The sequence below is a fragment of the Pleurodeles waltl genome, chromosome 11, assembly GCF_031143425.1.
Source record: "Pleurodeles waltl isolate 20211129_DDA chromosome 11, aPleWal1.hap1.20221129, whole genome shotgun sequence".
Taxonomy (NCBI): domain Eukaryota; kingdom Metazoa; phylum Chordata; class Amphibia; order Caudata; family Salamandridae; genus Pleurodeles; species Pleurodeles waltl.
This window is the reverse complement of record NC_090450.1, coordinates 78,274,583-78,478,206: the sequence shown is the minus strand read 5'-3', so window position 1 is coordinate 78,478,206 and position 203,624 is coordinate 78,274,583. Positions and strand designations below refer to the sequence as shown.

The 203,624-nt window shown below is 44.6% G+C and overlaps 1 protein-coding gene across 2 annotated transcripts; it reads left to right on the top strand.

The window, feature by feature from the left end:
- Window positions 1–41,662: 41,662 nt before the first annotated feature.
- LAMP3 (lysosomal associated membrane protein 3) lies at window positions 41,663–185,929 on the top strand. Of its 2 annotated transcripts, none has more exons than XM_069213106.1 (6): window positions 41,663–41,943; window positions 103,473–104,218; window positions 110,082–110,198; window positions 140,702–140,753; window positions 165,548–165,709; window positions 185,331–185,929. In XM_069213106.1, the coding sequence occupies exons 1-6, from the start codon at window positions 41,901–41,903 to the stop codon at window positions 185,465–185,467; spliced, it is 1,257 nt and encodes a 418-aa protein (XP_069069207.1). In that variant the 5' UTR covers window positions 41,663–41,900; the 3' UTR covers window positions 185,468–185,929. The 2 variants fall into 2 exon arrangements, with proteins under 2 accessions (XP_069069207.1, XP_069069206.1); XM_069213105.1 differs by lacking the exon at window positions 185,331–185,929 and adding an exon at window positions 175,572–176,147 and having other exon boundaries at window positions 41,769–41,943.
- Window positions 185,930–203,624: the final 17,695 nt, after the last annotated feature.

Genomic DNA, 203,624 nt, shown 5'->3' with positions numbered 1-203,624 from the left:
AATATCCATCTTCCTCCAAGTGTCATCCAATCATCCCTTGATCCATAAAATATAGTTACAGATATTTGTGTTCTGAGTAGACCAGGACCAGGGCTGTTAGCCTAACTATTTGTCTCAAAATCGACGGCCATCACTTTGTATCAGAGGTCTCGCATTGAATGTAGACCTATTACGATCTGCCAGTGGGTTACACATGGTTTCCAATGGAGGTGAAAATGAATTGGGAAAACAGTGCTAGTGGTGGCTATACTGAGTGGGCTACCTTATCTCGCATCTTTTTAGTTCATGTAGAGTCCTTATTATTCTCAGGAAAATTAATGCAACCCTGCACTTGAAGGTTCTTTCATCATAAAAAATACTGTTTTTGGACCATATGCCAGGACCATTGAGCCTGTTATCACCCTCCCCCCATCACTTTATTGATTAAACTGAGAGATGAGGTGTGGATGGGGAGCTCAGTGAACATCTGTTTATTTCCATACCTTTACATTTACATATCACCTTTCCCTATCAGAAATGAAGTCTGGACAGCCTGGTGTTTATGGCAAGATGATCTCTCGGAAATCAGCCGAAGAAGGCAAAAACCAAGACTCTCTTCATTTTAATGATCATAATTCTTGGCCTTCCCTGCCTTTCTCATCTAACCCTTAAACTGTTTATTAAATGGCAGTGATGCTTTCAAAATGGACTCAGGATATACAGTTGAACCAGTGAGGATTTGGCCCTTACTATTTTATATATGTTTCTTTTAGTGAGGGCAGAAATGTATTGTTAAAATATCACACCAACCACCAAGGCCCGAGGATGTTCTTTCTAGGGGTTCTGTTACGGAATGATGTTTCTTCATTTGCGCTGCAGTTAATAGCATGCAGTATTCAGTAATACTGAATTGTGTTAAATCTTTGGAAAAGTGGATACACAAAACAGCTGAGAATTCAAGATGTCTAGTTTACGCCAGCCAAACAGTACCCCAAAAAGCTTTAACAAGCATTGGTAAAACTACTATTGTTGAGCTTGGATCTAGATTTTCTTTTTCTTTCAACAACAACATGTCATGTGGAACCCAGTGCCTAACCAGCTTGTTACTCTCACTGTAGGAAAAACAAGCTAAGGGTGACTGTGTAAATTTTTAGTGGACTAGTGTATAATACTACAATAAGACATAGCACTTGTAGTTCTAGTTGCCGGAATTGGAATCGCAAATAGATTACCTTTCACCACTAACATTCTTGCTGCAACAGTGAAAATCAAAGTGCTGTGCTGAGGTTTTACACCATTACATTCCTAATTTTTCTTCTATTGCATTCCCTTTGTTCTCCTCTTTGTGTATGTGCACTTCTCAGACTAGAGAGTGATATGTCTGGGTAAGAGAAATGGAACAGGGAATGATACAGGGGATGGATATTGGCATAAAGAAACATTCTAGTGAGAGACGTGAAGTAGAGTGAGAAGGTGGCAGAGATACCGATGATCTAGACAGGTGTGTGAGGTAAAAGTAAAGTAAATGGAGAAAGGTGAAGGAACCAAAAGGGAACTTAAAGAGAGTAAGATGTAAGTAGAGAAATCGGTACAGTTTTAGAGTGAGGCAGAAAGAGAAATAGATAGGGAGAATGAAACGAAGAGATGCAGAGTTGTACAGTGCTCCAGAGGGTGAGATTTAGACAGTGGTAATGTAAACAAAATTGTGAATCAGGGAGGTTACAGAAGTGCGATTTAGAAGTTGAAAATTAGTAAAATGTGATGAAAAACAAAGAGAAGCAAGGTATAGAAGAGCAAATTGAGATGAGGTACAGAAAATGAGTGAGATAAAGAGAGTAGTTGGGAAGAGAGAACGGTAAAGAGTGTGAAAGGTAGAAAGAGAAATGTTGTGTAGACCGAGAACAGGAAGTAAAGAGATGTGCATGAAATAGAGAAAGAGAGGTAAGGTTGATTCAGAAGTAGAGAAAGTTGTTGGATAGAAAAAGCAGAAAAGACAGTAAAGACCTATGAAGAAAGAGATATAGTTTAGGTGGAGAAGTTGAGTTGAGAGAAAGAAAGAGGAGCTGTGCTAAAGAGGTACAGAAATAGAAGCCAGAAAAGAGTAAGATACAGATAAAAAAACTGAACCGCTGTAGAAAGAGAGGAAGTAGAGGTGGAGAGGTGAAGTAGTGAAATAATTACGAGGTATATTGAGTAAATTGGGTGATTAGGTAGGGAGAGGTGAAGTGGTGAGGGAGATGTGAGGTAGAGAAATGAGAGGGGTGAAGTGGAGTGGTGAGGTTAAAATTGGACTGAGAAAGAGCTAGAGAGGTGAGGTATTAGAGACATGGAAAGAGAAGTGCAAGAAAAAGAGAGAGATGGGGTTGTAGTAGAATTTAAGTAGAAGTAGAAGATATACAGGACATCAGATGGAAAAAGAGCTGTAAGATACAGAGAGGGGGGTGATGTATAGAGACGTGATCAAGAGTAATTTATATAGAGGTAGGCACAGAGTGTTAGAGAGGCAAGGCCATTAGAGAGAGATGAGGTTGCATGTGGAATATTGGGTATATTAAGAGAGAGGTTCGGATCCAAAGGTGAGATAGAGAGGGCCATTGAGTCCCTCGCGGGTGATTAGCCGCGCTATACAATCCCCTGATTGATTGATTGACTGAAGAAAAGACAGAGTGTAAGCACATATAGAGGTAGAGAAAGTGACAGAGGTTCAGAGAGATGGGTAATGTAGAATACATGAGGTGAAGTAAGGAGTGAGAAATAAAACAGAAATATTATTTTTCTATTTACTTGACACCACCTGCTTTAAAGAGTGAGGGTGAAGGCTGGGCTGGCCAAAAGTGCACACTAAGGGGGAAATTTGCTAACACTTTGCACTGGGTTTACATCCCGAAAGTGTTGCAGGCACGAGCAAATTGTCGATTTTGGGATTTCGTTTCCAGCAGAAAGCATGTTTTGCACTTGAAAGTAGCACAAAATAATGCAGAGTTGGCACTTTAAACTACTTTGGGTTAAGGGGAGTTACCATAGATAGTACTTGGTTGGTCCCACGCTATCACCTATGGGTTTTGATGCAAATTTATATCTACTAACACGGGTAAACAGGCATTTTGCCAAATGTTTGCACCTCCCCGAGACAGGGGTAAAGCTAGAGAAAACCTTTATTTTCTCAAAACATTTCTAAGTTTGCATGTGTGCTGTACGTGTATAGCACACATGGAAAGTTATAAAAGTGTTAAACTATGTCAAAGCTTAGTAATTTGAACCCTTCCAGCACAAAACCTGTGCTTGATATCATGCACACTCCGATGCAATAGTGGTGCATGGGTTTGTGCATTGGCACAAGGCAGTCTAGGAAGCACCAGACAAGGGAGAGAAGAAAAGAGGGCCAGGTCCAGGTCTCTCCATTTCGCACAATGCAGCACAGCAGTTGTGGTTGCTGCGCTAGGTGAATTCTTTCGAATTTGCTTCTTTGTTTCTGTTAAGCATGCTTATCTGTCAAATTATGAAAGAAGCTGTTTTTTAGCGAGTATCCTATTAATGGTAGTAGTTTCAGCAATCCTACTCACTTTACCATTGGAAACTGGGTGCCCTGGGCAATGGCCCACTTTGCCCATGCCTTAAAACGTCTCTGAGCAAATGCTCTGTCACTTTCAAGACATTTTATTAGCTTAAAGGGTTACTTGGAGCCTGCCCATTGCTTACCACTGTCGGCTTCATAGTCCCTCTCATTTCATTGTTTCTCTTTGGTTAGCCTTTGTCAGCTTCACTTCCTTGTTTCAATTTCGTTTGTGTGTTTATACCTCCCCTGGAGCATTGTTCAAGTACTCCTTCTGTGCCCAGTTAGTGTCCCACGCTGTTCGCACGTTTGGTGCCTGGCTACTTTTTTCTTTCACTTCAAGCACTCCATAAGAGTGAATATGATTGCAGGTCGCAATAGCACTTTTATTCTTATCTATTAGCCAAGCTGCACAGCAGCCTTACTGCTTTTACAATATGGCTAAAACACATTGACAAAGCCAATAACTTTCACATAGGCTAGACCTGTTGGCTTTGCCATTGCTTGTTCCATAGGCAATGAGGTGAACAAGGACTGTCTGTCTGAAAAATGGTCTGGGCAATACTATGACCAGTGAAGATCATGTTAGGTTTCTTTTGAGAGCATCATTTTGGCTTCTGCCTTCACAAATCATATAAATAATTACGGGGCTAGAAGGATTTCATATGCAGAGCCACTTTTGAGTACAGCCTGTGAGGAAAAGTTGAGGTCTTGTGCACCTTACCTCAACAAGTGCAATACTCACGTCAGAGAATCTTGGATTGCAGTTGACCAGATAAGTCTGCAGTATTGATGAATAGTACTTATGTATCATGTGTTGGAAAGTAGGATCTTTCTGACATAGTTACCCCACTTTCTGCCTGGTGTCAGTGTTTTTAGACTGTAGCACACTAGGATCCTGCTAACCAGGACCCCTGTGTTGGTGCTCTCTCCCCTAAAATTGACTTGGTAAGTGATTCTTCCCCCCCCTGTAAGTTCCTGGTAAATTGGTACTTAGGTACCCATGGCATTGGTACCCCAGGGGCCTCCCATGAGCTGCAGCATGTATTAAGCCACCCATGGGACCCCATGCAAACTGTGTCTGCAGGCCTGCCATTGCAAACTGTGTGAAATGGTGCATGCACTAAGACCCTATAAGTCACCCCTATGGTAGGCCCTTCAGTCCAAGGGCAGGGTGCATGGCTCTGAGTGTGAGGGTACCCCTGCACAAGCAGTGGTAGCCTTACAAACTCCAGACTCTATTCGCTGGGCTTTGTAAGTGCTGGAAGCCATCTTAAGGTATGTAGTGGACACTAGTCAACACAAGATGTCCAACTACATAACGGCTTCTCCAAATCTAGGCATGTTTGGTATCAAACATGTTGGAGTCATGCAACTACATCGATTCCAGTGTTAGTTGCATTATACCATATACTATGGGGGTTCCTTAGAGGATCCCCCATATCTGCCTATATAGCCGTGCAGCGTCTGAACACCAATCCCACGTTGCTGCAGACATTAGACACTGTTCTGCCCTCCTGCTGATGAGCCTAACTTCAGCAGGGAAAGGCAGAACAGAGGATTTGCTGTTCGGGGAGGTGTGACCACCTTTCTCTTTGAAATGGGTGTCCCTGGGTTGGGTGGGGTGGCCTCTGAGCGTCACCAGACTACTTTGAAGGGCACCTTTGGTGCACTCCTTGAATAAACCAGTTTCCACCAGTGCAGGAACCCTTGGTTCCCCTCTGGTGCAAAACTACACAAAGGACAGGGGAGTGACCACCCCCATGTCCAGCTGTTCCCTTAGAGAGGTGCACAGAGCTCTGACAGGTGACCGCTTGATTCTGCCATCTTGGAAACAAGATGGGCAGAGACCCCTGGGAGCATCTGACTGCTTAGGCCAGCTAGGTGACGTCCTTGACCCCCACTGATAGGTGGGTCACCGCAGACAATGCCCAACCCACTTTCTGTGTTACCTAAGGGCTCCCTAGAGGATTGGACCCCAGATTCATCAAGCAAGACCCTACAAGGAACTCTCTGCAAGACACTTCAGAAGCCTGGCCTCCGGAACTGCTGCTGGTCTGCCTTAGGAACTGAAACACGACTGTATCCAGTTGGGAGGGCTGCCACTGCAACATTGTTTCTCCAGTTCCTGCAAAATTCTGCAACATATGTAGCCGTGCATCCTCCAGGGTCACAAGAACTCTGTATTAGGATACAAGAAGGAATCTCCCTTGGATTGAAGGGCTCACTCCCCTGCACCTGAAGGCACCTCGACGGCAACAACCGGGGGTGGATTCTGCTGTCCCACAGACATCAAAAGGCTCTGCCACATAGGTGGTGGTTTTGTGGCCCTCTCTAGGTCCAACTTGTCTTCTTTCCAACTTGGGAGATGGTGGGCTCTTGCTGTAGCCACTGGGGCAGGACCCCTGTGCACTGCAACCATTGCTATTACCAAGGCTTGTTAACTTTTCATCCCAAAGATCTTTGAACCCACTCTGTAACTCTAAGAACAGCATCCACCCTGCAACTTCTTTGTCGTGCTGCTGAGGCCTCCCTGCGACTGACTATGCTTGCTGCCAGTGGGTCCTTGTGGGGGGTTCCAACAATCCCTGCTGGCTCTCCTGCTTGCTGAGGACCAGCCTGGACTCCCCTCCAAGGGTCAAGTTGTTTGGACCTTGCTAGTCCCCAAAATCCTGCAAACCTTCCTGTAGCCTCTTTCTGCTTTTGCCAAGGCTTGATGGTGGTTCTGCTGACCATGGACCCCTCTGTAAACCGGCAACCGACATGGGACAGCTTGTGGGTGACTCTAAGTATCTTCCTGCATCACCTGGACTCTGCAGCTGTACTACTTCCATCACCGATCTGGAGGAACTTCCCCCCAAGCTTAAAAAAAAAAAGGTTTCTATATTCTGAAATGGGAGTTTTTTCAACAAACAATCATGAAAATAACACCAGTTTGCAGTCTTCCATTCAATAGATATACTTCAAAGACTCATGGATGACATTCTTTGATGTAATTTCCATGAGAATGATCTTTTTATTTTTAATGGTGTTCCCGTATCCATGCAAATGGCATAAATTATTCAAGCGTTTATGACTTCAAAAAAGATTCCAACAATGCAGAATGAGGACTTCAGACATTTAACCTTTTCTTGTCTCTTGCGCTAAAGTTTCCATACCCTTGGGTGATGGTGAAGATCGCAGCTCCTCTACTCTATTAACAGATGTAAAGTTCTTTAGAACATGTTCTCGCTAGTGGTGTGGATCTGTCTAGCCTTGATAACTGCACCAACTTCAATGCCACTTTTGTGTGGATTTCCTGCTCTTTCAACAATCTTGGGTGGGTGGTGGGGCAATGTTCGTTGCAGAGGATTGAGAGAGACCTTGAAACAGCAGGTCATTTCAAATGTTTATCTGGGTTATTCTCTGTCCAGCCTCTTCAATGAAACTCCTTTATAGTTATGGTTTGAAGTTATGGCTTTTGGTGACCGTTACATTAGCCTGCAGGTTTTGCCATGGCTTTGCATAGATCCCCAAGTGAGGTCTCCAGGCCTTATAGATTTGAAGGGCAAATGGGCAATCCTTTTTTGAAAAGCATTGTCTGTTATCTTTGCCACCAATGGAGAAGGAACCACTACAAGTTCACTTAATTGCAGAGTACCAGTTTATAGGCTTAGACTTTGAAGGTCTGCATGACCGAACAGTGAAGGCTTACTTTTTCATGGTGGTTTGGGTTGCAGCGCAAAATAACATTAGAGTGATGCCATTCAGTATTCATACTGTTCATCCATTAATATTTTTTGGAATTAACAATACTACAGGGTATGGTAATTCCCAAATTCAGGATTACTGCAATATTTAGATTTTTATAATGAAGAATGGTGACTCGGCATAGGAGTTAGTGTTTGTGCACTGGTTGCTTCAGTTATCCTCCATTCTGACCTCTCCATTCGAAGCTCTTTTCCCTGTGTAGATTCAATCATCTTTTTTATGGTGATATAGACATGGGAAATTAGTAGAAATTGTGTTTTTCTTCTAAAACTAGTAATTGCTATTAAGGCAGTAACATCAGTTATTGTCCAAATCAAGATTACTATTGGACTAGTATTGAGTACCAAAGCAGTAACATTGTACTAAACAATCTGATAGAGGCTTCTAGCCACAGGTTCCTTACCTTAGGGTTATCCCCAGGCGTTAGACTGGATCTGGACTTTTTTTAATGAGCAGTACCCCTGCAAGCCAGTAGGTTAAGTTGTTCAGTTCCATCAAACGAGGGGGTCCCTTCTGGTTCTGCAACAGAGGGTCTGGCCCTGGCACCAATCGGCCCCTAGGACCTGCTCTGGGATCTGCACTGATGCCGATCATGCCTTGACGACTTTCCCTAATGCCAGTCCCGATGTCAATGATCCCGGTGCCGCCCATGCCCACAGGTGGCGCCACCCCTATTCTGATCCCACACTCCAATACAAAGCCTGAATGGCGGCTACGGATGCCGATTCTGGAGCCCACTGGAGCCATCCCTTCCAGGTCAGAGCCTGACCCTATTCCTATGTGCTAGGACTTGGGGAGGAATGGGAGGGGTCACTGGACCCTGAAGAATACCAGCCTTATGAGACCATGGACTGGTGTGAGGATCTGCGCGAGGCCAGTGGACAAGAACATTCTCCAGATAGTGGCATGCTTTCTCCCCTTCCCATGGCTACAGAGAAGGAAGCGTCATTTGCCATGGTGGTAAGGACAGCTGAGGTTCTCAACTTTCAGTTTCCCTCAGTGCCAGTCAATGACTTGATGGAGGTGCTGCTTTTGGGAGTGTCTATTTCAGAACCACTACTCCCGTTCAACAAAGCCCTCAAAGATGTCATTTTCTGGTCCTGGTCCAAGCCTAGCACACGGGATCCTATGAACACGGCAATTGCCCACAACCATTGCCTCACTCTAGGGGTCTCATACTTCCTCACACAACACCCTACCTCAGAGAGCTTGGTGGTCCGAGCCTGTTCTTCCCATGTAAATCCTGGTGCATTGCCTACCGCTCCCTGCCAGTGAATACCCCATGCCTTTTGGCCCACTATGCCCACGTTCTGTGGAATATGGTCGATGAGCTGAGGGATCCCTCAAGTTCCTGGCGGCTTGACGTATGATGTTGCAACAATCAAGATCCAGGTCGAGAGGAAGGTCCCAGGAGTGGTTGCGGAGCTGTAGATCTTTGTCTGGTCACTCAGCTAAGTCTCGCCACAAGAAAAAGAAGTTGAAGAAGTCTTTGACTTCACCTAGTTCGTCAGCTGACAAGATTTGCAAGCGTCACTCATCGAGGTCTGGCTCTGTGGTAGAGCCGTTGCCTGGGCTGTCTCTGCACCAAATGCCGGGTCTGGTGGCTTAGTGTACTAATGCGTCCACTGTAGGGCCTCTGTTCAAGATCACATCATGGCGGGTCCACTCAGCCTTTCATTCTTCTGAGGTCCATAAAATGAATACCTTTGAGTTGGAGTAACAATAAATATCTTCAGCGCTAAGCTATCCTTCTGGGGGAATGTGCTCTTTACAAATACATATGTTATATATTATGTTATGGTTATGCAGGTGCTGAGAGGGGGCCCAGCTGTTGCTGATGGGAGAGGTTCAGCTAATTTCACAATACGAAGTGGATTGGATGCCACGGACTCACTAGGCAGAGCGGTTTTATCAACGGTGGCCTTACAGCACTGGTTGAGGAATGACTCTTCGGGGATGTCCAAGGGTTCATTCATAGACATGCCCTTGGATAGCTCCTGTCTCTTAGGAGACAAGACGGATTCAGACTGTATCACTTTAAGGACAGCAGGGCTACGGCCAGGTCCTTGGGCCTTCCCATGGCCCCTCATCATGCAAAATCCACCTTTCACTCCTTTTGTGGCCACAGAAAGGGCTTCTGACTGTGCAGCTACTTTCCCAGCTACTGTGCCATGCAGGCTCCACAGCTTTTGCGTGGCTGAGGGTTAGGCACACACAGACTCCATGGTTCGGAGAGCCAACAGTCGGGCTAATCCACCACCCCCTCAGCAGCCCCAGCCTCCAAACCTCCCTAATTGGCCCTCTCAGCATCCTGGGCACCCAGCTGGTGTCAGGATTTGCCATCAACTGCCCCACTAGCAGTCCATAGCATCAGACAGGTGGGTTTTGCAGATCATTCGAAGGAGCTACTCCCTTCCCTTTGTGACTAACCCTTGCCCTTGCCACCAACTTATACAACAATCACCTATCCCTTCTCTGCCAGGAAATGACGGCTTTCTTGGCCAAGGGAGCCATAGAGGGGGTGCAGATGCCAAAAGTAGGATGTGGTTGCTATTTGTGCTACTTTTTGCTGCCAGAAAGGATGGAGGCCTTCGTCCTATCCTACACCTGTGCCCTATCAACTTCTCCCTCAAGAAGGAGAAGTTCAATATACTCACGCTAGCTCAGGTCTTGTCTGCCCTCGATCTGGGAGACTGGATGGTAGGGATGGACTTGCAAGACACATTCTTTCATATTCCTGTCCTGCCTGCCCAAACGCATTACCTGCAGTTCATGGTGGACCACAAGCACTTTCAGTTCGCTGTGCTCCCTTTTGGCCTTACCAGCACACCTCAAGTGTTCACCAGGGTGATGGTAGTGGTTGCAGCTCATTTGCAAAGATCCGGGGTGCCAGTCTTCCTCTTCCTCGATGACTGGCAGATGAGGGCGGGCTCACTAGAGGCTGTTGTCTTCCACCTCCTGACTAAGGTGAACCTCTTGCACTCACTGGGGTTAACTATCAACTTGTTGAAGTCACTCCTGGCTCCGTCTCAGATGCTCCCCTTTATCGGAGCTATTCTGGATATGATGCAGTTTCGGGCTTACCTCCCGTTCGGTGCGTCCAGGATATTCAGGCTATGATACAGATGTTCCAGCCTCTATCCTAGATTTCGGTGAGACTAACTCTGAGGCTGCTGGCCCTCACGGCCTCCTGCATCTTGCTTGTAACACATGCACACTGGTATATGCAGGCTCTGCAGTGGGACCTAAAGTTCAAGTGGACGCACCATCAGGGGAATCTCTCTGACATGGTCTAGATCACAGAGGGAACTACGAAAGCTCTGCAGTGATGGTTAATGAACCGTGATTGAGCTATGGCAGACCCTTTTCCCATCTCCAACAAGATCTCACAGTAGTGACAGATGCGTCATCTGTGAGAGGTGGAGATCAGAGGACTCTGGACTTTGGTGGAATCCAGACTCCACATCAATCTGTTGCAGCTAGGAGTGATCCCATTGCCATTGAAAGACTTTCTACCCTCCATCAAGGGAAGGCTAGTGCAGGTTTTCATGGACAACACCACTTCCATGTGGTACATCAGGGTGGGGTCGTGGACCCTTTGTCAGGAGGCCCAGAGTCTCTGGACATGGCTGAAATGTCAGGTATTATCCCTAGTGGTTCAACATCTGGTGGACTCCCTGAACGCCACAGCGGACCAACTCAGCCTCAGATGCCTGGCGGATCACAAATGGCATCTCCATGCAGGGGTGGTGTAAGGTATCTTTCAGCAATGAAGAGAGCCTTGGAAGAACGTGCGATGTCAGCAGTTTTGCCCACTGGAGTTTCCAAGGCAGCTCTCTCTCGGAGTCTTGAGTGGAGTTCAGGCCTATTGTACACCTTTCCGCCAATACCACTTCTGCCCATAGTTCTCAAGAAGATCAAGAACAACCAGGCCAAAGTCATCCTTGAGGCTCCGGACTGGCCATGGAGAGTCTGGTATCCTGAGCTACTGAGAAAGGCCATCGATCCTCCAATCAGGCTGCCCATTTGGGAGGATCTTCTTTCACAGCAGTGGGGAGGGTCTCCCACCCAAATCTGTCCAGTTTCTGCTTTCTAGAATGGAGATTGAGCATTGGCAGTTGACAGCCTTCGACTCGCTCCTCGATGTAATGTGATGTCATCTTGCAGCCAGGAGTCCCTCCACTAAGATGGTATATGCCTGCCGTTAGTGGCATGGTGTGCAGATCCTCTTTCTGCCCCTCTATTTCAAATTCTGTATTTCATTCTCTCTCTTGTTCAGCAGGGCTCTGCCCTGGGCACTCTTATAGGCTATCTCTGCTTGTCCCCTATTGTACATAGGTTTTTTAAAATGTCTGGTTCATCTTTTTTCTCCTTCTTAATTATATGCCTCACTAGGATCTTAATCTTGTTTTACCTTTTCTAATGGGTGCTCTCATCGAGCCACTCCATATTTGTCCCCTCCAGCTCCTTTTGATTAAAACAGCCTTTCTTGTGGCCATTAAATCTACCCGAAGAGTGAGTGAGCTTCAGGCTTTATCATCCAAGCCTCCATTCCTTTCCAGGCATCCTAAAAAACTGGTGCTTTGCACCAGGGCATCCCTTCTCCTGAAAGTGATCGCTCCATTTCATGTAGGCCAGTCATTCACTTTGAATACATTTTTCGCTCCTCCTCATCCCTCTAAAGAAGAGGATTGACTCCAACTCCACAGTCTGGATCCAAAAAGAGCACTGTTGTTCTATCTTTATCGACCAAAAGGGTTCTGGGGGGATGACCAACTCTCCATGGGGTATGTTTGAGCAAAGAAAGGTCAGGCCGGGCAGAAGCGGACAATCTCCAGATGGGTCAAACTCTGCATTAAAATAGGCTACGCACTGGCCAAGAAGCAACCTCCTGAGGACTTGAATGCTCATTCCACCAGAGCCAAAGCTGCTACTGCTGCGCTAGCATGCGGAGTTCGGCTCCTGGATATCTGCCAGGCAGTGACACAGGCCTCTCTGCATACATTTACAAAGCACTACTGCCCAGACAATCAGGTTTGTAGGGATGGGCACTTTGCTTGTTTGGCCCTGCAGGTCTTTCTTGTCTGAAATTGGTCCGCGGACCCACCTCCGGGGATGGTATTGCTTAGCTATCTATTCTAAGGTAAAGAATCCTTGGCTAGAAGTCTCTATCAGATGAATATGTTACTTATCTTCAGTAACACCTTGTCTTGTAGAGACTATGGGGGTCATTCCGACCCCGGCGGGCGGCGCGGAAACCGCCCAAACACCGCCCCGCGGTCAGATGACCGCGGGGGGCATTCCGACTTTCCCGCTGGGCCAGCGGGCGATCTGCAAAAGATTGCCTGCCGGCCCAGCGGGAAAGCCCCAGCAAAGATGAAGCCGGCTCCGAATGGAGCCGGCGGATTTGCTGAGGTGCGACGGGCCAGTGGCATGGGCAGTGCAGGGGCCCCCAGGGGCCACCGCCAGGAACAGGCTGGCGGGAAGGGGGTCGGAATCCCCATGGCGGCGCTGCTTGCAGCGCCGCCATGGAGGATTCATTTGGCATGGGGAAAACCGGCGGGAAACCGCCGGTTTCCCTTTTCTGACCGCGGCTTTACCGCCGCGGTCAGAATTGGCCAGGAAGCACCGCCAGCCTGTTGGCGGTGCTTCCGTGGTCGTTGGCCCTGGCGGTCAATGACCGCCAGGGTCAGAATGACCCCCTATATCTAGCCGCAGATTTCTTACCAACCCACCCATCCTCCCCGCTCTGTGAATGGATTTCTAAAAACAAGGCTGTTCCCTTTCAAGTCCATAGTTTTCAGCACCAGTGGCCAGTACTCTTTATGACTCTGTGCTTCTGACATGGAAACTTTTGAAAATAAGCTGACATCAGCGCACCTGCGTGGCGCCTATATAGGTGCTGCACATGTAATTTCTGGTGCAGATGATGCACGTGGAGCCAACCAATACCACCTACTGTTGCGCAGGGGGTACTGCTCACAATAAATCTTCTGGATTCAGTCTGACAGCTGGGGAAATTCTAAGGTAAGGAATCTGCGACTAGATATAGTCCCTACCAGATAAGGCATTACGAAAGGAAAGTAACTTGTGCTTTAATTCCTGCCAAACGCCCTTCCTTGTGAGTCTAATCCAGATCTATAGTTCTTGTTGATTCCAATCCTCCCTGAGACTAACTCATGTTGGTTATGATTCAAACAAAATATTTTAGTTAATGTTTTCTAAAAAAGACAATCAATCAGCTACCCAAGCCATCTCGAACCTAGATTCCTGCCCTCCATCTAACTACAGCTTTAACTTTCCTGATGCCAATAATAGTTGTTGGTTGGCCACAAGATCCATGAATAATCTATTCCCATGTCAGATTAGATCAAGGCCCTTCCTCTCTTAGTCCAAGAGTAGTGGGCTACATAAAGCTAGGACCTCACAACTCCTGTTCCCAGGCTAGGGCTTGAAAATACCCCTATCATTCATCCCATTCACACATTCACGTGCCACAGACCCTTTCAACTTCCTTTTTTTAACAGAATATTATCCCACAACCTCGTAAAGATCAATATTAAACCGCTTGCTACTATTTGTCGAAAATGATTGATTCCCCATTTCATGGTGTGCAGCACAACTGCCAGTCAACTGTTAAGCATAGTTTGATGGTAGTTGATAACAGTATCACTTTTTACCTTGTTTTACTTGTTGTAACCAAACTCCGGCTCAATTATACTTTAGGAAAACTCATGGTCCTCCTTCTACCACCTAACTATTCCATCATTAGGTGCAATAGTGAAAGCATACATCAGGGTGGATCTGCAACCATTCGATTAATTTCAAAGGGATTGACCCTTCACAGTAACCTTGATTTCAGTGCGTGCTCCGTGAAATATCTTATTCAAACTCTCCTAAACTTAGTTTAAACACCATCTACCACCCTCAGGTGACAAATGTACATTCTTGGAGGACTGTCTGCACTACTTTATATCTCAGCTTCTAGTTGCTAACTTGAATGAGTTTCTTAGAGCCCTGAATCTTCCCTGTGGGGTTGTCATGGAAGTATCTATGAACTTGCTCTCATTCTGCAACACTGTTGCAAATCCACTCACAATAAAGTTGTCATTCTTGAAGAGTTCTTTAATGAATCAACTACCCCACTTCAGTTGATTGAGACATTTCCTGAGTCCTTCTGGTGCTACATATCATGAATTCTACAACCTTTGCCCATCCAAAAGAGGACATTGTATGTTTTTGGGGCTCAAATGGATCTCGAGTTCTATGGCAATGAACACCTTGGTCACCCCATGCCCTAACCAAGATGTCAATGTCTCTGCAGTTACCTACAATTCTTGTATGAATGACTTGCTTAATAATTTAGCATGTGTCAGATAGGAAAAGAAAGAAGCAAAATCCCTCTTCCACATTGTTCTCAAACAACTTAGATTTTAAAAAAATCAAACCGTTAGGGAACTTATGACACAATCTTCCTCGGTTGCTTGCTAATCACTGCTCAAGACTGCCATATTTTTTTCATCTAAGTCTACACACGTTGCATCTTTGTTAAATAACTCCAACAACCATCCAAGACTTCTCCTTGATGTTGTTAAATCATCTAATTTTCGATCATCAGCCTTCACCTTTGAGGAACCCAATAACAAACACGAAGAGTTAATGCACTTCTTTGATGAGAAATTAAAGTCTATTGAGTGCTCTCTTCCTCCTAAACCAGATTCTACTGATGCCTCCAACTTGACCTGCCAAGCTGAGCATAGATGGCCCTGCTTTACAGAAGTCCACAAGAATGCTCTCAGTGTGAAAACCAAATACCACTTCTTTGATGCAATGTCTGACAGTACAGCTAAGGAGTTCTCCTGCTTGATCTTACCCTTCTGGGACTTGTTATTCATCTCTCTGGCATAACGGTGCTGTCAGGAATCCCCAAGGTGCCTCCTGCATTATCTGTCAGCATCCCCAGGGATTCGGGTTAAATCATATCTCTGTTCTTTGTTAAACCTTCATGTTTCTAAGTAAACATAATGTGCTGGGTTACACAATTGGTTTTATCAATGCTTGTTTTACCAATGCTTCTTTGCTAATGTGAGCAGGTGTAGACATGGGCTTCTAATTGGGTGTGGTGACTCATCCACATGTGGAAACTCAACTACTTTCCTGATTGGCTATAAATAGCAGAGTGAAATATGCCTCCCTGCTTGGCTTTGTTTGGCTTCCTGATCTCAGCATCTGATTTGGCAGTCCAGCCCCTGCTGTCATCCTCGTATTCAGGACTTTTGAGGCAATTATTTTCTTTGTTCCTGTTTTCTTTGGGTGCTGCACTTTCCTAGAACAGCTGGTGTATTTCAGACCTCGTATAGAGTGCTTATCTTGAAGAGACAAATTCATTTCTGAACATTCTACATTATTATTGTAGTCACTTGCCTAAATGTGCTTTGGGGAATCTGCTTGAGCTCAAGCACTACAAAAAGTGACAGTGCAATTTTAAAAGAGCATTTACGTGTCTTTTCTTTCTCTATTAGCATAACTCTTGGATTTAAATTGTGTCATTCATGCCTGTGTTTCAGGTGTGAGGAATTTGCTTTTGAAGGGTTTTTCACACACACAGTGAAACCAAACCAAACTGTGCCACCCTAACTGTTTAAACCCAGAGAGGACATTTGTATTTCTTGGATTGTTTTTGTTCCTTTTAGTTTAACCCTATGCATGCAGGAAAGTTATACATGATATAATTAATGCCCTTTTTGGTCTTTCTTGTGCATGATAAGTGCAACCATAGTTCTAATTGTATTGTGCAACAGTGAATCTCTGTGAAGCCAGCCCTAGTGTCACAGTACTTATTGTTATGGTACTCAGTTTGGGTTTTTGGTAATGCAGTGTTAGTAATTGTGCCAACAGTTATTATTATCCAAAGAAAGTGCTGGAGCATCCCAGTGTTCTTCTACCGCTCCCACGCCCATGTCAGAAAGAGAGATTTAGGCCCTCATTATGAACACAGTGGTAAACACCATTGACCGCCGTGGCAACGGCGAACAGATGACCGCCGTTGGCGGTGAACAGAAACCCACCATATAATGATGAAAAAATAAGAAACCGACAAAAATCTCCCTGCCACCAGTCACCGCCAGGACCTTGTCGGCGGAAATGCTGGACCTCCCACCCCGCCAACGCCGAGCACACAAACACCCCGCCCTCCAAATAATGGAGCACAAAGCACTGCGGCAGTCATTGCAAGCCAAACGACCATTGGCGGTGCAGATCGCCACGGGCGGCAAGTGGACCCAACAGCAAGAAATGCATACATTGGCACGTTTGAAACCCACACACCTGACACACATCCACAACACTATAAAACACTCACAGACACACCCCACAATCCTTTGCAACGGAGTTAGGCCAACTAATACAGAGAACCCCAGAAGCAGACATCGAACACCACAATGATACATACACCCAACCACACAAGAGCACCCTCACCTGGATCCACACAAGACACCATTCACAACACTCACCATGGCACCCCCCAAACACCCACGCTTCACAGAAAGAGAGCTAAGGACCATGGTGGACGAGCTCCTGAAGGTGGAGCCATAAATATTTGGGGCACAGGTCCAGCACACACCCATGGCCAGGAAGATGGAGCTATGGCAGACAACAGTGAACAAGGTCAATACAGTGGGTCACCATCCACTCACCAGGGAGGACATCCGCAAAAGATGGAACGACCTGCGTGGGAATGTCAGATCCATGGCATCCAGGCACCACATTGCAGTCCAGGAGACTGGGGGAGGACCTCCACCAACACCACCCAACTACACTGACTGGGAGGAAAAGGTACTGGTCATCCTGCACCCTGAGGGACTCACTGGACTCACTGGAGGAATGGATTCAGGTAAGTCATCTACAATTACCCCATATCCATCACACCTGGAATGCATGCACCACCTCACCACTCCAACTACCACCAGGACCACAACCACACCCAGGCCACAATCAATACATCCAGTCCCCCTGCATGCCCACAAACCCACTAACAGGCCCACATCCCTCCCCCTGTGCACAGCCACCCACCCCTGCTAGGAATCACAATGGCCTACAGCACCCACAATGCACCTCCACATCTTAAGCAAAAAGCAATGCTAACCTCACAAAAGCAACCTGCATGGCCCCAAAGTGTGAACGCCTGCACAAAACCACCCAGTCCTGTGCACCCCATTCGATCATGCTAATGTAGCAGACATGTCCATTCCCCCCAACAGGCACCAACACCCATGCCACCCTGACGGACAGGACAAGGAGTGGCAGTGCCCCACAGGGAGACAGAGGCACCTCCCAGGACATTGGGGATGGATCCCTGGACAATGACGATCACCCTGGTCCTTCACACAGTCCTGGACTATCACCATCCAGCAGCCCCACCCAGGATACCACTGACACCCCTACCACCCAGCCAACAACATCAGCCCAGGGCAACCGTCCCCATACCTGTGTATCCAAGCCACAGACTGGTGGAACACAAGTACAGAGGCCATAGTCACCCCTACCAACAGGCAAGAAGACGATGGCCCCAGTAGAAGTGGTACCACCAGACCTGTGCAGGGGACACAGGCACAGGGGGCTAGACCCAGTGGGAGGGCGTCAGTGGCACAGGGAGGCAGCCACAGGTTGGATGCTGCAGCCCAGAACGTGATCTCTGGGGTCCTGAGAGCATATCACTATACCCAGGACAGATTGGCCCAGTTAGTATCCACCCTGGAGCAGAGTCAAAGGATGGAGTTAGCACACCACCAAGTGTGGAAACTGCATAATGCCACAATGGCCAGCATAGCAGGTGCGCTGCTGCACCTTGTCCTAACACAGGCTGAGGCCCACACAGACCAGGAAGCCCCTACTACAGGCCAGGATACAGACAGCATCAGCAGCAACTGCACATGTACCACACTCTCAGGACACACAGTGGACATCCATCTCAAGCTGTACCAGCCAACACTAGGCTCCCAAATGGACCCTCAGGCCCAGATATGGCACAGGAACACCTGCCAAGACCAAGGCCCCCTCTAAGAAGTGACTCTGGCAAGAACTGTCCTCCAAGTTTCACACTGTAATCTGCACGATTTAATCCCTGCACCAAATAAAACACCTTGTCCCCTGTCATTAATTTTAAACAAAGTTAAGTATGGATGCAACTGTATGATAACTCTTTTTTCATTATCTGATTAGCAGGAAATGCGCCACGCATTACATGTTTTTATGCCTACAGATGTTTTGAACAATTATACTATATTGTAACATGTCCTATGCAGAACTGGTCACAGTGGCAAAGAGTATTGTCCCAACACCCCCCTAAATGACAAGGCACACTGACAGTATGATGCACAGACAGCAATCTCATCCAATTGACCCACAAAGGTACTGGAAGTAGAGTTGTATCAGTTGGGCCATGGTATTTACATCTTCCCCCTCCTCATCATCACCATCACTCTCATCCCCTCTCTGAGGAAGATGGTCTGGATATACAGCACCCTCCTCCTCCAAGAGGGGGATAGAATTTCACATAGCCACATTGTGCAGCATGCAGCAGGCCACCACTATTCTACACACATTTTCAGGCCCATAGGCCAGGGAACCACCAGAGATATGTAGGCAACGAAATCTAGCCTTCAGGAGACCTATTGTGCTCTATCACCTTCCTAGTACGTCCATGGGCCTAATTGCAATTCCTCTCTGCATCTGTTTCAGGATTCCTCACTGGTGTCAGGAGCCAACGCAAGTTGGGATAGCCAGAATGCCCTAGAAAAAGGTACAAAACAGGACTGTCATTGACAACCCTCAGAGGCAGACTACCTGGCTTTCTGCTATGTGGCAATAAGTGTCAGAAACACCTACCTATGATCCACCCTCTTGTAGTTGTTCCATCTTGTGTGGCACACTACTGTTCCTCAGCACAAAGGAATCATGGACTGAACCAGGGAACATGGTATTCACATGTGAGACATACTGGTCCGCAGTGCACAAGTTCATGGAATGAAAGTTTTTCCTGTTTCTGTACATCTGTTAACTGACTCTTGGGGGGATGATAGCTATGTGGGTGCCATCAATGGCACCTATCACATGGGGTATGTTGGCAAAGGCATAGAAGTCTGACTTGATGGCAGGGAGGTCAGAACGTTGGGGAAACCTGACATAGGACTGCAGGTGTCGTACAAATGCATTCAGGAATCTGGACAGTATAATGCTAAACGTTGGCTGTGAAAAACCTGCACCCATGCCCACTGTCACTTGAAATGAGTCCGTGGCCAGGAAATAGAGTGCAGAGAGCACCTGCACTTCAGTAGGGATGGCATGCTGATTACGATTTGCCGGTATCAGTGCTGGATCCAGTAATGCACAAAGTTCATGTATAGTTGGACAAGTGAGTCTGTAATTGATAATGATGTGACTCTCCACCATGGTCCGCAAATCAACAAGTGGTCTATACATCGATGGGGCCCTTCCTCGCCACAAAGGTCTGTACCTGGGAGGAGTTGAAAACACGTGTGAGGAACACACATACATCTGCACACATTGTTTTTCATTCAGCACTGCTGACATAATTGTCAAAGACTCAAATGCTTAGTGTGTGTGACACTACAGCAACATGATCACAATGATACATCAAGACTGGTCAGGTGAGGTAATGTATTTTGTTACATGCCTATGGGTGTTTATGGGACAATAGGGCCTGCATTGTGCTGATGAGGGTTTTACAACTGGGTAGTTAAGGCCAAAATGTCTGCCCCCTGTAATCCAGAAGTGTTGTGGTGGAAGTGAACTCATAGCGCTAGCGGTTGACGTAATAGCGTAAGGCGGTGTTTACAGCCGTGCACAAATTCATTGGTTAACATGGTTGTCAATGGGCATTCTTAGCTTACCATGATCACCACCGGCGGTGACGGTGCACACCGCCCGAGTGCACACGTGAACTCGTCACCCCAACTTTACTTGACTCCCTGATCTCTTGCATGCAGGTACTCCACTGAGTGTACTGCTGTGTCCTGCCTCTGGTCATAGAAATGGCACGTGTTGCAGGGGAAAGGGTCCCGGCCTTCACAAACGAGGAATTGGAAAAGCTTGTGGACGGGGTCCTTCCCCTTTACGCCAAGCTCTACAGTCAGCCAGAGGTACAGGTGAGTAGGAGGATTGGGGGGCATGGATGTGTGTAGTGGTGGGTGTCGGCTTCATACATGTGTGCACTTGTGACACTGTATGGTCCCGGGTGCCTGACATGCTGCATGTGTGTGTGCTGTTAGGCTGTTTGAAATGTCCGTCCCATAGTGGACGTATAGCCAGCTGTATATGATTGGCCAGTGTCTGACCGCAGTGTTACTTTTCTGTGTGTCCCTTATTGGTAAGCATCCACCAGAAGAGGGGACTTTGGCATGCCATCGCCAAGGAAGTGCAGACCCTGGGGGTCTACAACCAGCGGATCACTCACAGCAGGAAGAGGTGGGAGGACCTGCGGCGCTGGGCGAGGAAGATCTGTGAGGCCCAGCTGGGGAAGTCCTTCCAACGAGGAAGGGGTGCCCGTCGGGCCCTGACCCCCCTTATGCAACGCATCCTGGCGGTGGCGTACCAGGACCTGGATGGGCGCTTGAAGGCTGCACAGCAGTCACAAGGGGGTGAGTACATATACCATATTTTGGCCCCTTGATGGATGTGTGTGTGTGCATTTGTATTTATGCCGTCTAGTGGCAGGGACTATGACTGATGTCCATCTACATAATGGCCCCCGTGGGGAGTAGCGGAGTTTGGGTCAAGTCTGCAGTACGTCAGGTCCTTAAGTTAGTTGGGGAATGGCTGTAGAGAAGGGTTCTGGCGACTAGTCAGGTGCCTAGCCATGTGTATAGCAGTAGGTGCTGCCTGGTGGAAGTTTTTCTGGGTGGGTGTCTGTGTGAACCACTAATGTACCTACATTTAGCTATTTACAAGTGTCTCACCTGTTTTGTCTCCCCATCCCTGTTCGCTTGTGTTGTCTGTGTATATCAGCATCATCTGGCGAGGGAGCTGAGGCACTAGGCGAGTGGGGAGGCAGCGGCCCATGGATCCTCAGAGGTAGAGTCGTCCGACGCCAAGGGTACCAGTGGGTTAGAAGGCGAGGGGAGTACCATAGGGAGACAACTACCACTGTAGGTAGTGACTCCCATACCTCCTCCGGTGGGCCCACCCCTACTGTGTCATCTTCCGCCACCTCTCATACCATCACCGCCCTCCCATTTGCTCCCCATTGAGTTGCCCGTGCCTGCTCACCCAGAAGGGTGGGCTTCTCCTTCGCCCCAGGCACCTCCTCCCCTGCCCCACTCAGCCCTGCTGCCCTCACGGAAGGGGCTATTGACCTCCTGAGAACCATCTCTGTAGGGCAGACAACCATTGTCAATGCCATCCAGGGGCTAGCATCAGAGGTGCAGCAGACCAATGCCTATCTGGATTGCATTCACGGTGACGTGTCTGGCCTACAGATATCTTTTCAGGCTCTGGCCTCCTCTTGGACGGCAGCCAGTGTCCCCGGTCATTCCATCCCCTCTCTAACCACCTCTACCCCTTCCAGCACCCCACTCCCTTCACCCGTCCAAAGCACACATTCTGACACGCAGGCACACACCTCAACACACAAGAAGCACACTTCAAAACACAAACACCACACCTCCCACCACAAGCATACACACAGCCAACATACACATGCACACACACCAAAATCCACTTCCCCCAGTGTGTCCACCTCTTCCGCCTCCCTATCTGTCCCCTGTACATGCACACCCACAGGCACTGCACCCTCATTCAATGTTGCTGACCCTATTCCTGAAGTCACCACAATAGCACACATCCATTCATGCACCCCAGACACCACACCTGCACTCACCACAAAGACTTTAGTTAACACATGCAGCACACTCACCAGACGTGCAGACACCCAGACAGCATCCATTTACACTGGCAGCCTGTTTTGTCCCACTGTGTCCACCCCCCCTCCTCCCAAGACACTCAAACGCACGAAAACACACACCCATCACACACCCACCACACCTCAGCATACTGTCGAGTCACCTCCAGCCACGTCATGCACACGTACACCTGTCACGACCACTCCCTCTGCCTCCACTCCCATGCCTTCCTCCAGGTCCACCCCAATTGCACCTAAAAAACTTTTCCTATCCCGTGTTGATCTATTTGAACCCACTGGCCCACCCAGTCTTGTCCCTAAACGTGCTCACCTCCTGCCCTGTCCACTCCTCCCATGTCACAGCCCGCCCCTCTCCGCCCTTCCCATTCCAGTGCTTCTTCCCCAGAGAGGAAGAAGCCCCATGCTGCACCAGGTCCATCTGCCACCCCTGGACCAAGCCCACTCCCCCACTTTCCAAGGGCAAAGCTAAAATCCCTCCACCTTCCAAACGGAAATCTAAGCCCCCTCCCAGTCGTAAATCCCCACCACCCCCTGCCCCTGTTCCCTGAGGTGCCTGGATTCCCCATTGTACCATTGCACTTGCAGGACTCAAGTTGGGGCCATTGTGGCCCATCAGACTTATTCAACTATGGCCTGGCCATTGGCCTTATATGCACATCTGTTGCTCAGTGAGCAGAATAAAGGTTGATGTGTGGCCTGTGTTGTTTAATGCACACTCTGGATCCGTGGTCTCTCATTTCATTGTTTGGGGGTGTTGGGCACATGTATGTACTTTGGGCAGGTTGGATTTGCCTTGTGTCGGGTAAGTACCTCTTGCTGTGGGGTGTATGGCTTGTGCTACTGTGAAGGGGTGTGGGAGGGTGGTTGGAGTGGGTGGGTATGTAACTGTGCCCTTTCTTCCCTTGTTTAGTAGGTTGCGGTACTTACCGTCGTCGTCTTCGTCGGCGGTCTCGGTTGTGGAGGTATATAGCAAGGAGCAGAGCTGGTATGATCTGCAACCCTCTCTCCATGTCTGATTCAGCGTGTTGTGTGAGCCTCCGGTGAGTCCGGTGAGTGTTTCCTTATAATTGGTTCGTTTCTGCCGGGCTTTGCGTAGTGGTGGTTCCCGCCCCAGAACTGACGGCGGTCTAGTGCTTCATTATTTGATGGGCGGGTAGGGCCTTTCCGTCAGCCTGTGGGCGGACTCTGCCGTCGTTGTCGGCACTCCTCTGCTGGCGGTGAGTGGTTTTCAGGATGCCTGTGTTTCAGTTGGTTCATTATTTGGCGGCTCTGACTGCACATCTGTTGGCGGTTGTTACCGCCCGCGGTGCGGTGTTTACTGCTGTGTTCATAATGAGGGCCTTAGTGTCAAGGAAGTTGAGTGCACTAACTCTACTATTACTCAGTCAACAAAGACCTGCCCCCCCCCAAAATACAGGGTGCCTGGCTGGACCAGCAAGACCTGGCAGTGTTTTGTCTCTTTCTCTTCCACTTCCCTTTTCCTTTTGGGACACCTGCCGGGGTTTCTGTGTCCTCCAGGAAGTGCCAGGAGGTCGGGGCATACCATCGCCCCTGCAGACATCCTGCTTTTCAGGTGAGTGGCCCCATCTCAACAGGTGCCTCTCGTTAGCATATTATTAGCACACCACATATGTGTGGACATCTATGGCATTATTGTAACTGGGCCCATTTATGACATACTGGAGGTATTCTTGACATAATTGTGGCTCTCTCCTGCATAATGGTTTCTCTGGCATATTTAGAAAATTGTGTACTCAGTTACTGAGGGCATTTTCAACATATTGTTGACATCTTTTTCTTGAATATTTTTTAATTATCTTTTTTGTTCAACAAACTGAAAAGATTCTACATCAAGCACAATAGAATTCATCATATGTCATAATAAGTGAAAACCAGCTTTTCGCCTGTGCAGAAGGCATCACCCCGCAATCCTCACTGCGTCTCCATCTCATTCCATCTGCAACTCGATTTGCCATATTCATTGTACATCTGAGGCAGCCACTTGGTTGCTCTGCAGTACACTCCACAGTCCACCTGGGGTCTCTTCTCTTTTCATCTCCTCCTACTCTTACTAAGGGGCATATTTAAGAGCCCCTAGCACCTCGTTGCGCAACATTAGCGTCATTTATTTTTTTACGGTGATGTGGCCCAACGAGGCTAAAATCCCTGTGCTATATTTATAAAGTGGAGCAATGCATGTGTTGCGCCACTTTGTAACCCTTTATGCTACATTATGCCTGCTTCAGGCATAATGTACGCAAAGGGGACGTTACCCCATTAGGTGGGGGACAACAAAATGGCGAAAAGAAACCTAACAGATTTCTTTGCATCATTTTTTTCTGCACTTTGAACGCCTGCTCAGAGCAGGCGTTAAAAGGACGCTCACCATTGGTCACAATGGGCCTCAATGAGCTTTGCAGGATTAGTGTCAACATTTTTTATGCTAATACTGCAACGCTCCGGACTAGCATCAAATATTCTGACGCTAGTCCCTTAATTACCACCATGGTCGGCTGGATCTTAAATACGGCGCACACATGGTGGCGTTAGGGGGGCTCTAAGGGACAAAAGAAAAGTGGTGCTGCACTGTGTGCAGCGCCTCTTGTCTTAAATATGCCCATTCATTTCTTGGGGCAGTGTTTGCCTTCATAAATGACAATTCGGGTCTAATACACAAGTTCATATTGTAACACCAACTCTGGTGTTTTCTTCACTCCCCACACTCTCCCAATATCTCTTTTTGCCACCACCTTCTTTCCGTACTTCAGTATGATATTGTCTCATCGGATCCTTATCAATTTTAATTTCACTGTCAAGTCAACTGGGGTCACAATCACGCCCATCAAGCATTCTCTGACCCTCCCCTGAACGTCTTGTTCTGGTGGAACTCTCAAAACATGTGTCGGAGGATTCCTGCTCCTTCACAACCAGGTAAACATTCTCCCTCTGCAGCGGTTCCAAAGATGTACAATGCGGTGCATGTATAGTAGGTCCAGTGAAAGATTGTCCGCTATTCCAGGCTGAATCCAACCCGTATTTCAACCTGTCAAACATCCCTCTCCCATGGGATGATTAACCTCCCTACACATCTGGGGCACTGTAATGTTTTATACTGCTCAAATATCTTCTTATTTCTTACCAGTTCCAGAAACTTCTCAAGCTCCTGTGAAGGGTGCTTACTCGAACTTACTTGAGAACTGAGTTCAGCTGAGCAGCTATTTTGTCACTTTTTAGCTATAAAAACAATGTAGCAAAATACTTTTTGCAAACGCTGCACAGCATCAGCAAAAAAACAAAAAAACTATGCAATTATGCAAATGCTGTTGGCTTTGCCACGCTGTGGGTGCATGCATGTGCCAATACGCATGCATGTGCATACAGAATGACGAGGGCCCAATTTTCCTTTTTTAATTGACTGATCTAAGATGGCGCCTGTTACTTAGATTGGTAAAATAAAATAAACTGCCCACGAAGAGTGGAGAACAACATAGCGTGTAGGGGAAGCAAGGAGCGGATAAAATACAAATAAAGCCAGTGAGGTGGAGAGGCAAAGCAGCACATGAGGGAGCGAGTAACACAGTGTGCAAGGGCAAAGAGGACGAAAGATAGCAGCACACAAGGTACAAAGGGACCGTGGAAGAAGCATACAAGAGAAAGAGCAACACCAGCAACAGAAAGCCACATGGAGCGCAGGAGCAGCGGGTGTTTGGGAAAGGAAGCAGCTCATAAGGGAGAGAGAGCTCCAAAATGAATGCACTCTTGTGGATTGCTGAAATAAACAGTAGTTCTCTAAATGTGAACAGTGGAAAGGTATAAGCCATCCAATCAAAATGATGGTACAGAGGCTATGCTCCAGGTGAGGAACAAACAGATGAAGGAGAGACCAAGTCATCCAACAAGAAGCAAGCACCTGGGAGTGACAGTAAAGCTAACCAGTGGTAAGCATTGGGCAGGATCTAAGCCTGTTGTACGTTTTTTGCCTCTAATCCCACAATAGATCTTTCGCAACCAGACAGCTTGTGCAGCCTGGTAGGTGAGAAATGAAAAGTGTACTCTCAACTCCCTCACTTTCTAAATCGATGTTCCCCGTTGCAAAAAAAAAAGAATAGATATACTTACTCAAAAGAGAACACTGTTTTATATTTTCTTTGCATTAATATATTTTTTATTCTTGGGATATGAAATAATTGATCAATACAAATGAAACAATGCAGCATAGTTTGTTATGGGACAGATTTTGCAGATACTGATAATACTGTAGTCGATATGGAAGGTTTTGTACAGACAGTGTTGTTTTATACAATTCTGTACAATTGCTGAACAATACTCCTTTATTTCCATGTCGTTGTATTGTCTCATATTAAATGCAAGTTTATTTGTGTTTATTGCGAGTTTCATAACCATGATTACAATATCTAAAAAAAATACTCCTTTTAGGCTGTTGAAGAAAAGAGGTTCATAGTTAACGGAAGACATCCAGGCCCTTATTTATACTTTTTCAGCCCCGCATTTGCATCTTTTTTTATGCAAAAGCGGCGCAAACGCACAAAATATAATTGTATTTTGTAAGTTTGCTCTACTTTTGCGTCAAAAAATGATGCAAATGCAGCACTAAAATAGTAGGAATATGGGCCCTAGTTCTAATCTGAGTACCGCACTCCAGTGCTGCAGGCTCAGCAGTGACATCTAGTGAATGGTCGAGGGACTGCAACCCTGTTCCGCTGACTCAACAGGGACATCTAGTTAGGGACTGTATGCTGCTGCCTCAACAGGACTTCTATTAGCAGTCTGTGCTTGTGCACTCTAGTTCTACTGACTCAACAGTGACATCTAGTAATAACGAGTAGTAGGACACCATTCCGGATGACACTCATCTAATAGCAGCCTGTGCTATTACACCGATCTTCTAATTCCATGTGGAGACCTAGTAAGGGTTAGCAAACTATTTTGCTGAAATGGATTGATTCAGTTCTTTTTTAGCAGCTTTGCTTCTGCACTCCACCACTCCCTCAACAGAGTAAAGAGCAAAGTGTAAGATCTCTCTCATCACCTGGTTTTCTAAGAGAATGGATTCTTTCAAAGTTTCAGACAGAATGTTCTCGCCTCAGTTAGCTCAGAAGACCAAGGTGACAAGGGCAGCTTCTCATTGTATTGTATTGTATTGTATTGAGTATTTATAAAGCGCATTCCGGCCCGAGGGCATCAAAGCGCTAACTGGGAGAGGCAGAGTCAGCTAACAAGGGGACTCCAAGACTTATTGCAGAAAAAGCCAAGTCTTGACCAGTCTCCTGAATGTTAGATAATTGTGTTCTTGCCTTAAATCCAATGGTAGTGAGTTCCAAATTTTAGCAGCCGCAATGGTAAACGCTCTATCTCCCCACTTCGCCTTCTTAGTGCGGGATGTTTGAATTCGATAGGCAGAGGCAGATCGCAACAGCCTATTGGGCCTGTACCATTGCAGCTTAGTGGTTAGAGCCTTAGGCCCAATCCCATGGACAGCCTTGTGAGTGATGCAGAGAGCCTTGAAAGAGAGCGGCTGGGCTACCGGAAGCCAATGTAAATCTCTAAGGCACCTCTTAGCCGAGGCCCCACGAGGCAGTTTCAATAATAGCCTAGCCGCAGCGTTTTGCATCAACTGTAGCTTATTCAGCGATTCTTTATCCAAGTTGAGCAGAAGCGCATTCCCGTAATCCAATTTGGAAATGACTAGAGCCAGAGTGGCAGTAGTTCTGCAGGATTGTGGAATAAAAGGAAATATTTTCTTTAATTTCTTCAAAGTCCACATACAGGTCTTGATTATCTGGTTGACCTGAGGTTTGAACGACAATTGATCGTCAAACAATAATCCTAAATTTCTCGAGGTAGACCATGGTACAGGGAGAGTGTCACACTCTTCAGGCCACCAGATGGAAGACCAGTGTTCTCTCCTAATCCCAAAGCACAGAATCTCAGTTTTTTCACAATTAAGTTTTAGCCAATTGGCCTTCATCCAATTATTCACTGCTGTCATACAAGCGTTGAAGCGGATGGCCACTTCCTCCATGTCTTCGTTAATAGGGATAATAATCTGAGTGTCGTCTGCATACGAAGTAGGGATAAAACCAAAAGAGCGAATTAGCTCTGCCAGCGGCGCCACGTACACATTAAATAACGTAGGGCTGAGGGAAGAGCCCTGAGGGACCCCACACGGCAAAAGGTAGGCTGGGGATCTAAAATCACCGCTGCTAACTGTGGCCCACCTATCTGATAGAAAGGATTCAATCAGCTTGAGAGCCTGATCTCTAATGCCTACCTGATGTAGACGGTCTAGCAGAATATGAGGGGCAATGGTGTCAAATGCTGCCGACAGGTCCAATAGAACCAGAAAGACCCCCTGCCCCTCATCAACCAATCTTTTTTAACGGAATAATAGTAGTTTCTTTCCATGCCTTAGGATACACACCCGTAGTAAGAACTTCCTGAATAATGGGGGCCAGCATAGATGCCACTAATTCTGGCACTAATTGAAGAATGGCAGGGGGGCAGGGGTCCGTAGGGGAACCCGATTTACATTCCAGGAGTAGCTTACACATGACCTCTTGAGATGGCATTTTAAACCTAGAAAGTAAGAATGGCTTATCAGGCAGCCCATTAAGTGTCAATACAGGGTGCAGTGGCACAGCTAACCAAAGAGGGGAGTTAGCTTGATCCTTGTCTAGCATGAAGCTGGAGTAGATGTTAAGAATTTTACATTCAAAGAATTTGGCTACTTTATTGCAAAAGTCTTGGGAGTTTTCTACTTTAGGAGTACCTAAGGGAGTGGTAAGGACATTAATAGTTCTAAATAGCTCTCTAGAAGAGTTGGCTGCCTCGCTAATTTTACGTGTAAAATAGTCCGATTTGGCTACCAGACAGGCTTCTTTGTAAATATTTAGTGCTAGTTTTAGCATCGTCCGACGTAGGTGCTGCAGAGGGGCACAGCACATTAAAACTCTGACACTGTCTTTGAGCATGTCCACCACTTTGTGCTTGGCAAACCTGAACTAATTTCTGTTCAATAAAACATTACCAAAACCCTGAACCTGACAGAGGTGTCTAATGTCAAAAAAAGGACTGTGCCAGAGTAAAAGCACTTACATTCCAACCTTGCAATGCACAACAGATTTGTAAGGTTAATGAACATACATGTTGAAATTGTGTGACTGTCAATTAAACATTACTGAGGTGTGTGGAAGGTCCAGTGGTCTTCAGAATGACTCAATCACTTCCATTATGTTCATGCTATGTTAGACATGTAACGCCCTTTTTCATATCACATCTTGGCCATCCACATATCTTATATCCATGGGTGTCAGGGGGGAGGAAGATACTAGGGAGCCCTTGCCCCCCCTGGATTTAGGTGCAGCCTGGTGTGCAGGCTTTTAGTGCATCATAACTCTACAAATGCTGTAATGTTACGCTGCCTGCACAGGTACGGCTGTTCCCCCCCCCCCCCCATTAACAGAGTGGGATGCCGCAGACCTCCCCCCCTCCCCCCCTCCAAAAACATTTTTGCAGGCGCCCATGTTTATACTTAATCTCGTTCCTCTTCAGCACCCTCTTTTCAATCTCTAATGAATCCATTTCCTCACATCTCCTTCACTTGAAACATTCCACACTCCCACTCACCTTTACACATGCTGCATTTTCTTTTACTTTTGCCTTGTCAATAACCTACCTGTGCACCTCCTTTCCATACACTTGCACAGAGTCAAAACTGCAACTGGAATACCTGACCATTGCTTTGTGCGTGCTGCATAGAGGTCAAGGATTGGATGACCATCTATTCTGAGTACCTTTCTGATCCACTGACAGGCACTGTGAGAAACTTGCACTTCCTTCAGCATCAGGTCCTTAGCTCCCAATCCTGGTTCGGTATAAACACGTGGGGGTGACTCAGTTCAAAGTATGCATGACACAAAAAGAACATGCTGTAAGAATAAAAACAGAAACACAACACCCTGGAAATAGCTAGCACTCTTATGAAATGCAAGATTCAATAATGCCTGTAAACATGTGGAATAAAAACAGGAACTAAATGGCTACCATAGATTACTTTAACGTTCTTTACATTATTTGTTCAGAAACCGACCAGTGTTTTTGGCGTTAAACTTAAGGACATGGATATAGCGCACAATAGAAACCTGTTTCAATGTCCACTTCTATTTACTTACTGGTCTTAGATCAGGAGGGACCCGACCAACTTAAAGCCCTTGATTCCCCTCTGCATCCTTAAGTACAGGAAATACCACATTAGAGCACCTTGAATTTATATTTGTCTCCTTCCAGACCGGTTGACTGGGTGCAAGAATTTCGATTAGGTGTTTTTCACATATTTTGTTCAATTGGGCTTATTTCCTTAAGTTGTTCTTGGACATTATGATTATAATGTGGATGCCATGCGTTGATTAGTGGGTGTCCAGTTTTATCTAACACAAAAAATTGTTACATTTTTTTTATCCTGGTCTTTTTTTGGGATGGAGGAGACGGTCCACTCTCTGGACAGTCCAAAGTTGCCAACACTTGTTGGGGCCTCATTCTGACTTTGGCGGGCGGCAGAGGCCGCCCGCCAAAGTAGCGCCGTCAGAACACCGCTGCGCGGTCAAAAGACCGCCGCGGTAATTCTGAGTTTCCCGCTGGGCTGGCGGGCGACTGCCAGAAGGCCGCCCGCCAGCCCAGCGGGAAACCCCCTTCCATGAGGATGCCGGCTCCGAATGGAGCCGGCGGAGTGGAAAGGGTGCGACGGGTGCAGTTGCTGTTAGGGGGCCCCTGCAGTGCCCATGCCATTGGCATGGGCACTGCAGGGGCCCCCAGGGGCACCACGACACCCGTTACCGCCAACCAGGTTCTGGCGGTCAAAACCGCGAGAACCAGGCTGGCGGTAAGGGGGTCGGAATCCCCATGGCGGTCTGCCTGCAGCGCCGCCATGGAGGATTCCTCAGGCCAGGGGAAAACCGGCGGGAAACCGCCGGTTTCCCTTTTCTGACCAAGGCTTTACCGCCGCGGTCAGAATAGGCCTGGATGCACCGCCAGTCTGTTGGCGGTGCATCCGCGGTCCCCGGCCCTGGCGGTCCATGACCGCCAGGGTCGTAATGACCCCCTTGGTAAAATTCATATGGTACAGTATTCTATGCAAAGAAGTCAGGGTGAGCCCTAATTTTCAGACACACCACTGCTATAGACTGGGATCTCAAATGGTTTGCGATTACATGGACATACAGACCAGCTAGGATTTAAGCTCTTTCTATGAGAACGAAGAGGCTACTTGTGTGGAGTGCAAGGGCCTCTCTTGTAACAAGGCTACTCTATATAAACTGTTCTTTTCCACTGCACTCTAGTTTATATTGCTGAAAGCCTAAAACAAGAGTTTGAGGGCCCAAGGAACTACCAAAACAGGCCTATGAGTGCTGTGTTACAAGCTGTGGGACAGGTACACTACTGTGGTACCACAGTGTGGTTCCTGTTGCTATGTTGTTCTTGAAGCATATGGCCAGGAGACCACCTTAGGGGTATAAGCTGATATACCCTCAAGTAAGAAATGACTTTAACGAGGACGCAAGAGAAGGATCTGATTATTAGAATATTACTGGATAACACAGGGGTACACGTCAAGTGTGGAAGGGCGTACTATGGTCAGCAAGACTGGGGAGGGTGAAATTCAGATTTCCCGACAATCACGCTGACATATAATGTTAAAATACATTATAGGACAAGCAGGGCGCACAAGAGGGGGCTTAAGAGGCAGTGGAAAGGGAAAAGAAATGTGGATTGGTAGGAGTGCTAAGTAAGAGAAACAAAATATTTTGTAAAATCAATATTTTTGTGGGCTTTCAAAACAGAGATGTGTGTGTGTTTTTGTCAGCGTATATATGCAAAAATCCCAGGTGAAATCCGATAGGCTTCTCAACATACCCACTCAAAGCACCTGTACCAAACTATTCATCAATAAATACTTTTTTAGGAGCGTGTAACATCGCACACAACCCCCTGAAGCTACGCCCCTGGTATTGGTTAGTAGAGGAGTAGTTGAGCAGGTGGAAGTTCTTGGGATTTTGCTGTATTGTATGTTTGAAATTTCAAGTTTGCCCAAACTCTCAATGGAAATGTATTATAAACTAATGGGAAACGTCCTTAACAACTCTGACATTTCCCCACGTAAGCGTAAACATGCTTGCCAGAACAACACATTGCTTTTTCTGTTCCTTAACCATGCATGTGCTAAACTAGGTATGTGCTTGGTTAAGGCTCAGTAAAAGCCATGTGTTGTTCAGGAGAGGACGCAGAGGACATGGTGAGGTAAGTGGGGATGGTGCAGGGGTGAAGGGTGGATTAAGGGATTGGGGTGTGTGGGGGGGTCGGGCGTGCTATTTGTTTTTAAGGGGCGGGGGTCAGGTGGGGATGGAGTATTTTTCTTTAGGGCTTAGGGTGGGGGGGTTGGGTTATTTTTTTTTATAGGGGTGGGAGTGGGGGGTTTGGGTATTTTTTGTATTTAGGGCTTAGGGTGGGGTAGTTTATTTTTAAAGGGGTGGGGGAACGTTTAAGGAAGGGCAGGAGGAGGGAGGAAAGAAGAGGACAAAGGATCTGGAGAGGACGCAGTGAGGTAAGTGGGATTGGGGCAGAGTTGGTGGGTGGTTTTTTGTGGTGGGGTGGATTTAAAGCTTAGGGTGGGTGTGGGTGCGGGTACTTTAGTTTTTAGGATCGGGGTGGTGGGTTGGGGTAGTTATTTTTTAGGGCTCAGGGCTGGTTGGAGGGTTCAGAGTAGTTTAGTATTTAGATGCGGGTCCTCTTATTTTGTGGCTCAGGGTGGGTGGGGGGTTGAAGTAGTTTAGTTTTTAGGGGTGGGGAGTCGGGATAGTTTTTTCGTTTTTTTAGGGCTCCGCATGGAGGGTGTCGGGTAGTTTAGTTTTAAAGGGCAGGGGTGGGGGTTGGTTTAGTTTTTTTTAGGGTTCAGGCGGGTAGGGGGTCGGGGTACTTTAGTTTTTAGGGGTGGGAGTTGGGGTCAGGATAGTTTTTTTTAGGGCTCAGGGCGGGTTGTGGTAGTTTAGGTATGGGTAGTTTTGGGCCTCAGGGCAGTTGGTGGGTTGCATGACAGAACCACGCGTGCCATTTCACATGCCGTTTTCACACATGACTTTACTAAGCATGCTTTTACAACAAAACTAGTTGTAAAGGCATGCGTGGTAAAGGCATGTGTGATAATGACGCGGTCGTGGTTCCGGCTGTGTTGTCAAAGGCATGCGTTGTTCCGGCATGTGTGGTTCCATCATACAACCTAAACTAATGATTAGGTTTCTTCCCAGTCACTTCTGGTACTTCAAATGCCCTCTTCCTCCAAACACTCACTACCATGCGGCGGTACTCAGCAAGCCTACATAGATAGCTTCATGATAATGCAAGCTGTCTTCTGGGTAGGATGTTGTAGGGCCCGACTGGTCAAATAGGGGCAAATCTCTCTGATGTGAATTCTCTGAGCAAAAAAAGATAAAATTGGCAACATGGTGCCAGCCCATGTACGTGTGCTCACCACCAACGAGCAATGACCATGCATGCCAACATTTTAGAAGGTTAAAGAGGGAGATTCTGAAAAAATAATCGGGTGAATACATTTTCTCCATTACCTTCAATTGAAGTATATGCAATTTCAGGTGGGAGAAAGTCAAAATAAAGCCATTTTGGGCTTCAAAAAAACCCCGAATTGGGTCTATTGGCATGTATTATGAATGACTGTTATTCTATTGAAAGTACCTATGCGGAGTTTGGTGGGAGCAGAGACACACAACAAAGGTCATTGCAGATAGTGTTGGGATTGACATTTTTCTGCCACTGCTGTCTTCTGCTTCATGGTACACTTGTCATAGCTGTCAAATCATCCACATGTGGTGTCACCTTTTTACTTCTAAAATAGATTTTGGGCCTGATTACCAGTTTGGCAGTTGGAAAATCCGACTGCCAGACCCATGGTGAGGAGACCGCCGCGGACCTGGCGGTCTCTCCACCAACCCTATTAGGAGTTTTTCCACAAGGCTCACCAGCAGAAACAAAGGTTTCCCCCAGTCAGCCCAGTGGAAAACATGTGGCAACATTGGACTCGGCTCCACATGGAATTGAGTCCAATGCTGTCACACCGGAGGCCTCTTTAGAACCCTCGGAATGCGCACTATCTGCTGAGCAGACTGTGCATTGCGACGGTGCTAGGGAGGGGGGATCCTGCAATGACCACGACAATGTCGTGGGCTGTGCAGGGCTCCCCACGTAGCCCCCAGCACTTGTTCTCCTCCAGCCTTTTCATGGCAGTTGAACCGTCATGAAAACAGTGGTGGAGAACATGGTTGTAATCAGCAGGGCGGCGCTGACTTCGGCCCGCCCTGGCTGATCACAACCAAGACCTCTGTCAGCCTGTCGGGATCAGAAATCCTGGCAGAGACGGCGGTCTCTTAGTGGTCCAACAACACAGACTTGTAATGTGGCGGGCTGACCGCCACCACGAGTCTGGCGGTCTTAAGACCTGCTAGACTCATAATCTAGCCCTTTATTAGACTCACCTGCTTTTCAAACCTACATCACCCTCCAAAAAAGTTTTGATTCCCCATTAACATTTAAGGGATGCCTGATGTCACCCACATTTTTGAGGCAATTAGTTATTGATAAATGCGGGATCCCGCGGAGAGCAGACACGTCCTAGTCTCTCTGTGGGATCATTCAGGAAGGGGAAGTGACAGGATTGGCTATAGGTAAGTGAGGGTGGGAGAAAGGGAGAGGGTTTATAGGGTGGAGAGGGACCGGCCTCTTCCACGCTAGCTCATCGCGTGGTGCAGAAGTTGGCCGGTCCCAGAGGAATATTAGTTTTTGGTGCATACAAGTAGGAAGCCTTGGCGCCATGGCAACAGGCCACGACGCAGAGGTTGTTAGGGCCACTCTTCGCGTTTTGGGCGAAGCTGGCTGAGCCGATCTCCTCAGGCCTGGTGTGTTAGACCAGGCCTGGGTCGGCATGACGTGCCCGACGCGGGTCGCGGCGGGAGGGATAGCGGCGGTAGTTGCCGCCAGTGGGTCGCCTGAAAGGCCCAAAAAGAGAAAATCAGCAGGGGGAGGGTGCGCAGCACATTCACCCACCCATTGTCCAAAACAGGCAAGCAGGATGAACAGGTAGGGACAGGTGAGGCGGGGGGAGGGCCTGCACAGGGGAGATTGAGCAGGGCCTAGAGAGGCATGTAACTATGGTGGATCACATGGGGGAAAGTAGTACAGGGGTGCAGGCGGAAACGGGCCCAGTACTGGCTTCTTGCCACTGGAGCTTTCAGTGCCCAAGGGTGGGGGCAGCATGGGTAAGGCAAGTGGGGCCCCTGGCAAGAGGAAAAGTTAAAGTGTTGGGAGGGCAGCAGGGTGGGCAGCACAGCCCAGGGTACAGGAGGTGGGAGAGACAGCTCAGCACAAAGACTTGAGTGGGCAGGGCGGGCATGCTGAGGGCACGCTAGGAGCAGCAAAGGAGGGCCCCCTGGGCAGCAAGGTGGGCCAGCACAAGGTTGGGGATGAGGATGCATGGGACTTGGAGGCCGGGATCCAAGAACAGGGGCACATGGTGGCGGAAACGGAAGAGAGGTGGGCCCAGTGATGCAGGGAAGGGTCATGGAGAAGAGGAAGGCAACTAAAGAGTCCTTTTAAAGTAAGGGACATGGAGGGACCATCGGGCCCTGCAGTAGGGTGAGGCAGCTGGGTCTGGGTGCCCCATGTAGAGGCAGGGAGGGGCCAAGAGGCTTGTGGGGCCGGGGGGGTCTGGCAGCGCGATGAGCACAAGTGGCGCACATGGCCAAGAAAGGCGTGGAGAGTCAATGTCAGTAGCGGAGACTGGCAGAAAGAAGGTGATGCCAAAGGGGCGCAATACGGCTTCGAGACATTGGCCTGAAGCACTAGAGGGGTCTCTACGATGCAGGAACGGGGTCTTCGCAGAGATGGCTCACGTCATGGGGGACAGGTGCCGGCAACGTTATCCAATGTGATGGAGGTCGGTGGAGATGACGGCAAGTGGGAGATGGATGAGGATGATGTGGTGGAACTCAATTATGAGGAAGAGATGGATGAGTGGAAGGACAGGGAGATACATGACACTGAGGTGAGTGGGGTAAAGGGACAGCGAAAGGGCACCAGAGAGTGGCGCAACCCCCTTTTTGTTTTCTGTATTTCAGGAGAACAAGGCTGGTGGGGAGACACAGGAGGCGGTCTGCGGACTGGTGCGTGGTCATGGGGTAATGAGAGGAACGCAGCCCCTGGTTTCCCCTTGGCAAAGGTAAGGGAGAATGGTGGTCAGTGTGGGGGGGGAAGGGGCAGGTGCTGTTGGGGCTAGCACCCACAAATCTATTGAAGCAGGAGATTATTCTGTGCATAAGACACCTGCGCAAAGGCGCCTCAGGAGGGGGGCAGCACACAGACGAAGGACACAAGCGCAACCACAGTGGGTGAGACAGGGGACAAGGCACTCGGTGATGGAACGGGGACGGAGGACAAGGAAGGGGGGGCATAAGAAGCGACTCCCCTACGTAGGCATAGCGATGCCTTTGAGCTCCCATGTGGCAGAGAAGACGAAGGCGAGGATATGGTGGCACGAGTATGTGGATGTTTTTGAGCTTCCGCATAGAGATATACAGGCTAAGGAGGGATCCTAAGAAGAGGAGTGGGAGTTAGCTCACCATCCACGGGTACCAATAACAATGGATAATTAGACCTCAGCGATTCTGATATTCGGGAGAATTTATTGCAAGAAATTCCTGGACAGGGCCATTGCATTGTTTAAATATATGGACATTATACGTAAGGCCTAGATGCATTTTGGGGGTTTTGCATGGTTGAGCTATCATGAAGAGTTCATGGCGAGGGTGAGTGTCAATCCAGACAAGACATGGTCTGATGTAGATCCAGAATTGTGGATGCAGTGGATGGCGTCTTCGCGGTCCACAGCATCTATGCACACTGCAAGTGGCTTGCCAGTAGTATAAAAGCTGTTTCAGGCCTGTCCTGACCAAGGAGGGGCGGGTGATGGACTACAGGCCCCGGTACCGACTGCAGGGACATGCTGGAAGTTCAATAAGTGTTTCTGTTCCGGACACCCATGTAAATTCAAATACGAATGCTCCAAATGCGGGAGCTGTCATCTGGTCACACAATGTTTCTCGCTCTCTAGTCCAGATGAGCAGTGGAGAGCGACCAAGGGTAGGGGCATGCAGGGTGCTACTGCGCAAAAGGGCTCCTGCGCCAATTAGGCTGTAGACTCTAAATCCCTGGCTGCACAGGTATCCGGATAAGGACATGGCGTGTAAATTGAAATGGGGTTCCAGGGAAGGTTTTGTATAAGTTACCAGGGCCTGAGAAGGAGGAGATGGGCAGACAATTTGTGGTCTGCTAGAGACATGCCACATGTTGTGAAGGACAAACTAGACAAAGAAGTGTCTTTGGGCAGAATTGTGGGCCCCTTTTATGACTGGCCGAACGAAAATCCCATGATTTCCCCGCTAAGTTTGGTCCCCAAAAAGACTAAGGGCTAGTTTCGCCTTATACATCATTTGTCATGACAGGAAGGGGCGTCGGGAAATGATTTCATCACGCCGGAGGATACAATGGTGGTATACGCATCGGTGGATGACACCATTAGGATAGTTCACGGGTGCGTCAGGGGATCAGAGTTGGCAAAATGTGACATACAATCGGCTTTTAGGTTGCTGCCCATACACCCAGAGGTCTTTGCACTACTAGGAATGCGGCTTGACAGGGCAATCTATGTTGACAGAGTACTCTCAATGGGCTGCGCCATCTCATGTGTGTTGTTTGAAGCCTTTAGTACCTTCTTCCAATGGGTTTTTGTGAAAGCAAGTGGGCATCTGGAGGTGAGTCATTATTTGGACAATTTTCTTTTTGTGGGAAAGGAAGGATCTGGGTCTTGTCAGCGGGCTCTGAATTTCTTTCAAAGGCTGGCACGGGAGATCGGGGTCCCCTTGGCTCCTGAAAAGATGGAAGGGCCAAATTGTGTGTTGACATTCTTGGCTATTGAACGGGACGTGAAATCATTAGTGGCAGATTACCATCTGGTAAGGTGGATGAGATCTTGGAGTTTCTGGGACGCATACGGTCCCTGCACAAGATAGATTTGCGGACAGCACAGAAGCTTTTGGGTTACCTCAACTTTGCTTGCAGGGTTGTTCGGGGTGGGGGCAGGACATTTTGCAGACGGCTCGGGTTAGCCATGTCTGGGGTTGCCCTTCCGCACCACAGAATTCGCATGTTGGTGAGGATGACATCAGGGTGTGGGGAACCTTTCTGACACAGTTCAATGGGGTTTCCATGTGCTTTCGGGAAGAAGACAATATGGCAGGTTCAGATATTTTCAGACGCAGGTGGGGCTGCAGGTTTCGGGCTCTTTTGGGACGGGAGGTGGTGTGCGGAGGCATGGACCAAAAAAATTGGCTCCAGCAAGGTAGGCGTATTGCTTTCTTGGAATTTTTTCTGCTGCTAGTCGCGCTGGCAGTATGGTGGGGATGAACTGGCAAACAGGACTCTGGTTTTTCATGTGGACAACATGACAGTTGTAGAACTTGTGAACAGACAGAGGGCAAAGGATCTGTGGGTGCTGTGTTTGTTGCGTCATTTTATGCTTAGATGTCTTTCATTGAATGTTATTTCCAAAGCTGCACACATACCTGGGGTGTACAACAAGATTGCAGATTCCCTGTCTCGTTCACAGTGGCGACAGTTTTGCAGCCTGGCACCAGGAGCAGAGCAGAACAAGACAGCGGTCCTGGCAGACATTTGGGAGTGGGGGGTGTGAGGATCACTGGGCTGGTGGAGAGGTCCACATTGCAGAATCCACTTGGAGGAGCTAATGAATGGCATGGTTGGAATTTCAGAGTTTTGAAAGGTTTGTGGGGGATTTCTGGTTACAGAGCAACAGAGACCATGAGTTCCGCGTGCTACGTTTTCTACTTTTCTTGATACAGAAGGGTTTGTCACTCGCCACGGTTGGGGGCAAGTTAGCAGGGGTGTCCTTTTATGGAAAACTGTTTTTTGATTGCGATCCTGCTAGGGACGACCTGTTGGGGAAGGTGCTGAAAGATTGGGGACAGGTCAGAGCAGGGTCAGTTAAGGTGGTGAGGGAACAGATTACGTTTGAGTTATTATTGGAGTTATTGCATGTTTTGCCAGTATGTGGTGCGGATGCATATGAGCTGGCTCTGTTTCGTTTATGCATGGTGTGGATGTTTTTTGGGGGCATTTCAAGTGTCTGAGCTTTTGGGCGTAGGTAAGTCAGTGGGCGTGAAAGTTGGAGAAGTTTGTATGCACGGGGAGCGTTTGGGCATATGGCTTAGACGCTCAAAAATTGATCAGCAAGGGAAAGGGAAATAGGTGTGGTTGGAAAAAGTGGGGAATGCAGCGGCTTGCCTGGTTCTGGAGTGGATGGGTTTTCAAGCACAGAGGAGGACTATTGGGGGAGGGCTAGCAATGCTAATGGAACAAAGCTTACAGCTTTCCAGTTGTTACAGGTACTACAAATGGCTTTGCGACAGACAGGCAGGCACGCACAAGGTTATGGCACGCATTCTTTCAGAATAGGGGCGGCTACAGCTGCGGTACATCTAGGTTGGGACTGGGCACAGATTAAGAGAATTGGGAGGTGGAAATCTAGGTGCTGCAATCGATATGTGAGGCCTTGAATTTGGGCAACTGGGAACAGGTGTGGATTTGCTGGCGGGGGGGTTTGAATACAGGAGTTGAGAAGTCTGGTAAAGGCGATATTACAGTTGTTTTCTTAGCAGGCTGCTTGTCCGGCCCCAGGAGAGAGAAAATGGTCACATGGCCGGTCGGACACTCGTTTATCCACTGGGCTGCAAAATTTGCAGAGAAGCAGATTTATGGAAGTGCTTTAGAACTGCCTAGTAATCAGCATGAAGTTTTTTGGTGGGGAAAGTGTGGCATGAGGTGGGGAAATTTGCTTCCTTTTCTAACATCTATCATGCCGAATTAGGCTCACCCTACTGCAACGTATGCAACAGGACTTGGAATTGCTCAGACAAAAATTGCACGGCACATGCTTGGTCTGGACGGAGTTTGTGCCTAGAAGGACATCAAGAGGGGCTATGAAGCATGGAGCCATGCAAAGGGTTCGGAGAAAGCTCAATCGGGCGATGCAGGTTTTCTGTTGGGCACATGATATTAAGGTATTGAGACATGAGGACATTACGGAACAAGATGAAGAGCTGTTCAGGGTGGATGGTGTGCACCTGTCCGGGTTGGCCAATGCTTATTATCTTACGGATCTCAGGTTACTCGTGGGTGACTTGTGGGATGAGAAGATGTGGCTCAGAGAGAAGGCTTAAAGATGCTATGTTGCAGTGGTTTTCGCTGGTGGGGCAGCAAAACACCAACAAGGTTTGTGCTGGGTGGCAGTAGATGGGGGAGGGTGGAGAGTCAGATGAGGGCCTGGCCACGCTTCCAGAGGGGAAAAAGAAGCAGATGAAAGATGAGAGTGTGGGGGATGCCCGAAGCATGTAGGGCATGAAAGGAAAAGGGGGATGTGTGGGAGAATGGAAGTGAAAAGTGAAGGAATGAGTGGAAAGGATGATTTAGGAGAAGTTAAAAGGGGGGGGTTTTCTAAAGTTGGAATTTGTTAGATAAATTAAAAGTTATGTATAAATTGCAATCCTATCCTAATTAAATGGCCTTTTACACTAAGCAGACTGTGTAATGGGTAAGTGGGGGTGGGATAAAGGGAGGGGGTTTAGAGGGCTGAGGGGGAGGGAAAGGCCTCTTCTCTCTTCTGTGCTAGCTCATCGCGCTGTGCAGAAGTTGGCCGCCCACCCACTGTGTAGGAGGAAGCAGGATGATAAGGGTGTGAGGTGGTATTAGGAGTGTGTGTGTGTAGCTGGGGTGGGAACACCAGTTAGGGTAGGTTGCGAACAGATGTTTTCAAGGCAGTAGATGGGGGAGAGCGGAGAGTCAGATACGGGCCTGGCCACTCTTCCAGGGGGAAAAAGAAGCAGGTGAAGGATGAGAATGTGGGGGATGCCTGAAGCAGGTAGGGCATTAAAGGAAAAGGGGGCTGTATGAGAGAATAGAATTGAAAAGTGAAGGAATGAGTCAAAAGGATGATCGAGGTGAAGTTAAAAGTGTGGGGGTTTCTAAAGTTGGAATTTGTTAGATAAGTTAAAAGTTATGAATGAGTTGCAATCCTGTCCTAAATAAATGGCCTTTTACACTAAGCAGACTATGTCCCCACTGTGTTATGGATCTGCACATCTGCAGCCAGGCGGGGCGGTTTGTAAATTAGAACGGAACTAACTTTTCCGAGATCAGACCCTGATTTCTCTAGACTACCCAAGGAGCTGACACTCGAACACACCCATCGCCAGACTGTAGACAAGACCCTGCTTCCGGTGACTCTATCCGAGCTCAACTGCTTTTGGCAATGCAAGCGCAGGACGACAACGGTTGCTCAATCCTCTGGCGTTCAGTTTCATTTCTCCCTCTCGGCACCAGAAGTAGAAAGTTAGGCTCCCTCCCCTCTGCCCATGTGACTGCCCGGTTTTAAACTTTGTACAGAGCGAGTCGTCCCCGCTCACCTACTTGACTTTCTTCCTGCAGACGCCGCGCTTCTCAAGGTTCAGGAGACACCCAGCCGCCACCATGGGCAGCTCAACGTTGTGGAGTTTAATTCTGATCTTAACCGGTGAGTGTAGCGCCTTGAATGTAACCCGTTTGTTCATAATCCTCTAAGTGGATTTTAAAATGTTTGTTTTATTAGCATTCATGATGCGGGGGATAGTTTATCCGAGCCGCACGTAGACATCGTTTGGTTTCAGTTTCTTGAGTAACTGACTCGTTTCTTAACGCGCACAAGGACACGCACGAAGGCAGCTGAACAACGCATTCCCAGAGTTAATGCTAAGTGCACTAACTGTTCTCATCGCCAGTTTCGGTGCTTTCACTTAGGAGTGGACTCGGGTCCTCTAAGCGGCAAGAACACTTCAAGGTTCTTCCATCTGCCTCTCTCTCTCCCTTCATTCTTTCCCTTTCTTTCTCTCCTCGTCTCCCTCTCCGATCGCCTTCTCTCTAACCCCCCCCCCCCCTCTTCTGGCCTCCCGGTGCCCGCTGCAGTTAAACTCGGATCCTGGGCAAGTGACATGGGCACCAGGAGCGGTCCTGGACTTTCCAAACTGGCCTCCGAGGTCTGCTGCCCACCCGTCAAATGCCCGATGGAATCAGAGGCCTGCCCGGCGCCGCTGGGAACCGTGCATCATTCTGCCTGCTTGTTTCAGTTTATATATGGTGACTGTTGGGCATGGGCGTAGGAAGTGTGGGGGACGCGGGGGATGTATCCCCCCCAGATTTTGGAGGGTGGGGGACACGGGGGGGCGAAGGTGGGGGGGACAAGGGGACACAATAATTTTCCCTCTCACATCTGTTATTCAAAGGGCCATTAGCGCACAAAAGCGCTACTTATAATAGCCCTCTACGGACCATCCTCCAATCTGATGGTAACAGAATGAAGGTGAGTCCGGAGGCCCCCTGCGCCCTCTGCCCTTTTGTCCTGTTCTAAGGGTGCTCATAAGAACAAAGGGCACAGGAGGAGAAAAGAGTTTTGGATGATTACTGTCACCTGTTGCCTTGAAGAGGAGCACTGCAGGAGGCCTTCAAGAGGAACTGCAAAACAATGAGGAAGATCTAAAGAGAGAACAGAGTCCCACTCACCATGATGCCTACAGGCTAGAAAGGAGACTCTGTGAAACACAATATTTTTATTTGCCTAAGATCACACCAGTTGGTGGAACAGTGAAGTCGAGATTGAGCCCAGATTTTACATTTTCACACAACAATTTAGCTATTAGAAGGGTATATTTTTCTAACATTTATGTTTAATGTTTTTGTTTTCTAGGTAATGAAGTGCGTGATTACAGCATGGCTAACAGGGAGAAGCCATATTTCATTTTGGGCTGTTATGCCTAGCGTTATTATTTATATTGTTGTTATCGTTACATACTTCAGCATATTGAAGTATATTATCTTTTCTCTATCTTTTCTTCACTCTACTCTGAAACAATCTACCCTATGCCACTGCACCCTGCACCACTTTTCTCCATTCTGTGCCACTCTACGCCACTGCAATCTATGCTGTACCACTCCACTCTACACCACTGCAATCTATGCTATTCTACTCTAACCATTGTACACTACACTCCTGCACTCTGCCAGTGCACTATTCACCACTTTACTCAAAACCAATGCACTCTATCCCACTGCACTCTATGCCAATCTACTCTGTACCACAGCACTCTATGCAACTGCACTCTATGTCACTCTCCCACACCGTTAGTGGCTTTATACTCTACAATACACCACTGTACTCTGCGACCCTCTAATCGGCAGCATTGCACTTTCTGCCACTGAACTCCACGCCACCCTACTCTGCCCCACTGCACTCAATGCCACTGTGCTCTGTCCCACTGCACTCTTTTCTGCACCACTGCACTGTAATCTACTCTACACTACTCCACTGTAGGGCACTTCACTCTACTTTGAAATCATCTCCTCTATGCCACTGCAATCTACGCAACTCTACTCTATGCTATGCCAGTCTAATCTATCTTGCACCACGCCAACGTACCCTGCACCACTCCAATCTGCTCTGCACCGCTCTATGCTACTGCACTCTACAACACTATGCTCCACTCTGTAACAATCTACTCTTCACCACTATACTGTACTCTGCAGCAATCTACTCTATGCCACGGCACTCTATGCAACTCTAATCTACTCTACACCTCTGTACTCTAAGCCACTCTTCTCTACTCTGCATCACTGCAGTCTACACCAGTGCATTATATGCCACTCTACTCTACACCGCTGCCCTTTATGACACTCTACTCTGCAACACTGCACTCTGCCTCTGAACTATACTCCTCTCTACTCTGTACCACAGCACTCTACTCTGCAGCGCTCAACTATATGCCACTCTACTGCACTCTACACCAGCGTACTATATGCTACTACACTCTATGCCATTCTACTCTGCCTCACTGCACTCCATCACTGCACTCTACACTAGTCTACTCTACCTTGCACCACTCCACTCTACCATGTACCGCATCACTCTATGACACATCACTCTGAACCACTGCAATCTATGCTGTGCCACTCGACTCTGCTCCCCTCTACTCTTCACCACACTACGCTACTGCACGCTAAACCAGTGCAGTATTCGCCAATGCACTCTACACCACTTCACTCAAAAACAATGCACTCTATACCACTACACTCTACACCAATCTAGTTTGCGCCACTGTACTCTATGCCACTTCACTCTAGACCACCCAACTCCACACTATGACACTTCACTATGACATTACACTCCATGATACTAGACTCTGACACTCTATTCCATTAAACTCTAACACTTTCTCCACTCTGTAACTCCCTACACAACTCCCTATACGCCACTCCATTCCACTTTACTCCACTGTATGCCACTCCACAAAACTCTATGCCACTTAAATCTAGGATACTCTGCTCAATGCCACTGCACAACCCTCTCTGCCACTCCAATATACAACAATGTACTGTGCTCCACAACACTCTACCCAACTTTCTTTATGCTAGTTCACGTTACTTTACTTCACTCTACTCCAGTTCACTCTTCTTTATGCCTTTCCACTATACGACACTCTGCCAATCCACTCTATGACACTCTATTACACTGTGACACTACTCCACTCTAATACTACTTTATGGCATTGGTGCTTGATTAGAGATTCAGATCTCCATTGATTGCCTTCTCACTCATATGAGACATGAGTTCGATTTATCTTTGCCGTTTTGGTTACAAGCACTCTGTAACCCTTTTAACTCAAGCTTAACAAAGGCTTAGGATGATCCTGATACTTGTCTAGGGGATCAAAATATTGTCGGCCAAAGTACCTTGACTTGAATTTGTGATATTGTACATAAGTTGGCATTAGCATAGGTACTATGAGCTAATGACTTCTTGATTCACTATTTGAGTCATTCATGTAAAAGTCCGTGTATAAAAGCTTGTAAATCATTATTGTGGATGCTAACCTTGTAGGAAAGTAGCCTCTTTCTAGCTTGGTTACCCCCACATTTGGCCTGTTTGCCAGTGTGTTTGCTTGTGTCTACTGGGATCCTGCTACTCAGGACCCCAGTAGTTATGCTCTCTCCCTTTAATTGTGGTTTCTGCATACTGGTAACCCAGTATTTCACCCCAAATTGGCATATTGGTGCCCCCTCATAAGTCCCTAGTAAATGGTACTTAGGTACCCAGGGCATTGGGGTTCCAGGAGATCCCTATGGGCTGCAGCATTTTTTTTGCCACCCATAGGGAGCCCATGCAAAGGCTTCTGCAGGACTGCCATTGCAGCCTGCGTGAAAAGGTGCATGCACCCTTTCACTGCCAGTTGCACTGCACCAGGTCACTTATAAGTCACCCCTATAGCAGGCCCTCCAGCCCTGACGGCAGGGTGCAGAGTAACTGTGTATGAGGGCACCCCTGCACTAGCAGAGGTGCCCCCACGACCTCCAGGACCATTTTCCCAGACTTCCTGAGTGCGGGATGCCATTTTACACATGTACTTGAAATAGGTCACTACCTATTCCCAGCTACATAATGGTAACTCGGAACATAGGTATGTTTAGTATCAAACATGTTGGAATCATAACCCAAGGCTTTTGCAAGCATTGGTTGTATGATTTTATGCACTCCGTGGGCTCCTTAGAGGACCCCCAGTATTGCCATTCCAGCCTTCTGAGGTTTTCCAGGCAGGCCCAGCTGCTGCCACCTCTCGGACAGGTTTATCCCCTCCTGTTGCTTGAGAAGCTCAAGCCCATGAAGGCAGAACAAAGGATTTCCTTTGGGAGAGGGGTGTTACACCCTCTCCCTTTGGAAATAGGAGTTACAGGCTTGGGAGGGGTAGCTTCCTTCCCCAGGCCACTGGAAATGCTTTGAAGGGCACATTTGGTGCCCTCCTTGCATAATCCAGTCTACACCGGTTCAGGTACCCTCAGTCCCTGCTCTGGCACGAAACTGGACAAAGGACAGGGGAGTGACCACTCCCCTGTCCATCAGCACCCCAGGTGTGGTGCTCAGAGCTCCTCCAGAGGGTCCCTGTGTTTTGCCATCTTGGATTCCAAGTTGGCAGCGAACTCTGGGAGCATCTGAGTGGGCGGTGCCAGCAGGTGGTGTCTGAGCCGTCCCCTGATAGGTGCTTACCTGTTTAGCTGACCAATCCCCCCTTTCATGGCTATTTAGGGTCTCTCCTTTGGGAGGTTCTTCAGATTCGGATTGCAAGACTCCAGCAGGAATCCTCTGCATCCTTTACTTCACCTTCTCACTGAAGAAACTGCATCTGGACCCTCCAGGAATACCACAAACTGCAACAACGAAGCAAAGACGACTTCTGCAACATTGTATCTTCAGCTCTTGCCAGCATATGCAACTGTTTCCCGGTGGTGCATCCTCAGAGGACAGCCTGTCTTCAGCCTGCACCAGAAGAATGAACGAATCTCCCTTGGAGTGAAGGAGTCACTCCCCTGCTTCCGCAGGCACCTCTCTGCAACCACGACCATCTGCTTGGGTCCCCTCTCATGTTGAGTTGCATGGATCCTACATCACGGGTGGTGGACTGAAGTGGTCCCGATGGTCCTGACGTCCTACTGTCCAACTTTGGTGGAGGTAAGAGCTTGCCTTCCCACGCAAGACAGTAACCCTGTTCACCACGTGTTTTTCAGTTGCCAAGGCTTGTTGGCATCCTTCTATGAAATTCTTTGTGCACAATGTAACTCTGGCCCCCAGCACTCCTTCCGGCAATGCACAGCTTCCTGAGCGGTTCTTTGGCGGTGTGGGATCCTTTGTTTTTGTGCTGCGTGGGCCTCCTTTTGCAACTCTTTTGTCCCGGTGCTGGAGGACTCCTGTGTGCACTGGCTGGTCTTCTGTGGGCTCTCTGAGTTGCTGAGAGCCCCATCTGACTCCTCCTCCTGGGTAGAGTCCACCAGGTCCCTCCTGGTCCCAGGCAGTGCCATTTTCCACTAACCGCGAGCTTTGTGTGTGCCAAGGTTTTTTGGCAGAATCCAGCGACGCAAACCAGACTGCAATCATCCATCCGGTGTGGGATATCATCTGCACCAACCAGGAACCCGCATCCATCTTCTTGGGTGCAGTACTGACTGTTGTTCTTCACCAGTGGTTCTTCTTTTGCACCTTGATTCGGGTTAGCAGGGGCTCCTGTCCTCCCTGGACTCTTCTGTGCTTCTTGGACCTAGCCCCATTCTTCCACAGGTCTTTAGGTCCAGGAATCCACCCTTTGTGTCTTGAAGTATCTTCTGGTTCTTGCATTATCTTCTTTCTCGTGTTCTTGTGTGTTCTAGGAAAGTTACTGTCATTTACTCCTGCTTTCCTGGGCTCTGAGGTGGGTTCTATTACTTACCTTTGGTGTTTTCTAATACTCCCAGCGCCCCTCTACATACCACACTTGTCTAGGTGGGAAACCGACATTCGCATTCTACTTTCTTAGTATATGGTTTGTGTTTTCCCTAGGCCCATTTCTAATCATTGTGATTTTCACTAATTGCACTTTTCTAACTTTTTATTGCTATTGCTGCATACTACTGTATATAATTGGTGTATTACTTACCTCCTAAGGGAGTATAGTCTCTATGGTATTTTTGGCATTTGTGTCACTAAAATAAAGTACCTTTATTTTTGTAACACTGAGTATTTTCTTTCATGTGTGTGAGTGCTGTGTGACTACAGTAGTATTGCATGAGCTTTGCACGTCTCCTAGATAAGCCTTGGCTACAGCTACCCCTAGAGAGCCTGGCTTCTAGACACTGCCTACATTTCACTAATAAGGGATAACTGGACCTGGTATAAGGTGTAAGTACCATAGGTACCCAATACAAACCAGGCCAGCCTCCTCTAAACCACTGTACTATATAGGTTACTTTTTAAATTTTTCTTGTAATTGGTGACATTGGGTCATCCAGATAACTTGTCTAATGCCCGAATACCTCTCTTTCTCGATTTCCCCTGTTGATGTTTTCCCACTACATTTGATCTTTTATATTTTGATTGAATAAATGTATGAAACAATCCATTTGCGTACTACTTTAATATCATTGTTTATGGGAGTGGTGTTGTATTTTATTCAAGGGACCCCTGTTCCTTTAAAGTTAGTTTACTGCTCCATTTTAGGACACTCTACGTACTCCATGACACTACACCACACCAGTCGATGACACATCATTCTCCTTTATGCCATTCACTTTGAGCCATACTGAATAGTAGTCTCACTAGTGTACAGCATGGCTAAAACACATTGGCAAAGGCAATAGAACTTGCATAGGCGAGACCTATTGGCTTTGCCAATGCTTGTTTATAAGGTCTGAACTTCAAGGTGACTTGCAATACCCTTATGTACGTAGGGGGTATTTTACCCCATATAATACATGGTCACACCACTAACTTTCCCACAAACCACTTAAAACCTTAGTGCATAGCTTCTGTCATTCAAAGCTATGAAAGTAGAGCAGAAGAAAGAAAAGCAACATTCCATTTATTGCTTTAAACAGCTGCATTAATTATGCTCTGTGACCTGATCTGCCTTTTACCTTGGCTGCTAGCTCTGGTAGAAGGCATTGTTATGTCAGAACTCGACTGTAATAACCCTATCATAGTCAATTTCCGATGTCTTTTCTTTATAATCAGTGAATGTCTTTTCTTTACACGCATTGACTTGGTGCATCACAAACAGCAGTTTCTAGAGAAATTAGTGACTGCAGTTTATACAGAGATTAGAGAATCCATGTTTATATAGCCTGTAACTGCAAGAGCTTCTTCAGTTGAAATGCTTCTAGTTATGACTGATGTGGAGCTGAGCTGCCCAAGATCACACACAGGAGTAGAAGTGTTATTAGAACTATGGTTTCCTAGCACAGTTTACAACTCTTTTACGTAATCGCTTTTGATATCTCCAGTGCGGTTCCAATTGGCATGAGGCGAAGAGCATGGTGGGTGTGGGGCGCAAAGGGTATGTTCTTCCTTTTTACCCTTCTACCTTTATTTGCTTGGTGCATGAAGATGCAAGGTTATTCAACATGTTATTTTCACATTTCAGCTAATTACTTTGTGAATGCAAATAACAATTAAAGATATTTTCATACTGTGAAAACATGCCTTTCTTTCTCCCTATTTCACTTCCAATATATATGATTGTGTATATTTATCGGAGCCTGCAGTTCGTAAACAACGAGCGATTTGATAGGGTTGATTGAAAGTCCCCAAGGCTGTCCCTGTCCCCCCCAGAAATGTATTGTCTCCTACGCCCCTGCTGTTGGGCTCATGACCTGCGAGTAAATACCGGGAGTAAAATATACAGGTGGAAAGTGTATCATATATTTTTGATTTTTTTTCCATAAACGTAGCTACTAGTTTGCAGCTGGACTTGCTCCCTGGCTCTGTTGCCCCTTTAATGCAGTCTTTGGTATGCAAGGTCCCACAGTGTGGCAATGATCACGCACAGGAGGTGGGTGGGTTGGCACTTTCAAGATGGATCTCATGATAAAAGGAAGACGTTTGCAGGAGTTTTTTTAGGTGTCACCTGCTGACAGCTTTAAAAAACTTTAAAACACACAATGTTCATGGAGGAACAATTTGCATACAAATATTTCAGCGATATTAAATACTATTCATGTAATTACCCATATATCAAATTCCGTATATGAATACATCTTCAGACAGCGTGTAGTTTGTTTCTGGGAAAATGAAGAATTTTTATATATTCACTAATAATATACCCATCATTACAGCAAAGCTACAAATAGATTTTTTTGTGTTTTTATACAAATGCACTGGTGACCCCTCTAGTCCACAATCCGTTTACATCCAAGGGACAGAAAGGGAGCACCAACCCTCCTGACTCTCCAACCACAAAAGGTTTGAGTCCTATATGCAGTCTTTCAATCAATCAATCATAGCATTTGTAAAGCGCACTATTCACTGTGAGGGTCTCAAGGCGCTGAAGGGGGGGGTGGGGGGGTGGTTGCTGCCACTGCTTGAACAGCCAGGTCTTGAGGTGTCTCCTGAAGGTTAGCAGTTCCTGTGTCTGTCGCAGGTGGATAGGAAGAGTGTTCCACGTCTTCGTGGCGAGGTGGGAGAATGACCTGCCACCGGTGGTTGTTCTGTGAATGCGAGGGCAAGGTCAGCGGAGCGAAGATGGCGAGTCGGGGTGTAGAAGGAGAGTCGTCTGTTGAGGTATTCGGTTCTGGTGTTGTGCAGTGCTTTGCTAGCGTGGGTGAGGAGCTTGAACGTGATTCTCTTGTTGACGGGGAGCCAGTGCAGGTCTCAGGTGGGCTGCGATGTAGCTGTGGCAGGGGATGTCAAGAATGAGGCGTGCAGAGGGTTCTGTATGCGTTGCAGTCTTTTCTGGAGCTTGGCCGTGGTTCTCCTGCGTAGAGGGCGTTGCCGTAGTCCAGTCTGCTGCTTACGAGGGCTTGGGTGAGCGTCCTTCTGGTTCCGGTGGGGATCCATTTGTAAGTCTTCCGAAGCATGCGGAGGGAGTTGAAGCAGGAGGAAGAGACAGCTTTGACTTGCTGGGTCATTGATAGCGATGAATCCAGGGTGAATCCCAGGTTGTGTGCAAGGTGGGTGGGTGTTGGTGCGGTCCCCAGTGTGGCAGGCCACCAGGAGTCGTCCCAGGTGGAGGCGGTGGAGCCGAGGATGAGGACCTCAGTCTTGTCAGAGTTCAGTTTCAGGCAGCTGTTCTTCATCCATTCGGTGATGGCCTTCATTCCTTCGTGCAGGTTGGTTTTGACGATGGTGGGGTCATAGGTGATGGATAGGATCAGCTGAGTGTCATCGGCGTATGAGACAATGTTGAGGTCATGTGATCGGACGATGTTTGCGAGCGGAGCCATGTAAACGTTAAAGAGGGTCAGGCTGAGGCACGACCCCTGGGGTAGGCCACAGATGATCTTGGTGGCTTCAGAGCGGAATGGAGGGAGGCACAAACAATCAGAAATCACTCCTAAGGGACTCCAGCAGCTCATGCGAAGAATTGCATCATGGAGAGTATAAGGTTGACGTTTCGGTGTCCCAAGACCTCCCAAGTGGTCAACACTAGTCAGTTACTCCAGTATAAAGAAAGGACGATGTAATTTCACCACAGATACATCAACTCCCACCGGTTTCGAATCAATCATCATGCATTGAATGTGCTAGATGAAAAGGATTAAGCAGTGCTGTTTTAGGAAGTTGATGTTGAAAGCAACACTTATTGTGATTTAATCCACTTTGACACATTGTCCTGACAAAACTTCAACCTTATACTCTCCATGGCGCAATTCTTCGCATGAGCTACTGGAGTCCCTTAGGAGTGATTTCTGATTGTTTGAAAGACTGCATATAGGACTCAAACTTTTTGTGGCTAGAGAGTTGGTGCTCCCTTTCTCTCCCTTGGATGTAAAGGGATTGTGGACTAGAGGAAACACCAGTGCATTTGTATAAAACACACAAAACATTTTTTGCCTCTTCACGCTGATGCTCATGGTAATCGTGGCGCTGCGAATTGGCTCCCGTCGGCTCGCTTATGTGAAACTGTTTTACTTTTAATTATCAATTTACGTAGCAAGAAAAGTCCGGTTAGGAGTTTACTACGCTAATAGGTCTAACTCGTTAGACTCTGCTATTGTGGAGGAAAGGAAGAAGTCCAAACTGCACGGCTTAGATTCCTTATTTGGCCTTCCCTGCTGGATTCGGAGGCACGCCACGTTCCCAAAAGCGCCTGGGCCAGTGTGGAGAAGTGTGGCACACTGGTTAGAGCAGCAGACCCTGATGCAGAGATCTGGCCTGTGACCAGGGTTCAATTCCCACCTCAGTGGGTCTTGGGCTCTATTCCCTTGGACCAGATAGTTCTCGCCTTGGTGCCTATCTAATTAATGAGTCCCACTCTGTAACTCTGGGCAATAGCTTGCTTAATCTCCACAATGGCCTTCACAGTGCTTGGATGCCTGGCTTCACCCTGGTGCTGTCCAGGAATGGGTGCCTCACAGGGAAAAGCCAGGAGGGGTTCCACAGCAATATGTGTACAGCGCCTTGAGACCCTAACGGGTGAGTAGTGTGCTATACAAGTGTGACGTTGAAAGTTTTTTTTACTGAGTTGCCTCACAGGACCCTGGAAGGTGGCTCCTCAGACCGTGCGCCTCCAAGGGCACTCAGTGCTGCTGCAGCCGCCGCCATAGAAGGAGGGTCTCCGAGGAGGGCTTCACACGCTGTACGTACTTCTACCTTTTATTTCCTTCAGGGTTAGAGAGAGCCCAAGCCCTGCCAAGGTGATGCCCATCTGAGGGTTCGATGCGGAGCGTAGGCAAGGCGCTTTACAGTCCTTGCTTTATAGCACTTCTTTATAACCCAGTCTCTTGAGCACTGATTGCACACCCCCCCCCCCCCCCACCATGCAATATGAATCTGATCACTTGCTGTCCTGGTCATGATTGACAGCTTGGGGAGCTAATAAAAAAGATATGCTTCCCAAAAATAAAACCAGACGAGGGAATGGGTCGTTTCCACACATTTATATATACATATCAGTACACCATAATATGGGAACCTTATTAGGCCCAGACTATCTTTTCAACTGGATATCAATTTGAACCCTACCGCTTTTACCACCTTGTTTCCCACTGACCTTTGTACGATATTGTATTTACTATGAACAGTGCTGGCCCCTGAAGCTCTATATAGACTAATACAATTGAAATTATATACATGCCTTCACCGACCCCTTCACAATAGTGGTTAATTTAAAAATAACGTTAAGAGGATTCCTCTTCTTGGTTCCCACTTGTGTGATAGTTTGCTTTTTTTTGCTCTCCCATGTTAGGAAGGAGACCGTGGAGAATTTGATGAAGATCAGTGTCAGGGCAACACAGGAGCCATCATTTAGGCCTCTATCTGAAGGGCTTCTAGGAGGGCCAACTAGAACACTGCCCTCTAGGGCAGAAGCCAAAGGGATATCACCATGAGACATTTGTAAAGCAGCATTGTGGGGACCTTTCTCGACTTTGTGCAATATAAAGGAAGACGGCAAACCAGCTTAGTGTAGGGTAAAATGCCCACTTGCTGTTCCAAATTATTGATGTCATCAATCCAGATCCAAAAGTAACTCTCGGCCGGTTTTGATAACCGAACGAATCTTCGTTTTTCGACTTTAAACTTTCCTTTGCTATTATATATTATGGAAGGTTAACCGACACGTGTTTCAACCCTATGGTACTCATTCCCTTGGCTCTGGTCAGAATTCCGGGAACTCTCATGTCTAAGTAAAAGATTCTTTTCTATTGCCCTATGCTCAGTTATGTTTATTGAGGTTCAGAATAGGTAGGCCCACACTAGGACTGGGATTTTTTGATGTATATATGTTGTTACAGATTGGATGTGGAGTCACAGTTATAGTAAACTTTTTGTGAAGGAGTTTTGTCAATACTTTCCCAAACCTGATGTTGACATCCTATAAATAAAATAATGTGCCAGGAGACAGTGCACTCATTGACCTGGTGTCCATGGTCCATGGAATATCACGTTTGGGTTTGCCCTCAAATTGAAGGAATAGGAAGAGAGATGAGGAAGCAATGCCTAGATTATATACTGCTAATCCCATCAGCCTAGTTCTTCCTACAACATCTAAGACCCTATTCCCTCCCTCCCTTCCTATCGTGTCAACAGCTTCAGCTGTAGGCTTGCATAAGTTACATCTTGATGAATTATGGGAGGTTCCCAATTATGTCGGAACTATAATGGCAAGGAGGGGTAAAGGAAAAGCCTATTATGGCACCAAGATTTTGTCCGAAGAGTGCTGCTATTTCATGGTTAAGGCATAGAGCGGGGAAGAGGGAATACCAGTGATGGGATTGGCACTAAGTAATCCAGTCACTAAAAGCCATCTCAGAGACACTGCAAAATGAGTCAGTGGTTCTGGGGCTCCGAAAATTACTCTGAAATCCCTGACATGAATTTCAAATTAAACCTGGCGGGTTTCGGTGCTTTATTGAACAAACAGATCAATTGTAAGTTTGCTGCTCCGGTGTGCCTGTTTATTTTGAAGCATGCATTGTCTTCCAACTAGGGACAGGTGAGCAGTGCTACTGTGCCCTTTCTTGTGCAAAAAAATGGTGATGGACGGAGTGATGACATTTTCAAACACTCACCCTGAGTCACAGATCAGGGTTTCATCCATCGTTCTTTTGCTCACCATGCCACCCCAATTTGGATCCAGCCATATGTAAATCAGTCTTGACCCTGCTCCACATGCGAACAGTCTAGCCGTAACTGCCAGGCCAGGTCCTCCCTAGACAGTAAACAATCATCCTGGGACCAGTTTTGATGTTCAAGAAAGATTTGCATATGGCTAGGCCCAAACTGGAATGGAATAGGGGGCAAGAAAACGGAGGGATTAAACCCAGATCTGTGACTAGGGGTGAATGTTTGATTTGTTCCATGTTCCGTCTATCATCTGTTCTTTATGCATTTGTCATCCTAAGTAGGAAGGGTATGGCCCAAACTGGGTCTCGTGCTCGCTATTCCTCCAGATTCAAGCTAGCCTGGCTGATGAGGGGTGATACCCTGAAACCAGACCGAGGATGTGTGTTTTTGGTCTAGATAGGACCTGGACAGGCCGATCGGGCTGGCATGGTGAGCAAAAAAACTGATGGATTAACCCAGATATGTGACTGGAGATGAATGTTTTATTTGTTCTCCATTCCATCCTTCATCTGTTCTCTTTGCATTTGTCATCCTAAGTGGGAAGAGTAGGCTCAGGCGAAGGTCCCCTGCTCACTATGTGACCAGATTCAACCTAGCCTGGTTGATGAGGGGTGATACCTTGAATCCAGCCTCATGATGCTTGTTTCTGGTCCAGGGAGGACCCGGCCTGCCATTTCGGGCTGGACTGTTCCCCTGGGGAGCAGGGTCAAAACTGATTTGCATATGGCTGGGTCCAAACTGGAAAGTCACAGTGAGCCAAAAAATGGATTGATCTGTGACTGGAGGGTGAATGTTTCATTTGTTCCGCATTTCATCCATTATCTGCTCTTTTTGCATGTGCTTTTACTGGAAGCACTTTTTGAGAGTAAAGATAACACTTTCATGTCATTGTCATGGATGATTAGATTTTTTAGTCCAACGCTGCACATTTCCAAATTGTCCCACAGCGCCAGGGTGAACCTTAATGGTTCTTAAATAAATAAATCCAGTGATTAAGTGCTCTAAATGTTCACTAAGAGGTCAGATTTTAACACAGGCACTCTGGTCCTGGAGGTAGAGCTGTTGCTGTTGGATTGCTGTGATGTGAATGGTACATGTTTAGAAAGACCAGTGCAGATAATGACTGCTATGGCATTTCAGATCGATCAAGCAGATGGACTGCTCTGCTTTCAAAACTAGCCGTGTTCCGGGCTGTGGGTGGGTGTGTTTACCAGCAGACAGAATGCTAAATCCTGTGCCAGCATTTTCATCCTTGCTGGAACATTTCGCTTACTGTAGAGACTAACCCTGCTGTTAAGTGAATGAGCAAATGCTCCTGAACTTAGAAGAACTGAAGCACAGGTCACATGATTAGGCCAGGACCACACAATGTTGGTTAAATGTGAAGGTCTGAATAAGAACCCGCATTTCCGATTACAAATTTAGTTGTCTACCACGTAGATCACATGCCTTTTCCACCGTCTTTTTCTTCCCTTCACCACTATCTCCCTTCACTGCTTCTTTCCTTTGTCCTCTTTTTCCCCAGCCCTGTCCATTCTGTTTCACCCCCTTTGTTTGGCTACTTCCTCCCTTGCTTTGTTCCTCATTTTGCTCATCTCACCCCTCCTCCATTTATTTTTTCAATGCATTCTTCCTTCACCCTTTCTTCATTATTATGTTTTTCGTGTTTCATTGTTCTTACCTTATTGCCTTTAACAGTGCTCCATCATCCCCTATTGCTTAAAATTTTCCTTTCATCACTCCTCTCCTTCCTTTATTACTCCCTCTACACTATTTCAACTACCCCTCTATTCCTTCCGTAACCCCCTCTTTCATGGTTCCATTACCGTTTGTCAATCCTTATCACAATTTTTACTTTACTTTCTTTGCCACTTCCTCATCTGTTCCTTTTTTGTACTCTCCTTCCTTTCCTCGCCCTGTCCTTCCTTCTGCCCCACGACTCTTCTTCCTTTTTCCCTCAATTTCTCCGTCCTCCTTCTCTTCTATTTCCCCTGTACCCCCCACCCCTCACACACACAACAGAACCTGTGCATGCGGTATTGGAGAGGTACTGAAACTGCTCCTGTTAAGGCACTTGATGTAGACCTTTGCTTGTGATCAGAGAGTCTCGTGATCTGGAATCCTGGGTCAATTTAGCTTTTCATTTTTTTGAGTTGATAAAATACCCATTCTTTGACTTGACTTATTGATAGTAACATCTGCTATTGAGTTCCTATAAATAATTATATCTTCAGGAAGCCCCAAACATCACAAGGCTGCCTTGTGACAACAGCATCACAACATGCACAAACTTACTTTCCTAAAATAAACTGATTGCAATAGTTGTTTTGAGCAACACAATACCTACCTGAATTTACAATTTTCATGGCCTATGATGGGTGGGTGGCAGCAGAGTTGCCAGGTTGGAAGTGGCAAAGCCCCTTCCAAGACTACCTGGCACGTTGCATCCTCAAGAGACAGTCCGATGTGTGCCAGTGGTTATGAACTTTGATTGGGTGGCCTGCCTTGCCTTCTGGCAGGTTGCTCTGTGGGTCCAGATGCGAGGAATTGGATGAGATCTATTTTCTGGCTCGCGATCATAGTTTGTATGATCTTCACTGTTCGTATAGAGTAGCTCTATCTACTTTAGGTTGCAATATGTGATGATTGCTGTCTGTGGAGGGGAAGGCAGTAAATCGTTGTGAAGCTGGGGACATACAACCACTCTAATTGGTGGCTCCTGAAACTGTGGTGAAGTGAATTTTGATGAGATATCTGTTTTTAGTGCTGAAGTTTCAAAGGGCAGTAACACAGAACATTAGCTTCCCTGTATTTATTTGAACTTCTCTTTATGGTTTGAGTAGAGGGATAGAATATATAGGGATGAATATATATTCTTCTGCCACACAGTTGAGGAGACGTATCAGTTCTGCTGGATCCACAGATGGGTTGGCAGAGCACCTGCAGGCCCAATTTCAAGGGTCCAGGTTAAGGTGGCACCACTTGGCAAGGTAGAACTCAGAATTCAGTTGCAGAGTCCAGGTGCTGGTTGGAAGAGGCTAGGCCTTGGTGACACTTTGGTGGTCCTGAGTACAGGTTGCAGTCCTTCTCATCCAGGCAAGAGGGCAGCAGGTCAACACAGCAGGAAGCTGTCCTTTAGTGCAGAAGTCCAGCAGAAGGACAGTCCTTTCAGCAGCATAGCAGTCCTTCTTCCTGGCAGAGTCTTCCACAGGTCCAGAAGTGTACTGAAGAGTTGGTGTCTGGGGTCCAATATTTATACCTGGTGCCTCCTTAGAAGGGGCGGGGTGGGGGTTTGGGAATTTTTAAAAGGAATTAGGGTGGGGGTTGGACTAGGGGCGGGAGTGACGCAGTGAGGTGAGTGGGGCTGGGGTGGGGGTGAATTAATGGATGGGGTAGGTTGGGGTCTGATTTTTTTTAAAGGGGTGGGGGGGTTTGGGTATTTTTTTAAGGAATTAGGGTGGGGGTTAGGGTAGGGGCGGTAGTGACGCCATGAGGTGAGTGGGGCTGGGTTGGGGGGTAGATTTAGGGATTGAGTTGGGTGGGGGGCTGGTTGTGGGTTATTTTTTTTTTTAAGGGGCAGGGTGGGGGTTTGGGTATTTATTTTATTTAGTGTGGGTGCGGGATAGTTTATTTTTAAAGGGGTGGGGGATGGTTTAAGAAAGGGAGGGAGGAGAGAAGAGGAGGAAGGATCGGGAGAGGTTGCAGTGAGGTAAGTGGGGTTGGGACAGGGTTAGTGGGTAGTTTTTAGTGGTGGGGCGGATTTAGGGCTTAGGGTGGGTGGGGGGAGTTGGGGTACTTAAGCTTTTAGGGATGGGGTCAGGGTATTTTTTTTTTTTACGGCTCAGGGTAGGTGGGGAGTTTGGGGTAATTTAGTTCTTAGGGGCTGGGGTGGAGGGGTCGAGATAGTTTATTTTGTTTTAGGACTTAGGGTGAGTAGGGTGCTCGGGTAGTGGCTTAGGGGGGAGTCTGGATAGTTATTTTTTTTCATTTTAGGTCTCTGGGCTGGTGGAGATGTTGGGGCTGTTTACTTTTATGGGGTGGCGGGGTGGGTATAGTTTTTTTTTGTTTTTTTAGGGCAGGTGGGGCGGTCAGGGTACTTTATTTTATAGGGGTGTGGGTGTTGGGATTGTTTTTTTTCTTTCAGGGTAGTTTAGGTAATGGAGGATGGGGTAGTTTTGGGCCGCAGGACAGGTGGGGGGTGGCATGATAGAACCACGCATGCTATTTTGCACACCATTTCCACATATGCCTTTACTAGGCATGCTTTTACAACAAAAAATTAGTTGTAAAGGCATGCGTGGAAACAACGAGATCATTGTTCCAACCGCATTGTTAAGGCATGCGTGGTTCCAGCATGTGTATTTCCATCATACAACCATTTTAAATACACTAAACCATACCCTGTGGGCTGTCTGGGCATACACTCGGGATGACATATGCATTACAAAGGCAGGTTTGAGCTGGCAAAAGGTTTATTTTGCCAGGTCGGAATGGCAGTTTAAAACAGCACACACAGGCTGCAATGGCAGTCCTGTGACAGGTTTGCAATGCTTCTTAAGTGGTTGGTGCAACAAGGGCTGTAGGCCCACTTGTAGCCTTTAATTGACAAGCGCAGCGTGTATGTAGCATCACTTTACCATGGATTTATTGTTAAATTACAATGGCCCCCAATTCAGACCTGAAGCCATACTGTACGTCACATAACACATTTTGCTGCTTGGCCCAAATACGTAATCAATTTAAAATCACCTGCCCCAAGATTTTCACTTCTGTGTCGATTAATGAGATGGGCCAGTAACAATGTATATAATCTCTATTTAGTTTTTAAAATATCACCACAATTATTGAATGTGACCAGGAGCCCAGTAAACTTTGACACATTGCTGCATAAAGACGGACAGTGGCTAAAGAGGGGGAGCACTCAATACTGGATTAAAATAAGTCTCCAGGTACCCCGTCTGGACCTGGGGTTTTATTATTCGAAAGGGCATTTATGGCATCCCTCACTTCCTCCCAATCAGACCCATGCTTGCTCGCTTGTTTGTAGGTCAAAAGACAACGAAGTGGATTCTTGATCATCATAAATGGACTAAAAATGTTTCCCCCACTCATTTGCTGAGATGCGTGAGTTCATAGGAGAACTTGAGGTAACACTAAAAAATGGCCGACTCAAAATATTAAAGAAGAGCCCACTATCTCAAACCTTACATGCACAAATGAGCTCCTGCCAGGCTTCCTAAGTAAACAATCCTTTCTTCCCTTCAGGATGTGTTTACATACAGACCGATACCTAAAAACTTTAATAGAGTCTCAAGGAATTTCTTTAAGGGCCCTCTTATGGTCATAATGTGCATCAGTGCAAGAATGTTTAACCAACTTCAGGAGAACAACTTCTAAATTTGCCCTGCCTTGATAGCGAAGATTTGTCAACCCTACGTATGTGGCTAAAGGAGGATAGGATAATATTGTTAGGAAGGCCTTCACCCAGACAAATCCCCAAATCCTCATTACTATACTGAAATAGTTTGTAATATAAATCATCTCTGTTAATCACAGCCCACTTAAATCTGCGATTTTGATCCCTTAAAGATAATGACACCTCATGTTTTGGAGCCTTAACATGTAACTCAAAATACCAGATAAAACCAGCTGTCATCAGATTATGATCACTTCTGCTGTCCCCTTGTCCCCTTGAACATTGTAGTCCACCAGTAGATGATGAGCATGATGTATATGAATGCATAAGTCTTTGTACTTTCTCATACATGACTTATGACACTGTGGCGGCCCGAATGTAATGATTCATGCACGTTCTTGCGTCACCATGCATGAATGCGCATACTTAATGGAACAGTGGCCATTTTGATTATTGTTTCAATTGAGCGTTTCAAGATGACGAATTATGCTGGGTGGGTCCTCCATAAAGTAAACAAAAGAAAGAAAGGAACATATAAGGAGAGCGGAGCAACAGGGGAGACAGCTGAGTGGGAATAGGTGGGGCATCAAGCATCAACAAGCAGACGGAGCAGCACTCAGCACCAGGAAGAGTGCAGGAGGCTGGTATCTGAGGAGAGAAGCGGTACACGAGGGAGAGAGCATGAACACTTGTGCAGAATTAAAAAGGAAAAACAATTGTGAACATAAGCAATGGAAGAATAGAAGTAATCCAGTCAAAAGGATGATATAGAAGCTAAGCCCCAGTACACGGACAAACACAAAAAGAGGAAGGAAAGCCATTAAACAATAAGTAAGTAAATGAGATTGACAAAGAAGACTAATGATCAACTTTGGGCTTCAACAACAGAAAGCGAAAAGCTCTCTGTAGACGAGACCTAAAAATATGACCTTTAAACATATTCCAAGAATGATTTGTCTGATCTGGGGTGTATGTTGCACAATTCAGGCAGGGAACTAATCCAGTCTTAGACAAGGATAATGTTTCAAATAAGTGTCAGTGAAGGTTATATCTCGGAACCACGGGTGCCTAAACCACCCGTGGCTTAACAACAAGGTCGGAACAACGACCTCGTTCTAACCACTAATGCCTTTACCACGAATGCGTCTACAACGATTTTACCGTTGTAAACGCATTCCTGGTAAAGACATTAGCAATCAGCATGCACGACCCAGCATGCTTCCACCCCAGCCCCCACCCCACCCCTTAAACCTAAACCCTGCCCCCCCTTCCCCCTAACTCATAATCACCCCCAGTCCCCACCCCACCCCAAAAACTAAAAATTCCCTGAGTCCCCACCCACGCCCCTAAAACCTAAACCCTGCCCCCACAAACCCTAATCACCTCCACCCCCCCAAAAAACAGCCCAAGTCCCAGCCCAACTTACCTCCTCCTTCACCGCGTCCACTCCGACTCCCTTCTGTACCTTAACCACGCATGTACGTTGTTCAGACATGCATGGTTAAGGTACCAAAACCAGGAAGTCGTGGAAAACTAAAGTGTTGTTTCGCTTTCATTTTTCACAACCTCGTGATTCCGGACTCGTTCTTCCGGGTGTTTCCCGTTAGTGAATTAGTTAATGAATTACTCTGTAGCATTATTATCTAGATTTAATTATATATAAATACACATTTGTATTGACACAGTGTGAATGCCAATTATTTTTTAAAATACTGTGGTTTCTTAAGAAAGAAAAATATACACCTGCAGAAGATAATATTCAAAATATTATTCACATTCGATGTGTCTGAGCTGAGTTTGATGCTCACTGTGCTATCACTAAAGCACATTGTGAAAAGGTCCAAGAGCCAAACTGAAGAATAAAGGAGAGACCAGACATTCACCGTTTATTACTCTTTTGATTGTTATTATTCCTGGTAAAATCCCATTTTTTATTGATCCCTCAAATAGGACTTTGTCATCGCTTCAGAAATTTGATTGAAATTCATTCTTTTCATTAGTTGTTGAAGGTACTTACAGTTGACATTGTACAATGCATTCTCAGCTTCCAGTCCTATCATAGCATAATCCTAACACTTGTTTCCAGTTATCTGAATGATGTTTTTGGGCTTCGTGATGTTGTCCACTCCTTTCCTTGCCTTTCTAAAAACAGTTTGATCTCTATTGCCCTGATTTCAAGCGGGCTGCAAAACTCCTGTTTGCACAGATAAAAAATATGTTATAAAATAAAAATTATAAGTTTTAGAGGGTCGTTTTTTTTTTATTGGTGGACTGATTACACTCCATCAGGGGCATAGAGTAAATTACAAGGGGGAGAGATGGTCTAGTCTTCAATGTTCTTCTCAGGTCACATACAGCACGTCCAGTCCTCTTCCACTTCTTCTACAGGTTCACAAATGATCTGAGGACGGTTCTGGGGAAGCCACATCCTGCCAGCAACAAATGGGGTAAAAGGTCTCAGGGTGACCATATCTGCTTTTGCAGCACTTCCTTTGTGTTTTGTCGTAAACTATCCCACAGTGTCCTTCTCTACCAATAGCATACATGGTTGAACCTTTTTTTTTCCTGGTCAGAGCTCCCTGTGCTTACCCGAGGTGTGGCTAAAATAATGGGCAAACCCTCCCTTTTGGTCACCTAAACCAGTTCTGGGGCAGCCTTTCCCCCAGTGATTTTGGAGCCAAGCTGCCTAGGAAGACAACAGGAGGCAGGGTTAGGTGTGAGTTACATCTGCCATTGACAGGGCAGGTACACTTTGAAGCTCAGAAAGGGGATGGCACAACACCCCAGGCCGTCCTGCTCAAAGAAGGAAAACTCTTCTGCACACCCAAGCCTTTTGTTCTGATAGAGCGTTCCGTACTAATAAATTACCTGTATTTGGACGCTCTTGGGTCGATGAATCTTTTGACCAAGTGGGGCTCTCTTCACCCGAGATTAGTCAATTTAATCTAATCAATAATCAATAACGAACATAAGCAATGCCCTGATCAACATAACACTTCACAATTAATCCAGAAAACATTTCGGCGAACCATGACCTTCCGGCCATGAATAACCACACCAGTTTATACAAAGTTAATGAATTTATTTCCCTATATTAACAAAGCTAGCACAATATAAATGTGTCTCAACACCAAATGATATATGTAAATGAACATTAATAGCTGTCCATAACGGCGAAAAAGATGCAATCTATGCAGCATTTGAATAACAATGCATTCGATAATAGCAACGCAAACCACTAAAACTATAATCTGTAATGGGCTAATTGCATACATTAGTCAGCATAACAAGGTCTCAAATTGCATCGTGCGACAAATGAATCCTCATCTAACCTCAAATTAGCATCTGCATGTGGGACTTCATGCAAAAACAATTTAGCAACATTGATTTGGAAAACTCCTAACTAGGGCTCTTATAAAAAATCAGCAGTTGGTTACCTAAAAAGAAACACAATGCAATTGTACATTTTCCTTTCATATTTACCAAATTCAATCAGCATTCAAGGAAGTCTTCGTCTCACAGGTACCGGTTTCGATCAGCATGGGACGGGCAAAGGGGCAGGGTGGACGGGGCAATTGCCTCACAGCGGCAAGATAAAAGGACAAAACTACTACTTCATGCAAAGGGACGAATCAAAGTTAAAGTCTCTAGGGCGAGAATTACTTAAAGTCTCTTTCTCTCGATTAGAGAAAGCATCAAAGTCTCATTCAAAAGGGCGTCGAACATCAATTGGCATCGTAGAAGATGGCAAAATGACGAAGTCGGCAAGATGGGCCATAATGTCTGCAATGTCTAATGTCCTCAATGGGTGCAATGGGTAATGGCGCGCTTTCTTCTTGTGCACCCGGTTTAAATAAACAACAGTTCAAATCCAGTAGGGTCTTCCATTGGAGGGTTCATAGGTTGGCTTCAAATTGTCCAATCAAAAACAACAATTCACAAGCTTCTACCTAGGCATACATTATCCTTGGAGTCGGGAACGTAAGTTGCAACATGTTTTACCAATTAACTCACTTTCAGAGCTTCCATTGTCTGCTCCTGCAGATTGGCCTTGGAGCAAAGAAGAAGATGCCAGGCTGGCACGAAACCTTAAAGATAAGCATGTGAACCGATCTCACTGGAAAAGTACAGCTTCAAGCAAGAATACACGTTTTATTAGCACATTAGAAAAACACGAGCATCTAAACCGTGAGACAAGGCAACTAGGCCGAAGCCTCCACTAAAGTTATGCTAAGTTAAAACATTTCAAACAAGCAAATCATGGCACACGTTTACGGTTATGTCAGATTAGTACAATTCTAATACATCACGTTATATAAAGCACGCTTATAAATGTTGGCGAACTACTCTGAGGGCACATTTGTCCCCGTACAATCTTTATTAGTTCGGTTAAAGTCACACTTGATTATTGCGGCACTACGTTTATGCGCTAATAAATGTAAAACCTTCGTTTCTGTGTCATCAATCCCTCCTCTGATGACTATTTGTCATCACACAAAACTATCCCCACAAATTTTATTCCATTAAAATTCTGTCAGTTCTCTTTGCCTTTTAGTTCCCCTTGTTCTTGCCTTGTATTCTTCTGCCATTCATTTCATCATTTTCTCTTCCTTCCTTCTCTTAATTCTTTCCATGATCATTAGTATTCCACTCTTTATTCCCCAAATCCCAAAGATGCAAATTAGTACTATTAGTATTCCCTGTATTATTTTTAGTAATATTCCATTCCAAATGCCACCAAGCCAATTTCCCACTGAAGCAACTCCCTTTCCAACCTTCTCCCAAACTCCTGGTTCTTTCAATTCCTTCAAATCTGCACTCTCTTTTGTTAGATTTGCAAGCATTGTTTTAATCTTCACACTGTTGTCTGGTATATACGTGCAACAGTGACGCGCACCAAGCATTTTGCAAACGCCGCCATCCTTTGCTAAAAGAATGTCTAGGGCAAGCCTGTTTTGAAGAGTCATAGCTCTTTCTGCTGCAAGTTCAGCATCCATCAGGATTATAGCACCTGAAAACTTTGTCAACATGTTATCCACTATAGTAGACAACTTTCTTATTTTGATGGAATTCAACACAACTCCCAATGAAGGAATCATGGCTCCAAATATATCTCCTACCACAGCAGCTGCGGTCTCTCTTTTCTGGATACGATGAGATCCAGACGTCTTTGGAATCACCGATAGGTCATCCAGTTGATAAACCTTTGGGAACACTATACCCAAATAACATCTCCCCCACCATCCCTTTGGAAGACGATAATAGGCATTATGCCCACAAATGTAATATACACCAGGTATGACAGGGTCAAGTCCGTTCAGCATGAATGTCCATTTGGCCTTAAAGATAAACGTATGTTTACATTCACTCGCTCCCACGAAAATGTTATCATAATTAGATTCACCACGATATATACAAAATTTCCCTACATGCCAAGCGTCTAAAGCTATTTTTCCTTGTGTTTTTATTGCGGCAAAAGCATAATTATCTACTGAAGTCCTCTTACTTAGCTCTTTTTCTAATTTCACATTCATTTGTGCCCTTCTATCATCTGTGCGATCTAAAAAGCTTATTTCTACTGCAGAGAGCGAGCAGGTAAGGTTTTCCCTATGAGCGTGAGCTGTTTCAAAAGGTTGCATTGGCTCGAAAAATTCCCTCATTATTTTAGCATCCCAATCTTTAGCAATCTGGCTTAGTTGCATTATTATAGGAACATATGCAAAGGTAACATCATAATGTGAATAAAAATACTGTATGTTAGTTTGACCATAAAATCTAGAAGTTACTAAACTACATGTAATCCCATATGTAAGAGGCATGTGGTGATAAGTCACCCCTTCCGTTACCGATGTCGGTATCTGTGTACACACATAACAATCCTTCGCATCCATAGTCTCAACATATTCTGTTAGTAGGCGATAGAAAACATTATACAAAAGTTCCTTCTTCTCATGCAAGTGTCTCTCATCTAATTCTAGTCTTTTCAATGCGGTTAGTTCAGTGACAGTAACAGGAGCAGAAGTAGAAGCATCAATTTTCTCATTCTCACCCTTACCACGCGTTGCAAGCACTATTGCCATTATTATTAGTACACATGCAGTTATCAAGCCTATACACGCATATTTACAATATTTCACTCTACTGTTTTGTGTAGCGTACTTAGTCATGATCTGTATAGAATCAGAGAGCTAGAAGCACTTATAAAAAAACGATTTAGCAATTAGTTACAAAGCTGAACGAGCGCAATGTTCACACAGTTTTCTTCAGGAGCCCAGTCACTTATCGGTTAGCAGCATTTGTCTCAATTCGGCAATAACTCAGTCTTTTATCAGTTAGCAACGTTGTCTCAAATCGGGTTTAAGAGTCAATCAGGTTATCAAAGTCTTATCAAGTTAGCAAATGTCTCATCCGGATTTAGCAATGTCTCAGCTGGTTGTATCACGTTAGATTATAGCAAGCAATGTCATTTATCAGTTTTTCAGTCAATAGTGTCCATAAAACTTTTCTTTTCTATTGGTATCTCTTCTTCTTCGTTCTCGAGGCTAAGAGATACAAATTCGTTGGTCCAATCGTCATTGACTACATATGCCCATTCTGGACCGGAATATCTCCTGTTTGGTATCCTTTTCCTTTTCAATTTTGCATCTCTCTTTGATTCTGCCTCACTGGTACTTTCCTCTTTGGCCAAGTCTTTTTCTTCACTTGATGTTGGTATCACGACAGACACTTCCTTTCTTTTCTCTTTCACTCTTGGCCCTTCACTATCGTTCAACGTTTCTCTAGTCTTTACTTTTACTGGTGATATACTTGGTCTTCTCTTTGCACTGTGTCCACTTGATGGACCTGCGATCTCTTCTGAAGAAGTTTGAACAGTTTCGTTCTGTTCTGCCTTGTCCCCTCCTTCTGGGGAGTCAATCAGGTTTTTCTTTTCTTTTTCTGTACCGTCTGCTTCTGGGAAAGCCCTCCTCTGATCAGGCTCTCCTGCTTCTTCACCTCTTTCGAGCCCTTTGTCACCGTTACTTTCTTCAGGCTCTTTGTCACTTTCAGCTGCTTCAGGCTCTTTGTTACCTTCAGCTGCTTCAGGCTCTTTGTTACCTTCAGCTGCTTCAGGCTCTTTGTTACCTTCAGCTGCTTCGTCGCTGTCTGAGGTTCTCCTTGGTCTTCCCCAAGTGAATCGGTTGTTTCGTCCTCAGAGAATATTTCTCTCTCCTCTATTTCTGCCTGTTCGCTTCTAGTTCTGTTTTGCTCTGTCTCCGCGCTCGGCACTTTGTTATCAGGTACTGGCAGTTTCAGCGCTTCAACTTCCTCATCTGTGGGACACAACACCTTCTTTGTATGACTGGCGTGAATCCAGTTGGGAACTCCCGCACACTTCACAGCGGTAGTGGTCGTCAGGATCACTTGGAAAGGGCCTTTCCAACGGGGTTCCAGACACGACTTCCTCACGTGCTTCTTTATCACGACCCAGTCACCTGCTTTCAGTGTGTGTCCTGGACCTTGGATCGGTGACAAGGTGGTTGCTTCCACCTGGTGAGAGAAAGAGCGAACCACGTCAGCCAGACCTTTGCAGTAGTCTAACACCATATCATCTGTAATATTCAAAAGAGCGTTTGCGGGAACTGCAGGAAGTCTCATGGCCCTGCCCATGAGAATTTCGTGCGGGGACAATCCAGTCTTTCTGTCAGGGGTGTTTCTCATTGACATTAACACCAAAGGCAATGCGTCAGGCCATTTCAAATTTGTCGATGCACATATTTTCGCCATTCTTGATTTCAGTGTACCATTCATCTGTTCCACCAGTCCTGAGGCTTCAGGGCGATAGCTACAATGCAGTTTTTGCTCAATGTTCAGCGCTGCGCAAAGTAACTTTATCACCTCGTTATTGAAGTGACTTCCTCTATCTGATTCTAAAGAGATCGGGAATCCGAAACGTGGTATCAACTCCCTCAACAATAGTTTTGCAACTGTAAGGCTGTCATTTCTACGTGTGGGGTATGCTTCAATCCAGTGACTAAAAATGCACACAATCACCAACACATACTTCAGACCTCCATGCACAGGCATCTCAATAAAGTCCATCTGCATTCTGCTGAACGGGCCACCCGCCCTGCCAATGTGGCTCACGTTCACAACCGTTCCCTTTCCTGGGTTCATCTGCTGACAAGTGACACAACGATGGCAAACTGCTTCTGCAACTTGACGGAATCTGGGGTTAAACCAATCAGTTTTGAACAATCTTATCATGGCATCTCTCCCTAGGTGAGCCTGCCCATGATAGAACCGCGCTAGCTGCGATAAGAGACTATTTGGTAAAACAAATTTTCCTTCATTTGAAACCCATAACTCATCTGGTCTCCTTGTACATTGTGACTTAATCCAGGAAGCCCTTTCATCCTCCCTGACGCTATTCTGTAATGCTTTTAGTTCATCCATTGTATCCACGACCTTCAAGGCAAATACTTCAGCTGGTTCGAGTTCTGGCTCATTTATCAAATTCCATTCATCCCTGAGCAATATACAGTTCAAGGCACAAAATCTTGCGACTTGATCCGCATATGCATTTCCCAGGGAAACATAGTCCTGTCCTTTTGTATGAGCACTACACTTTACCACTGCAATTTCGGCTGGCATCTGAATGGCGTGTAACAATTCCCTTATTCTCTCCCCGTTTTTCACTGGGGACCCTGAAGAGGTCAGGAAACCTCTCTGTGACCATAGCTGCCCAAAGTCGTGCACAATTCCAAACCTGTACTGACTATCAGTGTAAATGGTAACCTTCATCAATGTAGACAGTTGGCATGCTCTTGTAAGGGCTACAAGCTCTGCTACTTGTGCGGAATAGACTCCTTGAAGCCAGGACGCTTCCAAGACACCTGTTACAGTACATACAGCATATCCTGCTTTCAATATTCCCAATGCATCTCTTAAACATGATCCATCAACAAAAACAATTTGGTCATTTTCATCAAGCTTAGTATCCTTAATGTCAGGTCGGGGTTTTGTGCAAAATTCAGTCACCTGAAGGCAGTCGTGCTCGACGTCTTCAGCGTTCTCAATTTCAGCATTTTCACCGGGAAGCAAGGTTGCTGGATTCAACGTAGTGCACCTTTTCAGCTGCACATTCGGTGAGCCCAGAATTATTGTTTCATACCTTGTGAGTCTTGCTCCAGTCATGTGTTGCGTTCGGGAGCGGGTCAAAAGTATCTCAACTGAGTGAGGGACCATGACTGTTAATGGATGTCCCATCACTATTCCTTCACTCTGAGTGAGGCTGATACCAACTGCTGCTACGGCGCGCAAACACCCTGGCTGTGCTGCTGCGACCGGATCCAAAGTAGCTGAAAAATACGCTACTGGTCTGTTTATGCCACCATGGGCTTGGGTCAAGACAGACAAAGAACATGCATCACGTTCATGACAAAACAATGTGAAAGGCTTTGTGTAATCAGGCATACCTAAAGCTGGAGCCCTGCACATGCATTCTTTCAATTCAATAAAAGCATCCATCTCATCTCCTTTCAGCTCAATTTCATCCAAGGCATCCTTCTGGGTCAGTTTCAGTAAAGGCTTTGCTAGAGTTGAGAAGTTGGGAATCCACTGGCGACAGTAGCTCACCATCCCCAAAAACTTCCTCACCTCCCTCCTCGTCTTTGGTGGACTCATTTGAAGTACACTTGTTATTCTTTCCTTCATTATTTTCCGTGACCCTTTCTCTATTTGATGACCCAAGTATTTCACTTTCTTCTGACAGAACTGCAACTTTGAAGGAGACACCTTGTGTCCATTCCTTCCCAAATGGTTCAGTAGAGCAATGGTGTCGGCTGTGCAGCCACTTTCTGTCTTAGATGCAATCAGTAAGTCATCAATGTACTGTACTAGGGTTGACTCGAATGGCAATTCTAACGCTTCCAAGTCTTTCTTTAGAATCTGATTGAAAATTGACGGTGACTCAGAAAACGCTTGAGGAATTCGACACCAACTGTAAACTCTGTCTAAGAATTTGAAACAAAAGAGAAATTGGCTGTCCTCATGAAGAGGCACCGAAAAGAATGCTTGTGACAAGTCGATGACTGAGAACCACTCGGCATCGCAAGGGACTTGAAACATTATCACAGCTGGATTCGGTACTACAGGGCAACATTTAATTATGATGTCATTTATTTTCCTCAAGTCCTGCACGATTCGGACCTTTCCACTCGGCTTTATTAGTCCCATGATTGGTGAATTACATGGACTGCTCAACACTTCTTTCAGTACTCCCTGTTTTACAAACTCGTCAATGAGTTGGGCGACTTTCATGAGGGTGTCTTGTGCCATGTGGTATTGTGGGGTCTGGGGAAAGGTTACATTGGGTTTTACGGTCACTTTCACTGGTTCCACTCCTTTCACCAATCCCACCTCTTTTCCTGTCATATCCCACACTTCTTTTCCGACTGTTTCCCGTAATTCAGCTGGAATATCTGCTTCAGTTATCATCGGAAAAAGGTTAATCAGAGGATATTCTTCATCGACAGTTTCCATCTCATCCCCTTCTACACTGTCCTCTTCTTCCCCATCACTGCTCGTCTGAATTCTAATTCCATCGTGCGAACACATAATCGAACATCCCAATTTGCACAATAGGTCTCTCCCTAACAGTGCTATCGGGCTTGAGTCACATACCACAAAATTATGTAACCCTTGATAGTTACCAATTCTGACTTGTACTGGATCTGTGATTGGGTTCGTCAGGTGCCTGTTTGCTACTCCCACTACTTGAACTGTTCTCCCTGAGAGTGGCAAATTTGGTACTTCAATGCTCCTAACAGTTGAACGTGTGGCTCCTGTGTCAACCAAGAATGAAACACGATGACCCATAACTCTTCCCTCCACATATGGACCCTTTTGATCAACTTCCAAGGATGCTGCAAGCACACAATTTCCCTCCTCATCTGAACTTTCACTCTCCCATACATTGTTTATTCCATTCTCACTGTGTAATGGGAACTGTTGTACTGTGCCATTTGTATTCATCACCTGACCCGAGACCTGTGGAGGAACCATCACTTGTTGCTGACTCACTGGTGCCAAAGGTATTTGCATTTGCTGATTAGGTACCATGGGAAACTGCTGTTGCATTGGCTGCATTTGCGTCATCTGCATACGGGGCATCTGCATCTGCTGCGGTTGCATGGGCTGTAATCCCTGCAGCTGATTTATGGTCTGAAAATTTGGGTTTGGACCTCTCATTTTCGGTCCCCTCATTGTCTGGAATGCATTGACATCATTGTTTTGCTGACCAACACCTGCACCTTCCTGCACCACCATCGGGCACTCGCGTTTCCAATGCCCGACGATTCCGCACATGTGACACGGCATCACCCTTTTCATTGCCTGCACACCATTCGGAATCGCAACAGTGTTCAAATCCGGACCATTACTCCCAAAGCCTCCTCTGCCTCTGCCTCTCGCCTGTGGCTGAAACACCATAGTTCCCTGCGGCTACGGCTGCGGTATCTGCTGTTGGAACCCTTGCAACCCTTGCAGACCTGTCTGAGCTGCCTTAAGTTGCATCACCATCACTTTCTCTTTCAACCTTTTCTGTCTCACTTCAATTTCGTCGTTACAGTATTTCGCATAATTCAACACCTCATCAATCGGTTTCGACTGCCAACAAATCAAATGCGTCTTTATCATCTGACTTATCTCTGGTCTCAGCCCTTCCACAAATCTAAACACAAAATGAAGCATGTCCTTCGCCTCTATTGTTTCCGTGCCACTGTAGTTCTTGAACGCCTTCAACAACCTCTCATAGTAACCATGAATCGACTCTTTAGCCTCTTGGGCAGTTCGATCAATCTTCTGCCAATCCACATTTTTCGCGGCAACCTTTGTCTTCAAATGCTCAATCACCTTATAGTACAAGCTCATTACCATAGGTGATGGTGCACCCGTATCCCTGTCTCTCTCTGGTTCACTTGTCGGCCAACCTACAGCCCTTTTGCAGTCTTCCCACAAATCTGCCGGAACCACAATCTCAAAGAGGGTGTTCAGGTCTTCCCAAAGACATTTTGCAAGCTTCACAAACCTATCAGTCTGTTGATACAATTCAATCGGTTTCTCTCTCAGTTTGGGAAAATCATCCGTAAAAGACTGAATGTCGCTTCTGTGCCACAGTACATGTATTAATTTTCCCCCTGCTGTCTCCCTCATTGGTAACATGGTTACTGCATCACTACTCTGTGATCTTTTCTCGTTGTGCTCTGGGACACTGTCTTTCCTCTTTTCCTTTTTCTTTGCCCATCTGCTTTCCCATTTGTCTAAGCACCCCCACACTTGTGCACTCTGCAGCAATTCTCTAAGGTGCGTTTTCATGCCTGCTGACCTCATGTGTTCAAAGTCTGTGGTCCTGAAATCCAATCTATAGCTCCTGCTCAAGTGTTTTGTCTTGTCTATCTCAACCCCGTTTTTGTCAGCTATTTCTTGCAACCTTCTATGTACCTTGTTCACTTCTCTCGTAATCCTGGGACATAGATACCTCAGCTCTTCTTCCGAGTAGGACTCTAACCTATTCAAACCCATAGTCCCTTCCACCAATTCTTCTGCTTCCATGTTCAACCTTACCCTATTCAGATAGTCTTCTCCCTTCCCACTGGCTGAGCTTTGTGTGGAATTCAGACTGTTGAACCACTGTGTTAGCTGTTGCGCATTCAACCCCATCAGTGTAGCATTCACATCGACTGCCATTGATCGTTGCGGCAACTTTTCAGTGTTCGATGATAGCGGTATCATCAGTGGGGGACTCGACCTCACCACTGTTGACTGAGCACATATGGGACTAAACTCCATCAAGGACCCAGATCCAGTTGGCTGAGCCGCTATCGGAGTTGTCTCTGGAGTGTTTTCTATGCACCTCCTTTCCGTCCCATTCTGCACCACTGATCCTTGACCGCTCATACCTGAGTTAGGCTGAATGTACAAAGGTACCGGTGGACCTACAGTAATGGGTAGGGATATCGCATCTGGGTTCTGTCCATTCCCCAGGTTCTGAGGCATGTTCATTCCCACACTATGGGTCATCATTGCCGGCATGCCCGTCTGACTCCCCGTCATCTGAGCATGTGCGGTTCCCCCCTGCATCTGCTTTTGAGGCATCAAAAACTGGGTTGATTCAGCTTGTGCCAATGTTGGGTTGCGACCATTCTGTACTCCCATTACGGTTGGATCTAGAATCATTCCCGTACTGTTGTCACTGCTGTAGTACCTTGGGACCTGCGGCTGATAATTTTCTGCTGTTTTCAATATAGGCACATCTGGATACATTCTCCTAACCTGCGGTATCTGCGGGGTGAACAGTAAACTCGGGTCCTTAGATCCCGATGGCGTTTCTGAAATCGGAGTTTCATTATTCTGTACCGGTGCCGGAGGGGCAGAACTGGTACTTGGACCTTGTTCACTCTCTACATAAGGTGGTGGACGGTCGTTCAGCAATTGCATGATGAACTCCTCATCCTCTGACTCGTCTTCTCTCCTTAACTTTTCCTCGTCCTCTCTATCTTTGGAACACCTCCTGTTTGTCTTACAGGTAGCTTTCTTGCCTGTCGCCTCTTCTTCCTTAGCAATTGCGGGAAACAATTTTATCCCCTGCAATATATCTGACCTCCACACCTTCTGTGCATTATCCCACCTAGCGTCCGCTAGTGTCTTTTCTGCCTTTCTTATCCTGGTCTCGAACTTCTTTTGCTGTTGCTGTCTAGCCATTAGTTCCCAAACCGCTAGAGCCTCAAACTGTGCTGGCCTCGGAGGTACCTTCATATCGTACATCGCGAATCTCAAATTCTCTAGGATCCTTATATTGAATGTCCCATGGATCGGGAACGCTACGCTCCCATGTTTCTCTGTCAGCTTGTGCCATTGCTTTAGCCAAAGGCACGGAGCTACCCCCCTCTCCTCCATTACAATGTAAGCAGGTGTACCTTCGGGTGGCGTCTCCTCTCCTACGCTCGCTTTAATGTAAGACTCCCCCTTCATCGCACTCTTTAATGCTTTAAAAAATTTCATTTTCTCGTCTTTTATTTCACAAAATTTGTAATCAATAAGTGACTTTAATTCCCGGAATACTCTTCGCTTGCCTTTCCCCTTCCAATCGAGCCCCACGGACTGCGTCCAATCCGTGCGCGGCCCTTCTTTGCAACCAACCTATCCCAGCGCGGCTCCTAGTGACGTCACACTCACACACTCTGCGGCTGACAAAGCCTCGAGGCTAGTCCTCCTTCACTCAGCTCTTCTCGTAACAACTTCTGGCATGTATCGCGAGCAACCAAATAATAATAAAACAGATCTGTCGGTTTACTACAGGAAGGGTAACACAATCGCTTCAGGACCTTAGGGATTTTTCACTAGCCTCGGCAGTTATTCCATCTTTCTCGGTCCCCACTTTCGCAAGCAAATCTGACCCGCAGATTCTGCTCTCAACTTGTCAGTGATCTATTCTAGTGCACTTAGAATTTGTCAAAGCCCGAAGTCGAAGTTTTCTTTCACTCCCTTAACACACGTACCGACTCGTTGACCACGCCCGGTCAACCTATTAAACCGACCAGACCACAACATAAAACAAGTGTCTCATACACTTTTCAACATACTCCGGAGTCTCTTGACCTCGCAGGGCCCGTCTCAACAACAACAACCACGTGGACCTTTTTCTGCACAAAGCGCCACATGCACATGAAGTTCGACGACTTCCCTACTCTCACACTCGGAGTCGCACCTCCGCTATTCTCTAAAATCCTCGCAACCTTTTCAAACAATCTGCGGCAATAAGCTGTGCAAGCGCAAAATCCTGACTTCACTCATACCGTCACTAGTACCGCCAACGCCGATTTCACACCTCCATTCTCTCCATTCGCAAGCTCCGAGATCCCGGGAAAGTCGCGGGGGACTTAGGGCATCATCATTCTCTCAATCTGTTTTACCCAAGAAAAATCTAATTCAACACCATATACTTCTCGAGTGGGGTCTCAAAGAGCGTTACCGTCAATTCAACACCATATACCTCTCGAGTGGGGTCCCAAAGGGCGAAACCGTTACCTCTCGAGTGGGATCCCAAAGGGCGAAACCGTTACCTCTCGAGTGGGGTCCCCAAAAGGCGAAACCGTCACCTCTCGAGTGGGGTCCCAAAGGGCGAAACCGTCCTCTGCTACCATCTACTGATAGAGCGTTCCGTACTAATAAATTACCTGTATTTGGACGCTCTTGGGTCGATGAATCTTTTGACCAAGTGGGGCTCTCTTCACCCGAGATTAGTCAATTTAATCTAATCAATAATCAATAACGAACATAAGCAATGCCCTGATCAACATAACACTTCACAATTAATCCAGAAAACATTTCGGCGAACCATGACCTTCCGGCCATGAATAACCACACCAGTTTATACAAAGTTAATGAATTTATTTCCCTATATTAACAAAGCTAGCACAATATAAATGTGTCTCAACACCAAATGATATATGTAAATGAACATTAATAGCTGTCCATAACGGCGAAAAAGATGCAATCTATGCAGCATTTGAATAACAATGCATTCGATAATAGCAACGCAAACCACTAAAACTATAATCTGTAATGGGCTAATTGCATACATTAGTCAGCATAACAAGGTCTCAAATTGCATCGTGCGACAAATGAATCCTCATCTAACCTCAAATTAGCATCTGCATGTGGGACTTCATGCAAAAAAATTTAGCAACATTGATTTGGAAAACTCCTAACTAGGGCTCTTATCAAAAATCAGCAGTTGGTTACCTAAAAAGAAACACAATGCAATTGTACATTTTCCTTTCATATTTACCAAATTCAATCAGCATTCAAGGAAGTCTTCGTCTCACAGGTACCGGTTTCGATCAGCATGGGACGGGCAAAGGGGCAGGGTGGACGGGGCAATTGCCTCACAGCGGCAAGATAAAAGGACAAAACTACTACTTCATGCAAAGGGACGAATCAAAGTTAAAGTCTCTAGGGTGAGAATTACTTAAAGTCTCTTTCTCTCGATTAGAGAAAGCATCAAAGTCTCATTCAAAAGGGCGTCGAACATCAATTGGCATCGTAGAAGATGGCAAAATGACGAAGTCGGCAAGATGGGCCATAATGTCTGCAATGTCTAATGTCCTCAATGGGTGCAACGGGTAATGGCGCGCTTTCTTCTTGTGCACCCGGTTTAAATAAACAACAGTTCAAATCCAGTAGGATCTTCCATTGGAGGGTTCATAGGTTGGCTTCAAATTGTCCAATCAAAAACAACAATTCACAAGCTTCTACCTAGGCATACATTATCCTTGGAGTCGGGAACGTAAGTTGCAACATGTTTTACCAATTAACTCACTTTCAGAGCTTCCATTGTCTGCACCTGCAGATTGACCTTGGAGCAAAGAAGAAGATGCCAGGCTGGCACGAAACCTTAAAGATAAGCATGTGAACCGATCTCACTGGAAAAGTACAGCTTCAAGCAAGAATACACGTTTTATTAGCACATTAGAAAAACACGAGCATCTAAACCGTGAGACAAGGCAACTAGGCCGAAGCCTCCACTAAAGTTATGCTAAGTTAAAACATTTCAAACAAGCAAATCATGGCACACGTTTACGGTTATGTCAGATTAGTACAATTCTAATACATCACGTTATATAAAGCACACTTATAAATGTTGGCGAACTACTCTGAGGGCACATTTGTCCCCGTACAATCTTTATTAGTTCGGTTAAAGTCACACTTGATTATTGCGGCACTACGTTTATGCGCTAATAAATGTAAAACCTTCGTTTCTGCGTCATCAGTTCACACTCTGGAAGCAATACGCATAAACCCACAAGGCAGCCAGTAACAGTAAGGTGACCCTGTACAATGGCAGGAAGGCACATTTGGTTTAGGTAGGAAACATAGAACTTTCTTAAAGTGTAATTTTCAAAAAAGTATTTTAAAATCCAAATTTACTTTTGGATATTAAATTACTATTAAAATGGGTCCTTGAATCATTTTTTCTAGCTGCTTCCAAAATGAAATTAAACATGATAAATTGGTTAAGTGTTTCCTTATCGGAGGGCTAACCTTGCCAAAGTGCGACTTTGGAGGTTTTTCACTGTCAGGACACATAATACATTAAATATACATAGCCTAATTCTTAAGTACCATCCACCCTGCCCTATGGCCATTTAAGACCTTCTTCAGGGGTGACATATATGCATATAAAGAAGGTGTAGGCCTGGCTAAAGGTTGCCAATTCAAAATGGCAGTTCAAAAATGCTCACACAGGAAGTGGGGGTCAGACCTGGAGACATGTTTTAGAGTGCAACTCTAATGGGTGGCACAATGAGTCCTGAAACCCACTTGTAGTATTTAATTTGGCGACCTTAGATCCATGTAGTACCAAATACTCGGAACATATAAGTAAACACTTGCTGTTTCTGGTTCTATACTCCCATTGACATAAGAGAACGTCTGCTCTACAACCCTAACCTGCTGTGATCTCGACTTAGAAAATATAATAATCTGTTTCCAGTCTAAGCATTTTGGTGAAAGGACCTTGGTGAGGCCATGGCAGGTTGAGGGATATGTTGGGTCAAGGTATTTGTTATGTCAATGTGATAGCTGATGGTTGTTGATGTAATGGAGGCTCACAGCTGACTCAGGCTCGTAGTTTGGTTTTAGTACAGAGTATCCCTCAGATCTGCTTGCGACAGGGATACCTGAGTGCAGATCTTTCGACGAGGTTGCGTTTTCACTGGGGTGTCTGAAAGTCAGTTTTGTTCAGGGCTTCTTGAGATTCTTGCTGAGCCTATACAGAGTTGCCTTAGTGCATCTTTTGCTATTTATGTGGGCGACTCAGTGGCAGCCTTACACAAGGGGTGCGATCAGCGCTGTCTGTGTGTAGAGCTACCACATCTCATATCTACCTGGTTACCACATTTCCCTTGTACAGAAATAACTCTGTGTATGACTGCCTACAGAGTTTTGTGTTCAGCGTGACTTGCTGCCGCGCTTGTTGTGCTGCCTTATGTTGTATCCTGAGCTCAGTGATACATGCAGGACTGTCTGTGTGCCTGAGTGTTTGTCTCGCTTCAGGTTTGGCTGCCTATAAGCTGTCTCTGGTCACAGGTGCATGTGTATGAGGACAAATGCATGTGTCCTTGAACTGGCCGGATTGTGGCCTGGAATAGCTGCATTGCAGGGATGCTTGTGTTTCAGGATGCCTGCAGGGTTGGTTATACCAAGAGGTATACAGAAGGTCTAAACGTGGACTTGACTTACACGTCAAGGTTTTCTGTATACAGGACCGCCCATCCTCAGGCAGGGTTGCAGAAATCCCAAGACAAAAGTTTCTCTCCAGGATTGCCTCAGATAAGACTGTCTGTGTACCGGTGTGTCCTGGAGCTAGGCTTCCATTTCACAGGGTGGCCTTGTGTAGAGTTGGTTGCAATACATCCTGTACACAAAGCCGGCTCTAAGTTTCCCTAAGGGATTAGATGCCTTTGTGTTGGCTCCCTGCACATGGATTTGATCAAGGGTGGCTTTGACCACAATTGCCTAAAGGGCTTTTAGTGCAACACTGTTTGTGCACAGTGTCTTCTTGGGTGCAGTGCTAACTGCGCACAAAGACGGAGTGAGAGCAAACTGAGGCAGGGGAAAGACTATACCTGGAGTTTAAACAGTGAAAGTATAGCTAGGTTGGGACTGCGAGGGGAGGGCAGAGCCAGGCCGGGAATAGAGGGCGACAGAAATGGAGACAGCAGGGAAGCAGGCACTGGATGGGTGGACCTAGAATGTGAAAGCAGAGAAGAAATGCTTGATAATGCTGCATCTAAACTGCATGCAGATGTTGAAGCTAAAACTGGAGTGCAGCGGAAGTACGGAATAAGACGGCATCTCGAATAGACGAGGGAAAGAAAGATGGAACAGAATGGGAAGAGTAGCTGATCTAGGAAGCTAATGCAGAGGCATAAGAAAGCTAGAATGTTGTTGGGCTAGAATGGAAATGTAGATATAAAAAGTAGCTAGACTGGGAATGCAGAACAATGACTGTGCTGGAATATGAACATTGAGAGACATAAGTGAGAAACAGAAAGTGAGGGGATTGGAATGCAGGAAGACAGCACATATGTAGCTGGAAAGCTTGAGAGAAAGTGACCGAGTTAAAAAAGGAATGTGGAAAGGACAGAATGGAACTCACCAATGCAGAGCTAGAGTGATGGCATAATTGGGGTGAGATATATGAAGATTTATATATGTGTTTTTTATTGATGCTAACCTTTGGCCAACCTCCCTCCAATGTGCAAAAAACACACTGTGCATAGCCTTTATGTGCAGTGACCCTTGGTTGCAGGGCATGGCCTGTGGCTGGGTCCTGCGACGATCCCCTTTGCGCCCTTGACACACTGGGAGGCTTGATTATGTGCATTGGGCTGTTGGTGGCACCGCCAAGCTCTTGTCCACGGCCTTCAGTCGTATTTAGTGGCCTCTGGGCACAGGGCCTGACCTTCAGCTAAAACCTACACGAGCCTCAAACCTGCTGTACTTGATCTTCAGCTGTTCTGGCTCACGCTGGAAGCAGGACCTGCCCTGTGGGTTGGTCTGGGGCAGCACCCCTGCCAATTAACCAGCTGCACGTGGCTGAGCAAGTTCTGTACACAGGTCATAACAGAATGAAAGCTCTGCCCAAGAGGTCTAAGACTAAGAGCTGTGATTATCTTGACAGACATTGAGGCCCATAATTATGGGGAATTGGCATAGGGCAGCACCGCAGGCCTTCTTGCTGCACTGCCCTACGCCAGTGTGAAAGGTCAGGAATGCACCGTATTTATGAAGTAAGGTGCATTCCTGTCCTTTGCCCCTGCGCTGGCGCACAGTTGGCTGCCTAACACCAACACAGGTACCCTTGCTGCAAGGGAGCTTGCATTGCATGAAGGATTGTTTTTGTGCAGGAAGGGACACCTTCCTGCACAAAACATCCAATCATGTGTTCTCCTCTTTCTATGTGTGCTGCAGAATGCAGCACACATGTAAAGTGGAAAAACAAGGAGAAATGCAAATATTTCTCCTCGTTACGCCTGCTCTGGGGAGGCATAAAGGTTTGGTGCTGGCCCAGGTTTAGGAGATTAAGTAAATCTGGGGCAGCATCAAAATCCATGGGTGTTGCGTGGGAAAACCCACCTCAACGTCCATAGAACACCTCTCTGGCACAGAGTAAGACAACACAGCTACTTGCGCTGCTTTGTCTTACTCTCTATCTATGAGGCCATGCCACCCTACACAAAGTGGCTTTGCGTGGCCTCATAGGTTTGGTTGAGAGGCTTGGGCCTGGAGCGTCAAAAAAAGTGGTACTCCGGTGGCGCAAGCCTCTCATAAATATGCCCCTTACTATTTAAAAAGGGCAGCGCAAGGTGTTTCCATCACAGACTGATGGAAAGTCCAAGGGAGTGGAGAAGTGTAGGGTTCCCAAGTTTGCAAGGACACTAAACTTACTTTCTGAGCACAAACATTGACTTTTGGAGGGCAGAGACGATATTTTTGAAGAGTAGGCTTACAAAAAACTAGGCTCCTCTTGAAAAGCCAGGGGGCAGATCCCTGTTGTAGACCCTTTAGGTTCCTGCCTTCTGTCCAAGTTAAAGCTGTGATGAGCACCTCTTTCTTATGCTCCTGAGCGATGTCTAGTCCCAAAAAATAACTCCATCCTGTACCGCTACTTCCGTCCTGGGGACGTATCCCTATTATTAATTATTATTCTAAAATTGCATTCTTTTCTCTATCAAGAACATTTCAGCAAAGATATTAGCCATATACTTGAATACCTTACCTCTGACAAACGCAGTGCAAGCTAAGTATTTGAAGTTGGCCTCAGGTTTTATATGTATATTTTTTATTTTGTGGCTATTTTCATAGAACAGACATGCCCCGGAGGGTGGGAGGGTAATAGCCATAGAACTTAACAATGTGGGGAATATTTACAAGATTCTGGCACATCAGCACTGATGGGTGTGCTGTATTTACAATACCACGCACCATGGGGGTTGTTATGCCAATACCATAAAAATTTGGATGCTATTGTGGCGCTTTGCTACAATAACGTAAAAAATGTAGCAAAGTGGAGGGAGGCCCATTGATTCCAATGTGTGCATCATTTTAACGCTTGCACTGATCTGGTGTAAAAATGACGGAAAAAATGGCGGAGTGCACTGCGCCATTTTTTCAGGCCCCCCAATGCCAGAAAGCCCTCCTTGCATACATTATGGGGGTCATTCTAACTTCGGCGGGCGGCGGAGGCCGCCCGCCGAAGTTCCCCCGCCAGAACACCGCAGCGCGGTCAAATGACCGCAGCGGTGATTCTGACTTTCCCGCTGGGCGGGCGACCGCCAAAAGGCCGCCCGCCCGCCCAGTGGGAAAGCACCAGCAACGAGGAAGCCGGCTCCGAATGGAGCCGGCGGAGTTGCTGGTGTGCGACGGGTGCAGTTGCACCCGTCACGATTTTCAGTGTCTGCCACGCAGACACTGAAAATCTATGTGGGGCCCTGTTAGGGGGCCCCTGCAGTGCCCATGCCAGTGGCATGGACACTGCAGGGGCCCCCAGGGGCCCCACAACACCCGTTCCCGACAGCCAGGTTCTGGCGGTGAAAACCGCCAGAACCAGGCTGGCGGGAAGGGGGTCGGAATCCCCATGGCGGCACTGCTTGCAGCGCCGGCGTGGAGGATTCCCTGGGGCAGCGGGAAGCCGGCGGGAAACCGCCGGCTTCCCTTTTCTGACCACGGCTTTACCGCCGCGGTCAGAATGCCCCCGGAAGCACCGCCAGCCTGTTGGCGGTGCTTCCTCCGTCACCTACCCTGGCGGTCATAGACCTCCAGGGTAGGAATGACCCCCTATGTCTGACACAGACATATGGCCTCATTATGACCATGGCAGCCGGAGGTACACTGGCGGTAACACTGCCAACAGGCTGGCGGTGTTCCGCCAGTGGATTATGACCATGGCGCATTAGCCACCGCCATACCGCCGGCCCCTCCACTTGACTGCCAGGCTTCCACCAGGCGGTCATAATCCCCAGGGCAGCGGTGCAAGCAGCGCTGCCCTGGGGATTATGAGTCCCCAACTGCCAGCCTGTCCAAAGGCTGGCGGTAAGGGGGACACGGGGTGCCCCTGGGGGCCCCTGCACTGCCCATGCACTTGGCATGGGCAGTGCAGGGGCCCCCAGGTACAGCCCCATTGCACATTTCACTGCCCAAATTTTGAGCAGTGAAATGCACGACGGGTGATGCTTCACCCGCTGCACATCAACAGTGCCGCCAGCTCTATTATGAGCCAGCTGCAATGTTGATGTGACTTTTCCGCTGGGCTAGCGGTTGGAAACGCCCAGCAGAAATTTCGAAATAGGGAGCCTACAATACCGCCAGCACTGGTGGTATTGTGGCGCCTCGTCCTCAGCGGTCTTTTTGCAAGACCGCCAAAGTCATAATGAGGGCCATAATGTGGTTGCAAGAGGTGGCAAAGTGGCATAATGCATGCATTGCACCACTTTGTAAATATGGTGCAGCGAAAATGCCTCCTTAACTCCAAATTAGCGTAAAGAAATTACGCTATTGTGGCGCAAGGAGGCACTAGGGGCTTGTAAATATTCCCCTATATGAGCAAGGATGAGGTGACTTTGGTGAAGGGTGATTACCAAACATAGGTCGTCTGATATTAAAAGAACAAATACAATTTAGAATGTTATAAAGTTTGACGTTTGGAAAAGCGTGTCTGACGTGTGGCCTTATGCAAAAAAGGAAACTGAGCTGCTCCTCCCCTGGTGTGATTGAAATAAATGCTACTGATTGGATTACAGCGGGCTCTTCTTGTCCCTGGGCTCCGGTACCACTGCACCTTCCGCACTGTTGATTGCTACGCCCCTGGCTTACAGTCTGAAACAACCACAAGCTGTGTTTTCCCTTTGGAGAAAAAAACAGCAGACTCCAACTGGTTTCACCTTCACGGGCAAGCAAAGAGGAATTGAAACTAGAGATTTGGGCTGCAACGAAGCTGCAAACTGGGGCTTTGCTGCGGACAGAGCCAGGCGCACAGGACCGATTCAAACATAATCCATGTACTTTTCTCTTACTTTTGATCTGAGGCGGCTTGTGGTCCAGCCTCTCTGGACAGCCCATTTTCATTGGTTTTCCAACTTGCCTTAGTCAGATACTGTGCTCTCCGCCTTCCTTTCAGTGCCTGGACTCTCTTGGGTCAGTTTTTGTGGTTTACATCTCATTCATTCTTTCGTCTGCGCCCAGGTACAGTGTTACCAGATTCTTAGACCAGTTCGAAGGGCAAGAGGGTAAAAATATCCTCACCACTGAATCAATTGATTAAGGTCAGTAGAGCCTTCGCATAATATTTTTTAGGTATACCTGTAATTTGTATCTTAAGAAAAATACACAAACTATAAACAGTAGTCATGATACTAAGTATAAAACCTGCAAAGAAAGTATATACATCGTTTTTCTATCCAGCCCCAGAAATCTGTAGCCTTTTATAAGAATGTGTGGTCACAAATGCCTGCCAGCAGTGAGATGATGGCTGAGCATGGCTGCCTTGATGCTCTTCTTAGGGGTAAGGTTACCTGATGGCTTCATGTCACCTAGAATGAAATGCTCCAATCTAGGATTTTTAACAAACTAATGTCCCAGGTTTTTCTAGGGCCACTGCTATGCCACAAGTGGCTATGAGATTGGGACACCATGGGGGTCATTCTGACCCTGGCGGCCGGTGGCCGCCAGGGCCACCGACCACGGGAGCACCGCCAACAGGCTGGCGGTGCTCCCACGAGCATTCTGACCGCGGTGGTTCAGCCGCGGTCAGAAGCGGAAAGTCGGCGGTCTCCCGCCGACTTTCCGCTGCTCGAGGGAATCCCCCATGGCTGCGGAGCGCGCTCCGCAGCCATGGGGATTCTGACACCCCCTACCGCCATCCTGTTCCTGGCGGGTCTCCCGCCAGGAACAGGATGGCGGTAGGGGGTGCCGCGGGCCCCTGGGGGCCCCTGCAGTGCCCATGCCCATGGCATGGGCACTGCAGGGGCCCCCGTAAGAGGGCCCCGCTAAGTATTTCAGTGTCTGCCATGCAGACACTGAAATACGCGACGGGTGCAAACTGCACCCGTCGCACCCCTGCAACTACGCCGGCTCAATTCTGAGCCGGCGTCCTCGTTGCAGGGGCATTTCCTCTGGGCCGGCGGGCGCTCTTTGGAGAGCGCCCGCCGGCCCAGAGGAAATGTTAGAATGGCCGCCGCGGTCTTGTGACCGTGGTGCGGTCATTTAGCGGCGGAGCCTTGGCGGACGGCCTCCGCCGTCCGCCAAGGTTTAAATCAGGCCCTATATGTCCATAATGCAAAAATTATGCCAGGGCCACAATTGTCTTAGTGATGGCCCCCCTTGTACCTTCAAATGCCGGGGCTATATCCACTACGCTTTCCTTAGAGCTTGGCCACCCTTTGTAATTCACATGGCAAGATTCATCAACGAGGTAAACACATGGGGGGTTATTACAACTTTGGAGGAGGTGTTAATCCGTCCCAAAAGTGACGGTAAAGTGACGGATATACCACCAGCCGTATTACGAGTCCATTATATCCTATGGAACTCGTAATACGGCTGGTGGTATATCCGTCACTTTACTGTCACTTTTGGGACGGATTAACACCTCCTCCAAAGTTGTAATAACCCCCATGGTGATGAAGCATGAGTTGGTCACAACTTGCAGTTCCTACCATGGCTGATTCATACATTAATCCTTCACTATGGGTAAATAAATTGAGTATTATGGTTGCAATTGTGTAATAACAATACTTGATGTTTTCAACGCTTTGGAATTGCAAACATGCAGTAAAAAAATTATATTTAAAAAACAGAAATGCAATTTGTCAGTGTGGTTAGAGTCACATCTTAATTGTGTGTTAAGGTTCTGGGGAAGGCAGAAGCTGATTTCTCCCTGTGCACCATATATTTTTTAACACAAACTTTATTGCATTTTCATGTTTTTCAGCATGGGCAAATCACTTTTGAGACAAAGGCTCTGATTTTGATCTCAGCGGAGGGGTTACTCCATGGCAACGGTGACAGATATCCTGTCCGCTGCAATCTAAATATGATCTCAACGGTGACGGATATCCATCTGCTGAAATCTAAATACTGTGGTTTTCTATGGTATTTATATTTCAGTGGATGGGATGTCTGTCACTGTTGCGACGGAGTAACTCCTCCTCCGAGATCTAAATCAGGCCAATAGTTCTGATGCATGAAGTGTTGACAATTACTTCCAATAATAAGACGAATTTGTAGTAAACCAATGTCGTCCATATAAAATGCAATATATGCAAACTACAATTCTCCTATCCCACCCGGACTTAAATTAAAACTTGTCACCTATTGTATGGAACCATTCCGGGGAGCATTGTGTGCTGCGGTGGCAGTAGCAGCACCTCCACCCCACCTTCTCCCCCCTCCCCTACCCAGCGCCTTGAGACCCTCACGGGTGAGTAGTGTGCTTTACAAATCCCTGATTGATTGATCGATTGTGCTAGGATCAGTGAGCTCTATGTATGGGGTGTAGGGTGTTACATCTAAACCTGCAAAATAGCCTAGAGGGGAGAGAGTAGGCACCATCAGGACAAAGGCACTGGAAGTATCACCTTACATAAGGAATAATTAGAGAATGCTCTACCACCAATCGGGATGCTCTGAATCCGACCATGGTAGCTACGATTTATTGCACATCCTAAGAGGCCACATCCTGTGCCCTAAATCTTTCCAGTAGTGTGTCCTGTTCCATTGATAAGGGTATTTTATATAGTCCCCTGGATTCTTCTCACCTTAAAGTCTCACCCTCAGCCTGTTCTCAATGCTGTACCTCCTCTCACCATCTGTCAACCTTTGGGGCCAACAGGGATTTTCAGTGCCATGTTACTGGTCTTTTCGTTAATAACAGTGCTTGTCCCGTAAAGCGTGTCACCAATTTGGGACATTTGGGCCACAGGTACAGTACCAATATACATTGGTCTGGTGTGATCCAGCGGTGATGGCCAGTCACGTCTGTCAGCACCACTGAGATCTCACTTCAGTATTCGGCCAGAGAAGGACATTCCAACGTCATATACATTAAATCAGCGCCTAGAAATGACATCTTGAACACGACAAGGAAGCTGCCGGCAATATTTTGTTGATTTTATACAGAGTTAAATAAGCTCTGTAAAATAGTGAATTGAACAAATTTAAATCTCGAATTTTGTGAGACTTTTTTTGGGGTATCTTAATAAGCTGGTCCATTCTTTATCCGTTAGCTCCCATTCCAGGTCGGGCTTCCATTTCGTTTTTAGGGAAATGAGTGGGCAATCAAGTTGCTTGCAGAGTCCCCTGTAGAGCCATCTTGTTAAGTGCCTACTGTGTCCCATAGTATGCAGTGCTTGGAGCAATCCATTGCGTCTGGGGTTCCTTTCCATCTGGATCCCAATGTTTACAGACATAACTGATAATACTGGCATGAGTTAGAAATAGGATTTCAGGCAATTCATGAGTGTGCACAAAGTAAGTATGAGTCATGAATGCACTATTCATAAATAGGGATCCCACTGTTGTCACCGCTGCTTGTTCCCATGGGCTCAACCTCTGCGTTGTCAGTGTGCCTGAGGGTGTGGGCCAATCAGCACTTGGGATGAAGTGTACATCATTGCCATCTTTCAATAGTATAGGGCAGTGTGCAGTAAAAGGGAGCCCGTGTGAAACGTTGTAGTGCTTGGACAGACTAGTCTATGTAGCAGACCTCTGCAAAACTGGACTATGGCATAGCCTTGTTTTGGCAAGTAGTGGCCTGGCCCACCGGCAATACACAAGTCACTGTAATTGTCTGGTTATGCAGTAGGCTTTGAAATCCGGGGCCCCATACCACCCTTGGTGTTTGGCAAATAAAGTGTTGTTAGGCTAACCCTGCGGCGGCCGCTCCCCCATGCGAGTTCAATTAATATGTTATTTATTAATCTAAACACCCATGCCTGTATTGCGATCGGCAAATTCACAAAGTGGTACAGCAACCACAGCAAAATAACCATTTTTGCCTGGGCCATGGGACCAGCCACGGACAGGGGGAGTGGGATCCAAAAACCCACCTGGGATTTAAGTGTGTCGATTGTGTGTATGAGGTTACCTTGTGGTTCTCCGTACACTTGGATCCCTAAATAGCGAAATGTGTCATTGGAATCTGTGCTTTGCCTAGCCGTTGGCTCTGTATGCAGCAATTTCACCCATCGGATAAAGGCAGGGGTAGCGCTTATCAGGACAGTGCTGCCAGCATATATTCCCATCCAAGGGTATCAACTGCTTTACGAACATTCTGGGACAGGCAACCAGCATGCGGATACTGTGAGTGGGCTGCATTCATTATATAAAACAACTGCTGGCTATGCAGATAAGTATTAAGTTGTGGGAAGAATCCACATTGATCCGTAGGTACCAACTGCGGAAGTAGCAGAAACACCTGGTATGCTATAATTTTACTAAGAATTTTGTATTCTGTGTTCAGCAGTGAGAGTGGTCTGTACGAAGTCGACTCTATCAGTAATTTGTTGGGTTTCAACAGGCAGGTGACTACCACCTCCCTTGTGGTGAGGAGCAAGAAACCCATTTCAAGAGAGAACTTATAAAGTTTGTCTAGGTGTGGAACCAGCCGTGTGACGTAGTTGGAATAAAATTCCACTGGTAATCCACAGAGCCTGGTGTTTTATTGCGGGCGAGTTCCGTTATAGCCCACCCATATCATATTCTCTGTGATAGGTGCACCTAGTGCCCCCCTTGCATTCAACGACACTCTGGGTAGTTTTGCTTGGTTTAACAATACTACCAGTACTGTTGGGCCGGGAGGTGGCGGGGCTGTGTATAACGTAGTGTAAAAATCAAAGAATGCCGTATTGATTCCTAGTTGGGTTACTACCGGCCCTTGAAGAGGTGCGTTTATCAATAAAATAGGAGTAGGAATCAGGTAAGTCTGGATTAAGTGCATCAATAAATTGCCCTATCTGTCTACCTCTGTGTGTATTTTTTTGTGTGTAAGCCCTGTAGTCTATTACTCAAAGGCACTCCAGGAGTTCCACATATGGAAATCTGGCTTCTTGTGATTCAGGGACTGCAGGCTTGTTTTCAGCCACTGCTCTCTCTAGGGACTTAGGTCTTCTCTCATGTTGTACTAGGTCAAAAAGAATCTCACCCCTAGCCCCCACCACTGCATTAATGACGTGCCTCGCATTACAACCTTAAATGCCTCCCAGTCCATCAATGGTGAGGAGGACGTACCAGCGTTCTCAGAAAAATATGTGTTAATGGCTGTAGCAGAAGTTTCTCTGAACAGTGTGTCTTCCAAAAGCCATGGTTGTAGCGCCATGTTGGGATCGTGGCTGGCACTGGGCCCCAAGCAAAGGTTATCTCCAGTGGGTTATGATTGGATATCGGCTTCCCTAAACACATGGCATTTGTTACACTAAACAAGAGGTGTGGCAGATGTAGGAATCAGTCAAGGAGGGTATGTTGGTGAGAGAAAAAATAATATTTCTTCATACCCACGTCACGTCTGCACCAGATATCTAAGAGTCTCCATCCATCTATCAATTGTCTCAATATTTGGGGTTAGCACTCGTACCGGGCAGGGGTGGGTGCGAGCTATCCAGGGTTGTGTCTAATAATGCATTAAAGTCGCACCCCCAGTGCTCATGGATAGGACTGGGTGCATAGATGCATCCCAACACTAATGGCTCTCCGTCTAGTGTGCCCTTGTGCAATACGTAACGGACCTGTGTGTCAATCTTTGATTCATGCGTCACAAATGGAACCCAAGCCTGGAGCCAGATCGCAGCCCCTCCTCGAATGCAGATTAGGAAGTGTGGAAGAGTTGACCTCTCCACCCTTTCCGGAGTTTCTGGGCCTCAGATGCCACAAGGTGCATTTCATGTAAAAATGAAATCTGAGTGTGACTGCAGCTGTGCTAGTATTCTATGCCTCTTGTGCACTGATCCCACCACCTTCATGTTCCACGTGACGATGTTATACCCTTTAACTATAGTTGACACTTTGGCATAGTAAAACAAGAATAGAATGCAAGCGCCCACACTGCTTCATTGCTACCCCCAGTACAAAAGGGGACCTTTGCCATTCAACCAAAAAAAAAAAAAGCTAAGACCAGAATAAACATAGGAAACCATCTGCATACACACAGGTACGTGCATTATCAACCCTATAAAGGAGACTGCCTCTAAGCAAGCTGGGCTTGTCTCTGATCAGGGGCTATCTGCTCTCTGGACCTTGTTAATAGTATTGTTGTCCAGCCCGGTCGCAGTGACAGAAAGGAAGGATGTAGAATTGAACAAATCCTATCTAAGAGTTTTAATAAAGACATTTGTAAAACACAGAATGTATCCTGGATAGTCTTACATTCTGCCATATAGTCAATAAGTAACGTAAGTAACTGACACTGCCTGTGTATCTGGTCATAGGGTATTCAGTACTGATAACTAGCACCCCCAAGAGGTCGGTAGCAGTCTGTGGTGTGACCAAAGGAAATAGTGCCATACTGCCATTGGAATCTGAGTTCGAGGCACTGTCCTGTGCCAAGCTGGAACCGATAAGGGGCTTAGCAGCTTGCAGGGTGGATCACTGCCAATAACCCTCCAGTGCTTGTTGTGGGGAAGGCATACTTCCTGCACCATTCTGAGGAGTCGTGCCACAACGCTGCTGTCGCGGAGCCCTATGTACTTTAGGTGGAGGTCAGCCATCAGTCTTCCATCTCTGAGTGTCTGGAAAGTTTTGTTCGAGCCACTCCCAAGTCATCTTTGGGCTCTCAAAGAAATTGGTGCATTGATCATGAATTACTTTAGGTTTGGCCAGAAATAGCAGAGCATATGACAGGCCGGGTGCCCTTATGTTTTTTCTCTTCTTGGAAGGAGGCGTGTTTCCACCGCACTGCAGCAGGGAGATCCTTGTGTTGTCCATGAGTATGGGCGCCTTTCCATGAGCTCTGTGAAGCAATATATCTAGATCTCTGAAGATCAGGATTTTGATCTCTACCGGCCTTGGTGGAGCTTCTGGCACAGGTTTTCTTGTAGGGACTCGATGCACCTTCTCCACTGTGAATAACTCAGACAGTCTAGTCGTAGCCACTACCTTACAGATCCAATCCTCCACATATTGAGTGATGTTTCCCCTCTGGCATCCCGACTATTTGAATGTTGTTTCTGCGGGCTCTTCTTTCCACATCTTAAGCCAGTTCTTTAAGCTCATCCACCTTTTGGCGTAGTTGGGCAATTTGTGTAGTGTGGTCTTGATGGCCGGGGGAAAGGGCAGTGAGTGCCAGTTTATTACTTTTGGCCCTGTCTGCCAGTGTATGTTGATTATCTTTCAGCAAGCTGATGCCAATGGTGATGGCCCCCAGATGTTCTTCAATGACCAACTGTGAATTGCGGATTTCCTGGAGTATGATACCTAATTTATCCTTGGGGGTGTTGTGACAGTGGAAGGTATACAGTTGTGTGGTGTCAGGACAGGGAAGCACTCTGATGGTGTGGACCTTAATCATGAGTGGCAGTGGAACCATCAGTCTTGGCTTTAGTACGCCCCATTGTGTTTGTGTCTGATTTACAGTTTGTTCAGACCACAACCATGTCTAGGACTACTCTCAGACCCATGCAGTGGCTTTACTTCAGGACATCATGTTGCACTTGTTCCACTGGGTTCCCTCTGCCACTCTGGTGCTCCCCGCCCTGTTCGTAATGGGCTCGAGAAGAAAGTTCAGGCCACCAGCCTTCTCACTTGCTTGACGGATGGAACTCAACTCGGTCCAGGGTGCTGTGCAGCACCTCTCTCTATGTGTGGCAGCCCTTGCTGTAGCCCGGCTGTCATGTGGCGCCACTTTGCCCAGTCATTCTAGACACTGTGTCACAGATAATCCGGCCACCCTCTCAGCCGCACCTTCTGTATGGGGCCCGCTGTGTCTTTGTGGGTCTTGGGATCCCAGCCAACACAGATCATGGGTGTTCGGATCCTGGTCAGCTCGTGGGCCTCACTTCTCCAGCCCCCATTTTGGTCCCCCAGCACGGGGGAAGTGTGGACTGTTTCCCCCGTTTAAGTGACGGTGGTTAGGTGGGGTCAGCCAGCTGGTGTCCCTGATGCAGATGATTTGGCCAGACAGGTCTGCCAGCTATATTGCAGGTCTCAGGCCCGGGAGCTCGTGCACTAAGCATCCACCATCTTAGGCAGTTCATACCTTGTAAGATAACCGCTGTTTAACTCTCCCTCTGAGCTGGTGCACTTTATATTACCATGCCCCAATGCACACACACGTTCACCTTAGTGCAAATCTCTGTATGTTCTATCGAAGAGGAGCCTTGTCTATCAAGAGGGACCTTCTAGTACACAGTCCAGGTTTTAATACTTTTCAAATTTTTAATGTGTGCTGTACCGTGCTGCACACATTCTAATTTGAAAAAATGTGGAGAGTTGTAAAACTTTTTCCACAGTTTTCACTGACTCTATGAGGCGTTCATCAAATGTTTGTAGGTAGGAATTTGCATCAAAATCCATGGTTAGCTGCCTGGAGACAACCATGTACCACCCATGGAATGCCCCATTGACGCAACGTAGTGGAAAGTAGTGCACAGCAAGTTTGTGTTACAAAAGTAATCCACAACTGCAGCAAAGTGATAGTAAATCAGGACTTTAGTACAGTTTTTGGATACTTAGGCATTGCGGGTAAAAAGGATTGATCTACCTGAGTCCTGGGTGGAATGGTCCTGTCAAACGGGTCTTGGAAAAACAGATGAACATTAGCCGATTTGCTGCCAATGGGTGGATTTTAGGGAGGTAGAGTCGGTGCCAACACACTGGGCACTAAGTTCCGGGGGATCAAAAGCACAAAGAGCTGGGGGTCATGTACCCTGCAAGGTGCACCCGTGCACACATGCTGCTTTTTTCCCTTTAGCTTAAAATCTGTGGGAAAGCACTCAATCCACTCCACACACCAGATAAAAACATTGTCCCCTTCAGCTGCTCATCATCTAAATGAGTTGCTTGAAATGTTTACTTCTGTTGGTGCATGGCAGGGAAATCCAGTGGGGTATGAGGGGGTCATAGACCCGTGTCAGAGAATGAGGCCCTTGCTAAGGCTTCCTGCTGCACAAATACCATGGGGAGAGCCACTAACTTTGAATCCGGTCCGTATCGGGCCTTATGTTCATGTTATTGACTTCACACTCCAAACACCCTTCCATTTCTCATCAATACTGTGATAACCCTTATTGTAGTCTATATAAGCGGGGCAGCCCTTGCTTACATTTCACATCTTTTACTTCATCTTGCATCCACCAAGAATGTTTCAATTTTTAAATGTTGTTTTCTGTAGGTTTAATCACGCAACATATGACTTTTGACAAGAGAATTTGCCGAACTTAAATATAGGGATGTAGGTGTCTGATTGATTTCAGGATGTAGATGGTGCAGTGTCGTGTGAGTATGAATGATGGAACCCTTTTGTCTCCTGAGGGACCCCGTAGAGCTGTGACGTACATGTCAGAACGCGCTGAAGTGAAATGCAGATTTAGAATGTAGGAGTTCTAGGTGACAGGCAGACAATTAAAGACGTGTAATACATAGCTCCATGTGTGGCATATTCATTGGTGGGTACTTAAGCTGGGGAAGATGCTACAGATGTCTGTTTGTAATAGGCCATTGATTGCAAACTTTGGATTTCTCACCGCGCCTGTCAGATGGTCATAAAGGAGTGCACACTACAGGCTCATGCAATCACTGGGCTCTCTGCAGAGTGATGTTCACTTGTTTGTCTGTAGTGATTAAAACTTTACGTGAAAGTGGGTGAAGGAGGTATACCATTACAGAAATATGGACTGAGCCAAAGGAAAAAAAATCGATGCTGATAGATGAGAGGGAGTGTGTGAGTGTGCAAGGGCATGGTGAAAGGGAGGCGTCGCTAGGAAGTACTTGCGAATGGTCAGAGCAAAATGAAAGAAATGAGGAATGAGATCATGTATGAGAGGGGGACATGGATTATTTCAGAAAAATGAGCGAAGAAAAAGAGTCTAAGGGCCAGATGTATGAAAAGGTTTTGCACTCGCAAACGGTGCGAATCGCAAAAATTGGCCGTTTGTGAGTGCAAAAACGTGGTCTGCGATGCATGAAAGGCATTCGCAGACCAAAAATAAGAAATCGCAAAATTTGCGATTTTTTGCGTTGCGATCTGGGTTTGCGAGTCGCATTTTGCGATTCGGTATTTCCAGTAGGAAATTGCGAGGAGCAAAATGCGAATCGCAAAACCAGAATTGCAAAGAGATGCATCCAAAATTCGCAATTAGCGATTTTTTGCAGAATGGCATTTTGCACATGCAAAATACCACTAAGTGAAAGCAGGTGGTAACCAGGTGCAACCTATATGAAGTGGCCCAGAATGCCTCAGACCCCCCACCACAATGGCTGCACTCTACGTCATGGCGAGGAGGATGAGGATCCTGGCAGGTTTGAGGAGAGGGAGGAGGAGACAGGAGCGCATTTCTAGAGTGCACAATATACTATTTGACCTGACAGAGGAGGACATATTTGAGAGGTATAGGGTGAACTCAGCCATGATTCATGATCTCATAGCTGAGCTACAACTCATACTGCAGCGCAGAACACTTAGGACACATTGCATACCCACCCATGTGCAGGTATCATGCACCCTCCACCTACTTACCTCAGGGAGCTATCAAGGGGTCGTAGCAGCGGCTGGGGGTGTCACACAGAGCACACTCTCCTGATTTGTCAATGCACTTATCAACGCCATGCTAAGCACACTCCAACAGTACATCCGATTCCCCCACACCCCACAGGAAATACAGCAGACAAAAATTGACTTTTATCAAATTGCACACTTCCCCCACGTCCTAGGTGCCATAGATGGCACACATGTGGCAATATGTCCACCATCAGTCACAGAGTATGTGTACCGAAACCATAAACACCAACACTCCATGAATAAACAGGAGATATGCAATGCCACCTACATCATAACTGATCTCGTGGCCAGGTAGAATAGTGGCTACTTGTGCAATCTTGCACAATATAGCTACAACCAGGGGCATACCTATAGAAATCAGTGACACCGACTCAGTTGAGGATGATAATCCCATACCACCTCTACAGCCAGCAGACAGGACCAGTGCAGCAGAGGGACGGCAAAGGCCTGCTGACATCACACACAACCATTCCAGACGTGAATATGTACAATCAAACTCTACTGACTACTGTAGCTGTAGTGAGAAATAAAATGTATTCCTTTACGGCAGGTTCAGAATTGTGATGTTTAAAATAAAAGGGGGATTGTCAAAACGAAAATGAACAAATGAACAGAGTCCCACACTATTACTCCATAGTGGGGACACCAGAGTCAATGAGGCAGAAGTCACTTCCTCCTCCCTCGCACACCACTGGGGTGCCCAGTTGCATCACTGGCACCCTGAATGTCAGGATCTGTGGCAGTGCTGCGCCTGGCACTGCGCCGTCTGTGGTCTGGAGCTGGTAGGTGCACACTGCTGAGGCTTGAGGTATCCTCCGTGTCACCCAAGGCAACCTCACTCGGAGTAGCCGACCTCTGTCCCAATACCTGTTCGATCACAGTGGTGATCTGCACAAGGGCCTGGACCACATCCCTACTGGTGTGTGAAGCCTCAACCTGGGCCGCCACAGCACGACTGGCAATGAGGGCGGTGGAGTTGGCCATGCGATTGGATGACCGGCAGTATGTCTCAAACATGGTGCGGAATCAGTGCTCATGTCTGCGTCTACTCAGGCGTTCTTGTCGCAGCTCCTCGCACAGGTCACGCACAGCAGTTGTCAACTCACGAGTGTCGTGGGAGGCCTGTACCTGTCCCTCACGCAGCTGGTTGATGTTCTCATTGAGGGTGTCCAGTCTCCGATGCAGTCCGACCGTGTTCCGATTGTGGACTCTGAGGCTCCTGTCCAAACTTTGGATCCTTCTATTTTGCTGTCGTTGTTGCTGCAACATTGCAGCCTCCAGTCCACCGAACAGGGATGTACCCTCAGCTGCCTCCTGCAATTGCTGTAGTGACACTGGGGCACGTGGACGATGCGCTGCAGGACCCCTGTCCTCCGGTACCTGGCTGCGCATCCCGGATGCAGATGGTGTGCCGGAACTCTCCTGCTGCACATCTGAGTCACCACTGAGGTCCGGTAGTGGTAACAGCCTAGGCCTGTGGCGCACAGTATGAAGATTGCTGGACCCACTGGTGTTGTCTGAGGGCAGCTGCGTGTCCGTGTCCGCTACACCGGTCTCTGCTGTGGCTGCTGTGCCAGGCCCACCTGCAACAACAATATGCAGCATGTCAGTTCTGTATGTTACATTATCTTTTCAGAAATGGCAATAATACTATACATACTGCTGTACATGGTGTAGTGTGTGTTGTGTTACCTTGGGTGTCCCTATGCTTGCTAACATTATCATGCCACTGTCTGTTCTAGTTTGTGGACCGCGACTCCCATAATGCATGTTTTGGCTGCTAATGAGATGTGTAGTGGACTACTTCACACACTACTTCACATTACATGCTAATTCCTAAGTGGCTTTTATGCATGCACATACAGTGTTCACACAACAGATTTGGCACTTACCTTGGCTGGTACTTGGTTGGGCCGAGGTGTCTATGTCAGTGACCCCTGTCACTGCTTCTGGTTGGAGGGTTGATTCCACCAGGTCCTCCAGTGGTGTGGCAGGTGGCTCCGTTGGTGGTCCACCTCCTGTGCTCCAGGCCTCTGCAAGTCGCCTTGCCACCCTCTCCTTTGCCAGGGACCGCAGGTCGTACCAGCGCTTCTTGATTTCATCTATGGAGCGCTGGGCCACTCCAATGGCGCAAATCTTCGTTTGGATGTCCAGCCAGAGTCTCCTCTTCTCGCTCTCTGTCACCTGGAGGGAGGATTTGCAAAACAGGTGGTCATGGCTCCTCACCACCTCCTCTGTTAGGATCTCCAGCTCCTGCTCACTAAATTTGAGCTTGCGCTTCCTCTCCTGCTTCTCTGCTCCAGGACCTTGGGGCTCCATGGTGGCTCAGATGCTGCTGCTCCTTCACAGTGCTCCTCACAGTGGCTGGGCTGCTCTCACTCTGGATGCTGGCTTGGGTGTGGCTTTTGTACCTGCCTGGGATGACTCATTTCCTGCTGATGAGTCATCAATCACCTCCAGGTGTGCATTCTCGAACTTTCTCGCATTTTGCGTTTTTTTACCGAATCACAAAAAAATTGCAAATTGCGAGAATGCAAATTGCGATTCGGAAAATGGGCCTCGCAAACCACAAATAGCGATTTTTAAGAAATCGCTAATTCCGAATCGCAATTTTGTTACATGGCCAATTGCGACTCGGAAATTGCGATTTCTTAAAATTCGCATTTTGCGATTCGCAGACCCCTGTTTTCATACATCTGGCCCTAAGTGTACAACAGAGAGAGAGTGCAGAGAAAAAGGACGCAGAACGAAGAACTGTAGTAAAAGATTTGCTTCGAAGCTACCCCTCCACACAACATAGCAATGTTTAATTCACAGCTTCATGTTTTTAGATTTGAAACATTTTCAATTCCAATGATTCACAGAATTATCACTGGTGTTACTCATGTGTAAGGTACTGCTAATAAGCACCAGCAAACCTAATAGGCCTTGCTTGTTTTTAGGCACTCGTTCAATGTTGTGTGATATTTCTGGATGCAATCAAAGAAAAGAGCCACTGAAATACATCCTGATCAGGTCACACTGTGTCTAAAGATCAGGAGTCTAGCTCAAGTGTTTTAAGGCACACCATTAAATAAATAGGGCACACTTTCCAGAAAGAATTTCTAGTTAGGTTTCTTTGGCCGTGCTCTTTTGGAGACCTTTTTTATCCCACTTAAAACACTGAGAGTGGGAGGGGAAAGGTACAACCTAGATTCATAAAAATGCATATTTAAAACTTTACTTATTTATTTTAGACTATGCTTTATGTGGGTAAGGGTCTGCTGGTGGTTCACACAACCAGTAATCACAAACTGGCATTGAAACATTTCTTTGTGGGCCCTAAAGTAAAGTCCTTAACTTTATAAATGAATATCTCTAACCTGTTTTTGTCAGTAATGAGAGGAAAACCCCTTAATGTAATCCAAACCAGTGATGTAGTCTTTTTTTACATTTCACTCATTTTAGTTCATGTTGCATGGTTCCTGGTCACTAGAAGTCCATCATTTACCTGATTGCATTTCTGTAATTTTACTTTTCATGCAATACAAGTCTTCTATAGTGCCAACTGCTATGAGTCACCTCTACTTGTTATAGTTCAGAGTGTGGATGGGTATTGAGGAAGGGGCATGATTGAGAGCTCTGAAAGTTAGACTGAAAGCAGTCCATATTTTCACAGTGCCTGTCACTGGGTCAGAAAATATCCAGGCTACATTGTCATGTAATCCTTGACCTTTTTACAGGAAGAACGATGGCCTTGATCCCATATGACCTAATGTTTTCCCTTTTCCTGTGTGTCCCCCCTTTTCCCAAACACCCTCATCATCCATCCCGTCTCCACTGTCCTCCCTGTTAGGTAGACCATATGGAGCGCATGCCAACCAAATGACTGGGAGCACTGGAGACAGAATGATGGTCACATGTGGGCCAAATGAAATAATGATTATATGGGAAGTGAAGCAAGTGCACACCTATTGAAGAATAAACATCAAAGAAAGAAAAGGCATCATTTGGTGTGTAGGTGCCACAGACGCTATAGGCAACTCTGGCCGCCATCATGCTAAGAAAGTGTCTTTTAATGATAGGCATGGATTTCTATACATTAAGCTTTTACTCTGACTATATTAGACTTCAGCAAAATGTAGACATGTGTAATCAATGTCATAACCACTGTACTGACTTTTTTCACGTAAAGTGGAGCTATTCTGTGTGGCAGTTTTGAGCTAAGGTTGCTCATGTAATGTCATCAATGAACTGTAGTCTCCTGCGAGCCCTTCTGCAGTACTTGAGGGATTTCCTGGGGGCAGATAAGAAATAGCTATGGTCCTACTGCTTGGAGATTAAGGGCTCGATTTAGAGTCTGACAGTCAGGGTGTTCTGTCACAAGGGCAACGAAGGACCCTACCTGCCAAACTATCGGTCAGTCGACCAAATGTTGAGTCTGGCGTACCGCCATGTTTATGCTATAGAGTAAAATGCACCCTGTCGACGCAAACCTTCCTCTTATGACCAGAGACAGTACGGGGCATCGGAGCCTTCTAATCGTTTGCCCTAATGAGTGGGCATGTGGAGGGCATTTTATTACTATCTGTCATTGCCAGGATTTATCCTGGCGATTAATCTTTTACTCCAGTTCTTTGTTCTGCATCATTTTTCTCTGCTCCGCAGTCTTAATCATACCCAAAAGAATATTTTTCTCCCCATGGGACAGAAAGCCCAGTACACCACAGGGATATAATCTTTTATTTTTATTTTTATTTTTTGAAAAAATATAGGGTGGGTGAAGCTCATCCCAGGCATCAGGTCACAGCCCCACCCCTGAAATAGCCTTTCAGCCTCCCCCAAGGGGCAGAGTCAGGAGTTTTCACCAATCTGCCCCCTACCTGGGGGGGAGACATTTTTTCGGAGGGGTTAAGTACAACCCTGTTGCCCCCACCCACCACCCCCCTCCCCAAAGCAAGTGGCGGGACAGAAAGGCAACTTAAAAAAAAAAAACTAAAAAAAAAATAGGGTAAGGGCCTGCTGGCTTTAGGCCACAGCCAGCAGTCTTTCTTCCCCTGGAGGAAAGATTGGGGGATTTTCCGCCAATCTTCCCCAGGGTGAGAACGCTGAAAACCCAATGTTAGAGATGTTAGATAACATTGGTGTGGGAACCGGCCGGCCTGACATCAGGTCACACCACTAAAGCTTCCACAGTATTTCTGTCCTCTAGAGCAGAGGTTCTTAACCTTTTGACTTAATCACTACTGAAAGTCAGGAACGCTTGCCCAAGCAGTTCTAGATATGGACATCAAAACAAATCACAAAAATACAGAAACAATTATACATAAAACAAATACCCAAATTACGACATTTTTTGAATAATATTAAAATATTTTATTTACTCCACAAAAAATGAGAAAAGTGAGATTTTAATGGGAATGTTTGAAGCAATATCATAGTCTCCAACATATCACTTTGGCCCTCATTACATGTTAAACAGTAAATACTGATCCTTGTGCAAACATTTTGCAAGTTCTGTAATAAATGTCACACCCTCCCAGCTTTCCTTTGATAAACAGGGGATGGTGGGGGAAACGCGGAAGCGTCACAGGGACGTGAGAGGGATGAATGCAAAAGAAATGCAGGGGCACAGACCTGAAAGTAATGCACAGGGAGGAAGGGGTAGACGGAGAAGAATCACAGAAGGTGCAGGTGGGGGAGGCAATTGAGAGCAGCATAGGGGTGAGCGCAACAGGGAGGGATGCCAGCAACAGATGCAATGTAGAGGGAAAGATATCCACAAGGGAGACAGCTGGAAAACACATGTTCTCTGAATGAGTGCTCAACACAAAAGAAAAAAAATTACTGGTTGAAAAGCAAGCAGTTGAAGCAGTGGTGCCAGCTAATCAAAGGGATTGTAAAGAAACAATGTTCCAGGGAAGGGAAAACACATGATTGACCAGCCTGACTCCAATAAGAAGCAGGCAATTGAGAGTGGCTAGGAAAGCCAACCAATGCTATGCAATTAGTGGGCTTCAAACACTTCTATATTTGTGGTAAGCCACAATATGCAACATAATAGACTGTGCTGTCTAGTAGTCTACAAAATGCAAATTTAGTCTAGATACCATTTGTGGGAGAATAGATAGGAAAGCGTAAGTGCAAAGAGCCCCAGAATCCGAGGTGGAAAAGGCTCAGCAGCTAAGGAGTGAACGATTAGAAATATCTTCTACCACACCACCTTCTTCGTAAATGTACACCTCACTATGCTATGACTTATGATATACAAAAGTCTCCTTGAAATTAATTGACTATACCTAGGAACAAAGGGGGTCATTATGACCCTGGCGGTCTTTGACCGCCAGGGCCAAAACGATGGGAGCACCGCCAAATGGCTGGCAATGCCTCCCGGCGTATTTGGACCGCCGCGGTAGCGCCGTGGTTGCACCGCTGGGGCCGGCGGTATACCGCCATTTTAGCCCCGGTGGTGATAATCCGCCAGGGCAGCGCTGCAAGCAGCGCTGGCCTGGGGATTAGGACTCCCCTACCACCAGCCTATTTCTGGCGGTTTGCACCGCCAGGAAGAGGCTGGCGGTAAGGGGACTCATAGGGCCCCCTGCACTGCCCATGCACTTGGCATGGGCAGTGCAGGGCCCCACAGGCAGAGCCCCGTCGCGCATTTCACTGCCTGAATTTCGGGCAGTGAAATGCACGACGGGTGCTACTGCACCTGCTGCACATCAGCATTGCCGCTGGCTCAATTACGAGCCGGCGGCAATGTTGATGTGACTTTTCCGCTGGGCCAGCGGACGGTAACTCTGTTACCGTCCGCTGGCCCAGCGGAAATGTCAAAATAGGGAGCCAGCCATACCGCCAGCAATGGCGGTATTCTGGCGCCCGCAACCTCGGCGGTCTGCCATGCAGACCGCCAAGGTTGTAATGACCCCCAAAGTACTTCATCGTTCCTATTTACATTTTAATAAATGACTATTCACTATTGTAGACCCCCTTCACAAACCTCCGCAATGAATTGCTTAATTATATGCGATGACATTTTCGGTAGATCATTGTACATTCTAGTAGTGGTTGATAAGATGTAATGGGGGTAGTCATGAAGAGTGAAGAATTAAGAATGAAGTCATGAAGAATTTTTGAAAAACAATGTAACAAATTACCTTATACCTTACAAACCAATCAAATCCACTGTTATTTCTTGTGGCTCCTATTTTCCCAAAAACCAACAGATCATATTTTTATGTCAGGGTTGATAGTGCGACTCTCTCAGTGACCTATTGGTAATTTACATGGAACAGACTTTGCATCAGCCTCCTCAAACTATTGGCTCTTTTGAATCAGGGTTTTTCAGCCACTGGCTAAAGGCATTGCCAGTAGGACCTTAGCCCAAAGGAGTGTTTCTCTCCTTTGTCTTTGTCGTGGTTTTTACTGTTTGGTGCATCATTTTGTCTCCTGGGTCTGGGAGGGGGGAGGAGTTCAATACATGTGAGACTATTTTGCATATAAAGGTACACTCTACCATCAAACTTTTTTCACATTCATTTCTTTCTCTTTATACATTTGTTGAATCCAGATAACAGTAATTACTGCAGCAGACATTATGTGTAAGCTTCTAGCGTGATTTGAATGCAAGCCTGGCCCTCACATGATTTCCAAATTGCTTTTTTATCTCATCTCATGGCTAAGAAATTAGGAAGTGCATATAATGTACATGTTTACATCTCAAAGAATACAATAGTGCTGGACTATGAATATGGCTTAATAGCTATCTGAAGCCTTCCTTCTAGTCTTTTATCTGATTCTTTATGTTATAAAGATTTGATAGCAAGGGAGTCATCTTCGTTTTACTCAGAAACAAATTCAGGAATATAATTAAAGCTCTGGATAACAAGGGATACTTCATTATAGTTAATGTGTAACAAAGCCTGGGTCTTGCACCAATTATAATTTTTTCACAGTGAAAGAAACTGGTTCAGTTTCTGTCTCAGTGTACTTAGTGCTGTTCATCACCAGCCCCACAAGCTTCCCACCCCATTATGTACTCCTTTTGCTGCTGACTGGACCTCTACGTGTGCCATAGAAGCTTCGATCTCCTCACCTTTTTCTGGTCTGGCTTGACAGCATAGCTGTCAGCAAATAATTATAAAGGAACACCAGGAGAGACTGCTTTGGCTCCACCCACATGTTGGGAGCCAGGAGTACATGTATTTGATTGGTCAGAAATTGTATGCTTCTAAAAAAATGTGCTTGCTCTCCACACAGCTGTGATCATTTTATTTATTTATCCAGCTGCCTGAGGTTGATCTTTCAAGAACCCACAAATGCTACTAAATTGTCTTATCTAATTAGATAATTGATGTTTGTTTTCTCTGGCAGCAGCACATATAGGAGGAGGGCAGTCATTAACCTATATAGATTTTTTGATCTGGCTTGACAGTGCAGCTAGCACCTGACCTTTTACCTATACATATTAACGTATGTTGCTACAGTTCTTTTCGTCTGCACAAACACATATCTATTCTCACGCTATCTACTTGTAATGCTTCACGTTACAATAGAAGATTATTTTAAAGCCAGAGCTATTGGCATTGCCAACGCTTAATAATTTAGGTAGCACTAGCAGTGAAAGCCAAAGCATTTTGGAATTGGAGCTCTGCTGCGTGTGAAATCATAGACTGGAGCACCACTTTCCTCCTGAAATCACTGACACCAGCACAGTAGCACAACAAGCCTCAATGACCTTTGCACATACATTAGATTAAATCCTAATCCTGCTGCCATGACCGTCCAAGCCCAGTCTGCCAAACTAGCACCATCTTGTTGCAAGTCTGCAACACACCAGCCCTTCACCAGGAGGAATCTCTAATAACTATCATCAGCATTACTACTATCAATATTAACACAACACAGGTGCCACCAATAACACACCACTACCAATATCACACTATCACCACTACCATGCTCCATCAATCCCACCTACAATATCACCACCACCCCCAAAGCCACCACCACCAAACACCATCAATATCACCAGCAAGACGCACTGTCAGTGTCTGTGGAGAGGCATCTGAACTCTGGCCCATCTTGTTGACTTTCAGGACTGGTTCCAAGAATTAGAAGGGGCAAATTGCCTGGCAACTCAAACGCAGTAGGGAACCACCACCACCGGTCGGTTCCTAAGGAGGGGGCCTCTTATCTCTTCCCTGATATTTTATACGCCTGTTGTGTTTCCTTAATTAGAAAACATATGCAAGTGACAGATTAGATATGAATCAATAGGCATGGCCAACCCTGATTTGACCCAAAGAATTGCACCTGCAGGACACATTTGAAATTGCAGTACTAATAAAGATGAGCCTGTTTAATTAAATGGGTTTGTCCTAAGCAGGTCATGCTTCCTTTTCATGATCCTGTCTTTCTGAGTAAATGATGCTGGGGAGCATTTTAGAAACCATGTCTGGTTCGTTGTTTGTTTTCATAAATGTAATCTAGTCTCTGTTCCATACACTAGACTTTATCTTGTGTTTATAGATGTGCAGTGAGATAATTACATTCTTAAATAGCAGTGGCTTGAGCACACCATGAAGTGGTGTTAGGTTGCCTGTAGCATGCTACACATGCTCTAGAAATACACAAACTAAATGAATAAACTAATCATACTATATCCTGTTTTCAGTTTTAAGATAAAAAAATGCTTTAAAGACTCATTTTCGTTTCGTCTGTTTTTTGCAGCTTTTTTAAACTGTAAAGCTGTTGGCGTTGGAGAGGTCCCTGAAAGAGAAGTAGAGAGGTCACCCGGAGCAGCAACTACACTTCTAACACCGCCTCCATCCACCAGTAAAGCTATCACCCTTCCATCCGTGGAGACCACAGCTACACCAACAGTGAACAAAACAACACCTAAAACTACACCCACCCCAAAGCCTACCACGCACACAACAAGCAATGTAACACAAGCACCTACCACGCCAGCAACCACACCAATGTCCACAACTGCATACACAACCACAAATTTAACCCAAGCACCTACAAGTCCATTAAATACAACAGTCCACACAACTGCACACACCACACAGCCTACGAACCACACAACTGCAAATTCAACACAAGCACCAACAGAGCCAACTAATACAACAGCCCACACAGCTAACACAACAGCCCACACAGCTAACACCACAGCCCACACAACCTCAGTGCCTACAAACCACACAACAGCTAATTCAACAGTAAGACCCACTCTGCCAAGCAACATAACCACCACTATTCCTGCCAACCACACAACAACCGCTCCAGCCAACTTAACGACACACACAACAGCAAATGGCACTCACACTACCACCCACATAACCTACATACCAACGCCTACATACTCACCGAAACCCTCTCCTCCTGCTACTGGAAACTACTCTGTCTCAGAAAAGGGTGCTAACTGTATTATGGCACTTATGGGACTTGAACTAGTTATTCATGCCAAAGAGGTAAGTTAATTGTTTTTGAACATTCTTATTTATTTATAAGTGTTATGATTATTTTTCTCATGTAACTTTATGCATTTCCATTGAATCGGAGAACATATATAACTTTAAGTACAGCTGCTAACCATGTTGCCTATGGTGCTCAGATGTTTAAGTCACCAATAAGCAAGGTTTAAAGATCTTATTTGAAGATGAAGATGCATTCATGTTCGCATATATTCGTTATTCCAATACAGGTTTAATTGTTTTCATACTTGTTAGATTTTTGTGCACATCTTTTGCCATATTTACTTGGCAAAAACTATTGAAGTTACATCTGTTATTATGTTGGATATAGGTTTGTTTCAGTGGATACATACAGCTGGCACCAGATGCCAGATGTACTAAAAGACTGGCTGTAAAAAGTGGTTGCAAATTGTGCATTGACTTTTTGCCACAAGTCTTTTAATTTCGCAAAGGATCTAGGGCCATATGTACGAACACTTTTTCCCAAAGACACAGAATGGGTAAAAACCTTTGCTACATCTGGCCCCTAATGTGCTAACCGCTAACATCACAACATCTCACAATGTAATGATTATTAATTAGGTAGGTCCATATTTGTGACTCAATGTGATTGGCTAAAAGCACAGCCATCGTGGCCTTCAAGGAACCACAGACCACTAGTACTGTGGTTGCATTCCCAAATGAAATATTTTTTAAAGCGGGCCATGTTAAAAGGTTTGAATGGAACCAGTGCTGCTTTAAACAAAAAAAAAAAATCAATTTGTGAAAACAGGTGGAAGCAGGCAGTGGTCTGTGGAACTGCTGCCTACTTCCCAGTAGGGTGCAACACCATTCACTTGGTACCCCATATCCTCTGCAAATCAGTTACCACCTAATTTGAGTAGTCAGTAATCGATCAGTGTTTCGCAACCATAATAACAATTATTAGAGTATACTCCTCTAACGTCACCTTTCTAATTGTAACTCCAGGTGGGCCGGTAAGTCATTTTGCGAGTCGAAAATCCTTTACCAAGTCGGAAATACATATCAAAAAGCCAATTTCTGGTTGTGAACCCTGAGTGATATTGTGAATCACAAAAGTCGTGATCTAAAAATGGCAAAGAGCATCCGGCCTCAGACTCTCAATCATTTTGGTGCACTTAGTTAAAGTTAGGTGCATCAACAAACAGTTGCAGGTATCATTTTCCAGATCCTTATGGAATCTGTGATTTACACTCACTGATGGTGGTACAGCTGATGGAGTTAGTGTGGTCGATTTCCCAGCGCTGGAAATTTACGATTAAGAGCATGAAAAGGGACAGGGGCATTGTGTAAACTTAATGGCAATACAAATTATTACTAATGTCCACATTTAGGGGCATATTTATACTCCGTTTGCGCCGAATTAGCGTCGTTTTTTTCGACGCAAATTCGGCGCAAAACTAACGCCATATTTATACTTTGGCGTTAGACGCGTCTAGCGCCAAAGTATGAGGAAAGAGCGTCATTTTTTTGCGTGAACGCCTTCCTTACGTTAATGAGATGCAATGTAGGCGTTCCCGTCTAAAAAAATGACTGCGCCGCAAATGCGTCGTATTTATACTCCCGGGCAAAAATTACGCCCGGGAGTGGGCGGGGCAAAAAACCCTGCATTTGCGCCGGATTTTAGCGCCTGGGTCAGGGCAGGCGTTAAGGGACCTGTGGGCTCAAAATGAGCCCACAGCTGCCCTCCCATGCCCCCAGGGACCCCCCCTGCCACCCTTGCCCACCCCAGGAGGACACCCAAGGATGGAGGGACCCACCCCAGGGACATTCAGGTAAGTTCAGGTAAGTATAATATTTTATTTTTTTATTTTTATTTTTGGCATAGGGGGGCCTGATTTGTGCCCCCCTACATGCCTCAATGCCCAATGACCATGCCCAGGGGACATAAGTCCCCTGGGCATGGCCATTGGGCAAGGGGGCATGACTCCTGTCTTTACTAAGACAGGAGTCATGTAAATGGCGTCTGGGCGTCGTTAAAAATGGCGCAAATCGGGTGGAGGCGATTTTTTGCGTCAACCTGACTTGCAATATTTTGTGGTTTTTTTCCACGCACACCAGGCAGCGCCGGTCTGCTTGCGCCGGCTAACGCCATTCAATAAATACGGCGCCCGCATGGCGCTTCAGAATGGCGTTACCGCCATGGTCATCCGCCGGTTCTCCGTTCCGCCCGCCAGGGCGGAGATGACCGCTGGGCTGGAGACCTGGGTCTCCAGCCCGGCGGCTGTCACTAGACCGCTGGCGGTATTTTGACCCGGCTTACCGCCGTGGATTTCCAGCGGTTTGAACCGCCATGAAATCCATGGCGGTAAGCACTATCAGTGCCGGGGAATTCCTTCCCTGGCACTGATAGGGGTCTCCCCCACCCCGACTCCCTCCCCTACCCCCCCCACCACCCCTGCCACCCCACAAAGGTGGCAGGGCCCCCCTCCCCACCCCGACCCCCAACATCACATCACCCATACCCACACGACACGCACGCAGGCACCACCTACACACTTACACGCACACACGCCGACATACATTCCTACATCCACACACACAGTCAGACACGCACACCCACATTCAAACATACACGCACACATCCATACAGACATACCCACAGACATACACGCACTCATTCCCATACACACAACACCCCCGCAAGCATACACGCACTCACACACCCCCTCTACATACACAACGCACACCCCCATGCACCCACACAATACCCCCCTACCCCCCTCCGCTCACGGACGATCGATTTACCTGGTCTGACGATCCTCCGGGAGGGGAGGGGAGCCATGGGGGCAGCTCCGCCGACACCACACCGCCAACAGAACACCGCCACAGCGAATCACAGGATGTGATTCGCTGGGCGGTGTTCTGTTGGCGTGGCGGTGGATGTGGAGCAACCTCCACTTCCCCGCCTCCCGCCAGTATGGCTGTTGGCGGCTCTCCGTCCGTAAAAGGAGGGAGAGCTGCCAACGGTCATAATAGGCCGAGCGGCAAACCGCCACCACTGGCGGTCTTCCGCACGGCGGTCAAAATGACCCCCATAGTGTTAAAATGCATTATAGGACAAGCAGTGTGTATGAGAAGGGTCTAAGGGGCTTTGGAAAGGGATGGGAATGCTGATTGGTGGGTTCTAAGTAACGGAAAACACATTACTTTTGTAAAAAAAAACATTTGGAGGACTTTCAAAACAGAGAGAGTGTGTGAGCATGTCCCTATAAGATGCTGGATAACGTCTGTCACACATTTGACAATACTTGCTTGCTAGTATTCATGGATTTAGTTGCTGGGTGTAAGAAATTGGGATGCTGGCTGAGGGGGGTGAAACCCAACTCAAGCAGAAACCACAGTCCTTGCCAGGGTAAAGATACAAGCAAACCCCAAATTTACTTTTGCTTGACTCGTTTGTAGCTTGGCACTATTTATTGGAACAATCTTATTTTTGCATAAAAACATGTGCTGCAATTATTAGGCAAATGAGACACAACATGGGAGCCAGCATTATAAAAATGGTGAAAAAGATAAGCAGTTAAGCCATGGTAATGTTATTGTGTTGTTACTCTCCTATTTGTAACTACTTACACTATTGAGAGCATCGTGGGAGAACCCTCTGCCAGATCAAATGGAACAGCCCGACCCCCCCATGCCTGGGTAAGTTGTACTGGGAAGCCAGGAAGGCGGTCTGGTATTGTGTAGGCTATTGTCCTGTGAAGTTAGCGGTCAGGATCACTATCACAGTCAAGTTCCATGATAATACAAGCAGTGTTCCTCTGCAGAAAGTGGTGCAGAGGAAGTTTGTGTAATAAAATCAAAGTCACACTGTGTCAGAGGTGCAGGCTCGATGCTGTGATATGTCTGCAAGTGTGGTGCTCTCTCCACAGGCAAACAGAATACTTAGGGCATCGTGAGCTGTGTGCTGAGCCTTTGACTGAGTATACAGACTAGATGGCATCAACACTTACAAGAAATGAGCATCATGTAGAGTGATTTCTCAGTAAGTCGTCGCATGAATGAAAAGGCATGTAAAAGGTTACCAACATACCTCTACTCGGACCCGATTGACATGCGCCGTCCTCATGGCTCAATCCATGCTCCAACTATCCTTTTCATAGAACTATTGGGTTTAATATTTAGAGGTTAGGGTGAAAACCTGCACCCATATGTTAATGATAGTCAACTGATTCTAAAGCATTAAACATTTAAATCTACTCCAAGATCCTGCCTCTCCTGACCTTAGTCCTGGATAGAGGAAAACGTCCTCCTCTTAAACCCAGAAAAAACAGAATTCCTTCTCCTCATTGAAAAACAGCTTAATTCTTTTCTCCTGAGCCTTCTAAACCTCAGAAGCTTCACTGATGCTTCTGCACCATCAGTTGTCCACCACTAACCTTACTGTCACACTTATACCACACATTAAGTCCAGAACCACTCACTGATTATTCACTTCTTCCACCAGGAGTGCCCCACAGTGTCCTAGGGCTTGTTTTTTTAACAAATATTGGGACTTACCTTTACAGTTTGTGCACACCCAAAGACTAATCACGGTAATCACAAACCTTTCCATTACCCATTTGCACCCTTGAAATAGTCAGACATGTAATTTTATTACATCACTTGTCCTTTGGTGGGATTGACAAGCCATTTAAAAAATACAAATTTGGTAAAATAATAGAGGGTGCAAACCAGCTAGCAGTGTCTTCGGAGAAATAGTATCAGGGTAGCAAATACTACCCCTACATTAAGCTATGTGTCCACGATATTAAAAGGATATTTAACCTTTACACAGTGGTAGTAGTCACTTTGCCATTATATGCGGATCAGAGTTTCCATAGGAAGAACATTATTTGTTTTGGAAATTACTTTGTGTTGTTTGACAAATTTAATAAATGTTCTAAAAGAAAAGTTCATTCACCTCAACTCCTTCATGGAAAGCTTTGGGATGATCCATAAGAGGTTGGGGGTGAGAAAACGGGGGTTCCCAAAACACTTTTTCCCCCATGTATTTTCCATTGGCAAGCACAGACAACGATACAAAAAAAATGTCTGCACAGAATTACCAAAAAGTTACTTAGAAAGTGTGATTTGGTGTAATCTGTTAATGAGTTTTTGAGACATTACGGTTAAAAATGTATAGATATATTGACCGTCTGCTTCAAAGGCCACAAACTGTGCAGTCTGCCTTGGATTCACATTATTTCTCAGGGACACAATACTATATCATCCCCTCCTTTAGTCACCTAGATGCCCCAACACTTGAAGGGGGAGCACGCTCTATGGAAGAGAACTAGGTACTCTAGGCCATGTGGTTGTTTGAGAATAAATGACTGCACCATTGAACTGTCCTGTGAGACCATAGATAAAAAAATAGAGCATTTTGATTGTTTGCAAGGGCTTTTTCTCCCGCATGACTGAGTGCTTTAATTGGTTGGTTGCAATACTTCCTGCAATAAACTATCTTAACTACAACAGAGGAACCATTGCAGCATGGAGCAAAGGAGCCTACATTGGTGCCAGGCGGCCCAGAGTGCGTCAGTGCAAGAAGGGAGCTGAACTATGTCATATTTTTGTAACTATAGCACAGTTCTGCTCTCTCCCTTTCACACAACGCAGCACAGCTCCTTCCGTTACTGTGCTATATTGCTTGAAATCTTAGGGAATCCAGGCCTTGATCATAGAGTTGTGTAGTGTAATTGTATAGCATATTTCGGACGAATCAAGAGACACAGCACAAAATAAAGCGGTATTTGACATTTTTTATAATATCTGATAATAACCTAGGTATGACCTGTTGTATTCACGCTAGAACATAAAGTTACTTCCTTTGTACTTTCTTTTTGTCTTGCAGGATAGTTACTTCAATATTGCACCCAATGAAACAGTGCAATCTGGAAGTTGTGGGACTTCCAGTTCCAACCTTAACATAACATTTCATGGAGGATTCATAAATTTCAACTTCATGAAGGTAGGTGGAAATATGTTTGCGTGTTTCCTATTCTGCTCTTTTTCATTTTGAGATGATCCATTAATAAAGCATCATGATTTTATTCTACCTGCCTATTATTTTAACATTTAGGAAGACTGCAAAACAGCTGTTTTTTTTAGTGTTGGGTTTTGGTTTCCATGTTGTGGAAAGCCTTCTTAGATATGTTCAAGAGTTGATATAAAAAAGAAAGTACTATTTGGGGGCAGCAGAAGGGGACCACTCCGTTGTAGTGAACAAATTTTGGCTTGTGTGATCCATGTAGTGAGGCACAAGCCCATACTTTTGCATTGGCTCTGCCCTTTCTTCGGTTTAATTTTGAATTGGGATCCCAGAGGCCCTTGGCGGGCTCTGCAGTGATCAATATTTGTTAAATCAACATTTGCTTAAGTGTATTCTGTCTCTTGCAAACACTTTTTGACGGCTTGCATTTCTTGATTTCAAAGACAGAGGTAGTCACGCCTCAGTTCAAGTTCTTGGCTATCATTAGCAAAACATAATACGATCAATCAAAATCTCCAGTTAATCGCGTCTTATCATTAACGTAGAAACTGAACACAATGGGAGGTTGGGGGGACTCGTGTGGAACTCCACATGATTAGATTCATGTGATAAGTGCATTGCAGCCCGCTTGTATCAGGTTCTATTTAAATTTAGAGTAATTCCTGACATGAAAAGTAGAACCTTGAGCCTAGTGTTCTACACTTAGCCACTGCTGGTTTGCTGTGGAGAGCAGACTTCGCCAGTCCCAGTACATCACTGGTGGTATGTCCAGCATTGATTGATGTAAGACTTTTTGCCACTCTATCATTAAAGCAGATTTCTGGAAGTGGTAATATGCGGCAGCAGAAAGTAGCAGAAGTAGCAACACACAAAGAAACATGAGTGCATTGTGCTATTTTGTTCGTGTTGTATTTATGTGTTGAATTATTTTTTTGATGTAGCAAGATGTTTCTTGCTGTTATTGTGTTGTGCTGGGGTTGTGCATTTGTCGTATTTTGTTGTTGGTTGTTGAAAAACTAATGTGTTGTAGTAACATGCTGTTTTGTGTTAAGATTTTGTTGTAAATAGATTAAACAAGACCCTGCTGTCCAGGTTTCATTCTTTTGTTGCTTATGATACTGCTGGTGGCATTAAGATTAAGGCTGGTGCAAATCTGGCTGGGTCACACCATGAGTAGGAGTGAGATTGCCTTGTAGTGCCACCAGGAATATAGGTGCTGTCAAGGGATTTCATTTCTCCATTCACCTGTGGCTCCTCAGTTTTAGGAAACCAGAGACTGAAGATTTCCCACTACATTGTGTGTGAGCTAAACTCACTGATCCTGTCAGCATCTGCCTGCTGCCGCGACCTAATGGAGATGTGAGACAGTCAATGTTTCCATCTACTTTCTGGAAGGGTCCCCACACGTCTAATTCATCTTCAGCCTTTCAGGCCCCCGGTTAGTTCCTAGAGCATGCAGCTTGAGTACTCATTCATTCATCCTTTGGACTTGTCTAGCCAAACATTTCCATTGTCTTTGCCTACCCTGGCTATTTTCTCTTCGCTGTACTAGAGACCTGGCTGCTTCAACGACCACAAACTGTGCAGCCTGTCTTGGATTCACATTATTTCTCAGGGACACTATACTACAACATTCCCTGCTTTAATCGCCTACATGCCCTAACACTTGAAGGGGAGCACGCTCTCTGGAAAAATACTAGGTACTCTAGGACACATGGTTGTTTGTGCGTAAAGGAATGCACTATTGCACTGACCTTTGCCTCCCTTGATGTATAGACAATAAATCTTGTTAGTTCCATAGATACTTTCTCATTTTAGCTGCCATTTGTGTGTGGTGTGCATGTATGCATGCGTGTGTGCGCTTGTGGGTCTGTGTGTCTATGTGTCCATGTGTCTATGTCTGTGTGTCTATGTGTCCATGTGTCTATGTCTGTGTGTCTGTGTGTGTGATAACACCAGGTGTTGACTTTCCTTTCAGGTGTTTGCTCACTCACATGGTTCGTGCTAGTCCCTGTATGGACATTATCTTTGGCAAACACCCACTATCCTCACACAACCAACAAGGGACTGGAAACCCTCCATAAATTGCATTAGCGACACCGTAGTTTATTTTTCCTTCTAGATGTGTAACTGTACCGTTCCATCACTGAGCCCAAGCTACCTCTTTGAGGATGGTGTGACAGAAACCTTTGCCTGTGAGTGCCAAGAAGTCTACCCAAACATGTTATATTGTAACAGTAAAACACCTTGTGGGTGCTTTGGCTTTTGGAGTCTCATCTGCATAGTAACACATGTATACATTGTAAATGGACATTGACCAATGCTAAAACATGCTTGAGTCTGAAAATGTGTACAAGGCACTGTACTGAACAAGGTCAGAAGCCTAGGAAAAAGTTCAATCATCTGCATTGTAGTGGTAGGGCGCTTTACAAACCTTAAACTTTTGGGCACTGATTGCTAGTTACACGGTGCTGCTCGGTTGCAAACTCTTTACCCCTAACTACTGTTTACTGCACAGGGACACCCTCCACTACTGTGAACTTATGAGTTAAACCCTCTGGAATGGAGAATAACTGTGCAGGCTGCGTAGTTTTCCCTTTTCGGAGAGCGCTGAGTGCACACAGTTTCCACCTGCTCTAAGTAGGTGGTGAATGTGTGTGGGGCTCCTGTATGGGGGGAGGGGGAGAGGAGTATGAAGGAAAGGAAGGAGAGGGGAAAGGCAGGGAATGGGAAGATTAGTTCTGGCAGGGGGGTGAGGATTGAATGATCTACCCTTGCCATGGAAAAAAATGGTCGGGGTAGAGCCGGGGACTGCTTGGCTGGGCAGCTGCTGCTGTCAGAGCCTCATGTAGTTTTGATTAAAATTGTGTCGGATGGACTAAGCCAGTTGTGATCACGTGGAGTGGTATCTCACCCAGGGATACTCCTCTGCCTGACCCGTAATCATTCATGCCTATAGGCAAAAGGAGAGAGATTTGGCTGGGCGCTAGATTAATACACTGTCTTTGCTGTTGATCCAACAACTTCAAGGTCTGTCCACTAATTTACATGTTGGTTAGAAGATAAGGGGCAGACTTGACATTTAAAAGTATACAAACGTCCTCAAAAAACCATTATGTCAGCCAATTAGTTTGCTCTGTGCAGTCTTTTGTGCACCTGAGCACACATACTCCAAGCATTCCTTGCAGCCTTAAACTAATATGAAAGTATAGGTAGGTGGTCATGTTTATATAGCAATGCTAAAGAATGTAATGTTTGAGCCATTGATTTCATGCTGTGCTGTCTACAATGCGGAACAAATACAGTGAACAAAACCTGAGCCTCATACAGTATTTGAGTGCAAATAGTAACTACTGTTAGGAACCTACCCAAAATAAATATCTCCAACAAGCACCGGGTCCCATATTACAAAGTGGGCACACAGCCATGGTGTGCCCAGTGATGCACGTTTATCTGGGTGTGCTGGGCGCGTACTTCGATAGCGCATCCTATTATACTGAGGCATAAGTTTGCAAAGGCTCTGATCTGTCACAAATGATGCAAAATAATGGAAACCATTGACATTTGCTTTCCAGTGCAAAATGTACTTTACACTGGAAAGGTTCATTTTCCTCTGTGCAAAATTGTTTTGTTTGCATCAAGGTGGTGGAACTGGGGTGTTATGTGGGTGAACCAGTGCAAATACCCATACATTTTAATGCAAAGCTGAATGTACTATGATAGCCAGACTGGGCTTTGCCTAATAACCTAATGCCTCCTTGAAGTTAACAAAGGGAAATATGTTTATTCCTCAAAAAACCTACATGTTGCATGTGCAGTGATTGCAGAGTATACATCTAGAGCATGGGATCCTGCCGAAACGTGTCTAATTGTAGGAATTTTACTAGACAGATATGCTTCCAGTACAAATCCTAAGCCAAACAGGGCACTCTCACCTCTGATCAAGGTGCCAGGCTGTGCGTCGTGCAAGGTAGTCTAATGAAAGCGCCAGTGTGGCGATGACAGTAAAGTAAATATTAGGAGTACACTAGGAGTAGGCAACAGAGAGTTCAATCGAATTGGTCATGGCGGACGGAGGAAGAGACCAAAGTAAAAACATGTTGAGAGAAGGGTGCTTGGGCTTCAGACAATAGAAGTAGACATGAAGATAAGAATAGTATGGAGCACAGTGGAAGGAAGCAGTGGCTAGGAGAGCCGCTGGGTTCAAAGGCAGTCCATCGCATGGGTCCCCTGGGCATTAATGCGTGTAATTGTAAATGAGGTGAAGTGGATCCCTAAACCACTGAGCTCCATTGTAACTGCATTGTTATAATTATTTTAGCTACCTTCCTGGTCAAAGAAGGGGAATGGAAGTAAAGATTGAGAGGGGGAGGGGGGCAATAGGAGTAGAATCAATCAGCAGAGAAAGAGGACAGAAGCAGCTCCACATGAGTGTAATGAGGACAGCTGGGTATGAGACTGGGACCAGGACATGATCTCTCTTTTCCCCATGTGAGAAAGACGTCACAGTACCAGGGCAACAGGCATTAAACGGGCCCCAGCTGCTGCAGGTATCAGCAGATCTTCCCTTTATCCAGCTGTAGACTGCAGCTCATGGTGGTTCCTAGTGCACAGCCTAGAGGGGATATGAAGATCCAGTGCCTGACAAATTAGTCTTGTGTTCTAAACAGCCTATTTCCATGTTACTGATGCATTCTATCCATCAGGACTTCCACAACAGTGATCCAAATTTAGGAAAAGTTGAAGGCTCACCTCCTCAAAGAATACATCACACCACAGTGCCTTAACTGCCCTCAAACAAGCTACCTCTCCTATACCTTGTTGACATTATGCTTATATTTAACACTGCACAGCGCACCACTTCCCTTTGGCTAGGTGCACGCTATAGAAATACTACAAAGATACATACAAACATACATTCTATGTCAAGATTCATGCCTTGTCCTTGTATTGTGTGGTGTAATCTGAGTACATCAGAGTTCTCCTGCCCCTTTTGGCTTACACAAATCAGTAATTGTGAGGTCTAATGGCAACTGTTAAAATCAGGTATCCAACAAAACAACTTTGAATAGCTTCCCTGCCTAAGGTTGTACACAACACTCCTGCTGGCCCATTTATCTGAGCAAAAAGGGACATTATTTATCCTGCCTGAATGTCTGACAGTTTACGATAAATCAAAAGTTAGCAAGTCCTACATTGTTGCCACATCTAACCTTCATTCAGCAGTAAGTGGGATGAATTGTAAGGAGGGAAGACTTAAGTTTAACAGGCCCAACAAGCCCACCAAGTCCGTTATTTGCAACCCAGATCATATTGCACCTGGTGCCATGATTTCTCCTGGCTGACAATTAGGGGGCCTTGCCTGTCATCACCATCACTTGACTTCTGTACCAGTCAGATCCGGGAAGTCCTAAACAGAAGCAGTAAGCAAGAGGAAGACTAGAGAGGGAGAGAGAAGTTGAGTTGGAGTAAAATGTCAAGCCAGACCTAGTTTCAGAGGCCCCCCTGCTGCCTGCCTCTCCCACCAGACCAGAAAAAGGATTGCGTAGTTGGGGGCACATGAAGATGGATTGAGGGCAGTTAAAATTCACGGAGCACAAAAAAATGTTGATAAACTTTGTGATGTTTTGCCTAACTAATAAAAATTTTCTGTTACAGGAGCAATACTTTAAACAGATACATGAGACGGCCATGGGTACCTGCTTCACCACCAGCTACATGAATCTTTTCATGGGCTGGTGGGAGAGGCAGGTTGCATGGTCAGAGCCCAGTGCTACCTGGGTTGGTGGGATTATAATCTGGTGCAGATTCATAGATGAACTATTTATAATTTGGAGAGGCACTGAGGACTCAGCAAGAGAATACTTGTTGATTCTCAATAATAATGATCTAAAGTTACATTTCTCATGAGAAATAAGTACAGAATCAGTGAATTTCTTGGACTTCAAGGTATTTGTAGATCAGAATAGGATTTGCACAACCCTCTATAGAAAGCCAACAGCAGGGAATTCCACCTTACATGCAACAAGTAGCCATCCTACTACTTTCAAGTGGAGCATCTCATATGGGGTGCTTCTACGCATGAAGAGACACTAGACAAAAGGAAGATTTTCGGATTGCAGATAAACAAGCAATCAGAAGATTTGAAGCAAGAGAGTATCCAAAGAAGTCAAAGACCAAAAGAGACATGATCTTTTTGTAGACAAAGCAAGGAAGACAGATGACAGGACGCAGATTAGATTGATAACTGGCTTTTTCAATAATGCGGATGTGATTAGTAAGGTTTTCAGAAAAAACTGGCATGTTTTAAAATCTGATAACATAAAAAGGACAGATCTACCGGAATGTCCTTTAGTGATGTGCAGGAAAGGGTGATCAATCAAATTACAACTGGTAGAAAGCCATTTCTCCCAATGGAAAATGCCCACCGCCATCATTGAGATTACTGTTTTTTTCCCTTGCACTAAATGCAAAGCATGCAAGAATATCAAAAACATTTTGTCTTATGAGGTCCTTGGGTGCAAGATACCAAGGAGAATTATGAAGTTTATGACTTGTAATACCGCCTTCACAGTATATTGTTTGATTTACCCATGTGGGTTAAAATACATTGGCAGCACAATACACCCCTCAAAAAAATTGATCCTTGAGCATATGAGGGCCGCTACACATTGTGACACAACCTATCCGGTAGCGAGGAATTATGAAATATATCACGTCAGTGATAAGAACCACTTGTGATTTTTCTGTGTAGATCATGTACCTGGGGGGGGATAAGGGGACAGAGGGCAAAAACTGTAAAGATTAGAATCTCTATATATTATAGATTTGTAGACTAAAATACCCTTTGGTTTCAATAAGGATTAGGAACTTGCGGTACATTTGAGATAATCACATTAGACAATGTTGAATTAACAGAAGAAGTAAGGGAAGTACTGAAAGATGAGAGAAGGGGAAGGGAGTTGACTGATATCTGTGCGGCAGGTCAGTTTGAATATAGCAGAATTAGTCTTTTGGAAAGGGAAGGCGGCCCATCCAGGCCTTGACAGAATATATATGGACGTACTGAATGCTATAAGAAAATATTGGGTATTTTATACATATAAGCAGTATGGATTTAACATGAAATTGATAGATAGTGACCATTAGCACATCCCAGCCAAGTCTTTATAGACAATACGTGGACGCATTGAATGCTATGATTAAAGTTTGGCCACTTTAAAGACGTATGAATTTAACATGAAATTGATAGATATTGACTATCTGCATGAGCCACAATTCCAATAAATTGCAGCCCGCCCAAGAATATGGTTTTAGTATATAATTTTTATTTGCATGCTGCATGTAATATGCCTGGCAATGTGGCATTAATTTTGCTGATCCAGTGTTCTGTTCTTTCCTTCCTTTGGGTTTGAATTATCACCACTAGGAGTATTTAGTTTTTTAGGCACTGATGTATTAATGATTATCACGAAGCGTGTGTTCTGAGTGGATGACTGCCATTGCAAATATTATTGTATTAAGCATAATGTTGAAATATGTGGGATTTAATTTAATGTTTGAGGTGCTAGCTGAAGGTGGCGACCATTCTCGTAAAAGGATAAGTCCTTTCTTTCTCTCTCTCAAGTATTATGTGTTCTGAGCAATGACAAATGAATTATAAATGTAGCCTTCCATTACCCGAGAGTGCAGTGCTTTGGCTTCCTGGTGGAAAAGGTTTTATATATATATATATATATATATATATATATATATAACTTCTCCATGCAGTCACCTCACAGACTCATGACTCAGCAGCACAAATGATGTTCAAAATGTCCATATTTCTTTATTTCATTTCTTATATGTAGTGAACACCCATATATTATCCAAAAACGAGTGCAAGGCAAAATTACAAAAACATAAATGGCTGACACGTTTCGGCTGAACGCTATCCACAGAGCCTCTCCACACATCATGGTGGACACCATTAAAAAGATATATCATAGTCCTCCTGCCATGTCAATGGCCCCCAAATGCTAGTGCAGTATGCAACATGTATACATGGCACATTCCTTTCTCCATTTTCATACATCATACATCAATTCCAAAACAAATATTCAGACATTAGCATTTCACCTCCATATGCCGAAACACTTTCCTTTCAATTGTTGATCCAATATTCCACATACTTCACATATATTTCTTTATAAATATGCCTATATTAGTGCTACTCACATCTTAAATGCTATGATGACTGGCACCTTCTGCACCACTCCTTACCATTTCCTTAAAGGCATATTCTTCAATTCAAAGTGACCTCTGTGGGCAAATCACATCAGAGTAATAGCCCCCACTTATACCAAGGTGTACACCCACTCAAACGAGTGGCTTAGTTCATTCTCAATTTCAATGCGCTGTGCATGGTCTCCAGTTTAATGCACAAACGCAAAGTAATGTATGCAAAACGCTATGTGTCATTTGTATTTTCAACACAATCGTATTCCTATTGGTACCTTGTATATACCATATATTGTAATCCATCAACACATTTAACACCACCCCACAATGTTCTTTCTCAACCCTACTGTTAAATTCAAAGTGACTTGTGCTGTGCAAAATATACCACATCCTTAACCCTACAAATTTATACTTTTGCATTACCCAACTACAATCCAGCAGTATTTTGGATGTCGCCCCTCATTCTCCATTTTATATCATACTGTTGGTAGTAAAGTGACTTAGGCTGTGCAAATTTACCCACATCAACACCCCCAGGCACACAGTCTCAGACAGAGACCTATCTAAGTTTGTAACATATCTCAGTCCCCATCCCACTTCATTATTTATAACTCCAGTAATGCTAAATAACACAGACAAATGGCCAAAATAATGGAGTTATCTTCAAAAAGTCAAAGATACATATTCATGTTCTTTTGTAAAAAAAAAATACACTCATATAAAGTGCTCATTGTGCTCAACCTTGTAAAAAGACTAAAGTGGCTAAAGCCTTGTTCCTACACACCTAAACTTCAATGGGGAGGATTCACAGTATTCTGTTCCCCTTATGATGTTAGATTTACTAGATATTTATCTACTTTTCCACAGCCAAATGCTCCCAGTAGGGCAATGATCCTTTTCCTCCAGTTGCACATGAGGCTTGAAATGCTAAGGGAGCTGATCACTCCAGAGGTCCAAAGAATTGCATATAGGGCTTAGAATCCCGGAGAGACAACTAAACACTCCAAAGTACCGGAGGTGACTACTGCCTTTCTGTAGTATTCAATAAGCGGGTACTTACTATGGTACCAATATAATCTTTCTCTAAGCAGTATACATTACTTAATGTAAAGGTCCAAATAAATGCATATAAAACTTAGAACACTAAAGAGCGAACACTCCAAAGGACCTAAGGTGACAAGTGCCTTCCTGTGGTATTCAATAGACAGGTATTTAATATGGTACAAACATCATCTTTTCTTAGTGCTAACTCAGAGACTCTCAAAGGAGGTTGTCATTGTAATTCCCCTGAATTCATAGCTTAAATAAATATTTGAATAATCCAAGGAATCAAACGGAGCAGAAAAATAAACGGACAGTCCCAAAATGACAGTGCATATATGAAAGTCTTCACTTTTAAGAGTGCTAAAGGAGCTCAGAATCCATTAAACGAGGAGGTAATTGCCATTTCCCTGATCAAATAGCCCAAATAAGTGTTTGGATGATCTGAGACGTGAGGCGGAACAGATTAGATGAACAGGTAGTCCTAAAGTGACAGTGCATATATGAAACCTCATCACAGCACAATTAATCATGATTAATCATGACCCAAGCCCCGAGGAGGACCAGGAGGGAGGGCCTACTACACCAATGGCTTCTGATTATTACTCTTTCTGAGGGCCACGCATAGATCCCATTTGAACACCTCAACGTTCTTCCCAACCTAAAGATGGACATGCAACACAACATCAGTATTGTGTCCACATGGGGCCTCAGTGCCCAATAACATAATCAGACGTGACTTCTCCCTCCTTAGTTCTTTTTCTCTATCTCCTCCTCATGGGTAGACTCTTATGTGCTTAATCCCAAAATACCTAAAGGTGTCCAATGATCGTTCGTGATATCACTAAAAATAACAGGCGATGGGGTAGCTCCTATTGCCATTCTTGATGGTCTGAATATGCTGTAAAATCCTTAGTCTCAGTTTATTAATGGTGCTACCCACATACAGCTTGTTGCACCCACACATCACTACATAAGCTGTGTTACAAGTTATTCTGTCCTGTATTGTGATGCGACGGCCTTCAAATGTTTGATATTCCTTCTTGTTTATATCATATTGGCAAGCTTTACATGTATTGCACTTAACAAAACCTTTAGAACAGTTCTGTAACCAATTTTTCTCTCCACCAGGATCAAAGTAAGTACATGTCAATATATCACTCAGTGATTTATGCTTCTTGGATGTGATCCATGTTCCCGCAGAGACAATATCCCTCAAATGTTCATCTTTACTTAAAACATGGCAGTTTTTCTGTATGACCTTCTTTATACTAGATTGGGCCACATTATATTCTAAGAAGATCCTTTTAGTGCCATCATCTCTGGCCACCTTGTCATTTTGCACCATGCTATCCACTCCGAGCAAGAAAGCGACAGTCTTTTGCCATTTTTACAGCAAAATATTTAAGCATAAGATTAGCCTAGTGCCATCCTTACCGAGTTGTAAAATGACAAAAGCCTTTTACCATCCTAGGCACAGTATTGCAGCTTTGAACTGGTAAATACCATCCAAGCCGACCTGGAATGAGCAAAAGCAACCCCTGACATGTGTTTTTATGTCATTAGATCTCCCCAGAGGTTTAGCTTTGTCCAAACACAAGGGAGCACCTAGTATAAGTCAAAACAAAACCCAAGTTAGAGTGACCCATATATTATGCAAAGCAGAAGAAAGAACTCTGGGTAGTTCCTAAGTGTAAGTGGAGAGCAACTCCAGTATGGAGCACTCTGCAACACCAGTGACACTCTAGATTTGCTCACCTCAAACTCCTTTCTAGCAAAGTTTTTAAGCATAGGATTGGCACCATGCCATCCAAGCCGAGCTGGAAAGTGACAATGTCTTTTGGCATTTGTACATCAAAATCTTTAAGTATAAGATTGGCCCAGTGCCATCCTTGCCGAGCTGTAAAATGACAAAAGCCATTTACCACTCCAGGCACAGCATTACAGCTTTGGACTGGTCAAATACCATCCAAGCCAACCTGGAATGAGCAAAAGCAACCCCTGACACATGTTTCAATGTCATTACATCTCTTCAGAGAGGTTTAGCTTTGTCTAGACACAAGGGAGCACCCAGTGTAAGTCAAAACAAAACCCTTTCAGGGTTAAAGTGACGCATACATTATACAAAACCAAAGAGGGAACTCTGGGTAGTTCCCAAGTTTAGGTGGAGAGCAGCTCTAGTAAGGAGCACTCTGCAACACCAGCAACACTCTAGATTTGCTCACCTCAAATGTCTGTTTTTCTAGCAAAGGTTTTAAGCATAGGATTGGCACTGTGCCATCCATGCCAAGCTAGGAAGCGACAAAGTCTTTTGCCCTTTGTACAGGAAAACCTTTAAGCATAAGATGATCCCAGTGCCATGCTGCATAGCATTTCTAAAACCAATTGGGGGAAAGAATGCAGGTGCAGCAACAACACAGGGCATAATCACATAGAGCATTGGTGGGGGGAAGGGATATGAAGGGCACGGGGAGTGAAGGAAATGAAGACAGAGCAACTTGGAGGAGGGGGGGAAGCAAATAAACTCGAGACAGTGCAAGGTGGAGTTAAAGTGCACGAGAGAGCAGTCCACTGGGTAAACTTGTATAAAAGTAAATGCATAAGTAAGAGCAGCTTAATGGACAAGGTTGTGGAAAATTAAATTGTCATAATCTTATGCTGAGAAAAATGGGAATATACAGAAAATGAAAACAAATTCACTCTCATGGAATGTTTTTAGAAAAATGGAAGAAGGTTCCAGAGAAGCAGGCATATTTGTAAGGATAAAAGGAGCTAATAAGAAAGATGGAATACAGACTATGTTTCACAGTGAGGGGAAGCAAAGACTAGATGAATGGGCTTAAATAAACCAAACCAATGAATAGAGAGCACGAAAATAAGAGTGGCAAAACAAAAAGCCCATGGAATGCCGCAAGCAGAGTAGCTTTCAAGGTCATCTATTGACAAGTCCCCTATAATTCTTTTGCAACTGGACAACTAGATCAACATAAAAATCACTCAGAAAGACACATTGAGCAACTCATAGGTTGGCCCCTGGTGTCTGTCTGAATTGACATTCTCTCATTTATATATGATTGGTATTGACAATCTTGTGAACTTTATTTTGTTCAAAGAAATATGCAAGCACTATAACATTAAATCCCTCATCTTACACGTGTAATTACAGAATTTCTTGATGGTGATGACGATGATGACAGTTTGATTATTAAGAGTGCATATACCCAAGAAAAGGATGTCCTTGTAATAGCAGAAAAAGCCTTAGCCCAGCAATAACCAGAATTTGGCCAAAACAATAAAAATGAGGAAACTAGAAGTCCAGTGGGAGGCTGTTGAACCTGTTTAGGCAGCTGCTAAGAGCCCTACCTTACGAAATATCTAGGGAAAAGTTGAGGTTTGAGACATTTATGAAATCCAGTTAAATAGCTTTCTGACCGAAGAGTGAGAGGAGGGGCGTCCTGTCCTTTTGCCTGTTACCACGGAGAAAGCGTGGCCTCCAGTGCAACATTTCTGGAATTTAGTAATCTGGACATAAAACAGATATGGAGCAAAGAACCCTGATAAAAAGGCAGGGGACAAAAGAGAGGTCAGATAGTTCTGAGAGGTGAAGGAAAGGTCGATATGACAGAGACAGACAAGCTTAGAAAGACAACTACTCATAGGTTTTGATTCAAATTCCTTTCTACAAACATTGGTAGACAGGGATTTGGTCCAAAATCTTATGCCTCCTCCATGCAGTTCTCCTTCTTTTTCAAACGTGGCATGTGTGCTGCATTGTAGAGCACACATATAAAATGGGAAAAGCCTTAAAGCATAGTTCTGTACTGAAGGAACCCCTTCCAGTCCAAACCCATGCTTCAAACAATGAACATGCCCTTGCACTATGGCGCAAGGGGGTGTGTGGTGGAGCATGGCTGACAATAGTGCGCCACTCCAGGGGAGAGAAAAAAATGTGCCGTATTTTAGTATATGTGGCACTGTGCTGCTCTCAATACGCAGCACAGCAACTTTAGTGTAGCGTTGCCTGTCAAAGAATAGTCAAATCTGGACCCTAGTGTGAAGCAAACAGCATTGCAACCTGGCTAACAGAAAGAGAGACAGCCCTGCAAATAAGAGACTTAGGGGCATATTTAAGAGCCCCTAGCGCCATTACAGTGCCAGGTAACTTTTTACGCTTATGTGGTGTTAGAAAGCCCAAAACAGCACATCATATTTACAAAGAGGCGCAATGCATGCATTGCGCCACTTTGTAACCCTTTGCACTACATTATCTCTGCGTCAGACATAATGTTTGCAAAGTGGGCGTTCCCCCGTTAGGGGGGGCCAAAAAAATGGTTGAAGGAAAACTACGAGATCTACCTGCACCATTTTCCTGCACTTTTAACACCTGCTCAGAGCAAACGTTAAGAGGAGTTTCCATTGCTTACAAAGGGCCCCTGGGTGCTTTGCAGGATTAACGTCAGAATTGTTTACGCTAATCCCGCAAAGCTCTGGACTAGCATCAGATGCTAGTCCCCTAACTACCACTTTGGTGCGCTGTATTTTAAATACGGCGCACACATGGTGGGGTTAGGGGGGGCTCTAAGGGCGCAAGAAAAGTGGCGTTGCACTGTGTTCAGCGCCACTTTTCATAAATATGCCCTTACACTGGTCAAGCCTAGACAAAATGAGAGCTCTTAGTATGGTTTTCCTAGCCTATTAGGAAGGATTTTCTTAAAATCTTCAAATAGGAAGAAACAAATAGAAGTAAATTTGTTTAAGTGTTAATCAGGAGTAAGTTTGCATCAACGAAAAATAGAAATTTACAAAGAGGAACAGGCTGATGCATATGTGACAGACGTATTGTAAAGCGAAAACTTGGTTCCTTCTTTTTGTGTCACGTTGAATATTTTATCGAAAAAACAAACAGTGGGGAGCATGGGTGTCATTTAGGGGTCAGGCTTGCCCGTTGTGACCCCTGGCACTTCTGGCTTCAGAGTTAGCAAAATCAGTGCCTGTAACACAGCAGCAGCTCGTTCGGGTGGGGTTCCCTCTCCTTGTTTTTTGTCATTTTCTTATTACACTAATAGTGAACGGATTACATTATTCACTAATAGTGTAAAAAATGGAGTACATTAACTGGAATATGATCTTCCCTGGCAGTTAAGGTAAGTAGAAAAACGTGCTTTTAATTATTTGTTGTGTGCGTGCTTGCAGGTGAGAGTGTGTGTATGTGCGAACGTGTGTTAGTGAAGGTCAAAGGGCATGTGAGGTCACTTGCACTACCCCTGGCATCTTGATGAATTGGCGTCCATGTTCGTGAGAAGTGTACTTTGGTAACCAAACAGAGAGGGGCGAAATAAGAGCAAAGCACAGCGTCTAACTGAAACACCGCAGTAAATGAAAGCCAAGAAAAAAGCGGAAGCAAGAAAATCATTGACCTTTTCTAAATACTAAATATTGAAACCTCCCTACAGAACTATTTAAGGAAGTTGGTCGGTCACCGGAAGCGGAAGTATGTTTCAGCAGAGCCTTGCAACTTGAGAAAATAATCCCACATGTGGTGGAAAAGAGTCAAATCAGTGCTCAGCTCTGTCTTTACCATCTCTGGGCCCAGGCGTTCATTTCAGATGTATTAATCACTCGGGTACTAGTCGTGGCTCATTTATTTCAAAAGCCTATAATTAGGCTGGTCAATATTCTTCACCCAATTCCTACACAGTGAAGAAGATTTCTTACAGACCACATAATACCTTGAATAGTGGCCTAGATGAAACTTCGGACTCAGTGAGAAAGTTTCCTGTTTCTCCATTGTTTACCTCATTATCCGACACTAACTCAATGACTTGCTGTCACACCTATAACTTTGCTCTTCTCAAACTAATGGTCTTCCCTTTCACTGAGTTTATCTAAACCCCACTATCAATATTTAGTTTTGTCATTGCATTCTTCCATTGTTCAAAGGATTCATTCATTTTTACTTCTAGGCTTCAGAGAAGAGTTGACATGATATGTAACTGCAACCAGTACCATATTAATGTATCATTTGTGCATCCTTCAGAGGCTATGATATAGGTCCCTTCAAAGTTTTAGGATTAGCTCATTATAGCATCATTTCTGTTTGCATAGTTTCTAATAACAAAAAGCCTCTCTGAATGGGGGATACATTTTATGGACATTCAATAGGTGTGCCAAGAGAGATCAGTATGAGATAATATTCCAAAAGCAAACAATTCCACCAGGGAATAATTGAAGGTAGGGATGGTCTATTTAAATCTGGGGGGGAGAGGGTGAGCTCAACATTCATGCAGCTACAGTCAAAACCTACAAAGAGCGTTAGAGGGTTCAGGGTCATAACCGCTATTCACACAGAGTCAAGCCCAGTGCTTAATTTGTGCTTGTTGTTTCCGGTGCTGAGCACCGGGACTTATTTTTGAGGGCCGGAGCTTATTCTTCTGCCTCAAGCATTTGCTGCGAGCAAAAGACACATATGGGAAAGACGGAGGAAGAGAAAGACGGAAAAGCGTCACGAAGAGAGAAAGCAGAAAGCTGCAGGAGTGAGCTGTAGGAGCAAGGAGTGGCTGTAAATGGATTGAAGACGACTGAGATGGCTTTAGGATTACGCTGCCTCAGTATTCCCTGTTTCCACACTTAATTGCAACAGCTGTGTGTTTAAGAAGAGGGCTTTGCGCACGGGACGTTTTTATTTACAAATTAAGCACTGGCCAAGCCTACTGTATACAGTGAACGCATGCGGGGCAGGGATCTCTGAGATCAGGAGGATTCACGCATTTGCAGTGGGGGACATCCGTTCGGACTACATCAACTCATCATCATAATCATTTGGTGATTTTTCCTATTTATTTTGAGGTTGCTTTTTCAGGCTGCTGATTGTAGACTATAGAAAATAGTCCAGCCACCATTTATCTGCTAAAGGAACCAGTCCCTTGTCCATCATCATTAGTGATTAGCCGGTATCATCATTGTGCCTGTCTTAGCTTGTGAATTATCTTGTTTGTTACAACTTAACTTGACTCCATAACCCCTCTTTCAGTTGAAGAACTCCACAACCAAGGGTAATTTCTCTTTTAGGGCTGAGGGGCTGTAGCCCTCTGAAATTCCTACACATTTATAGCAAAAAATAATAAATAAATCAAATTTTTTAGAGATGCAATTGTAACAATCATAACGCTAAACAAATTGATACATTTAAGTCTGGGCTGTCTTTCCCAGGATGCCTGGCCCACCTCACCTTGAAGCAGGAGGCGGAAGCCAGGCAGTAAATCATCTTTCTACACTATGATGCACAACGCAGGCTTGACTGCTTTAAAGCCCTTCATTTCCATTGTGGTCTATAGTCGGATCCACTATACCCCAGTGACGCTTTTTGCATCATAGTTTCGGGCTTTGGAGTCTTTGTCCCTGTGTGAGGGCAGCCGCCTGTCGTTCAAAGGCATGGATTCCACCCGTTCCCCACTCATCATGCAGTAGGAGTGGATGCAAGCACATGTGATTTAGGCCTATATTTATACTTTTTTTGTGCCGTATTTGCGTCATTTTTTGACGCAAAAGCGGTGCTAACTTAAAAAATACAATTGTATTTTGTAAGTTTACGCCGCTTTTGCATCAAAAAGCGGCGTAAATGCGGTGCTAAAAAAGTATAAATATGGGCCTTGGTGCCTTGGCTTCTGTAGTGTTATAATGCTAATCTTGTGTCATTTTTATTGTACTGACACCCCTTGTCACACTAACCACCCCCATTGTGACACCCCAGGCCATGCCTGCAGATCGCTGGCTCCTTTAGAAGTGGATCTACTGTATTTGTTCCCTCATGAATTGATCCAAAAGATGATTGAGGGGGGGTTTGGGGGGATGGGGAGGTTTCTTGTTTCCTTGTGAAATTGATCCAAATATCGGAGTCAAGCACAACAGAAGACATATGAGCCTACAGTAAAGGCACTTATCTGCTGTATTGCGTTAAAGTTGGATCGATCGTCATGCACATAGCATTAATGCCAAAAACATGGATTGATACGCAAACAATGAATGTTAAAAAGCGATTTACTTTGTCTCTTATTTCACGTTTTACTTAATGTTGCATTCACCAAGAGAGTTAGCTGTTTCATCATGCCCTGTTTCTGTATTTTTTTCATGCATTTTATTACTCTTGCATAGTGCACACTTTGACTCGTGCAAGGAGTTTGTGAGGGGCTTTGATTGAGAGCACTGGTGCTGAAGGTAAAGCAGAGTGCTGTCAGTGTGTTGGCACCTCTGCAGGGTGCACAGAACAATGGTCACATGTTCCAGTTACAATTGAAATACAGTGTAAATGTGTGTGTGAAGGGGGTGCACAGAGGTCAAAATATTTATAGGCAAAAGCAAAAGGAAATAAAGTGCTTAAATGTCAATGAGTGTGGCGTATGTTTGGGGTGGTAAAAATAGGGAGATGCAAGGAAGTGCATTGGGGCGAGAGTAAAAGGAGGGTGCTAAAGAGGAGAGAGGAGGCTGAAAATGTGCAGATGGTTGAGATGTGAAGAGAAAAAGGGCAAACATATCTAACATGAAGCACATATAACTCAAAGCCCTACTCCTTCTAGAGGCCTCAGTATTATTTAATTCACAGTCTCACAATTCCAGAATTGAAACATTTCCAATGTTAAATATTTATAACTAATCATTGTTGTTACTCATTTATCTTAAAGTGTTAACAACCACTGACATATATAGTCAACAGTACTGGCATGTTTTAGCTGTATGTCAGTTGTTGTGTTATATTTCTGGATGCAATAACATCTCAGAGCGAAACCATAATACAAGCCAGGTGGCACACAAAGGGAATCACAGAAATTTATTTTGCATGTTCCCTTTTAGAGAGCCCCCACTTTTTCCATCCCACTTTCTGCACATATTTCTGTATGACTGATTGTAGCCAGCAGCTGTGGGTGCTTCCAGATGCCTGGTTTGAGAATTTTCTTCCAAAGTTGATGTTGCATGCAGTGCAAGACACTGGGTAAGCCTGAGTTGTTGCATTGTACAATTCCCACATTAAAGTAAAGGGGTACATATTAATGCATTAAGATATGGGGCAGTTTTTAATGTGTTTACTATACATTCCCACTGCTTCAAACCTCGCTTTCTCGCTAAGTTTATTTGCTTTCAAATGCACAATTCATCAATCTTTAAAAAAAAAAATATTGGGAGGAGGACTCACCCTGGACACCACGTTTGTCCATTGGGCTTACTGGCTTCACTCCCTGCATAAAAGTCGTACTCAGACTTTTACGCCCCATCACTTTCAAATGTCACCAGACTCCACTGCCCACAACAGAGTAAATACATGATATCCCCTTTGTCAACCGCTCCCATGGAAGTTTGAGGATTAAGTGCAGCTTTACTATATCCCTTAGATATTATCAGTGACCTCTAGAATCAAATATATGACATTTGGTTGGGGGAGGGGGTTTCTTCCTTCGGTAACCTAAAAAAAATCCTCTTTGATTACTCAGGTTTTTATTGAACATATCTCAACATTTGGGTGAGCGCTTACAGCATTCGTTGTGATAAAACGCAGACACATGATCTTCTCAAAAAAAGTTTGAGAAGTCATTGGGATTTATAAGCACAATATCTTAAACATCTGTTCTTGTTTTCTTTTCAGAAAGTAAATCAGTGGTTCCCTCTTAGCTGGTTAATGCTATGCAGTGGCACTGTAACACCCACAGGGTAGCAATATTAAGTGGAAAACAATATGACACATTTAGATCATGAAAATTCCTTATTTTGTGTACCACTTTACCAGCATTCACACTTTGTGTACTAGCAATGGTAAAGTCGCTATTCCTGAACACTCCTGATACTTTCCATAACACTCTGACATGTTTTCTTGTATCCTGTATGTAGATCATCCTCTTTTGGTTCCTGGACAAGCCCGTTAAAGGGTTTGGGCCTACATGTTGTCATGAAAGATTTGAGGTCCTCACCAACATATTGTTAGTTTTACCCTCACATCTATGAAGATGGTGTTGTTGGTTGATTTGTAGATTATGCTTCTATGAGTGTCCGAATAAGCACTTATTTTCAAGCTGTTTGTAGTTAATGGAGTCCTTTAGACCAGTGCTTAATTTATTAATAAAAACGATGGCTGTGCCCAAAGCTCTCCTTTGAAACATGCAGCTGCTGCAATTAAATGTGCGAGCACAGAATACTGAGGCAGCGTAATCCTGAAGCCATCTCGGGCCTCTTTAATCTAGTTACAGCCACTACATGCTCCTTCAGCTCATTCTTGCAGCTTTCTGCTTTTTTGCCGAGGGGAAGCTTTTTTGCATTTCTCTTCCTCCGTATTTCCTACATGTGTCTTCTGCTTGCAGTAAATGCTTGAGGCAGAAAAATAAGTGCTGGCCCTGGTGCCCCACACTGGAAGCCACTGGCTCAAATTAAGCACTGACTTAGATCCCAGGGGCTGTACTTTGTCCGCAGGGCAGTGGAGATGTCTACTCCAGTTCCCTGGTGGACAAGCAACCTCCCATATTTAGGGACTTCTGCCCAGATCGCAGAGATGTATATGGCTTCAGATGAGATCTTGCCAGGATGGCTCTTCTGAAGGGGCTAAAGGTTGGCTGAGCAGCCATCATGGTTCATTCGGCCACTCTGAAAACATTTTTGCTTTACAAAAAAACTCAAAAACTGCAAGTTTGTTTTTGTAAAACAAAAATACTAATAACCTTGACACCTTGGGAGTTTTGTCCCAGAGTGTGGGGACATATGTTTTCTGCTCAGGACTGCCAGGCTTTTCATGGTGGTCCCGAAAACAAAAAATGAATCAGAATATCTGCCTCAAATTGGGTGGATGATCACAGATGTTTACACTTGCTAGCGCAGGTGTTTTAATAACAATTTATTAATGAGTGTTCATGTACTCTGAATAAGCGATTTAAGTAGAAAATATAATAACATAGAAAAATAATGCACGCGCTTGAAAATATGATTACGAAGAATGGCCACCAATATTAACAAGGTGTACTAATCAATGATTTAATAATATGAAATGCTGAATATTTGTTTGACTAATGTAGTAATATGTCATATTAAGCGTTATGCAGTATGCTTTAGCTTTATTAATTGTAGGTCTTAACTTAGTGCGTGTCATGGCCTACTTGCCAGGCCTCAAGTAAAAGCTGTATTTCTTAACGTTTAATAAAATGGCTGTCCTAGAAAGTTAAAATGTGATTTTTCATATTACATTATGTGTTTGTAGCTGAGACTTGCTTCTCATGAGAACCGATTCCTCGAAGACGCCTTTTTCCATTAATGTAACATTTTGTGTGTAATGTGTGTGGAACTAACTTTCTCAGGAGAAGAACAATCGAGATACTAACTTGAGTGGAAGCTGCAACAATATTGTTACCTAACAAGCCGGATGATGAGGACATTGCTGGACAAACCAATCAACGACAGTAGAATTCATAGATTTGGAGTTTTAGTTTTATTGTACAAAGTGTGAACATGCGATTAACTGACCAATAGGGATTTAGGAAGTAGTTTTAGTAGATTTGGCTTAGCAGGACTACACAGAGGAAAGTCGGGCTTATTCTTGGGCTTCTTGACAAAAGGCATGCCTTGCTGATCAACTGATGTCCTGAGGACAAAGATTGACTTAGCTTGATGATCCACACTGAGGATAGGTACTATGACCTAAACTGTTGCTTATTATGCATATTTGCTTTTTCTTTCTAGGTACCAACTGCAGTGTTTTGATAGAGCCATAGTTAGATGTTTTTCCAAATTTGGGTTACTAAATTGTTTTGCATGAAGCCCAACATGCTGATGCTAATTTGGTGTTAGTTAAGGATCCTCACTAATGAAATTATGTAAATAGGGATTAATGCTTGATGAATTCCTCTGCTAAACTTGATGTATGTAATTACTTTGACTCAGTTGACTTTGTTACTGATTTGCACCATAACTTTAGAATGTGTTGTAGTTCAGGCTTTGATTAGATTATGTTTCTTCCACCGCTTTGGACAGCCAATATTGTTTTTGTATGTGTTTCATTTGATATTGAGATTAATCTACATGACCTTAGCATTGTTAATATAGGGAAATAAATATTCTAACTTTTATTAAAGTGTGGTTATTCATGACTAAAAGGACATGGTGCGTGACAATTACTGACTCCCTTGATTATTGATGTTAGTGATTGATGTTGATTATTGACTATTTAGTATTGGTTATTGATTATGTACTGGAGCTATGGTAAGAACATCTTAATTGCGAGTCAAAAAGTTAATCGACCTATTCGCATCCCCTTGTAAGTTTCCTTATCATGGTCAGACGCGCTAACAAACTGATCGCCCCAAGACAGTCTATGTGCAATGCAAAGAAGACAGTCTGCCCAACTCAAAATAGAGCAAGCGGAATATCAATTTGGCAGATGGTATTCTGACACATTTGAGGAGGGATGCCTGGGGCGTAGCTTAAGGCGGGGTGTTTGGGATGCTACACCCCCACACCCCACTAATAAATGTATTCTCTAGTAAATAGTTGGGTACAGGTGATTTCAGTAGGGTGTGATGAGGAGTCTGTCGCATTTTACCTGGAAGTTTACATACACACACAGATAAAAACACAGTCTCTCATCTCTGTGATAAATGGGTTTTTTTTAAGTTTCTTATTTTACACAATATTTGGTTTTATGTGCCCTTTCCAATCTGAAATCCGTTCCTTTCCCACTGCCTCTTAAACTCCCCTCCTGCGCTGTTTTCTTATAACGTATTTGAACATGTCATGCGAGCATAGTTGTCGGAAAACCTGAAGCCCACACACGCTTAATCTTACTGGCAAAGGTACACCCCTAGGGCTGCCATGTCTGCCAAACTCCAAATGAGCGTCTAAGTCTTTGGTGGAGACTTGTTTAACTGCTAGGTCAGTGGTAAAAAAAAGTCCGTCAATCTTAACTCAACTTTTATTGGGTGAAATTACTTTAATAAATGTGCCTGAAATTTGAAAGGGTGCTAGTTAAGGGGTGTCCAGTGCTGGTGCCCGAAAGAGGGATTCAGTCAACTTTTCAAAATGTCCACATTTTGTGAATCATCAGTGGTTATGCTGAAAGTCTGGCATGGATCCAACTTCTTGAACCACAATTGGGCAGCCCTGCCCAGGCCAGGATGAATCAGTAGCCCGTCCTCCCCCACCGACCCCCCTCCCCACCCCCCGCAGTGAAAGCCATTGATGCACAAAGGCCGCACTGTGTGAAGATGAGGCAACGCTGCTTCCTTCAAACACTTGAGCCCCACGCCGAGTGCCTGCTTGTGAAATTCTGGCAAACACTGTGGCCTCAGAAAATAATTCGATTACAACATTCACAGCTCGACTTTGTTCCGCCTAGCGTTGTTTAAACTCCCAAGAGGGTTCACGGGGAAGCGGGATGCTTGCTTGTTAGGAGGTCACGTGCCTTGAGGCTGGATTTGAAAAGTGGAAGTTGTCGTAGGAAGCGTTTCCCTGCACAGAGAAAAAAATATCCTCAACACAGGTTATTACTCCACGTCTCTGTGCCTTTATCAAAAGGAATTAAAGGACTTTGTTTCAAGAAGGCAGACACCTATGCTCCGTGTTTATCATTTAAAAGACTACAGAAGGTGTTATCCGTCACTGACATAAGCCGTAACCCCCTGCAGGTGAAGAGATGCAGTCACCTGGTCACTCTATCACATAGAATTTAAGGTGATACAAAAAAAGGCGTTTTTTTCTGTTTGAGGTAGAATTTTGGAGAGAAGGAGAAAAAAACAGAAGCAAGAAAAACTAAAAAAATGAGGGCGCAGGAAAGAGCGAAGGGAAGGGAGAGTAAGAGAAAGTGATGAAGAAAGTGCGAGGAAGAAACAAAGAGGTCGAGGGAGTGACAGAGATCTAGAGAGATACGAGAGAGAAATGAGTAAAGAGAACGAAAGACACAGAGCAAAGCAAGGAGGGTAAAAGGAGAGAGAAAGAGAAGAAAGACGCAGATGTGAAAGAAAGGGAGTAAGAGAAAGTGAGAAAGAAAGCTATAGGGCAAGAGAAAGCAGGAAGGAGCTAGAGAGGAAGAGGGAAGTAGAGAGCTAGGCAGATGGCGAGTGAGAAAGAACGAAAGGGAAAGCAAGAGAGAAAGAAAAGCAGTGATTGAGAAAGAGGAGAAAGGAAGAGAAAGTTAGACAGTGAAAGAAATGGGGAGCAGAGAGATTCAGATAGAGAAAAAGTTGCATCATTTTATGCAGCCCCCCAGTACCGCTCTGTGCATGCCCCCACCGACTTGATTTATTCTGACCAACATCTGGATGGGAAGCTACTTCTCACGCGCAGTGATTTTCTGTGTGGGGACATTTCTGTCTTGGTTCTTTTTTTGTTGGTGTAATTTCCCTTCCCTCTCTTCCTCTTTTAGAAGATACCAAATGATGCATTAAAAGCGATGCTTGCTGTATGACAGACCATTTCCAGCAGCTGACCTACATAGGGGTGGACTTACCCATAAGGGATGTAAGATTTAATTAGGAAGAACGAGTGTTGTTGTACAGACAAGGGTACCAGGTACCTGGGGAGTAGGGTCCTCCAGGGAAGAAGCCCTCTTCATCTCTGGGTGGAGCCCAGCTCCACAGGTGTGTCCTGGGGTCCCTCACAAAAGATGCACTGTAGAGCTGAGCCAACCTTTCTTTCTGAGCGCTGAGGTGTCAGCCTGCTGCACTGAAGAGGGTGCGGGGCCAGATGTACAAAGCATTTCTGTTGTCTCAAAACCTGTGATTCACGAAATCACAGGGTTTACACTCACAGAAGAGCTTTTCTTAAGGTACAAAAGCTCTTTTATGAGTTTAATAGTTCTTTCCAACTCTTGAAAGGGCTTTTGTGATCCTTTCTGAATCGCAAATAGGAGAGCGTGAATGGGACGTCCCCTCCTATTTTTGATTTAAAAAGGAATGTATCAGTTATTGGTGACTGCTAGTGCATTTGCATACCATCGATGAGTTACAGATGCCAAGTTGGGGTGGTAACTCATTCACAAAAGGGAATGTTTCCTGTGGGTGAATTCTGTCGGCTTCCTCTGGAGGAGCAGACAGCAGCCAAGAGTATCACTGCCTGCTACCCTCCATTGTGTTGCCCCCCAAAATTGTTTTTTAAAAGAAGCACCTATGATTTTAAAGGATGTGAGCTACTTAAAAAAATAAATTGCGTCTTGGAAAGGAAATAAAGGTACGGAGGTCTGCTGTGAGTTGCCATCCTCCATCCCTGCACTGGCAGATAATCACATTGGGTCACATATTAATATTCACCATTAAGATCTTTTTGCGAATGCAACAAATTAGTACCTAGGGGCCAGATGTACCAAAGGATTTTACTCATTCTGTCTATGGGAAAATGCTTTAGTGCATATGGCCCTAGGTTCCATCATAAATTGTATTGCCATTTGCAAACCAGTTGATGTTCAAATTCTGGGCTCCTGGCTGCCAAAGGCTTTCCCTCGTCTAGAAAGGGAAATGGACATTAGCCAGATGGTGGAACACTCTTTTAGTCATGAGACAGTGTCAGCCTCCTAGTTCCAGAGGCTGCTGGGACTACGGGTGTTTTTCAAATTGGATCTGTCCCATGCTGTGCTGCATATTCTGCTCCCTGAAGTTCTGACTGGTGGAGCATGCATACAAGTTTCTGGATGATCATTCCAAGAATCTCCATGGATGCCTTCCTACCAGCGGCAGACCCATAGTGGTGATGATGAACACGGAAAGCACAACAGCCTTTTCATACATGAAAATAGGGGTCATCCACACCCCACATATCTGTTGGTTTGTTGTAGTTCTGTGGGAACAGATAATCGTACATGGTTGTTTTTGCCGGTCTCCCACATTGCTGGGGTGAGCAACACTAGAGCAAACAGCCTTCACAGATGTCTCCACCCTACACGAGTTGAAGATCTACGTTCATAATTTCATCTTTGAGGCCTGGGGTTGCTCAGTTGTAAATGCCTTTGCAACCACCCTTAATTCTATATCTAATTAGTTCACTTCCTGGTTGGACAGGATCTTTGGTTCCCAGGGATGTCCTAATATACTGTGCAGGGACATTCTTTAATGCCTTCCATCCAGCATCACCAAGTTTGGTTGTCAGACTTTCAACACAGTAGATGCCTTCTCTTTATGGAGGGACAGAGAGAGTTGCTTACGTACCTTACTGATCTGGTACATGAGAAGGTGGTTTTTACTTAGTTTGTGCTCTACAAGGAAAATCTGTACATCTTGGCTCCTACCAGGATGCCCTCCAGCAGAGCACAGTACAGGAGCAAATAGCAGAAGTGCTTCTTCTGGACCCTGCCACTTGTGATTAAATCTTCTTAGTCAGTGGATAATGCATCACTTTTTTTCATTATCTGTGCAGGTGGAAATTTGCAAAACAGAAAGCAGCCACAGAGGTCTAGGTCTATCGGAACACACCTGGGATTCCTTATCCATATAGAATGAGGTTGCCAACAGACGCCCAAAGGGCCTGATGCAGTTTTCCTCTGAACAGGGATCCCTTTGTCTTTTGGGGCCTCAATCTAGACCTAACCTCACTAATGCTTAAACCTTTTAAGCTTAACATGAAGTTTGCCTCCTAGAAGACTTCCCTCTTGGTGGGCATAACACCAGCCAGGTGCATAAGTGAGCTGCATTTCCTTTAGCCTTCTGGACAAGAGCATTTGCTTATAGTCCACTAGGACAAGGTGGTCTGGAGGACTCGCATCTCCATTGTTCCAAAGATTCTTCCACTTAGCTCCCAATTATAAAGAACCAGATATTCCCAGTGGGTCCCTATCATTCCACTAAGATCATCTGACTGTTGAATGCCGGGTAGAAATGGGAACAACCAGGGGAATCAGGACTAAAATTACTGGGCCCCCAGTTGGTCTTCATTTTAAGACCCTTAAGGTCCATCTTGTATTGCCCGATACCCATGACCCCGCCCTCCTCAAATTGTCCCCTCCACACCTCAGAGTAAACAATTGCACTGTTATTGCTGACTCCAGTGGGTGGACTTATTCGGAGGGAAGGGACCAATCATAATGAAGCCCCTAATGGTGAATGGCAAGAAAATGTGGTGGTGCGAGGACGCGGAGCAGGGGGCAGTGTACTAGAATGGAAATACAGCAACATTTCTATTCATCGGGATTATATATAACAAAAAACAACATTTTATTAGTTATTAAATAAAGAAACTGAGACTAAGAAATTGAAAAAATGGCAGATTTGATTTGATATTTATTGCAATCCAAATGTTTGCATTTAAACTAATGCAAATGTAGTGTAAATGAATGTATTCTTTGTAATACAGCTTTGAGGTTTGAGTCCTAAGTCGGGTCTATAGTTCCATATGTGCCCTTTTAAGCCCAGCGTGACAAGTTATGAATTGCTACCAATGGTTTTTGAGACTGGACTCTTCAATGAGGAGAAATATTGTGCGCTAAGGAAGAAGGTATTTTAACAATGTATGTTTTAACCAGGGATTCGTGGGATGCATGCCTCACTGCCACTTTGTGTTGTACAAAAAGCTCTAGTGCCGCGTGTTGAGATCTCTGACGCTTAGCTGGTGTCTTATAGGCTCAATTGGTGATTTTTGTAGATGGAGAGGTAGTCCTTCCAGCACCCATCTTACTTTATTCTTATGTGATCAGAATGGTCCACACCCCAAATATGGGAGCCAAAAGGCTGTACAGAGGGGTCTAATTCACAAAGGAAATTGAAAAGGAGTTAAATATACCAGGAGTAAGTTTGTGCTGCTATGCTCAGTTTCGATGGTTTACAAAGCTTTACAGATAAACTGCACAAGAAATTATACACATTTCACACATCCTGTTAATTCAGGCAAAAGACACATACTAAGGGCCTAATTTACAAGGGATCTGTGCTGCTGTGTGCAGATGCGTGACTCATACACATGGATTTCACCCATTTACAAATGAGGTCTGTCCACGTCGATGGACCCTCAGTAGGGTGGAGCACACCATCTGTCTTCTGTGAAATGGGCAGTAGAATACCACACAATATGTAATAAAGTCTGTAGAGTTTGAGGAGGTTTTCAATTTAGCTTGTCCTCAAGACACAGGCTTCTAGAATGACCATTGCTCCCATGAGATATTTAGGAACTGACAATGTCTTGAGGACTGATCATAATGGTTTCATCAAGCAAAAGTAAAACAAATGCCTGTAGGGAGTCTTAATGTACACATCTGAAAGGTACCTTGCACCTCAAAAAATGGGAATGGTTGTGTCATCTTTGGAGGAGTGTCAAGCCAGTAGCTAAGGGCATGTAAAACATACAATAAATATTTCTTTGCATATTCTACTCTTACCAAATATATGAAACCTACTGACAAGTGACCCAATGTTCTTTGTTCAGAAAGTGAGAAAAAGTACAATAGTCATGCAGGTTATGTTAAATAATGGTTAGTGTTGTTTGATGTGGGCAGCTTCAGATCATTACTAATTTGGCTCCATGTGTTCTCGACGATAGTTACAAGCATCGCCCAACCTGAGGTTTGTTTATGAGGCAAATGAGAGAATAGTATATAGTACAGCTGGTTCCACAACATTCCTTTGAGTACTATGGTGAGTACTCCCTTCCCTGGCCACAAGGGATTTGGAATTGAAACACAGTGGGGTGGCTTGGATCCCACTTTTATACAAAACCTCTAGATAGGGGATGTGGATCCACTTTCATAATCTGTATAACTGGTTTGGGTTGCTCTTATTTCAAATGGCCATCAGTGTCTGGATTTCCATCTATAGGAATACATGAGATTTACTTCCACCCACTGACTGGGAGCACAGTCATAGCCTTCCATGTTGTACCCTGTCAGGCCAGGATGCCACTGGCCTCCATTGCTTAGGTTCACTTAAACACACAGTTTATGACCACACATGTTATGCACAACACACATGCACACATACTTGACATAAACAAGGTATGCTTGTGCAAGGATCTGGGCGTACACAGAATAGCAAAACTTTACATGTGGGCCAGTCGGCCTCACTCCTTGTGACACAAGTAAAATAATATTCTCATGTTATTGATCCTTTTTACACATTGTCTGCTGGTACCAGTGCGTGGTGCGCCCCACCGAGGTCACAGGACAGGTCCCAGACCTAACACTGTTAGGGACAGGCCTGAGCCCCAGTGCACACGCTAGGCTAGTGTGACACCAGAGTCAAATCAAAATCAGGATGTATGTATGCATGTGGCATTTCTATAGCTTGGACCTAGCTAAAAGGCAGTGGATCCAGATATACATGCAGTTGGGCAGTCAGGAATGGGGAACATGAAGGGGACACTCCTCTACCAACAGTAGGGTTAAAACATGAGAGTAAAATCAGAAGTGTGCCATTCAGATGTTTAGGCACTTTACATAATGCACGGACACTTTCATATATGTGAATTATGAAAAAGTTGCAACTTGCTCACATTCAGAAACACGGAGTGCGCATTATATGAGCTATTAACTTATTTTACAGGCTTGTGAATAGGCCCTCTGAACATCTACTTACTTTCCAGACTCCATCACCGATATATGTCTGAATGATAAATTTGATGGAAGTAGCATTCTGCATGAACAGTCTGCCTTTGATGTTGGGAAATCATTGTTGATGTCTTTCAGTAAGTCTGGTGGAATGTCTGATTTAATAAACCACATTAGTTTGCCACCCATGCATTATTAAAGTAGAGGTCTTTTCATGGATATGTATTGCCCCAACCTGTACGTTGAAATGGCATTCTAAATTCTGCAATAGGCATCTGCTTGCTTGTTTGTTCTTTGCATGGAATAGCCTCTTACTGTGTGTCCCAAATGCTCACTAGTACCCATAATGGACCCTTTTGTTTTTGGGTAGTCAGTGGGATGTGAGTAAAATATGGGATGGGACTATGCATACTCACCTCTCCTGTCTGGGTTCCTTTTATACACCTTCATTTTTCATTGCTCACTGTCATAAGATGCTTGTTCCTCTCGCCTTCTTAGCATGATGTGTATTTCTTCTACTTCCTTTTTTGCGTCAGGCTTCTACTTCTTCTTTGTACTCCCTGGAACTCTTAGAAGGAGCGGCCTCAAACTTTACCCATAAATGGTAGAATAGAAGGAGGTAGTGTTGTCGTCATGTCTCCTTCCACCATGATGGACAATTTCAACCCCATCCATTCAGGTCTAACAGTGAGAGAACATAGGACCACTACGAGACCAGCAAGAAAAAATATCACCACAACCATATAGACATTTGTTAGTATTGTCTTCGGTCAGCATGGGAGCGATGTCTATGATTAGAACGAAGGACAGTCCAATACATGGGTGCCTAGACAGCAGAAAATTAGCCTGAGTGGCAGATTTACAAGCATTTTACACCAAGTTGGAGTGACATAAATTGGTGCAAAATGTTTATTTTGAATTTACTTTCTGGCAAAAACGAGTTTCCCACGGGAATGTTGCCTGAAATTAACTTACAGCAGCCCTCTGCACTGCTTTACCTTCTTTGCTTCAAGAGGGCGCTCCATGGATGGGACATGGGCCCTCCCATGCAACCACCCATGGATATTGGCCCAAAACCCATTCTACTACCAATAGTAGACAGGGTTTTGCCCCCAAAAATTCCTCTTTAAAGCAGGATTAAAATGGAGTCCTGCTTTTATTTCTCAAACGTTTCCGACTTTGCATGTATACTGCACTGTACAGCACATGTCTGAGGTGAAAAAGGTTATTAAGTTTGTCTGGGTATAGTATTTTTTTACTGCAAGGGTTCTCTTCCATTACAAAACCTATGCTGGACATTCCGCACACACACACCCTTGCACTATCGAGAGTGCAGCACAGTGCCATGTTTTAGTAGATATGGGGCCAGATGTAGCAAAGGTTTTTACCCATTCTGTGTCTATGGGAAAATGTGTTCTCTGTCTCACGCTGTGCAGCACTGCAGCCTTGGGTTTCGTGACAGGGTTGTAAATTTCAGCCTGAGTGCCAAATGATTTTGCAAAATAAGAAAGCATTGAGGTTGTTGGAGAGTTTGTAGAAGTTCCAGGAAGCAGTGGTTTGCAGACTCATTGTTCATGATTACCTGTCATAACTGTGAATAACAGGAGAGGGTGGAAACAGTCAGCACATCAAGCAAAGTCTTCTTTCATTGGTCAGATAAAGTTATGATCTGATTGTAAAGTTGGCAGACGTCCAAAAACGCCAGTGGCATTAATGTTAAATTTTCTTTCCTCTGCAGGATGGGGAATACTATTTCATAGACCAGATCCAGGCCCTTTTAACCCACGTGGGTAAGTCTGTGTGCATCCCAGTCCCACTCGAGTGGACCTTATTAGTCATGCCTGCTGTACTTTGTTTGTGCTACTGGTATTTCCGCTTCCATGCTTTATATTTTGAACAGGGGCGGCTCCTTTGCTATGGTGGAGGAGCGTCACCCTCCCTCCGCCCTTATCGAGCAGATAAACTATTTGAATAAAATGTAGAACATATACAGGATAACAGCAATGTTTTTAGGCTCACAACAATGTGTTGTACCTTTCTACAGCCACATGAACCAAGCATTGCCTAGGCCAGTGGTTCCCAACCTGTGGGCCGGGGACCCCTGGGGGTCCGCGAAGCCTCCTCAGGGGGTCCGCGACTGCTTAAAAAATATAATAATATTAGGTACCAGCTATCAGAAATGACTCAGTGGGGGTCCTCGGGTTCCAATAATGATTCAGTGGGGGTCCCCGGGCTCCAGGACTGATCAAATGGGGGTCCACAGAAGTCAAAAGGTTGGGAACCACTGGCCTAGGCCATTAGTACTGCGTCTGCTGCCAGGCTTTTGACGCTATCAATATTTGTTTTGTTTTGACATGGCTTTTGTAAAATAATTCTGCTGAGGAAGGTGCCACTCTCTCGTTAATCTGAAAAAGAAGCTAGATATTTTTAAGATTCCAAAAGCACACATTACCAGTAGTCCTGGGCTCTGATGGGATCTACTTGTGTGTGGATGTGTGTGTGTGTGAGTGGATGTGCTCCTTCTGAAAGGGCAGAATGTCGTCACTCACAATGAAGTTACCCAATAGCTGAAGTGGACTGACCCATTCCACCATGCTGTTAGCAGTAGTGGGCGGATGAAACATGTGAAACAATAGAGCAATGGATGAATAGGGCTTATAACGAAGCTTATTATACATATACCTACCGTCAATAAAATCAAAAGGTCCAGGCTAACTCCAGGCCTAATAAAATTGCATATAGGTACTTGTGCAAGCTCAAACTGCAGCACCAATTGTATACATATGGCTACCATGTGTCATAGTAAGAAAAACTAAGCAGTCTCCCGCTCCCAAACACACAGCATCCTATTCGTTGGGCCCCTGTCTTCCTTAGAAGGGGTTTTCCCAAAGGTCTACGGCTACTCTTTTGTAATTTCTCCCAGATATTCCATTCCACTTAGCTCAAGTGGGCGAGCGCATGAAGGCTTCTTGACATCTTTCCCTGTGTCCTACCTAAGGCCTCCACTAAATATTCATCACCTCAAGCATGGCAGATATTTAGAGCCTCTTTGGTTACGCTTTCCACCTATTCATCGATATGCATATACATCATAGTAGTAGGATATGGAACCACAAAAGGGATCCCCACCTTTTTATCGCACACACTCCCAACTCAAGGTGGAAACACCCGTAGGAACTGACTTTGTAAAAGTGCTCATTTACTATTAAAGAAGAGATCCCATTCCTACAAGCTGGTGGGATCTGCACTACTAATATGACCCTAAGCAAAACATTAGCACAGTTGCCAACTAGGCTTTAGCCTCAGTTCACGGAACAATGGCCTTGTGCCCATGTTCCATGCAGGATTCACCTATACTGAATGGAGATCTAGGAACTGCAGTGAATGATAGACACCTAAGGCATTACAATTCACAACAGATGTAGTTGTGAGTTACTCATAAGGCACCTGTTCCTGGACAGTCATCCTGTTTGACTCACAGATTGCATATTTCTAGCGTGGCCACATTTACCAGGAGCCGGGTTCCTTTGCGGTTGTATATTCTCAATTTCTGCAGTGCCAACCCTCTGCCCAGGCTCCCTGTGCCATCTCTTGTTGCATATATAGAACTCTCCCGAGGCTACCATCAAACGGTCGCCCTTTCTTCTAGAGTTTCACAAAATCCTGACTACCTATCTCTTGAGCCCAGGTATATCCTGACCTGTGTTGATAATGCCCCTCTGTTCTTATATTTTGTATTTTTTCTTCATTTTTTATGTTCTGTTGAGTCCACTTTTTTCATATTTATTTATTTATTGAATTTATTTTATTTTTATTGTTTTTTACCCTCTGCCTGTACAGCACCCTGTTGCCTGTGGGCTAGGCAGTGCTTTATAAATTGGAAAATAAAATAAAATAAGTACAGGGCCCGACACCTCAACTACCTGTTGGATAGGTTAAGACTACTAGGAAAAACCCTGGGAGAGGCAAGACATCTAAAATGGGTGCAAGTCAGCATGTGGTATTGAATGTTAAGTTTATACCGCTTCGCAAATAAATACCATGAAACCGGTGCTCCATTGCAACTGTGATTTATATTTTACATTGACTGATCCATACAGTTCTTTCAATGTTATCAAAACAACACAATAGAAACCTGTATTTGTAAGCTCTTCAAAATAAGTTTTACGATTTGAAAGTATTGATGAAAATAAAAATTATAGTACTTAGTAATTTACATATTTTCATCACCAAGTAATATTAGAAATGAAACATTAAGGTGATGATTTAAGTCGGAATACTGAAATATATCTTGTGGCCAATTTTTAAGCTGATGGTTACATTTGCCCTACATTATTTCATAGTAGAAGCCAGTAGCAATTGCTGTTGCACTTCCTTTATTCCAGCAGTTGTCACTGAAATTAAACCTCTACAAAATTCATCAACAGAGTTTTCCAATTAAAATGTGTGTCTGATGATGAGGAGGTGACCTCATTGTGGGAACAGCGTGACTAAAGCAATACGACTATACAGAATTGTATGCTGCTCCCGAAGGGTCCTGCAGCTTACTCTGAAAGAAGCCCACTTTGGTCGAGCCCTCAAAAGATTTCCCTGTGTCCTCGTTAGCTAACCTAATCCTGATAGTGCCAGACATGAAAATGGTGACCACTTACTAGCTGTGCCTTGCTATCTCGTTAGAGTGGGTTGGGTACAGTATCTATGGACAGTTTCCTCTCCTCCTAAAATCAGGAAATCCATCCCTGAGCAGTTTCATAATTGACCTGTGTCATAGAATGGTGAATGTTTCTTTTGAATATTCAGAAGAAAATGTTTTTTGCTTCTATGCCAGTAGTAGCCCCACCCAGGGTGGATTGGATTGGGGTGGACTGGAGTGGAGTGATTTGGAATATGGTGGATTGCATTGAGTGGTGTGGATTGGATTGAGCCAGGTGGATTAGGGTGGATTGAGTGTTGTGGATTAGATTGGGGTGGGGGTGGATCAGACTGGGGTGGATTGGAGTGGGGTGGATTTGGTTGGACTGGGTGGGGTGGATTGACCTGGAGTGGTTAAGTGGATTGGATTGGAGTGGTGTGTATTGGATTGGTGTGGGGTTGTGACTCCAGTCAAGGCTCTAGGACCTTCAGGACAGCCTTTGTTGGTCAGCACTCACTCCAACAGAGGCCAGCACAGAGGGGACCTGGTCAAGTCCAGTTTGGTCTGGTCAGCTGAGATGCAGGAAAGGCCAATGGGACGTTTTTTTATGCCTGCATTTTATACAGGAGGTTGCTAATTAACCATTGGAGTCAGTTCTCGGGTTCTAGGTTCAAGTCAAACCTTCCGTATTCCTTCTTGCTTCTGGCAACAGAGGAGTCCTTCTTCTGAGTCTTCATAGGTCCAGGAGTGTTCTGATTCCATGCTCTGGAGATGCCAATTGTATGAAATGAACAAGACTGTGGGTGGGGACAGTCCTTTGTCTAACTCTGAAACTGATTCTGGTTATTTCCTCCCTTTTCCCTGGGCTTGGCTCTAGCCTGGCTAGTGGTAGACTAAGGTGTGTGCTGCATTTGCCAGTGATGGGGTAGGATTCTTCTGAAGTCAGGAAGGGCTGGATTACTGGCCCCAGGCTATGCTTTGAAGTGCAGTCAGGGAAGTGACACAGCTTGTCCAAGCCATCCACCCAGGAAGACCCTCACCTCTCCACACCCAGGCCCTTTGTCCACTGAATACTCATCACACCACAAAAGTGCCATTAACAGTCAGGCAACCTCGAACGCTAGTAGAAAGTCACATTTGGCTTAGTCAAGAAAATGCCAACTTTCTAAAAGTGGCATTTCCAAAATAGTAATTTAAAATCTGACCTGACCATTAGGTTGGACTTTAAATTCCTATTCCAGTGAGCCCTTGACTTGTTTTCCTAGTTAGTCCCAAACTGAGGTTATGCTGTATTAGTACTTAAAATGTAGCTCAATGGTTTTCTATGGGAGTGATCACCTTGTCACAATGAAAATGGCGTTAAGAGATATTTCACTGCCAAGAGAGAAAAACAATAAAAATATACTACCTGCTTTTTATATAGCATGCACCCTATCCTAAGGGCATTTAGCTCCTACCCTAGAGGCGACTGATAAATATTAAAAAGGAAGGTTTAGGCCTGACAAAAGGTTTATTTCGTCAGATTGAAATGGCGGTTTAAAACTGCGGTACAGACAGTAATTGCAGGTCTGAGACATTTTTTCCAGTGCTACTTTAGTGGGCGGCACTATGAGTGCTGCAGCCCACTTGTAGCATTTATTTGCTGATCACACGTACATATGTTATCATATACTAGGGACTTATACGTAAATTAAATGTGCCAAATTGGTGGATACAGTTTTACCATGTTTGGAAGGGAAATTACAGGCCCTTTACCAATGGTTAGCAGGAGAAAAGTGCATAGAGTCCGTTGGCCAACAAAAACAGGTTCAGCTACAGGAGGCAAAAATCTGAGGGAATACCACACAAAAGATGTCCATTTCTAACACAGGGACTCTGGGGAATAAGCAACATAAATTAGACAACTCTAGCTCCCCAAAAAGACTTATTTCTCAGAATCTTTATTTGATAAGAGAACTCTACTTCAGAGATCCACAAATTCTATCTAGCCTTCTAGTCATCATCTGCAATGTCATGGCAATTCACCATCTGTCTTCTTAAGCTTGGTAAGACATTCCTTACTGCAGGTAACTTCAGATAACTCTACATCAGGTAACTGACATTATCACTGCTAAAGTCTCTTTAAAAAGTCCAGCTGTTTTGTATTATTAGCAAGCTAGAGTGATGGAGCAAAAAAGGTTAGACAGCCTCTACATCAAGACACTATGCGAACAGAAAATGTAGGGTGCGGCCCATGTAGTAATTGAACATGGTGAAACCTGTAAAGTGTGGTTCATGTTGTAATTGAAGATGGTGACACTAGTGGAGTGCGACCCTTGTAGTAAATAGGACACAATGATACTGGGCCACTTTTTATCAGTAACAAAATAACCAAATACATTCAACAAAGAAACCTCTGCTCAAGATTGGCACCCCGCCTTAGAACACTACCATACAAGAAAAAGACTATAGGTGGTACATCCTTCTCCGTTCAAGCAGCCAAACTATGGACCACACTATGGTAACATGTTGCACCACTAATTCCTCTTGGGTTCCGGAGTAGCGTGCTACTCGCCTAAAAGCGCTTCAACGCCTCATCAGGGGTAGTAAGAGCTATATAAATACTATTACAATTATAATTACAATTACAATATGGTAATTTGGACATGGTGATACCAGTGTGTGACCAAATATAAAGTTTTTGCTACTGATCTCTGTGAAGACTGTTGTTATTGACTGGCATTTTGGGGATACCTTCTTTACCTTTGAAAGGTGCTAAAGTGGAGACATTCTTGCATTCTTAGGGTCAGGATTTCTCTCTTTAAGAAGACTCTCATGTTTGCTGATGCAAGTGGTGACAAGCAGAGTCATTTATTTTCAGACTGAGTGAATGCACTGGAGTAATAACTGTACAGTGATCAAGGGTGGTACCATACAAAATGCATTGCGCACGCACCAGATTGCGACACTTATTTTGATGCTGCTGTGAGTTCAACCATTTATAAAGAGAAGAAAGAACATAGAGTTCAGTTGCAACATCAGTAGTCACCTTTTGCTGAGCGGGTCCTGTCGCTGAAGTCCTGGTAGTATTTCACTATAGTTTGCCGATGAACAGTTTCTGAGAGAATGGGGAACTGTTTGCCAGGTACTTCACGATACTTCAAATTATATTGCTTCTGCTCAGAGAATTATTTGACTGGCAGCTGCCCAACAGTCAGATCCTACAGTGAGAAAGGCAAACAGGCTCAAGTCATTCAGGTTTTGTTAAGAGTAATTGAGGCATACTCCTGTAGTACTCCTGTCTTACTCATCATTTGCAGGAGTCAGCCAAGCATACTAACTGATGGCTTCGCCTTGGTTTACACCTGGAATTCAGGAGTACTACAAGATTAAATCAGTGCAAAATCTGTGTGTGTTGGGCCCATTTATTTTTAAGGCGTCTGACGACCTCACTAAGGTAACATGTTGCACATGAGTTGTGCATCATGTATGATGTTATGGTCGAAATGAGAGTGTTTTCTGTGCCACTAAAATGAGAAGGTCCACACACACCACACAGTTCATTTAGTGGCAAGATTGTTTGGCAGTGGAACCTGCCTGGACCACGGGCGTTCCATCACCCCCGTGTGACTTTGGCATTTAAGACATGAGAGACATCACATCCCGAGCTGATGAAAGCCCAATCAGTTTATAAAAGATAGTTAATCCTCAACAAAGTCATCCCCAATCTAATCTCGCCCCAAACAGATCTAGAATATGATGTGAAAATTTGAAGTGCACGAGTAAATTGTGCTTGAATTTAGAGTAAAGTATATTTTAAAGCCCTGCAAATAAAAAAGAAGCAGCTTTCAGACAACTCTTTAGTAGAAACAAACACCACTGCCCAATGAAATTCCACAGACTTTAAAGAGGACGTACACAGCATCGAGGTGGTCCCCTTTCTATCACCAAAAAAGTGTCACAGGAGCCATTGCAGCCTGGAATATTTATGACTTTCCAAATAATCAAACCAGAGTAGACTTTCTGTTTTTTTAATCTTGGTGAAGCGCATTAATATGGGCAAAAGCAGGTTTAGTTCCTGGTAATCCACATTTTAACCCTGTTTCATGCAGCCTAAAGCCGAATGAAACGCTACTTTGTTTTATTTATTTTTAAATAATTCATAGGCATACAAACAGAGAAAGCAGGAATAAAACGCTAACATTTGTTAGAAGATTTCCCGACTGAATTTAAAAAAATACTAAATTGTCATAACAAATAGGAGCCTTAGGTGACCCATGTTATCTTCCACCAGTAACTCTGGGGAGAGGAGGATTTACCGTGGATTACAAGTGGGAAACTGAGGATCCTTGTTAGGAATGATGAATTATTCTGGTAATCAGTAATCAAATCCCCATTCCCACCGTAGCGACTCATTGTTTTCAGATATTTCACGCAGACTCCACCTGCAGCTATCCGCCTAATTATGTACTTGCTGTAATTGCTATGATAATTATATTCTGCAAAATGTGTAGATTTTAAACCAAAAATTTTTTCTAGCTCAAGCGGATCAACGTTACTAAAAACCTTGCCACCCGTGTTGTCGGGCAATGGGCAGACCCTTCACCACCTAATGACCAGTTACCTTTTTATTGTGGTTTGCTGAATTCAAGTGTTAAAATGGCACCGTTGGGAGTGCAACCTCTACTCTGACTGTGTTAACATTGTGAAAATGACCAAATAGTGAAGTATTTCTGTCACAAAATGTGCCTCATGTCAATGCATCCTTTGCCTTGTCAAATAATTTAGTTTACTCTGCCACACAATTTGTTTATTCCCTGCCACATAATTACACTGGCAATGGTTATTGTAGAAGTCATCCTGATTTGGCCAGTAGCTCCAGCTACTGGCTGCATTGGGATTACAAGGGACCTTGTAAAGAGGCCCTTGATGTTTAAAAGTAAGAGTGGGGAAAAAACAGGTAATGGTGCAATAAAGCAGAGGTGACGTAGAAAGTGTGATGAGGCAGAACACAGGAAAGTGGGAAGCGGACGCGGTCTGTTGTCTTTGACAGAAAAGAGGAAGTGACTTGCAGAACAAAGACATTTTTTTCAGACAGTGTGGTGGGAAGTGGAGCATTGCTAAAACAACTTCTCTACGGATGCCGATCCGGAAAATAGAGGGCTTACTGATAAAGCGGTGCTATAGAACGCTGATTTTGCTAGTCATTTTGGATACAGATAATCCAAAAGACTAAGGGCCAGATGTAGGGAACAGGTTGCACTTCGCAAACAGCGATTTTCGCTGTTTGCGACGTGCAAACTGCACTATGCAATGCACAAAACCCGTTTCGCGATTCGGTTACCGAATCACAAAAAGGGTTTGCGAGTCGCAGTGCAATGCCAGATTGCTTTGTGACCGCGAGCGCGGTCGCAAACCAATCGCAGTTTGCACCCATTTGAAATGGGTGGTCACCCATTCGCAAAAGGGAAGTGGTCTCCATGGGACCCCCTTCCTATGGACCACTGCCTGCTCTGAAAAAATGAAACAAAAACGTTTCATTTTTCATCTTTGTAATGCATCTCGTTTTCCTTTAAGGAAAACGGGCTGCATTACAAAAAAAAAAAAAAACTGCTTTATTAAAAAGCAGTCACAGACATGGTGGCCTGCTGTCCGCAGCAGGCCACCATCCCTGTGAATGCCGCCATTCGCAGGGATGCCCAGCACTTGTTATTGACAAGCACAACAGTGTTCAAAACACCCACTGGTCATTATAGTGTGAGTGATGTCACTGCATATTCTTCTTGCATCGGCACTGGCCTTGACTTCTTCCTTTAATAACGCACCTTTCTGCTCACTCCTGATGCATGCGATCTGACCTTGACAGCAGCCCCAGAGAAATGAGAGGAAAACCATTGTTGCAGCACTGGCTCAGGCAAAAATCTCTTGCTCTTCTTCAGTATTACTAAGCTCATTTTCTGCTTCCTAACATTCTGACCAGTGCTTAATGTGTAAATAAAAACGTACCAGTGCCCAAAGCCCTCTTCTTAAACATGCAGCTGCTGTAACTAAATGTGGGAACAAGGAATACGGAGGCAGCATAATTCTGAAGCCATCTTGGGCCTCTTTAATCCGTATAAAGCCACTCCCTGCCCCTTCAGCTCACTTTTGCAGCTTTCTGCGTTCTAGCTTTGTGACGCTTTTTCGTTTTTCTCTTCCTCCGTCTTTCCCATATGTGTCCTTAGCTCGCAGTAAATGCTTGAGGCAGAAGAATAAGCGCTGGCCCTCAAAAATAAGTGGTGGTGTTCCGCACCGGAAACCACAAGCACAAATAAAGCACTGATTCTGACTTCATTTGCACCGGGGATACTGTGAGCAGTGCTTGACTTGGCTTGACCTTTCATTTGTTGTTTCATTTCTGTTTCTAAGACATCACCACATTTCCCCCAACCCCTCCTCCCCCACTCTCTATTGCGTTTCTCACCCTCCTGCATCCCAAACCTCCTGTGTTGTTTTTTTTAACAGTCCCTCTCCTTCTTAAATTAAAATATGCTGCATAGTATAGGGGAACAAGCCAGCCCACTTCAGCTATTGGGTGTCTTTACTGCCACTGACGGCATTAATTCTCAACACAACGTGCACATATGGTAGAGAAGAATAACCCCCTTAAGTGCCAGGGGCTGGTGGGCCACAACAACTTCTTTTTAAACTTTTTGTTTCATTTGGCGGGAGACGAGCAGCTCCTTAAAAACTGCTAATAGGCCTGAAATGATGACGAGGAAATAAGTCCGACCAGAGTAAATCGCAAGGCGAGGCCCGCGTGGCATGACTGCTGCAAGCGCTAACTCAAGGAATTTAGGGGCCATATGTACGAAATCTTTTTCCCATAGACACAGAATGGGTAAAATCCTTTGGTACATCTGGCCCTTAATCTAGTAAACCTCCTCTCATTAGAACCGACATTTGAGAAAATATTACTTATGTGACTACGGCCATCTTGCTATAGCTTTCCCCAGACGGCAAGATAATTACTGAGGCCATCACGCTTTTAGTGCACGGTGGTTTGGGATCAAACCTTCATTTAAATTCTCATCTCATCATTAATCGAGATGTTTTAATGTATTTTACAGGTTTAATGTCAAAGGAAACGCCAGCATTTGTTCCCTGCGATTTGTTCACTTTTATGATTCTGAAAAGGCCAGGACATGAATACAGGAATTCCCTGGGTCATGCCACGCGGACCTCGCCTTGCGATTTACTCTGGTCGGGCTTGTCAATTCCTCGCCATCATTTTAGGATATTCATGAAGATGAAAACACAGCACAGAGCCATTTTTACAAAGACTGTCTTGCTGCCCTTGTTATCCACTGTGCACACACAGGCTTCTCTGTGGAGACAACTGTGTCCGTCTAAAATAGGATCTGTACTAAAAGCAGATGCTTCTGTACAATTTCCTATGTGCGCACTGTAATCGCATAGACGAAACCGTATGCATTTACCAATGCTTGTTTCTGTTACTTTTTGCTGGCACTTACTTGTTACTCTTGGGGTACAATGCTTAGCCTGCTAGAGCTTGCACTACCTCTTGTTTTTCATTTCCTGAGGCTGTTTTGAGATAGTCACGACGCTCTAGTGCAGACCTGCCAATGTGTCCCCTCACCTATAAAGATAGGGTTGATGCGCGCACGAGCCGAAGACGCACCCAAGGCTCCAGGGGCCAGGAATGCTGCATGTTTTGATATTCATTTCAAGGGAGGTAAGCGCCTTTGTTACTCACGCGCAGACTTATTAAACTGGGGTGGTAGAGTGAGTAGGGAGGACTGTGTCACCCCTAATCTTTCCAACATATTTAGACACTGCTGCCATTATTGCATTTGGCACACTGTATTAAATCTGGTGCAGGCAGGGCCCATGATCACTATTGATGAAGGGATTGAGGTCAACGAAAAAGGCCCAGGTGCCCAGGAGGAGATGGCATGCACTTTGATCAATGCATGCTGTGCTGCTAAACATTGTACAGCGATATGTGAATAGATCCAAACTTTGGATCTAGAATGTCTGGTTATTCCTGAGACCAGTGTGAAGGAGGATTCGGGACCTGATCTGGTGTTAGCAGTCCCCCAGGTTTTAGGTTTGCTAGGCTTGAGTGGCCCATCAGAGAGGGGGTCATTATAGCCAAAGATTAAGGGGGTTATTACAACTTTGGAGGAGGTGTTATTCCGTCCCAAAAGTGGCGGTAAAGTGACGGATATACCACCAGCCGTATTACGAGTTCTATAGGATATAATGGACTCGTAATACGGCTGGTGGTATATCCGTCACTTTACCTCCACTTTTGGGACGGATTAACACCTCCTCCAAAGTTGTAATAACCCCCTAAGTTATATACACCCTACAGCCCATCAGTGCAGACCTTCCAGGCGTCTGTGAGGTGGCTGGGTTCAAATCAAAGCAAATAATAAAATCTTACTTTCTGGGCTATTAGTTTACCACCCCTGGGTTCTCTTACTCGGGTTATTGAGGACTTGGGTCAAATTCCTAAACCTTATGTTGCCATTCCTAACTTCCCTATATTGGGTGACATCAACTTCCATTTGTAAGAGAAGGAAACAAGAACTGTACTAAACTGTTAGAATTTATGTGTAACTATGGTTTGTCCCAGGTGGTTAAATCCCATACCCATAGAGGAGGTCCTACCTAGGGCAGGGTTTTCACCAATCATTTGGCACTGCTGTTGGGGGACACTCTTCCCTTGTGTTGGGTAGATCACCTTGGAGTGACTTTTAAAATTTTAAAGCAGCGGAAAGTAGAACAGGTACAGGACAAACCCATGTTATATTAGAGCTGCAACAAGATCTCCCCTGGAGATATGGACTCCACACTTACAGCGGTTTTAGGAAACAATAACTATGCACAGAAACCTCGTGCTGAACATTTAAAAAAAACTGGGTTATGGCCGCTATTGATCAAGCCACCTCTATTAAGTCTGTGAAATGTACCAGTTTGAAAGCTTCCACTCCTTGGTTTTCAGAAGATTTGAAAGCCCTCAGGAAGCAGTGCCAGAGGCAAGGGAGTAAATGGAGAGCTAATCCCACTTCAGAGCAGAAGGACCATTACAAAGACATGTTGCTTTTATATAAGGATGCTATTGCCACCAATAAATCCTCTTACTATACAAACAATATTAGGACTGCCACCAATACTCCCTATGAACTGTTCAAGGTGGTCAAAGAGCTCTCGATACCACCAACTCAACTGTTCTTGGAAAGCTCACAAAGTTTGTGAAACAATGTTACAGCATACTTTAAAGACAAGATCCTGAAGATCTTTTCTGAGTTGAATGCTGATGATGAAGGACCGCCTTCCAGGTTATCAAGGGATGACCCTATGGTTATGTCCGCTTCTCCTCCTATTTCCCAGCTCAAAGTTGAAAACCTTTTTATGGGTTTGAAATCAGGGTCACCGGATGATCCCTAACCACCTAGAATTCTGAAATAGGCTTGGCATTTGATTGTAGCCTTCTTGTTGAAGGATTTCAACCAGATACTGGCAACATGGATTTACCCACGACCTTAGAAGGAGGCAATTTTAATTCCTCTCCAAAAAAAGCTTATGGGGACTTAAAGGATCTTAAAAACCTGCATCCTATTTTGTTATCGCCTCCTCCAGCCAAAGTTTTATAAAAATACTTAAACCAGGAATCGGTTGATTTCATAACTATCCATGATCTTCTGGGCCCCTCACAAAACATATTTTGCAGCGGTCACAGTACGGAGTCAGTTTTGGTGGCCGCTCTGACTCTATACGTTGGCAGGTGGATCAGAGAGTTGCTGCTATTCTTGTCATGTAAAATTTGTCTGCAGCATTGGACATGATCTTCCCATCCTGCCTGGTGCAAAGATTGCACCAGGTGTTGGGGGGGACGTTGGGGGGTGGGGGTGGACTTTTAGGATCTTTTTGACCAATAGGACACACATAGTCAGCTGTGGCAATTTTAGGGCAGAACCATTCCAGCTTCCCTATGGGGTCCCTCAGAGGTCCTCCCTTAGTCCTACTCTTTTTCATTTGTATGTTGCCCCTTCAGCTAAATGGGTAAGATCATTTGGCTTTCACGTGCCGTCCTATGCGGAAGACACACAAATCATCTGTACGATCACCGTCAGTAACTGCAAGAAGGAGAACTTTTTGAAGCTTAATGCTAACAACACAGAGATTTTGGTCTTTGGAGCTCAGCAATCGGTATGGCCCGAAATTTGGGAAGCTGAGCCATGTGGCCCATTGCCCTCTCCTATGACCTTGGCAAAAATCCTAGGTGTCATTTTTGACGTTTGACAGCCAGGTCAATAGAGTGGTAAGCTTATGTTTTTTCATTATTAAAACTTTGAAAGAGGTTTTTCCATTCATACCAGCAGAGCTTAGGCTAGCAGTAGTCTTTGCTTTAATAACCTCATGGCTTGACTACTGCAGTACTCTATATTTAAATATTTATGTGTCTTTTCTTAATAAATTGTGGGTCATTCAGAATGCAGATGCTCGTCTGGTTCTTAATGTTCCCAAACAACTTTCAGCGAGGAAAGGCTTGCGCTCTTGTCTAACAATTTGTAACATTTAAGACTCTTTGTACAGCATTTCAGGTCCTCCACCATCAGCTTTCTGTTCCCTATAGATGAGCTTTTCATTGGTACCCCGCAAACAGGCTTCTAAGTTTGTCCTCCCGCAGAAACGTGATCGTGTCCAGATTCCAAAAAGTCAGAAGGGGTGGTCCTTCTTTTTCAGCAGCTGCAGCACAACTATGGAACATGTTGCCTGCTCATATTGCGAGTCTGGGCTCTTTTGTAGCCTTTTGAAAGCAATTGAAAACTTTGCTTTTCCCCCTTCCGTGATGGCTGCTTTTTGATTTTCGGGCGCCACTTTGTCCTGGTAATATTTTATGCGCTTTGACGCCCCGGCTTTGTGCTCTTTATAAACTTTATTTCATCGAATTTCATTTTCTACATGTTCTGGATGTGGGAAATGTTTGAGTATTCTTTTTTTTAACTGTATTTTATTACTTTTTCTCATGATAAACATGTGCGAGAAAATAAAATACAATGGAAACAGACAGTGCTATACTTTGAGTCCGTAACATATGAGGGTAGAGTAACAGAGGCACCAGAACACCTAAGAGTACATTACAGCATACACATCAGCATAGGCATCAGTACTCAATCCTGTAATCATGAGGCTCTACATGAACCAAATCAATGAGCAACAAAACAGTCTTGATGCATCATAGGAAGCCAGTATTCATTTGGTCGTCACTAATATTATGCACTTAGCTGTGCAGTTGGGACATCACCCTTCCTCTTCTTTAGGGGAATTTGAACTGGATTCACCCCCATCTGTGAATCGTTCAAGCAGCTGTCCCCAGGCCATAATCTCTGCTGCTGCACCCTCTAATCACATATGCTGGTCTTCTGCTACGCCCCCATTCCATGAAGTATTTCAGTAATGGTTCTATTCATGGCCTTCCGTCTTTTAGCCATCCAAGGGCCACTCTCCTCTTTGCCAGCTGAAGGGCCTGGTGGGTAAGCTTATTAGGAATCGTCCAGCCCTTAGGTCTAAGTACTACGCCCAACAAACAGGCTAAGGGGGACAGTGGAATCGCCAGCCCCGTTGCATACATTATTTTAGGCATCGTTTCAATCCAAAAAGCCTGAATCCCACTGCCTGCCCAGCCTAAATGTAGAAAAGTAGCTCCCTCCTGTCCACAGCGCATACAGCGAGCCCCCTAGCAGGGTCAATCCAATTCAGTTTATGTAGTATTATACAGGTGCGGTACAAAAAGTGGAAATGCAACATTTTAAACCTATTATTACATGAAATAGTGTGGACAAGTTCCATGGCCTGCACCCAATCAGAGTCAGAAATTGTGGCTCCTATTTCTCTTTCCCAGGCATCACGTGCTACATAAAAAAAATTCAGCGTATCACCCTGAGGGCTTAATAGAACAGTGTGATCAAATGCCGCTACTCTCCCACCTGATGAGCCCCCACCTCCACCACCCCGATGCCCGTGGTGCATCCAGAAGATCACACCACACTTCCTGTGCTACACTTTCCAGTTTGGCAAATTGCAGGAATTGCCCCTGTCCTATTCCGAACATCACCTGTGCCTCCCGGAAGATAATGAAGCGTTCCCCCAGGTAAATGTCCCTTGCCAAATAACAACCTCCCTCTTTCCATTGTTCATTGGACGTGCAATCTTCAATCGATCTGAAGGGTTCCAGATCCCATAAATTAAATCCCCCATCAAAGGGGGCACTACGGATGACCTTCCGGACGATCTGTTCCCATAATATGGTTGTTGTTTTTATTAAATGTGGAACCGGTTGCGAAGACCTACTCCCCTTGCAGCAGTGTGTCCTCCCCAAGCATGCCCTGAAATATTATTTTCTTCCAGCCATTTGAGTCTGTCACCCACCTAGCCGCATGTAGTAAATAGTAATATGATTGTAGGTCCGGGACCCCAGCCTCTCCATCCACAAAGTCCCTCTAAAGTGTAGAGAGGGAGACCCTATAGCAACATCTAACCCAGATTAACAACCTGCAGGCTATAAGCCTGCAAAATAGGGGAGTGATAAGAGGGAGTAATGACATCTGAGAAAGATACAGGCAACAAAGAAGGAAAACCATTTTTGCAACAGCCGCTTTGCCTATCTTGGATAGGGGAAGCGTATTCCAGAATGCTAAGGAACTTTCTAGTCCTTTCACCATTTTCTCCATTTGCCCAGATACGGGAATCCCACTAGTTCCCATTGAAGTGCTACATCTGGTAGCCATTCCATTGGCGTCCCAATCAATCCCCCCAAGAAAAACAACAATGACTTTCGAGCATTGACCTTAAGCCCAGAGAAACTACCAAATATTGTCAATAGCTGCATCAGCACTGGTACCGATTGCTCTGGGGATCTGAGATAGATCAATGAATCATCTGCATATAAAGATATGATGTGAGTTGGTATCCCCACCTGAATTCCATTGAGATCCATTTCCCAGTGCAGCAACAATGCAAGAAGCTCGATTGGCAATGTACACAAGAGTGGTGATTGGCAACATCCCTGTCTAGTTCCCCGACCCACCGCCCAAGACTCAGAGAGCTGGCCTCCTACCTTGATATGGATAGAGGGGTCTGTGTAAAGGAGGCATACCCATGCACACAAGTTAGAGCCAAAGCCCATACCCTGTAAAACTGCTATCAAGTAGATCCATTCAACCGTGTCAAAAGCCTTTTCCAGGTCTACTGACACCAGAGGTAGGTTTTTTGAGTTTGGCATAGTGAGGGGTCTATAAGAGGAGGGATCTGACACATCCCCCCTGGTTTTAACCTGAGGCAGACAATCCCTTTCCATATCGTTTCTGGCAGTACTCCTCTCTCCGGTGCCTCCCTGAACACCTCCAACAGTTTGTCATTGACTGCGGCTGTTTATGATTGATAGAACTCCACTGGGAATCCATCCCCACCTAGAGCTTTATATTTATTGAGCGCTTGCAAGGCCTCTCCCAATTCCGCCAATGAGTTATCCTCCTCTATTTCCTGACTCTGATCAGGTCCCAGCAGGGAAAGACCCAGCCGGTGCAAAAAATAATTGAGTTCCCCTTCCAGGCCCACTGGACCAGCTCTAAAAACGGCCTGCAGGTGTTCTACAAAGACGGCCAGAATCTCCCTTCTACGGGTGACCCCCTCACCAGCTGCATTCCTGGGATATAAGATGCGGGGGAGGTTCCAACTCTCATCAAAGTATCCAAACCAACAAGTGACCTGATTTATCCCCCTCCCTATACAGCCTTTGACAGCATGTCCTAAGATTCATCCCATCAAACCTCTCCCAAAGCATATGAAGATCCCTGTGCGCTGTTAATAAGTCCCTGCGAGCGGTGGAAGAATGCGTTTCTGCATTCTGAAGGGTGGCCATGCGCCCCTATAGCACCTTAAGTGTCGCCTCCATCTGGTGACGCACTCCACAAATAGTTCCTATGCACGTTCCTTTGATGACAGCCTTTAACGCCTCCCATTCCACTGCTCTCTGCTGCATGGTGCCCTAATTCAGCTCAAAATAAACTTTTAAGGACTCTGCCAGTGTCTCATGACCTACAGTATCTGTTAGGAAGTCAGGGGGCATATGCCAAGAGCGCACCCCTCCCCTCTTGGGTCCCCAGTAAAGCACCAGCAATACAGTAGCATGATCTCAACAAGAATCTTCCCACCAGCCCAGATAATGGAATAATCCACCGTAGCCTCGAGCAATTCAGCATTCTATCATCAGTATTGTGGTCATATGTATTTAGGATTGTTAGAGGCCTCCCATTCAGTGTACCTTGCAGGAATAGGTATCGGTCCTCCACATCTGCTTCACTGTATGTGTGCCTAAAGAGGACCCCAGGAGCCACCCAAATGGCTACTCCTCTTGCATAGGAGGAGTACGTTGAGGTAATAATTGTCCCTGTCACTTCTTTACCAATTTCTGAGTCTCCTCCCATACCAAATGTGTTTCTTGTGGACAAGTAACCTGTACCTGTTGCCTGCGTAGAAACAAATGTATCCTGCTTTGTGTAGTGTACTTTCTGAGCCCTCTGACATTCCAATGTATTACTTTCAGTTGTTCAACCATGAGCTCAAGTGTCTCCTACCCCAAATGGGAACCTCCACCCCATTCTCTCCCGCAGCAGTGTTAGAGATATCCGCAAAACCCCCCATAAAGACGAACCTCCTTACGCACTGTATTAACGAACAAGAAAATAGTTATAACAATGCCGGAACATAGACGAATCACTCCAGATGCCCCCCCACCCCGATAAGCAGTACAACAAGAGATAGATAGGCTGCAAATCCAATAATGTAAGCACTGTCAGGACCTACAACTTCACCCCACAACCCACAACTATTGCTTAGTATCATTTCGAAAAGACTCTCCCCGGACTCCTACAGAATAAATTGCTGTATCAAACTTTATTTTCAGAAATAGCAGAAAATAACTAGGAGAAGTATGCATCATGACCTGTAACAGTTGAGCAAATGCTCTGTAGTCACCCCCCTCGAACGAAATAAGACATACAATGCAGAATCAGGTAAGGTGGGCCGTATATTGTTTCACTAAATAGCCAAGGTCTCAGTCACCACCTCATTCTCATGAGTGTAAACTCCCTTCTGAAGCTGACACCTGAGCAGAGGGTGCAAGCATCATTGTACCATTCTCCTGTATGACAGCTCTTTGGCTCTTCTCCACCACATAACGCTGTCTCTTGTTGGGGCAGCGAGCAGCCCCAGACTCACAGGGGCTCGAGCACTAAGGATTGGCCTTGTCTTTGGGCACCTTGTCCCACACCTCCAGTCATCGCCAGACATCTTCCATGGTATCAAAAAAGTGAGACTTCCCCCACCCACCCCCCAAGCGCTCCAGGAGCCTGGCAGGATATAACAGCATTTTCCTCAAGTTTTGGACCCTGTCAGTCTAATCAGGATAAATAGAAATCCTCTCATTTTAAAAACGGGCTAGATCATTCTCCTTGGCCGCCCGTATGACTCAGTCCCGATGATAGCTTGTGGTGAGGTACCCGGTCTGGGGGGTGCCACTAGTGCACAATGTGCTCTTTCAATGGGAAACAATGGAGACAAACCTGTTGGTTTCAAGGTGGTACAAATCCAGTGCTCTACAAATTGTTTAGTAGATGCCTCCCCTCCACTCTTTCCAGGAACACCTGGATTTATACATTATTAAGGCAGGACATCCCCTCCGTATCCTCCACCCACACTTCGAGGGCCCCTTTTAGACGTGACTGTGGTTACTTGCTTTCAAAGAGTAGCCACCTCTGCCTGCAGTTCCAGAGTAGGTCCTTCAGCCACTCACACTCTATCGGAGACTTTGCAAAGATCTGCACGTAGGAGGTTTACCTCGATTGCCACAGTTTAAATCTTCCCCTCCAATGCTTCCGTAGAGGCATGGATAGCCGCAAGCAACTCCGCTTTGGTAGGTTCCCCATCAGGTTTGGGGTCACTCCTGCCAGCCATTTGCCTTGTAGAGCGCTGCAAGAGGGTTGCTGTGGTTGTGTATTGTTCTATCTTGTTATCCTGGGAAGGCCCCCCCCGCCTGTGCCTGCCCATACTGTATATCACAAGCGGCCTAGATGATCCAGGTCTAAAAGGCTTAAATAGGTGGCAAGGAAGAGTTCCCCCAGTGTCCTTGAGGGTGCGACAGACACCCCTCTCCAAACACAATGAGCAATGTCAGATTGTCAAGCATGGCCCAGACTGCATTCCACGTCACTGCATCTGAACCTCTCCTTCAGGTTACAAGGTTGGCCCAGTCAAACCCCTGTGCCATGCACAGGAGGTCCCAGTTACCCACCCTCGGTAAGGCTCAGTACAACAGGGGAGAAAAGTCCAAGAAGTCTGATTTTAGAACCCATCAATGTCATGCAGGAGATGGTGTCCCTAGGTGCCACTCACCACAGCAATCCTCTACCCCAAGCCTCGTGGAGCTCTCTGCAGTACTCCACCCTACCTGCACAGCATAGTGTAGCAAGAGGCAGCACAGCAGGGGAGAGGGTAGACCTCAATCACAAGGGCAGGTTCCTCAGGGCCCAAGTAGCTGATGCAGCAGTGTCCCATTTAGTACCAATAAGGACTGCCGCTGTTAAGATGGAGCACTGTCACTCTCCCCTAGCTCGGGCGGCACCCAGCAGCGCAGTCATTCCAGATGAGGTCACTGGATCAACTTGTGGGACCACTGTATTTTGGCCCGCCAGCAGCGTCCTCCCTCCTCCTTTCAGGCCATGCAAAATGTATGCCACACTTATATTCAGGGTCCAAGCAGACGGCAGCCTCGCCACAGCAATGCTGCCCCCTTCAATGGCAACCGCGAGGGCTTTGTGCTCTCAGTGGGGGCCACATTCGTCTCCGCAGCCCCCAATCTCCGATGTGGCTCCGGTGCAAGGTGTGAGGGCCGCGTGACCTACAGCGCCGTCAGCAGTCCCCGCCGCATCTCAGCAGTTTGTGACTCCAGGGGGCCTCCATGGTCACTATTTAGGGTCAGATTACACCCCCTATGTTCCCTGCCAGCAGGATGGATGGCAAATGTGTGACATCAGGCGGGATTATGCAGGATAATATCAGGGTCGGATGGGAGCCTCTTAGGAACACGTCCTATCGGCCATCTTTCAGAAGCCATGCCTCATGTCTGAATATTCTTTACTTTCCTGGTTCTGGGAGTGAAGGAACCCCTCTTTTAAACAGATTGCTGTCATCTAATCATCATCACTGGATTCACTTAACCTCAATAAATGTTGTCTCCTTCAGTTCCACTGTAAATGTTATTTCCCTGTGGCAGTAAATTGATGCATGTGCCATAATGCAATCTAAGTTAATTCATTAAAAAGGAGAAACATCCTATATTCCACAAAAATGGATTTCACTTAAGGAGATGGAATTAGGGCAACATTCTAATGAATTAATAAACAATGGGGTTCATTACGAGTGTGGCGGTCTGGACCGCCACCAATGCAGCGGTCCAATCGCCACATTAAAACCCTGGTGGTCGCACCGACAGCGCCGCCAGGATCTTGGATCCCGTGGTCTGGAGGTCGCGGAGATCCTAATCCACCAGGGCAGCACTGCTTGCGACCTGGTTCACTGACATGAAAAGGCTGATGGAGAACAAGTGCAGGGGGCAACACGGGGCCCCTGCACTGCCCAAGCATTTGGCACGGGCAGTGCATGGGCCCGCTGCCCAGCACCATCGCAATGTTCACTGTCTGCGGGCTACAACATTGCCGCTGGCTCGACTACGAGCCAGTGACAAGGCTGTAGCCTGTTTCCTGCCAGTCTATCGGGAAACTCTTAATGGGGCCGGCGGGGAGGTAGCCTGTGTGCCGGCAACCTCCCTGTTGGGAAGTTCGGCAGAGGGTAAAAATCGTCCGCCGAACTCGTAAAGATCCCCAATATGTCTGGCTCTTTAGGCCTGGAAGACCTCTTGTTAGTCATTTTTAACTAAACTTATTGGAGGCCTCTAGCCATGCCTGCTGGAGCACTACTCACGTACCATCATGACTGGATGGGAATGTGTATCTTGACACATTTAGGGCCTGATTACAACTTTGGTGGAGGGGGTTAATCCGTCCCAAATGTGACAGATATCCTGCCCACCATTTTATGAGTTCTATAGGATATAATGGACTCATAATACGGCGGGCGGGATATCCGTCACATTTGTCACGGTTTTTAAATTAAGGTAAGTACATCTGTAGGACTTTTACATTACCGATTTTAAATCTTTGGTGCATTTACTTCACAGGTAAGTTTGTATTCTTTCTAGCTTTAGATATTTCAATTGCAAAAACTTGATTTAATTATTTATTTTCATTTTGTATTTATTCTTAAAAATTCAAAAACTGGTATATTTAATTTACCTCACATTAATTTTAATTTTTAAATAAATTAATTTATTTAAAATGCAGCAATTGTAAATCAGTCTTCTCTGAATCCTAAAAACTCCTTAATATACCTTAATGCTACCCTTTCCAGAACAAAAAACATATAATTATTCTTTATTGCTACCCTATCTGAAAATCCCTTACTAGTCCTTAACTCCACAAATCACTGAGCACTAAAATATCCTTACTACCCTTTAATGCTACTCTTCCCTGAAGCCTACAAGTTTCTTCCTGCATCTTATCACCACCCTTAACTACACCCTAAAACCCCTTACTACCACTTAATGATACCTTTCCTTGAAACCTCAAAACTCCTCACTACCCCTTAGTGCTATCCTTCCACAAACCCTATAAATCTCTTCCAACCTTCTAACAATACCCTTTCCTGAATCCTAAAAACCTTGCTACCCCTAAACGAAACCATTCCCTGAACCCACAAAGACCCTTATTATACATTAATGCTAGCCTTCTCTGCATCCTAAAAAGCCTTTACTATTGCATAATGCTGGACTTGTCTGAACCCAAAAACCTTAATACCCCTTAATGCTACCCATCCCTGAACACTAAAAACCCCTTAACACTTCAATTATCTGACCCTTAAAAACCCCTTGCTACCCCTGACTGCTATCTTTCTCTGCATTATAAAAAACATTTACTACTGATTAACGCTAACCTTACCTAACCACTAAAAGCCTATACTACTTAACGTTACCAATCCATGAACCCTGAAAAACGCTTAGAACCATTTAAAGCCAATCCTCCTTAAACCTAAAAAATCTTATACTAACCCTCAACACCACCCCACCATGAACACTAAAAAACCCTTACTACAATTTAACGCTACCCTTCAAAGAAGCATAAAGACTCCTTCCTGCCCTTTAATGCTACCATAGTCTGAATAAAAATAAACCTTACTACCTCTTAATGCTACCCCTCCCTGATCCCCAGAAAACCTTTGTACACCTTACAGCTACCCAATTCAGAAACCCTAACAACTCCTTACTACCCTTTAACGTGAAACTTACTGGAATCTGAAGTGTTTACTACCCCTTAATGTTACCTATCCCTGAAACCAATAAAAACATTAAAACTCCTTAACACTACCCTTTCCTAAACCCTGAAAGCCCTTACCTACTTTTTAATGCTATCCTTCCTTAAACCTGAACAACTTTGATACCTCTTATAGCCCATCTTCCCTGGCTCCTAAAAGTCCCTTAATGCGCATAACACTTTCTTTTCCTGCACAATAAAAAGCCTTTAATACTGCTTAACACTACTCTTCCCTGAAGTCTAAAATCTCTTACCACCCTTTAATGCTATACTTCCCTAACCCCTACAACACTGTTACTATTGCTTAACTCTACCCTTTCTAGCCCCTAAAATCCCTTTTACTACTCTTTATGTTACCCTTCCCTGAATCCTACAAACTCCTTACTACACTATAATGCTCAGTAAAGGACTTAGGCCCTCATCACAACATCGGCGGTAAAAACCACCTACCACTGCGGTGATGGCCGCCAAAAGACCGTCGCCGTGGCTACCAGCCATCTGCCATAATATGACCACAGCTGGATTTCTGCCACAAGAATGGCGAAAGTCCAGTTGTGGCCATACTGGCGGATAGCAGTAAGGTGGTGCTGCTACCACCAGCAGCGCCACACCAGTAGACCGCCACCAGCCATATTATGAAAAATAACACGGCATGGCGGTCTGCTGCTGGCGGGAGCAGCACCCCGCCCCGTCCCCTGCCGGGGGACCCCCTGGATCCAGGTAAGTCGGGTCCCCGACAGGGGAGGGGAAGGGGGGTGTTGTGTGTGTGTGGAGGTGTGTGAATGTGTCTGTGTGTGAATGCGGGGTTTGTTGATTGCTGAATGCGTGTGTGCAATAACGGCCGTGTGAGTGCGTGTATTTTGTGAAAGGTGAATGCGTGTATGTTTGGAAGTGTGTGTGACTGGATGTATGCATGCATGTATGTATGTGTGAAAGAGTGTGTGAATGCGTGTGTGTGTGTGAAGGGGGCGTGGATGTAGGGGGTGGTAGCTTGGAGAGGTAGGAGGTGGGATCTGGAGAGGTGGGGAGGACCCCTATCAGTGGCAGGGAAGATATTCCCTGTCACTGATATGGCCCACCGCCATGGTTTTCGTGGCGTTACGGGCACCACGAAAACCATTGCGGTAGGCGGGGTCATAATCCTGCAGGTGGCACAATGGTGGCTGCCAGGCTGGAGATGGATATCTCCAGCCCGGAGGCTGATAACGCCGTGGCGGTCGGAGTGGTACATTGGCGAGTTGGCTTCAGCCAACCCGCCAATGTCATAATGTGGTGGTAAGTACCGCCAACCTCTCGGCGGAACTACCGCTACATTATCGCCGACCACTGCGGTCATAATGACCCCCTTTGTCTGTTGAAAGCAAGTGGCTCCTAAGGATGAAATATTGGGAAGAAACAGTAACCTAATTACTGTTTTCTTCAGTAGTTCCTTCTTTGTAAGGGATCCCTTTTATTTCTAATGCCACCTCCTCCCAACAGTTATCACTGCCCCCAGTATCCGTAAGTAGGAGGAGATGATACGGGTGATCAGGAATGTTGGTCTTGGTGGTGCTGAACAACATGAAAAAAACGTACTTCTGTAAAGTTTCAGTCAAAGGTTTTTATGGCATCCCTGGACACTCTTTTAGAATGCTAATGAACTATGTTCTGCTTTTTATGTACAGTGGAGCAGTGCTACTCTGCCATTTGGGCGAAATGAGCACCATCCCACTAACGGAGTCCTTTACAGAATGTCAGATTTTTTGCAGTTATACATCGATTTTGCTTGATTTTTTTACAGCTTCCTACATACTCAGATTCAGTGCTATCAAACCTCCACTTGACACTCCTGGGTGATAGCACCATTCATTTTATACAACAGTCATTGTTGTGTATCTTCTACAGTCTGGAGATACTTATAATCTTTTAGCACAAGTCTAGAGCTTCCTAGGATGATATCTGCAAAAGTTGTTTCCTCTACTACTGTTCTTTCTACTATAAAGTTCACCCTTCACTATTGATTAACAGAAAACAGTTCAATCCGAACTTTCATGAGTAATGGTCTGAACAGTCCCTAATGTTGTGGAGCAAAAGTAACCCTAAGTGTTATAAATCTTTTTTCCAGCTAGTTTGAATGTTTTGTAGTTAACTAACCTCTAAAACATATCAAGGAAAGATACAAGAACATTGGTTTAGATTCTAAGTAATGAGTGATGTTTTAAAGCCCATCATTTTAACACTTTATATTACAACCAAGGTAGAGGAAGGTAAGCCAGAGGAGCCAAAAGGCCTCGCATAATTCTTTGCATACAAGTTGGATCTTTAAGAATGTAATATTGTGTCTTTACAAAATAGCTTCTTCAGCCTGTTTTGCTTTGTCTGTTTCAGATTACAATTCATTAAAGTGAAAATTGAAGGGAATGTCTGTTTGGATATCTTTTGTTTCGTGCGCATGAAAGTAATTGATTATTTAAGTAGATTTTGTTTTCAATTTTAGGTGTTCGTCAAATTATAAAACAGACTTTAATGAAGACCAAGTTGGGTTACTCTTACAAGTGTAAATCCATGCAGAAATTTCCCCTTGAGAAAGATTTGTCTCTAGTAATGGTCAATGCCAGATTTCAAGCCTTCAACATTGAACATAACAGTTTTGGAGCAGGTAAGTCAAATAATTATTTATAAAGTTCCATGAATACATATATTTCTATGAATTCTTTGGAATTATTTAGGAATTACAGATGCTTTTACCACACAGTGAGAGTGAACCCTAATTGAAATAATATCTATCATTGAGTGAATATGTTTTTAATAAGATGGTAGGACCATAATTAAAATATGCAATCTCGAAATACTAGTTTAAAAAACCTCTATTTACTGCAAACTTTATGTAAAATTAAAAATAAGTTATCCATCTCTTTACAGCAAAGTCACACAGAAGGTAGTGGTGTCTGGGCTTTAGCCCGCAATTATCTTTTTGAGCTTCCAGATATAGCACCACATGGTACCACATTTGCAGTTCCCAATTAAGTTTTATTAGTCCTTGTTGGCATTCATTTGATCACTGAAGGCAGGACTGTATTTGTATGAGTTTTCTGATATCTTCAATCAAGCAGGTGTCTATTGCTGGAACACCCATACTTGGTTGCCACTGTCTAAGGAATTTTATATTGAAATTTTGGTCCTTTCTTATTGATAAGGGACAACGTTCCCCTCCCCTTCTGTTTAACATATTCCTAAGTCTTAAGATCATGGCAATGCAAACAGATATTAGTTTCTGTTCAGGAATAATTTCCATTTTATGGGCTAACAATCTCTTTTATGAGTTGTGTATCAGAATATTGATAACAAAAGTACTGTCTGATATAAATATCCTGGCCTAAATATCGTCTGTCTATAAAAATATCTTCACAATGGGCATACATTTTTTGTTAATAACTCAAATGATGCAATATTTATTAAGCCCACAAAACTAATACCAGATGATTTTTATGCCACGTCATTATGGTACCACACCCTTTTTTGTTAAGATTTGATGTCTGCTGCTATATAGCATTGATTTTTCTGTCCACCGTACCCTTCTAGGTATTCAGTGAAATATTTTTTTAATCCTCAAGAGAAGAGACAAACTCTCAATGTTTGTTTGAATTGGAATATTGACATAGATTCTAGGGAGGACAGCGTTAAGTGTCTTGCCTCACCTGCTTAGATCAGTTTTGCATATCACCCAATTTTGCCCTTGAATCTGTAAAAAGTCAAAGTTTAGGGGTTTCAACTATTTGTTTTCAAAAGTCAAGTGGGCATCATTTAACTAGCTTGATTTTCCAGAAAGAAACCCTTGCATTACTAATATAGGTTTCAGTTGTTTGTATAGCACAAAGAATATTGTCTTTCAGCTGCTTCAGAATGCTTTCTTCGGTTGTTGCACAGAAACTAAGCAACAACCTCTCCGACTTCTTCCATGAAATAATCACCAAGATCTACAGCAACTACAAACCCCAGCCACCTCCATCGACCTTCTCATCCTGCTAAGCTCATCAACCAAAGACCACCCGCTGACAGCATGGAACCCTCTATCCAGCAGTAATAATGAAGATAGTTCAGTCATGGGCTCCCACAGACCCAGCAAGCACCATGTCTACAACCTGGGAAAAGCCACGATCAGCGCTGCACTCATTGCATTAACATCTCCCACATGACAGACACCTTCCCAGATAGCTGGAAACAAGCAGGAGCCACCACCCTTTTCATAAAGTCCTTAGCCAACCCTGATGTACTCACTTCTCCCCTTCACAGCCACCACTCCCCTTCCTTCCTCTCTGAAAGAACAGAATGAAACAGGCTTTTGCCATTCACATCAGAACCCAAGGACCTCATCTTTGGACTCCCAGAGGGGTCATCACTCAGTCCAATAATTTTCAACATGTGCATGACTCCTCTTGCAAATATCATCAGATCCCACAGAATCAATATCATCTCCTACATTGACGACACCCAGCTGATTTTTTCCCTCTAAGATGACACCATTAAAACCAAGATAAACTTTAAATAATGCATGGTCATTGTGGCTAATTGGATTTAAAAAAACTGCCTCAAGCTCAACCCAGATAAAACTAAAGTGCTGATCTTTGGGAATTAGAGCTCACCTTGGGACTCCACCTGGGGCCCGGTGATCTTGGACCCACACCGACCCCAGCCAACCGTGTTAGGAACCTAAGCCTCACCCTGGACACCAAAGTCCCCATGAAGTCCCTGGTCAACGCCGCCATCTTCTTATGCTTCCACATCGTCCTCATGTTATGTAAAATCTTCAAGTGGCTCCCATTGGACATAGACGTACCATCGCACAGACCCTAATCACAACCATATTGTACTATGGTAACGCACTTTATGCTGGCATCCCAACCCATCTTCAGTCTTCAAGCCATCGACAATGCTGCCACCAGACTCGTCCTAGACCTCCTGCACCAAATCCACACTACACCACTCCTCATAGTGCTCCACTGGCTCACCTTTCAGAAGCACTGTCAGTTCAAATTTGTCACAAACACATTCACTCACTTAACAACACAGGACACACATACCACAATCACCGGCTTCACTTCCATCAACCCACAAGGCTACTTCACTCAACATCACTCTCACACACACACTCTGCATTCACAGAAGCAGAAAAGGTGGTGGATGATTCTCCTACCAAGCCGACAAATCCTTCAACGATCTCTCCCAACACACCAGGGCATTCTTCTCACTTCTTGGATTCCACAAGAAACTGAAGACTTGGCTATTCAATTAGTCTTCCTGTGCAACCATCGAAACTGCCTGTATTCAGGCCCAGCCTCAGCACACTCCTACATTCACCTACTCATCGCTGAATACCCTCACGATTGACAAGCAGCGCTCTAGAAATCTATGTTACATTACATTACATTACAGTTAATAAAAAGTTGGACATTGGTTTACTGAATTAATGCAAGTATCCTGGGTGAAGATGGATGCTATGCATCACACCTTCAATGGATATCAGGCGGATAATGGGCCCGAGTTGGGCTGCTAAGTAATAATTACGGGTAGATAGCAGAAGAGGGAAAGTAGTCTATACCTTGTAGGTCTTGTGCAGTTTGTCAAAGCAGAGTGATAATATAGGTCTTCCATCAGCATTATCATAAAGAATGCATCTAATGGTTCAGGGTCTGGAAGATTGCCATTGTCTGTACATCAGGGCAATCTGTGCATGAGTTGAAGTCTCCTGTGAGCTGAATTCTCATGTGTTTTTGAAAGTGCAGTGCTTGTTTAAGGATGTCTTTGAAGATGGTGAAATATCCTGGATTGCTGTTGATCACTACTATCATTTAGAACTTGTTTGTATTGATTACACTTTGGTTGGTCACACATCTAAAATGGATGAACAATGTGCATTGAAATCTAAGCACTTGTCAAGCCTTTGGCATTCCACTATCTTTGCAGAGTTCCCTTTTTTTAATCTTGTCAAAAGCACTTGTTAAGGATAGTGAAGTCTTGAACTGGCCTCCTGAGGTGCCCAGGATGTCTACCTTTTTCTTTACACTTCTAAAGCAATAGCGAGTTTTTGGTAACAGGTGGTATTCAGGCCAACCTTTGCCTTACATACTTCTGCATTTGGTTCCTTCCATTTTCTCCTTAAGCCACCTCCTGCAGATGTGTTAGTCTATTTCTGAAGTTGTGTAGCCAGTTCAATTGATTGCAGACATCAGATTCTAGCCTCTGGCTAATAGGGTCACATATCCTCCTAAGTGTTTGTGTTCTAGGTCTGGTGTATGTGTTTATTAGAATGCACAAAGGGTTCCTCCTTGTGGCAGTGGTATTTAACTCCATTGTATGAAAATGTTTTGATGGTGTAAACACTACTCTCTTCCCTGTGTGCCTCACAGTCTACAAATTAGTGTGTTTGCTTGCCATGGATTCTGCCACTTTTTCTCAAGGAGAATCCTTGTGAGGCTACTTTGATGGAACATGAAGGAATTGGCCATGGTCCACAGAGTTTGTACTAAACATACATCACTTCACTACATTAAAAATCTTTTTGTTCACTGTCTTTTATTGACGCTAAAATAAAGACATGCTACAGGAAAGACTAATTTAATATCAAGGACATTTCTGAAGATGTTTCTTTCCAGTTGTTTAAACAACTCTTATTTTTGTAATAAGTCTGAATCCGCCATGAGGCAATGGTAAGGCTGAATGCAAGTGGTGAGGTTAATTTGCTTGAATGTGAAAATATGTGATCATGTATAGCATTATTTTACTTTAATGTATTTTGCCTTGCACATTGATGTGTTACACTCCAGGGAAACTGAATAGTGTTTTTTTCTAGTGAAAATAGATAATGGACTGCACAACGTTATTGAAAAATATAGTAGTTATATTGATTTGAATGTTTCTCTTGGAAATGTAAAGAGTATTGTAAAGCATGACATAAAATGACACACAGCAAATTACTAAAATGTATTCAACTGGAATATGAGATTCGTTGAGTATGCTTACCAACTAGTATTATTTTCCAATCCTACATTTCAGAGTGTTTTAAAGTCACCATCAAAAGGAGGGCTGTATTTCCCAGGGTCATGTTTAAAATTCTAGAACACCCATTTACCATCCTAATATTCAAGTTTTACTACCTTCAGACAGTTAAATTGTTTCAGTTCTCATAATACTCTTTAGTGATATATTATAATTGACTGGCGATAAGTGTAAATAAAAATTAATACCTAACATGCTATTTATAAAAGCACTAAAATATAAATGAATAAAAAGAATGAACTACATTTACATTGATAGTGATAATACATTTGTAACATAAAATGTTTCTGCATATCAAAGTACTTAAAATCAGCAAAATACTCTTTGTTAATCTGGCTTTTTACATCCTTAACACACTTTCTCCAGTATCTGCGCTTCCTCAAACTCCATAAGAAATGTCCCAGACATTACTGAGCATCCAATAAACCCCACATCTCCTAAGAAGCCTCTGTCAGTTATTACTAAATCGCCATCTCACTGGGTGCCTTCTGCTCTGGAGAGATAAGTGACTATGAGCCTGATTACGACCTTGGCAGATGGGATACTCCCTCACAAACGTGACGGATATCCCACCCGCTGTTTTACGAGTTCCATAGGATATAATGGAACTTGTAATACGGCAGACAGGATATCTGTCACGTTTACAACGGAGTATCGCATCCGCCAAGGTTGTAATCAGGCCCTATATATCTAATTTCAAGATGCAAAACATCCTAAGAAACACTGTTCGAGGAACCACACTTCTGCGGTACCAAACATCTAGGAGAGAACACACACTGAGATACCACGGTTCTCACAGAAGGTCACATACTCCTCTAGGTACTTACACACCAGCTTGTGGCACAATAAAACAATACTAGCTGGACCAGAGATATGCAGAGATTTTCCATGTATTTCACTGTCTCTATTCCTACTAGAATATCTCCTAAGGTGACCTCATTACCCTTCGAGCCTTACAGTACTGCACGACTATGGGGCCCTTGTTGCATTTGGTCAGGACACTAACAGGACTGGCAGTGGAACTTTTTCTAACTCCTGCCACAACTAAGGCAGCCATACCAGGCATTCTGAGAAAATACAGTTCTCCTATGCAAGATCGTCACTGTCGAAAGCAGATTTAGGAATTGTAACCCCAACCAAATAAGAACATTCACCTGTTTTTATTGATGGTGCTCCAAAAAAAGGAACACAAATGCTTGACTTTTTGGAGACAATTGTGTAGTTTTGATGCCACTACTCTGTGGAAACGACCCATCAATCAAGAGTAGAATCCAATGCTAAAACACTTTAAAAGAGGATTAAGTCAGCTAGTGAACTTTTTAGGGGACAACAAATGGAACTCATAACAATACTAATTCAATTCAATGTTATTTATTATGTTTTAGACTCAACAGAGATCCCCAAAACGAATACCGCAAATCATCCTTATCTTCAGTACAAGAGCATGAAAACATTCACAAAAAATTAATTATTTAAAAAGAGAAATACATATAACTACTATAAAAAATAAGTTATTTCACCCACTCACAATTGAGATTAAAAAATCCATAAGCAAAGCCATTATAGGGCCTAAATCTGTGTGAATGATAACTCTATTACAAAACTCCATCACAGAAGATGTACAAAACCTCGCTAGGTACAAATAGGCAATATGAATACTCTATTGTAAAGTTCAAAAAGCTAATAGTGCAAATTTGCAAAACATTCAATTGTGGCAATAATGTTCAATGCTCGAAACAATCCAATATACAATACATTCTATATTGAAACACAATATTAAAAAGTGCAAATGAAGACATAAAGTGCTAAAGGGACAAATAACTGCAAGGATGAAATAAGCAGTTCTGCCACTCAAATAATAAAGTGCAATGAAACCATTATATGTGTTGAGCATCCGACTATGGCACATAGCATATAATTGGATAATAAAACTTGTGATTGCATAATGACATATCGGTCCTCTGCAGTTAAAATGAGGTACAAAGAAAACAATCACACATATACATGCAGACATTTAAACAGATTTAAAAAACACTTAAAAAACATTTCAGTGGAGGGGGAGGGGGGGCAAATAAACATTGACGAGCTTCGGCTATCTAAATTATACTATATTTCAAAAAGATCGGCCTCAAAAAGTGACAGCATGCAAAATGTAGGGATAGACATACAAAGATCACATGATTTAAATCTTGAACATAATTCAAACAAAGGTCACAGAACCTCTCAGTTATGCTTTCCCAAGTTCCTGTGATAACTTGTAACGGAAGCAAATGTAACCTTAGTAACAGAATAATTCTCTGTACACCATGTGGAAGATTCCACAGGAAATAAGGTTGGGGGGTTTTACAGGTGCTACTTTCTACATCTCATTTCGTGCATACTGTAAACAAAACAAAATATCCTTTTTCCTACTCCTATGTACAAAAATTATTTTATTTAGTTTTTAAAAAGTGGTTTTGGGAATGGAAAATTCCTGCTCTGAGTGATCTCAAACATTTGCAGCACTTTTTTTATTAGAATAAGGAGCACATCTTCCTTTCAACCCATGAAAAATGTAAGCTTTAATGCAGCTTGGATAGAACCTGTTTCAATTTCCAGCAAACTGTTCCCCACCTCAGCCCAGCCAGCTGCAAGGCAAACACAATTTTGCTCAAGGCCAAGATAGCCAATTATGTTTTTACAGGTTCAAAAATGCTGAACTTTGTAATACAACTTCGGAATGGTCAGAGGCAACTTTTTAGAATGGCTTGAGTAATATGGTTGAGTTAAAAGTAGTAAATTAATACTGTATGTGTGATCTCGAGTAAGTGGAAGACTGATCTCATTTCGTCTACACTCCTTCCTTAACTAAAGACTAATGAAACTAAAGGTTAACCGTGTCTTTCACTAAACATGGAGGCAGACACCCTCTTTTTTATACTGAACAACCTTTCCCATATGGGGTCAAGCCTATTCCTCAATGTATTCAGGGAGACCTCAAAGTAAGATCACAAAGGACATAGGGCCACATGTACTAACGATTTTGAACATCGAAAACAGCGAATCTGGCTGTTTGCGACGTGAAAAATGCACTTCCCGATGCACAAACCTGTTTTGCGATTCGGTAAACTTTTTACCGAATTGCAAAACGAGATTGCGATTCGCAATTAGGGAGGAGTGTTCCCTTCCTAATTGCGACTCGCAGTCCCATGTATGACTGTGAATGCGGTTGCAAAACAATCGCAGTTAGCACCAGTGTCACACTGGTGCTAACACATTCGCAAACGGGAAGGGGGCCCCACTGCCTGCTCTGAAAAAATGAAACAAAAGGAGAACGGGCTGCATTACAAAAAAAAACTGCTTTATTTAAAAGCAGTCACAGACATGGTGGTCTGCTGTCTCGAGCAGGTCACCCTCCCTGTGAGGGCTGCCATTCCCAAGCGGGTCACAAATTGCGACCTACCTCATGAATAATCATGAGGTGGGCACTTGCGACCCCCTTGCAAGTCGCAAATATTGTCAATGACACTATACTCATGCGGTTTAGCGACTCTCAAATTGCGAGTCGCAAAAAAAAACTTTGATACATGTATCCCATAATTCAGTATTACAGTGATGAATATAGGACATACTAGTCTTGGATAAAAGTGTGCTGTTGAATACATAGCACAGTGAATGTGCAGGAAATTGCACAAATTTGCCATTTTGATCAAGCTAAAGAAAAATCAGTATCATGAAAAATTGTCAGTGCTAAAATCGCCAATAATCTGAATATTATACAAGGGGTATTTGTGCTTCATAGTATAGCTGCCTCTTTTTTGCTATGTAATTGTTCAGGTTTCTCATTTAGAATGTGTCTCTTGAATTGTATGTTTTATTTGAACTCTTTTCATGAAAGCAAAGAATACTAAAACTGCTTCAATAAACAAAGTTAATAATAGTACCTAGGTTCGATATGAATTCACTCAGAAAGAAGAATTTGACCAGATATAGCATTAAACCTAGAAGGGCCTTTCCTTTCTCTTATGCTTACCATCCTGTCTACTTTTAATACTATAGACTATACCTAGCGAAGTGTTAGGATCTCCCATTTTCTTAAGGATTTGCTAAATCCGGATGAGAATCCACCAGCTGGGTTTCTTCCACAATATTATCCTTAAATTGGAGGAATTATCACCACAGGTTTCTCTATTTGGTTTGGCATATTTTCCAGAACCTTAGAATTTTCCATTCCCATTTAGTCCTAAGTTAGGCTCCTGGGTGTTTTGCAACAAAAAAGGGATATTGCAATAAATGTGAAGAAGTAATACCACGTAATGTGTATCACAAAGTAGAGTTTTACGAAAACTGCAAGTGCCAAGCATCAAATCTACACGCCCTGTCTTTGCATTTGCACCCCAGCATAGTGTTCAGTTCGATCAGGTTTTGTGAAAATTTCTCTGGCTGTTTGACTGTTGTCCAACAGTTATGATAGTCCACAGAAAATCAGCATCATCCGTACGTACTACTGCAATTGCAGTGCAAATAAGCTTATGTGAGAAATACATTATCAGCAGTCAAATAATCGTTGGTCCATGGTCACCAGATCATGTTCTAGGTCGGAGTGGTGGTTCTCAGCTCGCTTGTACTACTGAGCATCAACATTAACAATCTTATGATTCAATCATATTGAGGACAGATAATTAAGTAACAAAATATTGGAAGTTAAGCGCAGTTAGAGAAGTATAGATTTACTATTCCTAACTCTCCATTTACTTACATAGAAGATAAATGTAGCGCGTAGGTACGTGTATGTGAGGTGAAGTATAGAAAATTTGTACCTAATTACCTGTTGGTATTTTATTTTCGATACTGTGTCATCCATCTTGTCTCCCATCGATAATGTAGTTTTGATATTCAGGGGACACACCTCTCAGTCTATGTAGCCAAAATACTAAGGTGTCAAGGTTCTTCAGTTAAGAGGAGGAGGTTACAGTAGAAACATGTTTTGTGACCACAACATGTCGAGTAGTAGGATTTGGATGGAGAGAAGAGGAAGTATTCCCTTGATATTAATGGGGACACTGAGCAGAGGGTTATCTACTTATACTACTGGTTGCTTCTTCTATCGGTTCAAATGAGATGCAGATTGTTTCTGTGTATTCCCCAGTTTAGTCTCTTCATTGCCCTAACAGTTTGATGACTTTCATTAGAAGATGTGGTCTGTGGGATGTCAGCAGCTCGTTGAGTCTACCATCTTCCCCATTTTCCTTCCAGTTCGGAAAAAAAGGGCATCTCTCAATTTGGAAATTACCACCTAAGTATTTACTAACGTGACTTTGACACAGTTTGTTAAAATGGCATCCCTTGTACACGGGGTCCTGGTTTTAATTTAACTACTTTATATGCAGGAATCATTTAGCAATGGAGAACATTGTTTTGTAAACTGTTGGTTTGTGACATGAATTTGGTGTTTATCACCATCTTTCCTGTGATTTTAATTGCAGAATATGAATGCTTGGAAGACAGAACTGCTATAGTAGTTCCTATCGCCCTTGCTCTGGCTCTCTTGGTTTTTTTTCTCATTGTGGTTGAAGTGTACCTGATTGGAAACAGAAGAAGGACTATTGACTATGAGCCAATCTGAACTGGTTTTGATTCTTGTTCCTGCCCTAGCACATGTACAGAGAAACTGGATCCAGGCCTGACGTTTTCACTTGTTATTCTTTTATGTTATGTCCCTGACTTCACAATATGGACATGTAATTATAAAAAGACTTCATAAAAGTATTTCATCTGTTGTTGCACAGATATTTTGAATACATTTGTGATTGTGTTATTGTTGTCCCAGTAAATACAATTGCTACTGTGACTGCTAAAGTTGATATTTTAGTTACATCCATGTTTGCTGTAGCAACCAAATTGACGGGGTGATTGCCTCTGTAACCCTCAAATGTGCATGCAAAATCATTTTGCTGAGCAAGAATACACTTTGAATCTGGATGGCTAAATACAATGCAGTGTGGACACATTTTGGTTTATATTAATTATGACTGCATTAAACTTTTCTGTAGTCGTGGTAATGTGTGCTTCCCCTCCAGTGATTAGTTTGAATATTACATACCTAGGGAGTGAATGTGGAGTGCAGCAAAGCCTTTGGTTGGCTCTACTGAGACATCTTTGTCATCGTTCTGTCTTAAGACCATCTCCATACATGGCACAGTTTAAAACATTTTGGGGGTCATTCTAACCCTGGCGGGCGGCGGAGGCCGCCCGCCAGAGTTCCCCCCTCCAGAATACTGCACCGCGGTCGGAAGACCGCTGCGGTTATTCTGGGTTTCCCACTGGGCTGGCGGGCGACCGCCAAAAGGCCGCCCGCCAGCCCAGTGGGAAACACCCTTCCCACGAGGAAGCCGGCTCCGAATGGAGCCGGCGGAGTGGGAAGGTGCGACGGGTGCAGTTGCACCCGTCGCGAATTTCAGTGTGTGCAAAGCAGACACTGAAATTCTTTGTGGGGCCCTCTTACTGGGGCCCCTGCAGTGCCCATGCTATTGGCATGGGCACTGCAGGGGCCCCCAGGGGCCCCACGACACCCCATACCGCCATCCTGTTCCTGGCGGGCGAACAGGATGGCGGTATGGGGTGTCTGAATCCCATGGAGGATTCATGTGGGCAGTGGAAAACCGGCGGGAGACCGCCGTTTTTCCTCTTCTGACCGCGGCCAAACCGCCGCGGTCAGAATGCCCTGCGGGGCACCGCCAGCTTGTTGGCGGTGCTCCCGCCGACCCTGGCCCCGGCGGTCCCTGACCCCCTTTGTTTCCATAGTTCACCTGCAAAAATGTTTGTGTTGTGTTATTTTGATTTAAATCTTAGAGCATCAACAAAAGGAGCATCTTCAGATGTCCTCGGTAGTTTTGGTTGACCAAAGAAGATTGATCACCTAAGCCTGCAAGCTTCATGTGAACAGATTGCTAATTTTAAGGGCCCCACCCTGCTAGCAAATGATGTCCCTATATCGAGGTTAGACACACTTATGTACTAGAGCTGGGAATTGAGACCTCTGCATCTAGTTGTAAGTGCACCGTGTACAGGCAGCGTCTTATTCACAGTCAGTACATAATCCAGAATCAAGCAGGTTGCATGACGACATAAACCCCAGCTACCTGTCAGATGAAACCAATCCAAACACAGTTGCATTGGATGTTGGTAGCAGCATGGATATCTTTTAAATAGCTGTCCATTATGCGTTTGCTGTCCATGGCTTAGCCTTTATGCTCACGAAGGAAAAAATTAGGAGATATGTTCTGCCATGTTACTCCAGCTCTCAGAAAAAGGCCTTACTTGCTCTCTCAAAGTTCTCTAAGACAAGAACTGGTGGAAGAAGTTTTGCGGCCCATGCCATATGATTAAAAGAACTAGAAAAACAGCAGACCGTTCGGGCTCCCCTAGACAAGTGAAGTAATTATTCTTTTAGGTTTTCTTGTCCCTCTTGGAGAATTTGTTCTGTCTTTGGGTCTTTTGCTTTTTTAAGCAATCCATTATTAGATTAAAATTACCCCTTTGGTTTGACCAGACATAAAAGGTGTGTTTGCTAGATCAATGTAGTGAAAAAAAGGTGCTTACCAGACTATCATGATCAAAATGGCGACCTAAGGTTATGTTGTGTCCATCGTATCGACTCCTGAAATACTGCTGCAGTGGAGTTAATAATAGAAACTCTTTTCTTACCTTGACTACATTTCAGAAGTCAATATTGTGCTCCAACATATAAATCAGGAGTTGGCAACACTGGAAGATATTGATGTTTTACATTTACTTCTACATCTCAAAATCCCACCCCTTGTCCCTTATCACGGCCTTCCCCTCAAACAACCCCCCCACCACCACCAACCCCTGGGTGGTCATAAGAGAGCACCTTCTTAGTCTGCAGTCAACTACACATCTTCACTTTCTAGGAGGAGCTTTTTTATTTCACCACCACTGTGCTACAGGTATTCAAAATCCTACTAGTGATCTGTAGGTGGTAACAGTCGACTGTTTTTCTCCTGAGATAGATACCAAGTGTGTTAATATCTATTACATATGAATTACTATTTCACATTCATATCATGGACTTCCTTGTTTAACTGGGGGAACTTCTGAAAGCAACTAAAGGTTGAGAAGAACCAGTTAACAGGGGTCACCATTATCTATGATAAGAGTGACACTGTCTAAAATCAGTTGTGGTCTGAAGTCTGAGTGGGAGCAGTTTAGGACAGATTTGTGATCATTTTTTAACTAGAAGGAAACAGCTTTCTTACAGATATTTCACAGGCAGGATAGATTTGTGTTTGTAGTTGCTTGCATTGATGGGGGTTAAGCTTGGTTTTAATTATGACTGAGGGAATTTGTCCAGTTTTGAAATTGTCTTTTTCCATCATAACTCTCATCCTGCAGCCAGCCAGTTACTTTCTAGTGCCAGGATGCCTCAATGAGTAAATATGTGCTATAGAAAATGTATATTAAAATCAATTGATTAGCCTGAGAGAAATGGCTTGCGCAAGGAGCAACTATTTTGAATAGTGTTTTCAGCACTGTTTTGTTGAGGGTTTCTCTATCGAAGGTGGGAGGAGGTTATGTTTTAAAAGTGGTGGTTTTGAGAGACGGGGAGGATGCTGCGCAGGTCTGCATGGACAAGCATTTTAAAGGAAGTCCATTTTGGAAAGTAATATTGGGAACGCTGTGGATTACTCTTGTTTGCTGTTGTTACTGAAGAAACTGATTAGTGGCATTACACTTTTACATTGAGTGGAATGGTGGGTAGGAGAATCCAAGAATGTGAAGATGAGTTTTGCTTCTATTGGATGCTTCTGTGGTGTTAGACAGTTAATAGTTGGTGAGTATCTGCAGGAAAAGTAGAGAAGCTTTGATTTCGGAGAGGTCACTTTGGAGTTTTGCATCATTTTATTTGTTGTTTGTTTGTTGTTTGTGGGTGGTTTGGTTGCTGTTGGTGAATTTCTGCTTGCAGCAGGTGAAGAGATGTTTGGTTTAAATGAACAGGTGGGTGTGAATATTAATGTTGGGCTTTGTGGAGAGGCTGGGTACGCTCAGTAGGTGGTTTACATGGTCAGTAGTGTCATTGCAGAATGCTTTGGGTGTGGATAGAGAATTTCAATGGTGTACTTCTTAAATAAGTTGACCAGTCATTTGCTGTGTTTACTCTGCCTATGGTTCATTGAGTCAAATCATGTCGTAGTTGTCTTCTGGTTTCAACTAGTTAACCTATACATTTTCCTCTCAGAACCACCTTTAATGCTTTCCAGTCTGTACCTCTGGTGGTAGTCGTTACCCGGTTGCTCTCTATCTAAGTATTTATGGATGGGTGGATGGCCAGCCTAACGGCCCATCTTGTAGTGTCTCTGGATTGAGTTGCCATATGTAGATTCAAGTCTGTGCCCACTCACAACTGTCCTTGATCAACATAGTGAGTGATCTGAAAGGAATCTTCCTAGTATTGTGCACCCTCGATTTTTGTCGCTAAGTCTTGTGTGCTCAGTATGCGGTCCAATCTGATGAGTGTTGTGTGCGTGACCAAGTAGCAGAAGTATTCCCCCTGAGCCAGGTGGAGTACCTTTCAAATATCAATGCAGTCAATCTTGCTCATCACCTCCATCAGCAAACCAACAATGTCCAATTTTGTGCATCCTTTCGGGTGCCATCTGAGTATGTCCCTGTCCAAAATCCAATAAAAGTCCCTAGCCTATAAAATGTAGGGTGGCAGATTGTATCAATGTCTTTAAAATGTTATTAGACAGAATTGTTAAGATGTTCCTATTGCCTCACCGAAAGGCCTATGCAGCCTAGGAGAAGTAATGGTCTAATGCTGCAAATCTAAACATATAGTTTTGTGTGCTACCTTCATCTTTGTCTACTGTATATGACAGGACCAGCCTTTATGCCAGTAGAACCTGAACATTTAATATATACTCAAAATAATGGTTCTCTTGGTATTCATTCATAAAACCTTTGCAGATATCCAAAGAAGTATATTCTAACCATACAACTAATGTAGTAAAATAACTAATGCACTCCAGCTTTATTGATGGTTTTGATTAAACCAGAAATTGTAGTAACTACACATGTAGTGTAGTAATTCGAAGACCACATAGAAATTTTAAAAATGTCATATATAAGGTGCAATAAGCAAACAAAACGACAAATGTGCCCTGTGTCCCAAAGTTAAAAAACACATAGAAGTGAACAGGTGACAATTTTATTTACAGGCAACATGCTAGTATTCTTACTTAAGGTCCTGGTGTGTTGATTAGGTTCTTCAGATCCATGCAGTTGCTGCGGGTAGTGTTAAATGATGTGGAATAATACATTTGCAAAACATGGAGCATCTTTATCAATGGCAATCATGGCTGGTGGTTGTAGCGTTGGCCATTGGATCAGCATCATGCATTTTCTCTACACTTATACTGTATATAGCAGACACACAAAACATGAACCAGCATTCTCCACTTTGTTGACTATCAAATGCTCCGAATTCTTTAATGAAAACCCCAAATCCTGCATGATGATCACACTGTAGCTGACAGCAAAAGAATCCTCAGGACTGATGAAGAAATAAAATTCCATAAAGTGGCTTCAAAACTATAATGTGAGAGACAACAAGTCACCATGAATACAATGTTAATTCTGGCAATACAACAGAGTTGTGCAGCAGGAGCAAACTAGAAACTGACACTAGGTAGAGACTAAATGGCTTTAATCAGAGCTTCACAATGCTTGGCTTCTTTCATCATACTCCAACCATGTCTTGCAACTGATGGACCACCAGTATTCCAGTCCAACTTCATGCTCCACATTCTACCCATCACTTTCATATTCCACCCTACCAACACTTCATGCGTCCATCACCATGTCACCTTAGCAACAGATTGGTAATAGAAAGCCTCAACTTCCACACACATCCACTAGAGCTCTGCCAGTAGCAGTAATCAAATGGCAGAACAACCTAGACCCTAGACTGGATTTTTCCATCTTCCTGACAACCACACTCTTATCATTTAAATATTGTACGGAATGGGATTCAACCTTGCTGTGAAGGGCGTGGTCGTTGGACAAATACTCTACACATTACCAACTTCCTTCCGTGCCACTAATGATCACCCTTTGTAACCATCAATCCCTGCTTCCTTCTCTACCTCCACAGTCCCATGGCATAATACCAGTTTGTGCATGTTGCACTTCTTCCCATCTATTTTCACTCCAGTGGAACGAAATTCCTGTTTCAGTTCAGGTGGTACAAAAGAAAGTGACCACCCCTTACTAGTGCTTAATTTGTGCTTGTTGTTTCCGGTGCTGAGCACCGGCACTTATTTGTGAGGGCCGGGGCTTATTCCTCAAGCATTTGCTGCGAGCAAAAGACACATATGTGGAAGACGGAAGAAGGAAAAACTAAAAAGCGTCATAAAGGGAGAAAGTAGAAAGTTGCAGGATAAGCTGAAGGGACAGGGGTGGCCGTAAATGGATTGAAGAGGCCCGAGATGGCTTCAGGATTACGCTGCCTCAGTATTCAGTGCTGGCAGATTTAATCACTGCAGCCTCGTGTTTGAGAGAAGGGCTTTGAGCACCGGCACCTCTTAATTTACAAATTAAGCACTGCCCCTTACTGAGGCTCCTGCCTTTTATGTTACAGAACTATCTTGTTCAGAAGCTCTCAGACCACCTGAAGCAAATTCTCTTTTATAATGCTGTTGTGGTAGACATGCATCTCTAACACAGGGGCTTCCATATACAGACAATTACATTCTTTAGGTCCAATTGTAAAAAAAAAACGAAAGTTTACATTTCCATTATGCCATATTTTGATTACATTTCCGATCGTTAGGGAATTCTCATAGAAATCCAGAAATCCTCCCAGGAATCTGAGTCGAATTTTCCTGCAGCTAGTTTGTTTGTGAATCCAAACATTTCCACAAGCAATAAGAATGCACAAATACTTTACAAAAATGCATTTGAATTTTAAACCCTTTTACTTTACTTTTTTCCCAGCGATTTGTTCCCGTTTCCTGTTGACAAAACATTTCACCTGATTGTCAGCTGATTTTGAGATTGGCATTTCGTCATTCCTACAAAGAGCACAGACTGATGTATTCTTTAACTTGACCAAAGTCAATTTCCAGAATATAAATGCCCTTGTAACACTGTGTGAATCCCCACAAGCCCACTCTAACTAACATTCTGCGGCATCCCCACCTTGAAAAAGCTCGTTCCCACCCTATGGAACAATTTTGCACGTGTAAGTTCACATGTTTAAACATGTAAAATAAAATTTTTTTACAACTAAGTCAAACTAAGGACAGTAGTTGTCAGCTGGAAAGGAAATGAGGCTAGATCTAATTTTACTGTTACCTTAACCTAGTTTAGCTGTTAGCATTAAGGGCCAGATGTACGAAGCATTTTTCTAGTCGAAAAGGGGCAGATTCACAGAATCGGCCCGTTTGCGACTTGAAAAATGCTTTTGGGGATGTACAAAGCCCAAACTGCGATTCGGTAACTTGTTACCGAATTGCAGTTTGGGTTTTGCGATTCGGTATTAGGAAGGGGTGTGACAAGGGCGTCCCTTCCTAATACCGAATACAAATGATATGTATGATTGTTTTGTGACCACGAATGCAGTTGCAAAACAATTGCAGTTAGCACCAGTTTCAAACTGGTGCTAACCCATTCGCAAACAGGAAGGGGTCCCCAAGGGACCCCTTCCCCTTTGTGAATGGCAGCAAAAATATTTTTTCTGAGCAGGCAGTGGTCCCGCGGACCACTGCCTGCTCTGAAAAAATGAAAAGAAAACTTTTTGTTTTTGAAATACATCTCGTTTTCCTTTAAGGAAAACGGGCTGCATTTAAAAAAAAAAACTTCTTTATTTAAAAGCAGTCACAGACATGGTGGTCTGCTGTCTCCAGCAGGCCACCATCCCTGTGAGGGCGGTCATTCCAGGTGGGGTTGCAAATTGCGACCTACCTCATGATTATTCATGAGGTACGTCATTTGTGACCCCATTGGGAATCGCAAACAGTGTAAAGTACACTGTTGTACATCCGGTTTTGTGACTCACAAATTGCGAGTCTCTAAGACTCGCAGTTTGCGAGTCTCAAAACCGGATCTTTGTACCTGTCGCCCTATATCCTTAGTATTTGTCATAGGACATGTCTATCTTTGAGCCAAAACCCAGACTACAAATTGCACTGGTGAGTGAGTATTCTACTGATTCTCATTTCATTTGCCATGCGTCCCTCTGTAGACATCATACACTTGTCCTTCTGATGTTCTTCAGTCATCTGGTCCTGTTTGTATCAGGTAGTGCATATGTGTCACTCGGGTCATCAGCCCTGTGGCAGATGCCATCTGCGGGATGGAATGCGCTATTGACCTGCTCAAGCTGATATTGTGCCCGTCATGCAGGTTTACCTTGGACTGTTGCAATTAATTTTGTGAGCAATGGCATAACTGCCCTCTCACACCCCCGAAGCGCCCCATTTTCCTGTGTCCCATCTGATTATTTTCTATATCATTTAAATCAGATCTTTGCGACCAACTGATTGGCAACGTATGCATAAAATGACCAGTCACTGCCAGTCTTCAGTTACACTGTATCAATTATCCAATCCACAAAGGGCATCCCTGCAAGTTCGTCCATTGATGATTAAAAAAATCCACCTATGGGTACTGTTTGTGGTCATAGATCACTGCTTCCTAAAGGAAGCAAGGTCATTGCCTGTCAACCATCAGCTGCTACACGTGTGGGTAAAAAGGCATCTGTACGAGAGAGAGAAGGCTCTTGCCTGGATCTCATCCTTCTTGATCGTTACGTTCCAGTCTAGCTCTGTTGCCCCTTTGAAGTGGTTATATGTTACTATCTCGAAGTGCCAATACATTGATGCTTCAACACCAACCACATTGTTATTGGAAGTTTAAATATATCTTACACCTACTTTGACCCCATCTCCCTGACTCTACAATTATATTGTATTTTTAAATGTGTTAGGTCATGAGCAGAGCATTGCAGGTGTGCCTATTATGGTTTGTGCAGCTTACATTGGCATAGGAATTTCGATGCTTTTTAGGTTTTGCTTTGTAACCATAATGTCACTTCAACTGTAATTTGTAAGTCACTTATTGAGTTTTTATGAACTAGCTTTTGTTTATTATGAGCAGGGGTAGTCATAACTGACCCCTCGCAAAGTTTTTTTAGTGAAAATAAATTCACAGATTTATAGCTATAAATGTATGAACATTTAAGAAGGAGATCACTGATCCTAACAATTTGGAGTAAATCTGACTACTGTTTTAGTAGGACGAAATGCAAAGTATGGCAAATTAGAAAAGACATATAGGAGGTGATCCCGAGTCTGGCGGGCGGCGGAGGCCGCCCGCCAGACTTCCCCCAACAAAATACCGCTCCGTGGTCGCAAGACCGCTGAGGGTATTTTGGGATTTTCCCTGGGCTGGCGGCCGGCCGCCAAAAGGCCGCCCGCCAGCCCAGGGCAAATCAACCTTCCCACGAGGACGCCGGCTCAGAATTGAGCCGGCGTAGTGGGAAGGTGTGACGGGTGCAGTTGCACCCGTCGTGTAAATACTACGTCGGGCCCTCTTACGGGGGCCCCTGCAGTGCCCATGCCATTGGCATGGGCACTGCAGGGGCCCCCAGGGGCCCCGCAGCACCCCCTACCGCCATCCTGTTCCTGGCGGGAGACCCGCCAGGAACAGGATGGCGGTATGGGGTGTCAGAATCCCCATGGCGGCGGAGCGCGCTCCGCCGCCATGGAGGATTCTGTAGGGCAGCGGAAAACCGGCGGGAGACCGCCGGTTTTCCCTTTCTGGCCGCGGCTGAACCGCCGCGGTCAGAATGCACTTGGGAGCACCGCCAGCCTGTTGGCGGTGCTCCCGTGGTCGTTGACCCTGGCGGTCAACGACCGCCAGGGTCAGAATGACCCCCATAATTTGAGATGAAGTAACCCATTCCATTTGTAGAGTACCATAAGTACATGACATTTTAATGAAATCTGTGAAAAAGTAGGTAAATAAAGACCGCAAAACTATAATGTAAATTATTCACATTTCTCAATATACTTCCATTTCTTGGTATATAGGGGGCAATCATGCAAAAAGCACTGAAAAAACATATATTTTTTTTAATTGTCTTGAAGTTAGTGATTATAAATATACTTGTTTTGGACAAAAGGCCTAAGTCACAATTTTCTTTTCATTTTTTTCATCAGAATCTGAGTGCTTCCAAGACCACAGTTCCAGGATCGCTGTCGCTGTTGGAATAACCGTGGTCGCCGTAATAATTTTGGCCATTATACTATATTTCATCTACCGCAAGCGAAAATTAGCTGGATATCAGAGAATTTAAAAGCTATCTAATTGTCTTTATGTGAATTTCAAAAGGGATTCTTTAACCATGTTATAAAAAAGATACTCTTTTTAACTATTTTTTTTAATATTCTAAAATGTTTGCATCAGTACCATAAAAAACAAGCATCTAAGTATTAAAGGTGATGGAAAAAGTGATATGTGGTATGTAATAATGTAGGCCACTCAGTCTGATGATATGATAGGTTGACTTTAGTTAGTGATGAAATTACATTTAAAACTCAATTGTAAGTTATGTCAGCAGGCCTGAATAACCCTTGATCATATTTACTGTGTAAACAGTTTCAACAATAAGGAAAAGCCTCCAGATCCTTTTTTACTCCTTCCTACCACAAATGTGCACTTTTTTAGTGGTGTATGTAACCTGATGTTTTTGTTTCTAGAAACGTGTTTTCACAAAATTAAAATAAAATGGTTAAAATACCGCACTGTGGAAAATATAGCTATGTGCCTATGCTGTCTGTGATATTGTAGCTCAATCTAAGAATCTCTGACGTCATATCTCAGTGGCTTTGCTATGAAGAAGAATGTGGTGAAAAGCACAAGTCAATACAACTTTCAACGTGAGCAAGTTTTTTACTTAGGCTATTTTACTGAGGGCATCATAATACTGAAAAAAAGTTGGTTAGGTGGAACCTAACTCCAATCGTCTGTTCAATAAGAGATAATCAGGTATGTGTCTAATTCCAAAACTCTGCTTATAACATTACCAAGAGGCAGTTTAGTGTGTCTTGGTTTGAGTATTTGAACCTATCCACTCGCATTCAAAATTTCAGAAATGGGAAAACGGAGCAGGAACTGCCATATGTGTCTTTCGGTTATTCTGCCCCTAGGATGATTCATAGAAAATGATATTCCATTTGAATATAAGGGCCTGATTTAGATGTTGGCAGTAGCACCACCAAGCCACGTCGGACGCGGGCCCTAAAAGCCGTCACTTTAGTGGTCTTCTGCCCACTGTATTTAGATGTATTGCGGCTGACCCGCAGACCACCACAACGGAGTTCTCTCCCTACCTGTCAGCCTGGCGGATCCCTGCCAGCCGTGTTTAGATGGTACAGTTGGACTGGAGGTGTACTGGCGGCGGTTTGCTGACTGAGGGAGGACATCGCTGGACCCAAAGGACATCAGACAATGCCTGTGGCTGAGGAAAAGAGGTAAGTCAGACACTCACACTCTCTACCCTTCACACAACATACATACCATTGCCATTACACCACAACACCTACATGCCGCAAACACTTATACACGTCCATCCATCACACAACATACACACACTAGTGACACTGCACCCACATACGACACAACAACCTACGCACTCATTTACACAAACACACGCACACACAAGCACAACTACACACATCAGAAGAGCGTCCGATACACAACAATATGCACCTGAGTTCTGCACGAAGCAACGCAAAATATACAACATCCACACCATATGCAAGTGGCACACATAGTGACACAACCACTTTACCCATTACACCTCCTTCCACCTCCCCAAGCCAATTGCATTGCACACACATATACACATACTGACTCAGTTGGCAAGTGTGAATGTACTGTCATTGTGGGGCCAGCATTCATTTGTCAATGCATACTGGCACCATAATGACAGCTGTGTATGTGTTGGATATGTGTTGTGTACCAGTGTGTCCCCACCCGTGTCTGGCTCACCTGTGTCCTCTAAATATGCATGTCATAGTAATTTAAAAACATTATTGTGACATGTACATGTCTGCAGTGGTCCCGTGCCAATGTGCGGTGATTCCCCCCCCAACGTACACAGCCAATGCAGGTTGCCTAACTTTTTGTCCAGTGACGGGGCTGTGTTTTCTCTGTGGGCCCCTGGCAACAGCTACGGAGGGCCCTGTCCAATCGTGTTCATCCAGAAACTGCAGTTGAATCAGGAGAAAGGGTGAGTTTTCACCCCATTTCCCCTCACCTCAATCGGCCAAGTATGAAGTGTAGGTTGAGCCGCCACTTTTTGCTTGGGTGTATGGCACATCCAAATTTGCTACGCTGTAAGTGTGGCTGAAGTCCCACCATCAGCCACTCTTTCCTACGGTGCTGTGGCGGTGAATGGGAATCCTTGACGGAGTTGCAGGACTCGGGTGGGTTACAATCTATGGGACTACCAACATCTAAATAAGGCAGGCGGACAGTCATAGCGGACGGCGAGTTTTCTGTCAGAAAACCGACGGCGGGACCGTTACAGCCAACATCTAAATCATGCCCTCAGTCTGCATTACTTACTTTTTCTAGTTAACAGTTTCACTGCTAAAAAAGTAAGCAAATGTATGGCTAAAGTTATTAGTTTTTTTCAATAAAACTGTTTAAAACCACATTTTTCTTTATATTTTTGTTGCAAGCTCTGTTAAGCTCTTGTCTACTCGTATAGGCTGTTATGGTGGTCAGCAGTGAAGAGAGACAAATAGCCAGGGACAAAAAATGATGCCCCAAATTACGCTATCTTGTTTCCTTAAACTGGTTATATTCTGAAAGGAGAGTTACAGGAATAGCTGCTAACAGTTCAATAAAAGCATGGGATAACAAAAGTAGCCCAACTTGTGGGGGTCTCTATAAAGATGGTTAGCCAACAAAGGGATGAGCATCAAGGAGTTATTGACGAAGCTGTATAGATGTAACAAGGTGCCTCCACGGGAGCTTGGATGACTGAGTAAAAACAGCCGGGCCTGTGAGAAAGAACATGGGGCCAAAGTGGACTGCAACTTAGGGCAGATGCTTGCAAAAATGATCACTTGTTGCTCAGGGGTGTGGCTGACGGTTGCGGAGTACAATGTGCCTCTCTCAGCCACACTGTAAAACCATCATATCCTTCACTTTGACCACCTAGCATCTCTATTGGGTCCTAAAAACACTGGTGTCCTGTGAAGTTATTGGTGCAGTCACAGTTGTGACGTTCTGAAGCCTACAAAAGAGTAAGAGGGGACCTGCTTGAGCGAGGAGCAGGTGACAAGAGGGCACCAGGCACTGGAAATGTCAAGTGTGTGTGGTCCTGAGTAACAGAGAGGTAACCTAGAGGTACAAGAGCTATTGGTGTAAGGCTTAGGATCTGCAGAGCAGTCAGGAAGATCCCTGACCCTTGACCAGAGTACACTAGGCTGCTGACAGACTGCCACAAACTGGGAGGCTGACTGGGAGATCCTTGTCCCCATGCCTAGAGGAGATAAGACTGCAGTGAGCTGGTTTCCCTACAGTGAAGCCTCTTGCAATGAATCGAGTGCCTCTAGAGGGTGAGACATGAGATTTTAGCAATGCCGGACCCTTGTCCTTTTAAATGGAATCTCACCTTGGGGTGCGCGGGGCACATTTTGTGGTAGGTCTATTGGTTCTCTTGCCTATCCTGTTGAGCATCACTTCATTCACCACTTTAGCAAAGCAACTGCCATCATATTAAACAAAGCACTTGATTGAGGCATACTTTAAAATGATTGGGAATAATAAAGAGTGGCTGCAGGTGCAGTTGCAGGGACATTATCCACAGCACAGGAAGAACACAAAACATTTCCATCAGTGCAAGAACTTATGTCTGCACTCACGTTGTGGAGCTCTACATATTGGGATGCATTAATCAGAGGCAATTTAGAAGTAATGGGTTCCTTTGCTGTCCCAGTCCAGGTCTCATTATAAATCTGCTTTGCCCTGCTGCACAATGGATAAACTGAAACAGTTGTAAATACTACCACATCCTGCAATGACCAAGATGCATAATAAAACAACTTTATAATTCTAAGCCATCATCAGCATACTTGAAGACAGGTACTATTCCAAAATACTGAATATACTCCTTGTAGTTTTGAGCACCATATACAATACCAAGAATAGTGTCTGAGGACTGAGGGCACAAGGGCCCTGCAACCCAGGGCGAACTCAATTAAAATATTATGTAAATATTTTGGGAGGTGTTAAGGTGTGGATATTAGTGGTTATGAGATACTCAGAAGTTAGTTGAATCTTGTACTCTGATAAATAAAGATGTTAGCTATGAGCCCCGTGTGTTGCGTGTTCTTGTGCATGCTCCAAGGCTGGCGAGGATGCAACAACTGGCAATGAGTACAGTATATGTGCCCTGAAGAAACGACTGCTCTCCTTAAGAAATTGCATGGATATACCAAACGTTTCGTGCATGCCATGTACACCCCAAGCCTGTCCAATGAAGCCTGCTTTTGGCGTATGTGCAGTGTAAGCTCCACCCTACCCCGTACGAGGCCTCGTGGAGAAGTTGAAGCCATAACAGAGGAGGGCCATTGCAAAATCCCGCCAAGACTTGTTGCCAGGCTGAGAAATTACATTGCCGGGCCACAACACCGAGTCATCCTTCACACAAAGAGAACACTAAAGGCAGTGACAAACACGGACAACATAAAATGCAGCAACAACTAGATTTAACACTAGAAGGCAGTGACAACCAGGTACAAGGAGTGAACTTCACTCACTGGCCTTATGACCTCAAAACTGGGCAAAGTGACTTGAGAGCAAACACAGGGGTTGTGCTCACAAGGTTGTCAGTCACCGTGGAAACCACCCAAGCCACCTTCAGAATTGTGAGTTTTGTCAGTCGGCAACCACAGAAGCATTGAGTATAGTGCTGCTGCATTTTCAACACCACCAAAAAGCAGAATATTGGTGCTAAATGACCATGTGGGATGAGACTTTTGATGACTTCATAGACTCCCTGGAAGAAGTAAATGATGAGAAAATCTTTAAATATTTAAAGAATCCTGTTGGTGATGGAGTAATGTTGTATCATCTGATTAAAGAAGCATTAGTAGCCAAGTTCAATACGATGCCAACCTCAACTAAGAAAGGTATATTTTCAATCAAGTGAGGCAAGTTGGTGAGACAATGGAAGATGAGTTTGTTGAGAGGCTTGATGTGCTCATCAAACACTGTAAGTTTAGTGAATGTAACAATTAAGAAGCCAGGCGCCTCAAAGTCATTGATGGTTGTTTGTCGGACTTGTTGAGAAGACCCATGTTGAAAGACAGTCAGTCTAGCAAAAGAACTGATGGCTGCCAGAGCCGAGGAACAAGCAGATCGCTAAGTCGCCGAGATGGAAGCAGGAGCAACAAAAAGTGAATCAGCACCAGTCATGAAGAGTAAACACAAGCACTGAATAGATGCCCGTAAGTAGACACTTTGAAAGAAAGAAAGACTGTCTTACCAATGTGGATTTTTATTTCCAAATAAAAACAAATGTCCAACAATTGGACAGATGTACAGAGGTTGCGAAAAGGAGAACCACTTCATAACGGTTTTCAAAGCAAAGAAGAAACCAGGTGCGTCACGTGAGACAAGAAAATGGACGCCAGAAGGTTCCAGAAGTACTGTTTCCACACCCACAAAGACAAAAAGCAACCTCAACTGCGACAAATGGAATCTAAACGAAGTCGATCGTCATCAAGTTCATCGAGCAAGAATTACTCAACATAATCATCGAGCAATAGTGAAGAGCATAAAAGTGCAAATATCATGTGTTAAAAAGATTAAATGCACACGTGGGCCTTGCTGCGTGCAAAGAGGACCAACAAATGACCCAAACAAGCAAGTCAACTAAACAAAAGAACTCCTATGGACATTGCCCTAAGATCAGACTAAAGGTCAACAGTTGTCTTCTAACCTTTGTAATAAACAGCTGTACACTGATCAACATCATGCCAGGTGAACAATTTAACAGTTTATCACCTTTACCTCAAGTCAAAGCATCTGATATGAAGGTGCACACGTGAGCTGCTTCCAAACCGTTGTGGCGTCAAGGATCATTCACAGCGACCTTGTGGCATAAAAAGATTTCTGTGCAGGCGCCAATCCAAGCTCTTCAAGGTACTCTGTCCAGGGCATGCCTACTTAGTTTTGAAACTGCTCCTGACAATGGACTGATATCTATCAATTAAAACCTAAATATGCATTCTGAAATTGTGAGTCCATTCCCCTCACTATTTCACAGCCTAGGAAGGCTCAAGACAGTGAATGTGCAACTTCACATTAATGAAGACGTCCAAACCTGTTGCACGGTGACACCACAGAATAGCATTTCATCAACAAGAAGCAGTTGAAAAGGATCTAGAAGCCCTGCTAAACCACTTTATTGAGCACTCTATTGGTCCCACACAATGGGTGTTGCCCATAGTGGAAGTGCTGAAAAAGGACAGTGGAGCTGCAGTACACCTCTGCATGGATATGCTTCGAGCCAACAAAGCAATCGAGAGAAAAACATCCTGGCCAGCACATTGCGGATATGATCATCCAGCTGAATGGACCAAAGTCTTCTCCCATCTTGACCTGAACGAGGGATACCTTCAACTAGAACTGGAAGAAAGCTGCAGGTACATCAACACTTTTTTTACTCTTGTTGGCTTGTTCATATACAAAAGATTGTAGTGTCATCTGCTGCAGAAATATTCAGAGATGTTAAACGTAGAATTAGTCAACTAGTTACACATGCTTTCAATTACAGTGAAGATATACTGGTGTTTGGAACAACATGGCAGGAGCATGATAAGGCTCTCAAACAAGTACCAGTCACTTACAGATGCAATATCTTACGTTAAATGCCAAAAAGGGTGAATTTCACACAACCCAACTCAGAACTTTGGACACATATTTTCTGATGGAGGAATGACTCCTGATCCTGCCAAGGTGTGAGCATTGTCAGCCACCAGTCCCTCACAAGATGTCACCATGGTGAGGTACTTCTCGGGCATAACCAGTTATTGCTCAAGGTACATTTGTGACTTTGCCACAGTGAGTGCCCCATTGTGAGACCTGACAAAAACGCAATGTCCAGTTCTGATGGGCCTCTGGATATGACCACAGCTTCAAGAGAATAATGCATGCGATTGAAAATACGACTGAGATGGCTTACTTTGATCCTACACTACACTCTTGAAATTACTATTGATGCGAACCCGGCGGAGCTGAGAGCAATCCTTGCTCAGCACAATGGACATCCAAATGCACAGCGACACATTGCGGCGTATGCCAGGCAAATCTTCTCTGACACAGAACATGCTTTTTCCCAGCCAGAAAAAGAGAACCTAGCTATGGTGTGGGCCTGTGAACATTTTAATATGTTTCTGTAGGAAAAGCATCTCACAATGGTCAGAGACCATCAAGCAATGATCACCATATTCGGAAAACCAAAGGCCAAGATGCCCCCTTGCCAAGAAAGGTGGGGGATGCGTTTTTCAAGAGTATGACTATACCATTATGCACAAGCTAGGGAAGAACCACAGCCCTGTGGATTATTTCTCCTGAGTACCCTTATAGCGGCACAGCTCAACATCGAAAACTGCTGAGGAATACATCAACTTCACTTTAAAAAAAGAGTAGCTGTAGACTTCTTTAGGACTTTGGCAAATGGATACCATCTTGTGGTGATCAGCGATGAGCATTCCCATTTTCCTCTGGTGTCAGACACCATCAGCAACCCTTGACAAAGTCATTGAGTGGCTGAACGACATAGATGCAGTGTGGAGCATACCGGACACTACTCTCTCAGTTCTGACAATGGTCCACCATTCAACAGCAAGGAGTTTAAGGAATTTCTCACTAGAATCAATGTCAGTCCTCCAAAAAATACACCCTTGTGGCCTCAGGCCAACAGCGTCGTGGAACAGTTTATGGGGACCCTGAAAAGAATGAGCCAAAATGCATTGATGGAGGGAATTGAGCTGAATCTGGCATTATGTCAAGCACTTTGTACCTATTGGTCAACCCCTCACTCTACCACTGGTGATAGTCCTGCCACCTTGATGATCGGGAGAAATATAAGAACCAAAATACAACAGTAGACCACTGAAAAAATCCTGAATGATGAAGAGGTTTGTGATACTTACACTGCTCGGTAGTGTGACATGAAGACATAGACCCTGTACCCTTTGGGTCCACCCCAGGTACAGCTCAACTAACTCATATCACACAGTCTGGCCAAACAGTGCAAGCACCTTGACAGCTGAATGAAGAAATTTAATGCTGCTATTGTTTACGTCTTTTTTATTCAACAAGAAGGGAAATGTAGTGTCTTAGGACTGTGGGCACTAGGGTCCCACGGCTCTGGGCGGACTCAATTAAAGGATTACGTAATCATTTTGGGAGGTGTGGTTATTAATGGTAATGAGGTAGTGAGAAGAATGTTAATGTTGTACGCTGATGAAGAAAGACCGGTACATGCTCCGTGTGTAGTGTGTTCTTGTGCATGATCCTGGGCTGGGGAGAACACCACACCAAGAAGGCTCTCGAAAAACAGGTTGACACAGTAGACTTGGACCGGACTTCTAAGGGATGATCAGACAAGGTAATTAAAACAATAACTGAAAACAAAGATATGTTGATGACACTTCACTCAGCTTAACCTTTAGGGTCTTCCAACACAGATGGCATAACTGGAAATAAGAATTTACTTTTAAAACTGAGGAGAAGACTCAAAAGGTGACTCTTGCAGAACTTATATCAATCTGCTAGTCCTGTCTAAAAAAGTGGAATGTCAACAGATCGATCTATTTCTTGAAGACTGGGTAACCTAAGTAGTGACTCCCAAAGGTTAATCTAACTTCTTTACTGATGAGTGGACACACAGAGTTCCTGAAGTCCTGGTGGCACCTGAGGTGCCCTTGAATGGTGGTGGCACGTCTGTTCAATTACAGGGAATAAGAGTTGTTGTTTCACAGGACTAGGCAAAGCTTTGCCTTTGAGGTGGAGGAAGCAAGGTATTTATATTTCCAGACCACACTGCAAACGTGCAGCAACAAAGTAACTCCTTCTGTGAAATCAGAAGTAAATCTGTCCTTTGACATATGCTCCTTTTCTCTGCCGTACTAAAAGTCCTGGATGATAAGAACTCATGTATTTTCATCAATTCAGCTGAATGAGTCAAACAGTGGGGTTGATATGAACAGAAAGAACTGTAATATAGACTTCCAACTCCAATAAAAGAGAAGAAACTGCAGACATTGATCACAAAGCTTCAAGAGGTCCACCAACAAAAATTGAAATGATATTGGAAAGACTTCCTGTAGTCACTGAAGTACACAGAGCACAGTTGACCAAAGTTCTGCCTTAATTCTGACGCAATGGCAGCAGATGCTGACTCAGACTCAGGAACACAGATCCGGAGGCTCCAAGTGTTTGCACATTGATGATGCAATATAATAACAACATGCGTGATGCAGAAGGGTTACTCTAAATTCACACACACTTCAAATTCCACTTTCCATGAAGACATTGCGATAACAGGGTGCCAGGGCAGAATACATTTGTGTGCAGGGCAGGCTGACCAGTGACTGGGTTCTCGAAAGTAAGCTATTCCACCAATAAGTGTTCTCAACCACTGAAGGAATGATTGGCTCGGTAGGTGCAATGCAGAGAGGGGAGAGAGGTGGGTCTGGAAACATCTAGTAGTTCTAAGCAACAGTTCTTTCTTGGACTGCAGAGATGTGGGAAGATTATCCGTGAGGCTTAGAATCTACATTGAGTGGGAGAGGGGTACACTTTGCCTGATACAAGAAAACACACCTGATGAGCTCAGAGGGAGACATTTTGAGAAAATAATGGTGAGGGCAAGTATACCATGCATCTTATTTATTATTCGCAAGAGGCACTTTACTGTGGATTAAACCAGGAGTACCCTCCGTACCCAGCACAGGAACAAGCAGTGCAGATGTATAATGTTAGAAAGGAGCCTAGACAATGACCTGTTGGCATTCCTGTGAATGTATGCTCCCAACTCAGTGTAAGATAAATTTCTAGACCGATTGTCACAGTACATGGTGTTGGTGTCACTTCTACCAATTATCATGGGGAGTGATATCAATTGTATGATAAATTCATCTCTGGGCCGTGCCTGACCACCAGTCCTGAGTCCAGAGGTGAGCAGAACGGGAGATAAGTTGAGGGGCTTGAGACAGGACGAAATTAACTCAGGGCTTGAGAAGCAGGAAAGGTTTATTTGTAGGATAAGCAGTTGCTCTGTAGTGATGTAATAAGTGGAGAGAGCAAAAGAAATATGACACAGGCACCAAGAGAATGAAATACATAGAATACAAGGAGCAGCGAGCACTGCGGGGTGGCAAAAGGAAACAATCTTTAACATTGAGTAAAGAATATTAAAAAGGAAAGTAAACAAGGAGAAACATAGGAGGGAGAGAGTCAGTTTTGGATCCAAAGCAACAGTGCCATGCCTATGTTTGAGGGAAATAACTTGCAAACAAACACTGGGGATGGGGAGAGCAACTTATAGCGATCAACCTGTAATAAAACAAAAAGTGTTAAATGAATAGCAAATCCATCATTACAGCACATCTTCCTCCTCTAAAACAACCAAGAGGAATGCCAGAAAACACATGAAGGAGGAGGTAAACAATAACCCTCCATTTTTTTGGGGGGGGGGATTTTTGTTTTCCTTGCAGGTCTGATATTACCACGATCCAAAGCAGAATTCAATATTGGGTAGGAGCTGGGCATCATAATTAATAATCAGCTTTTCACCTATGCTGCCCACTGTTCGAAGACTCCATGCAAATGTATTTCTTCAGAAGAACACTTCAAAGCAGACTCGCCATTGGAAATGTCAGAGTTTTGGAATTATGGCTCAGCACTGCAAAATAAGACGTAGATGGAGATAATGCAACCACATGTTTAGTCAAAGAAAAATACCAAATTCACTTTTCAGACTACCAGGTTCAGTTAAATCAAGAGTAACCTTGACAACTTTACTCAAACTCCACCAGGAGCAATTATTAAGTTTGGCAGAGTTTCTTCCTACATTCACAATTATAAAAAAACGACAGTATTTAGACAAACCTTTTTTAAATTGAATGGTAAATTGATTTTCACTTGTCACCCTCATTTAATTTAATGATGACACATGGAATAGTGGAATCCTGGCCCTGCTTCTCTTCTACGCTGTTCTTGGCTCTGTTGATATAAAGATTTAAAATGTTACCCGTAATCCATGTGGAAAACATCTCAGTGCAGAGCAGTCTAACTTACAATAATTGAAAAGGTTTAACTCCAGTTTGGAATGTGGTATGCAATGATATGACCACACTTTTCCAGCTATGAACCGCTGAACATTGTACTTGTTTTCCAAAGCAGCTTGAACTGTTTCCATCAAAGCTCTATTGAATCTTTCTCAAGACGTTTGTATCTGGTGAGTTTTAAAAACTATCAAAGTTTGTTAGAGTTAAATTGTACACCATTATCATTAATGATACATTCAAGAAGACTTCTTTAAAAAAGCAACCCAACAACAAATACATGACAGCATCCAACACATCTAAACTCTGCCTACTAGGAAAAGTAATCCATCACAACTAATGCATAGATGCACCTGGATGCCCTTGTGTAATATGGTCCTAATTCATTTGTGACCAATTTTGACAGGGTCTCTTTGGGAAAATCCAAATTCAAAAACTGACAATATACAAATGTTAAACTTTATTTGATTTGGCATACACAATTTGCGATTTGTTATTCCATACGAGGCAACAAAAAAACATTTTTGGTTCTTCCTTTTATGAGAGTTCCCCCAAATGACCAGCATGGGCATATAAAAAAAATATAAGAGCACATCTCTGGTGGGAGAATAATACAACATTCCATAAGCACTAAGTAGTCACTCATATAAATGTGCTCCTTAACTTTCCAACACACATGCAAATCACTTGACAAAATGTGTTGTCTAGGTCCCATGGCAACATATTAGTTTGAACCTTTGTAACAGGCTCTCTTTCTCAGTTTCCTTATTAAACTTGAAATTGTAGGTTTCTAAAATATTTTTAGCAAATGTAATAACACAGTATTCTACAACTTCACAACAACTTTTGGACTTATTTGTCCCCTTAGCAGGTTCTCTATGTAAGCAGTGAGCATCCAAATTACGTGACGGAGGAATGCATTTGATTTCAAATTATAGTCATATATTTTGGAAATAATTATCAATAAACCTTACCAGTGTTACCACCAGTGAGAAGAGAAAGAAAGGTTTTGTGATCAGTTCTAATGGCATTTTTTTTCCCGTAGCTAGGTTTTAAAATGCTTAATTGGACATCAGCTTGCCAGAACCTCCCTATCGATAGTGGAATGGAGTCAAGAGTCTGCAAGCAAGTGCTACTGTTTCATCACACCTGTGAAACTTATGAATAAGGACAACCCGTAAATCCACACCACTGGTACCCTCAGATACTATGCACAATGCAGAATGATGAAATTCGTTTTGGGGAAGAGATTCAGTTATGGATTTCCTGAACAAACCAAATGCTTTTGGTGTCCCTCAACCCAGCTAACATTTTCACCTTTTGTTAGAAGATTTCTTAGAGGTGCATGCATGCTAGCAAAATGTGTCTCCAAAGCATGAATAGAACTCACATAAACCCAAATAAGAATGAACTTTCCCAGCAGAGCAATAAAATAGTACCTTTGTTTGAAATTTCAGCACAATAGTGTAAATCCTTGATGAACCAAACTGAGGTGTTACTCACTTGCCAAGCAGAAAATGGTCATCAAATTTCACAGAAATTCATGGAGAAAGCTTCATCCATCCAGGAATATTATTATCATACACAGGTCTGTGATTCATGCAGTAGATTTCACCTGTTCCTCTGCCCCAAATGCATCCTTTGTTCTATCGCACATACATTGTGCCACAGTAAAACATTCTTAGACCATAATCCTCTGCCTCTGACTTTGACCTGGAGCACAGGTTGTACATGCCACCCAAAATACTGTCTGCTTGGTAATCAGTGGCACTGCATATTACTGATGCTAGAGGCATTGTAAGAGACTCCATATGTACCTATTTCCAAGTAAATACGGGCTTAGTACAAGATACACATATATGGTGGGAAAGGTTTATCATTGATTTGTTTAAAACATATCTTTATTAAGATTAATACAACACTTAATGTAGCAGTGTAGCACAGCTGTCGGTGACACAGACATCCTCACGATTCAACGGTCTCCCCTTGTAAAACAGAGAGTAGCAGATCCACATTTTTCAGGGTTGGCTAACCGGTTCTCCCTCATTGTGCCCATCAAATGCCTACACATCTCCCATTTAGCAATAAGCTTAGCAACAACCTAGCCGACACTCTTACCATACATGACCTAAAATATAAAACAAACTATACATTAGGTAACTAATAACTTTAACAGAACTCAGCAGTAGCAGGTATTGTTTTCCCCAGGCCCACACCAGAGCAGGAAGAGGGGGAAGGGGCAAGGCATGCATGGGTGGGGGGAGAGAACACAGGGATCCTATCAGAAACCGCATGCATTAACATTGTCTGGGCATACCCCTGGCCATTTAGTGTGTTATATCAAACACGGAAAGGGTGTAGGGAAGAATGCTTAACATTTACTCTGAAGCACTGGCAAGGCAACAACCCTGTACCACATTGTGTGGGACACTGCTGATGTGTGGTCACAAAGTCAAAGCCCACATGAGACCACTGGAGGGCTGCTAGCTGATCAGTGAGAGCAGCCCTACAGAGTACGGATTTACAAGGCTGGCCCAGGATTGGTTCTGGGTCGGATTTTGCCCTGTAGCCACTCCACTGACTCAGCCTGGCCTGGCTTATTCATGATGCGTCCTGTTACCTCCTTGATACTCTACTAATTGCAATCCCAGCATTGACCATGGAGGTGGAGGCAGCTGAGGAGTTTATGCCTTCAGTTAGATGCTTTGTGTCTTCGGGGCTGCGCTCTGACATCTGCTTCCTTGCCAGTTGGTGTCAGGGATCCAACACCTGGCCTCGAGGTTAGGTTAGAGGAGGGTTCCGCCTCGTTTTGTCAGTTGTGGCCTTTCCCCTGGTGCAAGTGTTCCCAGACCAGCTTGACAAATTAATAAAAGACTAACTAGTAATGAAAAAGGAAAAAACCTTCAAAGAGTCAATTTGATGAGGGAACAGCCCTTTAAGTCATTAGTTTCAATTCCCAAAGTTAAGGATCTACACAGTTGGTACTACAATTCCACTCTATAATTCTCATCTTTGGTGAAGGGAGATAATGTTGAAGATGCTAAGGTCAAATGAAGTCCTTTGCTCCAACCGAGGACTTAAATTGGATTCCTAAGCAGACTACCATGACAGGCCGGGTGGCATGGGAGTCACCGTTGGCCTTTATGATGCATCGACGAGTCAGAAACTGGACCCTAACCCAGAAACTCTAAGAGATTTTGTTACCACGGATTTCAGACTTTTTTACTTCTTGGATCCAACTCTCAAAAAGGCTTTAGCCTTGGGAGCATAATCTAGATTCCTTGCACTTAGCAACTTCTTTGGTGTCTTCTTGGTTTTGGCTCATCTCCTCTTGATCCTTTGTCTGAAGTAAAGAAAACAGGTATGCATTACCAATATGAAGAACCAATTAAACTAGCGGAATTAGAGGCCCTGAGTAAAATGGGTCAGTGCAGACTGTTAGTATATTTTCAAGGGTTCCTCTTTATACATGTGTAGGTCTTGTGAATAAACAATTGCATGAGCTCATCATATGCCTGTAACAACGAACTTCATCCCCTTTCCCTATAGCAAAGGCAGGGACTTGTTCAGAGGTAAAATAAGATATATCATTATCAGTTGCCGAAGTATCTCCAGTGGTTCCTGCAGCTCCAGCCAGTGGAGGGGACTCAGCTTGCCACAGCAGTTCTCAGCCTGCATTCCTCAGCTCAACTGAGGTTGGAGGTACCTTTAAGTTATCAATACTGAATATGCTACCACTTATGCAAACAAGACCTCATGGAATATTACAGGCTTAATTGTCAGCAAACAAAACACATTTTACTTTTTGAAAGTATAAAGCTAACCTTAACTAATAACAGAGGCGGCCATGGGGTCACCAGAAAGAATCCCTTGTAGTAGAAGTGGTTAAAACAACAAATTGTCCTACTGTGAAGTTAGAAGTTTTATTGTGCTTCGCATAACTGGTTTGGTGTATAAACTTGGGTTGGGATATAGAAGAAGAAGAACACTAGCATGGTGTAATCATCTGTATCAAAAGAGAGGTCCCATTAAAAAGGAGCCCAAAGACGAGCCAAAAAGCTCAGGAAACATCAGATCAAAGGAATAGTATGAATCCACCTGAAGAACGGAGGTTACACATGAAGGTCTCAGTCTCATCCAAGCATTGTTATCTCTGTAAAAGCTAGGGCCTATGAAAACTACAACACCGAGTCTGCCTCAGATAACAAGGTGGTTGAACCCTGAAGGGGAACCCGCTTGAGTGCTCCAAAGCAATGTCAGACTTAAAATTTGTCTGAAAGAAATGTCGAGCCTCCCAAGCTAAGAGAAACTCTAGCAGAGTTCTTGGGGATCATGATGACTGTATTGATGTAGTTATCAGACCCTGTTTGCGTGAGGTAAAGAGCACAGATATTTTGCTCTTCAACCCCCTTTAGAGGGTGTGAAGATAATAAATTAACCTAACTCCATCTTGTGAAGAGACTCCATTTTGTGTCACTCAACCTAACAAGCCTGCAGAAAACAAACCTATAAGGTATGTCTTATTTGCTGAGTTTCAGTACATAGGTTAGTTACAAGGCATAGAAAGAACACAAACAGTTCCAAGAATCAGAACGAGTCATACTATCTATAAGCTGCAGAACACCCCAGCCCAGGGAGTGAGGGTGTCATTTACAAAAAATAAAAAGAGGCTGAGAAGAAAAAAACTCTCATGGCTACCAGATGTGCTTGCTGGATTGTAACATATGCATCAGCTATTTGTATTCAATGCTTGTTGAAGTGTATAAATACTGGACACAGTCAGATTATCTTTTGAGACTCTCGCTTGTATATGACTTTGCATGCAGCACTACAGGGGTCGCGCTGCCGTAAAATAAAGTTTATCCTGAGTACCCAAGACGGTAGGCTGTGATCATTTCTAAGGGCATAGGGAGGGAAACTGTCCAGAGTTGAGAAAGAGGAAATCTAGAATTCAGCCCTTTAACCGCACCAAACTTTTAGCTACTTTTCTCCACATCCCCTCTTTGAATGAGATAAGCTCCTCACATTTGGTCCTAATGGTGTTTGCAACAAACAGGTGCTAAGTTACCCAGGTGAAATTACACTCAATGTTAGTTGTCTATGCAATCCAGAAGATTCACCTGAGTTTAATCGCACAAGGGACTGCAATTTGCAGGGGTCTCGGGGAGGTTGCCCATCCAAATTCGTCCCACAGTTTACAATTCCCGTTCCTAACAAAGCATGGTAGCCTGGCTACAACTTAAGTCAAACCTTTCCATGTGGCTCGACCTCTCTCTCTCTCTGCAAAATAAGTATGTCATGCATGAAAAATCCTGATTATCTAGGTTGAAACGATTTATATGACAATGATCCTCTTTCTAGATTTGATGTTTATCGTGGCAGGCAATTGTAATTTTAATTAGAAATTAATTACATACCTTTTGTGGTAGCTGATGGGACAAAAATTGAGGGAAATCCGCTCAGGTGTTATCACTTGTAAGGCAACACAATTTGATCAGCCATAATGGTCACCTATCAGGTGATAACCCGGGTGATCCCCTTTTTGATTTAGCAACTCTAGGCACCAAACACTGGCAATCACTCTGGTCAGCATTGTAACCCATCATTTTTCAACCACTATGCTACTTTTAGAGAGACCCACCTCATGGAAATCAGTAAAGACCTTGCTCCTCATGAGAACAGCCCTTTACAAACTGTCAAGTCAATCCCCCTCCAGAAAGAAACACAAGCAATCCCAGAGCAATTATCAGTGGCTGAGATTAATTCAAACAATCCACCCATAATTTTGTGTTTTCCTCAGTGCGATGGACCTAAGTTACCCGAAATGTCTATCCAGCCAATCCCTGAATGGGAAGGAAACCTATAATATGTAGATGCTGTGCTTCTGTCAAAAGGAGCCCCATTGCTGCCTTTTGCTATCACAGTGATACCTCAACATGCCATTAACCTATAAACCAACGGGTGCCCAAAGCCTGTTTCTTTTCTTGCCAACTGCATGTTACATAATAGGGCCTAACATAGGCCTACCTTGGCTAGGAGTTTTCAGGAATTGGTGTTGGGGAGCCAACCTTTGGCCTCGAGGTTAGGTTAGTGGAGGGTTCTGCTTCATTTTGTCAGTGGTGGCACATCCCCTAGATACCCACTCTGGGGCAAATTATATAGTGCTGCTGGCTTCCACAAGCTTGGCCTGTGCTACGGGGGCCCGACAAATGTGACAGCTCCCTAACTCTGTGAGCTGCCCAATAACAGGAGGCAAACCATCAAACTCCCTGGTTTAAGATAAAATGGTGCTTCCAAAATATAGGTTTTAGTAATACCCAGACTGTACATAAAGCATTTTTTACATTACTGTCCCTTCAACACCTCCAGGGGTAGTAAGCAGTATATAAATACAACTACAATTTAAAAGCATGCACTTCACAACACGTTAGCTCTTTGCACCACCACTGAAAAGTAATATATCTTTGTGCATTTTTTGGATTTTAGTGATTCAGTCATTTAAATCCAATAGCATCTCCCAAGCGTTATTTACATTTCGTACTGCACGTTTGCATTTCTTTCAAGCAAGCCGGCACCCTGGCAGGAAGGCTTGCTTAGCTGTCTGCCTTGCTTCATTCGCGCACAGGAGACTCACTGAATGACACGTCAGTTGAAGAAGTTAAACTATCAGAATTAACTGTCCCAAAATGGTTATCTTTTTAAGAAAAGTATTGGAACAAAATCAAAAATGTATGGGCAAGTTGTGCCCCTGCGATCCCCACTTCGCCCTCTGCAACAGCAGCAGCAATGATGGTTTGCGCTTGGCTGCTGTCCTATTGTACATAAGAACTATTTAGTATTGCCAGTGCTTTTTTTTTTGGCCGCTATGATCTATGTGTCTTTGGCGCCCCCTACTGCTTCGCACACTTCCGAGAAAAACGAAAAATTTAATAAGTCTAAACGACACCATAATTTATTTAAAACACAAACGTTCCCTCAAATTATTGAAACGAAAGTTGCCTAAATAAAACACTTCCATTTACCCCTCTATATTGCTCCGTTTTGAAATGTTGTAAAAACTGTTCTAGCAACGTGGCGCTAATGGTTTCCTCTGATTTCCTTTGACACCATCTGAAGTTATACACTCTAGTTCGAAAT

Coding starts and splice junctions, on each gene's coding strand:
- LAMP3 (XM_069213105.1), top strand. CDS start 41,901: ATGGGCAGCTCAACGTTGTGGAGTTTAATTCTGATCTTAACCG. Junction 140,754..165,547: donor GGCCCTTTTAACCCACGTGG/GTAAGTCTGTGT, acceptor TTTCAATTTTAG/GTGTTCGTCAAATTATAAAA. Junction 165,710..175,571: donor ACATAACAGTTTTGGAGCAG/GTAAGTCAAATA, acceptor TTTTAATTGCAG/AATATGAATGCTTGGAAGAC.